This window comes from Carcharodon carcharias, chromosome 9 (assembly GCF_017639515.1).
Source record: "Carcharodon carcharias isolate sCarCar2 chromosome 9, sCarCar2.pri, whole genome shotgun sequence".
NCBI classification, from domain to species: domain Eukaryota; kingdom Metazoa; phylum Chordata; class Chondrichthyes; order Lamniformes; family Lamnidae; genus Carcharodon; species Carcharodon carcharias.
The window spans coordinates 54,611,844-54,891,419 of NC_054475.1; the positions used below are offsets into that span (position 1 = coordinate 54,611,844).

The 279,576-nt window shown below is 54.9% G+C and overlaps 1 protein-coding gene across 1 annotated transcript in view; it reads left to right on the forward strand.

The window, feature by feature from the left end:
- Positions 1-275,429: 275,429 nt before the first annotated feature.
- The window catches only part of LOC121282412 (protein PELPK1-like), a 4,920-nt gene continuing 773 nt past the window's right edge, over positions 275,430-279,576 (forward strand). Inside the window, exon 1 of the mRNA XM_041196129.1 lies at positions 275,430-275,774. Within this exon, the coding sequence (XP_041052063.1) occupies positions 275,430-275,774 (345 nt within the window). The remainder of the gene's footprint in view (positions 275,775-279,576) is intronic.

Consider the following 279,576-nt stretch of genomic DNA (forward strand, 5'->3'; position numbering starts at 1 on the left):
GCAGTGTCGGGGGCATGAGCAGTGTCAGGGGGCATGAGCAATGTCAGGGTATGCGCAGAGTTGGGGGGTTTGAGTAGTATTGGGTTTATGAGCTGTGTCCGATTATGAGCAATATGGGGGGTATGAGCAGTGTCGGGGTTATGAGCAGTGTTAGAGGTTATGAGCAGTGACAGGGGTATGATCAGTGTCAGGGGGGTATGAGCAGTGTCAGGGGTGTGAGCTGTGTCAGGGTTATGAGCAGTGTCGGAGTTATGAACAGTATGGGGGGGGCAGTGTCGGAGTTATGAGCAGCATAGGGTTTATGAGCAGTGTCTGGGTTAACAACTGTATTGGGGTTATGAGCAGTATTGGAGGTACGATCTGTGTTGGAGATATGAGCAGTATGGGTGGTGTAAGCAATGTCGGGGATATGAGCAATTTCAGGGGTATGAGCAGTGTCAGGGGGGTATGTGCAGTATGGGGGCGTATGAGCAGTGTCGGGGTTATGAGCAGTGTCGGGGTTTATGAGTAGTATGGATGGTATGAGCAGTGTTGGGGTTATGAGCAGGATGGGTGGTATGAGCAGTATGGGTGGTATGAGCATTGTCGGGGTTATGGGCAGTGTCGGGGTTATTAGCAGTGTTGGGGTTACGAGCAGTGTCTGGGTTAAGAGCAGTGTCGGGGTTATGAGCAGTGTCGGGGTTATGAGCATTGTCGGGGCTATGAGCAATGTCAGAGGTTATGAGCAGTGTCGGGGTTATGAGCAGTGTCGGGGGTAAGAGCAGTGTCGGGGGTATGAGCAGTGTCGGGGTTATGAGCTATATTGGGGTTATGAACAGTATGGGTGGTATGAGCATTGTCGGAGTTATGAGCAGTGTCAGGGTTATGTGCAGTGTCAGGGTTATGTGCAGTGTCGGGGGTATGAGCAGTGTCGGGGTTATGAGCAGTATGGGGGTTATGGGCAATGCCGGGGCTGTGAGCAGTGTCGGGGTTATGAGCAGAATGGCGAGTATGAGCAAATTTGGGGGTATGAGCTGTGTTGGGGATATGAGCAGTATGGGGGTTATGAGGAGTATGGGGTGTATGAGCAGTGTCGGGGTTATGAACAGTGTCAGGGGTACGAGCAATGAACAGTGTCAGGGGGGCAAGAGAAGTGTCACGGTCTGAGCAGTCTTGGGCGAATGAGTAATGTCGGTGGGTATGAGCAGTGTCGGGGGGTATGAGCAGTGACGGGGGTATGAGCACTATGGGGGGTATGAGGAGAGTCAGGGGCATGAGCAATTTCAGGGGTATGAGCAGTGTCAGGGGGGTATGAGCAGTGTCGGGGGGTATGTACAGTGTTAGGGGCAAGAACAATTTCAGGGGTATGAGCAGTGTCAGGGGGGTATGAACAGTGTCAGGGGGTACGAGCAATGAGCAGTGTCAGGGGGGCAAGAGCAGTGTCAGTGTATGAGCCGTGTCGGGGGTATAAGCAGCGTCAGGGGTATGAGCAGTATTGGTGTTATGAGCAGGTCTGGGGCGCATGAGCAGTTTCGGGGGGCGTGAGCAGTGTGATGGGCATGAGCAGTGTCAGGGGGCATGAGCAATGTCAGGGTATGCGCAGTGTTGGGGGGTTTGAGCATTATTGGGGTTATGAGCTGTGTCCGGATTATGAGCAATATGGGGGGTATGAGCAGTGTCGGGGTTATGAGCAGTGTTAGAGGTTATGAGCAGTGACGGGGGTATGATCAGTGTCAGGGGGGTATGAGCAGTGTCAGGGGTGTGAGCTATGTCGGGGTTATGAGCAGTGTCGGACTTATGAGCAGTATGGGGGGTCAGTGTCGGAGTTATGAGCAGCATAGGGTTTATGAGCAGTGTCTGGGTTAACAACTGTATTGGGGTTATGAGCAGTATTGGAGGTACGATCTGTGTTGGGGATATGAGCAGTATGGGTGGTGTAAGCAATGTCGGGGATATGAGCAATTTCAGGGGTATGAGCAGTGTCGGGGGGTATGTGCAGTATGGGGGCGTATGAGCAGTGTCGGGGTTATGAGCAGTGTCGGGGTTTATGAGTAGTATGGATGGTATGAGCAGTGTTGGGGTTATGAGCAGGATGGGTGGTATGAGCAGTATGGGTGGTATGAGCATTGTCGGGGTTATGGGCAGTGTCGGGGTTATTAGCAGTGTTGGGGTTACGAGCAGTGTCTGGGTTAAGAGCAGTGTCGGGGTTATGAGCAGTGTCGGGGTTATGAGCAGTGTCGGGGCTATGAGCAATGTCAGAGGTTATGAGCAGTGTCGGGGTTATGAGCAGTGTCGGGGGTAAGAGCAGTGTCGGGGGTATGAGCAGTGTCGGGGTTATGAGCTATATTGGGGTTATGAACAGTATGGGTGGTATGAGCATTGTCGGAGTTATGAGCAGTGTCAGGGTTATGTGCAGTGTCAGGGTTATGTGCAGTGTCGGGGGTATGAGCAGTGTCGGGGTTATGAGCAGTATGGGGGTTATGGGCAATGCCGGGGCTGTGAGCAGTGTCGGGGTTATGAGCAGAATGGCGAGTATGAGCAAATTTGGGGGTATGAGCTGTGTTGGGGATATGAGCAGTATGGGGGTTATGAGGAGTATGGGGTGTATGAGCAGTGTCGGGGTTATGAACAGTGTCAGGGGTACGAGCAATGAACAGTGTCAGGGGGGCAAGAGAAGTGTCACGGTCTGAGCAGTCTTGGGCGAATGAGTAGTGTCGGTGGGTATGAGCAGTGTCGGGGGGTATGAGCAGTGACGGGGGTATGAGCACTATGGGGGGTATGAGGAGAGTCAGGGGCATGAGCAATTTCAGGGGTATGAGCAGTGTCAGGGGGTATGTACAGTGTTAGGGGCAAGAGCAATTTCAGGGGTATGAGCAGTGTCAGGGGGGTATGAACAGTGTCAGGGGGTACGAGCAATGAGCAGTGTCAGGGGGGCAAGAGCAGTGTCAGTGTATGAGCCGTGTCGGGGGTATAAGCAGCATCAGGGGTATGAGCAGTATTGGTGTTATGAGCAGGTCTGGGGCGCATGAGCAGTTTCGGGGGGCGTGAGCAGTGTGATGGGCATGAGCAGTGTCAGGGGGCATGAGCAATGTCAGGGTATGCGCAGTGTTGGGGGGTTTGAGCAGTATTGGGGTTATGAGCTGTGTCCGGATTATGAGCAATATGGGGGGTATGAGCAGTGTCGGGGTTATGAGCAGTATTGGGGTTATGAGCAGTGTCTGGGTTATGTGCAGTATGGCGGGTATGAGCAGTGTCGGGGATATGAGCAGTGTCGGGGGGTATGAGCAATGTCAGAGGTTATGAACGGTGTCGGGGTTATGAGCAGTGTCGGGGGTATGAGCAATGTCAGAGGTTATGAACAGTGTCGGCTTATGAGAAGTGTCAGGGTTATGAGCTATATTGGGGTTATGAGCAGTATCAGGGTTATGAGCAGTGTCGGGGTTATGAGCAATTTCAGGGGTATGAGCAGTGTCAGTGGGGTATGAGCAGTAACGGTGGTATGAGCAGTGTCGGGGGTATGAGCAGTGTCGGGGTTATGAACAGTCTGGGTGTTATGAGCCGTGTCGGAGTAATGAGCAGTGTCAGGGTTATGAGCAGCGTCGGGGGTATGAGCAGTGTCGGGGTTAAGAGCAGTGTCGGGGTTATGAGCAGAATGGGGGGGTATGAGCACTATTGGGGGTATGAGCTGTGTCGGGGATATGAGCAGAATGGGGGGTATGGGGAGTATTGGGGGGTATGAGCAGTGTCGGGGTTATGAGCAGTGTCGGAGTGTATGAGCAGTGTCAGGGGTTTATGAGCAGTTTAGTGGGGTATGAGCAGTGACGGGGGTATGAGCAGTATCAGGGGGGTATGAGCAGTGTCAGGTTTATGATCAGTATGTGGGGAATAAGCAGTGTCGGGGGGTATGAGCAGGATCAGGGGTTAATGAGCAGTGACGGGCGTATGAGCTGTATGGGGGCTATGAGGAGTGTCGGGGGCATGAGCAATTTCAGTGGTATGAGTAGTGTCGGGGGTTATGAGCAGGAACGGGGGTATGAGCAGTGTCAGGGGGGTATGAGCAGTAACGGTGGTATGAGAAGTGTCGGGGGTATGAGCAGTGTTGACGTTATGAACAGTATGGGTGGTGTGAGCAGTGTCGGAGTTATGAGCAGTGTCAGGGTTATGAGCAGTATCAGGGGTATGAGCAGTGTCAGGGGTAAGAGCAGTGTCGGGGTTATGAGCAATGTCGGGGTTATGAGCACTGTCGGGGTTATGAGCAGTATGGGGGGGTATGGGCAATGCCGGGGCTGTGAGCAGTGTTGGGGTTATGAGCAGTATAGGTGGTATGAGCAGTGTCGGGGTTATGAGCAGTGTCAGGGTTATGAGCAGTGTCAGGATTAAGCGCTGTATTGGAGTTATGAGCAGTATGGTGGGTATGAGCAGTGTCGGGGTTATGAGCAGTGTTAGGGGTTATGAGCAGTGACGGGGGTATGAGCAGTGTCAGGGGGGTATGAGCAGTGTCAGGGGTATGAGCTGTGTCGGGGTTATGAGCTGTGTCGGGGTTATGAGCAGTATGGTGGTTTATGGGCAGTGTCGGGGTTATGAGCAGCATAGGGGTTATGAGCAGTGTCTGGGTTAACAACTCTATTGGGGTTATGAGCAGTATTGGAGGTACGAGCTGTGTCGGGGATATGAGCAGTATGTGGGGATGGGGCGTATGCGCAGTGTCGGGGTTATGAGCAGTATGGGTGGTGTAAGCAATGTCGGGGATATGATCAATTTTGGGGTATGAGCAGTGTCAGGGAGGTATGTGCAGTATGGGGGCGTATGAGCAGTGTTGGGGTTATGAGCCGTGTCGGGGGTTATGAGCAGTATGGGTGGTATGAGCAGTATGGGTGGTATGAGCAGTGTCGGGGTTATGGGCAGTGTCGGGGTTATTAGCAGTGTTGGGGTTATGAGCAGTGTCTGGGTTAAGAGCAGTGTCGGGGTTATGAGCAGTATGGGGGTTATGAGCAGAGTCCGGGTTATGAGCTGTATTGGTGTTATGAGCAGTATGGGGGTATGAGCAGTGTCCGGGTTATGAGCAGTGTTTGGGTTATGGGCAGTGTCTGGGTTAAGAGCAGTGTCGGGGTTATGAGCTGTATTGGTGTTATGAGCAATATTTGGGGTATGAGCTGTGTCGGGGGTATGAGCTGTATGCGGGGTATGAGCAGTGTTGGAGTTATGAGCAGTAAGGGGGGCATGAGCAGTGTCGGGGTTATGAGCAGTATGGCGGGTATGAGCAGTGTCGGGGGGTATGATCAGTGTCGGGGGGGGGGGGGTATGAGCAGTGTCGGGGGGGGGTGGGGTATGAGCAGTTTCGGTGTTATGAGCAGTCTCGGAGGTATGAGCAGTCTCGGGGGTATGAGCAGTGTCAGAGGGGTATGAGTAGTGTCAGAGGGGTATGAGTAGTGTCGGGGGGGGGGGGGTATGAGCAGTTTCGGTGTTATGAGCAGTCTCGGGGGTATGAGCAGTGTCAGGTGGGCGTGAGCAGTGTCGGGTGTATGAGCACTGTCAGGGGATTATGAGCAGTGTCGGGGGGTTATGAGCAGTGTCGGGGGGTTATGAGCAGTGTCGGAGGGTTATGAGCAGTGTCGGGGGGTATGATCAGTGTCGGGGGGTATAAGAATTTTCGGCGGTATGAGCAGTGTCAGAGGGGTATGAGTAGTGTCGGATGGTATGAACAGTTTCAGGGGGTATGAACAGTGTCAGAGTTATGTGCAGTGTCAGGGTTATGTGCAGTGTCGGGTTATGAGCAGTGTCGGGGTTATGAGCAGTGTCGGGGTTATGAGCAGTATGGGGGGGGTATGGGCAATGCCGGGGCTGTGAGCAGTGTCGGGGTTATGAGCAGAATGGGGAGTATGAGCAATATTGGGGGTATGAGCTGTGTCGGGGATATGAGCAGTATGGGGGTTATGAGGAGTATGGGGGTATGAGCAGTGTCGGGGTTATGAACAGTGTCAGGGGTACGAGCAATGAACAGTGTCGGGGGCAAGAGCAGTGTCAGGGTCTGAGCAGTCTTGGGCGAATGAGTAATGTCGGTGGGTATGAGCAGTGACGGGGCTATGAGCACTATGGGGGGTATGAGGAGAGTCAGGGGCATGAGCAATTTCAGGGGTATGAGCAGTGTCAGGGGGGTATGAACAGTGTCGGGGGTACGAGCAATGAGCAGTGTCAGGGGGGCAAGAGCAGTGTCAGGGTATGAGCCGTGTCGGGGGTATAAGCAGGGTCAGGGGTAAGAGCAGTATTGGGGTTATGAGCAGGTCTGGGGCGCCTGAGCAGTGTCGGGGGGTATGAGCAGTGTCAGAGGGCATGAGCAATGTCAGGGTATGCGCAGTGTTGCGGGGTTTGAGCAGTATTGGGGTTATGAGCTGTGTCCGAGTTATGAGCAATATGGGGGGTATGAGCAGTATTGGGGTTATGAGCAGTATTGGGGTTATGAGCAGTGTCTGGGTTATGTGCAGTATGGCGGGTATGAGCAGTGTCGGGGATATGAGCAGTGTCGGGGTTATGAGCAGTGTCGGGGGTATGAGCAGTGTCGGTGGGGTATGAGCAGTGTCAGAGGGGTATGAGTAGTGTCGGGGGGAGTATGAGCAGTGTCAGAGGGGTATGAGCAGTGTTAGAGTGGTATGAGCAGTGTCGGGGCGTATGAACAGTGTCAGGGGGTACGAGCAATGAGCAGTGTCAGGGGGGCAAGAGCAGTGTCAGGGTATGAGCCGTGTTGTGGTTATGAGCAGCGTCAGCGGTATGAGCAGTATTGGAGTTATGAGCAGGTCTGGGGTGCATGAGCAGTGTCGGGGTCATGAAGAGTGTCTGGGGGCATGAGCAGTGTCAGGGTATGAACACTGTTGGGGGTTTTGAGCAGAATTGGGGTTATGAGCTGTGTCCGGGTTATGAGCAGCGTGGGGGCTATGAGCAGTATCGGTGTTATGAACAGTGTCGGTGTTATGAGCAGTACTGGGGTTATGAGCAGTGTCAGGGATATGAGCAGTGTCGGGGGTATGAGCAATGTCAGAGGTTATGAGCAGTGTCGGGGTTATGAGCAGTGTCGGGATTATGAGCAGTGTCGGGGGTAAGAGCAGTGTCGTGGGTATGAGCAGTGTCGGGGTTATGAGCTATATTGGGGTTATGAACAGTATGGGTGGTATGAGCAGTGTCTGAGTTATGAGCAGTGTCGGGGTTATGAGCACTGTCGGGGTTATGAGCAGTATGGGGGTGTATGGGCAATGCCGGGGCTGTGAGCAGTGTCGGGGTTATGAGCAGTATGGGGGGTATGAGCAGTATTGGGGGTATGAGCTGTGTCGGGGATATGAGCAGTATGGGGGTTATGAGGAGTATGGGGGGTATGAGAAGTGTCAGGGTTGTACGAGCAGTGTCAGGGTTATGAGCAGTATGGGGGGAATAAGCAGTGTCGGGGGGTATGAGCAGTGTCGGGGGGGTATGAGCGGTGTCGGGGGGTATGAGCAGTGTCAGGGGTTTATGAGCAGTGACGGGGGTATGAGCAGTGTATGGGTTATGAGCAGTATGGGGGGTATGAGGAGTGTCGGGGGCATGAGCAATTTCAGGGTTATGAGCAGTGTCAGGGGGTTATGAGAAGGAACGGGGGTAGGAGCAGTGTCAGGGGGGTATGAGCAGTGTCGGGGGTATGAGCAGTGTCGAGGTTATTAGCAGTATTGGGGTTATGAGCTGTATTGGGGTTATGAGCAGTATGGGGGGTACGAGCAGTGTTGGGGGTAAGAGCAGTATGGGAGGTATGAGTAGTGTCGGGATTATGAGCAGTATGGGGGGAATAAGCAGTGTCGGGGGGTATGAGCAGTGACGGGGGTATGAGCAGTGTCTGGGTTATGAGCAGTATGGGGGTATGAGGAGTGTCGGGGGCATGAGTAATTTCCGGGGTATGAGCAGTGTCAGGGGATTATGAGAAGGAACGGGGGTATGAGCATTGTCGTGGGTATGAGCAGTGACGGGCTTATTAGCACTATCGGGGTTATGAGCTGTATTGGGGTTATGAGCAGTATGGGAGGAATAAGCAGTCTCGGGGGGGGTATGAGCAGTGTCGGGGTTATGAGCAGTGTCGGGGTTATGAGCAGAGTCGGGGTGGTATGAGCAGTGTCAGAGGTTTATGAGCAGTGACAGGAGTATGAGCACTATGGGGGGTATGAGGAGTGTCAGGGGCATGAGCAATTTCAGGGGTATGAGCAGTGTCAGGGGGGTACGAGCAGTGTCGGGGGGTATGAACAGTTTCGGGGGTACGAGCAATGAGCAGTGTCAGGAGGGCAAGAACAGTGTCAGGGTATGAGCCGTGTCGGGGTTATGAGCAGCGTCAGGGGTATTGCAGTATTGGCGTTATAAGCGGGTCTGGGGCGGATGAGCAGTGTCAGGGGGCATGAGCAATGTCAGGGTATGCGCAGTGTTGGGGGGTTTGAGCAGTATTGGGGTTATGAGCTGTGTCCGGGTTATGAGCAGTATGGGGGGTATGAGCAGTGTCGGGGTTATGCGCAGTATTGGGGTTATGAGCAGTGTCTGGGTTATGTGCAGTATGGCGGGTATGAGCAGTTTCGGGGATATGAGCAGTGTCGGGGGTATGAGCAATGTCAGAGGTTATGAACAGTGTCGGGGTTATGAGCAGTGTCGGGGGTATAAGCAGTGTCGGGGGTATGAGCAGTGTCGGGTGTATGAGCAGTGTCGGGGCTATGAGCAGTGTCGGGGCTATGAGCAGTGTCAGGGTTATGGGCAGTGTCGGGATTATGAGCAGTGTCGGGGTTATGAGCTATATTGGGGTTATGAGCAGTTTCGGGGCTATGAGCAGTGTCGGTGGTATGAGCAATTTCAGGGATATGAACAGTGTTAGGGGGGTATGAGCAGTAACGGGTGTATGATCAGTGTCGTGGTTATGAGCAGTGTTGGGGTTATGAGCTGTATGGGTGGTATGAGCAGTGTCGGGGTTATGAGCAATTTCAGGGGTATGAGCAGTGTCAGTGGGGTATGAGCAGTAACGGTGGTATGAGCAGTAACGGTGGTATGAGCAGTGTCGGGGGTATGAGCAGTGTCGGGGTTATGAACAGTATGGGTGGTATCAGCCGTGTCGGAGTAATGAGCATTGTCAGGGTTATGAGCAGTGTCGGGGATATGAGCAGTGTCGGCGTTTTGCGCAGTGTCGGGGTTATGAGCAGCATAGGGGTTATGAGCAGTGTCTGGGTTAACAACTCTATTGGGGTTATGAGCAGTATTGGAGGTACGAGCTGTGTCGGGGATATGAGCAGTATGGGGGGATGGGGCGTATGAGCAGTGTCGGGGTTATGAGCAGTATGGGTGGTGTAAGCAATGTCGGGGATATGATCAATTTCAGGTGTATGAGCAGTGTCAGGGAGGTATGAGCAGTATGGGGGCGTATGAGCAGTGTCGGGGTTATGAGCAGTGTCGACGGTTATGAGCAGTGTCGAGGGTTATGAGCAGTATGGATGGTATGAGCAGTGTCGGGGTTATGAGCAGTATGGGTGGTATGAGCAGTATAGGTGGTATGAGCAGTGTCGGGGTTATGGGCAGTGTCGGGGTTATTAGCAGTGTTGGGGTTATGAGCAGTGTCTGGGTTAAGAGCAGTGTTGGGGTTATGAGTATTATGGGGGTTATAAGCAGTCTCCGGGTTATGAGCTGTATTGGTGTTATGAGCAATATTTGGGGTATGAGCTGTGTCGGGGGTATGAGCTGTATGCGGGGTATGAGCAGTGTTGGGATTATGAGCAGTATGGGGGGCATGAGCAGTGTCTAGGTTAAGAGCAGTGTCGGGGTTATGAGCTGTATTGGTGTTATGAGCAATATTTGGGGTATGAGCTGTGTCGGGGGTATGAGCAGTATGCAGGGTATGAGCAGTGTTGGGATTATGAGCAGTATGGGGGGCATGAGCAGTGTCGGGGTTATGAGCAGTATGGCGGGTGTGAGCAGTGTCGGGGGGGTATGATCAGTGTCGGGGGGGGTATGAGTAGTGTCGGGGGGGGTATGAGCAGTTTCGGTGTTATGAGCAGTCTCGGGGGTATGAGCAGTTTTGGGGGTATGAGCAGTGTCAGGTGGGCGTGAGCAGTGTCGGGTGTATGAGCCATGTCAGGGGATTATGAGCAGTGTCGGGGGGTTATGAGCAGTGTCAGAGGGGTATGAGCAGTGTCAGAGGGGTATGAGCAGTGTCAGTGGGTATGAAAAGTGTCGGCAGGTATGAGCAGTGTCAGAGGGGTATGAGTAGTGTCGGGGGGTATGAACAGTGTCAGGGGTACGAGCAATGAACAGTGTCAGGGTGGCAAGAGCAGTGTCAGGGTCTGAGCAGTCTCGGGTGTGTGAGCAATGTCGGGGGGTATGAGCAGTGTCAGGGGGGTATGAGCAGTTTTGGGGGGTATGAACAGTGTCAGGGGCATGAGCAATTTCAGGGTTATGAGCAGTGTCAGGGGGGTATGAACAGTGTCAGTGGGTACGAGCAATGAGCAGTGTCAGGGGGGCAAGAGCAGTGTCAGTGTATAAGCCGTGTCGGGGGTATAAGCAGCGTCAGGGGTATGAGCAGTATTGGTGTTATGAGCAGGTCTGGGGTGCCTGAGCAGTGTCGGGGGGCGTGAGCAGTGTCGGGGGCATGAGCTGTGTCAGGGGGCATGAGCAATGTCAGGGTATGCGCAGTGTTGGGGGGTTTGAGCAGTGTTGGGTGTATGAGCTGTGTCCGAGTTATGAGCAGTATGGGGGGTATGAGCAGTGTCGGGTTTATGAGCAGTATTGGGGTTATGAGCAGTGTCTGGGTTATGTGCAGTATGGCGGGTATGAGCAGAGTCGGGGATATTAGCAGTGTCGGGGGTATGAGCAAAGTCAGAGGTTATGAGCATTGTCGGGGTTATGAGCAGTGTCGGGGGTATGAGCAGTGTCGGGGGTATGAGCAGTGTCGGGGTTATGAGCTATATTGGTGTTATGAGCAGTATGAGGGTTATGAGCAGTGTCGGTGGTATGAGCAATTTCAGGGGTATGAGCAGTGTTGGGGGGTATGAGCAGTAACTGGTGTATGAGCAGTGTCGTGGTTATGAGCAGTGTCGGGGTCATGAGCAATTTCAGGGGTAGGAGCAGTGTCAGTGGGTTATGTGCAGTAACAGTGGTATGAGCAGTGTCAGGGGTACGAACAGTGATGGGATTATGAACTGTATAGGTGGTATGAGCATTGTTGGAGTTATGAGCAGTGTCGGGGTTATATGCAGTGTCGGGGGTATGAGCAGTGTCGGGGGGTTATGAGCAGTAACGGGGGTATGAGCAGTGTCGGGTGGTATGAGTAGTGTCGGATGGTATGAGCAGTGTCGGGGGTATGAGCAGTATCGGGGTAATGAGCAGTGTCGGGGTAATGAGCAGATTGGGGATTATGAGCAGTGTCTGGGTTAAGAGCTGTATTGGGGTTATGAGCAGTATGGGGGTGTTATAAGCAGTATTGGGGGTATGAGCTGAGTCAGCAATATGAGCAGTAGGGGGGAAGGAGCAGTGTCGGGGTTATGAGCAGTGTCGGGGTTATGAGCAGTAACGGGGGTTATGAGCAGTGTCGGGGTTATGAGCAGTGTCGGGGGGTATGAGCAGTGTCAGTGGGGTATGAGCAGTGACGGGTGTATGAGTAGTGTCAGGGGGATATGAGCAGTGTCAGGGTGATATGAGCAGTGTCAGGTGTATGAGCTACGTCGGGATTATGAGCAGGGTAGGGGTTATGAGCAGTATGGGGGGGGGTATGAGCAGTGTCGGGGTTATGGGCAGTGTCGGGGTTATGAGCAGTATGGATGGTATAAGCAGTGTCGGGGTTATGAGCAATTTCAGGGTTATGAGAAGTGTCAGGGGGGTATGAGCAGTATGGGTGGTATGAGCAGTGTCGGTGTTATGGGAAGTGTCAGAGTTATGAGCAGTATGGGTGGTATGAGCAGTGTCGGGGTTATGGGCAGTGTCGGGGTTATGAGCAGTGTCGGGGTTATGAGCAGTATGGGTGGTATAAGCAGCGTCGGGGTTATGAGCAATTTCAGGGGTATGAGAAGTGTCAGGGGGGTCTGAGCAGTATGGGGGCGTATGAGCAGTGTCGGGGTTATGAGCAGTTTTGGGGGTTATGAGCAGTATGGGTGGTATGAGCAGTGTCGGGGTTATGGGAAGTGTCGGGGTTATGAGCAGTATGGGGGGTATGAGCAGTGTCGGGGTTATGGGCAGTGTTGGGGTTATGGGCAGTGTTGGGGTTATTAGCAGTGTTGGGGTTATGAGCAGTATGGGTGGTATGAGCAGTGTCTGGGTTAAGAGCAGTGTCGGGGTTATGAGCAGTATTGGTGGTATGAGCAGTGTCGGGGTTATGGGCAGTGTCGGGGTTATTAGCAGTGTTGCGGTTATGAGCAGTGTCTGGGTTAAGAGCAGTGTCGGGGCTATGAGCAGTGCCGGGGTTATGAGCAGTGTCTGGGTTATGAGCTGTATTGGTGTTATGAGCCGTATTGGGGGTATGAGCTGTGTCAGGGGTATGAGCAGTATGGCGGGTATGAGCAGTGTCGGTGGGGTATGTGCAGTGTCAGAGGGGTATGAGTAATGCCGGGGGGGTGTATGAGCAGTGTCGGGGTTATGAGCACTGTCAGGGGTTTATGAGCAGTGTCGGGGGGTTATGAGCAGTGTCAGGGGTATGATCAGTGTTGGGGTTATGAGCACTGTCGGGGTTATGAGCAGTATGGGGGTGTATGGGCAATGCCGGGGCTGTGTGCAGTGTTGGGGTTATGAGCAGTATGGGGGTGTATGGGCAATGCCGGGGCTGTGAGCAGTGTCGGGGTTATGAGCAGTATGGGGTGTATGAGCAGTATTGGGGGTATGAGCTGTGTCGGGGATATGAGCAGTATGGGGGTTATGAGGAGTATGGGGGGTATGAGCAGTGTCGGGGTTATGAACAGTGTCGGGGGGTTTGAGCAGTGTCAGGGGGGTATGAGCAGTGTCAGGGGGGTATGAGAAGTGTCAGGGTTATGAGCAGTATGGGGGGAATAAGCAGTGTCGGGGGGGTATGAGCATTGTTGGGGTGTATGAGCAGTGTCGGGGTTATGAGCAGTGTCGGTGGGTATGAGCAGTGTCAGGGGTTTATGAGCAGTGACAGGGGTATGAGCAGTGTCTGGGGGGTATGAGCAGTGTCAGGGTTATGAGCAGTATGGGGGGGAATAAGCAGTGTCGGGGGGTATGAACAGTGTCGGGGGGTATGAGCAGTGTCAGGGGGGCATGAGCAGTGTCAGGGGGGCATGAGCAGTGTCAGGGGGGCAAGAGCAGTGTCAGGGTATGAATAGTGTCGGGGGGTATGAACAGTGTCAGCGGTATGAGCAGTATTGGTGTTATGAGCAGTGACTCGGTTATAAGCAGTATGGGGGGTATGATCAGCATCGGGGTTATGAGCAGTGTCGGGTTTATGAGCTGTATTGGGGTTATGAGCAGTATGGGGGGTATGAGCAGTGTCGGGGGTATGAGCAGTATGGGGGGGGGTATGAGCAGTGTTAGTGGTATGGGCAATTTCAGTGGTATGAGCAGAGTCGGGGGGTATGAGCAGTAATGGGGGTATGAGCAGTGTCGGAGTTATGGGCGGTGTCGGGGGTATGAGCAGTGTCGGGGTTATGAGCAGTAACGGGGGTATGAGCAGTGTCGGGGGGTATGTGCAGTGTCGGGGGTATGAGTAGTATCGGGGTTATGAGCAGTGTCGGGGTAATGAGCAGATTGGGGATTATGAGCAGTGTCTGGGTTAAGAGCTGTATTGGGTTTATGAGCAGTATGGGGGGGTATGAGCAGTGTCGGGGTTATGAGCAGATCGGGGATTATGAACAGTGTCTGGGTTAAGAGCTGTATTGGGGTTATGAGCAGTATGGGGGGGTTATGAGCAGTACTGGGGGTATGAGCTGAGTCGGCAATATGAGCAGTAAGGGGGAAAGAGCAGTGTCGGGGTTATGAGCAGATCGGGGATTATGAACAGTGTCTGGGTTAAGAGCTGTATTGGGGTTATGAGCAGTATGGGGGGGTTATGAGCAGTATTGGGGGTATGAGCTGAGTCGGCAATATGAGCAGTAAGGGGGAAAGAGCAGTGTCGGGGTTATGAGCAGCGTCGGGGGGTATGAACAGTGTCGGGGAGTATGAACAGTGTCGGGGCGTATGAGCAGTGTCAGGGGGGCATGAGCAGTGTAAGGGGTATGAGCAGTATGAGGGGTATGAGCAGTGTCGGGGTTATGAGCAGTATGGCGGGTATGAGCAGTGTCGGGGGGTCATGATAGGTGTCGGTGGGGTATGAGCAGTGTCAGAGGGGTATGAGTAGTGTCGAGGGGCGTATGAGTAGTGTCGAGGGGCGTATGAGCAGTCTCGGGGTTATGAGCAGTCTCGGGGGTATGAGCAGTGTCGGGGGTATGAGTAGTATTGTGGGTATGAGAGCAGTGTCAGGGTTATGAGCACTGCCGGGGTTATGAGCAGTGTAGGCGTTATGAGCTGTATTGGGGTTATGAGTAGTATGGGGGAAATGAGCAGTATCGGGGGTATGAGCAGTCTTGGGGGTAGGAGCAGTGTCGGGTGTATGAGCACTGTCAGGGGTTTATGAGCAGTGTCGGGGGGTTATGAGCAGTGTCGGGGGTATGAGCAGTGTCGGGGGGTATGATCAGTGTCGGGGGGTATGATCAGTGTCACAGGGGTATGAGCAGTGTCAGAGTGGTATGAGCAGTGTAGGGGGGTATGAACAGTGTTGGCAGGTATGAGCAGTGTCAGGGGGCTATGAGCAGTGTCGGGGGGTATGAACAGTGTCAGAGGGCTATAAGCAGTGTCGGGGGGTATGAACAGTTTCGGGGGTACGAGCAATGAGCAGTGTCAGGGGGGCAAGAGCAGTGTCAGGGTCTGAGCCGTGTCGGGGTTATGAGCAGCGTCAGGGGTATGAGCAGTATTGGGGTTATGAGCAGGTCTGGGGTGCATGAGCAGTGTCGGGGGGGCATGTGCAGTGTCAGGGTCATGAACAGTGTCAGGGGGCATGAGCAGTGTCAGGGGGCATGAGCAGTGTCAGGGTATGAACAATGTTGGGGGGTTTGAGCAGTATTGGTGTTATGAGCAGTTTCCGGGTTATGACCAGTATGGGGGTTATGAGCAGTGTAGGGGTTATGAGCTGTATTGGGGTTATGAGCAGTATGGGGGAAATGAGCAGTATTGGGGGGGGGTATGAGCAGTGTCGGGGATATGAGCAGTGTCGGGGGTATGAGCAGTGTCGGGGTTGTGAGCTATATTGGGGTTATGAGCAGTATGGGGGGTATGAGCAATGTCGGGGTTATGAGCAATTTCAGGGGTATGAGCAGTGTCAGGGGGTATGAGCAGTAACGGGGGTATGAGCAGTGTCGGGGGTATGAGCAGTTTCAGAGGCGTATGAGCAGTGTCGGGGATATGATCAGTATTGAGGTTATGAGCAGTCTCTGGGTTATGAGCTGTATGGGGGGTATGAGTAGTGTCAGGGTCATAAGCAGTGTCAGGGAAATGAGAAGTGTCGGGGGTATGAGTAGTATTGTGGGTATGAGAGCAGTGTCGGGGTTATGAGCACTGCCGGGGTTATGAGCAGTGTAGGGGTTATGAGCTGTATTGGGGTTATGAGCAGTATGGGGGAAATGAGCAGTATGGGGGGGGTATGAGCAGTATCGGGGGTATGAGCAGTGTCGGGGCTATGAGCAATTTCAGGGGTATGAGCAGTGTCAGGGGTGTATGAGCAGTGTCCAGGTTATGAGCTGTATTGGTGTTATGAGCTGTATTGGGGGTATGAGCTGTGTCGGGGGTATGAGCAGTATGCGGGGTACGAGCAGTGTTACGGTTATGAGCAGTATGGGGGGCATGAGCAGTGTCGGGGGGTATGAACAGTGTCAGGGGGTACGAGCAATGAACAGTGTAAGTGGGGCAAGAGCAGTGTCAGGGTCTGAGCAGTCTTGGAGGTATGAGCAATGTCAGGGGGGTATGAGCAGTGTCAGGGGGTTATGAGCAGTGTTGGGGGGTATGAACAGTGTTGGCGGGTATGAGCAGTGTCAGAGGGGTATGAGCAGTGTCGGGGGGTTTGAACAGTGTTGGCGGGTATGAGCAGTGTCAGGGGGGTATGAGCAGTGTCGGGGGGTATGAACAGTGTTGGGGGGTATGAACAGTGTCGGGGGGTATGAGCAGTGTCAGGGGGGCATGAGCAGTGTCAGGGGTATGAGCAGTATGGGAGGCATGAGCAGTGTTGGGGTTGTGAGCAGTATGGGAGGCATGAGCAGTGTCGGGGTTATGAGCAGTATGGCGGGTATGAGCAGTGTCGGGGGGTTATGGTCAGTGTCGGTGGGGTATGAGCAGTGTCAGAGGGGTATGAGCAGTGTCGGGGGGGGGTATGAGCAGTTTCGGGGTTATGAGCAGTCTCGGGGGTATGAGCAGTGTCGGGTGTATGAGCACTGTCAGGGGGTTATGAGCAGTGTCGGGGGGTTATGTGCAGTGTCGGGGGTATGAGCAGTGTCGGGGGGTATGATCAGTGTCGAGGGGTATGAGCATTTCCGGGGGTATGAGCAGAGTCAGAGGGGTATGAGCAGTGTCAGAGTGGTATGAGCAGTGTCGGGGGGTATGAACAATGTCGCCAGGTATGAGCAGTGTCAGAGGGGTATGAGCAGTGTCGGGGGGTATAAACAGTGTCGGGGGTACGGGCAATGAGCAGTGTCGGGGGGCAAGAGCAGTGTCAGGGTATGAGCCGTGTCGGGGTTATGAGCAGCGTCAGGGGTATGAGCAGAATTGGGTTTATGAGCAGGTCTGGGGCGCATGAGCAGTGTCGGGGGGCATGTGCAGTGTCGAGGGGTATGAGCATTTCCGGGGGTATGAGCAGTGTCAGAGTGGTATGAGCAGTGTCAGAGTGGTATGAGCAGTGTCAGAGTGGTATGAGCAGTGTCGGCAGGTATGAGCAGTGTCAGAGGGGTATGAGCAGTGTCGGGGGGTATGAACAGTGTCAGGGGGTACGAACAATGAGCAGTATCAGGGGGTCAAGAGCAGTGTCAGGGTATGAGCCGTGTCGGGGTTATGAGCAGCGTCAGGGGTATGAGCAGAATTGGGTTTATGAGCAGGTCTGGGGCGCATGAGCAGTGTCAGGGTATGAACAGTGTTGGGGGGTCTGAGCAGTGTCGGGGTTATGAGCAGTATGGGGGGTATGAGCAGTGTCGGGGTTATGAGCAGTATGGGGGGTATGAGCAGTGTCGGGGTTATGAGCAGTATTGGGGTTATGAGCAGTGTCTGGCTTATGTGCAGTATGGCGGTTGTGAGCATTGTCGGGGATATGAGCAGTGTCGGGGGTATGAGCAATGTCAGAGGTTATGAGTAGTGACGGTGTTATGAGCAGTGTCGGGAGTATGAGCGGTGTCGGGGTTATGAGCTATATTGGGGTTATGAGCATTATGGGGGGTGTGAGCAGTGTCGGGGTTATGAGCAATTTCAGGGGTATGAGCAGTGTCAGGGCGGTATGAGCAGTAACGGGGGTATGAGCACTGTCGGGGGTATGAGCACTTTCGGGTGTATGACCATTGTTGGGGGGGTGTGAGCAGTGTCGGGGGGGTTATGCGCAGTGTCGGGAGTATGAGCAGTGTCGGGTGTTATGAGCAGAGTCTAGGGCGCATGAGCAGTGTCGGGGGATATGAGCAGTGTCGGGGGTATGAGTAGTGTCGGGGTTATGAGCTGTATTGGGGTTATGAGCAGTATGGGGGAAATGAGCAGTATTGGGGAGGGTATGAGCAGTGTCAGGGGTATGAGCAGTATCAGGGGTATGAGCAGTGTCGGGGGTATGAGCAATTTCAGGGGTATGAGCAGTGTCAGGGGTGTATGAGCAGTGTCGGGTGTATGAGCAGTGTCTGGGGGGTATGAGCAGTGTCGGGGGGTTTGAGCAGTTTCGGGGGGTATGAGCAGTGTGAGGGGGGCATGAGCAGTGTGAGGGGGGCATGAGCAGTGTCAGGGGGTATGAACAGTGTGAGGGGGGCATGAGCAGTGTGAGGGGGGCATGAGCAGTGTGAGGGGGGCATGAGCAGTGTTGGGGGTTATGAACAGTGTGGACAGGTATGAGCAGTGTCAGGGGGGCATGAGCAGTGTCGGGGGGTATGAGCAGTGTCAGGGGGGCATAAGCAGTGTCAGGGTATGAACAGTATTGGGGTTATGAGCAGAGTCTAGGGCGCATGAGCAGTGTCGGGGGATATGAGCAGTGTCGGGCATATGATCAGTATTGAGGTAATGAGCAGTCTCTGGGTTATGAGCTGTCTGGGGGGTATGAGTAGTGTCAGGGTTATGAGCAGTGTCGGGGATATGAGCAGTGTCGGGGGTATGAGTAGTTTTGTGGGTATGAGAACAGTGTCGGGGTTATGAGCACCGTCGGAGTTATGAGCAGTGTCGGGGTTATGAGCTGTATTGAGATTATGAGCAGTATGGGGGAGATGTGCAGTTTGAGGGGGTATGAGCAGTGTCGGGGGTATGAGCAATTTCAGGGGTATGAGCAGTTTCGGTGTTATGAGCAGTCTCGGAGGTATGAGCAGTGTTGGGGGTATGAGCAGTGTCAGGTGGGCGTGAGCAGTGTCGGGTGTATGAGCACTGTCAGGGGATTATGAGCAGTGTCGGGGGGTTATGAGCAGTGTCGGAGGTATGAGCAGTGTCGGGGAGTATGATCAGTGTCGGGGGGTATGAGCATTTTCGGGGGTATGAGCAGTGTCAGAGGGGTATGAGTAGTGTCAGAGTGGTATGAGCAATGACGGGGGTATGAGCAGTGTCGGCAGGTATGAGCAGTGTCAGAGCGGTATGAGCAGTGTCGGTGGGTATGAACAGTGTCAGGGGTACGAGCAATGAACAGTGTCGGGGGGCAAGAGCAGTGTCAGGGTCTGAGCAGTCTTGGGGATATGAGCAAGGTCGGGGGGTATGAGTAGTGTCAGGGGGTTATGAGCAGTGTCGGGGGGTATGAACAGTGTTGGCGGGTATGAGCAGTGTCAAGGGGGTATGAGCAGTGTTAGGGGGGTATGAGCAGTTACAGGTGTATGAGCAGTGTCGTGGTTATGAGCAGTGTCGGGGTTATGAGCAATTTCAGGGGTATGAGCAGTGTCAGTGGGATATGTGCAGTAACGGTGGTATGAGCATGGTCTGGGTTATGAGCAGTGTCGGGGTTATGAACAGTATGGGTGGTATGAGCATTGTCGGAGTTATGAGCAGTGTCAGGGTTATGAGCAGTGTCGGGGGTATGAGCAGTGTCGTGGTTATGAGCAGTGTCGGGATTATGAGCAGTATCGGGGGTATGAGCAGTGTCAGGGGTATGAGCAGTGTCGGGGTTATGAGCACTGTCGGGGTTATGAGCAGTATCGGGGGTATGAGCAGTGTCGGGGGTATGAGCAGTGTCGGGGTTATGAGCACTGTCGGGGTTATGAGCAGTATCGGGGGTATGAGCAGTGTCGGGGGTATGAGCATTGTCGGAGTTATGAGCAGTGTCGGGGGTATGAGCAGTATCGGGGGTATGAGCAGTGTCGGGGGTATGAGCAGTGTCAGGGTTATGAGCACTGTCGGGGTTATGAGCAGTATGCGGGGGTATGGGCAATGCTGGGGCTGTGAGCAGTGTCGGGGTTATGAGCAGAATGGGGGGCATGAGCCGTATTGGGGGTATGAGCTGTGTCGGGGATATGAGCAGTATTGGGGTTATGAGGAGTATGGTGAGTATGAGCAGTGTCGGGGTTATGAACAGTGTCGGGGGGTATGAGCAGTGTCAGGGGATATGAGCAGTGTCAGGGTTATGAGCAGTATGGGGGGAATGAGCAGTATGGGGGGAATAAGCATTGTCGGGGGGGTATGAGCAGTGTCGGGGTGTATGAGCAGTGTCGGGGGGTATGGGCAGTGTCAGGGGTTTATGAGCAATGACGGGGGTATGAGCATTGTCTGGGTTATGAGCAGTATGGGGGTATGAGGAGTGTTGGGGGCATGAGCAATTTCAGGGGTATGAGCAGTGTCAGGGGGTTATGAGCAGGATCGGGGGTATGAGCAGTGTCAGGGTTATGAGCAGTGTCAGGGTTATGAGCAGTGTCAGGGTTATGAGCAGTGTCGAGGTTATGAGCAGTGTCAGGATTAAGAGCTGTATTGGAGTTATGAGCAGTAGGGTGGGTATGAGCAGTGTCGGGGTTATGAGCAGTGTTAGGGGGGTATGAGCAGTGACGGGGGTATGAGCAGTATCAGGGGGGTATGAGCAGTGTCAGGGTTATGATCAGTATGTGGGGAATAAGCAGTGTCGGGGGGGTATGAGCAGTGTCGGGGGGTATGAGCAGTGTCGGGGTTATGAGCAGTGTCGGGGTTATGAGCAGTATGGGTGGTATGAGCAGTATGGGTGGTATGAGCAGTGTCGGGGTTATGGGCAGTGTCGGGGTTATTAGCAGTGTTGGGGTTATGAGCAGTGTCTGGGTTAAGAGCAGTGTCGGGGTTATGAGCTGTATTGGTGTTATGAGAAGTATGGGGGTTATGAGCAGTGTCCGGGTTATGAGCTGTATTGGTTTTAAGAGCAGTATTGGGGTTATGAGCAGTGTCGGGGTTATGAGCAGTATGGCGGGTATGAGCAGTGTCGGGGGGGGTATGATTAGTGTCGGGGGGGTATGAGCAATGTCAGTGGGGTATGAGTAGTGTCGGGGGGGGTATGAGCAGTTTCGGTGTTATGAGCAGTCTCGGGGGTATGAGCAGTGTCAGGTGGGCGCGAGCAGTGTCGGGTGTATGAGCACTGTCAGGGGATTATGAGCAGTGTCGGGGTGTTATGAGCAGTGTTGGAGGTATGAGCAGTGTCGGGGAGTATGAGCAGTGTTGGGGGGTATGAGCATTTTCAGGGGTATGAGCAGTGTCAGAGGGGTATGAGCAGTGTCAGAGGGGTATGAGCAGTGTCGGGGGGTATGAACAGTGTCGGCAGGCATGAGCAGTGTCAGAGGGGTATGAGTAGTGTTGGGGGGTATGAACAATGTCAGGGGGTACGAGCAATGACCAGTGTCAGGGGGGCAAGAGCAGTGTCAGGATCTGAGCAGTCTCGGGGGTATGAGCAATGTCGGGGGGTATGAGCAGTATCAGGGGGGTATGAGCAGTGTTGGGGGGTATGAACAGTGTTGGCGGGTATGAGCAGTTTCAGGGGAGTATGAGCATTGTCGGGGGGTATGAACAGTGTCGGGGGGTATGAACATTGTCGGGGGGTATGAGCAGTTTCAGGGGGGCATGAGCAGTGTCAGGCGTATAAGCAGTGTCAGGGGGGTATGAGCAGTGTTGGGGTTATGAGCAGTATGGGAGGCATGAGCAGTGTCGGGGTTATGAGCAGTATGGGAGGCATGAGCAGTGTCGGGGTTATGAGCAGTATGGCGGTTATGAGCAGTGTCGGGGGGCTATGATCAGTGTCGGTGGGGTATGAGAAGTGTCAGTGGGGTATGATTAGTGTCGGGAGGGGGTATGAGCAGTGTCGGGGTTATGAGCAGTCTCGGGGGTATGAGCAGTGTCGGGTGTATGAGCTCTGTCAGGGGGTTATGAGCAGTGTCGGTGGGTTATGAGCAGTGTCGGCGTTATGAGCAGTGTTGGGGGGTATGATCAGTGTCGGGGGGTATGATCAGTGTCGAGGGGTATGAGCATTTTCGGGGGTATGAGGAGTGTCAGAGTGGTATGAGCAGTGTCAGAGTGGTATGAGCAGTGTCAGAGTGGTATGAGCAGTGTCAGAGTGGTATGAGCAGTGTCGGGGGGTATGAACAGTGTCGGCAGGTATGAGCAGTGTCAGTGGGGTATGAGCAGTGTCGGGGGGTATGAACAGTGTCAGGGGGTACGAGCAATGAGCAGTGTCAGGGGGGAAAGAGCGGTGTCAGGGTATGAGCCGTGTCAGGGTTATGAGCAGCATCAGGGGTATGAGCAGTATTGGGGTTATGAGCAGGTCTGGGGCGCATGAGCAGTGTCGGGGGGGCATGTGCAGTGTCGGGGTAATGAACAGTGTCAGTGGGCATGAGCAGTGTCAGGGTATGAACAGTGTTGGGGGGTTTGAGCAGTATTGGGGTTATGAGCAGTGTCCGGGTTATGACCAGAAAGGGGGGTATGAGCAGTGTTGGGGTTATGAGCAGTATTGCGGTTATGAGCAGTGTCTGGGTTATGTGCAGTATGGTGGATATGAGCAGTGTCGGGGATATGAGCAGTGTCGCGGGTATGAGCTATGTCAGAGGTTATGAGCAGTGTCGGGGTTATGAGCAGTGTCGGGGGTATGAGCAGTGTCGGAGTTATGAGCAGTGTCGGGGTTATGAGCTATATTGGGGTTATGAGCAGTTTGGGGGGTATGAGCAGTGTCAGGGTTATTAGCAATTTCAGGGGTATGAGCAGTGTCAGGGGGGTATGAGCAGTAACGGGGGTATGAGCAGTGTCGGGGGTATGAGCACTGTCGGGTGTATGACCATTTTTAGGGGGTTGTGAGCAGTGTCGGGGGGGTTATGAGCAGTGTCGGGGGTTATGAGCAGTGTCGGTGAGTATGAGCAGTGTCGGGGGGTATGAGCATTGTCGGGGGTATGAGCAGTGTCAGAGGGCTATGAGCCGAGTCGGGGGGTATGAACAGTGTCGGCGGTTATGAGCAGTGTCTGGGGGGTATGAGCAGTGTCGGGGGTTTTGAGCAGTGTCGGGGCGTATGAGCAGCGTGAGGGGAGCATGAGCAGTGTGAGGGGGGCAGGAGCAGTGTGAGGGTGGCATGAGCTGTTTCGGGGGGTATGAACAGTGTGGACAGGTATGAGCAGTGTCGGGGGGTATGAGCAGTGTCGGGAGGTATGAGCAGTATCAGGGGGTTATGAACAGTGTTGGGGGTATGAGCAGTGTCAGGGGGTTATGAGCAGTGTCTGGGGGTATGAATAGTGTCGGTGGGTATGAGCAACGTCAAGGCGGTATGACCAGTGTCGGGGTCTATGGACAGTCTCGGTGGGATATGAGCAGTGTCGGGGTTATGAGCAGTATGCTGGGAATGAGCAGTGTCGGGGGGGTATGAGCAGTGTCGGGGGGTATGAGCAGTGTCGGGGTTATGAGCAGTGTCGGGGGTTATGAGCAGTGACAGGGGTATGAGCAATGACAGGGGTATGAGTAGTGTCTGGTTTATGAGCAGTATGGGGGGAATGAGCAGTGTCAGAGGGGTATGAGCAGTGTCGGGTTTATGAGCAGTATGGGGGGTATGAGCAGTGTCGGGGAGGTATGAGCAGTGACGGGGGTGTGAGCAGTATCAGGGGGTTATGAGCAGTGTCAGGGTTATGATCAGTATGTGGGGAATAAGCAGTGTCGGGGGGGTATGAGCAGTGTCGGGGGGTATGAGCAGTGTCGGGGTTATGAGCAGTTTCAGTGTTGTATGAGCAGCAACGGGGGTATGAGCAGTGTCAGGGGGGTATGATCAGTGTCAGGTTTAAGAGCTGTATTGTTGTTATGAGCAGTATGGTGGGTATGAGCAGTGTCGGGGTTATGAGCAGTGTTAGTGGGGTATGAGCAGTGACGGGGGGTTATGAGCAGTGTCGGGATTATGAGCAGTATTGGTGTTACGAGAAGTGTCGGGGTTATGAGCAGTGTTGGGGTTATGAGCAGTGTTGGGGTTATGAGCAGTGTCGGGGTTATGAGCAGTGTCGGGGGTATGAGCAGTGACGGGGGGTTATGAGCAGTGTCGGGATTATGAGCAGTATTGGTGTTACGAGAAGTGTCGGGGTTATGAGCAGTGTCGGGGTTATGAGCAGTGTCGGGGGTATGAGCAGTGCCACGGTTAAGAGCTGTATTGGGGTTATGAGCAGTATGGGCGGTATGAGCAATGTCGGGGTTATGAGCATTATGGCGGGTAGGAGCAGTGTCGGGGTTATGAGCAGTGTCGGGGGGTATGAGCAGTGTCAGGGGGTTATGAGCAGTGACGGGGGTATGAGCAGTGTGAGGGGGGCATGAGCAGTGTCAGAGGTATGAGCAGTGTCGGGGTTATGAGCAGTGTCGGGGTTATGAGCAGTGTCGGGGTTATGAGTAGTGTCAGGGTTATGAGCAGAATGGGGGTTATGTGCAGTGTCTTGGTTAAGAGCTGTATTAGGGTTATGAGCAGTATTGGGGGCACGAACTGTGTCTGGGATATGAGCAGTATGGGGGGTATGAGCAGTGTCAGGGTTATGAGCAGTATCGGGGGGTATGGGCAGTGTCGGAGTTATGAGCAGTGTCAGGGTTATTAGAAGAATGGGGGGTATGAGCAGTGTCAGGGTTATGAGCAGTATGGGGGGGTATTGGCTGTATCGGGGTTACGAGTAGTGTCGGTGTTATGTGCAGTATTGGGGGGTATGGACAGTATCGGGGTTATGAGCAGTGTCAGGGTTATGAACAGAATGGGGGTTATGAGCAGTGTCTGGGTTAAGAGCTGCACTGGGGTTATGAGCAGTGTCTAGGTTATTAGCTGTATTGGGGTTATGAGCAGTGTCTGGGTTATGAGCTATAGTGGGGTTATGAGCGGTATGCGGGGTATGGGCAGTGTCGGGCATAGGAGCAGTGTCGGGGTTATGAGCTGTGTCGGCGTTATGAGCAGTATGGCGGTTATGAGCAGTGTCGGGGTTATGAGCAGTGTCGGTGTTATGAGCAGTGTCGGGGTTATGAGCAGTATGGGAGGGTATGAGCAGTGTCATGGTTATGAGCAGTGTCGGTGTTATGAGCAGTGTTGGGGTTATGAGCAGTGTGGTAGGGTATTGGCAGTGTCGGGGTTATGATCACAGTAAGGGTTATGAGCAGTGTCGGGGTTATGAGCTGTATTGGTGTTATGAGCAGTATGGGGGGGTATGAGCAGTATTGGGGATATGAGCTATCTCAGAGGTATGAGGAGCCTGGGTGGTATGAGTAGTGTCGGGGTTATGAGCAGTATCGGGGGGTATGAGCAGTGTCAGGGGGGCTATGAGCAGTGACGGGGATATGAGCAGTGTGAGGGGGGTTTGAGCTGTGTCAGGTGTATGAGCAGTGTCGGAGTTATAAGCAGTGTCAGGGTTATGAGCAGAATGGGGGTTATGAGCAGGGTCGGGGTTATGAGCTGTATTGGAGTTATGAGCAGTATGGGGGGTATGAGCATTATGGGGGGGTTTTGGCAGTATTATGGTTATGAGCAGTGTCGGAGTTATGAGCAGGATGGGGGGTATGGGCAGTATTGGGGTTATGAGCTGTGTTGGGGTTATGAGCAATATGGGGGGGTATGGACAGTATCGGGGTTATGAGCAGAGTCAGGGTTATGAGCAGAATGGGAGTTATGAGCAGTGTCTGGGTTAAGAGTTGCATTGGGGTTATGAACAGTGTCTGGGTTATGAGCTGTATTGGGGTTATGAGCAGTGTCTGAGTTCAGAGCTGTATTGGGGTTATGAGCAGTATGGGGGGTATGGGCAGTGTCGGGCTTATGAGCTGTGTCTGGGTTATGAGCTGTATTGGTGTTATGAGCAGTATGGGGGTTATGAGGAGTATGGGGGGTTATGAGCAGTATTGGGGTATGAGTACTCTCGGGCTTATGAGCAGTATAGGGGGTATGAGAAGTGACGGGGTTATGAGCAGTACGGGGGGTATGAGCAGTGTCGGGCCTATGAGCAGTATGGCGGGTATGAGCAGTGTTGGGGGGAGTATGAGCAGCATCCGTGGTGTGAGCAGTGTCGGGTGTATGAGCAGTGTCGGGGGAGGAATGAGAGGTGTCAGAAGGGTATGAGCAGTGACGGGGGTATGAGCCGTGTCAGGGGGATATAAGCAGTGTCGGGGGTATGAGCAGTGTTGGGTTTACGAGCAGGATAGGAGTTATGAGCAGTGTCGAGGTTATGAGCAGTTTGGAGGGGTATGAGCAGTGTCGGGGTTATGAGCAGTGTCGGGGTTATGAGCAATTTCAGGGGTGTGAGCAGTGTCGGGGTTATGAGCAATGTCAGAGGTATAAGCAGTGTCGGGGTTATGGGCAGTGTCGGGAGTTATGAGCAGTGTCAAGGTTATGAGCAGTATGGGGGTTATGAGCTGTATTGGGGTTATGAGCAGTATGGGGGGTATGAGCAATACTGGGGGCAGGAGATGTGTCGGGGGTATGAGAAGTATGGGAGGTTTGAGCAGTGTTGGGGTTATGAGCAGAATGGGTGGTATGAGCCGTGTCGGGGTTATGAGCAATTTCAGGAGTATGAGCAGTGTCGGGGTTATGAGCAATGTCAGGGGTATGAGCAGTGTCGGGGTTATGGGCAGTGTCGGGAGTTATGAGCAGTATGGGTGGTATGAGCAGTGTCGGGGTTATGAGCAGTGTCAAGGTTATGAGCAGTATAGGGGTTATGAGCTGTATTGGTATTATAAGCAGTATGGGGGGTATGAGCAGTATTGGGAGAATGAGATGTGTCGGGGGTATGAGCAGTATGGGGGGTTTGGGCAGTGTTGGGGTTATGAGCAGTATGGGGGGTATGAGCTGTGTCGGGGTTATGAGCAGAATTGGGGTTATGAGCAGTGTACGCGTTATGTGCAGAATGGCGGGTATGAGCAGTGTCGGGGATATGAGCAGTATGGGGGGGTATGGGTAATGCCGGGGCTGTGAGCAGTGTCGGGGTTATGAGCAGTATGGGGGGTATGAGCAGTATTGGGGGTATGAGCTGTGTCGGGGATATGAGCAGTATGGGGGTTATGAGGAGCATGGGGGGTATGAGCAGTGTCAGGGGGGTATGAGCAGTGTCGGAGGGTATGAGCAGTGTTGGGGTTATGAACAGTGTCGGGGGGTATGAGCAGTGTCAGGGGGGTATGTGCAGTATCAGGGTTATGAGCAGTATGGGGGGGAATAAGCAGTGTCAGGGGTGTATGAGCAGTATCAGGGGGTATGAGCAGTGTCGGGGTTATGAGCAGTGTCGGGAGGTATGAGCAGTGTCAGGGGTTTATGAGCAGTGACGGGGGTATGAGCAGTGTCTGGGTTATGAGCAGTATGGGGAGTATGAGTTTCGGGGGCATGAGCAATTTCAGGGGTATGAGCAGTGTTAGGGGGTTATGAGCAGGATCAGGCGTATGAGCAGTGTCAGGTGGGTATGGGCAGTGTCGGGGGTATGAGCAGTGTCGGGGTTATGAGCAGTATGGGGGTTTATGGGCAGGGTCGGGGTTATGAGTAGCATGGGGGTTAAGAGCAGTGTCTGGGTAAGGAGCTGTATTGGTGTTATGAGCTGTATGGGGGTTATGAGAAGTGACTGGGTTATGAGCTGTATTGGTGTTATGAGCAGTCTCGGGGGTATGAGCAGTGTTGGGGTATGAGCAATGTTGGGGGTATGAGCAGTGTCAGGGGGGCGTGTGCAGTGTCGGGTGTATGAGCACTGTCAGGGGCTTATGAACAGTGTCTGGGGGTTATGAGAAGTGTCGGGGGTATGAGCATTGTCGTGGGGTATGATAAGTGTCGGGGGGTATGAGCATTTTCGGGGGTATGAACAGTGTCAAAGGGGTATGAGCAGTGTCAGAGGGGTATGAGCAGTGTCGGGGTGTATGAACAGTGTCAGGGGGTACAAGCAATGAGCAGTGTCAGGGGGGTATGAGCCGTGTCGGGGGTATGAGCAGTATTGGGGTTATGAGCAGTGTCAGGTTATGAGCAGTATGGGGGGTATGAGCAATGTCGGGCTTATGAGCATCATGGCGGGTAGGAGCAGTGTCGGGGTTATGAGCAGTGCCGGGGGGTATGAGCAGTGTCAGGGGCTTATGAGCAGTGACGGGGGTATGAGCAGTGTGAGGGGGGTATGAGCAGTGTCAGGGGTATGAGCAGTGTCGGGGTTATGAGCAGTGTCTGGGTTATGAGCAGTATGGGGAGTATGAGGAGTGTCGGGGGCATGAGCAATTTCAGGGGTATGAGCAGTGTCAGGGGTTTATGAGCAGGAACGGGGGTATGAGTAGTGTCAGGTGGGTACGAGCTGTGTCGGGGATATGAGCAGTATGGGGGGATGGGGGGTATGAGCAGTGTCTGGGGATTATGAGCAGTGTTGGGGTTATGAGCAGAATGGGGATTATGAGCAGTGTCTGGGTTAAGAGCTGTATTGGTGTTATGAGCTGTATGGGGGTTATGAGAAGTGTCCGGGTTATGAGCTGTATTGGTGTTATGAGCAGTCTCGGGGTTATGAGCAGTGTTGGGGTATGAGCAATGTTGGGGATATGAGCAGTGTCAGGGGGGCGTGTGCAGTGTCGGGTGTATGAGCACTGTCAGGGGCTTATGAACAGTGTCTGGGGGTTATGAGAAGTGTCGGGGGTATGAGCATTGTCGTGGGGTATGATAAGTGTCGGGGGGTATGAGCATTTTCGGGGGTATGAACAGTGTCAAAGGGGTATGAGCAGTGTCAGAGGGGTATGAGCAGTGTCGGGGTGTATGAACAGTGTCAGGGGGTACAAGCAATGAGCAGTGTCAGGGGGGTATGAGCCGTGTCAGGGGTATGAGCAGTGTCAGGGGTATGAGCAGTATTGGGGTTATGAGTAGTGTCAGATTATGAGCAGTGTTGTGGGGTTTGAGCAGTATTGGGGTTATGAGCAGTGTCCGGGTTATGAACAGTATGGGGCGTATGAGCAGTGTCGGGGTTATTAGCAGTGTCGGGGATATGAGCAGTGTCGGGGATATGAGCAATGTCAGAGGTTATGAGCAGATTCGGGGTTATGAGCAGTGTCGGGGTTCTGAGCTGTTTTGGGGTTATGAGCTGTATGGGGGGTATGAGCAGTGTCGGGGTTATGAGCAATTTCAGGGGTATGAGCAGTGTCAGGGGGGTATGAGCAGTAACTGGGGTATGAACAGTGTCGGGGGTATGAGCAGTGTCGGGGTTATGAACAGTATGGGTGGTATGTGGAGTGTCGGAGTTATGAGCAGTGTCGGTGTTATGAGCAGTGTCGCGGGTATGAGCAGTGTCGGGGTTATGAGCACTGTCGGGTTATGAGCAGTGTCGGGGTTATGAGCTCTGTCGGGGTTATGAGCCCTATGGGGGGGTATGGGCAATGCCGGGGCTGTGAGCAGTGTCGGGGTTATGAGCAGTATGTGGGGCATGAGCAGTATTGGGGGTATGAGCTGTGTCGGGGATATGAGCAGTATGGGGGTTATGAGGAGTATGGATGGTAAGAGCAGTGTCGGGATTATGAACAGTGTCGGGGGTTATGAGCAGTGTCAGGGGGGTATGAGCAGTGACGGGGGTATGAGCAGTGTCTGGGTTATGAGCAGTATCAGGGGTACGAGCAGTGTCGGGGTTATGAGCAGTGTCGGGGGGTATGAGCAGTGTCAGGGGTTTATGAGCAGTGACGGGGGTATGAGCAGTGTCGGGGGTATGAGCAGTGTCGCGAGGTATGAGCAGTATGGGGAGTATGAGGAGTGTCGGGGGCATGAGCAATTTCAGGGGTATGAGCAGTGTTGGGGTTATGAGCAGTATGGGGGTTTATGGGCAGGGTCGGGGTTATGAGCAGCATGGGGTTATGAGCAGGGTCTGGGTTAAGAGCTGTATTGGGGTTATGAGCAGTATTTTAGGTACGAGCTGTGTCGGGGATATGAGCAGTATGGGGATATGGGGGGTATGAGCAGTGTCTGGGGGTTATGAGCAGTGTCTGGGGGTTATGAGCAGTGTCGGGGTTATGAGCAGAATGGGGATTATGAGCAGTGTCTGGGTTAAGAGCTGTATTGGTGTTATGAGCAGTATGGGGGTTATGAGAAGTGTCTGGGTTATGAGCTGTATTGGTGTTATGAGCAGTCTCGGGGGTATGAGCAGTGTTGGGGTATGAGCAATGTTGGGGGTATGAGCAGTGTCAGGGGGGCGTGAGCAGTGTCGGGTGTATGAGCACTGTCAGGGGCTTATGAGCAGTGTCTGGGGGTTATGAGAAGTGTCGGGGGTATGAGCAGTGTCGTGGGGTTTGATAAGTGTCGGGGGTATGAGCATTTTCGGGGGTATAAGCAGTGTCAGAGGGGTATGAGCAGTGTCAGAGGGGTATGAGCAGTGTCGGGGTGTATTTACAGTGTCAGGGGGTACAAGCAATGAGCAGTGTCAGGGGGGTATGAGCCGTGTCGGGGGTATGAGCAGTTTCAGGGTTATGAGCAGTATTGGGGTTATGAGTAGTGTCAGGTTATGAGCAGTGTTGGGGGCTTTGAACAGTATTGGGGTTATGAGCAGTGTCCGGGTTATGAGCAGTATGGGGCGTATGAGCAGTGTCGGGGCGTCTGAGCAGTATCAGGGGGTCTATGAGCAGTGTCAGGGGTACGACCAGTGTCAGAGGGGTATGAGCAGTGTCGGGGTGTATGAACAGTGTCGGCGGGTATTAGCAGTGTCAGGGGTGTATGAGCAGGTTCGGGGGGTATGAACAGTGTCACGGGGCTATGAGCAGTGTCAGGGGTATGAGCAGTGTCGGGGGTATGAGCAGTGTCAGTGGTATGAGCAGTGTCGGGGGTATGAGCAGTGTCACGGGGCTATGAGCAGTGTCAGGGGTATGAGCAGTGTCGGGGGTATGAGCAGTGTCGGGGGTATGAGCAGTGTCAGAGGTATGAGCAGTATTGGGGTTATGAGCAGTGTCTGGGTTATGAGCAATTTGGGGGATATGATCAGTGACGAGGTTATGAGCAGTGTCGGGGATATGAGCAGTATTGGGGTTATGACCAGTATGGGGGTATGAGTAGTGTCGGAGGTATGAGCAGTGTCGGGGGTATGAGCAATTTCAGGGGTATGAGCAGTGTCAGGGGTGTATGAGCAGTATTGGGGTTATGACCAGTATGGGGGTATGAGTAGTGTTGGGGGTATGAGCAGTATGGGGGGTATGAGCAGTGTCGGAGGTATGAGCAGTGTCGGGGGTATGAGCAATTTCAGGGGTATGAGCAGTGTCAGGGGTGTATGAACAGTAACAGGGGTATCAGCAGTGTTGGGGGGTATGAGCAGTGTCGGGGTTATGAGCAGTGTCGGGGAGTATGAGCATTGTCGGGGGGTTATGAGCAGTGATGGGGTTATGAGCAGTGACGGGGGTATGAGCAGTGACGGGGATATGAGCAGTGACGGGGTTATGAGCAATATGGGGGGAAGGAGTAGTGTCGGAGGGGTATGAACAGTGTCGGCGGGTATTAGCAGTGTCAGGGGTGTATGAGCAGGTTCAGGGGGTATGAACAGTGTCGGGGGGTATGAGCAGTGTCAGGGGGGCATGAGCAGTGTCGGGGTATGAGAAGTGTCGGGGGTATGAGCAGTGACGGGGGTATGAGTAGTGTCGGGGGGTATGAGCAGTATCAGGGGGGTATGAAAAGTGTCGGGGGTATGAGCAGTGTCAGGTGGGTATGAGCAGTGTTGGGGGTATGAGGAGTGGCGGGGCGTTATGAGCAGTGTCGAGGGGTATGAACAGTGTCGAGGGCTATGAATAGTGTCGGGGGGTATGAGCAGTGTCGGGGTTATGAGCAGTATGGGGGGGATGGGCAGTGTCGATTGGGTATGACCAGTGTCGGGGGGTATGAGCAGTGTCGGGGTTATGAGCAGTGTCAGGGTATGAGCAGTGTCGGAGGTGTATGAGCAGTAACGGGGATATGAGCAGTGTTGGGGGGTATGAGCAGTGTCGGGGTTATGAGCAGTGTCAGGGGGTATGAGCAGTGTCGGCAGGTCTATGAGCAGTTACGGGGTTATGAGCAGTGATGGGGGTATGAGCAGTGACGGGGGGGGTATGAGTAGTTTCGGGGGGTATGAGCAGTATCGAGGGGTATGAACGGTGTCGGGGGTATGAGCAATATCGGGGGGGTATGAACAGTGTCGGGGGTATGAGCAGTGTCGGGGGGTATGAGCAGTATTGGGGGTATGAGGAGTGGCAGGGCGTTATGAGCAGTGTCGAGGGGTATGAACAGTGTCGGGGGTTATGAGCAGTGTCGGGGTTATGAGCAGTATGGGGGGAATGAGCATTGTCGGTTGGGTATGACCGGTGTCGGGGGGTATGAGCAGTGTCGGGGTTATGAGCAGTGCTGGGGGCGGGTATGAGCAGTGCTGGGGGCGGGTATGAGCAGTGAGGGGTGTATGAGCAATGACGGGGGTATGAGCAATGTCGGGGATATGACAGTATGGCGGGTATGAGCAGTATTGGGGGTATGAGCTGTGTCGGGGATATGATCAGTATGGGGGGGTATGAGCAGTGTTGGGGTTATGAGCAATATGGGGGGAATGAGTCGTGTCGGAGAGGTATGAGCAGTGTCGGGGTGTATGAGCAGTGTCGGGGTTATGAGCAGTATGGGGGGAATGAGCATTGTCGGTTGGGTATGACCGGTGTCGGGGGGTATGAGCAGTGTCGGGGGGTATGAGCACTGTCGGGGTTATGAGCAGTGCTGGGGGCGGGTATGAGCAGTGAGGGGTGTATGAGCAATGACGGGGGTATGAGCAATGTCGGGGATATGACAGTATGGCGGGTATGAGCAGTATTGGGGGTATGAGCTGTGTCGGGGATATGATCAGTATGGGGGGGTATGAGCAGTGTTGGGGTTATGAGCAATATGGGGGGAATGAGTTGTGTCGGAGAGGTATGAGCAGTGTCGGGGTGTATGAGCAGTGTTGGGGTTATGAGCAGTGTCGCGGGGTATGAGCAGTGTCAGGGGGGTATGAGCAATGTCGCGGGGTATGAGCAGTGTCAGGGGGGTATGAGCAGTGTCAGGGGGGTATGAGCAATATGGGGGGAATGAACAGTGTCGTGGGGTTATGAGCAGTGTCAGGGGGTATGAGCAGTGTCAGAGGTATGAGTAGTATTGGGGCTTTGAGCAGTGTTAGGGGTATGAGCAGTATTGGGGTCATGAGCAGTGTCTGGGTTATGAACAGTTTGGGAGCTATGAGCTGTGTCGGGGTTATGAGCAGAGTCGGAGCTATGAGCAGAGTGGGAAGGTATGGACAGTATCGGGGATATGAGCAGTGTCAGGGGGGTATGAGCAGTGTCAGGGGGGTATGAGCAATGTCGCGGGGTATGAGCAGTGTCAGGGGGGTATGAGCAGTGTCAGGGGGGTATGAGCAATATGGGGGGAATGAACAGTGTCGTGGGGTTATGAGCAGTGTCAGGGGGTATGAGCAGTGTCAGAGGTATGAGTAGTATTGGGGCTTTGAGCAGTGTTAGGGGTATGAGCAGTATTGGGGTCATGAGCAGTGTCTGGGTTATGAACAGTTTGGGGGCTATGAGCTGTGTCGGGGTTATGAGCAGAGTCGGAGCTATGAGCAGAGTGGGAAGGTATGGACAGTATCGGGGATATGAGCAGTGTCAGGGGGGTATGAGCAGTGTCGGAAGGTATGAGCAGTATCAGGGGGGTATCAACAGTGTCGGGGGTATGAGCAGTGTCGGGGTTATGAGCAGTGTCGGGGGGTATGAGCAGTGTCGGGGTTATGAGCAGTGTCAGGGGGTATGAGCAGTGTCAGGGGGTTATGAGCAGTGTCGCGAGGTATGAGCAGTGTCGCGAGGTATGAGCAGTATCAGGGGGGTATGAACAGTGTCGGGGGTATGAGCAGTGTCGGGGGTATGAGCAGTGTCGGGGTTATGAGCAGTGTCGGGGTTATGAGCAGTGTCGGGGGGTATGAGCAGTGTCAGGGGGTTATGAGCAGTGTCGCGAGGTATGAGCAGTATCAGGGGGATATGAACAGTATCGGGGGTATGAGCAGTGTCGGGGTTATGAGCAGTGTCGCAGGGTAAGAGCATTGTCGGGGTTATGAGCAGTATGGGGGGAATGAGCAGTGTCAGGGGGGTATGAACAGTGATGGGGTTATGAGCAGTGTCGGGGGGGTATGAGCAGTGTCAGGGTTATGAGCAGAAGGGTGTTATGGGCAGTGTCTGAGTAAAGAGCTGCATTGGGGTTATGAGCAGTGTCTAGGTTATGAGCTGTATTGGGGTTATGAGCAGTGTCTGGGTTAAGAGCTGTATTGGGGTTATGAGCAGTGTCTGGGATATGAACTATATTGGGGTTATGAGCGTTATGGGGGGTATGGGCAGTGTCGGGCTTAGGAGCAGTGTCGGGGTTATGACCAGTGTCGGAGTTATGAGCTGTAGAGGTGTTATGAGCAGTATGGGGGGGTATGAGCTCTATGGGGGGTATGAGCAGTATTGGGGGCATGAGCTGTCTCGGAGGTATGAGCAGCATGGGGGGTATGAGCAGTGTCGGGGTTATGAGCAGTATGGCGAGTATGAGCAGTGTCGGGGCGTCTGAGCAGTATCAGGGGGTCTATGAGCAGTGTCAGGGGTATGACCAGTGTCAGAGGGGTATGAGCAGTGTCGGGGTGTATGAACAGTGTCGGCGGGTATTAGCAGTGTCAGGGGTGTATGAGCAGGTTCGGGGGGTATGAACAGTGTCACGGGGCTATGAGCAGTGTCGGGGGGGTATGAGCAGTGTCAGGGTTATGAGCAGAAGGGTGTTATGGGCAGTGTCTGAGTAAAGAGCTGCATTGGGGTTATGAGCAGTGTCTAGGTTATGAGCTGTATTGGGGTTATGAGCAGTGTCTGGGTTAAGAGCTGTATTGGGGTTATGAGCAGTGTCTGGGATATGAACTATATTGGGGTTATGAGCGTTATGGGGGGTATGGGCAGTGTCGGGCTTAGGAGCAGTGTCGGGGTTATGACCAGTGTCGGAGTTATGAGCTGTAGAGGTGTTATGAGCAGTATGGGGGGGTATGAGCTCTATGGGGGGTATGAGCAGTATTGGGGGCATGAGCTGTCTCGGAGGTATGAGCAGCATGGGGGGTATGAGCAGTGTCGGGGTTATGAGCAGTATGGCGAGTATGAGCAGTGTCGGGGCGTCTGAGCAGTATCAGAGGGTCTATGAGCAGTGTCAGGGGTATGACCAGTGTCAGAGGGGTATGAGCAGTGTCGGGGTGTATGAACAGTGTCAGAGGGGTATGAACAGTGTCGGCGGGTATTAGCAGTGTCAGGGGTGTATGAGCAGGTTCGGGGGGTATGAACAGTGTCACGGGGCTATGAGCAGTGTCAGGGGTATGAGCAGTGTCGGGGGTATGAGCAGTGTCACGGGGCTATGAGCAGTGTCAGGGGTATGAGCAGTGTCAGGGGTATGAGCAGTGTCAGGGGTATGAGCAGTTTCGGGGGTTATGAGCTGTATTGAGGTTATGAGCAGTGTCTGAGATATGAACTATGTTGGGGTTATGAGCGGTATGGGGGGTATGGACAGTGTCGGGTTTAGGAGCAGTGTCGGGCTTAGGAGCAGTGTCGGGGTTATGAGCAGTGTCGGAGTTATGAGCAGTATGGGAGGGTATGGGCAGTGTCGAGGTTATGAGCACTGTCAGGGTTATGACCAGTGTCGGGGTTATGAGCTGTAGAGGTGTTATGAGCAGTATGGGGGGGTATGAGCTCTATGGGGGGTATGAGCAGTATTGGGGGCATGAGCTGTCTCGGAGGTATGAGCAGCATGGGGGGTATGAGCAGTGTCGGGGTTATGAGCAGTATGGCGAGTATGAGCAGTGTCGGGGCGTCTGAGCAGTATCAGAGGGTCTATGAGCAGTGTCAGGGGTATGACCAGTGTCAGAGGGTTATGAGCAGTGTCGGGGTGTATGAACAGTGTCGGCGGGTATTAGCAGTGTCGGGTGTATGAGCAGGTTCGGGGGGTATGAACAGTGTCACGGGGCTATGAGCAGTGTCAGGGGTATGAGCAGTGTCGGGGGCATGAGCAGTGTCACGGGGCTATGAGCAGTGTCAGGGGTATGAGCAGTGTCAGGGGTATGAGCAGTGTCGGGGGTATGAGCAGTGTCGGGGGTATGAGCAGTATTGGGGTTATGAGCAGTGTCTGGGTTATGAGCAATTTGGGGGATATGATCAGTGACGAGGTTATGAGCAGTGTCGGGGATATGAGCAGTGTCGGGGTTATGAGCAGTATTGGGGTTATGACCAGTATGGGGGTATGAGTAGTGTCGGGGTATGAGCAGTATGGGGGGTATGAGCAGTGTCGGAGGTATGAGCAATTTCAGGAGTATGAGCAGTGTCAGGGGTGTATGAACAGTAACAGGGGTATCAGCAGTGTTGGGGGGTATGAGCAGTGTCGGGGTTATGAGCAGTGTCGGGGAGTATGAGCATTGTCGGGGGGGTTATGAGCAGTGATGGGGTTATGAGCAGTGACGGGGGTATGAGAAGTGACGGGGGTATGAGCAGTGACGGGGTTATGAGAAATATGGGGGGAAGGAGTAGTGTCGGAGGGGTATGAGCAGTGTCGGGGTGTATGAGCATTGTCGGGGTTATGAGCAGTGTCGCGGGGTATGAGCAGTGTCAGGGGGGTATGAGCAGTGTCGGGGTTATGAGCAGTATGGGGGGAATGAGCAGTGTCGGGGTTACGAGCAGTGTCAGGGGTTATGAGCAGTGTCGGGCGGGTATGAACAGTGACGGGGTATGAGCAATGTCGGGGTTATGAGCTGTATTGGGTTTATGAGCAGTATGGGGCGTATGAGCAGTGTCGGGGGTGTGAGCACTATGGGGGGTATGAGCAGTGTCGGGGGGCATGAGCAATTTCAAGGGTATGAGCAGTTTCAGGGGGCTATGAGCAGCAACGGGGGTATGAGCAGTGTCAGGGGGGTATGAGCAGTGTCAGGTGTATGACCAGTGTTGGGGTTATGAGCAGTGTCGGGGTTATGAGCAGTGTCGGGGGGTATGAGCAGTGTCAGGGGGTTATGAGCAGTGACGGGGGTATGAGCAGTGTGAGGGGGGCATGAGCAGTGTCAGAGGTATGAGCAGTGTCGGGGTTATGAGCAGTGTCGGGGTTATGAGCAGTGTCGGGGTTATGAGTAGTGTCAGGGTTATGAGCAGAATGGGGGTTATGTGCAGTGTCTTGGTTAAGAGCTGTATTAGGGTTATGAGCAGTATTGGGGGCACGAACTGTGTCTGGGATATGAGCAGTATGGGGGGTATGAGCAGTGTCAGGGTTATGAGCAGTATCGGGGGGTATGGGCAGTGTCGGAGTTATGAGCAGTGTCAGGGTTATTAGAAGAATGGGGGGTATGAGCAGTGTCAGGGTTATGAGCAGTATGGGGGGGTATTGGCTGTATCGGGGTTACGAGTAGTGTCGGTGTTATGTGCAGTATTGGGGGGTATGGACAGTATCGGGGTTATGAGCAGTGTCAGGGTTATGAACAGAATGGGGGTTATGAGCAGTGTCTGGGTTAAGAGCTGCACTGGGGTTATGAGCAGTGTCTAGGTTATTAGCTGTATTGGGGTTATGAGCAGTGTCTGGGTTATGAGCTATAGTGGGGTTATGAGCGGTATGCGGGGTATGGGCAGTGTCGGGCATAGGAGCAGTGTCGGGGTTATGAGCTGTGTCGGCGTTATGAGCAGTATGGCGGTTATGAGCAGTGTCGGGGTTATGAGCAGTGTCGGTGTTATGAGCAGTGTCGGGGTTATGAGCAGTATGGGAGGGTATGAGCAGTGTCATGGTTATGAGCAGTGTCGGTGTTATGAGCAGTGTTGGGGTTATGAGCAGTGTGGTAGGGTATTGGCAGTGTCGGGGTTATGATCACAGTAAGGGTTATGAGCAGTGTCGGGGTTATGAGCTGTATTGGTGTTATGAGCAGTATGGGGGGGTATGAGCAGTATTGGGGATATGAGCTATCTCAGAGGTATGAGGAGCCTGGGTGGTATGAGTAGTGTCGGGGTTATGAGCAGTATCGGGGGGTATGAGCAGTGTCAGGGGGGCTATGAGCAGTGACGGGGATATGAGCAGTGTGAGGGGGGTTTGAGCTGTGTCAGGTGTATGAGCAGTGTCGGAGTTATAAGCAGTGTCAGGGTTATGAGCAGAATGGGGGTTATGAGCAGGGTCGGGGTTATGAGCTGTATTGGAGTTATGAGCAGTATGGGGGGTATGAGCATTATGGGGGGGTTTTGGCAGTATTATGGTTATGAGCAGTGTCGGAGTTATGAGCAGGATGGGGGGTATGGGCAGTATTGGGGTTATGAGCTGTGTTGGGGTTATGAGCAATATGGGGGGGTATGGACAGTATCGGGGTTATGAGCAGAGTCAGGGTTATGAGCAGAATGGGAGTTATGAGCAGTGTCTGGGTTAAGAGTTGCATTGGGGTTATGAACAGTGTCTGGGTTATGAGCTGTATTGGGGTTATGAGCAGTGTCTGAGTTCAGAGCTGTATTGGGGTTATGAGCAGTATGGGGGGTATGGGCAGTGTCGGGCTTATGAGCTGTGTCTGGGTTATGAGCTGTATTGGTGTTATGAGCAGTATGGGGGTTATGAGGAGTATGGGGGGTTATGAGCAGTATTGGGGTATGAGTACTCTCGGGCTTATGAGCAGTATAGGGGGTATGAGAAGTGACGGGGTTATGAGCAGTACGGGGGGTATGAGCAGTGTCGGGCCTATGAGCAGTATGGCGGGTATGAGCAGTGTTGGGGGGAGTATGAGCAGCATCCGTGGTGTGAGCAGTGTCGGGTGTATGAGCAGTGTCGGGGGAGGAATGAGAGGTGTCAGAAGGGTATGAGCAGTGACGGGGGTATGAGCCGTGTCAGGGGGATATAAGCAGTGTCGGGGTATGAGCAGTGTTGGGTTTACGAGCAGGATAGGAGTTATGAGCAGTGTCGAGGTTATGAGCAGTTTGGAGGGGTATGAGCAGTGTCGGGGTTATGAGCAGTGTCGGGGTTATGAGCAATTTCAGGGGTGTGAGCAGTGTCGGGGTTATGAGCAATGTCAGAGGTATAAGCAGTGTCGGGGTTATGGGCAGTGTCGGGAGTTATGAGCAGTGTCAAGGTTATGAGCAGTATGGGGGTTATGAGCTGTATTGGGGTTATGAGCAGTATGGGGGGTATGAGCAATACTGGGCAGGAGATGTGTCGGGGGTATGAGAAGTATGGGAGGTTTGAGCAGTGTTGGGGTTATGAGCAGAATGGGTGGTATGAGCCGTGTCGGGGTTATGAGCAATTTCAGGAGTATGAGCAGTGTCGGGGTTATGAGCAATGTCAGGGGTATGAGCAGTGTCGGGGTTATGGGCAGTGTCGGGAGTTATGAGCAGTATGGGTGGTATGAGCAGTGTCGGGGTTATGAGCAGTGTCAAGGTTATGAGCAGTATAGGGGTTATGAGCTGTATTGGTATTATAAGCAGTATGGGGGGTATGAGCAGTATTGGGAGAATGAGATGTGTCGGGGGTATGAGCAGTATGGGGGGTTTGGGCAGTGTTGGGGTTATGAGCAGTATGGGGGGTATGAGCTGTGTCGGGGTTATGAGCAGAATTGGGGTTATGAGCAGTGTACGCGTTATGTGCAGAATGGCGGGTATGAGCAGTGTCGGGGATATGAGCAGTATGGGGGGGTATGGGTAATGCCGGGGCTGTGAGCAGTGTCGGGGTTATGAGCAGTATGGGGGGTATGAGCAGTATTGGGGGTATGAGCTGTGTCGGGGATATGAGCAGTATGGGGGTTATGAGGAGCATGGGGGGTATGAGCAGTGTCAGGGGGGTATGAGCAGTGTCGGAGGGTATGAGCAGTGTTGGGGTTATGAACAGTGTCGGGGGGTATGAGCAGTGTCAGGGGGGTATGTGCAGTATCAGGGTTATGAGCAGTATGGGGGGGAATAAGCAGTGTCAGGGGTGTATGAGCAGTATCAGGGGGTATGAGCAGTGTCGGGGTTATGAGCAGTGTCGGGAGGTATGAGCAGTGTCAGGGGTTTATGAGCAGTGACGGGGGTATGAGCAGTGTCTGGGTTATGAGCAGTATGGGGAGTATGAGTTTCGGGGGCATGAGCAATTTCAGGGGTATGAGCAGTGTTAGGGGGTTATGAGCAGGATCAGGCGTATGAGCAGTGTCAGGTGGGTATGGGCAGTGTCGGGGGTATGAGCAGTGTCGGGGTTATGAGCAGTATGGGGGTTTATGGGCAGGGTCGGGGTTATGAGTAGCATGGGGGTTAAGAGCAGTGTCTGGGTAAGGAGCTGTATTGGTGTTATGAGCTGTATGGGGGTTATGAGAAGTGACTGGGTTATGAGCTGTATTGGTGTTATGAGCAGTCTCGGGGGTATGAGCAGTGTTGGGGTATGAGCAATGTTGGGGGTATGAGCAGTGTCAGGGGGGCGTGTGCAGTGTCGGGTGTATGAGCACTGTCAGGGGCTTATGAACAGTGTCTGGGGGTTATGAGAAGTGTCGGGGGTATGAGCATTGTCGTGGGGTATGATAAGTGTCGGGGGGTATGAGCATTTTCGGGGGTATGAACAGTGTCAAAGGGGTATGAGCAGTGTCAGAGGGGTATGAGCAGTGTCGGGGTGTATGAACAGTGTCAGGGGGTACAAGCAATGAGCAGTGTCAGGGGGGTATGAGCCGTGTCGGGGGTATGAGCAGTATTGGGGTTATGAGCAGTGTCAGGTTATGAGCAGTATGGGGGGTATGAGCAATGTCGGGCTTATGAGCATCATGGCGGGTAGGAGCAGTGTCGGGGTTATGAGCAGTGCCGGGGGGTATGAGCAGTGTCAGGGGCTTATGAGCAGTGACGGGGGTATGAGCAGTGTGAGGGGGGTATGAGCAGTGTCAGGGGTATGAGCAGTGTCGGGGTTATGAGCAGTGTCTGGGTTATGAGCAGTATGGGGAGTATGAGGAGTGTCGGGGGCATGAGCAATTTCAGGGGTATGAGCAGTGTCAGGGGTTTATGAGCAGGAACGGGGGTATGAGTAGTGTCAGGTGGGTACGAGCTGTGTCGGGGATATGAGCAGTATGGGGGGATGGGGGGTATGAGCAGTGTCTGGGGATTATGAGCAGTGTTGGGGTTATGAGCAGAATGGGGATTATGAGCAGTGTCTGGGTTAAGAGCTGTATTGGTGTTATGAGCTGTATGGGGGTTATGAGAAGTGTCCGGGTTATGAGCTGTATTGGTGTTATGAGCAGTCTCGGGGTTATGAGCAGTGTTGGGGTATGAGCAATGTTGGGGATATGAGCAGTGTCAGGGGGGCGTGTGCAGTGTCGGGTGTATGAGCACTGTCAGGGGCTTATGAACAGTGTCTGGGGGTTATGAGAAGTGTCGGGGGTATGAGCATTGTCGTGGGGTATGATAAGTGTCGGGGGGTATGAGCATTTTCGGGGGTATGAACAGTGTCAAAGGGGTATGAGCAGTGTCAGAGGGGTATGAGCAGTGTCGGGGTGTATGAACAGTGTCAGGGGGTACAAGCAATGAGCAGTGTCAGGGGGGTATGAGCCGTGTCAGGGGTATGAGCAGTGTCAGGGGTATGAGCAGTATTGGGGTTATGAGTAGTGTCAGATTATGAGCAGTGTTGTGGGGTTTGAGCAGTATTGGGGTTATGAGCAGTGTCCGGGTTATGAACAGTATGGGGCGTATGAGCAGTGTCGGGGTTATTAGCAGTGTCGGGGATATGAGCAGTGTCGGGGATATGAGCAATGTCAGAGGTTATGAGCAGATTCGGGGTTATGAGCAGTGTCGGGGTTCTGAGCTGTTTTGGGGTTATGAGCTGTATGGGGGGTATGAGCAGTGTCGGGGTTATGAGCAATTTCAGGGGTATGAGCAGTGTCAGGGGGGTATGAGCAGTAACTGGGGTATGAACAGTGTCGGGGGTATGAGCAGTGTCGGGGTTATGAACAGTATGGGTGGTATGTGGAGTGTCGGAGTTATGAGCAGTGTCGGTGTTATGAGCAGTGTCGCGGGTATGAGCAGTGTCGGGGTTATGAGCACTGTCGGGTTATGAGCAGTGTCGGGGTTATGAGCTCTGTCGGGGTTATGAGCCCTATGGGGGGGTATGGGCAATGCCGGGGCTGTGAGCAGTGTCGGGGTTATGAGCAGTATGTGGGGCATGAGCAGTATTGGGGGTATGAGCTGTGTCGGGGATATGAGCAGTATGGGGGTTATGAGGAGTATGGATGGTAAGAGCAGTGTCGGGATTATGAACAGTGTCGGGGGTTATGAGCAGTGTCAGGGGGGTATGAGCAGTGACGGGGGTATGAGCAGTGTCTGGGTTATGAGCAGTATCAGGGGTACGAGCAGTGTCGGGGTTATGAGCAGTGTCGGGGGGTATGAGCAGTGTCAGGGGTTTATGAGCAGTGACGGGGGTATGAGCAGTGTCGGGGGTATGAGCAGTGTCGCGAGGTATGAGCAGTATGGGGAGTATGAGGAGTGTCGGGGGCATGAGCAATTTCAGGGGTATGAGCAGTGTTGGGGTTATGAGCAGTATGGGGGTTTATGGGCAGGGTCGGGGTTATGAGCAGCATGGGGTTATGAGCAGGGTCTGGGTTAAGAGCTGTATTGGGGTTATGAGCAGTATTTTAGGTACGAGCTGTGTCGGGGATATGAGCAGTATGGGGATATGGGGGGTATGAGCAGTGTCTGGGGGTTATGAGCAGTGTCTGGGGGTTATGAGCAGTGTCGGGGTTATGAGCAGAATGGGGATTATGAGCAGTGTCTGGGTTAAGAGCTGTATTGGTGTTATGAGCAGTATGGGGGTTATGAGAAGTGTCTGGGTTATGAGCTGTATTGGTGTTATGAGCAGTCTCGGGGGTATGAGCAGTGTTGGGGTATGAGCAATGTTGGGGGTATGAGCAGTGTCAGGGGGGCGTGAGCAGTGTCGGGTGTATGAGCACTGTCAGGGGCTTATGAGCAGTGTCTGGGGGTTATGAGAAGTGTCGGGGGTATGAGCAGTGTCGTGGGGTTTGATAAGTGTCGGGGGTATGAGCATTTTCGGGGGTATAAGCAGTGTCAGAGGGGTATGAGCAGTGTCAGAGGGGTATGAGCAGTGTCGGGGTGTATTTACAGTGTCAGGGGGTACAAGCAATGAGCAGTGTCAGGGGGGTATGAGCCGTGTCGGGGGTATGAGCAGTTTCAGGGTTATGAGCAGTATTGGGGTTATGAGTAGTGTCAGGTTATGAGCAGTGTTGGGGGCTTTGAACAGTATTGGGGTTATGAGCAGTGTCCGGGTTATGAGCAGTATGGGGCGTATGAGCAGTGTCGGGGCGTCTGAGCAGTATCAGGGGGTCTATGAGCAGTGTCAGGGGTACGACCAGTGTCAGAGGGGTATGAGCAGTGTCGGGGTGTATGAACAGTGTCGGCGGGTATTAGCAGTGTCAGGGGTGTATGAGCAGGTTCGGGGGGTATGAACAGTGTCACGGGGCTATGAGCAGTGTCAGGGGTATGAGCAGTGTCGGGGGTATGAGCAGTGTCAGTGGTATGAGCAGTGTCGGGGGTATGAGCAGTGTCACGGGGCTATGAGCAGTGTCAGGGGTATGAGCAGTGTCGGGGGTATGAGCAGTGTCGGGGGTATGAGCAGTGTCAGAGGTATGAGCAGTATTGGGGTTATGAGCAGTGTCTGGGTTATGAGCAATTTGGGGGATATGATCAGTGACGAGGTTATGAGCAGTGTCGGGGATATGAGCAGTATTGGGGTTATGACCAGTATGGGGGTATGAGTAGTGTCGGAGGTATGAGCAGTGTCGGGGGTATGAGCAATTTCAGGGGTATGAGCAGTGTCAGGGGTGTATGAGCAGTATTGGGGTTATGACCAGTATGGGGGTATGAGTAGTGTTGGGGGTATGAGCAGTATGGGGGGTATGAGCAGTGTCGGAGGTATGAGCAGTGTCGGGGGTATGAGCAATTTCAGGGGTATGAGCAGTGTCAGGGGTGTATGAACAGTAACAGGGGTATCAGCAGTGTTGGGGGGTATGAGCAGTGTCGGGGTTATGAGCAGTGTCGGGGAGTATGAGCATTGTCGGGGGGTTATGAGCAGTGATGGGGTTATGAGCAGTGACGGGGGTATGAGCAGTGACGGGGATATGAGCAGTGACGGGGTTATGAGCAATATGGGGGGAAGGAGTAGTGTCGGAGGGGTATGAACAGTGTCGGCGGGTATTAGCAGTGTCAGGGGTGTATGAGCAGGTTCAGGGGGTATGAACAGTGTCGGGGGGTATGAGCAGTGTCAGGGGGGCATGAGCAGTGTCGGGGTATGAGAAGTGTCGGGGGTATGAGCAGTGACGGGGGTATGAGTAGTGTCGGGGGGTATGAGCAGTATCAGGGGGGTATGAAAAGTGTCGGGGGTATGAGCAGTGTCAGGTGGGTATGAGCAGTGTTGGGGGTATGAGGAGTGGCGGGGCGTTATGAGCAGTGTCGAGGGGTATGAACAGTGTCGAGGGCTATGAATAGTGTCGGGGGGTATGAGCAGTGTCGGGGTTATGAGCAGTATGGGGGGGATGGGCAGTGTCGATTGGGTATGACCAGTGTCGGGGGGTATGAGCAGTGTCGGGGTTATGAGCAGTGTCAGGGTATGAGCAGTGTCGGAGGTGTATGAGCAGTAACGGGGATATGAGCAGTGTTGGGGGGTATGAGCAGTGTCGGGGTTATGAGCAGTGTCAGGGGGTATGAGCAGTGTCGGCAGGTCTATGAGCAGTTACGGGGTTATGAGCAGTGATGGGGGTATGAGCAGTGACGGGGGGGGTATGAGTAGTTTCGGGGGGTATGAGCAGTATCGAGGGGTATGAACGGTGTCGGGGGTATGAGCAATATCGGGGGGGTATGAACAGTGTCGGGGGTATGAGCAGTGTCGGGGGGTATGAGCAGTATTGGGGGTATGAGGAGTGGCAGGGCGTTATGAGCAGTGTCGAGGGGTATGAACAGTGTCGGGGGTTATGAGCAGTGTCGGGGTTATGAGCAGTATGGGGGGAATGAGCATTGTCGGTTGGGTATGACCGGTGTCGGGGGGTATGAGCAGTGTCGGGGTTATGAGCAGTGCTGGGGGCGGGTATGAGCAGTGCTGGGGGCGGGTATGAGCAGTGAGGGGTGTATGAGCAATGACGGGGGTATGAGCAATGTCGGGGATATGACAGTATGGCGGGTATGAGCAGTATTGGGGGTATGAGCTGTGTCGGGGATATGATCAGTATGGGGGGGTATGAGCAGTGTTGGGGTTATGAGCAATATGGGGGGAATGAGTCGTGTCGGAGAGGTATGAGCAGTGTCGGGGTGTATGAGCAGTGTCGGGGTTATGAGCAGTATGGGGGGAATGAGCATTGTCGGTTGGGTATGACCGGTGTCGGGGGGTATGAGCAGTGTCGGGGGGTATGAGCACTGTCGGGGTTATGAGCAGTGCTGGGGGCGGGTATGAGCAGTGAGGGGTGTATGAGCAATGACGGGGGTATGAGCAATGTCGGGGATATGACAGTATGGCGGGTATGAGCAGTATTGGGGGTATGAGCTGTGTCGGGGATATGATCAGTATGGGGGGGTATGAGCAGTGTTGGGGTTATGAGCAATATGGGGGGAATGAGTTGTGTCGGAGAGGTATGAGCAGTGTCGGGGTGTATGAGCAGTGTTGGGGTTATGAGCAGTGTCGCGGGGTATGAGCAGTGTCAGGGGGGTATGAGCAATGTCGCGGGGTATGAGCAGTGTCAGGGGGGGTATGAGCAGTGTCAGGGGGGTATGAGCAATATGGGGGGAATGAACAGTGTCGTGGGGTTATGAGCAGTGTCAGGGGGTATGAGCAGTGTCAGAGGTATGAGTAGTATTGGGGCTTTGAGCAGTGTTAGGGGTATGAGCAGTATTGGGGTCATGAGCAGTGTCTGGGTTATGAACAGTTTGGGAGCTATGAGCTGTGTCGGGGTTATGAGCAGAGTCGGAGCTATGAGCAGAGTGGGAAGGTATGGACAGTATCGGGGATATGAGCAGTGTCAGGGGGGTATGAGCAGTGTCAGGGGGGTATGAGCAATGTCGCGGGGTATGAGCAGTGTCAGGGGGGTATGAGCAGTGTCAGGGGGGTATGAGCAATATGGGGGGAATGAACAGTGTCGTGGGGTTATGAGCAGTGTCAGGGGGTATGAGCAGTGTCAGAGGTATGAGTAGTATTGGGGCTTTGAGCAGTGTTAGGGGTATGAGCAGTATTGGGGTCATGAGCAGTGTCTGGGTTATGAACAGTTTGGGGGCTATGAGCTGTGTCGGGGTTATGAGCAGAGTCGGAGCTATGAGCAGAGTGGGAAGGTATGGACAGTATCGGGGATATGAGCAGTGTCAGGGGGGTATGAGCAGTGTCGGAAGGTATGAGCAGTATCAGGGGGGTATCAACAGTGTCGGGGGTATGAGCAGTGTCGGGGTTATGAGCAGTGTCGGGGGGTATGAGCAGTGTCGGGGTTATGAGCAGTGTCAGGGGGTATGAGCAGTGTCAGGGGGTTATGAGCAGTGTCGCGAGGTATGAGCAGTGTCGCGAGGTATGAGCAGTATCAGGGGGGTATGAACAGTGTCGGGGGTATGAGCAGTGTCGGGGGTATGAGCAGTGTCGGGGTTATGAGCAGTGTCGGGGTTATGAGCAGTGTCGGGGGGTATGAGCAGTGTCAGGGGGTTATGAGCAGTGTCGCGAGGTATGAGCAGTATCAGGGGGATATGAACAGTATCGGGGGTATGAGCAGTGTCGGGGTTATGAGCAGTGTCGCAGGGTAAGAGCATTGTCGGGGTTATGAGCAGTATGGGGGGAATGAGCAGTGTCAGGGGGGTATGAACAGTGATGGGGTTATGAGCAGTGTCGGGGGGGTATGAGCAGTGTCAGGGTTATGAGCAGAAGGGTGTTATGGGCAGTGTCTGAGTAAAGAGCTGCATTGGGGTTATGAGCAGTGTCTAGGTTATGAGCTGTATTGGGGTTATGAGCAGTGTCTGGGTTAAGAGCTGTATTGGGGTTATGAGCAGTGTCTGGGATATGAACTATATTGGGGTTATGAGCGTTATGGGGGGTATGGGCAGTGTCGGGCTTAGGAGCAGTGTCGGGGTTATGACCAGTGTCGGAGTTATGAGCTGTAGAGGTGTTATGAGCAGTATGGGGGGGTATGAGCTCTATGGGGGGTATGAGCAGTATTGGGGGCATGAGCTGTCTCGGAGGTATGAGCAGCATGGGGGGTATGAGCAGTGTCGGGGTTATGAGCAGTATGGCGAGTATGAGCAGTGTCGGGGCGTCTGAGCAGTATCAGGGGGTCTATGAGCAGTGTCAGGGGTATGACCAGTGTCAGAGGGGTATGAGCAGTGTCGGGGTGTATGAACAGTGTCGGCGGGTATTAGCAGTGTCAGGGGTGTATGAGCAGGTTCGGGGGGTATGAACAGTGTCACGGGGCTATGAGCAGTGTCGGGGGGGTATGAGCAGTGTCAGGGTTATGAGCAGAAGGGTGTTATGGGCAGTGTCTGAGTAAAGAGCTGCATTGGGGTTATGAGCAGTGTCTAGGTTATGAGCTGTATTGGGGTTATGAGCAGTGTCTGGGTTAAGAGCTGTATTGGGGTTATGAGCAGTGTCTGGGATATGAACTATATTGGGGTTATGAGCGTTATGGGGGGTATGGGCAGTGTCGGGCTTAGGAGCAGTGTCGGGGTTATGACCAGTGTCGGAGTTATGAGCTGTAGAGGTGTTATGAGCAGTATGGGGGGGTATGAGCTCTATGGGGGGTATGAGCAGTATTGGGGGCATGAGCTGTCTCGGAGGTATGAGCAGCATGGGGGGTATGAGCAGTGTCGGGGTTATGAGCAGTATGGCGAGTATGAGCAGTGTCGGGGCGTCTGAGCAGTATCAGAGGGTCTATGAGCAGTGTCAGGGGTATGACCAGTGTCAGAGGGGTATGAGCAGTGTCGGGGTGTATGAACAGTGTCAGAGGGGTATGAACAGTGTCGGCGGGTATTAGCAGTGTCAGGGGTGTATGAGCAGGTTCGGGGGTATGAACAGTGTCACGGGGCTATGAGCAGTGTCAGGGGTATGAGCAGTGTCGGGGGTATGAGCAGTGTCACGGGGCTATGAGCAGTGTCAGGGGTATGAGCAGTGTCAGGGGTATGAGCAGTGTCAGGGGTATGAGCAGTTTCGGGGGTTATGAGCTGTATTGAGGTTATGAGCAGTGTCTGAGATATGAACTATGTTGGGGTTATGAGCGGTATGGGGGGTATGGACAGTGTCGGGTTTAGGAGCAGTGTCGGGCTTAGGAGCAGTGTCGGGGTTATGAGCAGTGTCGGAGTTATGAGCAGTATGGGAGGGTATGGGCAGTGTCGAGGTTATGAGCACTGTCAGGGTTATGACCAGTGTCGGGGTTATGAGCTGTAGAGGTGTTATGAGCAGTATGGGGGGGTATGAGCTCTATGGGGGGTATGAGCAGTATTGGGGGCATGAGCTGTCTCGGAGGTATGAGCAGCATGGGGGGTATGAGCAGTGTCGGGGTTATGAGCAGTATGGCGAGTATGAGCAGTGTCGGGGCGTCTGAGCAGTATCAGAGGGTCTATGAGCAGTGTCAGGGGTATGACCAGTGTCAGAGGGTTATGAGCAGTGTCGGGGTGTATGAACAGTGTCGGCGGGTATTAGCAGTGTCGGGTGTATGAGCAGGTTCGGGGGGTATGAACAGTGTCACGGGGCTATGAGCAGTGTCAGGGGTATGAGCAGTGTCGGGGGCATGAGCAGTGTCACGGGGCTATGAGCAGTGTCAGGGGTATGAGCAGTGTCAGGGGTATGAGCAGTGTCGGGGGTATGAGCAGTGTCGGGGGTATGAGCAGTATTGGGGTTATGAGCAGTGTCTGGGTTATGAGCAATTTGGGGGATATGATCAGTGACGAGGTTATGAGCAGTGTCGGGGATATGAGCAGTGTCGGGGTTATGAGCAGTATTGGGGTTATGACCAGTATGGGGGTATGAGTAGTGTCGGGGTATGAGCAGTATGGGGGGTATGAGCAGTGTCGGAGGTATGAGCAATTTCAGGAGTATGAGCAGTGTCAGGGGTGTATGAACAGTAACAGGGGTATCAGCAGTGTTGGGGGGTATGAGCAGTGTCGGGGTTATGAGCAGTGTCGGGGAGTATGAGCATTGTCGGGGGGTTATGAGCAGTGATGGGGTTATGAGCAGTGACGGGGGTATGAGAAGTGACGGGGGTATGAGCAGTGACGGGGTTATGAGAAATATGGGGGGAAGGAGTAGTGTCGGAGGGGTATGAGCAGTGTCGGGGTGTATGAGCATTGTCGGGGTTATGAGCAGTGTCGCGGGGTATGAGCAGTGTCAGGGGGGTATGAGCAGTGTCGGGGTTATGAGCAGTATGGGGGGAATGAGCAGTGTCGGGGTTACGAGCAGTGTCAGGGGTTATGAGCAGTGTCGGGCGGGTATGAACAGTGACGGGGTATGAGCAATGTCGGGGTTATGAGCTGTATTGGGTTTATGAGCAGTATGGGGCGTATGAGCAGTGTCGGGGGTGTGAGCACTATGGGGGGTATGAGCAGTGTCGGGGGGCATGAGCAATTTCAAGGGTATGAGCAGTTTCAGGGGGCTATGAGCAGCAACGGGGGTATGAGCAGTGTCAGGGGGGTATGAGCAGTGTCAGGTGTATGACCAGTGTTGGGGTTATGAGCAGTGTCGGGGTTATGAGCAGTGTCGGGGGGTATGAGCAGTGTCAGGGGGTTATGAGCAGTGACGGGGGTATGAGCAGTGTGAGGGGGGCATGAGCAGTGTCAGAGGTATGAGCAGTGTCGGGGTTATGAGCAGTGTCGGGGTTATGAGCAGTGTCGGGGTTATGAGTAGTGTCAGGGTTATGAGCAGAATGGGGGTTATGTGCAGTGTCTTGGTTAAGAGCTGTATTAGGGTTATGAGCAGTATTGGGGGCACGAACTGTGTCTGGGATATGAGCAGTATGGGGGGTATGAGCAGTGTCAGGGTTATGAGCAGTATCGGGGGGTATGGGCAGTGTCGGAGTTATGAGCAGTGTCAGGGTTATTAGAAGAATGGGGGGTATGAGCAGTGTCAGGGTTATGAGCAGTATGGGGGGGTATTGGCTGTATCGGGGTTACGAGTAGTGTCGGTGTTATGTGCAGTATTGGGGGGTATGGACAGTATCGGGGTTATGAGCAGTGTCAGGGTTATGAACAGAATGGGGGTTATGAGCAGTGTCTGGGTTAAGAGCTGCACTGGGGTTATGAGCAGTGTCTAGGTTATTAGCTGTATTGGGGTTATGAGCAGTGTCTGGGTTATGAGCTATAGTGGGGTTATGAGCGGTATGCGGGGTATGGGCAGTGTCGGGCATAGGAGCAGTGTCGGGGTTATGAGCTGTGTCGGCGTTATGAGCAGTATGGCGGTTATGAGCAGTGTCGGGGTTATGAGCAGTGTCGGTGTTATGAGCAGTGTCGGGGTTATGAGCAGTATGGGAGGGTATGAGCAGTGTCATGGTTATGAGCAGTGTCGGTGTTATGAGCAGTGTTGGGGTTATGAGCAGTGTGGTAGGGTATTGGCAGTGTCGGGGTTATGATCACAGTAAGGGTTATGAGCAGTGTCGGGGTTATGAGCTGTATTGGTGTTATGAGCAGTATGGGGGGGTATGAGCAGTATTGGGGATATGAGCTATCTCAGAGGTATGAGGAGCCTGGGTGGTATGAGTAGTGTCGGGGTTATGAGCAGTATCGGGGGGTATGAGCAGTGTCAGGGGGGGCTATGAGCAGTGACGGGGATATGAGCAGTGTGAGGGGGGTTTGAGCTGTGTCAGGTGTATGAGCAGTGTCGGAGTTATAAGCAGTGTCAGGGTTATGAGCAGAATGGGGGTTATGAGCAGGGTCGGGGTTATGAGCTGTATTGGAGTTATGAGCAGTATGGGGGGTATGAGCATTATGGGGGGGTTTTGGCAGTATTATGGTTATGAGCAGTGTCGGAGTTATGAGCAGGATGGGGGGTATGGGCAGTATTGGGGTTATGAGCTGTGTTGGGGTTATGAGCAATATGGGGGGGTATGGACAGTATCGGGGTTATGAGCAGAGTCAGGGTTATGAGCAGAATGGGAGTTATGAGCAGTGTCTGGGTTAAGAGTTGCATTGGGGTTATGAACAGTGTCTGGGTTATGAGCTGTATTGGGGTTATGAGCAGTGTCTGAGTTCAGAGCTGTATTGGGGTTATGAGCAGTATGGGGGGTATGGGCAGTGTCGGGCTTATGAGCTGTGTCTGGGTTATGAGCTGTATTGGTGTTATGAGCAGTATGGGGGTTATGAGGAGTATGGGGGGTTATGAGCAGTATTGGGGTATGAGTACTCTCGGGCTTATGAGCAGTATAGGGGGTATGAGAAGTGACGGGGTTATGAGCAGTACGGGGGGTATGAGCAGTGTCGGGCCTATGAGCAGTATGGCGGGTATGAGCAGTGTTGGGGGGAGTATGAGCAGCATCCGTGGTGTGAGCAGTGTCGGGTGTATGAGCAGTGTCGGGGGAGGAATGAGAGGTGTCAGAAGGGTATGAGCAGTGACGGGGGTATGAGCCGTGTCAGGGGGATATAAGCAGTGTCGGGGGTATGAGCAGTGTTGGGTTTACGAGCAGGATAGGAGTTATGAGCAGTGTCGAGGTTATGAGCAGTTTGGAGGGGTATGAGCAGTGTCGGGGTTATGAGCAGTGTCGGGGTTATGAGCAATTTCAGGGGTGTGAGCAGTGTCGGGGTTATGAGCAATGTCAGAGGTATAAGCAGTGTCGGGGTTATGGGCAGTGTCGGGAGTTATGAGCAGTGTCAAGGTTATGAGCAGTATGGGGGTTATGAGCTGTATTGGGGTTATGAGCAGTATGGGGGGTATGAGCAATACTGGGGGCAGGAGATGTGTCGGGGGTATGAGAAGTATGGGAGGTTTGAGCAGTGTTGGGGTTATGAGCAGAATGGGTGGTATGAGCCGTGTCGGGGTTATGAGCAATTTCAGGAGTATGAGCAGTGTCGGGGTTATGAGCAATGTCAGGGGTATGAGCAGTGTCGGGGTTATGGGCAGTGTCGGGAGTTATGAGCAGTATGGGTGGTATGAGCAGTGTCGGGGTTATGAGCAGTGTCAAGGTTATGAGCAGTATAGGGGTTATGAGCTGTATTGGTATTATAAGCAGTATGGGGGGTATGAGCAGTATTGGGAGAATGAGATGTGTCGGGGGTATGAGCAGTATGGGGGGTTTGGGCAGTGTTGGGGTTATGAGCAGTATGGGGGGTATGAGCTGTGTCGGGGTTATGAGCAGAATTGGGGTTATGAGCAGTGTACGCGTTATGTGCAGAATGGCGGGTATGAGCAGTGTCGGGGATATGAGCAGTATGGGGGGGTATGGGTAATGCCGGGGCTGTGAGCAGTGTCGGGGTTATGAGCAGTATGGGGGGTATGAGCAGTATTGGGGGTATGAGCTGTGTCGGGGATATGAGCAGTATGGGGGTTATGAGGAGCATGGGGGGTATGAGCAGTGTCAGGGGGGTATGAGCAGTGTCGGAGGGTATGAGCAGTGTTGGGGTTATGAACAGTGTCGGGGGGTATGAGCAGTGTCAGGGGGGTATGTGCAGTATCAGGGTTATGAGCAGTATGGGGGGGAATAAGCAGTGTCAGGGGTGTATGAGCAGTATCAGGGGGTATGAGCAGTGTCGGGGTTATGAGCAGTGTCGGGAGGTATGAGCAGTGTCAGGGGTTTATGAGCAGTGACGGGGGTATGAGCAGTGTCTGGGTTATGAGCAGTATGGGGAGTATGAGTTTCGGGGGCATGAGCAATTTCAGGGGTATGAGCAGTGTTAGGGGGTTATGAGCAGGATCAGGCGTATGAGCAGTGTCAGGTGGGTATGGGCAGTGTCGGGGGTATGAGCAGTGTCGGGGTTATGAGCAGTATGGGGGTTTATGGGCAGGGTCGGGGTTATGAGTAGCATGGGGGTTAAGAGCAGTGTCTGGGTAAGGAGCTGTATTGGTGTTATGAGCTGTATGGGGGTTATGAGAAGTGACTGGGTTATGAGCTGTATTGGTGTTATGAGCAGTCTCGGGGGTATGAGCAGTGTTGGGGTATGAGCAATGTTGGGGGTATGAGCAGTGTCAGGGGGGCGTGTGCAGTGTCGGGTGTATGAGCACTGTCAGGGGCTTATGAACAGTGTCTGGGGGTTATGAGAAGTGTCGGGGGTATGAGCATTGTCGTGGGGTATGATAAGTGTCGGGGGGTATGAGCATTTTCGGGGGTATGAACAGTGTCAAAGGGGTATGAGCAGTGTCAGAGGGGTATGAGCAGTGTCGGGGTGTATGAACAGTGTCAGGGGGTACAAGCAATGAGCAGTGTCAGGGGGGTATGAGCCGTGTCGGGGGTATGAGCAGTATTGGGGTTATGAGCAGTGTCAGGTTATGAGCAGTATGGGGGGTATGAGCAATGTCGGGCTTATGAGCATCATGGCGGGTAGGAGCAGTGTCGGGGTTATGAGCAGTGCCGGGGGGTATGAGCAGTGTCAGGGGCTTATGAGCAGTGACGGGGGTATGAGCAGTGTGAGGGGGGTATGAGCAGTGTCAGGGGTATGAGCAGTGTCGGGGTTATGAGCAGTGTCTGGGTTATGAGCAGTATGGGGAGTATGAGGAGTGTCGGGGGCATGAGCAATTTCAGGGGTATGAGCAGTGTCAGGGGTTTATGAGCAGGAACGGGGGTATGAGTAGTGTCAGGTGGGTACGAGCTGTGTCGGGGATATGAGCAGTATGGGGGGATGGGGGGTATGAGCAGTGTCTGGGGATTATGAGCAGTGTTGGGGTTATGAGCAGAATGGGGATTATGAGCAGTGTCTGGGTTAAGAGCTGTATTGGTGTTATGAGCTGTATGGGGGTTATGAGAAGTGTCCGGGTTATGAGCTGTATTGGTGTTATGAGCAGTCTCGGGGTTATGAGCAGTGTTGGGGTATGAGCAATGTTGGGGATATGAGCAGTGTCAGGGGGGCGTGTGCAGTGTCGGGTGTATGAGCACTGTCAGGGGCTTATGAACAGTGTCTGGGGGTTATGAGAAGTGTCGGGGGTATGAGCATTGTCGTGGGGTATGATAAGTGTCGGGGGGTATGAGCATTTTCGGGGGTATGAACAGTGTCAAAGGGGTATGAGCAGTGTCAGAGGGGTATGAGCAGTGTCGGGGTGTATGAACAGTGTCAGGGGGTACAAGCAATGAGCAGTGTCAGGGGGGTATGAGCCGTGTCAGGGGTATGAGCAGTGTCAGGGGTATGAGCAGTATTGGGGTTATGAGTAGTGTCAGATTATGAGCAGTGTTGTGGGGTTTGAGCAGTATTGGGGTTATGAGCAGTGTCCGGGTTATGAACAGTATGGGGCGTATGAGCAGTGTCGGGGTTATTAGCAGTGTCGGGGATATGAGCAGTGTCGGGGATATGAGCAATGTCAGAGGTTATGAGCAGATTCGGGGTTATGAGCAGTGTCGGGGTTCTGAGCTGTTTTGGGGTTATGAGCTGTATGGGGGGTATGAGCAGTGTCGGGGTTATGAGCAATTTCAGGGGTATGAGCAGTGTCAGGGGGGTATGAGCAGTAACTGGGGTATGAACAGTGTCGGGGGTATGAGCAGTGTCGGGGTTATGAACAGTATGGGTGGTATGTGGAGTGTCGGAGTTATGAGCAGTGTCGGTGTTATGAGCAGTGTCGCGGGTATGAGCAGTGTCGGGGTTATGAGCACTGTCGGGTTATGAGCAGTGTCGGGGTTATGAGCTCTGTCGGGGTTATGAGCCCTATGGGGGGGTATGGGCAATGCCGGGGCTGTGAGCAGTGTCGGGGTTATGAGCAGTATGTGGGGCATGAGCAGTATTGGGGGTATGAGCTGTGTCGGGGATATGAGCAGTATGGGGGTTATGAGGAGTATGGATGGTAAGAGCAGTGTCGGGATTATGAACAGTGTCGGGGGTTATGAGCAGTGTCAGGGGGGTATGAGCAGTGACGGGGGTATGAGCAGTGTCTGGGTTATGAGCAGTATCAGGGGTACGAGCAGTGTCGGGGTTATGAGCAGTGTCGGGGGGTATGAGCAGTGTCAGGGGTTTATGAGCAGTGACGGGGGTATGAGCAGTGTCGGGGGTATGAGCAGTGTCGCGAGGTATGAGCAGTATGGGGAGTATGAGGAGTGTCGGGGGCATGAGCAATTTCAGGGGTATGAGCAGTGTTGGGGTTATGAGCAGTATGGGGGTTTATGGGCAGGGTCGGGGTTATGAGCAGCATGGGGTTATGAGCAGGGTCTGGGTTAAGAGCTGTATTGGGGTTATGAGCAGTATTTTAGGTACGAGCTGTGTCGGGGATATGAGCAGTATGGGGATATGGGGGGTATGAGCAGTGTCTGGGGGTTATGAGCAGTGTCTGGGGGTTATGAGCAGTGTCGGGGTTATGAGCAGAATGGGGATTATGAGCAGTGTCTGGGTTAAGAGCTGTATTGGTGTTATGAGCAGTATGGGGGTTATGAGAAGTGTCTGGGTTATGAGCTGTATTGGTGTTATGAGCAGTCTCGGGGGTATGAGCAGTGTTGGGGTATGAGCAATGTTGGGGGTATGAGCAGTGTCAGGGGGGCGTGAGCAGTGTCGGGTGTATGAGCACTGTCAGGGGCTTATGAGCAGTGTCTGGGGGTTATGAGAAGTGTCGGGGGTATGAGCAGTGTCGTGGGGTTTGATAAGTGTCGGGGGTATGAGCATTTTCGGGGGTATAAGCAGTGTCAGAGGGGTATGAGCAGTGTCAGAGGGGTATGAGCAGTGTCGGGGTGTATTTACAGTGTCAGGGGGTACAAGCAATGAGCAGTGTCAGGGGGGTATGAGCCGTGTCGGGGGTATGAGCAGTTTCAGGGTTATGAGCAGTATTGGGGTTATGAGTAGTGTCAGGTTATGAGCAGTGTTGGGGGCTTTGAACAGTATTGGGGTTATGAGCAGTGTCCGGGTTATGAGCAGTATGGGGCGTATGAGCAGTGTCGGGGCGTCTGAGCAGTATCAGGGGGTCTATGAGCAGTGTCAGGGGTACGACCAGTGTCAGAGGGGTATGAGCAGTGTCGGGGTGTATGAACAGTGTCGGCGGGTATTAGCAGTGTCAGGGGTGTATGAGCAGGTTCGGGGGGTATGAACAGTGTCACGGGGCTATGAGCAGTGTCAGGGGTATGAGCAGTGTCGGGGGTATGAGCAGTGTCAGTGGTATGAGCAGTGTCGGGGGTATGAGCAGTGTCACGGGGCTATGAGCAGTGTCAGGGGTATGAGCAGTGTCGGGGGTATGAGCAGTGTCGGGGGTATGAGCAGTGTCAGAGGTATGAGCAGTATTGGGGTTATGAGCAGTGTCTGGGTTATGAGCAATTTGGGGGATATGATCAGTGACGAGGTTATGAGCAGTGTCGGGGATATGAGCAGTATTGGGGTTATGACCAGTATGGGGGTATGAGTAGTGTCGGAGGTATGAGCAGTGTCGGGGGTATGAGCAATTTCAGGGGTATGAGCAGTGTCAGGGGTGTATGAGCAGTATTGGGGTTATGACCAGTATGGGGGTATGAGTAGTGTTGGGGGTATGAGCAGTATGGGGGGTATGAGCAGTGTCGGAGGTATGAGCAGTGTCGGGGGTATGAGCAATTTCAGGGGTATGAGCAGTGTCAGGGGTGTATGAACAGTAACAGGGGTATCAGCAGTGTTGGGGGGTATGAGCAGTGTCGGGGTTATGAGCAGTGTCGGGGAGTATGAGCATTGTCGGGGGGGTTATGAGCAGTGATGGGGTTATGAGCAGTGACGGGGGTATGAGCAGTGACGGGGATATGAGCAGTGACGGGGTTATGAGCAATATGGGGGGAAGGAGTAGTGTCGGAGGGGTATGAACAGTGTCGGCGGGTATTAGCAGTGTCAGGGGTGTATGAGCAGGTTCAGGGGGTATGAACAGTGTCGGGGGGTATGAGCAGTGTCAGGGGGGCATGAGCAGTGTCGGGGTATGAGAAGTGTCGGGGGTATGAGCAGTGACGGGGGTATGAGTAGTGTCGGGGGGTATGAGCAGTATCAGGGGGGTATGAAAAGTGTCGGGGGTATGAGCAGTGTCAGGTGGGTATGAGCAGTGTTGGGGGTATGAGGAGTGGCGGGGCGTTATGAGCAGTGTCGAGGGGTATGAACTGTGTCGAGGGCTATGAATAGTGTCGGGGGGTATGAGCAGTGTCGGGGTTATGAGCAGTATGGGGGGGATGGGCAGTGTCGATTGGGTATGACCAGTGTCGGGGGGTATGAGCAGTGTCGGGGTTATGAGCAGTGTCAGGGTATGAGCAGTGTCGGAGGTGTATGAGCAGTAACGGGGATATGAGCAGTGTTGGGGGGTATGAGCAGTGTCGGGGTTATGAGCAGTGTCAGGGGGTATGAGCAGTGTCGGCAGGTCTATGAGCAGTTACGGGGTTATGAGCAGTGATGGGGTATGAGCAGTGACGGGGGGGGTATGAGTAGTTTCGGGGGGTATGAGCAGTATCGAGGGGTATGAACGGTGTCGGGGGTATGAGCAATATCGGGGGGGTATGAACAGTGTCGGGGGTATGAGCAGTGTCGGGGGGTATGAGCAGTATTGGGGGTATGAGGAGTGGCAGGGCGTTATGAGCAGTGTCGAGGGGTATGAACAGTGTCGGGGGTTATGAGCAGTGTCGGGGTTATGAGCAGTATGGGGGGAATGAGCATTGTCGGTTGGGTATGACCGGTGTCGGGGGGTATGAGCAGTGTCGGGGTTATGAGCAGTGCTGGGGGCGGGTATGAGCAGTGCTGGGGGCGGGTATGAGCAGTGAGGGGTGTATGAGCAATGACGGGGGTATGAGCAATGTCGGGGATATGACAGTATGGCGGGTATGAGCAGTATTGGGGGTATGAGCTGTGTCGGGGATATGATCAGTATGGGGGGGTATGAGCAGTGTTGGGGTTATGAGCAATATGGGGGGAATGAGTCGTGTCGGAGAGGTATGAGCAGTGTCGGGGTGTATGAGCAGTGTCGGGGTTATGAGCAGTATGGGGGGAATGAGCATTGTCGGTTGGGTATGACCGGTGTCGGGGGGTATGAGCAGTGTCGGGGGGTATGAGCACTGTCGGGGTTATGAGCAGTGCTGGGGGCGGGTATGAGCAGTGAGGGGTGTATGAGCAATGACGGGGGTATGAGCAATGTCGGGGATATGACAGTATGGCGGGTATGAGCAGTATTGGGGGTATGAGCTGTGTCGGGGATATGATCAGTATGGGGGGGTATGAGCAGTGTTGGGGTTATGAGCAATATGGGGGGAATGAGTTGTGTCGGAGAGGTATGAGCAGTGTCGGGGTGTATGAGCAGTGTTGGGGTTATGAGCAGTGTCGCGGGGTATGAGCAGTGTCAGGGGGGTATGAGCAATGTCGCGGGGTATGAGCAGTGTCAGGGGGGTATGAGCAGTGTCAGGGGGGTATGAGCAATATGGGGGGAATGAACAGTGTCGTGGGGTTATGAGCAGTGTCAGGGGGTATGAGCAGTGTCAGAGGTATGAGTAGTATTGGGGCTTTGAGCAGTGTTAGGGGTATGAGCAGTATTGGGGTCATGAGCAGTGTCTGGGTTATGAACAGTTTGGGAGCTATGAGCTGTGTCGGGGTTATGAGCAGAGTCGGAGCTATGAGCAGAGTGGGAAGGTATGGACAGTATCGGGGATATGAGCAGTGTCAGGGGGGTATGAGCAGTGTCAGGGGGGTATGAGCAATGTCGCGGGGTATGAGCAGTGTCAGGGGGGTATGAGCAGTGTCAGGGGGGTATGAGCAATATGGGGGGAATGAACAGTGTCGTGGGGTTATGAGCAGTGTCAGGGGGTATGAGCAGTGTCAGAGGTATGAGTAGTATTGGGGCTTTGAGCAGTGTTAGGGGTATGAGCAGTATTGGGGTCATGAGCAGTGTCTGGGTTATGAACAGTTTGGGGGCTATGAGCTGTGTCGGGGTTATGAGCAGAGTCGGAGCTATGAGCAGAGTGGGAAGGTATGGACAGTATCGGGGATATGAGCAGTGTCAGGGGGGTATGAGCAGTGTCGGAAGGTATGAGCAGTATCAGGGGGGTATCAACAGTGTCGGGGGTATGAGCAGTGTCGGGGTTATGAGCAGTGTCGGGGGGTATGAGCAGTGTCGGGGTTATGAGCAGTGTCAGGGGGTATGAGCAGTGTCAGGGGGTTATGAGCAGTGTCGCGAGGTATGAGCAGTGTCGCGAGGTATGAGCAGTATCAGGGGGGTATGAACAGTGTCGGGGGTATGAGCAGTGTCGGGGGTATGAGCAGTGTCGGGGTTATGAGCAGTGTCGGGGTTATGAGCAGTGTCGGGGGGTATGAGCAGTGTCAGGGGGTTATGAGCAGTGTCGCGAGGTATGAGCAGTATCAGGGGGATATGAACAGTATCGGGGGTATGAGCAGTGTCGGGGTTATGAGCAGTGTCGCAGGGTAAGAGCATTGTCGGGGTTATGAGCAGTATGGGGGGAATGAGCAGTGTCAGGGGGGTATGAACAGTGATGGGGTTATGAGCAGTGTCGGGGGGGTATGAGCAGTGTCAGGGTTATGAGCAGAAGGGTGTTATGGGCAGTGTCTGAGTAAAGAGCTGCATTGGGGTTATGAGCAGTGTCTAGGTTATGAGCTGTATTGGGGTTATGAGCAGTGTCTGGGTTAAGAGCTGTATTGGGGTTATGAGCAGTGTCTGGGATATGAACTATATTGGGGTTATGAGCGTTATGGGGGGTATGGGCAGTGTCGGGCTTAGGAGCAGTGTCGGGGTTATGACCAGTGTCGGAGTTATGAGCTGTAGAGGTGTTATGAGCAGTATGGGGGGGTATGAGCTCTATGGGGGGTATGAGCAGTATTGGGGGCATGAGCTGTCTCGGAGGTATGAGCAGCATGGGGGGTATGAGCAGTGTCGGGGTTATGAGCAGTATGGCGAGTATGAGCAGTGTCGGGGCGTCTGAGCAGTATCAGGGGGTCTATGAGCAGTGTCAGGGGTATGACCAGTGTCAGAGGGGTATGAGCAGTGTCGGGGTGTATGAACAGTGTCGGCGGGTATTAGCAGTGTCAGGGGTGTATGAGCAGGTTCGGGGGGTATGAACAGTGTCACGGGGCTATGAGCAGTGTCGGGGGGGTATGAGCAGTGTCAGGGTTATGAGCAGAAGGGTGTTATGGGCAGTGTCTGAGTAAAGAGCTGCATTGGGGTTATGAGCAGTGTCTAGGTTATGAGCTGTATTGGGGTTATGAGCAGTGTCTGGGTTAAGAGCTGTATTGGGGTTATGAGCAGTGTCTGGGATATGAACTATATTGGGGTTATGAGCGTTATGGGGGGTATGGGCAGTGTCGGGCTTAGGAGCAGTGTCGGGGTTATGACCAGTGTCGGAGTTATGAGCTGTAGAGGTGTTATGAGCAGTATGGGGGGGTATGAGCTCTATGGGGGGTATGAGCAGTATTGGGGGCATGAGCTGTCTCGGAGGTATGAGCAGCATGGGGGGTATGAGCAGTGTCGGGGTTATGAGCAGTATGGCGAGTATGAGCAGTGTCGGGGCGTCTGAGCAGTATCAGAGGGTCTATGAGCAGTGTCAGGGGTATGACCAGTGTCAGAGGGGTATGAGCAGTGTCGGGGTGTATGAACAGTGTCAGAGGGGTATGAACAGTGTCGGCGGGTATTAGCAGTGTCAGGGGTGTATGAGCAGGTTCGGGGGGTATGAACAGTGTCACGGGGCTATGAGCAGTGTCAGGGGTATGAGCAGTGTCGGGGGTATGAGCAGTGTCACGGGGCTATGAGCAGTGTCAGGGGTATGAGCAGTGTCAGGGGTATGAGCAGTGTCAGGGGTATGAGCAGTTTCGGGGGTTATGAGCTGTATTGAGGTTATGAGCAGTGTCTGAGATATGAACTATGTTGGGGTTATGAGCGGTATGGGGGGTATGGACAGTGTCGGGTTTAGGAGCAGTGTCGGGCTTAGGAGCAGTGTCGGGGTTATGAGCAGTGTCGGAGTTATGAGCAGTATGGGAGGGTATGGGCAGTGTCGAGGTTATGAGCACTGTCAGGGTTATGACCAGTGTCGGGGTTATGAGCTGTAGAGGTGTTATGAGCAGTATGGGGGGGTATGAGCTCTATGGGGGGTATGAGCAGTATTGGGGGCATGAGCTGTCTCGGAGGTATGAGCAGCATGGGGGGTATGAGCAGTGTCGGGGTTATGAGCAGTATGGCGAGTATGAGCAGTGTCGGGGCGTCTGAGCAGTATCAGAGGGTCTATGAGCAGTGTCAGGGGTATGACCAGTGTCAGAGGGTTATGAGCAGTGTCGGGGTGTATGAACAGTGTCGGCGGGTATTAGCAGTGTCGGGTGTATGAGCAGGTTCGGGGGGTATGAACAGTGTCACGGGGCTATGAGCAGTGTCAGGGGTATGAGCAGTGTCGGGGGCATGAGCAGTGTCACGGGGCTATGAGCAGTGTCAGGGGTATGAGCAGTGTCAGGGGTATGAGCAGTGTCGGGGGTATGAGCAGTGTCGGGGGTATGAGCAGTATTGGGGTTATGAGCAGTGTCTGGGTTATGAGCAATTTGGGGGATATGATCAGTGACGAGGTTATGAGCAGTGTCGGGGATATGAGCAGTGTCGGGGTTATGAGCAGTATTGGGGTTATGACCAGTATGGGGGTATGAGTAGTGTCGGGGTATGAGCAGTATGGGGGGTATGAGCAGTGTCGGAGGTATGAGCAATTTCAGGAGTATGAGCAGTGTCAGGGGTGTATGAACAGTAACAGGGGTATCAGCAGTGTTGGGGGGTATGAGCAGTGTCGGGGTTATGAGCAGTGTCGGGGAGTATGAGCATTGTCGGGGGGGTTATGAGCAGTGATGGGGTTATGAGCAGTGACGGGGGTATGAGAAGTGACGGGGGTATGAGCAGTGACGGGGTTATGAGAAATATGGGGGGAAGGAGTAGTGTCGGAGGGGTATGAGCAGTGTCGGGGTGTATGAGCATTGTCGGGGTTATGAGCAGTGTCGCGGGGTATGAGCAGTGTCAGGGGGGTATGAGCAGTGTCGGGGTTATGAGCAGTATGGGGGGAATGAGCAGTGTCGGGGTTACGAGCAGTGTCAGGGGTTATGAGCAGTGTCGGGCGGGTATGAACAGTGACGGGGTATGAGCAATGTCGGGGTTATGAGCTGTATTGGGGTTATGAGCAGTATGGGGCGTATGAGCAGTGTCGGGGGTGTGAGCACTATGGGGGGTATGAGCAGTGTCGGGGGGCATGAGCAATTTCAAGGGTATGAGCAGTTTCAGGGGGCTATGAGCAGCAACGGGGGTATGAGCAGTGTCAGGGGGGTATGAGCAGTGTCAGGTGTATGACCAGTGTTGGGGTTATGAGCAGTGTCGGTGTTATGAGCAGTATGGCGGGTATGAGCTGTATGGGGTGGTATGAGCAGTGTCGGGGGGCATGAGCAATTTCAAGGGTATGAGCAGTTTCAGGGGGCTATGAGCAGCATGGGGGCTATGCGCAGTGTCGGGGTTATGAGCAGTATGGCGAGTATGAGCAATGTCGGGGCGTCTCAGCAGTATCAGGGGGTCCATGAGCAGTGTCGGGGGTATGACGAGTGTCAGAGGGGTATGAGCAGTGTCGGGGTGTATGAACAGTGTCAGGGGGTATGAGCAGTGTCAGGGGGGCATGAGCAGTGTCGGGGTATGAGAAGTGTCGGGGTATGAGAAGTGTCGGGGGTATGAGCAGTGACGGGGGTATGAGTAGTGTCGGGGGGTATGAGCAATATCGGGGGGTATGAAAAGTGTCGGGGGTATGAGCAGTGTCAGGTGGGTATGAGCAGTGTTGGGGGTATGAGGAGTGGCAGGGCGTTATGAGCAGTGTCGAGGGGTATGAACAGTGTCAGGGGCTATGAATAGTGTCGGGGGGTATGAGCAGTGTCGGGGTTATGAGCAGTATGGGGGGGATGAGCAGTGTCGATTGGGTATGACCAGTGTCGGGGGGTATGAGCAGTACTGGGGGGGGGTATGAGCAGTGACAGGGGTATGAGCAGTGACGGGGGTATGAGCAGTGACGGGCGTATTAGTAGTGTCGGGAGGTATGAGCAGTGCCGGGGTGGGGTATGAGCAGTGCCGGGGGGGTGTATGAGCAGTGACGGGGGCATGAGCAGTATTGGGGGTATGAGCTGTGTCGGGGTTATGAGCAGTATGGCGGGTATGAGCTGTGTCGAGGATATGAGCAGTATGGGGGGTATGAACAGTGTTGGGGTTATGAGCAATATGGGGGGAATGAGTAATGTTGGAGGGGTATGAGCAGTGTCGGGGTGTATGAGCAGTGTCGGGGTTATGAGCAGTGTCGGGGGTTATGAGAAGAGTCGGGCGGGTATGAACAGTAATGGGGTATGAGCAGTGTCGGGGTTATGAGCAGTATGGCGAGTATGAGCAATGTCGGGGCGTCTCAGCAGTATCAGGGGGTCCATGAGCAGTGTCGGGGGTATGACGAGTGTCAGAGGGGTATGAGCAGTGTCGGGGTGTATGAACAGTGTCGGGGGGTATGAGCAGTGTCAGGGGGGCATGAGCAGTGTCGGGGTATGAGAAGTGTCGGGGTATGAGAAGTGTCGGGGGTATGAGCAGTGACGGGGGTATGAGTAGTGTCGGGGGGTATGAGCAATATCAGGGGGGTATGAAAAGTGTCGGGGGTATGAGCAGTGTCAGGTGGGTATGAGCAGTGTTGGGGGTATGAGGAGTGGCAGGGCGTTATGAGCAGTGTCGAGGGGTATGAACAGTGTCAGGGGCTATGAATAGTGTCGGGGGGTATGAGCAGTGTCGGGGTTATGAGCAGTATGGGGGGAATGAGCATTGTCGGTTGGGTATGACCGGTGTCGGGGGGTATGAGCAGTGTCGGGGTTATGAGCAGTGCTGGGGGCGGGTATGAGCAGTGCTGGGGGCGGGTATGAGCAGTGAGGGGTGTATGAGCAATGACGGGGGTATGAGCAATGTCGGGGATATGACAGTATGGCGGGTATGAGCAGTATTGGGGGTATGAGCTGGGTCGGGGATATGATCAGTATGGGGGGGTATGAGCAGTGTTGGGGTTATGAGCAATATGGGGGGAATGAGTCGTGTCGGAGAGGTATGAGCAGTGTCGGGGTGTATGAGCAGTGTCGGGGTTATGAGCAGTATGGGGGGAATGAGCATTGTCGGTTGGGTATGACCGGTGTCGGGGGGTATGAGCAGTGTCGGGGGGTATGAGCACTGTCGGGGTTATGAGCAGTGCTGGGGGCGGGTATGAGCAGTGAGGGGTGTATGAGCAATGACGGGGGTATGAGCAATGTCGGGGATATGACAGTATGGCGGGTATGAGCAGTATTGGGGGTATGAGCTGTGTCGGGGATATGATCAGTATGGGGGGGTATGAGCAGTGTTGGGGTTATGAGCAATATGGGGGGAATGAGTTGTGTCGGAGAGGTATGAGCAGTGTCGGGGTGTATGAGCAGTGTTGGGGTTATGAGCAGTGTCGCGGGGTATGAGCAGTGTCAGGGGGGTATGAGCAATGTCGCGGGTATGAGCAGTGTCAGGGGGGTATGAGCAGTGTCAGGGGGGTATGAGCAATATGGGGGGAATGAACAGTGTCGTGGGGTTATGAGCAGTGTCAGGGGGTATGAGCAGTGTCAGAGGTATGAGTAGTATTGGGGCTTTGAGCAGTGTTAGGGGTATGAGCAGTATTGGGGTCATGAGCAGTGTCTGGGTTATGAACAGTTTGGGAGCTATGAGCTGTGTCGGGGTTATGAGCAGAGTCGGAGCTATGAGCAGAGTGGGAAGGTATGGACAGTATCGGGGATATGAGCAGTGTCAGGGGGGTATGAGCAATGTCGCGGGGTATGAGCAGTGTCAGGGGGGTATGAGCAGTGTCAGGGGGGTATGAGCAGTGTCAGGGGGGTATGAGCAATATGGGGGGAATGAACAGTGTCGTGGGGTTATGAGCAGTGTCAGGGGGTATGAGCAGTGTCAGAGGTATGAGTAGTATTGGGGCTTTGAGCAGTGTTAGGGGTATGAGCAGTATTGGGGTCATGAGCAGTGTCTGGGTTATGAACAGTTTGGGGGCTATGAGCTGTGTCGGGGTTATGAGCAGAGTCGGAGCTATGAGCAGAGTGGGAAGGTATGGACAGTATCGGGGATATGAGCAGTGTCAGGGGGGTATGAGCAGTGTCGGAAGGTATGAGCAGTATCAGGGGGGTATCAACAGTGTCGGGGGTATGAGCAGTGTCGGGGTTATGAGCAGTGTCGGGGGGTATGAGCAGTGTCGGGGTTATGAGCAGTGTCAGGGGGTATGAGCAGTGTCAGGGGGTTATGAGCAGTGTCGCGAGGTATGAGCAGTGTCGCGAGGTATGAGCAGTATCAGGGGGGTATGAACAGTGTCGGGGGTATGAGCAGTGTCGGGGGTATGAGCAGTGTCGGGGTTATGAGCAGTGTCGGGGTTATGAGCAGTGTCGGGGGGTATGAGCAGTGTCAGGGGGTTATGAGCAGTGTCGCGAGGTATGAGCAGTATCAGGGGGATATGAACAGTATCGGGGGTATGAGCAGTGTCGGGGTTATGAGCAGTGTCGCAGGGTAAGAGCATTGTCGGGGTTATGAGCAGTATGGGGGGAATGAGCAGTGTCAGGGGGGTATGAACAGTGATGGGGTTATGAGCAGTGTCGGGGGGGTATGAGCAGTGTCAGGGTTATGAGCAGAAGGGTGTTATGGGCAGTGTCTGAGTAAAGAGCTGCATTGGGGTTATGAGCAGTGTCTAGGTTATGAGCTGTATTGGGGTTATGAGCAGTGTCTGGGTTAAGAGCTGTATTGGGGTTATGAGCAGTGTCTGGGATATGAACTATATTGGGGTTATGAGCGTTATGGGGGGTATGGGCAGTGTCGGGCTTAGGAGCAGTGTCGGGGTTATGACCAGTGTCGGAGTTATGAGCTGTAGAGGTGTTATGAGCAGTATGGGGGGGTATGAGCTCTATGGGGGGTATGAGCAGTATTGGGGGCATGAGCTGTCTCGGAGGTATGAGCAGCATGGGGGGTATGAGCAGTGTCGGGGTTATGAGCAGTATGGCGAGTATGAGCAGTGTCGGGGCGTCTGAGCAGTATCAGGGGGTCTATGAGCAGTGTCAGGGGTATGACCAGTGTCAGAGGGGTATGAGCAGTGTCGGGGTGTATGAACAGTGTCGGCGGGTATTAGCAGTGTCAGGGGTGTATGAGCAGGTTCGGGGGGTATGAACAGTGTCACGGGGCTATGAGCAGTGTCGGGGGGGTATGAGCAGTGTCAGGGTTATGAGCAGAAGGGTGTTATGGGCAGTGTCTGAGTAAAGAGCTGCATTGGGGTTATGAGCAGTGTCTAGGTTATGAGCTGTATTGGGGTTATGAGCAGTGTCTGGGTTAAGAGCTGTATTGGGGTTATGAGCAGTGTCTGGGATATGAACTATATTGGGGTTATGAGCGTTATGGGGGGTATGGGCAGTGTCGGGCTTAGGAGCAGTGTCGGGGTTATGACCAGTGTCGGAGTTATGAGCTGTAGAGGTGTTATGAGCAGTATGGGGGGGTATGAGCTCTATGGGGGGTATGAGCAGTATTGGGGGCATGAGCTGTCTCGGAGGTATGAGCAGCATGGGGGGTATGAGCAGTGTCGGGGTTATGAGCAGTATGGCGAGTATGAGCAGTGTCGGGGCGTCTGAGCAGTATCAGAGGGTCTATGAGCAGTGTCAGGGGTATGACCAGTGTCAGAGGGGTATGAGCAGTGTCGGGGTGTATGAACAGTGTCAGAGGGGTATGAACAGTGTCGGCGGGTATTAGCAGTGTCAGGGGTGTATGAGCAGGTTCGGGGGGTATGAACAGTGTCACGGGGCTATGAGCAGTGTCAGGGGTATGAGCAGTGTCGGGGGTATGAGCAGTGTCACGGGGCTATGAGCAGTGTCAGGGGTATGAGCAGTGTCAGGGGTATGAGCAGTGTCAGGGGTATGAGCAGTTTCGGGGGTTATGAGCTGTATTGAGGTTATGAGCAGTGTCTGAGATATGAACTATGTTGGGGTTATGAGCGGTATGGGGGGTATGGACAGTGTCGGGTTTAGGAGCAGTGTCGGGCTTAGGAGCAGTGTCGGGGTTATGAGCAGTGTCGGAGTTATGAGCAGTATGGGAGGGTATGGGCAGTGTCGAGGTTATGAGCACTGTCAGGGTTATGACCAGTGTCGGGGTTATGAGCTGTAGAGGTGTTATGAGCAGTATGGGGGGGTATGAGCTCTATGGGGGGTATGAGCAGTATTGGGGGCATGAGCTGTCTCGGAGGTATGAGCAGCATGGGGGGTATGAGCAGTGTCGGGGTTATGAGCAGTATGGCGAGTATGAGCAGTGTCGGGGCGTCTGAGCAGTATCAGAGGGTCTATGAGCAGTGTCAGGGGTATGACCAGTGTCAGAGGGTTATGAGCAGTGTCGGGGTGTATGAACAGTGTCGGCGGGTATTAGCAGTGTCGGGTGTATGAGCAGGTTCGGGGGGTATGAACAGTGTCACGGGGCTATGAGCAGTGTCAGGGGTATGAGCAGTGTCGGGGGCATGAGCAGTGTCACGGGGCTATGAGCAGTGTCAGGGGTATGAGCAGTGTCAGGGGTATGAGCAGTGTCGGGGGTATGAGCAGTGTCGGGGGTATGAGCAGTATTGGGGTTATGAGCAGTGTCTGGGTTATGAGCAATTTGGGGATATGATCAGTGACGAGGTTATGAGCAGTGTCGGGGATATGAGCAGTGTCGGGGTTATGAGCAGTATTGGGGTTATGACCAGTATGGGGGTATGAGTAGTGTCGGGGTATGAGCAGTATGGGGGGTATGAGCAGTGTCGGAGGTATGAGCAATTTCAGGAGTATGAGCAGTGTCAGGGGTGTATGAACAGTAACAGGGGTATCAGCAGTGTTGGGGGGTATGAGCAGTGTCGGGGTTATGAGCAGTGTCGGGGAGTATGAGCATTGTCGGGGGGGTTATGAGCAGTGATGGGGTTATGAGCAGTGACGGGGGTATGAGAAGTGACGGGGGTATGAGCAGTGACGGGGTTATGAGAAATATGGGGGGAAGGAGTAGTGTCGGAGGGGTATGAGCAGTGTCGGGGTGTATGAGCATTGTCGGGGTTATGAGCAGTGTCGCGGGGTATGAGCAGTGTCAGGGGGGTATGAGCAGTGTCGGGGTTATGAGCAGTATGGGGGGAATGAGCAGTGTCGGGGTTACGAGCAGTGTCAGGGGTTATGAGCAGTGTCGGGCGGGTATGAACAGTGACGGGGTATGAGCAATGTCGGGGTTATGAGCTGTATTGGGGTTATGAGCAGTATGGGGCGTATGAGCAGTGTCGGGGGTGTGAGCACTATGGGGGGTATGAGCAGTGTCGGGGGGCATGAGCAATTTCAAGGGTATGAGCAGTTTCAGGGGGCTATGAGCAGCAACGGGGGTATGAGCAGTGTCAGGGGGGTATGAGCAGTGTCAGGTGTATGACCAGTGTTGGGGTTATGAGCAGTGTCGGTGTTATGAGCAGTATGGCGGGTATGAGCTGTATGGGGTGGTATGAGCAGTGTCGGGGGGCATGAGCAATTTCAAGGGTATGAGCAGTTTCAGGGGGCTATGAGCAGCATGGGGGCTATGCGCAGTGTCGGGGTTATGAGCAGTATGGCGAGTATGAGCAATGTCGGGGCGTCTCAGCAGTATCAGGGGGTCCATGAGCAGTGTCGGGGGTATGACGAGTGTCAGAGGGGTATGAGCAGTGTCGGGGTGTATGAACAGTGTCAGGGGGTATGAGCAGTGTCAGGGGGGCATGAGCAGTGTCGGGGTATGAGAAGTGTCGGGGTATGAGAAGTGTCGGGGGTATGAGCAGTGACGGGGGTATGAGTAGTGTCGGGGGGTATGAGCAATATCGGGGGGTATGAAAAGTGTCGGGGGTATGAGCAGTGTCAGGTGGGTATGAGCAGTGTTGGGGGTATGAGGAGTGGCAGGGCGTTATGAGCAGTGTCGAGGGGTATGAACAGTGTCAGGGGCTATGAATAGTGTCGGGGGGTATGAGCAGTGTCGGGGTTATGAGCAGTATGGGGGGGATGAGCAGTGTCGATTGGGTATGACCAGTGTCGGGGGGTATGAGCAGTACTGGGGGGGGGTATGAGCAGTGACAGGGGTATGAGCAGTGACGGGGGTATGAGCAGTGACGGGCGTATTAGTAGTGTCGGGAGGTATGAGCAGTGCCGGGGTGGGGTATGAGCAGTGCCGGGGGGGTGTATGAGCAGTGACGGGGGCATGAGCAGTATTGGGGGTATGAGCTGTGTCGGGGTTATGAGCAGTATGGCGGGTATGAGCTGTGTCGAGGATATGAGCAGTATGGGGGGTATGAACAGTGTTGGGGTTATGAGCAATATGGGGGGAATGAGTAATGTTGGAGGGGTATGAGCAGTGTCGGGGTGTATGAGCAGTGTCGGGGTTATGAGCAGTGTCGGGGGTTATGAGAAGAGTCGGGCGGGTATGAACAGTAATGGGGTATGAGCAGTGTCGGGGTTATGAGCAGTATGGCGAGTATGAGCAATGTCGGGGCGTCTCAGCAGTATCAGGGGGTCCATGAGCAGTGTCGGGGGTATGACGAGTGTCAGAGGGGTATGAGCAGTGTCGGGGTGTATGAACAGTGTCGGGGGGTATGAGCAGTGTCAGGGGGGCATGAGCAGTGTCGGGGTATGAGAAGTGTCGGGGTATGAGAAGTGTCGGGGGTATGAGCAGTGACGGGGGTATGAGTAGTGTCGGGGGGTATGAGCAATATCAGGGGGGTATGAAAAGTGTCGGGGGTATGAGCAGTGTCAGGTGGGTATGAGCAGTGTTGGGGGTATGAGGAGTGGCAGGGCGTTATGAGCAGTGTCGAGGGGTATGAACAGTGTCAGGGGCTATGAATAGTGTCGGGGGGTATGAGCAGTGTCGGGGTTATGAGCAGTATGGGGGGGATGAGCAGTGTCGATTGGGTATGACCAGTGTCGTGGGGTATGAGCAGTGCCGGGGGGGGTATGAGCAGTGACAGGGGTATGAGCAGTGACGGGGGTATGAGCAGTGACGGGCGTATTAGTAGTGTCGGGAGGTATGAGCAGTGCCGGGGTGGGGTATGAGCAGTGCCGGGGGGGTGTATGAGCAGTGACGGGGGCATGAGCAGTATTGGGGGTATGAGCTGTGTCGGGGTTATGAGCAGTATGGCGGGTATGAGCTGTGTCGAGGATATGAGCAGTATGGGGGGTATGAGCAGTGTTGGGGTTATGAGCAATATGGGGGGAATGAGTAATGTTGGAGGGGTATGAGCAGTGTCGGGGTGTATGAGCAGTGTCGGGGTTATGAGCAGTGCCGGGGGTTATGAGAAGAGTCGGGCGGGTATGAACAGTAATGGGGTATGAGCAGTGTCGGGGTTATGAGCAGTATGGCGAGTATGAGCAATGTCGGGGCGTCTCAGCAGTATCAGGGGGTCCATGAGCAGTGTCGGGGGTATGACGAGTGTCAGTGGGGTATGAGCAGTGTCGGGGTGTATGAACAGTGTCGGGGGGTATGAGCAGTGTCAGGGGGGCATGAGCAGTGTCGGGGTATGAGAAGTGTCGGGGTATGAGAAGTGTCGGGGGTATGAGCAGTGACGGGGGTATGAGTAGTGTCGGGGGGTATGAGCAATATCAGGGGGGTATGAAAAGTGTCGGGGGTATGAGCAGTGTCAGGTGGGTATGAGCAGTGTTGGGGGTATGAGGAGTGGCAGGGCGTTATGAGCAGTGTCGAGGGGTATGAACAGTGTCAGGGGCTATGAATAGTGTCGGGGGGTATGAGCAGTGTCGGGGTTATGAGCAGTATGGGGGGGATGAGCAGTGTCGATTGGGTATGACCAGTGTCGGGGGGTATGAGCAGTGCCGGGGGGGGTATGAGCAGTGACAGGGGTATGAGCAGTGACGGGGGTATGAGCAGTGACGGGCGTATTAGTAGTGTCGGGAGGTATGAGCAGTGCCGGGGTGGGGTATGAGCAGTGCCGGAGGGGTGTATGAGCAGTGACGGGGGTATGAGCAGTATTGGGGGTATGAGCTGTGTCGGTGTTATGAGCAGTATGGCGGGTATGAGCTGTGTCGAGGATATGAGCAGTATGGGGGGTATGAGCAGTGTTGGGGTTATGAGCAATATGGGGGGAATGAGTAATGTTGGAGGGGTATGAGCAGTGTCGGGGTGTATGAGCAGTGTCGGGGTTATGAGCAGTGTCGGGGGTTATGAGAAGAGTCGGGCGGGTATGAACAGTAATGGGGTATGAGCAGTGTCGGGGTTATGAGCTGTATTGGGGTTATGAGCAGTATGGGGGGTATGAGCAATATGCAGGGAATGAGTAGTGTCAGAGGAGTATGAGCAGTGTCGGGTTGTATGAGCAGTGTCGGGGTTATGAGCAGTGTCAGGGTATGAGCAGTGTCAGGGGTTATCAGCAGTGTCAGGGGGGTATGAGCAGTGTCGGGTTTATGAGCAGTGTCACAGGGTATGAGCAGTGTCAGGGGGGCATGAGCAGTGTCGGGGTTATGAGCCGGCTGAGGGTTATGAGCAGTGTCGGAGTTATGAGCTGTATTGGGGTTATGAGCAGTGTCTGGGATATGAGCTATATTGGGGTTATGAGCGGTATGGGGGGTATGGGCAGTGTCGGGCTTAGGAGCAGTGTCAGGGTTATCAGCAGTGTCGGTGTTATGAGAAGTGTCGGGGTTACGAGCAGTATGGGAGGGTATGGGCAGTGTCGGAGTTATGAGCAGTGTCAGGGTTATGAGCAGTGTCGGGGTTATGAGCTGTATAGCTGTTATGAGCAGTATGGGGTTTATGAGCTGTATGGGGGGCTATGAGCGGTCTTGGGGGCATGAGCTGTCTCGGAGGTATGAGCAGCATGGGGGCTATGAGCAGTGTCGGGGTTATGAGCAGTATGGCGGTTATGAGCAGTGTCGGGGTGTCTGAGCAGTATCAGGGGGTCTATGAGCAGTGTCGGGGGTATGACCAGTGTCAGAGGGGTATGAGCAGTGTCGGGGTGTATGAACAGTGTCGGCGGGTATTAGCAGTGTGAGGGGGGTATGAGCAGGTTCGGGGGGTATGACCAGTGTCGGGGGGTATGAGCAGTGTCAGGGGGGCATAAGCTGTGTCGGGGTATGAGCAGTATTGGAGTTATGACCAGTGTCTGGGTTATGAGCAATTTGGGGGATATGAGCAGTGTTGAGGTTATGAGCAATGTCAGGGATATGAGCAGTGTCGGGGTAATGAGCAGTATTGGGGTTATGATCAGCATGGGGGTATGAGTTGTGTCGGGGGTATGAGCAGTGTCGGGGGTATGGGCAATTTCAGGGGTATGAGCAGTGTCGGGTCTATGAGCAGCATGGCGGGTATGAGCAGTGTCGGGGGGGTATGAGCAGTGTCTGGGGTGTGAGCAGTTTCGGGTATATGAGCAGTGTCGGGGGGTAATGAGCAGTGTCCGGGGAGGGTATGAACGGTGTCAGAGAGGTACTGTCAGTGTCGGGGGGCGTGTATCAGCAGTTTCAGGATTATGACCAGTGTCGGGGGTATGAGCAGTGTCGGGGGTATGAGCAGTTTTGGGGGTATGGGCCGAGTCGGGGGCGTGAGCAGTGTCGGTGGATGTGAGCAGTGTCGGGGACATGAGCACTGTCCTGTGTATGAACACTGTCAGGGGGGTATGGGCAGTGCCAAGTGGGAATGAGCAGTGTTCAGGGATATGAGCAGTGTCAGGGGTATGAGCAGTGTTGGAGTTATGAGCAGTGTCGTGGTTATGAGCAGTATGGGGAGGTATGAGCAGTGTCTGGGTTATGAGCAGTGTCACGGGGGTATGAGCAGTGTCTGGGGTATGAGCAGTGTCAGAGGGGTATCAGCACTGTCGGGGGGTATGAGCAGTGTTGGGGTTATGAGCAGTGTCGGTGTTATGAGCAGTGTCGGAGTTATGAGCAGTATGGGTGGTATGAGCAGTATGGGTGGTATGAGCAGTGTCAGGGTTATGAGCAGTGTCGGGGTTATGAGCAATGTCGGGGTTAAGAGCTGTATTGGGGTTACGAACAGTATGGTGGGTATTAACAGTGTCGGGGTTATAAGCAGTGTCGGGGGTATGAGCAGCATCGGGGGGGTATGAGCAGTGTCGGGGGTATGACCAGTGTCAGAGGGGTATGAGCAGTGTCGGGGGGTATGAACAGTGTCGGCGGGTATTAGCAGTGTCGGGGGGTATGAGCAGTGTCGGGGGTATGAGCAGTGTCGGGGGTATGAGCAGTGTCGGGGGTATGAGCAGTGTTGGGGGTATGAGCAGTGTCAGAGGGGTATCAGCACTGGCGGGGGGTATGAACAGTGTCGGTGGGTATGAGGAGTGTCAGGGGGGCATGAGCAGTGTCAGCGGTATGAGCAGTATTGGGGTTATGAGCAATGTCGGGGTTAAGAGCTGTATTGGGGTTACGAGCAGTATGGTGGGTATTAGCAGTGTCGGGGTTATAAGCAGTGTCGGGGGTATGACCAGTGTCAGAGGGGTATGAGCAGTGTCGGGGTGTGTGAACAGTGTCAGCGGGTATTAGCAGTGTCGGGGGGTATGAGCAGTGTCGGGGGTATGAGCAGTGTCGGGGGTATGAGCAGTATGGGAGGTATGAGCAGTGTCAGGGGGTATGAGCAGTGTCAGGGGTATGAGCAGTGTCAGGGGTATGAGCAGTGTCAGGGGTATGAGCAGTGTCAGGGGTATGAGCAGTGTTGGGGTTATGAGCAGTGTCGAGGTCATTAGCAGTGTCGGGGTTATGAGCAGTATGGGGGGTATGAGCAGTATGGGGGGTATGAGCAGTGTCGGGGGTATGAGCAGTATGGGAGGTATGAGCAGTGTCAGGGGTATGTGCAATTTCAGGTATATGAGCAGCGTCAGAGGGTTATAAGCAGTAACGGGGGTATGAGCAGTGCCAGGGGGCTATGAACAGTGTCGGGGTTATGAGCAGTGTCGGGGGTATGAGCAGTGTCGGGGGTATGAGCAGCAACGCGGGTATGAGCAGTGCCGGGGGCTATGAGCAGTATGGGAGGTATGAGCAGTGTCAGGGGGTATGAGCAGTGTCGGGGATATGAACAGTGTCAGGGGGATGAGCAGTTTAGGGGTACGAGCAGTGTCGTGGGGTATGAGCAGTGTCGGGGGCCATGAGCAGTATCGGGGGGTCTAGGAGCAGTGTCAGACGGGTATGAGCAGTGTCGGGAGGTGTATGAGCAGTGTCGGGGTTATTAGCAGCGTCGGGGTTATGAGCTGTATTGGGGTTATGAGCAGTATGGGAGGTATAAGCAGTGTCAGGGGTATGAGCAATTTCAGGTATATGAGCAGTGTCAGCGGGGTATAAGCAGTAACGGGGGTATGAGCAGTGCCGGGGGCTATGAGCAGTATGGGAGGTATGAGCAGTGTCAGGGGGTATGAGCAGTGTCAGGGGTATGAGCAGTGTCAGGGGTATGAGCAGTGTCAGGGGTATGAGCAGTGTCGGGGTGTATGAGCAGTATGGACGGTATGAGAGCATTGTCGGGGTTATGAGCAGTGTCGGGGTTATTAGCAGTGTCGGGGTTTTGAGCTGTATTGGGGTTATGAGCAGTATGGGAGGTATGAGTAGTGTCAGGGGTATGAGCAATTTCAGGTATATGAGCAGTGTCAGAGGGATATAAGCAGTAACGGGGGTATGCGCAGTGCCAGGGGGCTATGAGCAGTGCCGGGGTTATGAGCAGTGTCGGGGGTATGAGCAGTATGAGGTATATGAGCAGTGTCGAGGTTATGAGCAGTGACGGGGATATGAGCAGTGTTGGGGGTATGAGCTGTATTGGGGTTGTGAGCAGTATGGGGGGTATGAGCAGTGTCGGGGGTATGAGCAGTATGGGAGGTATGAGCAGTGTCAGGGGTATGAGCAGTGTCAGGGGTATGAGCAGTGTCAGGGGTATGAGCAGTGTCGGGGGGTATGAGCATAAAGGGCGGTATGAGAGCAGTATCGGGGTTATGAGCAGTGTCGGGGTTATGAGCTGTATTGGGGGTATGAGCAGTATGGGGGTTATGAGCAGTATCGGGGCTAAGAACAGTGTCGGGGTTATGAGCAGTATCGGGGGGCATGAGCTGTGTCGGGGATATGAGCAGTGTTGGGGAATGAGCAGTATTGGTGCTATGAGCAGTGTCTGGGTTATGAGCAGTATAGGGGGGTATGAGCAGTGTCAGGGGTATGTGCAGTGTCGGGGGGTATGAGCAGTATGGGCGGTATGAGAGCATTGTCAGGGTTTCGGGGTTATGAGCAGTGCCGGGGTTATTAGCAGTGTCGGGGTTATGAGCTGTGTCGGGGTTATGAGCAGTATGGGTGGTATGAGCAGTGTCGGGGTTATGAGCAGTGTCGGGGTCATGAGCAGTATGGGGGTGTATGGGCAGTATCGGGGCTATGAGCAGTGTCGGAGTTATGAGCAGAATGGGGGTTATGAACAGTGTCTTGCTTAAGAGCTGTATTGGGATTATGAGCAGTATGGGGTGTATGAGCAGTATTGGGGGTATGAGCTGTGTCGGGGATATGAGCCGTATGGGAGGTATGAGCAGTGTCGGCGTTATGAGTAGTGTGGGGTTATGAGCAGTATCAGGTATAAGAGCAGTTTCGGGGGGTATGAGCAGTATCAGGGGGGCTGAGAAGTGTCGGGGATATGAGCAGTGTCAGGGGTATGAGCAGTATGGCGGGTATGACCAGTGTCAGGGTTATGAGCAGTATCGGGGGTAAGAGCAGTGTCGGAGGGTATGAGCAGTATCGGGGGGGCATGAGCAGTGTTGGGGGTATGAGCAGTATCAGGGGGGCATGAGCAGTGTCGGGGATATGAGCAGTGTCAGGGGTATGAGCAGTATTGGGGTTATGAGCAGTGTCTGGGTTATGAGCAGTATAGGGGTATGAGCAGTGTCGTGGGGTATGAGCAGTATCAGGGGGGTATGAGCAGTGTCTGGAGTATGAGCAGTTTCAGGGGAGTATGAGCAGTGTCGTGGGGTAGGAACAGTGTCGGGGGGTATGAGCAGTGTCATGGGGAGTATGTGCAGTGTCAGGGTATGAGCAATGTCAGGGGTATGAGCAGTATGGGCGGTATGAGAGCAGTGTCGAGGTTATGAGCAGTATGCCGGGTATGAGCAGTGTCAGGGTTATGAGCTGTGTCGGGGGTATGAGCAGTGTTGGGGGTATGAGCAGTATCGGGGTGGCATGAGCAGTGTCGGGGGCATGAGCAGTGTCAGGTTTATGAGCAGTGTCGGAGGTATGAGCACGTCGGGGGTATGAGCAGTATCGGGGGGGCATGAGCTGTGTTGGGGCTATGAGCCATATGGGAGGTATGAGCAGTGTCGGGGTTATGAGTAGTGTCGGGGTTATGAGCAGTATGGCGGGTATCAACAGTGTCAGGGTTATGAGCAGTATCGGGGGTAAGAGCAGTGTCGAGGGGTATGAGCAGTATCGGGGGGGCATGAGCAGTGTCGGGGGTATGAGCAGTATCAGGGGGGCATGAGCAGTGTCAGGGATATGAGCAGTGTCAGGGGTATGAGCAGTATTGGGGTTATGAGCAGTGTCAGGTTTATGAGCAGTAGCGGGGGTAAGAGCAGTGTCGGGGGTTATGAGCAGTGTCAGGGGAGTATGAGCAGTGTCGTGTGGTAGGAACAGTGTCGGGGGGTATGAGCAGTGTCTTGAGGGGTATGTGCAGTGTCAGGGTATGAGCAGTGTCAGGGTTATGAGCAGTGTCAGGGGTATGAGCAGTGTCAGGGGTATGAGCAGTGTCGGGGGTATGAGCAGTGTCGGGGGTATGAGCAGTGTCGGGGGTATGAGCAGTGTCGGGGGTATGAGCTGTATGGGCAGTATGAGAGCATTGTCGGGGTTATGAGCAGTATAGGGATATGAGCAGTGTCGTGGAGTATGAGCAGTGTCAGGTGGGTATGAGCAGTGTCTGGAGTATGAGCAGTGTCAGGGGAGTATGAGCAGTGTCAGGGGAGTATGAGCAGTGTCAGGGATATGAGCCGTATGGGAGGTATGAGCAGTGTCGGGATTATGAGTAGTGTCGGGGTTATGAGCAGTATGGTGGGTAAGAGCAGTGTCGGGGGTATGAGCAGTATCGGGGGGGCATGAGCAGTGTCGGGGGTATGAGCAGTATCAGGGGGGCATGAGCAGTGTCGGGGGTATGAGCAGTATTGGGGTTATGAGCAGTATTGGGGTTATGAGCAGTGTCAGGGTCATGAGCAGTATCGGGGGTAAGAGCAGTGTCGGGGGTAAGAGCAGTGTCGGGGTTATGAGCAGTATCGGGGGGGCATGAGCAGTGTCTGGAGTATGAGCAGTGTCAGGGGAGTATGAGCAGTGTCAGGGGTATGAGCAGTATTGGGGTTATGAGCAGTGTCAGGGTTATGAGCAGTATCAGGGGTAAGAGCAGTGTCGGGGGGTATGAGCAGTGTCGGGGGGTATGAGCAGTATCGGGGGGCATGAGCAGTATCGGGGGGCATGAGCAGTGTCGGGGATATGAGCAGTGTCAGGGTTATGAGCAGTATTGGGGTTATGAGCAGTGTCTGGGTTATGAGCAGTGTAGGGGTATGAGCAGTGTCGTGGGGTATGAGCTGTACTGGGGTTGTGTGCAGTATGGGGGGTATGAGCAGTGTCGGGGGTATGTGCAGTATGGGAGGTATGAGCAGTGTCAGGGGGTATGAGCAGTGTCAGGGGTATGAGCAGTGTCAGGGGTATGAGCAGTGTCAGGGGTATGAGCAGTGTCAGGGTGTATGAGCAGTGTCAGGGGGTATGAGCAGTATGGGCGGTATGAGAGCACTGTCGGGGTTATGAGCAGTATTGGGGGTATGAGCTGTGTCAGGGATATGAGCCTTATGGGAGATATGAGCATTGTTGGGGTTATGAGTAGTGTCGGGGTTATGAGCAGTGTCGGGGTTATGAGCAGTGTCGGGGTTATGAGCAGTGTCGGGGGGGCATGAGCAGTGTCTGGAGTATGAGCAGTGTCAGGGGAGTATGAGCAGTGTCAGGGGTATGAGCAGTATTGGGGTTATGAGCAGTGTCAGGGTTATGAGCAGTATCGGGGGTAAGAGCAGTGTCTGGGGGTATGAGCAGTGTCGGGGGGTATGAGCAGTATCGGGGGGCATGAGCAGTATCGGGGGGCATGAGCAGTGTCGGGGATATGAGCAGTGTCAGGGTTATGAGCAGTATTGGGGTTATGAGCAGTGTCTGAGTTATGAGCAGTGTAGGGGTATGAGCAGTGTCGTGGGGTATGAGCTGTACTGGGGTTGTGAGCAGTATGGGGGATATGAGCAGTGTCAGGGGGTATGAGCAGTGTCAGGGGTATGAGCAGTGTCAGGGGTATGAGCAGTGTCAGGGGTATGAGCAGTGTCAGGGGGTATGAGCAGTGTCAGGGGGTATGAGCAGTGTCAGGGGGTATGAGCAGTATGGGCGGTATGAGAGCACTGTCGGGGTTATGAGCAGTATCGGGGGTATGAGCTGTGTCGGGGATATGAGCCTTATGGGAGATATGAGCATTGTTGGGGTTATGAGTAGTGTCGGGGTTATGAGCAGTGTCGGGGTTATGAGCAGTGTCGGGGTTATGAGCAGTATCGGGGGTAAGAGCAGTGTCAGGTGGGTATGAGCAGTGTCTGGAGTATGAGCAGTGTCAGGGGAGTATGAGCAGTGTCGTGGGGTAGGAACAGTGTCGGGGGTATGAGCAGTGTCAGGGGTATGAGCAGTGTCAGGGGTATGAGCAGTGTCGGAGGTATGAGCAGTATGGGCGGCATGAGAGCATTGTCGGGGGTATGAGCAGTATAGGGGTATGAGCAGTGTCGTGGGGTATGAGCAGTGTCAGGTGGGTATGAGCAGTGTCTGGAGTATGAGCAGTGTCAGGGGAGTATGAGCAGTGTCAGGGGAGTATGAGCAGTGTCAGGGGAGTATGAGCAGTGTCAGGGGAGTATGAGCAGTGTCGGGGGTATGAGCTGTATTGGGGTTATGAGCAGTATGGGGGAAATGAGCGGTATGGGGGGTATGAGCAGTGTCGGGGGTACGAGCAGTGTCGGGTGTATGAGCAGTGTCAGGGGGGTATGAGCAGTGTCTGGAGTATGAGCAGTTTCAGGGGAGTATGAGCAGTGTCGTGGGGTAGGAACAGTGTCGGGGGGTATGAGCAGTGTCATGGGGAGTATGTGCAGTGTCAGGGTATGAGCAATGTCAGGGGTATGAGCAGTATGGGCGGTATGAGAGCAGTGTCGAGGTTATGAGCAGTATGCCGGGTATGAGCAGTGTCTGGAGTATGAGCAGTGTCAGGGGAGTATGAGCAGTGTCAGGGGAGTATGAGCAGTGTCAGGGGAGTATGAGCAGTGTCGGGGGAGTATGAGCAGTGTCGGGGGTATGAGCTGTATTGGGGTTATGAGCAGTATGGGGGAAATGAGCGGTATGGGGGGTATGAGCAGTGTCGGGGGTACTAGCAGTGTCGGGTGTATGAGCAGTGTCAGGGGGGTATGAGCAGTGTCTGGAGTATGAGCAGTTTCAGGGGAGTATGAGCAGTGTCGTGGGGTAGGAACAGTGTCGGGGGGTATGAGCAGTGTCATGGGGAGTATGTGCAGTGTCAGGGTATGAGCAATGTCAGGGGTATGAGCAGTATGGGCGGTATGAGAGCAGTGTCGAGGTTATGAGCAGTATGCCGGGTATGAGCAGTGTCAGGGGGTATGAGCAGTGTCGGGGGTATGAGCAGTATCGGGGGGGCATGAGCAGTGTCGGGGGCATGAGCAGTGTCGGGGTTATGAGTAGTGTTGGGGTTATGAGCAGTAAGGCGGTTATGAGCAGTGTCAGGGTTATGAGCAGTATCGGGGGTAAGAGCAGTGTCGGGGGGTGTGAGCAGTATCAGGGGGGCATGAGCTGTGTCGGGGATATGAGCAGTGTTGGGGAATGAGCAGTAATGGGACTATGAGCAGTGTCTGGGTTATGAGCAGTATAGGGGGGTATGAGCAGTGTCAGGGGTATGAGCAGTGTCAGGGGTATGAGCAGTGTCGTGGGGTATGAGCAGTGTCAGGGGGGTATGAGCAGTGTCTGGAGTATGAGCAGTGTCAGGGGAGTGTGAGCAATGTCGTGGGGTATGAGCAGTGTCGGGAGGGTATGTGCAGTGTCAGGGTATGAGCAATGTCGGGGGGTATGAGCAGTGTTGGGGATATGAGCAATATGGGAGATATGAGAGCAGTGTCAGGTTATGAGCCGTGTCGGGGTTATGAGCAGTGTTTGAGTTATGAACAACATGGGGGCTATGAGCACTATGGCGTATATGAGCAGTGTCGGGGGTATGAGCAGTTTGGGGGGTATGAGCAGTATGGGGGGTATGAGCAGTGCTGGGGTTATGAGCAATGTCAGAGGTATGAGTAGTGTCGGGGGTTATTAACTGTGTCAGGGGGGTATGATCCGTGTCGTGGGGGGCACATGCAGTGTCGGGGATATGAGCAGTTTGGGGGTTATGAGCAGTATAGGGGGGTATGAGCAGTGTCAGGAGTATGAGCAGTGTCAGGGGTATGAGCAGTATGGGAGGTATGAGCATTGTCAGGGGTATGTGCAATTTCAGGTATATGAGCAGTGTCAGAGAGGTATAAGCAGTAACGGGGGTATGAGCAGTGCCGGGGGCTATGAGCAGTGTCGGGTTTATGAGCAGTATGAGGTATATAAGCAGTGTCGAGGTTACGAGCAGTGACGGGGATATGAGCAGTGTCGGGGGTATGAGCTGTATTGGGGTTGTGAGCAGTATGGGGGGTATGAGCAGTGTCGGGGGTATGTGCAGTATGGGAGGTATGAGCAGTGTCAGGGGGTATGAGCAGTGTCAGGGGTATGAGCAGTGTCAGGGGTATGAGCAGTGTCAGGGGGTATGAGCAGTATGGGCGGTATGAGAGCAGTGTCGGGGTTATGAGCAGTATTGGGTATATGAGCTGTGTCGGGGATATGAGCCGTATGGGAGATATGAGCATTGTCGGGGTTATGAGTAGTGTCGGGGTTATGAGCAGTGTCAGGGTTATGAGCAGTGTCAGGGTTATGAGCAGTGTCAGGGGTATGAGCAGTGTCGTGGGGTATGAGCAGTGTCAGGGCGATATGAGCAGTGTCAGAGGGGTATGAGCAGTGTCTGGAGTATGAGCAGTGTCAGGGGAGTGTGAGCAATGTCGTGGGGTATGAGCAGTGTCGGGAGGGTATGTGCAGTGTCAGGGTATGAGCAATGTCGGGGGGTATGAGCAGTGTTGGGGATATGAGCAATATGGGAGATATGAGAGCAGTGTCAGGTTATGAGCAGTGTCGGGGTTATGAGCAGTGTTTGAGTTATGAACAATATGGGGGCTATGAGCACTATGGCGTATATGAGCAGTGTCGGGGGTATGAGCAGTTTGGGGGGTATGAGCAGTATGGGGGGTATGAGCAGTGCTGGGGTTATGAGCAATGTCAGAGGTATGAGTAGTGTAGGGGGTTATTAACTGTGTCAGGGGGGTATGATCTGTGTCGTGGGGGGCACGTGCATTGTCGGGGATATGAGCAGTGTCAGGGGGTATGAGCAGTGTCAGTGGGTATGAGCAGTGTCAGGGGCATATGAGCAGGGTCAGGGTGTATGAGCTGTGTCAGGGTGTATGAGCTGTCTCAGGTATGAGCTGTGTCAGGGGGGTATGAGCAGTGTCGGGGGACATGAGCTGTTTCGGGTATGAGCTGTGTCAGGGGAGTATGAGCAGTGTCGTGGGGTATGAGCTGTCTCGGGTATGAGAAGTGTCGGGGCTATGAGCAGTGTCTGGGGGAGTATGAGCAGTGTCGGGGGTATGAGCAGTGTCGGGAGGTATGAGGGGTATTGGGGTTATGAGCAGTATTGGAGTTATGAGCAGTTTTAGGGGTATGAGCAGTATTGGGGTCATGAGCAGTGTCTGGGTTATGAACAGTTTGGGGGGTATGAGCTGTGTCGGGGTTATGAGCAGTGTCGGGGTTATGAGCAATATGGGGGTATGAGCAGTATGGGGGTTATGAGCAGTGTCAGTGTTTTGAGCAGTGTCGGTGTTATGAGCAGTGTCTGTGTTATGAGCAGTACTGGGGGGTATGGGCAGTGTTGGGCTTATGAGCTGTATTGGTGTTATGAGCAGTATGGGGGGGTATGAGCAGTATGGGGGGTATGAGCAGTATTGGGGATTTGAGCTGTGTCGGAGGTATGAGCAGCATGGGGGGTATGAGCAGTGTCGGGGGTATGAGCAGTGTCAGGGGGGTATGAGCAGTGTCGGGGGTATGACCAGTGTAAGAGGGGTATGAGCAGTGTCAGGGGGGTATGAGCAGTGTCTGGAGTATGAGCAGTGTCAGGGGAGTGTGAGCAATGTCGTGGGGTATGAGCAGTGTCGGGAGGGTATGTGCAGTGTCAGGGTATGAGCAATGTCGGGGGGTATGAGCAGTGTTGGGGATATGAGCAATATGGGAGATATGAGAGCAGTGTCAGGTTATGAGCCGTGTCGGGGTTATGAGCAGTGTTTGAGTTATGAACAACATGGGGGCTATGAGCACTATGGCGTATATGAGCAGTGTCGGGGGTATGAGCAGTTTGGGGGGTATGAGCAGTATGGGGGGTATGAGCAGTGCTGGGGTTATGAGCAATGTCAGAGGTATGAGTAGTGTCGGGGGTTATTAACTGTGTCAGGGGGGTATGATCCGTGTCGTGGGGGGCACATGCAGTGTCGGGGATATGAGCAGTTTGGGGGTTATGAGCAGTATAGGGGGGTATGAGCAGTGTCAGGGGTATGAGCAGTGTCGGGGGTATGAGCAGTATGGGAGGTATGAGCATTGTCAGGGGTATGTGCAATTTCAGGTATATGAGCAGTGTCAGAGAGGTATAAGCAGTAACGGGGGTATGAGCAGTGCCAGGGGGCTATGAGCAGTGTCGGGTTTATGAGCAGTATGAGGTATATGAGCAGTGTCGAGGTTACGAGCAGTGACGGGGATATGAGCAGTGTCGGGGGTATGAGCTGTATTGGGGTTGTGAGCAGTATGGGGGGTATGAGCAGTGTCGGGGGTATGTGCAGTATGGGAGGTATGAGCAGTGTCAGGGGGTATGAGCAGTGTCAGGGGTATGAGCAGTGTCAGGGGTATGAGCAGTGTCAGGGGGTATGAGCAGTATGGGCGGTATGAGAGCAGTGTCGGGGTTATGAGCAGTATTGGGTGTATGAGCTGTGTCGGGGATATGAGCCGTATGGGAGATATGAGCATTGTCGGGGTTATGAGTAGTGTCGGGGTTATGAGCAGTGTCAGGGTTATGAGCAGTGTCGGGGTTATGAGCTGTATTGGGGGCAAGAGCTGTGTTGGGGATATGAGCCGTATGGGAGGTATGAGCATTGTCGGGGTTATGAGTAGTGTTGGGGTTATGAGCAGTAAGGCGGTTATGAGCAGTGTCAGGGTTATGAGCAGTATCGGGGGTAAGAGCAGTGTCGGGGGGTGTGAGCAGTATCAGGGTGGCATGAGCTGTGTTGGGGATATGAGCAGTGTTGGGGAATGAGCAGCAATGGGGCTATGAGCAGTGTCTGGGTTATGAGCAGAAAAGGGGGGTATGAGCAGTGTCAGGGGTATGAGCAGTGTCGGGGTTATGAGCAGTGTCAGGGGTATGAGCAGTGTCGTGGGGTATGAGCAGTGTCAGGGCGATATGAGCAGTGTCAGAGGGGTATGAGCAGTGTCTGGAGTATGAGCAGTGTCAGGGGAGTGTGAGCAATGTCGTGGGGTATGAGCAGTGTCGGGAGGGTATGTGCAGTGTCAGGGTATGAGCAATGTCGGGGGGTATGAGCAGTGTTGGGGTTATGAGCAATATGGGAGATATGAGAGCAGTGTCAGGTTATGAGCAGTGTCGGGGTTATGAGCAGTGTTTGAGTTATGAACAATATGGAGGCTATGAGCACTATGGCGTATATGAGCAGTGTCGGGGGTATGAGCAGTTTGGGGGGTATGAGCAGTATGGGGGGTATGAGCAGTGCTGGGGTTATGAGCAATGTCAGAGGCATGAGTAGTGTAGGGGGTTATTAACTGTGTCAGGGGGGTATGATCTGTGTCGTGGGGGGCACGTGCATTGTCGGGGATATGAGCAGTGTCAGGGGGTATGAGCAGTGTCAGTGGGTATGAGCAGTGTCAGGGGCATATGAGCAGGGTCAGGGTGTATGAGCTGTGTCAGGGTGTATGAGCTGTCTCAGGTATGAGCTGTGTCAGGGGGGTATGAGCAGTGTCGGGGGACATGAGCTGTTTCGGGTATGAGCTGTGTCAGGGGAGTATGAGCAGTGTCGTGGGGTATGAGCTGTCTCGGGTATGAGAAGTGTCGGGGCTATGAGCAGTGTCTGGGGGAGTATGAGCAGTGTCGGGGGTATGAGCAGTGTCGGGAGGTATGAGTGGTATTGGGGTTATGAGCAGTATTGGAGTTATGAGCAGTTTTAGGGGTATGAGCAGTATTGGGGTCATGAGCAGTGTCTGGGTTATGAACAGTTTGGGGGGTATGAGCTGTGTCGGGGTTATGAGCAGTGTCGGGGTTATGAGCAATATGGGGGTATGAGCAGTATGGGGGTTATGAGCAGTGTCAGTGTTTTGAGCAGTGTCGGTGTTATGAGCAGTGTCTGTGTTATGAGCAGTATTGGGGGGTATGGGCAGTGTTGGGCTTATGAGCTGTATTGGTGTTATGAGCAGTATGGGGGGGTATGAGCAGTATGGGGGGTATGAGCAGTATTGGGGATTTGAGCTGTGTCGGAGGTATGAGCAGCATGGGGGGTATGAGCAGTGTCGGGGGTATGAGCAGTGTCAGGGGGGTATGAGCAGTGTCGGGGGTATGACCAGTGTAAGAGGGGTATGAGCAGTGTTGGGGGGTATGAACAGTGTCGGCGGGTATTAACAGTGTCAGGGGGCTATGAGCAGTGTCGGGGGAATGAACAGTGTCGGGGGGGTATGAGCAGTGTCAGGGGGGCATGAGCAGTATCGGGGGGAATGAACAGTGTCGGGGGAGTATGAGCAGTGTCAGGGGGGCATGAGCAGTGTCGGGGTATGAGCAGTGTCGGGGTTATGAGCTGAATGGGGGTTATGAGCAGTGTCTTTCTTAAGAGCTGTATTGGGATTATGAGCAGTATGGGGGGTATGAGCAGTATTGGGGGTATGAGTTGTGTCGGGTATATGAGCCGTATGGGAGGTATGAGCAGTGTCGGGGTTATGAGTAGTGTCTGGGTTATGAGCAGTATGGCGGGTATGAGCAGTGTCAGGGTTATGAGCAGTATAGGGGTACGAGCAGTGTCGTGGGGTATGAGCAGTGTCGGGGGCTATGAGCAGTATCGGGGAGTCTAGGAGCAGTGTCAGACGGGTATGAGCAGTGTCGGGGGGTATAAGCAGTGTCGGGGTTATGAGCAGTGTCGGGGTTATTAGCAGTGTCGGGGTTATTAGCAGTGTCGGGGTTATGAGCTGTATTGGGGTTATGAGCAGTATGGGAGGTATGAGCAGTGTCGGGCGTATGAGCAGTATGGGAGGTATGAGCAGTGTCAGGGGTATGAGCAATTTCAGGTATATGAGCAGTGTCAGCGGGGTATAATCAGTAACGGGGGTATGAGCAGTGCCAGGGGGCTATGAGCAGTGTCGGGGTTATGAGCAGTGTCGGGGTTATGAGCAGTATGAGGTATATGAGCAGTGTCGAGGTTATGAGCAGTGACGGGGATATGAGCAGTGTCGGGGGTATGAGCTGCATTGGGGTTGTGAGCAGTATGGGGGCTATGAGCAGTGTCGGGGGTATGTGCAGTATGGGAGGTATGAGCAGTGTCAGGGGGTATGAGCAGTGTCAGGGGTATGAGCAGTGTCTGGGGTATGAGCAGTGTCTGGGGTATGAGCAGTGTCAGGGGGTATGAGCAGTATGGGCGGTATGAGAGCAGTGTCGGGGTTATGAGCAGTATTGGGGGTATGAGCTGTGTCGGGGATATGAGCCGTATGGGAGATATGAGCATTGTTGGGGTTATGAGTAGTGTCGGGGTTATGAGCAGTGTCAGGGTTATGAGCAGTGTCGGGGTTATGAGCTGTATTGGGGGTAAGAGCTGTGTCGGGGATATGAGCCGTATGGGAGGTATGAGCAGTGTCGGGGTTATGTGCAGTATGAGGTATATGAGCAGTGTCGAGGTTATGAGCAGGGACGGGGATATGAGCATTGTCGGGGGTATGAGCTGCATTGGGGTTGTGAGCAGTATGGGGGGTATGAGCAGTGTCGGGGGTATGTGCAGTATGGGAGGTATGAGCAGTGTCAGAGGGTATGAGCAGTGTCAGGGGTATGAGCAGTGTCAGGGGTATGAGCAGTGTCAGGGGGTATGAGCATTATGGGCGGTATGAGAGCAGTGTCGGGGTTATGAGCAGTATTGGGGGTATGAGCTGTGTCGGGGATATGAGCCGTATGGGAGATATGAGCATTGTCGGGGTTATGAGTAGTGTCGGGTTTATGAGCAGTGTCAGGGTTATGAGCAGTGTCGGGGTTATGAGCTGTATTGGGGGTAAGAGCTGTGTCGGGGATATGAGCCGTATGGGAGGTATGAGCATTGTCGGGGTTATGAGTAGTGTTGGAGTTATGAGCAGTTAGGCGGTTATGAGCAGTGTCAGGGTTATGAGCGGTATCGGGGTTAAGAGCAGTGTCGGGGGGGCATGAGCAGTATCGGGGGGAATGAACAGTGTGGGGGAGTATGAGCAGTGTCAGGGGGGTATGAGCAGTGTCGGGGTATGAGCAGTATCGGGGTTATGAGCAGAATGGGGGTTATGAGCAGTGTCTTGCTTAAGAGCTGTATTGGGGTTATGAGCAGTATGGGGGGGATGAGCAGTATTGGGGGTATGAGTTGTGTCGGGTATATGAGCCATATGGGAGGTATGAGCAGTGTCGGGGTTATGAGTAGTGTCTGGGTTATGAGCAGTATGGCGGGTATGAGCAGTGTCAGGGTTATGAGCAGTATTGGGGGGTATGGGCAGTGTTGGGCTCATGAGCAGTGTCAGAGTTTTGAGCAGTGTCGGTGTTATGAGCAGTTTCGGGGTTATGAGCAGTATGGGAGGGTATGGGCAGTGTAGGGCTTATGACCAGTGTCGGTGTTATGAGCAGTGTCGGTGATATGAGCAGTATTGGGGGGTATGGGCAGTGTCGGGCTTATGAGCAGTGTCAGGGTTATGAGCAGTGTTGGGCTTATGAGCTGTATTGGTGTTATGAGCAGTGTCGGGGGTATGAGCAATTTCAGGGGTATGAGCAGTGTCAGGGGGGTATGAACAGTAACAGGGGTATGAGCAGTGTCGGGGATATGAGCAGTGTCAGGGGTATGAGCAGTATAGGGGTACGAGCAGTGTCGTGGGGTATGAGCAGTGTCGGGGGTTATGAGCAGTATCGGGGTGTCTTGGAGCAGTGTCAGACGGGTATGAGCAGTGTCGGGGGTATGAGCAGTATGGGAGGTATGAGCAGTGTCAGGGGTATGAGCAATTTCAGGTATATGAGCAGTGTCAGAGGGGTATAAGCAGTAACGGGGGTATGAGCAGTGCCAGGGGGCTATGAGCAGTGTCGGGGTTATGAGCAGTGTCGGGGGTATGAGCAGTATGAGGTATATGAGCAGGGTCGAGGTTATGAGCAGTGACGGGGATATGAGCAGTGTCGGGGATATGAGCAGTATGGGAGGTATGAGCAGTGTCGGGGGTATGAGCAGTGTCGGGGGTATGAGCAGTATGAGGTATATGAGCAGTGTCGACGTTATGAGCAGTGACGGGGATATGAACAGTGTCGGGGGTATGAGCAGTATGGGCGGTATGAGAGCATTGTCGGGGTTATGAGCAGTGTCGGGGTTATTAGCAGTGTCGGGGTTATGAGCTGTATTGGGGTTATGAGCAGTATGGGAGGTATGAGCAGTGTCAGGGGTATGAGCAATTTCAGGTATATGAGCAGTGTCAGAGGGGTATAAGCAGTAACGGGGGTATGAGCAATGCCAGGGGGCTATGAGCAGTGTCGGGGTTATGAGCAGTGTCGGGGGTATGAGCAGTGTCGGGGGTATGAGCAGTGTCGGGGGTATGAGCAGTGTCGGGGGTATGAGCAGTGTCGGGGGTATGAGCAGCAACGCGGGTATGAGCAGTGTCAGGGGTATGAGCAGTATGAGGGGGGCATGAGCAGTGTCGGGGATATGAGCAGTGTCAGGGGTATGAGCAGTATAGGGGTACGAGCAGTGTCGTGGGGTATGAGCAGTGTCGGGGGTTATGAGCTGTATCGGGGGGTCTAGGAGCAGTGTCAGACGGGTATGAGCAGTGTCGGGGGGTGTATGAGCAGTGTCGGGGTTATGAGCGGTGTTGGGGGTATGAGCAATGTCGGGGGGGTTATGAGCAGTGTCGGGGTTATTAGCAGCGTCGGGGTTATGAGCTGTATGGGGTGTATGAGCAGTGTCGGGGGTATGAGCAGTATGGGAGGTATGAGCAGTGTCAGGGGTATGAGCAATTTCAGTTATATGAGCAGTGTCAGAGAGGTATAAGCAGTAACGGGGGTATGAGCAGTGCCGGCGGGTATGAGCAGTATGGGAGGTATGAGCAGTGTCAGGGGGTATGAGCAGTGTCAGGGGTATGCGCAGTGTCGGGGTATGAGCAGTGTCAGGGGTGTATGAGCAGTATGGGAGGTATGAGAGCATTGTCGGGGTTATGAGCAGTGTCGGGGTTATTAGCAGTGTCGGGGTTATGAGCAGTGTCGGGGTTATGAGCAGTATGAGGTATATGAGCAGTGTCGAGGTTATGACCAGTTACGGGGATGTGAGCAGTGTCGGGGGTATGAGCTGTATTGGGGTTGTGAGCAGTATGGGAGGTATGAGCAGTGTCGGGGGTATGAGCAGTGTCAGGGGGGTATGAGCAGTGTTGGGGGGTATGAACAGTGTCGGCGGGTATTAACAGTGTCAGGGGGCTATGAGCAGTGTCGGGGGGAATGAACAGTGTCGGGGGGCTATGAGCAGTGTCAGGGGGGCATGAGCAGTATCGGGGGGAATGAACAGTGTCGGGGGAGTATGAGCACTGTCGGGGGGAATGAGCAGTGTCGGGGTATGAGCAGTGTCGGGGTTATGAGCAGAATGGGGGTTATGAGCAGTGTCTTGCTTAAGAGCTGTATTGGGATTATGAGCAGTATGGGGGTATGAGCAGTATTGGGGGTATGAGTTGTGTCGGGTATATGAGCAGTGTCAGAGTTTTGAGCAATGTCGGTGTTATGAGCAGTTTCTGGGTTATGAGCAGTATGGGAGGGTATGGGCAGTGTAGGGGTTATGACCAGTGTCGGTGTTATGAGCAGTGTCGGGGATATGAGCAGTATTGGGAGGTATGGGCAGTGTCGGGCTTATGAGCAGTGTCAGGGTTATGAGCAGTGTTGGGCTTATGAGCTGTATTGTTGTTATGAGCAGTGTCGGGGGTATGAGCAATTTCAGGGGTATGAGCAGTGTCGGGGGGTATGAACAGTAACAGGGTTATGAGCAGTGTTGGGGGTATGAGCAGCAACGCGGGTATGAGCAGTGTCAGGGGTATGAGCAGTATCAGGGGGGCATGAGCAGTGTCGGGGATATGAGCAGTGTCAGGGGTATGAGCAGTATAGGGGTACGAGCAGTGTCGTGGGGTATGAGCGGTGTCGGGATATGAGCAATGTCGGGGGGTTTATGAGCAGTGTCGGGGTTATAAGCAGCGTCGGGGTTATGAGCTGTATTGGGGTTATGAGCAGTATGGGGGGTATGAATAGTGTCGGGCATATGAGCAGTATGGGAGGTATGAGCAGTGTCAGCGGTATGAGCAATTTCAGGTATATGAGCAGTGTCAGCGGAGTATAAGCAGTAACGGGGGTATGAGCAGTGCCGGGGGCCATGAGCAGTATGGGAGGTATGAGCAGTGTCAGGGGGTATGAGCAGTGTCAGGGGTATGAGCAGTGTCAGGGGTATGAGCAGCGTCGGGGTGTATGAGCAGTATGGGCGGTATGAGAGCATTGTCGGGGTTATGAGCAGTGTCGGGGTTATGAGCAGTGTCGGGGTTATGAGCAGTATGAGGTATATGAGTAGTGTCGAGGTTATGACCAGTTACGGGGATATGAGCAGTGTCGGGGGTATGAGCTGTATTGGGGTTGTGAGCAGTATGGGAGGTATGAGCAGTGTCGGGGGTATGAGCAGTGTCAGGGGGGTATGAGCAGTGTCGGGGGTATGACCAGTGTAAGAGGGGTATGAGCAGTGTTGGAGGGTATGAACAGTGTCGGCGGGTATTAACAGTGTCAGGGGGCTATGAGCAGTGTCGGGGGGAATGAACAGTGTCGGGGGGGTATGAGCAGTGTCAGGGGGGCATGAGCAGTATCGGGGGGAATGAACAGTGTCGGGGGAGTATGAGCAGTGTCGGGGGGCATGAGCAGTGTCGGGGTATGAGCAGTGTCGGGGTTATGAGCAGAATGGGGGTTATGAGCAGTGTCTTGCTTAAGAGCTGTATTGGGATTATGAGCAGTATGGGGGGTATGAGCAGTATTGGGGGTATGAGTTGTGTCGGGTATATGAGCTGTGTCGGGGAGGGGGGTATGAGCATTGTCGGCGGGGTATGAGCAGTGTCGTGAGTATGAGCAGTGTCGGGGGTATGAGCAGTGTCGGGGGTATGAGCAGTGTTGTGGATATGGGAAGAGTCGGGGGGGCATGAACAGTGTTGGGGGTCGTGAGCAGTGTCGGGTACATGAGCACTTTTGGGTGTATCAACACTGTCGGGGGGTATGGGCAGTGTCAGGGGCTATGAGCAGTGTCGGGGGGTATGAGCAGTGTCAGGGGTATGAGCAGTATTGGGGTTATGAGCAGTGTCTGGGTTATCAGCAGTATGGGGGCTATGAGCAGTGTCGTGGGGTATGAGCAATGCCAGGGGTATGAGCAGTGTCGGGGGGTATGAGCAGTGTCAGGGGTATGAGCAATAGTGGTGTTATGAGCAGCGTCTGGGTTATGAGCAGTATGGGCGGTATGAGCAGTGTCAGGGGTATGAGCAGTATGGGCGGTATGAGAGCATTTTCGGGGTTATGAGCAGTGTCGGGGTTATGAGCAGTGTCGGGGTTATGAGCTATATTGGGGTTATGAGCAGTATGGGGGGTATGAGCAGCGTCGGGGGTATGGGCAATGTCAGGGGTATGAGCAGTGTCAGGGGGGTATGAGCAGTGTCAGTGGGGTATGAGCAGTGTCGCGGTTATGAGCAGCGTCGGGGGTATGAGCAGTGTCGGGGGTATGAGCAGTGTTGGGCTTATGAGCAGTGTCGAGGTTATGAGTAATTTCATGGGTATGAGCAGTGTCAGGGGGTTATGAGCAGTGTCGGGGGGTAAGAGCAGTAACGGGGGTATGAGCATTGTCGGGGGCTATGAGCAGGGTCAGGGGTTTGAGCAGTGTTGGGGGTATGAGCAGTGTCAGGGTGATGAGCAGTATGGGGGGCTATGGGCAGTGTCGGGGTTATGAGCAGTGTCGGAGTTATGAGCAGAATGGGGGTTATGAGCAGTGTCTGTGTTAAGAGCTGTATTGTGGTTATGAGCAGTATGGGGGGTATGAGCAGTGTCGCGGCTATGAGCAGTGTCGGGGGGAAATGAGCAGTTTCTGGGATGTGAGCAGTGTCGGGGGTATGAGCAGTGTCGGGGGTATGAGCAGTGTTGGGCTTATGAGCAGTGTCGAGGTTATGAGTAATTTCATGGGTATGAGCAGTGTCAGGGGGGTATGAGCAGTGTCAGGGGGGTATGAGCAGTGTCAGGGGGGTATGAGCAGTAACCGGGGTATGAGCATTGTCAGGGGGCTATGAGCAGGGTCAGGGGTTTGAGCCGTGTTGGGGGTATGAGCAGTGTCGGGGTTATGAGCAGTATGGGGGGCTATGGGCAGTGTCGGGGTTATGAGCAGTGTCGGAGTTATGAGCAGAATGGGGGTTATGAGCAGTGTCTGTGTTAAGAGCTGTATTGTGGTTATGAGCAGTATGGGGGGTATGAGCAGTGTCGCGGCTATGAGCAGTGTCGGGGGGAAATGAGCAGTGTCTGGTATGTGAGCAGTGTCGGGTGTATGAGCAGTGTCAGGGGGTATGAGCAGTGTCAGAGGGGTATGAGCAGTGTCGGGTTGGGATATGAGCAGTGTCGGGGATATGAGCAGTGTTGGGGGTATGGGCAGAGTCGGGGGTATGAGCAGTGTCGGGGGGGGTATGAGCAGTGTCGAGGTTATGAGCAGTGTCGGGGAGGGAGGTATGAGCATTGTCGGGGTGGTATGAGCAGTGTCGGGAGTATGAGCAGTGTCGGGGGTATGAGCTGTGTTGGGGGTATGGGAAGAGTCGGGAGGGCATGAACAGTGTTGGGGGTCGTGAGCAGTGTCGGGTACATGAGCACTTTTGGGTGTATCAACATTGTCAGGGGGGTATGGGCAGTGTCAGGGGTATGAGCAGTATTGGGGTTATGAGCAGTGTCTGGGTTATCAGCAGTATGGGGGCTATGAGCAGTGTCGTGGGGTATGAGCAATGCCAGAGGTATGAGCAGTGTCGGGGGGTATGAGCATTGTCAGGGGTATGAGCAATAGTGGGGTTATGAGCAGCGTCTGGGTTATGAGCAGTATGGGCGGTATGAGCAGTGTCGGGGTTATGAGCAGTGTCGGGGTTATGAGCTATATTGGGGTTATGAGCAGCATGGGAGGTATGAGCAGCGTCGGGTGTATGGGCAATTTCAGGGGTATGAGCAGTATCAGGGGGGTATGAGCAGTAACGGGGGTATGAGCAGTGTCAGTGGGGTATGAGCAGTGTCGGGGTTATGAGCAGTATAGGGGGTACGAGCAGTGTCGGGGGATATGAGCAGTGTCAGAGGGGTATGAGCAGTGTCTGGAGTATGAGCAGTGTCAGAGGGTTATGAGCACTGTCGGGGGGTATGAGCAGTGTCAGAGTGGTATGAGCAGTGTCTGGAGTATGAGCAGTGTCAGAGGGTTATAAGCAGTGTCGGGGGGTATGAGCAGTGTCGGGGGATATGAACAGTGTCGGGGGTCATGAGCAGTGTCAGGGGGGGTATGAGCAGTGTCGGGGGTATGAACAGTGTCGGGGGTGATGAACCGTGTCAGGGTGGAATGAGCAGTGTCGGGGGGTATAAGCAGTGTCTGGGGTAGGAGCAGTGTTGGGGTTATGAGCAGTACGGCGGGTATGAGCAGTGTCGGGGTTATTAGCAGTTCAGGATGTATGAGCAGTGTCGGGGCTATGAGCAGTATGGCGGGTATTAGCAGTGTCGGGGTTATGAGCAGAATGGGGGTTATGAGCAGTGTCTGTGTTAAGAGCTGTATTGTGGTTATGAGCAGTATGGGGGGTATGAGCAGTGTCGCGGCTATGAGCAGTGTCGGGGGGAAATGAGCAGTTTCTGGTATGTGAGCAGTGTCGGGTGTATGAGCAGTGACAGGGGGTATGAGCAGTGTCAGAGGGGTATGAGCAGTGTCGGGTTGGGATATGAGCAGTGTCGGGGATATGAGCAGTGTTGGGGGTATGGGCAGAGTCGGGGGTATGAGCAGTGTCGGGGGGTGTATGAGCAGTGTCGAGGTTATGAGCAGTGTCGGGGAGGGGGGTATGAGCATTGTCGGGGTGGTATGAGCAGTGTCGGGAGTATGAGCAGTGTCGGGGGTATGAGCTGTGTTGGGGGTATGGGAAGAGTCGGGGGGGCATGAACAGTGTTGGGGGTCGTGAGCAGTGTCGGGTACATGAGCACTTTTGGGTGTATCAACACTGTCAGGGGGGTATGGGCAGCGTCAGGGGTATGAGCAGTATTGGGGTTATGAGCAGTGTCTGGGTTATCAGCAGTATGGGGGCTATGAGCAGTGTCGTGGGGTATGAGCAATGCCAGAGGTATGAGCAGTGTCGGGGGGTATGAGCATTGTCAGGGGTATGAGCAATAGTGGGGTTATGAGCAGCGTCTGGGTTATGAGCAGTATGGGCGGTATGAGCAGTGTCGGGGTTATGAGCAGTGTCGGGGTTATGAGCTATATTGGGGTTATGAGCAGCATGGGAGGTATGAGCAGCGTCGGGTGTATGGGCAATTTCAGGGGTATGAGCAGTATCAGGGGGGTATGAGCAGTAACGGGGGTATGAGCAGTGTCAGTGGGGTATGAGCAGTGTCGGGGTTATGAGCAGTATAGGGGGTACGAGCAGTGTCGGGGGATATGAGCAGTGTCAGAGGGGTATGAGCAGTGTCTGGAGTATGAGCAGTGTCAGAGGGTTATGAGCACTGTCGGGGGGTATGAGCAGTGTCAGAGTGGTATGAGCAGTGTCTGGAGTATGAGCAGTGTCAGAGGGTTATAAGCAGTGTCGGGGGGTATGAGCAGTGTCGGGGGATATGAACAGTGTCGGGGGTCATGAGCAGTGTCAGGGGGGGTATGAGCAGTGTCGGGGGTATGAACAGTGTCGGGGGTGATGAACCGTGTCAGGGGGGAATGAGCAGTGTCGGGGGGTATAAGCAGTGTCTGGGGTAGGAGCAGTGTTGGGGTTATGAGCAGTACGGCGGGTATGAGCAGTGTCGGGGTTATTAGCAGTTCAGGATGTATGAGCAGTGTCGGGGCTATGAGCAGTATGGCGGGTATTAGCAGTGTCGGGGTTATGAGCAGAATGGGGGTTATGAGCAGTGTCCGGGGGTATGAGCAGTGTCATAGGGTATGAGCAGTGTCAGGGGGGTATGAGCCATGTCTGAAGTACGAGCAGTGTCAGGGGAGTATGAGCAGTGTCGTGGGGTAGGAACAGTGTCGGGGGGTATGTGCTGTGTCAGGGTATGAGCAATGTCGGGGGGTGTGAGTAGTGTCAGGGGTATGAGCAGTGTCGGGGGGTATTGAGAGAATTGTCAGGGTTATGAGCAGTGTCGGGCTTATTAGCAGAATGGGGGTTATGTGCAGTGTCTGGGTTAAGAGCTGTATTGGGGTTATGAGCAGTATGGGGAGTATGAGCAGTATCTGGGGTATGAGCCGTATTGGGGGTATGAGTTGTGTCGGGGATATGAGACGCATGGGGTGTATTAGTATTGTCGGGGTTATGAGCAGTATAGGATGTATGAGCAGTGTCCGGGGTGTGAGCAATGCCGGGTGTATGAGCAGTGTCGGGGGGTATGAGCAGTGTCGGGGGTGTATGAGCAGTGTAAGAGGGGTATGAGCAGTGTTGGGGTTATGAGCGGTGTCGGGGGTATGAGCAGTGTCGGGGGGTGGTTATGAGCGGTGTCTGGTGGTGTATGAGCAGTGTTGGGGGTATGGGCAGAGTCGGGGGGGGGCATGTACAGTGTCGGGGGTCGTGAGCAGTGTCGGGGACATGAGCACTGTCGGGTGTATGAGCACTGTCAGGGGGGTATGGGCAGTGTCAGGGTGGTATTAGCAGTGTCAGGGGTATGAGCAGTATTGGGGTTATGAGCAGTATGGCGGCTATGAGCAGTGTCGGGGGGAAATGAGCAGTTTCTGGGATGTGAGCAATGTCGGGTGTATGAGCAGTGTCAGGGGGTATGAGCAGTGTCAGAGGGGTATGAGCAGTGTCGGGTTGGGATATGAGCAGTGTCGGGGGTATGAGCAGTGTCGGGGGTATGAGCAGTGTTGGGGGTATGGGCAGAGTCGGGGGTATGAGCAGTGTCGGGGGGGGTACGAGCAGTGTCGGTGGGGGTACGAGCAGTGTCGGCTTTATGAGCAGTGTCGGGGAGGGGGGTATGAGCATTGTCGGCGGGGTATGAGCAGTGTCGGGAGTATGAGCAGTGTCGGGGGTATGAGCTGTGTTGGGGGTATGGGAAGAGTCGGGTGGGCATGAACAGTGTTGGGGGTCGTGAGCAGTGTCGGGTACATGAGCACTTTTGGGTGTATCAACACTGTCGGGGGGTATGGGCAGTGTCAGGGGCTATGAGCAGTATCGGGGGGTATGAGCAGTGTCAGGGGTATGAGCAGTATTGGGGTTATGAGCAGTGTCTGGGTTATCAGCAGTATGGGGGCTATGAGCAGTGTCGTGGGGTATGAGCAATGCCAGGGGTATGAGCAGTGTCAGGGGTATGAGCAATAGTGGTGTTATGAGCAGCGTCTGGGTTATGAGCAGTATGGGCGGTATGAGCAGTGTCAGGGGTATGAGCAGTATGGGCGGTATGAGAGCATTTTCTGGGTTTGAGCAGTGTCGGGGTTATGAGCAGTGTCGGAGTTATGAGCTATATTGGGGTTATGAGCAGTATGGGGGGTATGAGCAGCGTCGGGGGTATGGGCAATGTCAGGGGTATGAGCATCGTCAGGGGGGTATGAGCAGTGTCAGTGGGGTATGAGCAGTGTCGCGGTTATGAGCAGTGTCGGGGGTATGAGCAGTGTCGGGGGTATGAGCAGTGTTGGGCTTATGAGCAGTGTCGAGGTTATGAGTAATTTCATGGGTATGAGCAGTGTTGGGGGGTATGAGCAGTGTCAAGGGGGGTATGAGCAGTAACGGGGGTATGAGCATTGTCGGGGGCTATGAGCAGGTTCAGGGGTTTGAGCAGTGTTGTGGGTATGAGCAGTGTCGGGGTTATGAGCAGTATGGGGGGCTATGGGCAGTGTCGGGGTTATGAGCAGTGTCGGAGTTATGAGCAGAATGGGGGTTAAGAGCAGTGTCTGTGTTAAGAGCTGTATTGTGGTTATGAGCAGTATGGGGGGTATGAGCAGTGTCGCGGCTATGAGCAGTGTCGGGGGGAAATGAGCAGTTTCTGGGATGTGAGCAGTGTCGGGTGTATGAGCAGTGTCAGGGCGTATGAGCAGTGTCGGGGGGGGTATGAGCAGTGTCGAGGTTATGAGCAGTGTCGGGGAGGGGGGTATGAGCATTGTCGGGGTGGTATGAGCAGTGTCGGGAGTATGAGCAGTGTCGGGGGTATGAGCTGTGTTGGGGGTATGGGAAGAGTCGGGGGGGCATGAACAGTGTTGGGGGTCGTGAGCAGTGTCGGGTACATGAGCACTTTTGGGTGTATCAACACTGTCAGGGGGGTATGGGCAGCGTCAGGGGTATGAGCAGTATTGGGGTTATGAGCAGTGTCTGGGTTATCAGCAGTATGGGGGCTATGAGCAGTGTCGTGGGGTATGAGCAATGCCAGAGGTATGAGCAGTGTCGGGGGGTATGAGCATTGTCAGGGGTATGAGCAATAGTGGGGTTATGAGCAGTGTCTGGGTTATGAGCAGTATGGGCGGTATGAGCAGTGTCGGGGTTATGAGCAGTGTCGGGGTTATGAGCTATATTGGGGTTATGAGCAGCATGGGAGGTATGAGCAGCGTCGGGTGTATGGGCAATTTCAGGGGTATGAGCAGTATCAGGGGGGTATGAGCAGTAACGGGGGTATGAGCAGTGTCAGTGGGGTATGAGCAGTGTCGGGGTTATGAGCAGTATAGGGGGTACGAGCAGTGTCGGGGGATATGAGCAGTGTCAGAGGGGTATGAGCAGTGTCTGGAGTATGAGCAGTGTCAGAGGGTTATGAGCACTGTCGGGGGGTATGAGCAGTGTCAGAGTGGTATGAGCAGTGTCTGGAGTATGAGCAGTGTCAGAGGGTTATAAGCAGTGTCGGGGGGTATGAGCAGTGTCGGGGGATATGAACAGTGTCGGGGGTCATGAGCAGTGTCAGGGGGGGTATGAGCAGTGTCGGGGGTATGAACAGTGTCGGGGGTGATGAACCGTGTCAGGGGGGAATGAGCAGTGTCGGGGGGTATAAGCAGTGTCTGGGGTAGGAGCAGTGTTGGGATTATGAGCAGTACGGCGGGTATGAGCAGTGTCGGGGTTATTAGCAGTTCAGGATGTATGAGCAGTGTCGGGGCTATGAGCAGTATGGCGGGTATTAGCAGTGTCGGGGTTATGAGCAGAATGGGGGTTATGAGCAGTGTCTGTGTTAAGAGCTGTATTGTGGTTATGAGCAGTATGGGGGGTATGAGCAGTGTCGCGGCTATGAGCAGTGTCGGGGGGAAATGAGCAGTTTCTGGTATGTGAGCAGTGTCGGGTGTATGAGCAGTGACAGGGGGTATGAGCAGTGTCAGAGGGGTATGAGCAGTGTCGGGTTGGGATATGAGCAGTGTCGGGGATATGAGCAGTGTTGGGGGTATGGGCAGAGTCGGGGGTATGAGCAGTGTCGGGGGGGGTATGAGCAGTGTCGAGGTTATGAGCAGTGTCGGGGAGGGGGGTATGAGCATTGTCGGGGTGGTATGAGCAGTGTCGGGAGTACGAGCAGTGTCGGGGGTATGAGCTGTGTTGGGGGTATGGGAAGAGTCGGGGGGGCATGAACAGTGTTGGGGGTCATGAGCAGTGTCGGGTACATGAGCACTTTTGGGTGTATCAACACTGTCAGGGGGGTATGGGCAGCGTCAGGGGTATGAGCAGTATTGGGGTTATGAGCAGTGTCTGGGTTAACAGCAGTATGGGGGCTATGAGCAGTGTCGTGGGGTATGAGCAATGCCAGAGGTATGAGCAGTGTCGGGGGGTATGAGCATTGTCAGGGGTATGAGCAATAGTGGGGTTATGAGCAGCGTCTGGGTTATGAGCAGTATGGGCGGTATGAGCAGTGTCGGGGTTATGAGCAGTGTCGGGGTTATGAGCTATATTGGGGTTATGAGCAGCATGGGAGGTATGAGCAGCGTCGGGTGTATGGGCAATTTCAGGGGTATGAGCAGTATCAGGGGGGTATGAGCAGTAACGGGGGTATGAGCAGTGTCAGTGGGGTATGAGCAGTGTCGGGGTTATGAGCAGTATAGGGGGTACGAGCAGTGTCGGGGGATATGAGCAGTGTCAGAGGGGTATGAGCAGTGTCTGGAGTATGAGCAGTGTCAGAGGGTTATGAGCACTGTCGGGGGGTATGAGCAGTGTCAGAGTGGTATGAGCAGTGTCTGGAGTATGAGCAGTGTCAGAGGGTTATAAGCAGTGTCGGGTGGTATGAGCAGTGTCGGGGGATATGAACAGTGTCGGGGGTCATGAGCAGTGTCAGGGGGGGTATGAGCAGTGTCGGGGGTATGAACAGTGTCGGGGGTGATGAACCGTGTCAGGGGGGAATGAGCAGTGTCGGGGGGTATAAGCAGTGTCTGGGGTAGGAGCAGTGTTGGGGTTATGAGCAGTACGGCGGGTATGAGCAGTGTCGGGGTTATTAGCAGTTCAGGATGTATGAGCAGTGTCGGGGCTATGAGCAGTATGGCGGGTATTAGCAGTGTCGGGGTTATGAGCAGAATGGGGGTAATGAGCAGTGTCTGTGTTAAGAGCTGTATTGTGGTTATGAGCAGTATGGGGGGTATGAGCAGTGTCGCGGCTATGAGCAGTGTCGGGGGGAAATGAGCAGTTTCTGGTATGTGAGCAGTGTCGGGTGTATGAGCAGTGACAGGGGGTATGAGCAGTGTCAGAGGGGTATGAGCAGTGTCGGGTTGGGATATGAGCAGTGTCGGGTTGGGATATGAGCAGTTTTGGGGGTATGGGCAGAGTCGGGGGTATGAGCAGTGTCGGGGGGGGTATGAGCAGTGTCGAGGTTATGAGCAGTGTCGGGGAGGGGGGTATGAGCATTGTCGGGGTGGTATGAGCAGTGTCGGGAGTATGAGCAGTGTCGGGGGTATGAGCTGTGTTGGGGGTATGGGAAGAGTCGGGGGGGCATGAACAGTGTTGGGGGCCGTGAGCAGTGTCGGGTACATGAGCACTTTTGGGTGTATCAACACTGTCAGGGGGGTATGGGCAGCGTCAGGGGTATGAGCAGTATTGGGGTTATGAGCAGTGTCTGGGTTATCAGCAGTATGGGGGCTATGAGCAGTGTCGTGGGGTATGAGCAATGCCAGAGGTATGAGCAGTGTCGGGGGGTATGAGCATTGTCAGGGGTATGAGCAATAGTGGGGTTATGAGCAGCGTCTGGGTTATGAGCAGTATGGGCGGTATGAGCAGTGTCGGGGTTATGAGCAGTGTCGGGGTTATGAGCTATATTGGGGTTATGAGCAGCATGGGAGGTATGAGCAGCGTCGGGTGTATGGGCAATTTCAGGGGTATGAGCAGTATCAGGGGGGTATGAGCAGTAACGGGGGTATGAGCAGTGTCAGTGGGGTATGAGCAGTGTCAGAGGGGTATGAGCAGTGTCTGGAGTATGAGCAGTGTCAGAGGGTTATGAGCACTGTCGGGGGGTATGAGCAGTGTCAGAGTGGTATGAGCAGTGTCTGGAGTATGAGCAGTGTCAGAGGGTTATAAGCAGTGTCGGGGGGTATGAGCAGTGTCGGGGGATATGAACAGTGTCGGGGGTCATGAGCAGTGTCAGGGGGGGTATGAGCAGTGTCGGGGGTATGAACAGTGTCGGGGGTGATGAATCGTGTCAGGGGGGAATGAGCAGTGTCGGGGGGTATAAGCAGTGTCTGGGGTAGGAGCAGTGTTGGGGTTATGAGCAGTACGGCGGGTATGAGCAGTGTCGGGGTTATTAGCAGTTCAGGATGTATGAGCAGTGTCGGGGCTATGAGCAGTATGGCGGGTATTAGCAGTGTCGGGGTTATGAGCAGAATGGGGGTTATGAGCAGTGTCCGGGGGTATGAGCAGTGTCATAGGGTATGAGCAGTGTCAGGGGGGTATGAGCCATGTCTGAAGTACGAGCAGTGTCAGGGGAGTATGAGCAGTGTCGTGGAGTAGGAACAGTGTCGGGGGGTATGTGCTGTGTCAGGGTATGAGCAATGTCGGGTGTGTGAGTAGTGTCAGGGGTATGAGCAGTGTCGGGGGGTATGAGAGAATTGTCAGGGTTATGATCAGTGTCGGGCTTATTAGCAGAATGGGGGTTATGTGCAGTGTCTGGGTTAAGAGCTGTATTGGGGTTATGAGCAGTATGGGGGGTATGAGCAGTATCTGGGGTATGAGCCGTATTGGGGGTATGAGTTGTGTCGGGGATATGAGACGCATGGGGTGTATTAGTATTGTCGGGGTTATGAGCAGTATAGGATGTATGAGCAGTGTCCGGGGTGTGAGCAATGCCGGGTGTATGAGCAGTGTCGGGGGGTATGAGCAGTGTCGGGGGTGTATGAGCAGTGTAAGAGGGGTATGAGCAGTGTTGGGGTTATGAGCGGTGTCGGGGGTATGAGCAGTGTCGGGGGGTGGTTATGAGCGGTGTCTGGTGGTGTATGAGCAGTGTTGGGGGTATGGGCAGAGTCGGGGGGGGGCATGTACAGTGTCGGGGGTCGTGAGCAGTGTCGGGGACATGAGCACTGTCGGGTGTATGAGCACTGTCAGGGGGGTATGGGCAGTGTCAGGGTGGTATTAGCAGTGTCAGGGGTATGAGCAGTATTGGGGTTATGAGCAGTATGGCGGCTATGAGCAGTGTCGGGGGGAAATGAGCAGTTTCTGGGATGTGAGCAATGTCGGGTGTATGAGCAGTGTCAGGGGGTATGAGCAGTGTCAGAGGTGTATGAGCAGTGTCGGGTTGGGATATGAGCAGTGTCGGGGGTATGAGCAGTGTCGGGGGTATGAGCAGTGTTGGGGGTATGGGCAGAGTCGGGGGTATGAGCAGTGTCGGGGGGGGTACGAGCAGTGTCGGTGGGGGTACGAGCAGTGTCGGCTTTATGAGCAGTGTCGGGGAGGGGGGTATGAGCATTGTCGGCGGGGTATGAGCAGTGTCGGGAGTATGAGCAGTGTCGGGGGTATGAGCTGTGTTGGGGGTATGGGAAGAGTCGGGTGGGCATGAACAGTGTTGGGGGTCGTGAGCAGTGTCGGGTACATGAGCACTTTTGGGTGTATCAACACTGTCGGGGGGTATGGGCATTGTCAGGGGCTATGAGCGGTATCGGGGGGTATGAGCAGTGTCAGGGGTATGAGCAGTATTGGGGTTATGAGCAGTGTCTGGGTTATCAGCAGTATGGGGGCTATGAGCAGTGTCGTGGGGTATGAGCAATGCCAGGGGTATGAGCAGTGTCAGGGGTATGAGCAATAATGGTGTTATGAGCAGCGTCTGGGTTATGAGCAGTATGGGCGGTATGAGCAGTGTCAGGGGTATGAGCAGTATGGGCGGTATGAGAGCATTTTCGGGGTTTGAGCAGTGTCGGGGTTATGAGCAGTGTCGGAGTTATGAGCTATATTGGGGTTATGAGCAGTATGGGGGGTATGAGCAGCGTCGGGGGTATGGGCAATGTCAGGGGTATGAGCATCGTCAGGGGGGTATGAGCAGTGTCAGTGGGGTATGAGCAGTGTCGCGGTTATGAGCAGTGTCGGGGGTATGAGCAGTGTCGGGGGTATGAGCAGTGTCGGGGGTATGAGCAGTGTTGGGCTTATGAGCAGTGTCGAGGTTATGAGTAATTTCATGGGTATGAGCAGTGTTGGGGGGTATGAGCAGTGTCAAGGGGGGTATGAGCAGTAACGGGGGTATCAGCATTGTCGGGGGCTATGAGCAGGTTCAGGGGTTTGAGCAGTGTTGTGGGTATGAGCAGTGTCGGGGTTATGAGCAGTATGGGGGGCTATGGGCAGTGTCGGGGTTATGAGCAGTGTCGGAGTTATGAGCAGAATGGGGGTTATGAGCAGTGTCTGCGTTAAGAGCTGTATTGTGGTTATGAGCAGTATGGGGGGTATGAGCAGTGTCGCGGCTACGAGCAGTGTCGGGGGGAAATGAGCAGTTTCTGGGATGTGAGCAGTGTCGGGTGTATGAGCAGTGTCAGGGGGTATGAGCAGTGTCAGAGGGGTATGAGCAGTGTCGGGTTGGGATATGAGCAGTGTCGGGGGTATGAGCAGTGTTGGGGGTATGGGCAGAGTCGGGGGTATGAGCAGTGTCGGGGGGTTTTGAGCAGTGTTGGGGTTATGAGCAGTGTCGGGGAGGGGGGTATGAGCATTGTCAAGGGGGTATGAGCAGTGTCGGTAGTATGAGCAGTGTCGGGGGTATGAGCTGTGTTGGGGGTATGGGAAGAGTCGGGGGGGCATGAACAGTGTTGGGGGTTGTGAGCAGTGTCGGGTACATGAGCACTTTTGGGTGTATGAACACTGTCAGTGGGGTATGGGCAGCGTCAGGTGTATGAGCAGTATTGGGGTTATGAGCAGTGTCTGGGTTATCAGCAGTATGGGGGCTATGAGCAGTGTCGTGGGGTATGAGCAATGCCAGAGGTATGAGCAGTGTCGGGGGGTATGAGCATTGTCAGGGGTATGAGCAATAGTGGGGTTATGAGCAGCTTCTGGGTTATGAGCAGTATGGGCGGTATGAGCAGTGTCGGGGTTATGAGCAGTGTCGGGGTTATGAGCTATATTGGGGTTATGAGCAGCATGGGAGGTATGAGCAGCGTCGTGTGTATGGGCAATTTCAGGGGTATGAGCAGTGTCAGTGGGGTATGAGCAGTGTCGGTGTTATGAGCAGTATAGGGGGTACAAGCAGTTTCGGGGGATTTGAGCAGTGTCAGAGGGGTACGAGCAGTGTCTGGAGTATGAGCAGTGTCAGAGGGTTATGAGCACTGTCGGGGGGTATGAGCAGTGTCAGAGTGGTATGAGCAGTGTCTGGAGTATGAGCAGTGTCAGAGGGTTAAAAGCAGTGTCGGGGGGTATGAGCAGTGTCGGGGGATATGAACAGTGTCGGGGGTCATGAGCAGTGTCAGGGGGGTATGAGCAGTGTCGGGGGGTATGAGCAGTGTCTGGGGTAGGAGCAGTGTTGGGGTTATGAGCAGTACGGCGGGTATGAGCAGTGTCGGGGTTATTAGCAGTACAGGATGTATGAGCATTGTCGGGGCTATGAGCAGTATGGCGGGTATTAGCAGTGTCGGGGTTATGAGCAGAATGGGGGTTATGAGCAGTGTCCGGGGGTATGAGCAGTGTCGTAGGGTATGAGCAGTGTCAGGGGGGCATGAGCCATGTCTGGAGTATGAGCAGTGTCAGGGGAGTATGAGCAGTGTCGTGGGGTAGGAACAGTGTCGGGGGGTATGAGCAGTGTCGGGGGGGTATATGCTGTGTCAGGGTATGAGCAATGTCGGGGGGTGTGAGCAGTGTCAGGGGTATGAGCAGTGTCGGGGGGTATGAGCAGTATGGGCGGTATGAGAGCATTGTCAGGGTTATGAGCAGTGTCGGGCTTATTAGCAGAATGGGGGTTATGTGCAGTGTCTGGGTTAAGAGCTGTATTGGGGTTATGAGCAGTATGGGGGGTATGAGCAGTATGTGGGGTATGAGCCGTATTGGGGGCATGAGCTGTGTCGGGGATATGAGCCGCATGGGGTGTATTAGTATTGTCGGGGTTATGAGCAGTATAGGATGTATGAGCAGTGTCCGGGGTGTGAGCAATGCCGGGTGTATGAGCAGTGTCGGGGGGTATGAGCAGTGTCGGGGGCGTATGAGCGGTGTAAGAGGGGTATGAGCAGTGTCGGGGTTATGAGCGGTGTCGGGGCTATGAGCAGTGTCGGGGGGTGGTTATGAGCGGTGTCTGGTGGTGTATGAGCAGTGTCGGGGGTATGAGCAGTGTCGGGGGTATGAGCAGTGTTGGGGGTATGGGCAGAGTCGGGGGGGGGCATGTACAGTGTCGGGGGTCGTGTGCAGTGTCGGGGACATGAGCACTGTCGGGTGTATGAGCACTGTCAGGGGGGTATGGGTAGTGTCAGGGTGGTATTAGCAGTGGCAGGGGTATGAGCAGTATTGGGGTTATGAGCAGAATGGCGGCTATGAGCAGTGTCGGGGGGAAATGAGCAGTTTCTGGGATGTGAGCAATGTCGGGTGTATGAGCAGTGTCAGGGGGTATGAGCAGTGTCAGAGGGGTATGAGCAGTGTCGGGTTGGGATATGAGCAGTGTCGGGGGTATGAGCAGTGTCGGGGGTATGAGCAGTGTTGGGGGTATGGGCAGAGTCGGGGGTATGAGCAGTGTCGGGGGGGGTACGAGCAGTGTCGGCTTTATGAGCAGTGTCGGGGAGGGGGGTATGAGCATTGTCGGGGGGTATGAGCAGTGTCGGGAGTATGAGCAGTGTCGGGGGTATGAGCAGTGTAGGGGGTATGGGAAGAGTCGGGGGGGCATGAACAGTGTTGGGGGTCGTGAGCAGTGTCGGGTACATGAGCACTTTTGGGTGTATCAACACTGTCGGGGGGTATGGGCAGTGTCAGGGGCTATGAGCAGTGTCGGGGGGTATGAGCAGTGTCAGGGGTATGAGCAGTATTGGGGTTATGAGCAGTGTCTGGGTTATCAGCAGTATGGGGGCTATGAGCAGTGTCGTGGGGTATGAGCAATGCCAGGGGTATGAGCAGTGTCGGGGGGTATGAGCAGTGTCAGGGGTATGAGCAATAGTGGTGTTATGAGCAGCGTCTGGGTTATGAGCAGTATGGGCGGTATGAGCTGTGTCAGGGGTATGAGCAGTATGGGCGGTATGAGAGCATTTTTGGGGTTATGAGTAGTGTCGGGGTTATGAGCAGTGTCGGGGTTATGAGCTATATTGGGGTTATGAGCAGTATGGGGGGTATGAGCAGCGTCGGGGATATGGGCAATATCAGGGGTATGAGCAGCATCAGGGTGGTATGAGCAGTGTCAGTGGGGCATGAGCAGTGTCGCGGTTATGAGCAGTGTCGGGGGTATGAGCAGTGTCGCGGTTATGAGCAGTGTCGGGGGTATGAGCAGTGTCGGGGGTATGAGCAGTGTTGGGCTTATGAGCAGTGTCGAGGTTGAGTAATTTCATGGGTATGAGCAGTGTCAGGGGGGTATGAGCAGTGTCAGGGGGATAAGAGCAGTAACGGGGGTATGAGCATTGTCAGGGGGCTATGAGCAGGGTCAGGGGTTTGAGCAGTGTTGGGGGTATGAGCAGTGTCGGGATGATGAGCAGTATGGGGGGCTATGGGCAGTGTCGGGGTTATGAGCAGTGTCGGAGTTATGAGCAGAATGGGGGTTATGAGCAGTGTCTGTGTTAAGAGCTGTATTGTGGTTATGAGCAGTATGGGGGTGTATGAGCAGTGTCAGGGGGTATGAGCAGTGTCAGAGGGGTATGAGCAGTGTCGGGTTGGGATATGAGCAGTGTCGGGGGTATGAGCAGTGTTGGGGGTATGGGCAGAGTCGGGGGTATGAGCAGTGTCGGGGGGGGTATGAGCAGTGTCGGGGAGGGGGGTATGAGCATTGTCGGGGGGGTATGAGCAGTGTCGGGAGTATGAGCAGTGTCGGGGGTATGAGCTGTGTTGGGGGTATGGGAAGAGTCGGGGGGGCATGAATAGTGTTGGGGGTCGTGAGAAGTGTCAGGTACATGAGCACTTTTGGGTGTATGAACACTGTCAGGGGGGTATGGGCAGCGTCAGGGGTATGAGCAGTATTGGGGTTATGAGCAGTGTCTGGGTTATCAGCAGTATGGGGGCTATGAGCAGTGTCGTGGGGTATGAGCAATGCCAGAGGTATGAGCAGTGTTGGGGGGTAAGAGCATTGTCAGGGGTATGAGCAATAGTGGGGTTATGAGCAGCGTCTGGGTTATGAGCAGTATGGGCGGTATGAGCAGTGTCGGGGTTATGAGCAGTATAGGGGGTACGAGCAGTGTCGGGTGATATGAGCAGTGTCAGAGGGGTATGAGCAGTGTCTGGAGTATGAGCAGTGTCAGAGGGTTATGATCACTGTCGGGGGGTATGAGCAGTGTCAGAGTGGTATGAGCAGTGTCTGGAGTATGAGCAGTGTCAGAGGGTTATAAGCAGTGTCGGGGGGTATGAGCAGTGTCAGGGGATATGAGCAGTGTCGGGGGTCATGAGCAGTGTCGGGGGGTATGAGCAGTGTCTGGGGTAGGAGCAGTGTTGGGGTTATGAGCAGTACGGCGGGTATGAGCAGTGTCGGGGTTATTAGCAGTACAGGATGTATGAGCAGTTTCGGGGCTATGAGCAGTATGTCGGGTATTAGCAGTGTCGGGGTTATGAGCAGAATGGGAGTTATGTGCAGTGTCTGGGTTAAGAGCTGTATTGGGGTTATGAGCAGTATGGGGGGTATGAGCAGTATGTGGGGTATGAGCCGTATTGGGGGTATGAGCTGTGTCGGGGATATGAGCCGCATGGGGTGTATTAGTATTGTCGGGGTTATGAGCAGTATAGGATGTATGAGCAGTGTCCGGGGTGTGAGCAATGCCGGGTGTATGAGCAGTGTCGGGGGGTATGAGCAGTGTCGGGGGTGTATGAGCAGTGTAAGAGGGGTATGAGCACTCTCGGGGTTATGAGCAGTGTCGGGGGTATGAGCAGTGTCGGGGGGTGGTTATGAGCAGTGTCTGGTGGTGTATGAGCAGTGTTGGGGGTATGAGCAGTGTCGGGGGTATGAGCAGTGTTGGGGGTATGGGCAGAGTCGGGGGGGGGCATGTACAGTGTCGGGGGTCGTGAGCAGTGTCGGGGACATGAGCACTGTCGGGTGTATGAGCACTGTCAGGGGGATATGGGCAGTGTCAGGGTGGTATTAGCAGTGTCAGGGGAGTATGAGCAGCGTCGGGGTTATGAGCAGTATGGCGGCTATGAGCAGTGTCGGGGGGGAAATGAGCAGTTTCTGGGATGTGAGCAATGTCGGGTGTATGAGCAGTGTCAGGGGGTATGAGCAGTGTTGGGGGTATGGGAAGAGGCGGGGGGGCATGAACAGTGTTGGGGGTCGTGAGCAGTGTCGGGTACATGAGCACTTTTGGGTGTATCAACACTGTCGGGGGGTATGGGCAGTGTCAGGGGCTATGAGCAGTGTCGGGGGGTATGAGCAGTGTCAGGGGTATGAGCAGTATTGGGGTTATGAGCAGTGTCTGGGTTATCAGCAGTATGGGGGCTATGAGCAGTGTCGTGGGGTATGAGCAATGCCAGGGGTATGAGCAGTGTCGGGGGGTATGAGCAGTGTCAGGGGTATGAGCAATAGTGGTGTTATGAGCAGCGTCTGGGTTATGAGCAGTATGGGCGGTATGAGCAGTGTCAGGGGTATGAGCAGTATGGGCGGTATGAGAGCATTTTCGGGGTTATGAGCAGTGTCGGGGTTATGAGCAGTGTCGGGGTTATGAGCTATATTGTGGTTATGAGCAGTATGGGGGGTATGAGCAGCGTCGGGGGTATGGGCAATGTCAGGGGTATGAGCAGCGTCAGGGGGGTATGAGCAGTGTCAGTGGGGCATGAGCAGTGTCGCGGTTATGAGCAGTGTCGGGGGTATGAGCAGTGTCGCGGTTATGAGCAGTGTCGGGGGTATGAGCAGTGTCGGGGGTATGAGCAGTGTCGGGGGTATGAGCAGTGTTGGGCTTATGAGCAGTGTCGAGGTTATGAGTAATTTCATGGGTATGAGCAGTGTCAGGGGGGTATGAGCAGTGTCAGGGGGGTAAGAGCAGTAACGGGGGTATGAGCATTGTCAGGGGGCTATGAGCAGTGTCAGGGGGTATGAGCAGTGTCAGAGGGGTATGAGCAGTGTCGGGTTGGGATATGAGCAGTGTCGGGGGTATGAGCAGTGTTGGGGGTATGGGCAGAGTCGGGGGTATGAGCAGTGTCGGGGGGGGTATGAGCAGTGTCGGGGTTACGAGCAGTGTCGGGGAGGGGGGTATGAGCATTGTCGGGGGGGTATGAGCAGTGTCGGGAGTATGAGCAGTGTCGGGGGTATGAGCTGTGTTGGGGGTATGGGAAGAGTCGGGGGGGCATGAATAGTGTTGGGGGTCGTGAGCAGTGTCAGGTACATGAGCACTTTTGGGTGTATGAACACTGTCAGGGGGGTATGGGCAGCGTCAGGGGTATGAGCAGTATTGGGGTTATGAGCAGTGTCTGGGTTATCAGCAGTATGGGGGCTATGAGCAGTGTCGTGGGGTATGAGCAATGCCAGAGGTATGAGCAGTGTTGGGGGGTAAGAGCATTGTCAGGGGTATGAGCAATAGTGGGGTTATGAGCAGCGTCTGGGTTATGAGCAGTATGGGCGGTATGAGCAGTGTCGGGGTTATGAGCAGTATAGGGGGTACGAGCAGTGTCGGGTGATATGAGCAGTGTCAGAGGGGTATGAGCAGTGTCTGGAGTATGAGCAGTGTCAGAGGGTTATGATCACTGTCGGGGGGTATGAGCAGTGTCAGAGTGGTATGAGCAGTGTCTGGAGTATGAGCAGTGTCAGAGGGTTATAAGCAGTGTCGGGGGGTATGAGCAGCGTCAGGGGATATGAGCAGTGTCGGGGGTCATGAGCAGTGTCAGGGGGGTATGAGCACTGTCGGGGGTATGAACAGTGTCGGGGGTGATGAACAGTGTCAGGGGGGAATGAGCAGTGTCGGGGGGTATGAGCAGTGTCTGGGGTAGGAGCAGTGTTGGGGTTATGAGCAGTACGGCGGGTATGAGCAGTGTCGGGGTTATTAGCAGTACAGGATGTATGAGCATTTTCGGGGCTATGAGCAGTATGTCGGGTATTAGCAGTGTCGGGGTTATGAGCAGAATGGGAGTTATGTGCAGTGTCTGGGTTAAGAGCTGTATTGGGGTCATGAGCAGTATGGGGGGTATGAGCAGTATGTGGGGTATGAGCCGTATTGGGGGTATGAGCTGTGTCGGGGATATGAGCCGCATGGGGTGTATTAGTATTGTCGGGGTTATGAGCAGTATAGGATGTATGAGCAGTGTCCGGGGTGTGAGCAATGCCGGGTGTATGAGCAGTGTCGGGGGTGTATGAGCAGTGTAAGAGGGGTATGAGCACTCTCGGGGTTATTAGCAGTGTCGGGGGTATGAGCAGTGTCGTGTGTGGTTATGAGCGGTGTCTGGTGGTGTATGAGCAGTGTTGGGGGTATGAGCAGTGTCGGGGGTATGAGCAGTGTTGGGGGTATGGGCAGAGTCGGGGGGGGGCATGTACAGTGTCGGGGGTCGTGAGCAGTGTCGGGGACATGAGCACTGTCGGGTGTATGAGCACTGTCAGGGGGATATGGGCAGTGTCAGGGTGGTATTAGCAGTGTCAGGGGAGTATGAGCAGCGTCGGGGTTATGAGCAGTATGGCGGCTATGAGCAGTGTCGGGGGGGAAATGAGCAGTTTCTGGGATGTGAGCAATGTCGGGTGTATGAGCAGTGTCAGGGGGTATGAGAAGTGTCAGAGGGGTATGAGCAGTGTCGGGTTGGGATATGAGCAGTGTTGGGGGTATGAGCAGTGTCGGGGGTATGAGCAGTGTTGGGGGTATGGGCAGAGTCCGGGGTATGAGCAGTGTCGGGGGGGGTACGAGCAGTGTCGGCTTTATGAGCAGTGTCGGGGAGGGGGGTATGAGCATTGTCGGGGGGCTATGAGCAGTGTCGGGAGTATGAGCAGTGTCGGGGGTATGAGCAGTGTTGGGGGTATGGGAAGAGTCGGGGGGGCATGAACAGTGTTGGGGGTCGTGAGCAGTGTCGGGTACATGAGCACTTTTGGGTGTATCACCACTGTCGGGGGGTATGAGCAGTGTCTGGGTTATCAGCAGTATGGGGGCTATGAGCAGTGTCGTGGGGTATGAGCAATGCCAGGGGTATGAGCAGTGTCAGGGGTATGAGCAGTATGGGCGGTATGAGAGCATTTTCGGGGTTATGAGCAGTGTCGGGGTTATGAGCAGTGTCGGGGTTATGAGCTATATTGGGGTTATGAGCAGTATGGGGGGTATGAGCAGCGTCGGGGGTATGGGCAATGTCAGGGGTATGAGCAGCGTCAGGGGGGTATGAGCAGTGTCAGTGGGGCATGAGCAGTGTCGCGGTTATGAGCAGTGTCGGGGGTATGAGCAGTGTCGCGGTTATGAGCAGTGTCGGGCGTATGAGCAGTGTCGGGGGTATGAGCAGTGTTGGGCTTATGAGCAGTGTCGAGGTTATGAGTAATTTCATGGGTATGAGCAGTGTCAGGGGGGTATGAGCAGTGTCAGGGGGGTAAGAGCAGTAACGGGGGTATGAGCATTGTCAGGGGGCTATGAGCAGGGTCAGGGGTTTGAGCAGTGTTGGGGGTATGAGCAGTGTCGGCGTGATGAGAAGTATGGGGGGCTATGGGCAGTGTCGGGGTTATGAGCAGTGTCGGAGTTATGAGCAGAATGGGGTTATGAGCAGTGTCTGTGTTAAGAGCTGTATTGTGGTTATGAGCAGTATGGGTGGTATGAGCAGTGTCGCGGCTATGAGCAGTGTCGGGGGGAAATGAGCAGTTTCTGGGAGGTGAGCAGTGTCGGGTGTATGAGCAGTGTCAGGGGGTATGAGCAGTGTCAGAGGGGTATGAGCAGTGTCAGGTTGGGATATGAGCAGTGTCGGGTGTATGAGCAGTGTTGGGGGTATGGGCAGAGTCGGGGGTATGAGCAGTGTCGGGGGGGGTATGAGCAGTGTCGGGGTTACGAGCAGTGTCGGGGAGGGGGGTATGAGCGTTGTCGGGGAGGGGGGTATGAGCGTTGTCGGGGGGGTATGAGCAGTGTCGGGAGTATGAGCAGTGTCGGGGGTATGAGCTGTGTTGGGGGTATGGGAAGAGTCGGGGGGGCATGAACAGTGTTGGGGATCGTGAGCAGTTTCGGGTACATGAGCACTTTTGGGTGTATCAACACTGTCAGGGGCGTATGGGCAGCGTCAGGGGTATGAGCAGTATTGGGGTTATGAGCAGTGTCTGGGTTATCAGCAGTATGGGGGCTATGAGCAGTGTCGTGGGGTATGAGCAATGCCAGATGTATGAGCAGTGTTGGGGGGTAAGAGCATTGTCAGGGGTATGAGCAATAGTGGGGTTATGAGCAGCGTCTGGGTTATGAGCAGTATGTGCGGTATGAGCAGTGTCGGGGTTATGAGCAGTATAGTGGGTACGAGCAGTGTCGGGGGATATGAGCAGTGTCAGAGGGGTATGAGCAGTGTCTGGAGTATGAGCAGTGTCAGAGGGTTATGAGCACTGTCGGGGGATATGAGCAGTGTCAGAGTGGTATGAGCAGTGTCTGGAGTATGAGCAGTGTCAGAGGGTTATAAGCAGTGTCGGGGGGTATGAGCAGTGTCGGGGGATATGAACAGTGTCGGGGGTCATGAGCAGTGTCAGGGGGGTATGAGCAGTGTCGGGGGTATGAACAGTGTCGGGGGTGATGAACAGTGTCAGGGGGGAATGAGCAGTGTCGGGGGGTATGAGCAGTGTCTGGGGTAGGAGCAGTGTTGGGGTTATGAGCAGTACGGCGGGTATGAGCAGTGTCGGGGTTATTAGCAGTACAGGATGTATGAGCAGTGTCGGGGCTATGAGCAGTATGGCGGGTATTAGCAGTGTCGGGGTTATGAGCAGAATGGGGGTTATGAGCAGTGTCCGGGAGTATGAGCAGTGTCGTAGGGTATGAGCAGTGTCAGGGGGGTATGAGCCATGTCTGGAGTATGAGCAGTGTCAGGGGAGTATGAGCAGTGTCGTGGGGTAGGAACAGTGTCGGAGGGTATGAGCAGTGTCGGGGCTTATGAGCAGTGTCGGGGGGGTATGTGCTGTGTCAGGGTATGAGCAATGTCGGGGGGTGTGAGCAGTGTCAGGGGTATGAGCAGTGTCGGGGGGTATGAGAGCATTGTCAGGGTTATGAGCAGTGTCGGGCTTATTAGCAGAATGGGAGTTTTGTGCAGTGTCTGGGTTAAGAGCTGTATTGGGGTTATGAGCAGTATGGGGGGTATGAGCAGTATGTGGGGTATGAGCCGTATTGGGGTTATGAGCAGTATGGGGGGTATGAGCAGCGTCGGGGGTATGGGCAATGTCAGGGGTATGAGCAGCGTCAGGGGGGTATGAGCAGTGTCAGTGGGGCATGAGCAGTGTCGCGGTTATGAGCAGTGTCGGGGGTATGAGCAGTGTCGCGGTTATGAGCAGTGTCGGGCGTATGAGCAGTGTCGGGGGTATGAGCAGTGTTGGGCTTATGAGCAGTGTCGAGGTTATGAGTAATTTCATGGGTATGAGCAGTGTCAGGGGGGTATGAGCAGTGTCAGGGGGGTAAGAGCAGTAACGGGGGTATGAGCATTGTCAGGGGGCTATGAGCAGGGTCAGGGGTTTGAGCAGTGTTGGGGGTATGAGCAGTGTCGGCGTGATGAGCAGTATGGGGGGCTATGGGCAGTGTCGGGGTTATGAGCAGTGTCGGAGTTATGAGCAGAATGGGGGTTATGAGCAGTGTCTGTGTTAAGAGCTGTATTGTGGTTATGAGCAGTATGGGTGGTATGAGCAGTGTCGCGGCTATGAGCAGTGTCGGGGGGAAATGAGCAGTTTCTGGGAGGTGAGCAGTGTCGGGTGTATGAGCAGTGTCAGGGGGTATGAGCAGTGTCAGAGGGGTATGAGCAGTGTCAGGTTGGGATATGAGCAGTGTCGGGGGTATGAGCAGTGTTGGGGGTATGGGCAGAGTCGGGGGTATGAGCAGTGTCGGGGGGGGTATGAGCAGTGTCGGGGTTACGAGCAGTGTCGGGGAGGGGGGTATGAGCATTGTCGGGGGGGTATGAGCAGTGTCGGGAGTATGAGAAGTGTCGGGGGTATGAGCTGTGTTGGGGGTATGGGAAGAGTCGGGGGGGCATGAACAGTGTTGCGGGTCGTGAGCAGTGTCGGGTACATGAGCACTTTTTGGTGTATCAACACTGTCAGGGGCGTATGGGCAGCGTCAGGGGTATGAGCAGTATTGGGGTTATGAGCAGTGTCTGGGTTATCAGCAGTATGCGGGCTATGAGCAGTGTCGTGGGGTATGAGCAATGCCAGAGGTATGAGCAGTGTTGGGGGGTAAGAGCATTGTCAGGGGTATGAGCAATAGTGGGGTTATGAGCAGCGTCTGGGTTATGAGCAGTATGGGCGGTATGAGCAGTGTCGGGGTTATGAGCAGTATAGGGGGTACGAGCAGTGTCGGGGGATATGAGCAGTGTCAGAGGGGTATGAGCAGTGTCTGGAGTATGAGCAGTGTCAGAGGGTTATGAGCACTGTCGGGGGATATGAGCAGTGTCAGAGTGGTATGAGCAGTGTCTGGAGTATGAGCAGTGTCAGAGGGTTATAAGCAGTGTCGGGGGGTATGAGCAGTGTCGGGGGATATGAACAGTGTCGGGGGTCATGAGCAGTGTCAGGGGGGTATGAGCAGTGTCGGGGGTATGAACAGTGTCGGCGGTGATGAACAGTGTCAGGGGGGAATGAGCAGTGTCGGGGGGTATGAGCAGTGTCTGGGGTAGGAGCAGTGTTGGGGTTATGAGCAGTACGGCGGGTATGAGCAGTGTCGGGGGTATGAGCAGTATTGGGTTTATGAGCAGTGTCTGGGTTATCAGCAGTATGGGGGCTATGAGCAGTGTCGTGGGGTATGAGCAATGCCAGAGGTATGAGCAGTGTCGGGGGGGTATGTGCTGTGTCAGGGTATGAGCAATGTCGGGGGGTGTGAGCAGTGTCAGGGGTATGAGCAGTGTCGGGGGGTATGAGCAGTATGGGCGGTAAGAGAGCATTGTCAGTGTTATGAGCAGTGTCGGGGTTATGAGCAGATTGGGGGTTATGTGCAGTGTCTGGGTTAAGAGCTGTATTGAGGTTATGAGCAGTATGGGGGGTATGAGCAGTATGTGGGGTATGAGCCGTATTGGGGGTATGAGCTGTGTCGGGGATATGAGCCGCATGGGGTGTATTAGTATTGTCGGGGTTATGAGCAGTATAGGATGTATGAGCAGTGTCCGGGGTGTGAGCAATGCCGGGTGTATGAGCAGTGTCGGGGGTATGAGCAGTGTTGGGGGTATGGGCAGAGTCGGGGGGGGGCATGTACAGTGTCGGGGGTCGTGAGCAGTGTCGGGGACATGAGCACTGTCGGGTGTATGAGCACTGTCAGGGGGGTATGGGCAGTGTCAGGGTGGTATTAGCAGTGTCAGGGGTATGAGCAGTATTGGGGTTATGAGCAGTGTCTGGGTTATGACCAGTATGGGGGGTATGAGCAGTATTGGAGAATGAGCCGTATGGGGGTTATTAGCAGTGTCGGGGTTATGAGCAGTATGGCGTGTATGAGCAGTGTCGGGGTTATGAGTCGTGTCGGGTGTATGAGCAGTGTCGGGGGTATGACTGTGTCAGGGGGTTATGAGCAGTGTCAAGGTTATGAGCAATTTCATGGGTATGAGCAGTGTCAGGGGGGTATGAGCAGTAACGGGGGTATGAGCATTGTCAGGGGGCTATGAGCAGGGTCGGGGGCATGATCAGTGTCGGGGGTCGTGAGCAGTGTCGGGGACATGAGCACTGTTGGGCGTATGAACACTGTCGGGGGGTATGGGCAGTGTCAGGGGGCTATGAGCAGTGTCAGGGGGTATGAGCAGTGTCGGGGGTGGGGTGTGAGCAGTGTCGGGGGTATGAGCAGCGTCGGGGGTATGAGCAGTGTTGGGGATATGGGCAGAGTCGGGTGTATGGGCAGTGTCAGTGGGGGGGGTATGAGCAGTGTCAGGGTTATGAGCAGTATTGGGGGGTATGGGCAGTGTTGGGCTCATGAGCAGTGTCAGAGTTTTGAGCAGTGTCGGTGTTATGAGCAGTTTCGGGGTTATGAGCAGTATGGGAGGGTATGGGCAGTGTAGGGGTTATGACCAGTGTCGGTGTTATGACCAGTGTCGGTGTTATGACCAGTGTCGGTGTTATGAGCAGTGTCGGTGATATGAGCAGTATTGGGGTGTATGGGCAGTGTCGGGCTTATGAGCAGTGTCAGGGTTATGAGCAGTGTTGGGCTTATGAGCTGTATTGGTGTTATAAGCAGTGTCGGGGGTATGAGCAATTTCAGGGGTATGAGCAGTGTCAGGGGGGTATGAACAGTAACAGGGGTATGAGCAGTGTCGGGGGTATGAGCAGCAACGCGGGTATGAGCAGTGTCAGGGGTACGAGCAGTATCAGGGGGGCATGAGCAGTGTCGGGGATATGAGCAGTGATAGGGTTATGAGCAGTATAGGGGTACGAGCAGTGTCGTGGGGTATGAGCAGTGTCGGGGGTTATGAGCAGTATGGGGGGTATGAGCAGTGTCGGGGGTATGAGCAGAATGGGAGGTATGAGCAGTGTCAGGGATATGAGCAATTTCAGGGGTATGAGCAGTGTCAGGGGGGTATGCGCATTGTCGGGGGTATGAGCAGTGTCGGGGTTATGAGCAGTGTTGGGGTTATGAGCAGAATGGGGGTTATGTGCAGTGTCTTGGTTAAGAGCTGTACTGGGGTTTGAGCAGTATGGGGGGTATGAGCAGTATTGGGGGTATGAGCTGTGTCGGGGATATGAGCCGCATGGAGTGTATTAGCATTGTCGGGGTTATGAGCAGTAGAGGGGTATGAGCAGTGTCTGGAGTATGAGCAGTGTCTGGAGTATGAGCAGCGTCGGGGTTATGAGCAGTGTCGGGGTTATGAGCAGAACGGGGGTTATGAGCAGTGTCTGTGTTAAGAGCTGTATTGAGTTTATGAGCAGTATGGGGGGTACGAGCAGTATTGGAGTATGAGCCATTTCGGGGAGATGAGCTGTATGGGGGGTATTAGCAGTGTCGGGGTTATGAGCAGTATGGCGGGTATGAGCAGTGTCGGGGTTATGAGTCGTGTCGGGGGTATGAGCAGTGTCGAGGTTATGAGCAATTTCATGGGTATGAGCAGTGTCAGGGGGCTATGTGCAGGGTCGGGGGTATGAGCAGTGTTGGGGGTATGAGCAGTGTCGGGGTTATGAGCAGTATTGGGGGTTATGAGCAGTGTGTGTGTTAAGAGCTGTATTGTGGTTATGAGCAGTGTCGGGTGTATGAGCAGTGTTGGGGGTATGGGCAGAGTCGGGGGTATGGGCAGTGTCGGCGGGGTATGAGCAGTGTCAGGGGGGTATTAGCAGTGTCGGGGGGTATGAGCAGTATGGCGGGTATGAGCAGTGTCGGGGTTATGAGTCGTGTCGGGGGTATGAGCAGTGTCGAGGTTATGAGCAATTTCATGGGTATGAGCAGTGTCAGGGGGCTATGTGCAGGGTCGGGGGTATGAGCAGTGTTGGGGGTATGAGCAGTGTCGGGGTTATGAGCAGTATTGGGGGCCATTGGCAGTGTCGGGGTTATGAGCAGAATGGGGGTTATGAGCAGTGTGTGTGTTAAGAGCTGTATTGTGGTTATGAGCAGTGTCGGGTGTATGAGCAGTGTTGGGGGTATGGGCAGAGTCGGGGGTATGGGCAGAGTCGGGGGTATGGGCAGTGTCGGCGGGGTATGAGCAGTGTCGGGGGTATGACTGTGTCAGGGGGTATGAGCAGTGTCGGGGGTATGAGCAGTGTTGGGCTTATGAGCAGTGTCGAGGTTATGAGCAATTTCATGGGTATGAGCAGTGTCAGGGGGGTATGAGCAGTGTCAGGGGGGTATGAGCTGTAACGGGGGTATGAGCAGTGTCGGGGTTATGAGCAGTATGGGGGCTATGGGCAGTGTCAGGGTTATGAGCAGTGTCGGAATTATGAGCAGAATGGGGGTTATGAGCAGTGTCTGTGTTAAGAGCTGTATTGTGGTTATGAGCAGTATGGCGGCTATGAGCAGTGTCGGGGGGAAATGAGCAGTTTCTGGTATGTGAGCAGTGTCGGGTGTATGAGCAGTGTCAGGGGGTATAAGCAGTGTCAGAGGGGTATGAGCAGTGTCGGGTTGGGATATGAGCAGTGTCGGGGGTATGAGCAGTGTCGGGGGTATGAGCAGTGTTGGGGGTATGGGCAGTGTCGGCTTTATGAGCAGTGTCAGGGAGGGGGGTATGAGCATTGTCGGGGGGGTATGAGCAGTGTCGGGAGTATGAGCAGTGTCGGGGATATGAGCAGTGTTGGGAGTATGAGCGGTGTCGGGGGCATGAACAGTATTGGGGGTCGTGAGCAGTGTCGGGTACATGAGCACTTTTGGGTGTATCAACACTGTCGGGGGGTATGGGCAGTGTCAGGGGCTATGAGCAGTGTCGGGGGGTATGAGCAGTGTCAGGGGTATGAGCAGTATTGGGGTTATGAGCAGTGTCTGGGTTATCAGCAGTATGGGGGCTATGAGCAGTGTCGTGGGGTATGAGCAATGCCAGGGGTATGAGCAGTGTCGGGGGGTATGAGCAGTGTCAGGGGTATGAGCAATAGTGGTGTTATGAGCAGCGTCTGGGTTATGAGCAGTATGGGCGGTATGAGCAGTGTCAGGGGTATGAGCAGTATGGGCGGTATGAGAGCATTTTCGGGGTTATGAGCAGTGTCGGGGTTATGAGCAGTGTCGGGGTTATGAGCTATATTGTGGTTATGAGCAGTATGGGGGGTATGAGCAGCGTCGGGGGTATGGGCAATGTCAGGGGTATGAGCACGTCAGGGGGGTATGAGCAGTGTCAGTGGGGTATGAGCAGTGTCGCGGTTATGAGCAGTGTCGGGGGTATGAGCAGTGTTGGGGGTATGGGCAGAGTCGGGGGGGCATGAACAGTGTCGGTGTTATGAGCAGTGTCGGGGTTATGAGCAGAATGGGGGTTATGAGCAGTGTCTGGGGTATGAGCAGTGTCAGGGGAGTATGAGCAGTGTCGTGGGGTAGGAACAGTGTCGGGGAGTATGAGCAGTGTCGGGGGGTATGTGCTGTGTCAGGGTATGAGCAATGTCGGGGGGTGTGAGCAGTGTCCGGGGTATGAGCAGTGTCGGGGTGTATGAGCAGTATGGGCGGTATGAGACCATTGTCGGGGGTTATGAGCAGTGTCGGGCTTATTAGCAGTGTCGGGGTTATGAGCAGAATGGGGATTGTGAGCAGTGTCCGGGGGTATGAGCAGTGTCGTGGGGTATGAGCAGTGTCAGGGGGGTATGAGCAGTGTCTGGAGTATGAGCAGTAACGGGGGTATGAGCATTGTCAGGGCGCTATGAGCAGGGTCGGGGGTATGAGCAGTGTCGGGGTTATGAGCAGTATGGGGGGCTATGGGCAGTGTCGGGGTTATGAGCAGTGTCGGAGTTATGAGCAGAATGGGGGTTATAAGCAGTGTCTGTGTTAAGAGCTGTATTGTGGTTATGAGCAGTATGGCGGGTATGACCAGTGTCGGGGGGAAATGAGCAGTTTCCGGGATGTGAGCAGTGTCGGGTGTATGAGCAGTGTCAGAGGGGTATGAGCAGTGTCAGTGGTGGGGTATGAGTAGTGTCGGGGGTATGAGCAGTGTCGGGTGTATGAGCAGAGTTGGGGGTATGGACAGAGTTGGGGCTATGGGCAGTGTTGGGGGTGGGGTAGGAACAGTGTCAGGGTTATGAGCAGTGTCGGTGTTATGAGCAGAATGGGGGTTATGAGCAGTGTCCGGGGTTATGAGCAGTGTCGTGGGGTATGAGCAGTGTTGTGGGGGTATGAGCAGTGTCTGGAGTATGAGCAGTGTTAGGGGAGTATGAGCAGTGTCGTGGGGTAGGAACAGTGTCGGGGGGTATGAGCAGTGTCGGGGGGGTATGTGCTGTGTCAGGGTATGAGCAATGTCGGGGGGTGTGAGCAGTGTCAGGGGTATGAGCAGTGTCGGGGGGTATGAGCAGTATGGGCGGTATGAGACCATTGTCAGGGTTATGAGCAGTGTCGGGCTTATTAGCAGTGTCGGGGTTATGAGCAGTGTCAGGGTTATGAGCAGAATGGGGGTTATGAGCAGTGTCCGGGGGTATGAGCAGTGTCGTGGGGTATGAGCAGTGTCAGGGGTGTATGAGCAGTGTCTGGAGTATGAGCAGTGTCAGGGGAGTATGAGCAGTGTCGTGGGGTAGGAACAGTGTCGGGGGGTATGAGCAGTGTCGGGGGGGTATGTGCTTTGTCAGGGTATCAGCAATGTCGGGGGGTGTGAGCAGTGTCCGGGCTATGAGCAGTGTCGGGGGGTATGAGCAGTATGGGCGGTATGAGAGCATTGTCGGGGTTATGAGCAGTGTCGGGCTTGTTAGCAGTTTCGGGGTTATGAGCTGTATTGGGGTTATGAGCAGTATGGGGGGTATGAGCAGTGTCGGGGGTATGAGCGGTGTCGGGGGTATGAGCAGTGTCGGGGGTATGAGCAGTGTCGGGGGTATGAGCAGTGTCGGGGGTATGAGCAGTGTCGGGGGGTGGTTATGAGTGGTGTCTGGGGGTGTATGAGCAGTGTTGGGGGTATGAGCAGTGTCGGGGGTATGAGCAGTGTTGGGGGTATGGGCAGAGTCGGGGGCGGCATGAACAGTGTCGGGGGTCGTGAGCAGTGTCAGGGACATGAGCACTGTCGGGTGTATGAACACGGTCAGGGGGGTATGGGCAGTGTCAGTGGGGTATTAGCAGTGTCAGGGGTATGAGCAGTATTGGGGTTATGAGCAGTGTCTGGGTTATGAGCAGTAGAGGGGTATGAGCAGTGTCTGGAGTATGAGCAGTGTCAGGGGAGTATGAGCAGCGTCGGGGTTATGAGCAGTGTCGGGGTTATGAGCAGAATGGGGGTTATGAGCAGAATGGGGGTTATGAGCAGTGTCTGTGTTAAGAGCTGTATTGAGGTTATGAGCAGTATGGGGGTTATGAGCAGTGTCAGGGATATGAGCAGTATGGGAGGTATGAGTAGTGTCGGGGGTATGAGCAATTTCAGGGGTATGAGCAGTGTCAGGGGGGTATGAGCATTGTCGGGGTTATGAGCAGTGTCGGGGTTATGAGCAGAATGGGGGTTATGTTCAGTGTCTGGGTTAAGAGCTGTATTGGGGTTATGAGCAGTATGGGGGGTATGAGCAGTATGTGAGGTATGAGCAGTATGTGGGGTATGAGATGTGTCGGGGATATGAGCCTTATGGAGGGTATTAGCAGTGTCGGGGTTATGAGCAGTAGGGCGGGTATGAGCAGTGTCCGGGTTATGAGCATTATAGCATGTATGAGCAGTGTCGGGGCTATGAGCAGTATGGCGGGTATGAGCAGTGTCGGGGGGGTATGAGCAGTGTCCGGGGTGTGAGCAGTGTCGGGTGTATGAGCAGTGCCGGGGGGTATGAGCAGTGTCGGGGGGGTATGAGCAGTGTAAGAGGGGTATGAGCAGTGTCGGGGGGGGTATGAGCAGTGTCGGGGGTATGAGCAGTGTTGGGGGAATGGGCAGAGTCGGGGGGGCATGAACAGTGTGAGGCGTCGTGAGCAGTGTCAGGGACATGAGCACTGTCGGGTGTATGAACACTGTCAGGGGGGTATGGGCAATGTCAGCGGGGTATTAGCAGTGTCGGGGGGTATGAGCAGTATGGCGGGTATGAGCAGTGTCGGTGGGTATGAGCAGTGTCGGGAGGTATGAACAGTGTCGGTGGGTATGAGCAGCTTCAGGGGGGTATGAGCAGTGTCAGGGGGGTATGAGCAGTGTCGGGAGTATGAGCAGTGTTGGGCTTATGAGCAGTGTCGAGGTTATGAGCAATTTCATGGGTATGCGCAGTGTCAGGGGGGTATGAGCAGTGTCAGGGTGTATGAGCAGTAATGGGGGTATGAGCATTGTCAGGGTGTATGAGCAGTAATGGGGGTATGAGCATTGTCAGGGGGCTATGAGCAGGGTCAGGGGTATGAGCAGTGTCGGGGTATGAGCAGTGTCGGGGTTATGAGCAGTATGGGGGGCTACGGGCAGTGTCGGGGTTATGAGCAGTGTCGGAGTTATGAGCAGAATGGGGGTTATGAGCAGTGTCTGTGTTAAGAGCTGTATTGTGGTTATGAGCAGTATGGGGGGTATGAGCAGTGTCGCGGCGAGGAGCAGTGTCGGGGGGAAATGAGCAGTTTCTGGGATGTGAGCAATGTCGGGTGTATGAGCAGTGTCAGGGGGTATGAGCAGTGTCAGAGGGGTATGAGCAGTGTCGGGTTGGGATATGAGCAGTGTCGGGGGTATGAGCAGTGTCGGGGGTATGAGCAGTGTCGGGGGTATGGGCAGAGTTGGGGGTATGAGCAGTGTTGGGGGTATGGGCAGAGTCCGGGGTATGAGCAGTGTCGGGGGGGGTACGAGCAGTGTCGGCTTTATGAGCAGTGTCAGGGAGGGGGGTATGAGCATTGTCGGGGAGGTATGAGCAGTGTCGGGAGTATGAGCAGTGTCGGGGGTATGAGCAGTGTTGGGGGTATGGGAAGCGTTGGGGGGGCATGAACAGTGTTGGGGGTCGTGAGCAGTGTCGGGTACATGAGCACTTTTGGGTGTATCAACACTGTCGGGGGGTATGGGCAGTGTCAGGGGCTATGAGCAGTGTCGGGGGGTATGTGCAGTGTCAGGGGTATGAGCAGTATTGGGTTTATGAGCAGTGTCTGGGTTATCAGCAGTATGGGGGCTATGAGCAGTGTCGTGGGGTATGAGCAATGCCAGAGGTATGAGCAGTGTCGGGGGGGTATGTGCTGTGTCAGGGTATGAGCAATGTCGGGGGGTGTGAGCAGTGTCAGGGGTATGAGCAGTGTCGGGGGGTATGAGCAGTGTCAGGGGTATGAGCAATAGTGGGGTTATGAGCAGCGTCTGGGTTATGAGCAGTATGGGCGGTATGAGCAGTGTCAGGGGTATGAGCAGTATGGGCGGTATGAGAGCATTTTCGGGGTTATGAGCAGTGTCGGGGTTATGAGCAGTGTCGGGGTTATGAGCTATATTGGGGTTATGAGCAGTATGGGGGGTATGAGCAGCGTCGGGGGTATGGGCAATGTCAGGGGTATGAGCAGCGTCAGGGGGGTATGAGCAGTGTCAGTGGGGTATGAGCAGTGTCGCGGTTATGAGCAGTGTCGGGGGTATGAGCAGTGTCGGGGGTATGAGCAGTGTTGGGCTTATGAGCAGTAATGGGGGTATGAGCATTGTCAGGGGGCTATGAGCAGGGTCAGGGTTATGAGCAGTGTCGGGGTATGAGCAGTGTCGGGGTTATGAGCAGTATGGGGGGCTACGGGCAGTGTCGGGGTTATGAGCAGTGTCGGAGTTATGAGCAGAATGGGGGTTATGAGCAGTGTCTGTGTTAAGAGCTGTATTGTGGTTATGAGCAGTATGGGGGGTATGAGCAGTGTCGCGGCGAGGAGCAGTGTCGGGGGAAATGAGCAGTTTCTGGGATGTGAGCAATGTCGGGTGTATGAGCAGTGTCCGGGGGTATGAGCAGTGTCAGAGGGGTATGAGCAGTGTCGGGTTGGGATATGAGCAGTGTCAGGGGCTATGAGCAGTGTCGGGGGGTATGAGCAGTGTCAGGGGTATGAGCAGTATTGGGGTTATGAGCAGTGTTGGGTGTATGGGCAGAGTCCGGGGTATGAGCAGTGTCGGGGGGGGTACGAGCAGTGTCGGCTTATGAGCAGTGTCAGGGAGGGGGGTATGAGCATTGTCGGGGAGGTATGAGCAGTGTCGGGAGTATGAGCAGTGTCGGGGGTATGAGCAGTGTTGGGGGTATGGGAAGCGTTGGGGGGGCATGAACAGTGTTGGGGGTCGTGAGCAGTGTCGGGTACATGAGCACTTTTGGGTGTATCAACACTGTCGGGGGGTATGGGCAGTGTCAGGGGCTATGAGCAGTGTCGGGGGGTATGTGCAGTGTCAGGGGTATGAGCAGTATTGGGTTTATGAGCAGTGTCTGGGTTATCAGCAGTATGGGGGCTATGAGCAGTGTCGTGGGGTATGAGCAATGCCAGAGGTATGAGCAGTGTCGGGGGGGGTATGTGCTGTGTCAGGGTATGAGCAATGTCGGGGGGTGTGAGCAGTGTCAGGGGTATGAGCAGTGTCGGGGGGTATGAGCAGTGTCAGGGGTATGAGCAATAGTGGGGTTATGAGCAGCGTCTGGGTTATGAGCAGTATGGGCGGTATGAGCAGTGTCAGGGGTATGAGCAGTATGGGCGGTATGAGAGCATTTTCGGGGTTATGAGCAGTGTCGGGGTTATGAGCAGTGTCGGGGTTATGAGCTATATTGGGGTTATGAGCAGTATGGGGGGTATGAGCAGCGTCGGGGGTATGGGCAATGTCAGGGGTATGAGCAGCGTCAGGGGGGTATGAGCAGTGTCAGTGGGGTATGAGCAGTGTCGCGGTTATGAGCAGTGTCGGGGGTATGAGCAGTGTCGGGGGTATGAGCAGTGTTGGGCTTATGAGCAGTGTCGAGGTTATGAGTAATTTCATGGGTATGAGCAGTGTCAGGGAGGTATGAGCAGTGTCAGGGGGGTAAGAGCAGTAACGGGGGTATGAGCATTGTCAGGGGGCTATGAGCAGGGTCAGGGGTTTGAGCAGTGTTGGGGGTATGAGCAGTGTCGGGGTTATGAGCAGTATGGGGGGCTATGGGCAGTGTCGGGGTTATGAGCAGTGTCGGAGTTATGAGAAGAATGGGGGTTATGAGCAGTGTCTGTGTTAAGAGCTGTATTGTGGTTATGAGCAGTATGGGGGGTATGAGCAGTGTCGCGGCTATGAGCAGTGTCGGGGGGATTTGAGCACTTTCTGGGATGTGAGCAGTGTCGGGTGTATGAGCAGTGTCAGGGGGTATGAGCAGTGTCAGAGGGGTATGAGCAGTGTCGGGTTGGGATATGAGCAGTGTCGGGGGTATGAGCAGTGTTGGGGGTATGGGCAGAGTCGGGGGTATGAGCAGTGTCGGGGGGGGTATGAGCAGTGTTGGGGTTATGAGCAGTGTCGGGGAGGGGGGTATGAGCATTGTCGGGGGGGTATGAGCAGTGTCGGGAGTATGAGCAGTGTCGGGGGTATGAGCTGTGTTGGGGTATGGGAAGAGTCGGGGGGGGCATGAACAGTGTTGGGGGTCGTGAGCAGTGTCGGGTACATGAGCACTTTTGGGTGTATGAACACTGTCAGGGGGGTATGGGCAGCGTCAGGGGTATGAGCAGTATTGGGGTTATGAGCAGTGTCTGGGTTATCAGCAGTATGGGGGCTATGAGCAGTGTCGTGGGGTATGAGCAATGCCAGAGGTATGAGCAGTGTCGGGGGGGTATGTGCTGTGTCAGGGTATGAGCAATGTCGGGGGGTGTGAGCAGTGTCAGGGGTATGAGCAGTGTCGGGGGGTATGAGCAGTATGGGCGGTATGAGAGCATTGTCAGTGTTATGAGCAGTGTCGGGGTTATGAGCAGATTGGGGGTTATGTGCAGTGTCTGGGTTAAGAGCTGTATTGAGGTTATGAGCAGTATGGGGGGTATGAGCAGTATGTGGGGTATGAGCCGTATTGGGGGTATGAGCTGTGTCGGGGATATGAGCCGCATGGGGTGTATTAGTATTGTCGGGGTTATGAGCAGTATAGGATGTATGAGCAGTGTCCGGGGTGTGAGCAATGCCGGGTGTATGAGCAGTGTCGGGGGTATGAGCAGTGTTGGGGGTATGGGCAGAGTCGGGGGGGGGGCATGTACAGTGTCGGGGGTCGTGAGCAGTGTCGGGGACATGAGCACTGTCGGGTGTATGAGCACTGTCAGGGGGGTATGGGCAGTGTCAGGGTGGTATTAGCAGTGTCAGGGGTATGAGCAGTATTGGGGTTATGAGCAGTGTCTGGGTTATGACCAGTATGGGGGGTATGAGCAGTATTGGAGAATGAGCCGTATGGGGGTTATTAGCAGTGTCGGGGTTATGAGCAGTATGGCGTGTATGAGCAGTGTCGGGGTTATGAGTCGTGTCGGGTGTATGAGCAGTGTCGGGGGTATGACTGTGTCAGGGGGTTATGAGCAGTGTCAAGGTTATGAGCAATTTCATGGGTATGAGCAGTGTCAGGGGGGTATGAGCAGTAACGGGGGTATGAGCATTGTCAGGGGGCTATGAGCAGGGTCGGGGGCATGATCAGTGTCGGGGGTCGTGAGCAGTGTCGGGGACATGAGCACTGTTGGGCGTATGAACACTGTCGGGGGGTATGGGCAGTGTCAGGAGGCTATGAGCAGTGTCAGGGGGTATGAGCAGTGTCGGGGGTGGGGTGTGAGCAGTGTCGGGGGTATGAGCAGCGTCGGGGGTATGAGCAGTGTCAGTGGGGGGGGTATGAGCAGTGTCAGGGTTATGAGCAGTATTGGGGGGTATGGGCAGTGTTGGGCTCATGAGCAGTGTCAGAGTTTTGAGCTGTGTCGGTGTTATGAGCAGTTCGGGGTTATGAGCAGTATGGGAGGGTATGGGCAGTGTAGGGGTTATGACCAGTGTCGGTGTTATGACCAGTGTCGGTGTTATGACCAGTGTCGGTGTTATGAGCAGTGTCGGTGATATGAGCAGTATTGGGGTGTATGGGCAGTGTCGGGCTTATGAGCAGTGTCAGGGTTATGAGCAGTGTTGGGCTTATGAGCTGTATTGGTGTTATGAGCAGTGTCGGGGGTATGAGCAATTTCAGGGGTATGAGCAGTGTCAGGGGGGTATGAACAGTAACAGGGGTATGAGCAGTGTCGGGGGTATGAGCAGCAACGCGGGTATGAGCAGTGTCAGGGGTACGAGCAGTATCAGGGGGGCATGAGCAGTGTCGGGGATATGAGCAGTGATAGGGTTATGAGCAGTATAGGGGTACGAGCAGTGTCGTGGGGTATGAGCAGTGTCGGGGGTTATGAGCAGTATGGGGGGTATGAGCAGTGTCGGGGGTATGAGCAGAATGGGAGGTATGAGCAGTGTCAGGAATATGAGCAATTTCAGGGGTATGAGCAGTGTCAGGGGGGTATGCGCATTGTCGGGGGTATGAGCAGTGTCGGGGTTATGAGCAGTGTTGGGGTTATGAGCAGAATGGGGGTTATGTGCAGTGTCTTGGTTAAGAGCTGTACTGGGGTTTTGAGCAGTATGGGGGGTATGAGCAGTATTGGGGGTATGAGCTGTGTCGGGGATATGAGCCGCATGGAGTGTATTAGCATTGTCGGGGTTATGAGCAGTAGAGGGGTATGAGCAGTGTCTGGAGTATGAGCAGTGTCTGGAGTATGAGCAGCGTCGGGGTTATGAGCAGTGTCGGGGTTATGAGCAGAACGGGGGTTATGAGCAGTGTCTGTGTTAAGAGCTGTATTGAGTTTATGAGCAGTATGGGGGGTACGAGCAGTATTGGAGTATGAGCCATTTCGGGGAGATGAGCTGTATGGGGGGTATTAGCAGTGTCGGGGTTATGAGCAGTATGGCGGGTATGAGCAGTGTCGGGGTTATGAGTCGTGTCGGGGGTATGAGCAGTGTCGAGGTTATGAGCAATTTCATGGGTATGAGCAGTGTCAGGGGGCTATGTGCAGGGTCGGGGGTATGAGCAGTGTTGGGGGTATGAGCAGTGTCGGGGTTATGAGCAGTATTGGGGGCCATTGGCAGTGTCGGGGTTATGAGCAGAATGGGGGTTATGAGCAGTGTGTGTGTTAAGAGCTGTATTGTGGTTATGAGCAGTGTCGGGTGTATGAGCAGTGTTGGGGGTATGGGCAGAGTCGGGGGTATGGGCAGTGTCGGCGGGGTATGAGCAGTGTCAGGGGGGTATTAGCAGTGTCGGGGGGTATGAGCAGTATGGCGGGTATGAGCAGTGTCGGGGTTATGAGTCGTGTCGGGGGTATGAGCAGTGTCGGGGGTATGAGCAGTGTTGGGCTTATGAGCAGTGTCGAGGTTATGAGCAATTTCATGGGTATGAGCAGTGTCAGGGGGGTATGAGCAGTGTCAGGGGGGTATGAGCAGTAACGGGGGTATGAGCAGTGTCGGGGTTATGAGCAGTATGGGGGCTATGGGCAGTGTCGGGGTTATGAGCAGTGTCGGAATTATGAGCAGAATGGGGGTTATGAGCAGTGTCTGTGTTAAGAGCTGTATTGTGGTTATGAGCAGTATGGCGGCTAGGAGCAGTGTCGGGGGGAAATGAGCAGTTTCTGGTATGTGAGCAGTGTCGGGTGTATGAGCAGTGTCAGGGGGTATGAGCAGTGTCAGAGGGGTATGAGCAGTGTCGGGTTGGGATATGAGCAGTGTCGGGGGTATGAGCAGTGTCGGGGGTATGAGCAGTGTCGGGGGTATGGGCAGTGTCGGAGGTATGAGCAGTGTCGGGGGGGTATGAGCAGTGTCGGGAGTATGAGCAGTGTCGGGGGTATGAGCGGTGTCGGGAGTATGAGCGGTGTCGGGGGCATGAACAGTGTTGGGGGTCGTGAGCAGTGTCGGGTACATGAGCACTTTTGGGTGTATGAACACTGTCAGGGGGGTATGGGCAGTGTCAGGGGCTATGAGCAGTGTCGGGGGGTATGAGCAATGTCAGGGGTATGAGCAGTGTCAGGGGTATGAGCAGTATTGGGGTTATGAGCAGTGTCTGGGTTATCAGCAGTATGGGGGCTATGAGCAGTGTCGTGGGGTATGAGCAATGCCAGGGTTATGAGCAGTGTCAGGGGGTATGAGCAGTGTCAGGGGTATGAGCAATAGTGGGGTTATGAGCAGCGTCTGGGTTATGAGCAGTATGGGCGGTATGAGCAGTGTCAGGGGTATGAGCAGTATGGGCGGTATGAGAGCATTTTCGGGGTTATGAGCAGTGTCGGGGTTATGAGCAGTGTCGGGGTTATGAGCTATATTGTGGTTATGAGCAGTATGGGGGGTATGAGCAGCGTCGGGGGTATGGGCAATGTCAGGGGTATGAGCACGTCAGGGGGGTATGAGCAGTGTCAGTGGGGTATGAGCAGTGTCGCGGTTATGAGCAGTGTCGGGGGTATGAGCAGTGTTGGGGGTATGGGCAGAGTCGGGGGGGCATGAACAGTGTCGGTGTTATGAGCAGTGTCGGGGTTATGAGCAGAATGGGGGTTATGAGCAGTGTCCGGGGGTATGAGCAGTGTCGTGGGGTATGAGCAGTGTCAGGGGGGTATGAGCAGTGTCTGGAGTATGAGCAGTGTCTGGAGTATGAGCAGTGTCTGGAGTATGAGCAGTGTCAGGGGAGTATGAGCAGTGTCGTGGGGTAGGAACAGTGTCGGGGGGTATGAGCAGTGTCGTGGGGTAGGAACAGTGTCGGGGTTATGAGCAGTGTCCGGGGTTATGAGCAATGTCGTGGGGTATGAGCAGTGTCAGGGGGGTATGAGCAGTGTCTGGGGTATGAGCAGTGTCAGGGGAGTATGAGCAGTGTCGTGGGGTAGGAACAGTGTCGGGGAGTATGAGCAGTGTCGGGGGGTATGTGCTGTGTCAGGGTATGAGCAATGTCGGGGGGTGTGAGCAGTGTCAGGGGTATGAGCAGTGTCGGGGTGTATGAGCAGTATGGGCGGTATGAGACCATTGTCGGGGGTTATGAGCAGTGTCGGGCTTATTAGCAGTGTCGGGGTTATGAGCAGAATGGGGATTGTGAGCAGTGTCCGGGGGTATGAGCAGTGTCGTGGGGTATGAGCAGTGTCAGGGGGGTATGAGCAGTGTCTGGAGTATGAGCAGTAACGGGGGTATGAGCATTGTCAGGGCGCTATGAGCAGGGTCGGGGGTATGAGCAGTGTCGGGGTTATGAGCAGTATGGGGGGCTATGGGCAGTGTCGGGGTTATGAGCAGTGTCGGAGTTATGAGCAGAATGGGGGTTATAAGCAGTGTCTGTGTTAAGAGCTGTATTGTGGTTATGAGCAGTATGGCGGGTATGACCAGTGTCGGGGGGAAATGAGCAGTTTCCGGGATGTGAGCAGTGTCGGGTGTATGAGCAGTGTCAGAGGGGTATGAGCAGTGTCAGTGGTGGGGTATGAGTAGTGTCGGGGGTATGAGCAGTGTCGGGTGTATGAGCAGAGTTGGGGGTATGGACAGAGTTGGGGCTATGGGCAGTGTTGGGGGTGGGGTAGGAACAGTGTCAGGGTTATGAGCAGTGTCGGTGTTATGAGCAGAATGGGGGTTATGAGCAGTGTCCGGGGTTATGAGCAGTGTCGTGGGGTATGAGCAGTGTTGTGGGGGTATGAGCAGTGTCTGGAGTATGAGCAGTGTTAGGGGAGTATGAGCAGTGTCGTGGGGTAGGAACAGTGTCGGGGGGTATGAGCAGTGTCGGGGGGGTATGTGCTGTGTCAGGGTATGAGCAATGTCGGGGGGTGTGAGCAGTGTCAGGGGTATGAGCAGTGTCGGGGGGTATGAGCAGTATGGGCGGTATGAGACCATTGTCAGGGTTATGAGCAGTGTCGGGCTTATTAGCAGTGTCGGGGTTATGAGCAGTGTCAGGGTTATGAGCAGAATGGGGGTTATGAGCAGTGTCCGGGGGTATGAGCAGTGTCGTGGGGTATGAGCAGTGTCAGGGGTGTATGAGCAGTGTCTGGAGTATGAGCAGTGTCAGGGGAGTATGAGCAGTGTCGTGGGGTAGGAACAGTGTCGGGGGGTATGAGCAGTGTCGGGGGGGTATGTGCTTTGTCAGGGTATCAGCAATGTCGGGGGGTGTGAGCAGTGTCCGGGCTATGAGCAGTGTCGGGGGGTATGAGCAGTATGGGCGGTATGAGAGCATTGTCGGGGTTATGAGCAGTGTCGGGCTTGTTAGCAGTTTCGGGGTTATGAGCTGTATTGGGGTTATGAGCAGTATGGGGGGTATGAGCAGTGTCGGGGGTATGAGCGGTGTCGGGGGTATGAGCAGTGTCGGGGGTATGAGCAGTGTCGGGGGTATGAGCAGTGTCGGGGGTATGAGCAGTGTCGGGGGTATGAGCAGTGTCGGGGTATGAGCAGTGTCGGGGGTGGTTATGAGTGGTGTCTGGGGGTGTATGAGCAGTGTTGGGGGTATGAGCAGTGTCGGGGGTATGAGCAGTGTTGGGGGTATGGGCAGAGTCGGGGGCGGCATGAACAGTGTCGGGGGTCGTGAGCAGTGTCAGGGACATGAGCACTGTCGGGTGTATGAACACGGTCAGGGGGGTATGGGCAGTGTCAGTGGGGTATTAGCAGTGTCAGGGGTATGAGCAGTATTGGGGTTATGAGCAGTGTCTGGGTTATGAGCAGTAGAGGGGTATGAGCAGTGTCTGGAGTATGAGCAGTGTCAGGGGAGTATGAGCAGCGTCGGGGTTATGAGCAGCGTCGGGGTTATGAGCAGTGTCGGGGTTATGAGCAGAATGGGGGTTATGAGCAGAATGGGGGTTATGAGCAGTGTCTGTGTTAAGAGCTGTATTGAGGTTATGAGCAGTATGGGGGTTATGAGCAGTGTCAGGGATATGAGCAGTATGGGAGGTATGAGTAGTGTCGGGGGTATGAGCAATTTCAGGGGTATGAGCAGTGTCAGGGGGGTATGAGCAGTGTCGGGGTTATGAGCAGAATGGGGGTTATGTTCAGTGTCTGGGTTAAGAGCTGTATTGGGGTTATGAGCAGTATGGGGGGTATGAGCAGTATGTGAGGTATGAGCAGTATGTGGGGTATGAGCAGTATGTGGGGTATGAGATGTGTCGGGGATATGAGCCTTATGGAGGGTATTAGCAGTGTCGGGGTTATGAGCAGTAGGGCGGGTATGAGCAGTGTCCGGGTTATGAGCATTATAGCATGTATGAGCAGTGTCGGGGCTATGAGCAGTATGGCGGGTATGAGCAGTGTCCGGGGTGTGAGCAGTGTCGGGTGTATGAGCAGTGCCGGGGGGTATGAGCAGTGTCGGGGGGGTATGAGCAGTGTAAGAGGGGTATGAGCAGTGTCGGGGGGGGTATGAGCAGTGTCGGGGGTATGAGCAGTGTTGGGGGAATGGGCAGAGTCGGGGGGGCATGAACAGTGTGAGGCGTCGTGAGCAGTGTCAGGGACATGAGCACTGTCGGGTGTATGAACACTGTCAGGGGGGTATGGGCAATGTCAGCGGGGTATTAGCAGTGTCGGGGGGTATGAGCAGTATGGCGGGTATGAGCAGTGTCGGTGGGTATGAGCAGTGTCGGGAGGTATGAACAGTGTCGGTGGGTATGAGCAGCTTCAGGGGGGTATGAGCAGTGTCAGGGGGGTATGAGCAGTGTCGGGAGTATGAGCAGTGTTGGGCTTATGAGCAGTGTCGAGGTTATGAGCAATTTCATGGGTATGCGCAGTGTCAGGGGGGTATGAGCAGTGTCAGGGTGTATGAGCAGTAATGGGGGTATGAGCATTGTCAGGGTGTATGAGCAGTAATGGGGGTATGAGCATTGTCAGGGGGCTATGAGCAGGGTCAGGGGTATGAGCAGTGTCGGGGTATGAGCAGTGTCGGGGTTATGAGCGATATGGGGGGCTACGGGCAGTGTCGGGGTTATGAGCAGTGTCGGAGTTATGAGCAGAATGGGGGTTATGAGCAGTGTCTGTGTTAAGAGCTGTATTGTGGTTATGAGCAGTATGGGGGGTATGAGCAGTGTCGCGGCGAGGAGCAGTGTCGGGGGGAAATGAGCAGTTTCTGGGATGTGAGCAATGTCGGGTGTATGAGCAGTGTCAGGGGGTATGAGCAGTGTCAGAGGGGTATGAGCAGTGTCGGGTTGGGATATGAGCAGTGTCGGGGGTATGAGCAGTGTCGGGGGTATGAGCAGTGTCGGGGGTATGGGCAGAGTCGGGGGTATGAGCAGTGTTGGGGGTATGGGCAGAGTCCGGGGTATGAGCAGTGTCGGGGGGGGTACGAGCAGTGTCGGCTTTATGAGCAGTGTCGGGGAGGGGGGTATGAGCATTGTCGGGGAGGTATGAGCAGTGTCGGGAGTATGAGCAGTGTCGGGGGTATGAGCAGTGTTGGGGGTATGGGAAGCGTTGGGGGGGCATGAACAGTGTTGGGGGTCGTGAGCAGTGTCGGGTACATGAGCACTTTTGGGTGTATCAACACTGTCGGGGGGTATGGGCAGTGTCAGGGGCTATGAGCAGTGTCGGGGGGTATGTGCAGTGTCAGGGGTATGAGCAGTATTGGGTTTATGAGCAGTGTCTGGGTTATCAGCAGTATGGGGGCTATGAGCAGTGTCGTGGGGTATGAGCAATGCCAGAGGTATGAGCAGTGTCAGGGGGGTATGTGCTGTGTCAGGGTATGAGCAATGTCGGGGGGTGTGAGCAGTGTCAGGGGTATGAGCAGTGTCGGGGGGTATGAGCAGTGTCAGGGGTATGAGCAATAGTGGGGTTATGAGCAGCGTCTGGGTTATGAGCAGTATGGGCGGTATGAGCAGTGTCAGGGGTATGAGCAGTATGGGCGGTATGAGAGCATTTTCGGGGTTATGAGCAGTGTCGGGGTTATGAGCAGTGTCGGGGTTATGAGCTATATTGGGGTTATGAGCAGTATGGGGGGTATGAGCAGCGTCGGGGGTATGGGCAATGTCAGGGGTATGAGCAGCGTCAGGGGGGTATGAGCAGTGTCAGTGGGGTGTGAGCAGTGTCGCGGTTATGAGCAGTGTCGGGGGTATGAGCAGTGTCGGGGGTATGAGCAGTGTTGGGCTTATGAGCAGTGTCGAGGTTATGAGTAATTTCATGGGTATGAGCAGTGTCAGGGAGGTATGAGCAGTGTCAGGGGGGTAAGAGCAGTAACGGGGGTATGAGCATTGTCAGGGGGCTATGAGCAGGGTCAGGGGTTTGAGCAGTGTTGGGGGTATGAGCAGTGTCGGGGTTATGAGCAGTATGGGGGGCTATGGGCAGTGTCGGGGTTATGAGCAGTGTCGGAGTTATGAGAAGAATGGGGGTTATGAGCAGTGTCTGTGTTAAGAGCTGTATTGTGGTTATGAGCAGTATGGGGGGTATGAGCAGTGTCGCGGCTATGAGCAGTGTCGGGGGGATTTGAGCACTTTCTGGGATGTGAGCAGTGTCGGGTGTATGAGCAGTGTCAGGGGGTATGAGCAGTGTCAGAGGGGTATGAGCAGTGTCGGGTTGGGATATGAGCAGTGTCGGGGGTATGAGCAGTGTTGGGGGTATGGGCAGAGTCGGGGGTATGAGCAGTGTCGGGGGGGGTATGAGCAGTGTTGGGGTTATGAGCAGTGTCGGGGAGGGGGGTATGAGCATTGTCGGGGGGGTATGAGCAGTGTCGGGAGTATGAGCAGTGTCGGGGGTATGAGCTGTGTTGGGGTATGGGAAGAGTCGGGGGGGCATGAACAGTGTTGGGGGTCGTGAGCAGTGTCGGGTACATGAGCACTTTTGGGTGTATGAACACTGTCAGGGGGGTATGGGCAGCGTCAGGGGTATGAGCAGTATTGGGGTTATGAGCAGTGTCTGGGTTATCAGCAGTATGGGGGCTATGAGCAGTGTCGTGGGGTATGAGCAATGCCAGAGGTATGAGCAGTGTCGGGGGGGTATGTGCTGTGTCAGGGTATGAGCAATGTCGGGGGGTGTGAGCAGTGTCAGGGGTATGAGCAGTGTCGGGGGGTATGAGCAGTATGGGCGGTATGAGAGCATTGTCAGTGTTATGAGCAGTGTCGGGGTTATGAGCAGATTGGGGGTTATGTGCAGTGTCTGGGTTAAGAGCTGTATTGAGGTTATGAGCAGTATGGGGGGTATGAGCAGTATGTGGGGTATGAGCCGTATTGGGGGTATGAGCTGTGTCGGGGATATGAGCCGCATGGGGTGTATTAGTATTGTCGGGGTTATGAGCAGTATAGGATGTATGAGCAGTGTCCGGGGTGTGAGCAATGCCGGGTGTATGAGCAGTGTCGGGGGTATGAGCAGTGTTGGGGGTATGGGCAGAGTCGGGGGGGGGGCATGTACAGTGTCGGGGGTCGTGAGCAGTGTCGGGGACATGAGCACTGTCGGGTGTATGAGCACTGTCAGGGGGGTATGGGCAGTGTCAGGGTGGTATTAGCAGTGTCAGGGGTATGAGCAGTATTGGGGTTATGAGCAGTGTCTGGGTTATGACCAGTATGGGGGGTATGAGCAGTATTGGAGAATGAGCCGTATGGGGGTTATTAGCAGTGTCGGGGTTATGAGCAGTATGGCGTGTATGAGCAGTGTCGGGGTTATGAGTCGTGTCGGGGGTATGAGCAGTGTCGGGGGTATGACTGTGTCAGGGGGTTATGAGCAGTGTCAAGGTTATGAGCAATTTCATGGGTATGAGCAGTGTCAGGGGGGTATGAGCAGTAACGGGGGTATGAGCATTGTCAGGGGGCTATGAGCAGGGTCGGGGGCATGATCAGTGTCGGGGGTCGTGAGCAGTGTCGGGGACATGAGCACTGTTGGGCGTATGAACACTGTCGGGGGGTATGGGCAGTGTCAGGAGGCTATGAGCAGTGTCAGGGGGTATGAGCAGTGTCGGGGGTGGGGTGTGAGCAGTGTCGGGGGTATGAGCAGCGTCGGGGGTATGAGCAGTGTTGGGGATATGGGCAGAGTCGGGGGTATGGGCAGTGTCAGTGGGGGGGGTATGAGCAGTGTCAGGGTTATGAGCAGTATTGGGGGGTATGGGCAGTGTTGGGCTCATGAGCAGTGTCAGAGTTTTGAGCAGTGTCGGTGTTATGAGCAGTTCGGGGTTATGAGCAGTATGGGAGGGTATGGGCAGTGTAGGGGTTATGACCAGTGTCGGTGTTATGACCAGTGTCGGTGTTATGACCAGTGTCGGTGTTATGAGCAGTGTCGGTGATATGAGCAGTATTGGGGTGTATGGGCAGTGTCGGGCTTATGAGCAGTGTCAGGGTTATGAGCAGTGTTGGGCTTATGAGCTGTATTGGTGTTATGAGCAGTGTCGGGGGTATGAGCAATTTCAGGGGTATGAGCAGTGTCAGGGGGGTATGAACAGTAACAGGGGTATGAGCAGTGTCGGGGGTATGAGCAGCAACGCGGGTATGAGCAGTGTCAGGGGTACGAGCAGTATCAGGGGGGCATGAGCAGTGTCGGGGATATGAGCAGTGATAGGGTTATGAGCAGTATAGGGGTACGAGCAGTGTCGTGGGGTATGAGCAGTGTCGGGGGTTATGAGCAGTATGGGGGGTATGAGCAGTGTCGGGGGTATGAGCAGAATGGGAGGTATGAGCAGTGTCAGGGATATGAGCAATTTCAGGGGTATGAGCAGTGTCAGGGGGGTATGCGCATTGTCGGGGGTATGAGCAGTGTCGGGGTTATGAGCAGTGTTGGGGTTATGAGCAGAATGGGGGTTATGTGCAGTGTCTTGGTTAAGAGCTGTACTGGGGTTTTGAGCAGTATGGGGGGTATGAGCAGTATTGGGGGTATGAGCTGTGTCGGGGATATGAGCCGCATGGAGTGTATTAGCATTGTCGGGGTTATGAGCAGTAGAGGGGTATGAGCAGTGTCTGGAGTATGAGCAGTGTCTGGAGTATGAGCAGCGTCGGGGTTATGAGCAGTGTCGGGGTTATGAGCAGAACGGGGGTTATGAGCAGTGTCTGTGTTAAGAGCTGTATTGAGTTTATGAGCAGTATGGGGGGTACGAGCAGTATTGGAGTATGAGCCATTTCGGGGAGATGAGCTGTATGGGGGGTATTAGCAGTGTCGGGGTTATGAGCAGTATGGCGGGTATGAGCAGTGTCGGGGTTATGAGTCGTGTCGGGGGTATGAGCAGTGTCGAGGTTATGAGCAATTTCATGGGTATGAGCAGTGTCAGGGGGCTATGTGCAGGGTCGGGGGTATGAGCAGTGTTGGGGGTATGAGCAGTGTCGGGGTTATGAGCAGTATTGGGGGCCATTGGCAGTGTCGGGGTTATGAGCAGAATGGGGGTTATGAGCAGTGTGTGTGTTAAGAGCTGTATTGTGGTTATGAGCAGTGTCGGGTGTATGAGCAGTGTTGGGGGTATGGGCAGAGTCGGGGGTATGGGCAGTGTCGGCGGGGTATGAGCAGTGTCAGGGGGGTATTAGCAGTGTCGGGGGGTATGAGCAGTATGGCGGGTATGAGCAGTGTCGGGGTTATGAGTCGTGTCGGGGGTATGAGCAGTGTCGGGGGTATGAGCAGTGTTGGGCTTATGAGCAGTGTCGAGGTTATGAGCAATTTCATGGGTATGAGCAGTGTCAGGGGGGTATGAGCAGTGTCAGGGGGGTATGAGCAGTAACGGGGGTATGAGCAGTGTCGGGGTTATGAGCAGTATGGGGGCTATGGGCAGTGTCGGGGTTATGAGCAGTGTCGGAATTATGAGCAGAATGGGGGTTATGAGCAGTGTCTGTGTTAAGAGCTGTATTGTGGTTATGAGCAGTATGGCGGCTAGGAGCAGTGTCGGGGGGAAATGAGCAGTTTCTGGTATGTGAGCAGTGTCGGGTGTATGAGCAGTGTCAGGGGGTATGAGCAGTGTCAGAGGGGTATGAGCAGTGTCGGGTTGGGATATGAGCAGTGTCGGGGGTATGAGCAGTGTCGGGGGTATGAGCAGTGTCGGGGGTATGGGCAGTGTCGGAGGTATGAGCAGTGTCGGGGGGGTATGAGCAGTGTCGGGAGTATGAGCAGTGTCGGGGGTATGAGCGGTGTCGGGAGTATGAGCGGTGTCGGGGGCATGAACAGTGTTGGGGGTCGTGAGCAGTGTCGGGTACATGAGCACTTTTGGGTGTATGAACACTGTCAGGGGGGTATGGGCAGTGTCAGGGGCTATGAGCAGTGTCGGGGGGTATGAGCAATGTCAGGGGTATGAGCAGTGTCAGGGGTATGAGCAGTATTGGGGTTATGAGCAGTGTCTGGGTTATCAGCAGTATGGGGGCTATGAGCAGTGTCGTGGGGTATGAGCAATGCCAGGGTTATGAGCAGTGTCAGGGGGTATGAGCAGTGTCAGGGGTATGAGCAATAGTGGGGTTATGAGCAGCGTCTGGGTTATGAGCAGTATGGGCGGTATGAGCAGTGTCAGGGGTATGAGCAGTATGGGCGGTATGAGAGCATTTTCGGGGTTATGAGCAGTGTCGGGGTTATGAGCAGTGTCGGGGTTATGAGCTATATTGGGGTTATGAGCAGTATGGGGGTTATGAGCAGCGTCGGGGGTATGGGCAATGTCAGGGGTATGAGCAGCATCAGGGGGGTATGAGCAGTGTCAGTGGGGTATGAGCAGTGTCGCGGTTATGAGCAGTGTCGGGGGTATGAGCAGTGTTGGGGGTATGGGCAGAGTCAGGGGGGGCATGAACAGTGTAGGTGTTATGAGCAGTGTCGGGGTTATGAGCAGAATGGGGGTTATGAGCAGTGTCCGGGGGTATGAGCAGTGTCGTGGGGTATGAGCAGTGTCAGGGGGGTATGAGCAGTGTCTGGAGTATGAGCAGTGTCTGGAGTATGAGCAGTGTCTGGAGTATGAGCAGTGTCAGGGGAGTATGAGCAGTGTCGTGGGGTAGGAACAGTGTCGGGGGGTATGAGCAGTGTCGTGGGGTAGGAACAGTGTCGGGGTTATGAGCAGTGTCCGGGGTTATGAGCAATGTCGTGGGGTATGAGCAGTGTCAGGGGGGTATGAGCAGTGTCTGGAGTATGAGCAGTGTCAGGGGAGTATGAGCAGTGTCGTGGGGTAGGAACAGTGTCGGGGGGTATGAGCAGTGTCGGGGGTGTATGTGCTGTGTCAGGGTATGAGCAATAGTGGGGTTATGAGCAGCGTCTGGGTTATGAGCAGAATGGGGGTTATGAGCAGTGTCCGGGGTTATGAGCAGTGTCGTGGGGTATGAGCAGTGTCAGGGGGGTATGAGCAGTGTCTGGAGTATGAGCAGTGTCAGGGGAGTATGAGCAGTGTCATGGGGTAGGAACAGTGTCGGGGGGTATGAGCAGTGTCGGGGGGGTATGTGCTGTGTCAGGGTATGAGCAATGTCGGGGGGTGTGAGCAGTGTCAGGGGTATGAGCAGTGTCGGGGGGTATGAGCAGTATGGGCGGTATGAGAGCATTGTCGGGGTTATGAGCAGTGTCGGGCTTATTAGCAGTGTCGGGGTTATGAGCTGTATTGGGGTTATGAGCAGTATGGGGGGTATGAGCAGTGTCGGGGGTATGAGCAGTATGGGAGGTATGAGCAGTGTCAGGGATATGAGCAATTTCAGGGGTATGAGCAGTGTCAGGGGGGTATGAGCATTATCGGGGGTATGAGCAGTGTCGGGGTTATGAGCAGTGTCGGGGTTATGAGCAGTGTTGGGGTTATGAGCAGAATGGGGGTTATGTGCAGTGTCTGGGTTAAGAGCTGTACTGGGGTTTTGAGCAGTATTGGGGGTATGAGCAGTATGGGGGGTATGAGCAGTATTGGGGGTATGAGTTGTGTCGGGGATATGAGCCGCATGGAGTGTATTAGCATTGTCGGGGTTATGAGCAGTAGGGCGGGTATGAGCAGTGTCCGGGTTATGAGCAGTATAGGATGTATGAGCAGTGTCGGGGCTATGAGCAGTATGGCGGGTATGAGCAGTGTCGGGGGGGTATGAGCAGTGTCCGGGGTGTGAGCAATGTCGGGAGTATGAGCAGTGTCGGGGGGGTATGAGCAGTGTAAGAGGGGCATGAGCAGTGTCGGGGTTATGAGCAGTGTCGGGGGTATGAGCAGTGTCGGAGGTATGAGCAGTGTCGGGGGGTGGTTAAGAGCGGTGTCTGGGGGTGTATGAGCAGTGTTGGGGTTATGAGCAGTGTCAGGGGTGGGGTATGAGCAGTGTCGGGGGTATGAGCAGTGTCGGGGGTGGGGTATGAGCAGTGTCGGGGGTATGAGCAGTGTTAGGGGTATGGGAAGAGTCGGGGGGGGGCATGAACAGTGTCAGGGGTCGTGAGCAATGTCGTGGACATGAGCACTGTCGGGTGTATGTACACTGTCAGGGGGGTATGGGCAGTGTCAGGGGGGTATTAGCAGTGTCGGGGGTATGAGCAGTATTGCGGTTATGAGCAGTGTCTGGGTTATGAGCAGTAGAGGGGTATGAGCAGTGTCTGGAGTATGAGCAGTGTCAGGGGAGTATGAGCAGCGTCGGGGCTATGGGCAGTGTCGGGGTTATGAGCAGTGTCGGAGTTATGAGCAGAATGGCGGTTATGAGCAGTGTCTGTGTTAAGAGCTGTATTGAGGTTATGAGCAGTATGGGGGGTATGAGCAGTATGTGGGGTATGAGCAGTATTGGAGTATGAGCCGTTTCGGGGAGATGAGCTGTATGGGGGGTATTAGCAGTGTCGGGGTTATGAGCAGTATGGCGGGTATGAGCAGTGTCGGGGTTATGAGTCATGTCGGGGATATGAGCAGTGTCGGTGGTATGACTGTGTCAGGGGGTTCTGAGCATTGTCGGGAGGTATGAACAGTGTCGGTGGGTATGAGCAGCTTCAGGAGGGTATGAGCAGTGTCAGGGGGGTATGAGCAGTGTCAGGGGGGTATGAGCAGTGTCGGGGGTATGAGCAGTGTTGGGCTTATGAGCAGTGTTGGGCTTATGAGCAGTGTCGAGGTTATGAGCAATTTCATGGGTATGAGCAGTGTCAGGGGGGTATGAGCAGTGTCAGGGGGGTATGAGCAGTAACGGGGGTATGAGCAGACTCGGGGTTATGAGCAGTATGGGGGCTATGGGCAGTGTCGGGGTTATGAGCAGTGTCGGAATTATGAGCAGAATGGGGGTTATGAGCAGTGTCTGTGTTAAGAGCTGTATTGTGGTTATGAGCAGTATGGCGGCTAGGAGCAGTGTCGGGGGGAAATGAGCAGTTTCTGGTATGTGAGCAGTGTCGGGTGTATGAGCAGTGTCAGGGGGTATGAGCAGTGTCAGAGGGGTATGAGCAGTGTCGGGTTGGGATATGAGCAGTGTCGGGGGTATGAGCAGTGTCGGGGGTATGAGCAGTGTCGGGGGTATGGGCAGTGTCGGAGGTATGAGCAGTGTCGGGGGGGTATGAGCAGTGTCGGGAGTATGAGCAGTGTCGGGGGTATGAGCGGTGTCGGGAGTATGAGCGGTGTCGGGGGCATGAACAGTGTTGGGGGTCGTGAGCAGTGTCGGGTACATGAGCACTTTTGGGTGTATGAACACTGTCAGGGGGGTATGGGCAGTGTCAGGGGCTATGAGCAGTGTCGGGGGGTATGAGCAATGTCAGGGGTATGAGCAGTGTCAGGGGTATGAGCAGTATTGGGGTTATGAGCAGTGTCTGGGTTATCAGCAGTATGGGGGCTATGAGCAGTGTCGTGGGGTATGAGCAATGCCAGGGTTATGAGCAGTGTCAGGGGGTATGAGCAGTGTCAGGGGTATGAGCAATAGTGGGGTTATGAGCAGCGTCTGGGTTATGAGCAGTATGGGCGGTATGAGCAGTGTCAGGGGTATGAGCAGTATGGGCGGTATGAGAGCATTTTCGGGTTATGAGCAGTGTCGGGGTTATGAGCAGTGTCGGGGTTATGAGCTATATTGGGGTTATGAGCAGTATGGGGGTTATGAGCAGCGTCGGGGGTATGGGCAATGTCAGGGGTATGAGCAGCATCAGGGGGGTATGAGCAGTGTCAGTGGGGTATGAGCAGTGTCGCGGTTATGAGCAGTGTCGGGGGTATGAGCAGTGTTGGGGGTATGGGCAGAGTCAGGGGGGGCATGAACAGTGTAGGTGTTATGAGCAGTGTCGGGGTTATGAGCAGAATGGGGGTTATGAGCAGTGTCCGGGGGTATGAGCAGTGTCGTGGGGTATGAGCAGTGTCAGGGGGGTATGAGCAGTGTCTGGAGTATGAGCAGTGTCTGGAGTATGAGCAGTGTCTGGAGTATGAGCAGTGTCAGGGGAGTATGAGCAGTGTCGTGGGGTAGGAACAGTGTCGGGGGGTATGAGCAGTGTCGTGGGGTAGGAACAGTGTCGGGGTTATGAGCAGTGTCCGGGGTTATGAGCAATGTCGTGGGGTATGAGCAGTGTCAGGGGGGTATGAGCAGTGTCTGGAGTATGAGCAGTGTCAGGGGAGTATGAGCAGTGTCGTGGGGTAGGAACAGTGTCGGGGGGTATGAGCAGTGTCGGGGGGGTATGTGCTGTGTCAGGGTATGAGCAATGTCGGGGGGTGTGAGCAGTGTCAGGGGTATGAGCAGTGTCAGGGGTATGAGCAGTATGGGCCGTATGAGACCATTGTCGGGGGTTATGAGCAGTGTCGGGCTTATTAGCAGTGTCGGGGTTATGAGCAGAATGGGGATTGTGAGCAGTGTCCGGGGGTATGAGCAGTGTCGTGGGGTATGAGCAGTGTCAGGGGGGTATGAGCAGTGTCTGGAGTATGAGCAGTGTCAGGGGGGTATGAGCAGTAACGGGGGTATGAGCATTGTCAGGGCGCTAAGAGCAGGGTCGGGGGTATGAGCAGTGTCGGGGTTATGAGCAGTATGGGGGGCTATGGGCAGTGTGGGGGTTATGAGCAGTGTCGGAGTTATGAGCAGAATGGGCGGTATGAGAGCATTGTCTGTGTTAAGAGCTGTATTGTGGTTATGAGCAGTATGGCGGGTATGAGCAGTGTCGGGGGTAAATGAGCAGTTTCCGGGATGTGAGCAGTGTCGGGTGTATGAGCAGTGTCAGAGGGGTATGAGCAGTGTCAGTGGTGGGGTATGAGTAGTGTCGGGGGTATGAGCAGTGTCGGGTGTATGAGCAGTGTCGGGTGTAAGAGCAGAGTTGGGGGCATGGACAGAGTCGGGGCTATGGGCAGTGTTGGGGGTGGGGTAGGAACAGTGTCAGGGTTATGAGCAGTGTCGGGGTTATGAGCAGTATGGGGGTTATGAGCAGTGTCCGGGGTTATGAGCAGTGTCGTGGGGGTATGAGCAGTGTCTGGAGTATGAGCAGTGTTAGGGGAGCATGAGCAGTGTCGTGGGGTAGGAACAGTGTCGGGGGGTATGAGCAGTGTCGGGGGGGTATGTGCTGTGTCAGGGTATGAGCAATGTCAGGGTTATGAGCAGTGTCGGGCTTATTAGCAGTGTCGGGGTTATGAGCAGTGTCAGGGTTATGAGCAGAATGGGGGTTATGAGCAGTGTCCGGGGGTATGAGCAGTGTTGTGGGGTATGAGCAGTGTCGGGGGGTATGAGCAGTGTCTGGAGTATGAGCAGTGTCAGGGGAGTATGAGCAGTGTCGTGGGGTAGGAACAGTGTCGGGGGGTATGAGCAGTGTCGGGGGGTATGAGCAGTGTCGGGGGGCTATGTGCTGTGTCAGGGTATGAGCAATGTCGGGGGGTGTGAGCAGTGTCAGGGGTATGAGCAGTGTCAGGGGGTATGAGCAGTATGGGCGGTATGAGAGCATTGTCGGGGTTATGAGCAGTGTCGGGCTTATTAGCAGTGTCGGGGTTATGAGCAGTGTCAGGGTTATGAGCAGAATGGGGGTTATGAGCAGTGTCCGGGGGTATGAGCAGTGTCGTGGGGTATGAGCAGTGTCAGGGGGGTATGAGCAGTGTCTGGAGTATGAGCAGTGTCAGGGGAGTATGAGCAGTGTCGTGGGGTAGGAACAGTGTCGGGGGGTATGAGCAGTGTCGGGGGGGTATGTGCTGTGTCAGGGTATGAGCAATGTCGGGGGGTGTGAGCAGTGTCAGGGGTATGAGCAGTGTCGGGGGGTATGAGCAGTGTTGTGGGGGTATGAGCAGTGTCTGGAGTATGAGCAGTGTTAGGGGAGCATGAGCAGTGTCGTGGGGTAGGAACAGTGTCGGGGGGTATGAGCAGTGTCGGGGGGGTATGTGCTGTGTCAGGGTATGAGCAATGTCAGGGTTATGAGCAGTGTCGGGCTTATTAGCAGTGTCGGGGTTATGAGCAGTGTCAGGGTTATGAGCAGAATGGGGGTTATGAGCAGTGTCCGGGGGTATGAGCAGTGTTGTGGGGTATGAGCAGTGTCGGGGGGTATGAGCAGTGTCTGGAGTATGAGCAGTGTCAGGGGAGTATGAGCAGTGTCGTGGGGTAGGAACAGTGTCGGGGGGTATGAGCAGTGTCGGGGGGTATGAGCAGTGTCGGGGGGCTATGTGCTGTGTCAGGGTATGAGCAATGTCGGGGGGTGTGAGCAGTGTCAGGGGTATGAGCAGTGTCGGGGTGTATGAGCAGTATGGGCAGTATGAGAGCATTGTCGGGGTTATGAGCAGTGTCGGGCTTATTAGCAGTGTCGGGGTTATGAGCAGTGTCAGGGTTATGAGCAGAAGGGGGTTATGAGCAGTGTCCGGGGGTATGAGCAGTGTCGTGGGGTATGAGCAGTGTCAGGGGGGTATGAGCAGTGTCTGGAGTATGAGCAGTGTCAGGGGAGTATGAGCAGTGTCGTGGGGTAGGAACAGTGTCGGGGGGTATGAGCAGTGTCGGGGGGGTATGTGCTGTGTCAGGGTATGAGCAATGTCGGGGGGTGTGAGCAGTGTCAGGGGTATGAGCAGTGTCGGGGGGTATGAGCAGTATGGGTGGTATGAGAGCATTGTCGGGGTTATGAGCAGTGTCGGGCTTATTAGCAGTGTCGGGGTTATGAGCTGTATTGGGGTTATGAGCAGTATGTGGGGTATGAGCAGTGTCGGGGGTATGAGCAGTATGGGAGGTATGAGCAGTGTCAGGGATATGAGCAATTTCAGGGGTATGAGCAGTGTCAGGGGGGTATGAGCATTATCGGGGGTATGAGCAGTGTCGGGGTTATGAGCAGTGTCGGGGTTATGAGCAGTGTTGGGGTTATGAGCAGAATGGGGGTTATGTGCAGTGTCTGGGTTAAGAGCTGTACTGGGGTTTTGAGCAGTATTGGGGGTATGAGCAGTATGGGGGGTATGAGCAGTATTGGGGGTATGAGTTGTGTCGGGGATATGAGCCGCATGGAGTGTATTAGCATTGTCGGGGTTATGAGCAGTAGGGCGGGTATGAGCAGTGTCCGGGTTATGAGCAGTATAGGATGTATGAGCAGTGTCGGGGCTATGAGCAGTATGGCGGGTATGAGCAGTGTCGGGGGGGTATGAGCAGTGTCCGGGGTGTGAGCAATGTCGGGAGTATGAGCAGTGTCGGGGGGGTATGAGCAGTGTAAGAGGGGCATGAGCAGTGTCGGGGTTATGAGCAGTGTCGGGGGTATGAGCATTGTCGGAGGTATGAGCAGTGTCGGGGGGTGGTTAAGAGCGGTGTCTGGGGGTGTATGAGCAGTGTTGGGGTTATGAGCAGTGTCAGGGGTGGGGTATGAGCAGTGTCGGGGGTATGAGCAGTGTCGGGGGTGGGGTATGAGCAGTGTCGGGGGTATGAGCAGTGTTAGGGGTATGGGAAGAGTCGGGGGGGGCATGAACAGTGTCAGGGGTCGTGAGCAATGTCGGGGACATGAGCACTGTCGGGTGTATGTACACTGTCAGGGGGGTATGGGCAGTGTCAGGGGGGTATTAGCAGTGTCGGGGGTATGAGCAGTATTGCGGTTATGAGCAGTGTCTGGGTTATGAGCAGTAGAGGGGTATGAGCAGTGTCTGGAGTATGAGCAGTGTCAGGGGAGTATGAGCAGCGTCGGGGTTATGAGCAGTGTCGGGGTTATGAGCAGAACGGGGGTTATGAGCAGTGTCTGTGTAAAGAGCTGTATTGAGTTTATGAGCAGTATGGGGGGTATGAGCACTATGTGGGGTATGAGCAGTATTGGAGTATGAGCCGTTTCGGGGAGATGAGCTGTATGGGGGGTATTAGCAGTGTCGGGGTTATGAGCAGTATGGCGGGTATGAGCAGTGTCGGGGTTATGAGTCATGTCGGGGATATGAGCAGTGTCGGTGGTATGACTGTGTCAGGGGGTTCTGAGCATTGTCGGGAGGTATGAACAGTGTCGGTGGGTATGAGCAGCTTCAGGGGGGTATGAGCAGTGTCAGGGGGGCATGAGCAGTAACGGGGGTATGAGAATTGTCAGGGGGCTATGAGCAGGGTCGGGGTATGAGCAGTGTTGGGGGTATGAGCAGTGTCGGGGTTATGAGCAGTATGGGGGGCTATGGGCAGTGTCGGGGTTATGAGCAGTGTCGGAGTTATGAGCAGAATGGGGGTTATGAGCAGAATGGGGGTTATGAGCAGTGTCAGTGTTAAGAGCTGTATTGTGGTTATGAGCAGTATGGGGTGTATGAGCAGTGTCGCGGCTATGAGCAGTGTCGGGGGGAAATGAGCTGTTTCTGGGATGTAAGCAGTGTCGGGTGTATGAGCAGTGTCAGAGGGGTATGAGCAGTGTCAGAGGGGTATGAGCAGTGTCAGAGGGGTATGAGCAGTGTCAGAGGGGTATGAGCAGTGTCGGGTTGGGATATGAGCAGTGTCGGGGGTATGAGCAGTGTTGGGGGTATGGGCAGAGTCAGGGGTATGAGAAGTGTCGGGGGGGTATGAGCAGTGTCGGGGTTATGAGCAGTGTCGGGGTTATGAGCAGTGTCGGGGAGGGGGGTATGAGCATTGTCGGGGGGTATGAGCAGTGTCGGGAGTATGAGCAGTGTCGGGGGTATGAGCAGTGTTGGGGGTATGGGAAGAGTCGGGCGGGCATGAACAGTGTTGGGGGTCGTGAGCATTGTTGGGTACATGAGCACTTTTGGGTGTATGAACACTGAAGGGGGGTATGGGCAGTGTCAGGGGCATGAGCAGTATTGGGGTTATGAGCAGTGTCTGGGTTATCAGCAGTATGGGGGCTATGAGCAGTGTCGTGGGGTATGAGCAATGCCAGGGGTATGAGCAGTGTCAGGGGTATGAGCAGTATGGGCGGTATGAGAGCATTTTCGGGGTTATGAGCAGTGTCGGGGTTATGATCAGTGTCGGGGTTATGAGCTATATTGGGGTTATGAGCAGAATGGGGGCTATGAGCAGTGTCGGGGGGTATGAGCAGTGTCGGGGGTGGGGTATGAGCAGTGTCGGGGGTGGGGTATGAGCAGTGTCGGGTGTATGAGCAGTGTTGGGGATATGGGCAGAGTCGGGGGTATGGGCAGTGTCGGGGGGGGTATGAGCAGTGTCGGCGTTATGAGCAGTGTCGGGGGGGGTTATTTGCAGTGTCGGGTGGTTATGAGCAATGTCGGGGGTATGAGCAGTGTCGGGGGTATGAGCAGTGTCGGGGGTATGGGCAGAGTCGGGGGTATGAGCAGTGTCGGGTTTATGAGCAGTGTCGGGGGAGGGGGTATGAGCAGTGTCGGGGGTGTATGAGCAGTGTCGGGGGTATGAGCAGTGTTGGGGGTATGGGAAGAGTCGGGGACATGAGTACTTTTGGGTGTATGAACACTGTCAGAGGGGTACGGGCAGTGTCAGGGGGCTATGAGCAGTGTCGGGGGGTATGAGCAATGTCAGGGGTATGAGCAGTATTGGAGTTATGAGCGGTGTCTGGGTTATCAGTAGTATGGGGGCTATGAGCAGTGTCGTGGGGTGTGAGCAGTGTCGGGGGTATGAGCAATTTCAGGGGTATGAGCAGTGTCAGGCGGGTATGAGCAGTAACGGGGGTATGAGCAGTGCCAGGGGGGTATGAGCAGTGTCGGGGGTGGGGTATGAGCAGTGTCGGGGGTATGACCAGTGTCGGGTGTATGAGCAGTGTTGGGGATATGGGCAGAGTCGGGGGTATGGGCAGTGTCGGGGGGGGTATGTGCAGTGTCGGCGTTATGAGCAGTGTCGGGGGGGGGGGTTATTTGCAGTGTCGGGGGGGTATGAGCAATGTCGGGGGTATGAGCAGTGTCGGGGGTATGAGCAGTGTTGGGGGTATGGGCAGAGTCGGGGGTATGAGCAGTGTCGGGTTTATGAGCAGTGTCGGGGGAGGGGGTATGAGCAGTGTCGGGGGTGTATGAGCAGTGTCGGGGGTATGAGCAGTGTTGGGGGTATGGGAAGAGTCGGGGACATGAGCACTTTTGAGTGTATGAACACTGTCAGAGGGGTACGGACAGTGTCAGGGGGCTATGAGCAGTGTCGGGGGGTATGAGCAATGTCAGGGGTATGAGCAGTATTGGAGTTATGAGCGGTGTCTGGGTTATCAGTAGTATGGGGGCTATGAGCAGTGTCGTGGTGTGTGAGCAGTGTCGGGGGTATGAGCAATTTCAGGGGTATGAGCAGTGTCAGGCGGGTATGAGCAGTAACGGGGGTATGAGCAGTGCCAGGGGGGTATGAGCAGTGTCGGGGTTATGAGCCGTTTCGGGGTTATGAGCAGTGTTGGGGTTATGAGCAGTATGGAGGGGTATGAGCAGTGTCGGGGGGTGGTTAAGAGCGGTGTCTGGGGGTGTATGAGCAGTGTTGGGGTTATGAGCAGTGTCGGGGTGGGGTATGAGCAGTGTCGGGGGTATGAGCAGTGTCGGGGGTGGGGTATGAGCAGTGTCGGGGGTATGAGCAGTGTTAGGGGTATGGGAAGAGTCGGGGGGGGCATGAACAGTGTCAGGGGTCGTGAGCAATGTCGGGGACATGAGCACTGTCGGGTGTATGTACACTGTCAGGGGGGTATGGGCAGTGTCAGGGGGGTATTAGCAGTGTCGGGGGTATGAGCAGTATTGCGGTTATGAGCAGTGTCTGGGTTATGAGCAGTAGAGGGGTATGAGCAGTGTCTGGAGTATGAGCAGTGTCAGGGGAGTATGAGCAGCGTCGGGGTTATGAGCAGTGTCGGGGTTATGAGCAGAACGGGGGTTATGAGCAGTGTCTGTGTAAAGAGCTGTATTGAGTTTATGAGCAGTATGGGGGGTATGAGCACTATGTGGGGTATGAGCAGTATTGGAGTATGAGCCGTTTCGGGGAGATGAGCTGTATGGGGGGTATTAGCAGTGTCGGGGTTATGAGCAGTATGGCGGGTATGAGCAGTGTCGGGGTTATGAGTCATGTCGGGGATATGAGCAGTGTCGGTGGTATGACTGTGTCAGGGGGTTCTGAGCATTGTCGGGAGGTATGAACAGTGTCGGTGGGTATGAGCAGCTTCAGGGAGTATGAGCAGTGTCAGGGGGGCATGAGCAGTAACGGGGGTATGAGCATTGTCAGGGGGCTATGAGCAGGGTCGGGGTATGAGCAGTGTTGGGGGTATGAGCAGTGTCGGGGTTATGAGCAGTATGGGGGGCTATGGGCAGTGTCGGGGTTATGAGCAGTGTCGGAGTTATGAGCAGAATGGGGGTTATGAGCAGTGTCTGTGTTAAGAGCTGTATTGAGGTTATGAGCAGTATGGGGGGTATGAGCAGTATGTGGGGTATGAGCAGTATTGGAGTATGAGCCGTTTCGGGGAGATGAGCTGTATGGGGGGTATTAGCAGTGTCGGGGTTATGAGCAGTATGGCGGGTATGAGCAGTGTCGGGGTTATGAGTCATGTCGGGGATATGAGCAGTGTCGGTGGTATGACTGTGTCAGGGGGTTCTGAGCATTGTCGGGAGGTATGAACAGTGTCGGTGGGTATGAGCAGCTTCAGGGGGGTATGAGCAGTGTCAGGGGGGCATGAGCAGTAACGGGGGTATGAGCATTGTCAGGGGGCTATGAGCAGGGTCGGGGTATGAGCAGTGTTGGGGGTATGAGCAGTGTCGGGGTTATGAGCAGTATGGGGGGCTATGGGCAGTGTCGGGGTTATGAGCAGTGTCGGAGTTATGAGCAGAATGGGGGTTATGAGCAGAATGGGGGTTATGAGCAGTGTCAGTGTTAAGAGCTGTATTGTGGTTATGAGCAGTATGGGGTGTATGAGCAGTGTCGCGGCTATGAGCAGTGTCGGGGGGGAATGAGCAGTTTCTGGGATGTAAGCAGTGTCGGGTGTATGAGCAGTGTCAGAGGGGTATGAGCAGTGTCAGAGGGGTATGAGCAGTGTCAGAGGGGTATGAGCAGTGTCAGAGGGGTATGAGCAGTGTCGGGTTGGGATATGAGCAGTGTCGGGGGTATGAGCAGTGTTGGGGGTATGGGCAGAGTCAGGGGTATGAGCAGTGTCGGGGGGGTATGAGCAGTGTCGGGGTTATGAGCAGTGTCGGGGAGGGGGGTATGAGCATTGTCGGGGGGTATGAGCAGTGTCGGGAGTATGAGCAGTGTCGGGGGTATGAGCAGTGTTGGGGGTATGGGAAGAGTCGGGCGGGCATGAACAGTGTTGGGGGTCGTGAGCATTGTTGGGTACATGAGCACTTTTGGGTGTATGAACACTCTCGGGGGGTATGGGCAGTGTCAGGGGTATGAGCAGTATTGGGGTTATGAGCAGTGTCTGGGTTATCAGCAGTATGGGGGCTATGAGCAGTGTCGTGGGGTATGAGCAATGCCAGGGGTATGAGCAGTGTCAGGGGTATGAGCAGTATGGGCGGTATGAGAGCATTTTCGGGGTTATGAGCAGTGTCGGGGTTATGATCAGTGTCGGGGTTATGAGCTATATTGGGGTTATGAGCAGAATGGGGGGTATGAGCAGCGTCAGGGGTATGGGCAATTTCAGGGGTATGAGCAGTGTCGGGGGGTATCAGCAGTAATGGGGGTATGAGCTGTGTCAGTGGGGTATGAGCAGTGTCGGGGTTATGAGTAGCGTTGGGGGTATGAGCAGTGTCGGGGGTATGGGCAGTGTTGGGGGTATGGGCAGAGTCGGGGGAGGCATGAACAGTGTCGGGGGTCGTGAGGAGTGTCGGGGACATGAGCACTGTCGGGTGTATGAACACTGTCAGGAGGGTATTAGCAGTGTCGGGGTAATGAGCAGTGTCGGGGTTATGAGCAGAATGGGGGTTATGAGCAGCGTCCGGGGGTATGAGCAGTGTCGTGGGTTATGAGCTGTGTGAGGGGGGTATGAGCAGTGTCTGGAGTATGAGCAGTGTCAGGGGAGTATGAGCAGTGTCGTGGGGTAGGAACAGTGTCGGGGGGTATGAGCAGTGTCGGGGGGGTATGTGCTGTGTAAGGGTATGAGCAATGTCGGGGGGTGTGAGCAGTGTCAGGGGTATGAGCAGTGTCGGGGGTATGAGCAGTATGGGCGGTATGAGACCTTTGTCGGGGTTATGAGCAGTGTCGGGGTTATGAGCAGTGTCGGGGTTATGAGCAGTGTCGGGGTTATGAGCAGAATGGGGGTTATGAGCAGTGTCCGGGGGTATGAGCAGTGTCGTAGGGTATGAGCAGTGTCAGGGGGGTATGAGCAGTGTCTGGAGTATGAGCAGTGTCAGGGGAGTATGAGCAGTGTTGTGGGGTAGGAACAGTGTCGGGGGGTATGAGCAGTGTCGGGGGGGTATGTGCTTTGTCAGGGTATCAGCAATGTCGGGGGGTGTGAGCAGTGTCCGGGCTATGAGCAGTGTCGGGGGGTATGAGCAGTATGGGCGGTATGAGAGCATTGTCGGGGTTATGAGCAGTGTCGGGCTTGTTAGCAGTTTCGGGGTTATGAGCTGTATTGGGGTTATGAGCAGTATGGGGGGTATGAGCAGTGTCGGGGGTATGAGCGGTGTCGGGGGTATGAGCAGTGTCGGGGGTATGAGCAGTGTCGGGGGTATGAGCAGTGTCGGGGGGTGGTTATGAGCGGTGTCTGGGGGTGTATGAGCAGTGTTGGGGGTATGAGCAGTGTCGGGGGCATGAGCAGTGTTGGGGGTATGGGCAGAGTCGGGGGGGGCATGAACAGTGTCGGGGGTCGTGAGCAGTGTCGGGGACATGAGCACTGTCGGGTGTATGAACACTGTCAGGGGGGTATGGGCAGTGTCAGGGGGGTATTAGCAGTGTCAGGGGTATGAGCAGTATTGGGGTTATGAGCAGTGTCTGGGTTATGAGCAGTAGAGGGGTATGAGCAGTGTCTGGAGTATGAGCAGTGTCAGGGGAGTATGAGCAGCGTCGGGGTTATGAGCAGTGTCGGGGTTATGAGCAGAATGGGGGTTATGAGCAGTGTCTGTGTTAAGAGCTGTATTGAGTTTATGAGCAGTATGGGGGGTATGAGCAGTATGTGGGGTATGAGCAGTATTGGAGTATGAGCCGTTTCGGGGAGATGAGCTGTATGGGGGGTATTAGCAGTGTCGGGGTTATGAGCAGTATGGCGGGTATGAGCAGTGTCGGTGGTATGACTGTGTCAGGGGGTTCTGAGCATTGTCGGGAGGTATGAACAGTGTCGGTGGGTATGAGCAGCTTCAGGGGGGTATGAGCAGTGTCAGGGGGGCATGAGCAGTAATGGGGGTATGAGCATTGTCAGGGGGCTATGAGCAGGGTCAGGGGTATGAGCAGTGTTGGGGGTATGAGCAGTGTCGGGGTTATGAGCAGTATGGGGGGCTATGGGCAGTGTCGGGGTTATGAGCAGTGTCGGAGTTATGAGCAGAATGGGGGTTATGAGCAGAATGGGGGTTATGAGCAGTGTCAGTGTTAAGAGCTGTATTGTGGTTATGAGCAGTATGGGGTGTATGAGCAGTGTCGCGGCTATGAGCAGTGTCGGGGGGGAATGAGCAGTTTCTGGGATGTAAGCAGTGTCGGGTGTATGAGCAGTGTCAGAGGGGTATGAGCAGTGTCAGAGGGGTATGAGCAGTGTCAGAGGGGTATGAGCAGTGTCGGGTTGGGATATGAGCAGTGTCGGGGGTATGAGCAGTGTTGGGGGTATGGGCAGAGTCAGGGGTATGAGCAGTGTTGGGGGGGTATGAGCAGTGTCGGGGTTATGAGCAGTGTCGGGGAGGGGGGTATGAGCAGTGTCGGGTTTATGAGCAGTGTCGGGGGAGGGGGTATGAGCAGTGTCGGGGGTGTATGAGCAGTGTCGGGGGTATGAGCAGTGTTGGGGGTATGGGAAGAGTCGGGGACATGAGCACTTTTGAGTGTATGAACACTGTCAGAGGGGTACGGACAGTGTCAGGGGGCTATGAGCAGTGTCGGGGGGTATGAGCAATGTCAGGGGTATGAGCAGTATTGGAGTTATGAGCGGTGTCTGGGTTATCAGTAGTATGGGGGCTATGAGCAGTGTCGTGGTGTGTGAGCAGTGTCGGGGGTATGAGCAATTTCAGGGGTATGAGCAGTGTCAGGCGGGTATGAGCAGTAACGGGGGTATGAGCAGTGCCAGGGGGGTATGAGCAGTGTCGGGGTTATGAGCCGTTTCGGGGTTATGAGCAGTGTTGGGGTTATGAGCAGTATGGAGGGGTATGAGCCGGTGTCGGGGGGTGGTTAAGAGCGGTGTCTGGGGGTGTATGAGCAGTGTTGGGGTTATGAGCAGTGTCGGGGTGGGGTATGAGCAGTGTCGGGGGTATGAGCAGTGTCGGGGGTGGGGTATGAGCAGTGTCGGGGGTATGAGCAGTGTTAGGGGTATGGGAAGAGTCGGGGGGGGCATGAACAGTGTCAGGGGTCGTGAGCAATGTCGGGGACATGAGCACTGTCGGGTGTATGTACACTGTCAGGGGGGTATGGGCAGTGTCAGGGGGGTATTAGCAGTGTCGGGGGTATGAGCAGTATTGCGGTTATGAGCAGTGTCTGGGTTATGAGCAGTAGAGGGGTATGAGCAGTGTCTGGAGTATGAGCAGTGTCAGGGGAGTATGAGCAGCGTCGGGGTTATGAGCAGTGTCGGGGTTATGAGCAGAACGGGGGTTATGAGCAGTGTCTGTGTAAAGAGCTGTATTGAGTTTATGAGCAGTATGGGGGGTATGAGCACTATGTGGGGTATGAGCAGTATTGGAGTATGAGCCGTTTCGGGGAGATGAGCTGTATGGGGGGTATTAGCAGTGTCGGGGTTATGAGCAGTATGGCGGGTATGAGCAGTGTCGGGGTTATGAGTCATGTCGGGGATATGAGCAGTGTCGGTGGTATGACTGTGTCAGGGGGTTCTGAGCATTGTCGGGAGGTATGAACAGTGTCGGTGGGTATGAGCAGCTTCAGGGAGTATGAGCAGTGTCAGGGGGGCATGAGCAGTAACGGGGGTATGAGCATTGTCAGGGGGCTATGAGCAGGGTCGGGGTATGAGCAGTGTTGGGGGTATGAGCAGTGTCGGGGTTATGAGCAGTATGGGGGGCTATGGGCAGTGTCGGGGTTATGAGCAGTGTCGGAGTTATGAGCAGAATGGGGGTTATGAGCAGTGTCTGTGTTAAGAGCTGTATTGAGGTTATGAGCAGTATGGGGGGTATGAGCAGTATGTGGGGTATGAGCAGTATTGGAGTATGAGCCGTTTCGGGGAGATGAGCTGTATGGGGGGTATTAGCAGTGTCGGGGTTATGAGCAGTATGGCGGGTATGAGCAGTGTCGGGGTTATGAGTCATGTCGGGGATATGAGCAGTGTCGGTGGTATGACTGTGTCAGGGGGTTCTGAGCATTGTCGGGAGGTATGAACAGTGTCGGTGGGTATGAGCAGCTTCAGGGGGGTATGAGCAGTGTCAGGGGGGCATGAGCAGTAACGGGGGTATGAGCATTGTCAGGGGGCTATGAGCAGGGTCGGGGTATGAGCAGTGTTGGGGGTATGAGCAGTGTCGGGGTTATGAGCAGTATGGGGGGCTATGGGCAGTGTCGGGGTTATGAGCAGTGTCGGAGTTATGAGCAGAATGGGGGTTATGAGCAGAATGGGGGTTATGAGCAGTGTCAGTGTTAAGAGCTGTATTGTGGTTATGAGCAGTATGGGGTGTATGAGCAGTGTCGCGGCTATGAGCAGTGTCGGGGGGGAATGAGCAGTTTCTGGGATGTAAGCAGTGTCGGGTGTATGAGCAGTGTCAGAGGGGTATGAGCAGTGTCAGAGGGGTATGAGCAGTGTCAGAGGGGTATGAGCAGTGTCAGAGGGGTATGAGCAGTGTCGGGTTGGGATATGAGCAGTGTCGGGGGTATGAGCAGTGTTGGGGGTATGGGCAGAGTCAGGGGTATGAGCAGTGTCGGGGGGGTATGAGCAGTGTCGGGGTTATGAGCAGTGTCGGGGAGGGGGGTATGAGCATTGTCGGGGGGTATGAGCAGTGTCGGGAGTATGAGCAGTGTCGGGGGTATGAGCAGTGTTGGGGGTATGGGAAGAGTCGGGCGGGCATGAACAGTGTTGGGGGTCGTGAGCATTGTTGGGTACATGAGCACTTTTGGGTGTATGAACACTCTCGGGGGGTATGGGCAGTGTCAGGGGTATGAGCAGTATTGGGGTTATGAGCAGTGTCTGGGTTATCAGCAGTATGGGGGCTATGAGCAGTGTCGTGGGGTATGAGCAATGCCAGGGGTATGAGCAGTGTCAGGGGTATGAGCAGTATGGGCGGTATGAGAGCATTTTCGGGGTTATGAGCAGTGTCGGGGTTATGATCAGTGTCGGGGTTATGAGCTATATTGGGGTTATGAGCAGAATGGGGGGTATGAGCAGCGTCAGGGGTATGGGCAATTTCAGGGGTATGAGCAGTGTCGGGGGGTATCAGCAGTAATGGGGGTATGAGCTGTGTCAGTGGGGTATGAGCAGTGTCGGGGTTATGAGTAGCGTTGGGGGTATGAGCAGTGTCGGGGGTATGGGCAGTGTTGGGGGTATGGGCAGAGTCGGGGGAGGCATGAACAGTGTCGGGGGTCGTGAGGAGTGTCGGGGACATGAGCACTGTCGGGTGTATGAACACTGTCAGGAGGGTATTAGCAGTGTCGGGGTAATGAGCAGTGTCGGGGTTATGAGCAGAATGGGGGTTATGAGCAGCGTCCGGGGGTATGAGCAGTGTCGTGGGTTATGAGCTGTGTGAGGGGGGTATGAGCAGTGTCTGGAGTATGAGCAGTGTCAGGGGAGTATGAGCAGTGTCGTGGGGTAGGAACAGTGTCGGGGGGTATGAGCAGTGTCGGGGGGGTATGTGCTGTGTAAGGGTATGAGCAATGTCGGGGGGTGTGAGCAGTGTCAGGGGTATGAGCAGTGTCGGGGGTATGAGCAGTATGGGCGGTATGAGACCTTTGTCGGGGTTATGAGCAGTGTCGGGGTTATGAGCAGTGTCGGGGTTATGAGCAGTGTCGGGGTTATGAGCAGAATGGGGGTTATGAGCAGTGTCCGGGGGTATGAGCAGTGTCGTAGGGTATGAGCAGTGTCAGGGGGGTATGAGCAGTGTCTGGAGTATGAGCAGTGTCAGGGGAGTATGAGCAGTGTTGTGGGGTAGGAACAGTGTCGGGGGGTATGAGCAGTGTCGGGGGGGCATGTGCTTTGTCAGGGTATCAGCAATGTCGGGGGGTGTGAGCAGTGTCCGGGCTATGAGCAGTGTCGGGGGGTATGAGCAGTATGGGCGGTATGAGAGCATTGTCGGGGTTATGAGCAGTGTCGGGCTTGTTAGCAGTTTCGGGGTTATGAGCTGTATTGGGGTTATGAGCAGTATGGGGGGTATGAGCAGTGTCGGGGGTATGAGCGGTGTCGGGGGTATGAGCAGTGTCGGGGGTATGAGCAGTGTCGGGGGTATGAGCAGTGTCGGGGGGTGGTTATGAGCGGTGTCTGGGGGTGTATGAGCAGTGTTGGGGGTATGAGCAGTGTCGGGGGCATGAGCAGTGTTGGGGGTATGGGCAGAGTCGGGGGGGGCATGAACAGTGTCGGGGGTCGTGAGCAGTGTCGGGGACATGAGCACTGTCGGGTGTATGAACACTGTCAGGGGGGTATGGGCAGTGTCAGGGGGGTATTAGCAGTGTCAGGGGTATGAGCAGTATTGGGGTTATGAGCAGTGTCTGGGTTATGAGCAGTAGAGGGGTATGAGCAGTGTCTGGAGTATGAGCAGTGTCAGGGGAGTATGAGCAGCGTCGGGGTTATGAGCAGTGTCGGGGTTATGAGCAGAATGGGGGTTATGAGCAGTGTCTGTGTTAAGAGCTGTATTGAGTTTATGAGCAGTATGGGGGGTATGAGCAGTATGTGGGGTATGAGCAGTATTGGAGTATGAGCCGTTTCGGGGAGATGAGCTGTATGGGGGGTATTAGCAGTGTCGGGGTTATGAGCAGTATGGCGGGTATGAGCAGTGTCGGTGGTATGACTGTGTCAGGGGGTTCTGAGCATTGTCGGGAGGTATGAACAGTGTCGGTGGGTATGAGCAGCTTCAGGGGGGTATGAGCAGTGTCAGGGGGGCATGAGCAGTAATGGGGGTATGAGCATTGTCAGGGGGCTATGAGCAGGGTCAGGGGTATGAGCAGTGTTGGGGGTATGAGCAGTGTCGGGGTTATGAGCAGTATGGGGGGCTATGGGCAGTGTCGGGGTTATGAGCAGTGTCGGAGTTATGAGCAGAATGGGGGTTATGAGCAGAATGGGGGTTATGAGCAGTGTCAGTGTTAAGAGCTGTATTGTGGTTATGAGCAGTATGGGGTGTATGAGCAGTGTCGCGGCTATGAGCAGTGTCGGGGGGGAATGAGCAGTTTCTGGGATGTAAGCAGTGTCGGGTGTATGAGCAGTGTCAGAGGGGTATGAGCAGTGTCAGAGGGGTATGAGCAGTGTCAGAGGGGTATGAGCAGTGTCGGGTTGGGATATGAGCAGTGTCGGGGGTATGAGCAGTGTTGGGGGTATGGGCAGAGTCAGGGGTATGAGCAGTGTCGGGGGGGTATGAGCAGTGTCGGGGTTATGAGCAGTGTCGGGGAGGGGGGTATGAGCATTGTCGGGGGGTATGAGCAGTGTCGGGAGTATGAGCAGTGTCGGGGGTATGAGCAGTGTTGGGGGTATGGGAAGAGTCGGGCGGGCATGAACAGTGTTGGGGGTCGTGAGCATTGTTGGGTACATGAGCACTTTTGGGTGTATGAACACTCTCAGGGGGGTATGGGCAGTGTCAGGGGTATGAGCAGTATTGGGGTTATGAGCAGTGTCTGGGTTATCAGCAGTATGGGGGCTATGAGCAGTGTCGTGGGGTATGAGCAATGCCAGGGGTATGAGCAGTGTCAGGGGTATGAGCAGTATGGGCGGTATGAGAGCATTTTCGGGGTTATGAGCAGTGTCGGGGTTATGATCAGTGTCGGGGTTATGAGCTATATTGGGGTTATGAGCAGAATGGGGGGTATGAGCAGCGTCAGGGGTATGGGCAATTTCAGGGGTATGAGCAGTGTCGGGGGGTATCAGCAGTAATGGGGGTATGAGCTGTGTCAGTGGGGTATGAGCAGTGTCGGGGTTATGAGTAGCGTTGGGGGTATGAGCAGTGTCGGGGGTATGGGCAGTGTTGGGGGTATGGGCAGAGTCGGGGGAGGCATGAACAGTGTCGGGGGTCGTGAGGAGTGTCGGGGACATGAGCACTGTCGGGTGTATGAACACTGTCAGGAGGGTATTAGCAGTGTCGGGGTAATGAGCAGTGTCGGGGTTATGAGCAGAATGGGGGTTATGAGCAGTGTCCGGGGGTATGAGCAGTGTCGTGGGTTATGAGCTGTGTGAGGGGGGTATGAGCAGTGTCTGGAGTATGAGCAGTGTCAGGGGAGTATGAGCAGTGTCGTGGGGTAGGAACAGTGTCGGGGGGTATGAGCAGTGTCGGGGGGGTATGTGCTGTGTAAGGGTATGAGCAATGTCGGGGGGTGTGAGCAGTGTCAGGGGTATGAGCAGTGTCGGGGGTATGAGCAGTATGGGCGGTATGAGACCTTTGTCGGGGTTATGAGCAGTGTCGGGCTTATTAGCAGTGTCGGGGTTATGAGCAGTGTCGGGGTTATGAGCAGAATGGGGGTTATGAGCAGTGTCCGGGGGTATGAGCAGTGTCGTAGGGTATGAGCAGTGTCAGGGGGGTATGAGCAGTGTCTGGAGTATGAGCAGTGTCAGGGGAGTATGAGCAGTGTTGTGGGGTAGGAACAGTGTCGGGGGGTATGAGCAGTGTCGGGGGGGTATGTGCTTTGTCAGGGTATCAGCAATGTCGGGGGGTGTGAGCAGTGTCCGGGCTATGAGCAGTGTCGGGGGGTATGAGCAGTATGGGCGGTATGAGAGCATTGTCGGGGTTATGAGCAGTGTCGGGCTTGTTAGCAGTTTCGGGGTTATGAGCTGTATTGGGGTTATGAGCAGTATGGGGGGTATGAGCAGTGTCGGGGGTATGAGCGGTGTCGGGGGTATGAGCAGTGTCGGGGGTATGAGCAGTGTCGGGGGTATGAGCAGTGTCGGGGGGTGGTTATGAGCGGTGTCTGGGGGTGTATGAGCAGTGTTGGGGGTATGAGCAGTGTCGGGGGTATGAGCAGTGTTGGGGGTATGGGCAGAGTCGGGGGGGGCATGAACAGTGTCGGGGGTCGTGAGCAGTGTCGGGGACATGAGCACTGTCGGGTGTATGAACACTGTCAGGGGGGTATGGGCAGTGTCAGGGGGGTATTAGCAGTGTCAGGGGTATGAGCAGTATTGGGGTTATGAGCAGTGTCTGGGTTATGAGCAGTAGAGGGGTATGAGCAGTGTCTGGAGTATGAGCAGTGTCGGGGGAGTATGAGCAGCGTCATGGTTATGAGCAGTGTCGGGGTTATGAGCAGAATGGGGGTTATGAGCAGTGTCTGTGTTAAGAGCTGTATTGAGGTTATGAGCAGTATGGGGGGTATGAGCAGTATTGGAGTATGAGCCGTTTCGGGGAGATGAGCTGTATGGGGGGTATTAGCAGTGTCGGGGTTATGAGCAGTATGGCGGGTATGAGCAGTGTCGGGGTTATGAGTCGTGTCGGGGGTATGACTGTGTCAGGGGGTTATGAGCAGTGTCGTGGTTATGAGCAATTTCATGGGTATGAGCAGTGTCAGGGGGGTATGAGCAGTAACGGGGGTATGAGCATTGTCAGGGGTCTATGAGCAGGGTCGGGGGCATGATCAGTGTTGGGGGTCGTGAGCAGTGTCGGGGACATGAGCACTGTTGGGTGTATGAACACTGTCAGTGGGGTATGGGCAGTGTCAGGGGGCTATAAGCAGTGTCGGGGGGTATGAGCTGTGTCAGGGATATGAGCAGTATTGGGGTTATGAGCAGTGTCTGGGTTATCAGCAGTATGGGGGCTATGAGCAGTGTCGTGGGCTATGAGCAGTGTCGGGGATATGAGCAGTATGGGAGGTATGAGTAGTGTCGGGGGTATGAGCAATTTCAGGGGTATGAGCAGTGTCAGGGGGGTATGAGCATTGTCGGGGTTTTGAGCAGTATTGGGGGTATGAGCAGTATGGGGGGTATGAGCAGTATTGGGGGTATGAGTTGTGTCGGGGATATGAGCCGCATGGAGTGTATTAGCATTGTCGGGGTTATGAGCAGTAGGGCGGGTATGATCAGTGTCCGGGTTATGAGCAGTATAGGATGTATGAGCAGTGTCGGGGCTATGAGCAGTATGGCGGGTATGAGCAGTGTCAGGGGGGTATGAGCAGTGTCCGGGGTGTGAGCAGTGTCGGGTGTATGAGCAGTGTCGGGGGGTATGAGCAGTGTCGGGGGTGTATGAGCAGTGTAAGAGGGGTATGAGCAGTGTCGGGGGGGTATGAGCAGTGTCGGGGGGGGGTATGAGCAGTGTCGGGGGTCGTGAGCAGTGTCAGGGACATGAGCACTGTCGGGTGTATGAACAGTGTCAGGGGGGTATGGGCAGTGTCGGGGGGTATGAGCAGTATGGCGGGTATGAGCAGTGTCGGGGTTATGAGCAGTGTGGGGGTATGACTGTGTCAGGGGGTAGGAGCAGTGTCGGGAGGTATGAACAGTGTCGGTGGGTATGAGCAGCTTCAGCGGGGTATGAGCAGTGTCGGGGGGTATGAGCTGTGTCGGGGGGTATGAGCTGTGTCGGGGGTATGAGCAGTGTTGGGCTTATGAGCAGTGTCGAGGTTATGAGCAATTTCATGGGTATGAGCAGTGTCAGGGGGGTATGAGCAGTGTCAGGGGGGTATGAGCAGTAACGGGTGTATGAGCATTGTCAGGGGGTTATGAGCAGGGTCAGGGGTATGAGCAGTGTTGGGGGTATGAGCAGTATGGCGGGTATGAGCAGTGTCGGGGTTATGAGACGTGTCAGGGGTATGAGCAGTGTCGGGGGTATGACTGTGTCAGGGGTTTATGAGCAGTCGAGGTTATGAGCAATTTCAGGGGTATGAGCAGTGTCAGGGGGGGTATGAGCAGTAACGGGGGTATGAGCAGTGCTAGGGGGGTATGAGCATTGTCAGGGGTATGAGCAGTGTCGGGGTTATGAGCAGTATTGAGGGGTATGGGCAGTGACGTGGTTATGAGCAGTGTCGGGGTTATGAGTAGAATGGGGGTTATGTGTAGTGTCTGGGTTAAGAGCTGTATTGGGGTTATAAGCAGTATGGGGGGTATGAGCAGTATGTGGAGTATGAGCAGTATGTGGTGTGTGAGCAGTATTGGGGGTATGAGCTGTGTCGGGGATATGAGCCGCATGGGGTGTATTAGCATTGTCGGGGTTATGAGCAGTAGGGCGGGTATGAGCAGTGTCGGGGGTGTATGAGCAGTGTCGGGGGCGTGAGCAGTTTCGGGGATCGTGAGCAGTGTCGGGGACATGAGCACTGTCGGGTGTATGAACACTGTCAGGGGGGTATGGGCAGTGTCAGGTGGGTATTAGCAGTGTCGGTGGTAAAAGCATTATTGGGGTTATGAGCAGTGTCTGGGTTATGAGCAGTAGAGGGGTATGAGCAGTGTCTGGAGTATGAGCAGTGTCTGGAGTATGAGCAGTGTCAGGGGAGTATGAGCAGCGTCGGGGTTATGAGCAGTGTCGGGGTTATGAGCAGTATGGCGGGTATGAGCAGTGTCGGGGTTATGAGTCGTGTCGGGGGTATGAGCAGTGTCAGGGGTATGACTGTGTCAGGGGGTTATGAGCAGTGTCGAGGTTATGAGCAATTTCATGGGTATGAGCAATAACGGGGGTATGAGCATTGTCAGGGGGCTATGAGCAGGGTCGGGGGTATGAGCAGTGTTGGGGGTATGAGCAGTGTTGGGGTTATGAGCAGTGTCGGGGTTATGAGCAGTGTCGGGGTTATGAGCAGTGTCTGGGTTAAGAGCTGTATTGGGGTTTTGAGCAGTATGGGGGGTATGAGCAGTATGGCGGGTATGAGCAGTGTCAGGGGGGTATGAGCAGTGTCCGGGGTGTGAGCAATGTCGGGAGTATGAGCAGTGTCGGGGGGTATGAGCAGTGTCGGGGGTTTTGAGCAGTGTCGGGGGTTTTGAGCAGTGTCGGGGGTTTTGAGCAGTGTCGGGGGGGTATGAGCAGTGTAAGAGGGGTATGAGCAGTGTCGGGGTTATGAGAAGTGTCGGGGGTATGAGCAGTGTCGGGGGTATGAGCAGTGGCGGGGGTATGAGCAGTGTCGGGGGGTGGTTATGAGAGGTGTCTGGGGGTGTATGAATGTGTTGGGGGTATGAGCAGTGTCGGGGGTATGAGCAGTGTTGGGGGTATGGGAAGAGTCAGGGGAGGGCATGAACAGCGTCGGGGGTCGTGAGCAGTGTCGGGGACATGAGCACTGTCGGGTGTATGAACACTGTCAGGGGGGTATGGGCAGTGTCAGGGGGGTATTAGCAGTGTCAGGGGTATGAGCAGTATTGCGGTTATGAGCAGTGTCTGGGTTATGAGCAGTAGAGGGGTATGAGCAGTGTCTGGAGTATGAGCAGTGTCTGGAGTATGAGCAGTGTCAGGGGAGTATGAGCAGCATCGGTGTTATGAGCAGTGTCGGGGTTATGAGCAGAATGGGGGTTATGAGCAGTGTCTGTGTTAAGAGCTGTATTGAGTTTATGAGCAGTATGGGGGGTATGAGCACTATGTGGGGTATGAGCTGTATTGGAGTATGAGCCGTTTCGGGGAGATGAGCTGTATGGGGGGTATTAGCAGTGTCGGGGTTATGAGCAGTATGGGGGGCTATGGGCAGTGTCGGGGTTATGAGCAGTGTCGGAATTATGTGCAGAATGGGGGTTATGAGCAGTGTCTGTGTTAAGAGCTGTATTGTGGTTATGAGCAGTACGGCGGCTATGAGCAGTGTCGGGGGAAAATGAGCAGTTTCCGGGATGTGAGCAGTGTCGGGTGTATGTGCAGAATTGGGGGTATGAGCAGTGTCGGGGGGGTATGAGCAGTGTCGGGACTATGAGTAGTGTCGGGGGTATGAGCAGTGTCGGGGGGGTATGAGCAGTGTCGGGTGGGTATGAGCAGTGTCGGGGGGGTATGAGCAGTGTCGGGGGTATGAGCAGTGTTGGGGGTATGGGAAGAGTCGGGCGGGCATGAACAGTGTTGGGGGTCGTGAGCAGTGTCGGGGACATGAGCACTGTTGGGTGTATGAACACTGTCAGGGGGGGCATGGGCAGTGTCAGGGGGCTATGAGCAGTGTCGGGGGGTATGAGCAGTGTCGGGGGTGGGGTATGAGCAGTGTCGGGGGTGGGGTATGAGCAGTGTCGGGGGTATGACCAGTGTCGGGTGTATGAGCAGTGTTGGGGATATGGGCAGAGTCGGGGGTATGGGCAGTGTCGGGAGGGGGTATGAGCAGTGTCGGCGTTATGAGCAGTGTCGGGGGGTGGTTATTTGCAGTGTCGGGGGGTTATGAGCAATGTCGGGGGTATGAGCAGTGTCGGGGGTATGAGCAGTGTCGGGGGTATGGGCAGAGTCGGGGGTATGAGCAGTGTCGGGTTTATGAGCAGTGTCGGGGGAGGGGGTATGAGCAGTGTCGGGGGTGTATGAGCAGTGTCGGGGGTATGAGCAGTGTTGGGGGTATGGGAAGAGTCGGGGACATGAGCACTTTTGGGTGTATGAACACTGTCAGAGGGGTACGGGCAGTATCAGGGGGCTATGAGCAGTGTCGGGGGGTATGAGCAATGTCAGGGGTATGAGCAGTATTGGAGTTATGAGCGGTGTCTGGGTTATCAGTAGTATGGGGGCTATGAACAGTGTCGTGGGGTGTGAGCAGTGTCGGGGGTATGAGCAATTTCAGGGGTATGAGCAGTGTCAGGCGGGTATGAGCAGTAACGGGGGTATGAGCAGTGCCAGGGGGGTATGAGCAGTGTCGGGGTTATGAGCCGTTTCGGGGTTATGAGCAGTGTTGGGGTTATGAGCAGTATGGAGGGGTATGAGCAGTGTCGGGGTTATGAGCAGAATGGGGGTTATGTTCAGTGTCTGGGTTAAGAGCTGTATTGGGGGTATGAGCTCTGTCGGGGATATGAGACTTATGGGGGGTATTAGCAGTGTCGGGGTTATGAGCAGTAGGGCGGGTATGAGCAGTGACCGGGTTATGAGCATTATAGCATGTATGAGCAGTGTCGGGGCTATGAGCAGTATGGCGGGTATGAGCAGTGTCAGGGGGGTATGAGCAGTGTCCGGGGTGTGAGCAGTATCGGGTGTATGAGCACTGTCGGGGGGTATGAGCAGTGTCGGGGGGGTATGAGCAGTGTAAGAGGGGTATAAGCAGTGTCTGGGGGGGTATGAGCAGTGTCAGGGGTATGAGCAGTGTCGGGGGTATGAGCAGTGTTGGGGGAATGGGCAGAGTCGGGGGGGCATGAACAGTGTCGGGGGTCGTGAGCAGTGTCAGGGACATGAGCACTGTCGGGTGTATGAACACTGCCAGGGGTGTATGGGCAGTGTCAGGGGGCTATTAGCAGTGTCGGGGGGTATGAGCAGTGTCGGTGTTATGACCAGTGTCGGGGTTATGAGCAGAATAGGGGTTATGAGCAGTGTCTGTGTTAAGAGCTGTATTGGGGATTTGAGCAGTATGGGGGGTATGAGCACTATGTGGGGTATGAGCAGTATTGGAGTATGAGCCGTTTCGGGGAGATGAGCTGTATGGGGGGTATTAGCATTGTCGGGGTTATGAGTCGTGTCGGGGGTATGAGCAGTGTCGGTGGTATGACTGTGTCAGGGGGTTATGAGCAGTGTCGGGAGGTATGAGCAGTGTCGGTGGGTATGAGCAGCTTCAGGGGGGTATGAGCAGTGTCAGGGGGGTATGAGCAGTGTCAGGGGTATGAGCAGTGTTGGGCTTATGAGCAGTGTCGAGGTTATGAGCAATTTCATGGGTATGAGCAGTGTCAGGGGGGTATGAGCAGTTTCAGGGGGGTATGAGCAGTAACGGGGGTATGAGCATTGTCAAGGGGCTATGAGCAGGGTCAGGGATATGAGCAGTGTTGGGGGTATGAGCAGTGTCGGGGTTCTGAGCAGTATGGGGGGCTATGGGCAGTGTCGGGGTTATGAGCAGTGTCGGAGTTATGAGCAGAATGGGGGTTATGAGCAGTGTCTGTGTTAGGAGCTGTATTGTGGTTATGAGCAGTGTTGCGGTTATGAGCAGTACGGCGGCTATGAGCAGTGTCGGGGGGAAATGAGCAGTTTCTGGGATGTGAGCAATGTCGGGTGTATGAGCAGTGTCAGGGGGTATGAGCAGTGTCAGAGGGGTATGAGCAGTGTCAGAGGGGTATGAGCAGTGTCAGAGGGGTATGAGCAGTGTCAGAGGGGTATGAGCAGTGTCGGGTTGGGATATGAGCAGTGTCGGGTTGGGATATGAGCAGTGTCGGGGGTATGAGCAGTGTTGGGGGTATGGGCAGAGTCGGGGGTATGAGCAGTGTCGGAGGGGTATGAGCAGTGTCGGGGTTATGAGCAGTGTCGGGGAGGGGGGTATGAGCATTGTCGGGGGGCTATGAGCAGTGTCGGGAGTATGAGCAGTGTCGGGGGTATGAGCAGTGTTGGGGGTATGGGAAGAGTCGGGGGGGCATGAACAGTGTTGGGGGTCGTGAGTAGTGTTGGGTACATGAGCACTTTTGGGTGTATGAACACTGTCAGGGGGATATGGGCAGTGTCAGGGGTATGAGCAGTATTGGGGTTATGAGCAATGTCTGGGTTATCAGCAGTATGGGGGCTATGAGCAGTGTCGTGGTGTATGAGCAATGCCAGGGGTACGAGCAGTGTCGGGGGTATGAGCAGTGTCGGGGGTATGGGAAGAGTCGGGGGGCATGATCAGTGTTGGGGGTCGTGAGCAGTGTCGGGGACATGAGCACTGTTGGGTGTATGAACACTGTCAGGGGGATATGGGCAGTGTCAGGGGGCTATGAGCAGTGTCGGGGGGTATGTGCAGTGTCAGGGGTGGGGTATGAGCAGTGTCGGGGGTATGACCAGTGTCGGGTGTATGAGCAGTGTTGGGGATATGGGCAGAGTCGGGGGTATGGGCAGTGTCGGGGGGGGGGGTATGAGCAGTGTCGGCGTTATGAGCAGTGTCGGCGTTATGAGCAGTGTCGGGGGGGTATGAGCAATGTCGGCGGTATGAGCAGTGTCGGGGGTATGAGCAGTGTTGGGGGTATGGGCAGAGTCGAGGGTATGAGCAGTGTCGGGTTTATGAGCAGTGTCGGGGGAGGGGGTTTGAGCAGTGTCGGGGGGGTATGAGCAGTGTTGGGGGTATGGGAAGAGTCGGGGGGGATGAACAGTGTTGGGGATCGTGAGCAGTGTCGGGGATATTAGCACTGTTGGGTGTATGAACACTGTCAGAGGGGTACGGGCAGTGTCAGGGGGCTATGAGCAGTGTCGGGGGGTATGAGCAGTGTCAGGGGTATGAGCAGTATTGGGGTTATGAGCGGTGTCTGGGTTATCAGCAGTATGGGGGCTATGAGCAGTGTCGTGGGGTATGAGCAGTGTCGGGGGTATGAGCAATTTCAGGGGTATGAGCAGTGTCAGGCGGGTATGAGCAGTAACGGGTGGATGAGCAGTGCCAGGGGGGTATGAGCAGTGTCGGGGTTATGAGCCGTTTCGGGGTTATGAGCAGTGTTGGGGTTATGAGCAGTATGGAGGGGTATGAGCAGTGTCGGGGTTATGAGCAGAATGGGGGTTATGTGCAGTGTCTGGGTTAAGAGCTGTATTGGGGTTATGAGCAGTATGGGGGTTATGAGCAGTATGTGGGGTAAGAGCAGTATTGGGGGTATGAGCTGTGTCGGGGATATGAGACTTATGGGGGGTATTAGCAGTGTCGGGGTTACGAGCAGTAAGGCGGGTATGAGCAGTGTCGGGGCTATGAGCAGTATGGCGGGTATGAGCAGTGTCGGGGGGGTATGAGCAGTGTCCGGGGTGTGAGCAGTTTCGGGTGTATGAGCACTGTCGGGGGGGTATGAGCAGTGTCGGGGGGGTATGAGCAGTGTAAGAGGGGTATGAGCAGTGTCTGGGGGGGGTATGAGCAGTGTCGGGGGTATGAGCAGTGTCAGGGGTATGAGCAGTGTTGGGGGAATGGGCAGAGTCGGGGGGGCATGAACAGTGTCGGGGGTCGTGAGCAGTGTCAGGGACATGAGCACTGTCGGGTGTATGAACACTGTCAGGGGGGTATGGGCAGTGTCAGGGGGCTATTAGCAGTGTCGGGGGGTATGAGCACTGTCAGGGGTATGAGCAGTATAGGGGTATGAGCAGTGTCTGGATTATGAGCAGTGTCGGGGTTATGAGCAGTGTCGGGGTTATGAGCAGTGTCGGGGTTATGAGCAGAATGGGGGTTATGAGCAGTGTCTGTGTTAAGAGCTGTATTGGGGATTTGAGCAGTATGGGGGGTATGAGCAGTATGTGGGGTATGAGCGGTATTGGAGTATGAGCCGTTTCGGGGTTATGAGCAGTATGGCGGGTATGAGCAGTGTCGGGGTTATGAGCAGTGTCGGGAGGTATGAACAGTGTCGGTGGGTATGAGCAGCTTCAGGGGGGTATGAGCAGTGTCAGGGGGGTATGAGCAGTGTCGGGGGTATGAGCAGTGTCGAGGTTATGAGCAATTTCATGGGTATGAGCAGTGTCGGGGGGTATGAGCAGTGTCGGGGGGTATGAGCATTGTCAGGGGGCTATGAGCAGGGTCAGGGTAATGAGCAGTGTTGGGGGTATGAGCAGTGTCGGGGTTATGAGCAGTATGGGGGGCTATGGGCAGTGTCGGGGTTATGAGCAGTGCCGGAGTTATGAGCAGAATGGGGGTTATGAGCAGTGTCTGTGTTAAGAGCTGTATTGTGGTTATGAGCAGTATGGGGGGTATGAGCAGTGTTGCGGTTATGAGCAGTACGGCGGCTATGAGCAGTGTCGGGGGGTAATGAGCATTTTCTGGGATGTGAGCAATGTCGGGTGTATGAGCAGTGTCAGGGGGTATGAGCAGTGTCAGAGGGGTATGAGCAGTGTCAGAGGGGTATGAGCAGTGTTGGGTTGGAATATGAGCAGTGTCGGGGGTATGAGCAGTGTTGGGGGTATGGGCAGAATCGGGGGTATGAGCAGTGTCGGGGAGGGGGGTATGAGCATTGTCGGGGGGGTATGAGCAGTGTCGGGAGTATGAGCAGTGTCGAGGATATGAGCAGTGTTGGGGGTATGGGAAGAGTCGGGCGGGCATGAACAGTGTTGGGGGTCGTGAGCAGTGTTGGGTACATGAGCACTTTTGGGTATATGAACACTGTCAGGGGGGTATGGGCAGTGTCAGGGGTATGAGCAGTATTGGGGTTATGAGCAGTGTCTGGGTTATCAGCAGTATGGGGGCTATGAGCAGTGTCGTGGTGTATGAGCAATGCCAGGGGTACGAGCAGTGTCGGGGGTATGAGCAGTGTCGGGGGTATGGGAAGAGTCGGCGGGGCATGATCAGTGTTGGGGGTCGTGAGCAGTGTCGGGGACATGAGCACTGTTGGGTGTATGAACACTGTCAGGGGGGTATGGGCAGTGTCAGGGGGCTATGAGCAGTGTCGGGGGGTATGAGCAGTGTCGGGGGCGGGGTATGAGCAGTGTCGGGGGTATAACCAGTGTCGGGTGTATGAGCAGTGTTGGGGATATGGGCAGTGTCGGCGTTATGAGCAGTGTCGGGGGGGGTTATTTGCAGTGTCGGGGGGGTATGAGCAATGTCGGGGGTATGAGCAGTGTCGGGGGTATGAGCAGTGTTGGGGGTATGGGCAGAGCCAGGGGTATGAGCAGTGTCGGGGTTATGAGCCGTTTCGGGGTTATGAGCAGTGTTGGGGTTATGAGCAGTATGGAGGGGTATGAGCAGTGTCGGGGTTATGAGCAGAATGGGGGTTATGTGCAGTGTCTGGGTTAAGAGCTGTATTGGGGTTATGAGCAGTATGGGGGTTATGAGCAGTATGTGGGGTAAGAGCAGTATTGGGGGTATGAGCTGTGTCGGCGATATGAGACTTATGGGGGGTATTAGCAGTGTCAGGGTTATGAGCAGTAGGGCGGGTATGAGCAGTGTCGGGGCTATGAGCAGTATGGCGGGTATGAGCAGTGTCGGGGGGGTATGAGCAGTGTCCGGGGTGTGAGCAGTATCGGGTGTATGAGCACTGTCGGGGGGGTATGAGCAGTGTCGGGGGGGTATGAGCAGTGTAAGAGGGGTATGAGCAGTGTCTGGGGGGGTATGAGCAGTGTCGGGGGTATGAGCAGTGTCAGGGGTATGAGCAGTGTTGGGGGAATGGGCAGAGTCGGGGGGGCATGAACAGTGTCGGGGTTCGTGAGCAGTGTCAGGGACATGAGCACTGTCGGGTGTATGAACACTGTCAGGGGGGTATGGGCAGTGTCAGGGGGCTATTAGCAGTGTCGGGGGGTATGAGCACTGTCAGGGGTATGAGCAGTATAGGGGTATGAGCAGTGTCTGGATTATGAGCAGTGTCGGGGTTATGAGCAGTGTCGGGGTTATGAGCAGTGTCGGGGTTATGAGCAGTGTCGGGGTTATGAGCAGAATGGGGATTATGAGCAGTGTCTGTGTTAAGAGCTGTATTGGGGATTTGAGCACTATGGGGGGTATGAGCAGTATGTGGGGTATGAGCAGTATTGGAGTATGAGCTGTTTCGGGGAGATGAGCTGTATGGGGGGTATTAGCAGTGTCGGGGTTATGAGCAGTATGGAGGGTATGAGCAGTGTCGGGGTTATGAGTCGTGTCGGGGGTATGAGCAGTGTCGGTGGTATGACTGTGTCAGGGGGTTATGAGCAGTGTCGGGAGGTATGAACAGTGTCGGTGGGTATGAGCAGCTTCAGGGGGGTATGAGCAGTGTCAGGGGGGTATGAGCAGTGTCGGGGGTATGAGCAGTGTCGAGGTTATGAGCAATTTCATGGGTATGAGCAGTGTCGGGGGGTATGAGCAGTGTCAGGGGGGTATGAGCAGTAACGGGGGTATGAGCATTGTCAGGGGGCTATGAGCAGGGTCAGGGTTATGAGCAGTATGGGGGGCTATGGGCAGTGTCGGGGTTATGAGCAGTGTCGGAGTTATGAGCAGAATGGGGGTTATAAGCAGTGTCTGTGTTAAGAGCTGTATTGTGGTTATGAGCAGTATGGGGGGTATGAGCAGTGTTGCGGTTATGAGCAGTACGGCGGCTATGAGCAGTGTCGGGGGGAAATGAGCAGTTTCTGGGATGTGAGCAATGTCGGGTGTATGAGCAGTGTCAGGGGGTATGAGCAGTGTCAGAGGGGTATGAGCAGTGTCAGAGGGGTATGAGCAGTGTCAGAGGGGTATGAGCAGTGTCGGGTTGGGATATGAGCAGTGTCGGGGGTATGAGCAGTGTTGGGGGTATGGGCAGAGTCGGGGGTATGAGCAGTGTCGGAGGGGCATGAGCAGTGTCGGGGTTATGAGCAGTGTCGGGGAGGGGGGTATGAGCATTGTCGGGGGGGTATGAGCAGTGTCGGGAGTATGAGCAGTGTCGGGGGTATGAGCAGTGTTGGGGGTATGGGAAGAGTCGGGGGGGCATGAACAGTGTTGGGGGTCGTGAGAAGTGTTGGGTACATGAGCACTTTTGGGTATATGAACACTGTCAGGGGGGTATGGGCAGTGTCAGGGGTATGAGCAGTATTGGGGTTATGAGCAGTGTCTGGGTTATCAGCAGTATGGGGGCTATGAGCAGTGTCGTGGTGTATGAGCAATGCCAGGGGTACTAGCAGTGTCTGGGGTATGAGCAGTGTCGGGGGTATGGGAAGAGTCGGGGGGGCATGATCAGTGTTGGGGGTCGTGAGCAGTGTCGGGGACATGAGCACTGTTGGGTGTATGAACACTGTCAGTGGGGTATGGGCAGTGTCAGGGGGCTATGAGCAGTGTCGGGGGGTATGAGCAGTGTCGGGGGCGGGGTATGAGCAGTGTCGGGCGTATGACCAGTGTCGGGTGTATGAGCAGTGTTGGGGATATGGGCAGAGTCGGGGGTATGGGCAGTGTCGCGGGAGGGGTATGAGCAGTGTCGGCGTTATGAGCAGTGTCGGGGGGGGGTTATTTGCAGTGTCGGGGGGGGTATGAGCAATGTCGGGGTTATGAGCAGTGTCGGGGGTATGAGCAGTGTTGGGGAAATGGGCAGAGTCGGGGGTATGAGCAGTGTCGGGGTTATGAGCCGTTTCGGGGTTATGAGCAGTGTTGAGGTTATGAGCAGTGTTGGGGTTATGAGCAGTATGGAGGAGTATGAGCAGTGTCGGGGTTATGAGCAGAATGGGGGTTATGTGCAGTGTCTGGGTTAAGAGCTGTATTGGGGTTATGAGCAGTATGGGGGTTATGAGCAGTATGTGGGGTAAGAGCAGTATTGGGGGTATGAGCTGTGTCGGGGATATGAGACTTATGGGGGGTATTAGCAGTGTCAGGGTTATGAGCAGTAGGGCGGGTATGAGCAGTGTCGGGGCTATGAGCAGTATGGCGGGTATGAGCAGTGTCGGGGGGGTATGAGCAGTGTCCGGGGTGTGAGCAGTATCGGGTGTATGTGCACTGTCGGGGGGGTATGAGCAGTGTCGGGGGGGTATGAGCAGTGTAAGAAGGGTATGAGCAGTGTCTGGGGGGGTATGAGCAGTGTCGGGGGTATGAGCAGTGTCAGGGGTATGAGCAGTGTTGGGGGAATGGGCAGAGTCGGGGGGGCATGAACAGTGTCGGGGGTCGTGAGCAGTGTCAGGGACATGAGCAGTGTCGGGTGTATGAACACTGTCAGGGGGGTATGGGCAGTGTCAGGGGGCTATTAGCAGTATAGGGGTATGAGCAGTGTCTGGATTATGAGCAGTGTCGGGGTTATGAGCAGTGTCGGGGTTATGAGCAGAATGGGGGTTATGAGCAGTGTCTGTGTTAAGAGCTGTATTGGGGATTTGAGCACTATGGGGGGTATGAGCAGTATGTGGGGTATGAGCAGTATTGGAGTATGAGCCGTTTCGGGGAGATGAGTTGTATGGGGGGTATTAGCAGTGTCGGGGTTATGAGCAGTATGGCGGGTATGAGCAGTGTCGGGGTTATGAGTCGTGTCGGGGGTATGAGCAGTGTCGGTGGTATGACTGTGTCAGGGGGTTATGAGCAGTGTCGGGAGGTATGAACAGTGTCGGTGGGTATGAGCAGCTTCAGGGGGGTATGAGCAGTGTCAGGGGGGTATGAGCACTGTCAGGGGGTATGAGCAGTGTCGAGGTTATGAGCAATTTCATGGGTATGAGGAGTGTCAGGGGGGTATGAGCAGTGTCAGGGGTATGAGCAGCGTCTGGGTTATGAGCAGTATGGGGGGTATGAGCAGTATGGGGGGTATGAGCAGTATCAGGGGTATGAGCAGTGTCGTGGGGTATGAGCTGTGTGAGGGGGGTATGAGCAGTGTCTGGAGTAGGAGCAGTGTCAGGGGAGTATGAGCAGTGTCGTGGGGTAGGAACAGTGTCGGGGGGTATGAGCAGTGTCGGGGGGGTATGTGCTGTGTAAGGGTATGAGCAATGTCGGGGGGTGTGAGCAGTGTCAGGGGTATGAGCAGTGTCGGGGGGTATGAGCAGTATGGGCAGTATGAGACCATTGTCGGGGTTATGAGCAGTGTCGGGCTTATTAGCAGTGTCGGGGTTATGAGCAGTGTCAGTGTTATGAGCAGAATGGTGGTTATGAGCAGTGTCCGGGGGAATGAGCAGTGTCGTGGGGTATGAGCAGTGTCAGTGGGGTATGAGCAGTGTCTGGAGTATGAGCAGTGTCAGGGGAGTATGAGCAGTGTCGTGGGGTAGGAAAAGTGTCGGGGGCTATGAGCAGTGTCGGGGGGGTATGTGCTGTGTCAGGGTATCAGCAATGTTGGGGGGTGTGAGCAGTGTCAGGGCTATGAGCAGTGTCGGGGGGTATGAGCAGTATGGGCGGTATGAGAGCATTGTCGGGGTTATGAGCAGTGTCGGGCTTGTTAGCAGTTTCGGGGTTATGAGCTGTATTGGGGTTATGAGCAGTATGGGGATATGAGCAGTGTCGGGGGTATGAGCAGTATGGGAGGTATGAGCAGTGTCAGGGATATGAGCCGCATGGGGTGTATTAGTATTGTCGGGGTTATGAGCAGTATAGGATGTATGAGCAGTGTCGGTTCTATGAGCAGTATGGGAGGTATGAGTAGTGTCAGGGATATGAGCAATTTCAGGGGTATGAGCAGTGTCGGGGGGGTATGAGCAGTAACGGGGGTATGAGCAGTGCCAGGGGGGTATGAGCATTGTTGGGGGTATGAGCAGTGTCGGGGTTATGAGCAGTGTCGGGGTTATGAGCAGTGTCGGGGTTATGAGCAGTGTTGGGGTTATGAGCAGTATGGAGGGGTATGGGCAGTGACGTGGTTATGAGCAGTGTCGGGGATATGAGCAGAATGGAAGTTATGTGCAGTGTCTGGGTTAAGAGCTGTACTGGGGTTATGAGCAGTATGAGGGGTATGAACAGTGTCGGGGTTATGAGCAGAATGGGGGTTATGTGCAGTGTCTGGGTTAAGAGCTGTATTGAGGTTATGAGCAGTATGTGGGGTATGAGCAGTATTGGGGGTATGAGCTGTGTCGGGGATATGAGCCGCATGGTGTGTATTAGCATTGTCGGGGTCATGAGCAGTAGGGCTGGTATGAGCAGTGTTCGGGTTATGAGCAGTATAGGATGTATGAGCAGTGTCGGGGTTATGAGCAGTACGGCGGGTATGAGCAGTGTCGGGGGGGTATGAGCAGTGTCCGGGGTTTTTGCAGTGTCGGGTGTATGAGCAGTGTTGGAGGGTATGAGCAGTGTCGGGGACATGAGCACTGTTGGGTGTATGAACACTGTCAGGGGGGTATGGGCAGTGTCAGGAGGCTATGAGCAGTGTTGGGGTGTATGAGCAGTGTCGGGGGTGGGGTATGAGCAGTGTCGGGGGTATGAGCAGTGTCGGGGGTATGAGGAGTGTTGGGGGTATGGGCAGAGTCGGGGGTATGGGCAGTGTCAAGGGGGTAGGAGCAGTGTCGGCGTTATGAGCGGTGTCGTGGGGGGGTATTTGCAGTGTCGGGGGGGTATGAGCAATATCGGGGGTATGAGCAGTGTCGGGGGTATGAGCAGTGTCGGGGGTATGAGCGGTGTTGGGTTTATGAGCAGTGTCGGGGGTTGGTATGGGCAGTGACAGGGCGGTATTAGCAGTGTCAGGGGTATGAGCAGTATTGGGGTTATGAGCAGTATCTGGTTTATGAGCAGGAGAGGGGTATGAGCAGTGTCTGGATTATGAGCACTGTCTGGAGTATGAGCAGTGTCAGGGGAGTATGAGCAGTGTCAGGGTTATGAGCAGTGTCGGGGTTATGAGCATAATGGGGGTAATGAGCAGTGTCTGTGTTAAGAACTGTACTGAGGTTATGAGCAATATGGGGGGTATGAGCAATATGTGGGGTATGAGCAGTATTGGAGTATGAGCCGTTTCGGGGAGATGAGCTGTATGGGGGGTATTAGCAGTGTCGGAGTTATGAGCAGTATGGCGGGCATGAGCAGTGTCGGGGTTATGAGTCGTATCGGGGGTATGAGCAGTGTCGGGGGTATGAGCAGTGTCGGGGGGTTATGAGCAGTGTCGGGAGGTATGAACAGTGTCGGTGGGTATGAGCAGCCTCAGGAGGGTATGAGCAGTGTCGGTGGGTATGATCAGTGTCGGGGGTATGAGCAGTGTTGGGCTTATGAGCAGTGTCGAAGTTATGAGCAATTTCATGGGTATGAGCAGTGTCGGAGAGTATGAGCAGTGTCAGGGGGGTATGAGCAGTAACGGGTATATGAGCATTGTCAGGGGGCTATGAGCAGGGTCAGGGGTATGAGCAGTGTTGGGGGTATGAGCAGTGTCGTGGTTATGAGCAGTGTCGGAGTTATGAGCAGAATGGGGGTTATGAGCAGTGTCTGTGTTAAGAGCTGTATTGTGGTTATGAGCAGTATGGGGGGTATGAGCAGTGTCGCGGCTATGAGCAGTGTCGGGGGGAAATGAGCAGTTTCTGGTATGTGAGCAGTGTCGGGTGTATGAGCAGTGTCAGGGGGTATGAGCAGTGTCAGAGGGGTATGAGCAGTGTCGGGTTGGGATATGAGCAGTGTTGGGGGGTATGAGCAGTGTCGGGGGTATGAGCAGTGTCGGGGGTATGAGCAGTGTTGCGGGTATGGGAAGAGTCGAGGGGGCATGATCAGTGTTGGGGGTCATGAGCAGTGTCGGTGACATGAGCACTGTTGGGTGTATGAACACTGTCAGGGGGGTATGGGCAGTGTCAGGAGGCTATGAGCAGTGTCGGGGTGTATGAGCAGTGTCGGGGGTGGGGTATGAGCAGTGTCGGGGGTATGAGCAGTGTCGGGGGTATGAGGAGTGTTGGGGGTATGGGCAGAGTCGGGGGTATGGGCAGTGTCAAGGGGGTAGGAGCAGTGTCGGCGTTATGAGCAGTGTCGTGGGGGGGTATTTGCAGTGTCGGGGGGGTATGAGCAATGTCGGGGGTATGAGCAGTGTTGGGGGTATGAGCAGTGTTGGGTTTATGAGCAGTGTCGGGGGTTGGTATGGGCAGTGACAGGGCGGTATTAGCAGTGTCAGGGGTATGAGCAGTATTGGGGTTATGAGCAGTATCTGGTTTATGAGCAGGAGAGGGGTATAAGCAGTGTCTGGATTATGAGCAGTGTCTGGAGTATGAGCAGTGTCAGGGGAGTATGAGCAGTGTCAGGGGAGTATGAGCAGTGTCAGGGGAGTATGAGCAGTGTCAGGGGAGTATGAGCAGTGTCAGGGTTATGAGCAGTGTCAGGGTTATGAGCAGTGTCAGGGTTATGAGCAGAATGGGGGTTATGAGCAGTGTCTGTGTTAAGAACTGTACTGAGGTTATGAGCAATATGGGGGGTATGAGCAATATGTGGGGTATGAGCAGTATTGGAGTATGAGCCGTTTCGGGGAGATGAGCTGTATGGGGGGTATTAGCAGTGTCGGAGTTATGAGCAGTATGGCGGGCATGAGCAGTGTCGGGGTTATGAGTCGTATCGGGGGTATGAGCAGTGTCGGGGGTATGACTGTGTCAGGGGGTTATGAGCAGTGACGGGAGGTATGAACAGTGTCGGTGGGTATGAGCAGCCTCAGGAGGGTATGAGCAGTGCCGGGGGGTATGATCAGTGTCGGGGGTATGAGCAGTGTTGGGCTTATGAGCAGTGTCGAAGTTATGAGCAATTTCATGGGTATGAGCAGTGTCGGGGAGTATGAGCAGTGTCAGGGGGGTATGAGCAGTAACGGGGGTATGAGCATTGTCAGGGGGCTATGAGCAGGGTCAGGGGTATGAGCAGTGTTGGGGGTATGAGCAGTGTCGTGGTTATGAGCAGTGTCGGAGTTATGAGCAGAATGGGGGTTATGAGCAGTGTCTGTGTTAAGAGCTGTATTGTGGTTATGAGCAGTATGGGGGGTATGAGCAGTGTCGCGGCTATGAGCAGTGTCGGGGGGAAATGAGCAGTTTCTGGTCTGTGAGCAGTGTCGGGTGTATGAGCAGTGTCAGGGGGTATGAGCAGTGTCAGAGGGGTATGAGCAGTGTCGGGGCTGGGATATGAGCAGTGTCGGGGGTATGAGCAGCGTCAGGGGGTATGAGCAGTGTTGGGCGGATGGGCAGAGTCGGGGGTATGAGCAGTGTCGGGGGGGGTATGAGCAGTGTCGGTGTTATGAGCAGTGTCGGTGTTATGAGCAGTGTCGGGGAGGGGGGCATGAGCATTATCGAGGGAGTATGAGCAATATCGGGAGTATGAGCAGTGTCGGGGGTATGAGCAGTGTTGGGGGTATGGGAAGAGTCGGAGGGGCATGAACAGTGTTGGGGGTCGTGAGCAGTGTCGGGTACATGAGCACTTTTGGGTGTATGAACACTGTCAGGGGTGTATGGGCAGTGTCAGGGGGCTATGAGCAGTGTCGGGGGGTATGAGCAGTGTCAGGGGTATGAGCAGTATTGGGGGGTATGAGCAGTGTCAGGGGTATGAGCAATAGTGGGGTTATGAGCAGCTCCTGGGTTATGAGCAGTATGGGAGGTATGAGCAGTGTCGTGGGGTATGAGCAAAGCCAGGGGTATGAGCCGTGTCAGGGGGTATGAGCCGTGTCAGGGGTATGAGCAATAGTGGGGTTATGAGCAAAGTCTGGGTTATGAGCAGTATGGGGGGTATGAGCAATGTCAGGGGTATGTGCAGTATGGGCGGTATGAGAGCATTGTCGGGGTTATGAGCAGTGTCGGGGTTATGAGCAGTGTCGGGGTTATGAGCAGTGTCGGGGTTATGAGCAGTGTCGGGGTTATGAGCAGTGTCAGGGTTATGAGCTATATTGGGGTTATGAGCAGTATGGGGGGTATGAGCAATGTCGGGGGTATGAGCAATTTCAGGGGTATGAGCAGTGTTAGGGGGGTATGAGCAGTAACGGGGGTATGAGCAGTGTCAGTGGGGTATGAGCAGTGTCGGGGTTATGAGCAGTGTTGGGGGTATGAGCAGTGTCGGGGTTATGAGCAGTGTTGGGGGTATGGGCAGAGTCGGGGGGGGCATGAACAGTGTCGGGGGTCGTGAGCAGTGTCGGGGACATGAGCACTGTCAGGTCTATGAACACTGTCAGGGGGGTATTAGCAGTGTCGGGGTTATGAGCAGTGTCGGGGTTATGAGCAGAATGGGGGTTATGAGCAGTGTCCGGGGGTATGAGCAGTGTCGTGGGTTATGAGCAGTGTCAGGGGGGTATGAGCAGTGTCTGGAGTATGAGCAGTGTCGTGGGGTAGGAACAGTGTCGGGGGGTATGAACAGTGCCGGGGGGGTATGTGCTGTGTCAGGGTATGAGCAATGTCGGGGGGTGTGAGCAGTGTCAGGGGTATGAACAGTGTTGGGGGGTATGAGCAGTATGGGCGGTATGAGAGCATTGTCGGGGTTATGAGCAGTGTCGGGCTTATTAGCAGTGTCGGGGTTATGAGCTGTATTGGGGTTATGAGCAATATGGGGGCTATGAGCAGTGTCGGGGGTATGAGCAGTATGGGAGGTATGAGCAGTGTCAGGGATATGAGCAATTTCAGGGGTATGAGCAGTGTCAGGGGGGGTATGAGCAGTGTCGGGGGTATGAGCAGTGTCGGGGTTATGAGCAGTATGGAGGGGTATGGACAGTGATGTGGTTATAAGCAGTGTCGGGGTTATGAGCAGAATGGGGGTTCTGTGCAGTGTCTGGATTAAGAGCTGTATTGGGGTTATGAGCAGTATGGGGGGTATGAGCAGTATGTTGGGTATGAGCAGTATTGGGGGTATGAGCTGTGTCGGGGATATAAGCCGGATGGGGTGTATTAGCATTGTCGGGGTTATGAGCAGGAGGGCGGGTATGAGCAGTGTCAGGGGTATGAGCAGTGTCAGGGGCATGAGCAGTGTCAGGGGTATGAGCAGTATTGGGGTTATGAGCAGTATCTGGTTTATGAGCAGGAGAGGGGCATGAGCAGTGTCTGGATTATGAGCAGTGTCAGGGGTATGAGCATTGTCAGGGGAGTATGAGCAGTGTCAGGGGAGTATGAGCAGTGTCAGGGGAGTATGAGCAGTGTCAGGGTTATGAGCAGTGTCAGGGTTATGAGCAGAATGGGGGTTATGAGCAGTGTCTGTGTTAAGAACTGTACTGAGGTTATGAGCAATATGGGGGGTATGAGCAATATGTGGGGTATGAGCAGTATTGGAGTATGAGCCGTTTCGGGGAGATGAGCTGTATGGGGGGTATTAGCAGTGTCGGAGTTATGAGCAGTATGGCGGGCATGAGCAGTGTCGGGGTTATGAGTCGTATCGGGGGTATGAGCAGTGTCGGGGGTATGAGCAGTGTCGGGGGGTTATGAGCAGGGTCGGGAGGTATGAACAGTGTCGGTGGGTATGAGCAGCCTCAGGAGGGTATGAGCAGTGTCGGGGGGTATGAGCAGCCTCAGGAGGGTATGAGCAGTGTCGGGGGGTATGAGCAGTGTCGGGGGGTATGAGCAGTGTCAGGGGGGTATGAGCAGTAACGGGGGTATGAGCATTGTCAGGGGGCTATGAGCAGGGTCAGGGGTATGAGCAGTGTTGGGGGTATGAGCAGTGTCGTGGTTATGAGCAGTGTCGGAGTTATGAGCAGAATGGGGGTTATGAGCAGTGTCTGTGTTAAGAGCTGTATTGTGGTTATGAGCAGTATGGGGGGTATGAGCAGTGTCGCGGCTATGAGCAGTGTCGGGGGGAAATGAGCAGTTTCTGGTATGTGAGCAGTGTCGGGTGTATGAGCAGTGTCAGGGGGTATGAGCAGTGTCAGAGGGGTATGAGCAGTGTCGGGGCTGGGATATGAGCAGTGTCGGGGGTATGAGCAGCGTCAGGGGGTATGAGCAGTGTTGGGGGGATGGGCAGAGTCGGGGGTATGAGCAGTGTCGGGGGGGGTATGAGCAGTGTCGGTGTTAAGAGCAGTGTCGGGGAGGGGGGCAAGAGCATTATCGAGGTGGTATGAGCAATATCGGGAGTATGAGCAGTGTCGGGGGTATGAGCAGTGTTGGGGGTATGGGAAGAGTCGGGGGGGCATGAACAGTGTTGGCGGTCGTGAGCAGTGTCGGGTACATGAGCACTTTTGGGTGTATGAACACTGTCAGGGTTGTATGGGCAGTGTCAGGGGGCTATGAGCAGTGTCGGGGGGTATGAGCAGTGTCAGGGGTATGAGCAGTATTGGGGGGTATGAGCAGGGTCAGGGGTATGAGCAATAGTGGGGTTATGAGCAGCTCCTGGGTTATGAGCAGTATGGGAGGTATGAGCAGTGTCGTGGGGTATGAGCAAAGCCAGGGGTATGAGCAGTGTCGGGGGGTATGAGCCGTGTCAGGGGTATGAGCAATAGTGGGGTTATGAGCAGTATGGGGTGTATGAGCAGCGTCAGGGGTATGAGCAGTATGGGAGGTATGAGAGCATTGTCGGGGTTATGAGCAGTGTCGGGGTTATGAGCAGTGTCGGGGTTATGAGCAGTGTCGGGGTTATGAGCTATATTGGGGTTATGAGCAGTATGGGGGGTATGAGCAATGTCGGGGGTATGAGCAATTTCAGGGGTATGAGCAGTGTCAGGGGGGTATGAGCAGTAACGGGGGTATGAGCAGTGTCAGTGGGGTATGAGCAGTGTCGGGGTTATGAGCAGTGTTGGGGGTATGAGCAGTGTCGGGGTTATGAGCAGTGTCGGGGTTATGAGCAGTGTTGGGGGTATGGGCAGAGTCAGGGGGGGCATGAACAGTGTCGGGGGTCGTGAGCAGTGTCGGGGACATGAGCACTGTCAGGTGTATGAACACTGTCAGGGGGGTATTAGCAGTGTCGGGGTTATGAGCAGTGTCGGGGTTATGAGCAGCATGGGGGTTATGAGCAGTGTCCGGGGGTATGAGCAGTGTCGTGGCTTATGAGCAGTGTCAGGCGGGTATGAGCAGTGTCTGGAGTATGAGCAGTGTCGTGGTGTAGGAACAGTGTCGGGGGGTATGAACAGTGTCGGGGGGCTATGTGCTGTGTCAGGGTATGAGCAATGTCGGGGGGTGTGAGCAGTGTCAGGGGTATGAACAGTGTCGGGGGGTATGAGCAGTATGGGCGGTATGAGAGCATTGTCGGGGTTATGAGCAGTGTCGGGCTTATTAGCAGTGTCGGGGTTATGAGCTGTATTGGGGTTATGAGCAGTATGGGGGGTATGAGCAGTGTCGGGGGTATGAGCAGTGTCGGGGGTATGAGCAGTGTCAGGGATATGAGCAATTTCAGGGGTATGAGCAGTGTCAGGGGGGTATGAGCAGTGCCGGGGGGTACGAGCAGTGTCGGGGGTATGAGCAGTGTCGGGGTTATGAGCAGTATGGAGGGGTATGGACAGTGATGTGGTTATAAGCAGTGTCGGGGTTATGAGCAGAATGGGGGTTCTGTGCAGTGTCTGGATTAAGAGCTGTATTGGGGTTATGAGCAGTATGGGGGGTATGAGCAGCGTCGGGGGTATGAGCAGTATTGGGGGTATGAGCTGTGTCGGGGATATGAGCCGGATGGGGTGTATTAGCATTGTCGGGGTTATGAGCAGGAGGGCGGGTATGAGCAGTGTCCGGGTTATGAGCAGTATAGGATGTATGAGCAGTGTCAGGGCTATGAGCAGTATGGTGGGTATGAGCAGTGTCGGGGGGGTATGAGCAGTGTCCGGGTTGTGAGCAGTGTCGGGTGTATGAGCAGTGTTGGGGGGTATGAGCAGTGTAAGAGGGGTATGAGCAGTGTCGGTGTTATGAGCAGTGTCGGGGGTATGAGCAGTGTCGGGGGTTTATGAGCAGTGTCAGGGGGTGGTTATGAGCGGTGTCGGGGGGTGTATGAGCAACGTTGGGGGTATGAGCAGTGTTGGGGGTATGGGCAGAGTCGGGGGGGGCATGAACAGTATCGGGGGTCGTGAGCAGTGTCGGGGACATGAGCACTGTCGCGTGTATGAACACTGTCAGCGGGGTATGGGCAGTGTCAGGGGGGTAATAGCAGTGTCGTGGGGTATGAGCAGTGTCTGGGTTATGAGCAGTAGACGGGTATGAGCAGGGTCTGGAGTATGAGCAGTGTCTGGAGTATGAGCAGTGTCGGGGTTATGAGCAGTGTCGGGGTTATGAGCAGAATGGGGGTTATGAGCAGAATGGGGGTTATGAGCAGAATGGGGGTTATGAGCAGAATGGGGGTTATGAGCAGTGTCTGTGTTAAGAGCTGTATTGAGGTTATGAGCAGTATGTGGGGTATGAACAGTATTGGAGTATGAGCCGTTTCGGGGAGATGAGCTGTATGGGGGGTATTAGCAGTGTCGGGGTTATGAGCAGTATGGCGGGGATGAGCAGTGTCGGGGTTATGAGTCGTGTCGGGGGCATGAGCAGTGTCGGGGGTATGACTGTGTCAGGGGCTTATGAGCAGTGTCGGGAGGTATGAACAGTGTCGGTGGGTATGAGCAGCCTCAGGTGGGTATGAGCAGTGCCGGAGGGTATGAGCAGTGTTGGGCTTATGAGCCGTGTCGAGGTTATGAGCAATTTCATGGGTATGAGCAGTGTCAGGCGGCTATGAGCAGTAACGGGGGTATGAGCATTGTCAGGGGGCTATGAGCAGGGTCGGGGTTATGAGCAGTGTCGGGGGTATGAGCAGTGTCGGGGGTATGAGCAGTATTGGGGGCTATGGGCAGTGTCGGGGTCATGAGCAGTGTCGGAGTTATGAGCAGAATGGGGGTTATGAGCAGTGTCTGTGTTAAGAGCTGTATTGTGGTTATGAGCAGTATGGGGGGTATGAGCAGTGTCGCGGCTATGAGCAGTACGGCGGCTATGAGCAGTGTCGGGTGTATGAGCAGTGTCGGGGGGGTATGAGCAGTGTCGGGTGTGTGAGCAGTGTCGGGGTTATGAGCAGTGTCAGAGGGGTATGAGTAGTGTCGGGTGTGGGGTATGAACAGTGTCAGGGGTATGAGCAGTGTCGGGGGTATGAGCGTTGTTGGGGGTATGGACAGAGTCAGGGGTATGGGCAGTGTCGGGGGGGGGTATGAGCAGTGTCGGCGTTATGAGCAGTGTTGGGGAGGGTATTTGAAGTGTCGGGGGGGTATGAGCAATGTCGGGGGTATGAGCAGTGTTGGGGGTATGGGCAGAGTCGGGGGTATGAGCAGTGTCGGGTTTATGAGCAGTGTCGGGGGGGTGGTATGGGCAGTGTCGGGGGGGTATTAGCAGTGTCAGGGGTATGAGCAGTATTGGGGTTATGAGCAGTGTCTGGGTTATGAGCAGTAGAGGGTTATGTGCAGTGTCTGGAGTGTAAGCAGTGTCGGGGTTATGAGCAGTGTCGGGGTTATGAGCAGTGTCTGTGTTAAGAGCTGTATTGAGGATATGAGCAGTATTGGAGTATGAGCCGTTTCGGGGAGATGAGCCGTATGGGGGGTATTAGCAGTGTCGGGGGGTATAAGCAGTATGGCGGTTATGAGCAGTGTCGGGGTTATGAGTCGTGTCGGGGGCATGAGCAGTGTCGGGGGTATGACTGTGTCAGGGGGTTAGGAGCAGTGTCGGGAGGTATGAACAGTGTCGGTGGGTATGAGCAGCCTCAAGTGAGTATGAGCAGTGTCGGGGGGTATGAGCAGTGTTGGGCTTATGAGCAGTGTCGAGGTTATGAGCAATTTCATGGGTATGAGCAGTGTCGGGGGGTATGAGCAGTAACGGGGGTATGAGCATTGTCAGGGGGCTATGAGCAGGGTCGGGGTTATGAGCAGTATGGGGGGTATGAGCAGTGTCGCGGCTATGAGCAGTATGGCGGGTATGGGCAGTGTCAGGGGGCTATGAGCAGTGTCGGGGGGTATGAGCAGTGTCGGGGGTGGGGTATGAGCAGTATCATGGGTATGAGCAGTGCCGGGTGTATGAGCAGAGTTGGGGGTATGGGCAGAGTCGGGGGTATGGGCAGAGTCGGGGGGGTATGAGCAGTGTCGGGGTTATGAGCAGTGTCGGGGAGGGGGGTATGAGCATTGTCGGGGGGGTATGAGCAGTGTCAGCAGTGTGAGCAGTGTCGGGTACAAGAGCACTTTTGGGTGTATGAACACTGTCAGGGGGGGTATGGGCAGTGTCAGGGGGCTATGAGCAGTATTGGGGTTATGTGTCAGTGTCTGGGTTATCAGCAGCATGGGGGCTATGAGCAGTGTCGTTGGGTGTGAGCAGTGTCAGTGGTATGAGCAATAGTGGGGTTATGAGCAGCGTGTGGGTTATGAGCAGTATGTGGGGTAGGAGCAGTATGTGGGGTAGGAGCAGTATGGGCGGTATGAGAGCATTGTCGGGGTTATGAGCAGTGTCGGGGTTATGAGCAGTGTCGGGGTTATGAGCAGTGTCGGGGTTATGAGCAGTATGGGGGGTATGAGCAGCGTCGGGAGTATGGGCAATTTCAGCGGTATGAGCAGTGTCAGGGGTGTATGAGCAGTAACGGGGGTATGAGCAGTGTCAGTGGGGTATGAGCAGTGTCGGGGTTATGAGCAGTTTTGGGGGTATGAGCAGTGTCGGGTGTATGAGCAGTGTTGGGGGTATGGGCAGAGTCGGGGGGGGCATGAACAGTGTCAGGGGTCGTGAGCAGTGTCGGGGACATGAGCACTGTCGGGTGTATGAACACTGTCAGGGGGGTATTAGCAGTGTTGGGGTTATGAGCAGAATGGGGGTTATGAGCAGTGTCTGGGTTAAGAGCTGTATTGGGGTTATGAGCAGTATGTGGGGTATGAGCAGTATTGGGGTCGTGAGCAGTGTCTGGGTTATGAGCTATATTGGGTTTATGAGCAGTATGGGGGGTATGAGCAGCGTCGGGGATATGAGCAGTGTCGGGGGTGTGAGCAGTATGGGCGGTATGAGAGCATTGTCGGGGTTATGAGCAGTGTCGGAGTTATGAGCAGTGTCGGGGTTATGAGCTATATTGGGCTTATGAGCAGTATGGGGGGTATGAGCAGTGTCGGGGGTATGAGCAATTTCACGGGTATGAGCAGTGTCAGGGGGGTATGAGCAGCGTTGGGGGTATGAGCAGTGTCAGGGGGGTATGAGCAGTGTCGGGGTTATGAGCAGTGTCGGGGTTATGAGCAGTGTCGGGGGTATGAGCAGTGTCGGGGGTATGAGCAGTGTCTGGAGTATGAGCAGTGTCAGAGGGGCATGAACAGTGTCAGGTGGTATGAACAGTGTCGTGGTGTAAGAGCAGTGTCACGGGGGTATGAGCAGTGTTGTGGTGTATGAGCAGTGTCAGGGGGTTATGAGCAGTGTCAGGGGGGTATGAGCAGTGTAAGTGGGGCATGAGCAGTATCAGGGCATGAGCAGTGTCATGGGGTATGAGCAGTGTCAGGGGGGTATGAGCAGTGTAAGTGGGGCATGAGCAGTATCAGGGCATGAGCAATGTCGGGGGGTATGAGCAGTGTCGGGGGTGTGAGCAGTATGGGCGGTATGAGAGCATTGTCGGTGTTATGAGCAGTGTCGGGGTTATGAGCTATATTGGGGTTATGAGCAGTGTCGGGGGTATGAGCAGTATGAGGGGTATGAGCAGCGTCGGGGGTATGAGCAATTTCAGGGGTATGAGCAGTGTCAGGGGGGTATGAACAGTAACAGGGGTATGAGCACTGTCAGGGGGTATGAGCAGTGTCGGTGTATGAGCAGAATGGGGTTAATGAGCAGTGTCGGGTTAAGAGCTGTGTTGGGGTTATGAGCAGTATGGGACGTATGAGCAGGATGTGGGGTATGAGCTGTATTGGGGTATGAGCAGTGTCGAAAATATGAGCCGAATGGGGGGTATTAGCAGGGTCGAGGTTATGAGCAGTATGGCGGGTATGAGCACTGTCGGGGTTATGAGCAGGGACGGGGGGTATGAGCAGTGACGGGGTATGAGCAATGTTGGGGGTATGAGCAGAATGGGGGTTATGAGCAATGTCTGGGTTAAGAGCTGCATTGGGGTTATGAGCAGTATGGGGGGTATGAGCAGTATATGGGGTATGAGCAGTATTGGGGTCGTGAGCAGTGTCTGGGTTATGAGCTATGTTGGGTTTATGAGCAGTATGGGGGGTATGAGCAGTGTCGGGGGTATGAGCAGTATGGGGGGTATGAGCAGCGTCGGGGGTATGAGCAGTGTCAGGGGTGTATGAGCAGTGACGGGGTTATGAGCAGTGTCAGGGTTATGAGCACTGTCGGGGTTATGAGCAGGGACGGGGGTATGAGCAGTGACGGGGTGTGAGCAATGTCGGGGGTATGAGCAGAATGGGGGTTATGAGCATTGTCTGGGTTAAGAGCTGTATTGGGGTTATGAGCAGTATGGGGGTTATGAGCAGTATTGGAGTCATGAGCAGTGTCTGGGTTATGAGCAGTATGGGCGGTATGAGAGCATTGTCGGGGTTATGAGCTGTGTCGGGGTTAGGATCTATATTGGGGTTATAATCAGTATGGGGGGTATGAGCAGCGTCGGGGGTATGAGCAATTTCACGGGTATGACTGTGTCAGGAGGTTATGAGCAATGTCGGGAGGTATGAACAGAGTCGGTGGGTATGAGCAGCCTCAGGTGGGTATGAGCCGTGTCGGGGGGTATGAGCAGTGTCGGGGGGTATGAGCAGTGTCAGAGGGGTATGAGCAGTGTCGGGGGTATGAGCAGTGTCGTGTGTATGAGCAGTGTTGGGGGCATGGGAAGAGTCGGGGGTATGGGCAGTGTTGGGGGGGTGTATGAGAAGTGTCGGGGGTATGAGCAGTGTCGGGGGGGTATGAGCAGTGTCGGGGGTATGAGCAGTGTCGGGGGGGTATGAGCAGTGTCGGGGGTATGAGCAGTGTCGGAGGTATAAGCAGTGTCGGGAGGTATGAACAGTGTCGGTGGGTATGAGCAGCCTCAGGAGGGTATGAGCAGTGTCGGGGGTATGAGCAGTGTCGGGGGTATGGGAAGAGTCGGGGGGGGGCATGATCAGTGTTGGGGGTCGTGAGCAGTGTCGGGGACATGAGCACTGTTGGGTGTATGAACACTGTCAAGGGGGTATGGGCAGTGTCAGGGGGCTATGAGCAGTGTCGGGGGGTGTGAGCAGTGTCAGGGTTGGGGTAGGAGCAGTGTCGGGGGTATGAGCAGTGTCGGGGGTATGAGCAGTGTTGGGGTTATGGACAGAGTCGGGGGTATGGGCAGTGTCGGGGGTGGGGTATGAGCAGTGTCGGGTGTATGAGCAGTGTTGGGGGTATGGACAGAGTCGGGGGTATGAGCAGTGTCTGGGGGGGGGTATTTGCAGTGTCGGGGGGGTATGAGCAATGTCGGGGGTATGAGCAGTGTCAGGGGTGTATGAGCAGTGACGGGGTTATGAGCAGTGTCAGGGTTATGAGCAGTGTCAGGGTTATGAGCAGTGACGGGGTATGAGCAATGTCGGGGTTATGAGCAGAATGGGGGTTATGAGCATTGTCTGGGTTAAGAGCTGTATTGGGGTTATGAGCAGTATGGGGGTTATGAGCAGTATGTGGGGTATGAGCAATATTGGAGTCATGACCAGTGTCTGGGTTATGAGCTATATTGGGGTTATGAGCAGTATGGGGGGTCTGAGCAGCGTCGGGGGTATGAGCAGCATGGGCGGTATGAGAGCATTGTCGGGGTTATGAGCAGTGTTGGGGTTATGAGCTATATTGGGCTTATGAGCAGTATGGGGGGTATGAGCAGCATCGGGGGTATGAGCAATTTCACGGGTATGACTGTGTCAGGAGGTTATGAGCAATGTCGGGAGGTATGAACAGTGTCGGTGGGTATAAGCAGCCTCAGGTGGGTATGAGCAGTGTCAGGGGGGTATGAGCAGTGTCGGGGGGTATGAGCATTGTTGGGCTTATGAGCAGTGTCGAGGTTATGACCAATTTCATGGGTATGAGCAGTGTCGGTGGGGTATGAGCAGTAACGGGGGTATGAGCATTGTCAGGGGGCTATGAGCAGGGTCGGGGGTATGAGCAGTGTCAGGGGTATGAGCAGTGTTGGGGGTATGGGCAGAGTCGGGGGGGGCATGAACAGTATCGGGGGTCGTGAGCAGTGTCGGGGACATGAGCACTGTCGCGTGTATGAACACTGTCAGGGGGGTATGGGCAGTGTCAGGGGGGTATTAGCAGTGTCGTGGGGTATGAGCAGTGTCTGGGTTATGAGCAGTAGACGGGTATGAGCAGGGTCTGGAGTATGAGCAGTGTCTGGAGTATGAGCAGTGTCGGGGTTATGAGCAGTGTCGGGGTTATGAGCAGAATGGGGGTTATGAGCAGAATGGGGGTTATGAGCAGAATGGGGGTTATGAGCAGTGTCTGTGTTAAGAGCTGTATTGAGGTTATGAGCAGTATGTGGGGTATGAACAGTATTGGAGTATGAGCCGTTTCGGGGAGATGAGCTGTATGGGGGGTATTAGCAGTGTCGGGGTTATGAGCAGTATGGCGGGGATGAGCAGTGTCGGGGTTGTGAGTCGTGTCGGGGGCATGAGCAGTGTCGGGGGTATGACTGTGTCAGGGGCTTATGAGCAGTGTCGGGAGGTATGAACAGTGTCGGTGGGTATGAGCAGCCTCAGGTGGGTATGAGCAGTGCCGGGGGGTATGAGCAGTGTTGGGCTTATGAGCCGTGTCGAGGTTATGAGCAATTTCATGGGTATGAGCAGTGTCAGGCGGCTATGAGCAGTAACGGGGGTATGAGCATTGTCAGGGGGCTATGAGCAGGGTCGGGGTTATGAGCAGTGTCGGGGGTATGAGCAGTGTCGGGGGTATGAGCAGTGTCGGGGGTATGAGCAGTGTCGGGGTTATGAGCAGTGTTGGGGGTATGAGCAGTGTCAGGGGTATGAGCAGTGTTGGGGGTATGGGCAGAGTCGGGGGGGGCATGAACAGTATCGGGGGTCGTGAGCAGTGTCGGGGACATGAGCACTGTCACGTGTATGAACACTGTCAGGGGGGTATGGGCAGTGTCAGGGGGGTATTAGCAGTGTCGTGGGGTATGAGCAGTGTCTGGGTTATGAGCAGTAGACGGGTATGAGCAGGGTCTGGAGTATGAGCAGTGTCTGGAGTATGAGCAGTGTCGGGGTTATGAGCAGTGTCGGGGTTATGAGCAGAATGGGGGTTATGAGCAGAATGGGGGTTATGAGCAGAATGGGGGTTATGAGCAGTGTCTGTGTTAAGAGCTGTATTGAGGTTATGAGCAGTATGTGGGGTATGAACAGTATTGGAGTATGAGCCGTTTCGGGGAGATGAGCTGTATGGGGGGTATTAGCAGTGTCGGGGTTATGAGCAGTATGGCGGGGATGAGCAGTGTCGGGGTTATGAGTCGTGTCGGGGGCATGAGCAGTGTCGGGGGTATGACTGTGTCAGGGGCTTATGAGCAGTGTCGGGAGGTATGAACAGTGTCGGTGGGTATGAGCAGCCTCAGGTGGGTATGAGCAGTGCCGGGGGGTATGAGCAGTGTTGGGCTTATGAGCCGTGTCGAGGTTATGAGCAATTTCATGGGTATGAGCAGTGTCAGGCGGCTATGAGCAGTAACGGGGGTATGAGCATTGTCAGGGGGCTATGAGCAGGGTCGGGGTTATGAGCAGTGTCGGGGGTATGAGCAGTGTCGGGGGTATGAGCAGTATTGGGGGCTATGGGCAGTGTCGGGGTCATGAGCAGTGTCGGAGTTATGAGCAGAATGGGGGTTATGAGCAGTGTCTGTGTTAAGAGCTGTATTGTGGTTATGAGCAGTATGGGGGGTATGAGCAGTGTCGCGGCTATGAGCAGTACGGCGGCTATGAGCAGTGTCGGGTGTATGAGCAGTGTCGGGGGGGTATGAGCAGTGTCGGGTGTGTGAGCAGTGTCGGGGTTATGAGCAGTGTCAGAGGGGTATGAGTAGTGTCGGGTGTGGGGTATGAACAGTGTCAGGGGTATGAGCAGTGTCGGGGGTATGAGCGTTGTTGGGGGTATGGACAGAGTCAGGGGTATGGGCAGTGTCGGGGGGGGGTATGAGCAGTGTCGGCGTTATGAGCAGTTTTGGGGGTATGAGCAGTGTCGGGTGTATGAGCAGTGTTGGGGGTATGGGCAGAGTCGGGGGGGGCATGAACAGTGTCAGGGGTCGTGAGCAGTGTCGGGGACATGAGCACTGTCGGGTGTATGAACACTGTCAGGGGGGTATTAGCAGTGTTGGGGTTATGAGCAGAATGGGGGTTATGAGCAGTGTCTGGGTTAAGAGCTGTATTGGGGTTATGAGCAGTATGTGGGGTATGAGCAGTATTGGGGTCGTGAGCAGTGTCTGGGTTATGAGCTATATTGGGTTTATGAGCAGTATGGGGGGTATGAGCAGCGTCGGGGATATGAGCAGTGTCGGGGGTGTGAGCAGTATGGGCGGTATGAGAGCATTGTCGGGGTTATGAGCAGTGTCGGGGTTATGAGCAGTGTCGGGGTTATGAGCTATATTGGGCTTATGAGCAGTATGGGGGGTATGAGCAGTGTCGGGGGTATGAGCAATTTCACGGGTATGAGCAGTGTCAGGGGGGTATGAGCAGCGTTGGGGGTATGAGCAGTGTCAGGGGGGTATGAGCAGTGTCGGGGTTATGAGCAGTGTCGGGGTTATGAGCAGTGTCGGGGGTATGAGCAGTGTCGGGGGTATGAGCAGTGTCTGGAGTATGAGCAGTGTCAGAGGGGCATGAACAGTGTCAGGTGGTATGAACAGTGTCGTGGTGTAAGAGCAGTGTCACGGGGGTATGAGCAGTGTTGTGGTGTATGAGCAGTGTCAGGGGGTTATGAGCAGTGTCAGGGGGGTATGAGCAGTGTAAGTGGGGCATGAGCAGTATCAGGGCATGAGCAGTGTCATGGGGTATGAGCAGTGTCAGGGGGGTATGAGCAGTGTAAGTGGGGCATGAGCAGTATCAGGGCATGAGCAATGTCGGGGGGTATGAGCAGTGTCGGGGGTGTGAGCAGTATGGGCGGTATGAGAGCATTGTCGGTGTTATGAGCAGTGTCGGGGTTATGAGCTATATTGGGGTTATGAGCAGTGTCGGGGGTATGAGCAGTATGAGGGGTATGAGCAGCGTCGGGGGTATGAGCAATTTCAGGGGTATGAGCAGTGTCAGGGGGGTATGAACAGTAACAGGGGTATGAGCACTGTCAGGGGGTATGAGCAGTGTCGGTGTATGAGCAGAATGGGGTTAATGAGCAGTGTCGGGTTAAGAGCTGTGTTGGGGTTATGAGCAGTATGGGACGTATGAGCAGGATGTGGGGTATGAGCTGTATTGGGGTATGAGCAGTGTCGAAAATATGAGCCGAATGGGGGGTATTAGCAGGGTCGAGGTTATGAGCAGTATGGCGGGTATGAGCACTGTCGGGGTTATGAGCAGGGACGGGGGGTATGAGCAGTGACGGGGTATGAGCAATGTCGGGGGTATGAGCAGAATGGGGGTTATGAGCAATGTCTGGGTTAAGAGCTGCATTGGGGTTATGAGCAGTATGGGGGGTATGAGCAGTATTGGGGTCGTGAGCAGTGTCTGGGTTATGAGCTATGTTGGGTTTATGAGCAGTATGGGGGGTATGAGCAGTGTCGGGGGTATGAGCAGTATGGGGGGTATGAGCAGCGTCGGGGGTATGAGCAGTGTCAGGGGTGTATGAGCAGTGACGGGGTTATGAGCAGTGTCAGGGTTATGAGCACTGTCGGGGTTATGAGCAGGGACGGGGGTATGAGCAGTGACGGGGTATGAACAATGTCGGGGGTATGAGCAGAATGGGGGTTATGAGCATTGTCTGGGTTAAGAGCTGTATTGGGGTTATGAGCAGTATGGGGGTTATGAGCAGTATTGGAGTCATGAGCAGTGTCTGGGTTATGAGCAGTATGGGCGGTATGAGAGCATTGTCGGGGTTATGAGCTGTGTCGGGGTTAGGATCTATATTGGGGTTATGATCAGTATGGGGGGTATGAGCAGCGTCGGGGGTATGAGCAATTTCACGGGTATGACTGTGTCAGGAGGTTATGAGCAATGTCGGGAGGTATGAACAGTGTCGGTGGGTATGAGCAGCCTCAGGTGGGTATGAGCCGTGTCGGGGGGTATGAGCAGTGTCGGGGGGTATGAGCAGTGTCAGAGGGGTATGAGCAGTGTCGGGTGTGGGGTATGAGCAGTGTCGGGGGTATGAGCAGTGTCGTGTGTATGAGCAGTGTTGGGGGCATGGGAAGAGTCGGGGGTATGGGCAGTGTTGGGGGGGTGTATGAGAAGTGTCGGGGGTATGAGCAGTGTCGGGGGGGTATGAGCAGTGTCGGGGGTATGAGCAGTGTCGGGGGGGTATGAGCAGTGTCGGGGGTATGAGCAGTGTCGGGAGTATGGGAAGAGTCGGGGGTGCATGATCAGTGTTGGGGGTCGTGAGCAGTGTCGGGGACATGAGCACTGTTGGGTGTATGAACACTGTCAAGGGGGTATGGGCAGTGTCAGGGGGCTATGAGCAGTGTCGGGGGGTGTGAGCAGTGTCAGGGTTGGGGTAGGAGCAGTGTCGGGGGTATGAGCAGTGTCGGGGGTATGAGCAGTGTTGGGGTTATGGACAGAGTCGGGGGTATGGGCAGTGTCGGGGGTATGACTGTGTCAGGGGCTTATGAGCAGTGTCGGGAGGTATGAACAGTGTCGGTGGGTATGAGCAGCCTCAGGTGGGTATGAGCAGTGCCGGGGGTTATGAGCAGTGTTGGGCTTATGAGCCGTGTCGAGGTTATGAGCAATTTCATGGGTATGAGCAGTGTCAGGCGGCTATGAGCAGTAACGGGGGTATGAGCATTGTCAGGGGGCTATGAGCAGGGTCGGGGTTATGAGCAGTGTCGGGGGTATGAGCAGTGTCGGGGGTATGAGCAGTGTCGGGGGTATGAGCAGTGTCGGGGTTATGAGCAGTGTTGGGGGTATGAGCAGTGTCAGGGGTATGAGCAGTGTTGGGGGTATGGGCAGAGTCGGGGGGGGCATGAACAGTATCGGGGGTCGTGAGCAGTGTCGGGGACATGAGCACTGTCACGTGTATGAACACTGTCAGGGGGGTATGGGCAGTGTCAGGGGGGTATTAGCAGTGTCGTGGGGTATGAGCAGTGTCTGGGTTATGAGCAGTAGACGGGTATGAGCAGGGTCTGGAGTATGAGCAGTGTCTGGAGTATGAGCAGTGTCGGGGTTATGAGCAGTGTCGGGGTTATGAGCAGAATGGGGGTTATGAGCAGAATGGGGGTTATGAGCAGAATGGGGGTTATGAGCAGTGTCTGTGTTAAGAGCTGTATTGAGGTTATGAGCAGTATGTGGGGTATGAACAGTATTGGAGTATGAGCCGTTTCGGGGAGATGAGCTGTATGGGGGGTATTAGCAGTGTCGGGGTTATGAGCAGTATGGCGGGGATGAGCAGTGTCGGGGTTATGAGTCGTGTCGGGGGCATGAGCAGTGTCGGGGGTATGACTGTGTCAGGGGCTTATGAGCAGTGTCGGGAGGTATGAACAGTGTCGGTGGGTATGAGCAGCCTCAGGTGGGTATGAGCAGTGCCGGGGGGTATGAGCAGTGTTGGGCTTATGAGCCGTGTCGAGGTTATGAGCAATTTCATGGGTATGAGCAGTGTCAGGCGGCTATGAGCAGTAACGGGGGTATGAGCATTGTCAGGGGGCTATGAGCAGGGTCGGGGTTATGAGCAGTGTCGGGGGTATGAGCAGTGTCGGGGGTATGAGCAGTATTGGGGGCTATGGGCAGTGTCGGGGTCATGAGCAGTGTCGGAGTTATGAGCAGAATGGGGGTTATGAGCAGTGTCTGTGTTAAGAGCTGTATTGTGGTTATGAGCAGTATGGGGGGTATGAGCAGTGTCGCGGCTATGAGCAGTACGGCGGCTATGAGCAGTGTCGGGTGTATGAGCAGTGTCGGGGGGGTATGAGCAGTGTCGGGTGTGTGAGCAGTGTCGGGGTTATGAGCAGTGTCAGAGGGGTATGAGTAGTGTCGGGTGTGGGGTATGAACAGTGTCAGGGGTATGAGCAGTGTCGGGGGTATGAGCGTTGTTGGGGGTATGGACAGAGTCAGGGGTATGGGCAGTGTCGGGGGGGGGTATGAGCAGTGTCGGCGTTATGAGCAGTTTTGGGGGTATGAGCAGTGTCGGGTGTATGAGCAGTGTTGGGGGTATGGGCAGAGTCGGGGGGGGGCATGAACAGTGTCAGGGGTCGTGAGCAGTGTCGGGGACATGAGCACTGTCGGGTGTATGAACACTGTCAGGGGGGTATTAGCAGTGTTGGGGTTATGAGCAGAATGGGGGTTATGAGCAGTGTCTGGGTTAAGAGCTGTATTGGGGTTATGAGCAGTATGTGGGGTATGAGCAGTATTGGGGTCGTGAGCAGTGTCTGGGTTATGAGCTATATTGGGTTTATGAGCAGTATGGGGGGTATGAGCAGCGTCGGGGATATGAGCAGTGTCGGGGGTGTGAGCAGTATGGGCGGTATGAGAGCATTGTCGGGGTTATGAGCAGTGTCGGGGTTATGAGCAGTGTCGGGGTTATGAGCTATATTGGGCTTATGAGCAGTATGGGGGGTATGAGCAGTGTCGGGGGTATGAGCAATTTCACGGGTATGAGCAGTGTCAGGGGGGTATGAGCAGCGTTGGGGGTATGAGCAGTGTCAGGGGGGTATGAGCAGTGTCGGGGTTATGAGCAGTGTCGGGGTTATGAGCAGTGTCGGGGGTATGAGCAGTGTCGGGGGTATGAGCAGTGTCTGGAGTATGAGCAGTGTCAGAGGGGCATGAACAGTGTCAGGTGGTATGAACAGTGTCGTGGTGTAAGAGCAGTGTCACGGGGTATGAGCAGTGTTGTGGTGTATGAGCAGTGTCAGGGGGTTATGAGCAGTGTCAGGGGGGTATGAGCAGTGTAAGTGGGGCATGAGCAGTATCAGGGCATGAGCAGTGTCATGGGGTATGAGCAGTGTCAGGGGGGTATGAGCAGTGTAAGTGGGGCATGAGCAGTATCAGGGCATGAGCAATGTCGGGGGGTATGAGCAGTGTCGGGGGTGTGAGCAGTATGGGCGGTATGAGAGCATTGTCGGTGTTATGAGCAGTGTCGGGGTTATGAGCTATATTGGGGTTATGAGCAGTGTCGGGGGTATGAGCAGTATGAGGGGTATGAGCAGCGTCGGGGGTATGAGCAATTTCAGGGGTATGAGCAGTGTCAGGGGGGTATGAACAGTAACAGGGGTATGAGCACTGTCAGGGGGTATGAGCAGTGTCGGTGTATGAGCAGAATGGGGTTAATGAGCAGTGTCGGGTTAAGAGCTGTGTTGGGGTTATGAGCAGTATGGGACGTATGAGCAGGATGTGGGGTATGAGCTGTATTGGGGTATGAGCAGTGTCGAAAATATGAGCCGAATGGGGGGTATTAGCAGGGTCGAGGTTATGAGCAGTATGGCGGGTATGAGCACTGTCGGGGTTATGAGCAGGGACGGGGGGTATGAGCAGTGACGGGGTATGAGCAATGTCGGGGGTATGAGCAGAATGGGGGTTATGAGCAATGTCTGGGTTAAGAGCTGCATTGGGGTTATGAGCAGTATGGGGGGTATGAGCAGTATTGGGGTCGTGAGCAGTGTCTGGGTTATGAGCTATGTTGGGTTTATGAGCAGTATGGGGGGTATGAGCAGTGTCGGGGGTATGAGCAGTATGGGGGGTATGAGCAGCGTCGGGGGTATGAGCAGTGTCAGGGGTGTATGAGCAGTGACGGGGTTATGAGCAGTGTCAGGGTTATGAGCACTGTCGGGGTTATGAGCAGGGACGGGGGTATGAGCAGTGACGGGGTATGAACAATGTCGGGGGTATGAGCAGAATGGGGGTTATGAGCATTGTCTGGGTTAAGAGCTGTATTGGGGTTATGAGCAGTATGGGGGTTATGAGCAGTATTGGAGTCATGAGCAGTGTCTGGGTTATGAGCAGTATGGGCGGTATGAGAGCATTGTCGGGGTTATGAGCTGTGTCGGGGTTAGGATCTATATTGGGGTTATGATCAGTATGGGGGGTATGAGCAGCGTCGGGGGTATGAGCAATTTCACGGGTATGACTGTGTCAGGAGGTTATGAGCAATGTCGGGAGGTATGAACAGTGTCGGTGGGTATGAGCAGCCTCAGGTGGGTATGAGCCGTGTCGGGGGGTATGAGCAGTGTCGGGGGGTATGAGCAGTGTCAGAGGGGTATGAGCAGTGTCGGGTGTGGGGTATGAGCAGTGTCGGGGGTATGAGCAGTGTCGTGTGTATGAGCAGTGTTGGGGGCATGGGAAGAGTCGGGGGTATGGGCAGTGTTGGGGGGGTGTATGAGAAGTGTCGGGGGTATGAGCAGTGTCGGGGGGGTATGAGCAGTGTCGGGGGTATGAGCAGTGTCGGGGGGGTATGAGCAGTGTCGGGGGTATGAGCAGTGTCGGGAGTATGGGAAGAGTCGGGGGTGCATGATCAGTGTTGGGGGTCGTGAGCAGTGTCGGGGACATGAGCACTGTTGGGTGTATGAACACTGTCAAGGGGGTATGGGCAGTGTCAGGGGGCTATGAGCAGTGTCGGGGGGTGTGAGCAGTGTCAGGGTTGGGGTAGGAGCAGTGTCGGGGGTATGAGCAGTGTCGGGGGTATGAGCAGTGTTGGGGTTATGGACAGAGTCGGGGGTATGGGCAGTGTCGGGGGTGGGGTATGAGCAGTGTCGGGTGTATGAGCAGTGTTGGGGGTATGGACAGAGTCGGGGGTATGAGCAGTGTCTGGGGGGGGGTATTTGCAGTGTCGGGGGGGTATGAGCAATGTCGGGGGTATGAGCAGTGTCAGGGGTGTATGAGCAGTGACGGGGTTATGAGCAGTGTCAGGGTTATGAGCAGTGTCAGGGTTATGAGCAGGGACGGGGGTATGAGCAGTGACGGGGTTAAGAGCTGTATTGGGGTTATGAGCAGTATGGGGGTTATGAGCAGTATGTGGGGTATGAGCAATATTGGAGTCATGACCAGTGTCTGGGTTATGAGCTATATTGGGGTTATGAGCAGTATGGGGGGTCTGAGCAGCGTCGGGGGTATGAGCAGCATGGGCGGTATGAGAGCATTGTCGGGGTTATGAGCAGTGTTGGGGTTATGAGCTATATTGGGCTTATGAGCAGTATGGGGGGTATGAGCAGCATCGGGGGTATGAGCAATTTCACGGGTATGACTGTGTCAGGAGGTTATGAGCAATGTCGGGAGGTATGAACAGTGTCGGTGGGTATAAGCAGCCTCAGGTGGGTATGAGCAGTGTCAGGGGGGTATGAGCAGTGTCGGGGGGTATGAGCATTGTTGGGCTTATGAGCAGTGTCGAGGTTATGACCAATTTCATGGGTATGAGCAGTGTCGGGGGGGGTATGAGCAGTAACGGGGGTATGAGCATTGTCAGGGGGCTATGAGCAGGGTCGGGGGTATGAGCAGTGTCAGGGGTATGAGCAGTGTTGGGGGTATGGGCAGAGTCGGGGGGGGCATGAACAGTATCGGGGGTCGTGAGCAGTGTCGGGGACATGAGCACTGTCGCGTGTATGAACACTGTCAGGGGGGTATGGGCAGTGTCAGGGGGGTATTAGCAGTGTCGTGGGGTATGAGCAGTGTCTGGGTTATGAGCAGTAGACGGGTATGAGCAGGGTCTGGAGTATGAGCAGTGTCTGGAGTATGAGCAGTGTCGGGGTTATGAGCAGTGTCGGGGTTATGAGCAGAATGGGGGTTATGAGCAGAATGGGGGTTATGAGCAGAATGGGGGTTATGAGCAGGGTCTGTGTTAAGAGCTGTATTGAGGTTATGAGCAGTATGTGGGGTATGAACAGTATTGGAGTATGAGCCGTTTCGGGGAGATGAGCTGTATGGGGGGTATTAGCAGTGTCGGGGTTATGAGCAGTATGGCGGGGATGAGCAGTGTCGGGGTTATGAGTCGTGTCGGGGGCATGAGCAGTGTCGGGGATATGACTGTGTCAGGGGCTTATGAGCAGTGTCGGGAGGTATGAACAGTGTCGGTGGGTATGAGCAGCCTCAGGTGGGTATGAGCAGTGCCGGGGGGTATGAGCAGTGTTGGGCTTATGAGCCGTGTCGAGGTTATGAGCAATTTCATGGGTATGAGCAGTGTCAGGCGGCTATGAGCAGTAACGGGGGTATGAGCATTGTCAGGGGGCTATGAGCAGGGTCGGGGTTATGAGCAGTGTCGGGGGTATGAGCAGTGTCGGGGGTATGAGCAGTGTCGGGGGTATGAGCAGTGTCGGGGGTATGAGCAGTGTCGGGGTTATGAGCAGTGTTGGGGGTATGAGCAGTGTCAGGGGTATGAGCAGTGTTGGGGGTATGGGCAGAGTCGGGGGGGGCATGAACAGTATCGGGGGTCGTGAGCAGTGTCGGGGACATGAGCACTGTCACGTGTATGAACACTGTCAGGGGGGTATGGGCAGTGTCAGGGGGGTATTAGCAGTGTCGTGGGGTATGAGCAGTGTCTGGGTTATGAGCAGTAGACGGGTATGAGCAGGGTCTGGAGTATGAGCAGTGTCTGGAGTATGAGCAGTGTCGGGGTTATGAGCAGTGTCGGGGTTATGAGCAGAATGGGGGTTATGAGCAGAATGGGGGTTATGAGCAGAATGGGGGTTATGAGCAGTGTCTGTGTTAAGAGCTGTATTGAGGTTATGAGCAGTATGTGGGGTATGAACAGTATTGGAGTATGAGCCGTTTCGGGGAGATGAGCTGTATGGGGGGTATTAGCAGTGTCGGGGTTATGAGCAGTATGGCGGGGATGAGCAGTGTCGGGGTTATGAGTCGTGTCGGGGGCATGAGCAGTGTCGGGGGTATGACTGTGTCAGGGGCTTATGAGCAGTGTCGGGAGGTATGAACAGTGTCGGTGGGTATGAGCAGCCTCAGGTGGGTATGAGCAGTGCCGGGGGGTATGAGCAGTGTTGGGCTTATGAGCCGTGTCGAGGTTATGAGCAATTTCATGGGTATGAGCAGTGTCAGGCGGCTATGAGCAGTAACGGGGGTATGAGCATTGTCAGGGGGCTATGAGCAGGGTCGGGGTTATGAGCAGTGTCGGGGGTATGAGCAGTGTCGGGGGTATGAGCAGTATTGGGGGCTATGGGCAGTGTCGGGGTCATGAGCAGTGTCGGAGTTATGAGCAGAATGGGGGTTATGAGCAGTGTCTGTGTTAAGAGCTGTATTGTGGTTATGAGCAGTATGGGGGGTATGAGCAGTGTCGCGGCTATGAGCAGTACGGCGGCTATGAGCAGTGTCGGGTGTATGAGCAGTGTCGGGGGGGTATGAGCAGTGTCGGGTGTGTGAGCAGTGTCGGGGTTATGAGCAGTGTCAGAGGGGTATGAGTAGTGTCGGGTGTGGGGTATGAACAGTGTCAGGGGTATGAGCAGTGTCGGGGGTATGAGCGTTGTTGGGGGTATGGACAGAGTCAGGGGTATGGGCAGTGTCGGGGGGGGGTATGAGCAGTGTCGGCGTTATGAGCAGTTTTGGGGGTATGAGCAGTGTCGGGTGTATGAGCAGTGTTGGGGGTATGGGCAGAGTCGGGGGGGGCATGAACAGTGTCAGGGGTCGTGAGCAGTGTCGGGGACATGAGCACTGTCGGGTGTATGAACACTGTCAGGGGGGTATTAGCAGTGTTGGGGTTATGAGCAGAATGGGGGTTATGAGCAGTGTCTGGGTTAAGAGCTGTATTGGGGTTATGAGCAGTATGTGGGGTATGAGCAGTATTGGGGTCGTGAGCAGTGTCTGGGTTATGAGCTATATTGGGTTTATGAGCAGTATGGGGGGTATGAGCAGCGTCGGGGATATGAGCAGTGTCGGGGGTGTGAGCAGTATGGGCGGTATGAGAGCATTGTCGGGGTTATGAGCAGTGTCGGGGTTATGAGCAGTGTCGGGGTTATGAGCTATATTGGGCTTATGAGCAGTATGGGGGGTATGAGCAGTGTCGGGGGTATGAGCAATTTCACGGGTATGAGCAGTGTCAGGGGGGTATGAGCAGCGTTGGGGGTATGAGCAGTGTCAGGGGGGTATGAGCAGTGTCGGGGTTATGAGCAGTGTCGGGGTTATGAGCAGTGTCGGGGGTATGAGCAGTGTCGGGGGTATGAGCAGTGTCTGGAGTATGAGCAGTGTCAGAGGGGCATGAACAGTGTCAGGTGGTATGAACAGTGTCGTGGTGTAAGAGCAGTGTCACGGGGGTATGAGCAGTGTTGTGGTGTATGAGCAGTGTCAGGGGGTTATGAGCAGTGTCAGGGGGGTATGAGCAGTGTAAGTGGGGCATGAGCAGTATCAGGGCATGAGCAGTGTCATGGGGTATGAGCAGTGTCAGGGGGGTATGAGCAGTGTAAGTGGGGCATGAGCAGTATCAGGGCATGAGCAATGTCGGGGGGTATGAGCAGTGTCGGGGGTGTGAGCAGTATGGGCGGTATGAGAGCATTGTCGGTGTTATGAGCAGTGTCGGGGTTATGAGCTATATTGGGGTTATGAGCAGTGTCGGGGGTATGAGCAGTATGAGGGGTATGAGCAGCGTCGGGGGTATGAGCAATTTCAGGGGTATGAGCAGTGTCAGGGGGGTATGAACAGTAACAGGGGTATGAGCACTGTCAGGGGGTATGAGCAGTGTCGGTGTATGAGCAGAATGGGGTTAATGAGCAGTGTCGGGTTAAGAGCTGTGTTGGGGTTATGAGCAGTATGGGACGTATGAGCAGGATGTGGGGTATGAGCTGTATTGGGGTATGAGCAGTGTCGAAAATATGAGCCGAATGGGGGGTATTAGCAGGGTCGAGGTTATGAGCAGTATGGCGGGTATGAGCACTGTCGGGGTTATGAGCAGGGACGGGGGGTATGAGCAGTGACGGGGTATGAGCAATGTCGGGGGTATGAGCAGAATGGGGGTTATGAGCAATGTCTGGGTTAAGAGCTGCATTGGGGTTATGAGCAGTATGGGGGGTATGAGCAGTATTGGGGTCGTGAGCAGTGTCTGGGTTATGAGCTATGTTGGGTTTATGAGCAGTATGGGGGGTATGAGCAGTGTCGGGGGTATGAGCAGTATGGGGGGTATGAGCAGCGTCGGGGGTATGAGCAGTGTCAGGGGTGTATGAGCAGTGACGGGGTTATGAGCAGTGTCAGGGTTATGAGCACTGTCGGGGTTATGAGCAGGGACGGGGGTATGAGCAGTGACGGGGTATGAACAATGTCGGGGGTATGAGCAGAATGGGGGTTATGAGCATTGTCTGGGTTAAGAGCTGTATTGGGGTTATGAGCAGTATGGGGGTTATGAGCAGTATTGGAGTCATGAGCAGTGTCTGGGTTATGAGCAGTATGGGCGGTATGAGAGCATTGTCGGGGTTATGAGCTGTGTCGGGGTTAGGATCTATATTGGGGTTATGATCAGTATGGGGGGTATGAGCAGCGTCGGGGGTATGAGCAATTTCACGGGTATGACTGTGTCAGGAGGTTATGAGCAATGTCGGGAGGTATGAACAGTGTCGGTGGGTATGAGCAGCCTCAGGTGGGTATGAGCCGTGTCGGGGGGTATGAGCAGTGTCGGGGGGTATGAGCAGTGTCAGAGGGGTATGAGCAGTGTCGGGTGTGGGGTATGAGCAGTGTCGGGGGTATGAGCAGTGTCGTGTGTATGAGCAGTGTTGGGGGCATGGGAAGAGTCGGGGGTATGGGCAGTGTTGGGGGGGTGTATGAGAAGTGTCGGGGGTATGAGCAGTGTCGGGGGGGTATGAGCAGTGTCGGGGGTATGAGCAGTGTCGGGGGGGTATGAGCAGTGTCGGGGGTATGAGCAGTGTCGGGAGTATGGGAAGAGTCGGGGGTGCATGATCAGTGTTGGGGGTCGTGAGCAGTGTCGGGGACATGAGCACTGTTGGGTGTATGAACACTGTCAAGGGGGTATGGGCAGTGTCAGGGGGCTATGAGCAGTGTCGGGGGGTGTGAGCAGTGTCAGGGTTGGGGTAGGAGCAGTGTCGGGGGTATGAGCAGTGTCGGGGGTATGAGCAGTGTTGGGGTTATGGACAGAGTCGGGGGTATGGGCAGTGTCGGGGGTGGGGTATGAGCAGTGTCGGGTGTATGAGCAGTGTTGGGGGTATGGACAGAGTCGGGGGTATGAGCAGTGTCTGGGGGGGGGTATTTGCAGTGTCGGGGGGGTATGAGCAATGTCGGGGGTATGAGCAGTGTCAGGGGTGTATGAGCAGTGACGGGGTTATGAGCAGTGTCAGGGTTATGAGCAGTGTCAGGGTTATGAGCAGGGACGGGGGTATGAGCAGTGACGGGGTTAAGAGCTGTATTGGGGTTATGAGCAGTATGGGGGTTATGAGCAGTATGTGGGGTATGAGCAATATTGGAGTCATGACCAGTGTCTGGGTTATGAGCTATATTGGGGTTATGAGCAGTATGGGGGGTCTGAGCAGCGTCGGGGGGTATGAGCAGCATGGGCGGTATGAGAGCATTGTCGGGGTTATGAGCAGTGTTGGGGTTATGAGCTATATTGGGCTTATGAGCAGTATGGGGGGTATGAGCAGCATCGGGGGTATGAGCAATTTCACGGGTATGACTGTGTCAGGAGGTTATGAGCAATGTCGGGAGGTATGAACAGTGTCGGTGGGTATAAGCAGCCTCAGGTGGGTATGAGCAGTGTCAGGGGGGTATGAGCAGTGTCGGGGGGTATGAGCATTGTTGGGCTTATGAGCAGTGTCGAGGTTATGACCAATTTCATGGGTATGAGCAGTGTCGGGGGGGGTATGAGCAGTAACGGGGGTATGAGCATTGTCAGGGGGCTATGAGCAGGGTCGGGGGTATGAGCAGTGTCAGGGGTATGAGCAGTGTTGGGGGTATGGGCAGAGTCGGGGGGGGCATGAACAGTATCGGGGGTCGTGAGCAGTGTCGGGGACATGAGCACTGTCGCGTGTATGAACACTGTCAGGGGGGTATGGGCAGTGTCAGGGGGGTATTAGCAGTGTCGTGGGGTATGAGCAGTGTCTGGGTTATGAGCAGTAGACGGGTATGAGCAGGGTCTGGAGTATGAGCAGTGTCTGGAGTATGAGCAGTGTCGGGGTTATGAGCAGTGTCGGGGTTATGAGCAGAATGGGGGTTATGAGCAGAATGGGGGTTATGAGCAGAATGGGGGTTATGAGCAGGGTCTGTGTTAAGAGCTGTATTGAGGTTATGAGCAGTATGTGGGGTATGAACAGTATTGGAGTATGAGCCGTTTCGGGGAGATGAGCTGTATGGGGGGTATTAGCAGTGTCGGGGTTATGAGCAGTATGGCGGGGATGAGCAGTGTCGGGGTTATGAGTCGTGTCGGGGGCATGAGCAGTGTCGGGGATATGACTGTGTCAGGGGCTTATGAGCAGTGTCGGGAGGTATGAACAGTGTCGGTGGGTATGAGCAGCCTCAGGTGGGTATGAGCAGTGCCGGGGGGTATGAGCAGTGTTGGGCTTATGAGCCGTGTCGAGGTTATGAGCAATTTCATGGGTATGAGCAGTGTCAGGCGGCTATGAGCAGTAACGGGGGTATGAGCATTGTCAGGGGGCTATGAGCAGGGTCGGGGTTATGAGCAGTGTCGGGGGTATGAGCAGTGTCGGGGGTATGAGCAGTGTCGGGGGTATGAGCAGTGTCGGGGGTATGAGCAGTGTCGGGGTTATGAGCAGTGTTGGGGGTATGAGCAGTGTCAGGGGTATGAGCAGTGTTGGGGGTATGGGCAGAGTCGGGGGGGGCATGAACAGTATCGGGGGTCGTGAGCAGTGTCGGGGACATGAGCACTGTCGCGTGTATGAACACTGTCAGGGGGGTATGGGCAGTGTCAGGGGGGTATTAGCAGTGTCGTGGGGTATGAGCAGTGTCTGGGTTATGAGCAGTAGACGGGTATGAGCAGGGTCTGGAGTATGAGCAGTGTCTGGAGTATGAGCAGTGTCGGGGTTATGAGCAGTGTCGGGGTTATGAGCAGAATGGGGGTTATGAGCAGAATGGGGGTTATGAGCAGAATGGGGGTTATGAGCAGTGTCTGTGTTAAGAGCTGTATTGAGGTTATGAGCAGTATGTGGGGTATGAACAGTACTGGAGTATGAGCCGTTTCGGGGAGATGAGCTGTATGGGGGGTATTAGCAGTGTCGGGGTTATGAGCAGTATGGCGGGGATGAGCAGTGTCGGGGTTATGAGTCGTGTCGGGGGCATGAGCAGTGTCGGGGGTATGACTGTGTCAGGGGCTTATGAGCAGTGTCGGGAGGTATGAACAGTGTCGGTGGGTATGAGCAGCCTCAGGTGGGTATGAGCAGTGCCGGGGGTTATGAGCAGTGTTGGGCTTATGAGCCGTGTCGAGGTTATGAGCAATTTCATGGGTATGAGCAGTGTCAGGCGGCTATGAGCAGTAACGGGGGTATGAGCATTGTCAGGGGGCTATGAGCAGGGTCGGGGTTATGAGCAGTGTCGGGGGTATGAGCAGTGTCGGGGGTATGAGCAGTATTGGGGGCTATGGGCAGTGTCGGGGTCATGAGAAGTGTCGGAGTTATGAGCAGAATGGGGGTTATGAGCAGTGTCTGTGTTAAGAGCTGTATTGTGGTTATGAGCAGTATGGGGGGTATGAGCAGTGTCGCGGCTATGAGCAGTACGGCGGCTATGAGCAGTGTCGGGTGTATGAGCAGTGTCGGGGGGGTATGAGCAGTGTCGGGTGTGTGAGCAGTGTCGGGGTTATGAAAACTGTCAGGGGGGTATTAGCAGTGTCGGGGTTACGAGCAGTGTTGGGGCTATGGGCAGAGTCGGGGGTATGGGCAGAGTTGGGGGGGTGTATGAGAAGTGTTGGGGGTATGAGCAGTGTCGGGGATATGAGCAGTGTAGGGGGTATGGGAAGAGTCGGGGGGGCATGATCAGTGTTGGGGGTCGTGAGCAGTGTCGGGGACATGAGCACTGTTGGGTGTATGAACACTGTCAAGGGGGTATGGGCAGTGTCAGGGGGCTATGAGCAGTGTCGGGGGGTGTGAGCAGTGTCGGGGGTGGGGTAGGAGCAGTGTCAGAGGGGTATGAGCAGTGTCGGGGGTGGGGTATGAGCAGTGTCGGGGGTAGAGCAGTGTTGGGGTTATGGGCAGAGTCGGGTGTATGGGCAGTGTCGGGGATGGGGTATGAGCAGTGTCGGGTGTATGAGCAGTGTTGGGGGTACGGACAGAGTTGGGGGTATGGGCAGTGGCTGGGGGGGGTATTTGCAGTGTCAGGGGGGTATGAGCAATGTCGGGGGTATGAGCAGTGTCGGGGTTATGAGCAGTGTTGGGGGTATGGGCAGAGTCGGGGGGGGTTATGGGCAGTGTCAGGGGGGTATTAGCAGTGTCAGGGGTATGAGCAGTATTGTGGTTATGAGCAGTGTCTGGGTTATGAGCAGTAGAGGGGTATGAGCAGTGTCTGGAGTATGAAAAGTGTCAGGGGAGTATGAGCAGTGTCGGGGTTATGAGCAGTGTCGGGGTTATGAGCAGAATGGGGTTTATGAGCAGTGTTTGTCTTAAGAGCTGTATTGAGGGTATGAGCAGTATGGGGGGTATGAGCATTATGGGGGGTATGAGCAGTATGTGGGGTATGAGCAGTATTGGAGTATGAGCCGTTTCGGGGAGATGAGCCGTATGGGGGGTATGAGCAGTGTCGGCGTTATGTGCAGTGTCCGGGGGGGTATTTGCAATTTGCAGTGTCGGGGGTATGAGCAGTGTTGGGGGTATGGGCAGAGTCGGGGGTATGAGCAGTGTCGGGTTTATGAGCAGTGTCGGGGGGGGGGGGCGGTATGGGCAGTGTCAGGGGGGTATTAGCAGTGTCAGGGATATGAGCCGTATTGTGGTTATGAGCAGTGTCTGGGTTATGAGCAGTGTCTGGAGTATGAAAAGTGTCAGGGCAGTATGAGCAGTGTCGGGGTTATGAGCAGTGTCGGGGTAATGAGCAGAATGGGGGTTATGAGCAGTGTCTGTGTTAAGAGCTGTATTGAGGTTATGAGCAGTATTGGAGTATGAGCCATTTCGGGGAGATGAGCCATATGGGGGGTATTAGCAGTGTCGGGGTTATGAGCAATATGGCGGGTATGAGCAGTGTCGGGGTTATGAGTCGTGTCGGAGGTATAAGCAGTGTCGGGAGGTATGAACAGTGTCGGTGGGTATGAGCAGCCTCAGGTGGGTATGAGCAGTGTCGGGGGTATGAGCAGTGTCGGGGGTATGGGAAGAGTCGGGGGGGCATGATCAGTGTTGGGGGTCGTGAGCAGTGTCGGGGACATGAGCACTGTTGGGTGTATGAACACTGTCAAGGGGGTATGGGCAGTGTCAGGGGGCTATGAGCAGTGTCGGGGGGCTATGAGCAGTGTCGGGGGTGGGGTATGAGCAGTGTCGGGGGTATGCGCAGTGTCGGGGGTATGAGCAGTGTCGGGTGTATGAGCAGTGTTGGGGGTATGGGCAGAGTCGGGGGTATGGGCAGTGTCGGGGGGGTGTATGAGCAGTGTCGGCATTATGAGCAGTGTCTGGGGGGGTATTTGCAGTGTCGGGGGGGTATGAGCAATGTCGGGGGTACGAGCAGTGTCAGGGGGTATGAGCAGTGTCGCGGGTATGAGCATTGTTGGGGGTATGGGCAGAGTTGGGGGTATGAGCAGTGCCGGGTTTATGAGCAGTGTCGGGGGGGGGGGTATGGGCAGTGTCAGGGGGGTATGAGCATTGTCAGGGGTATGAGCAGTATTGGGGTTATGAGCAGTGTCTGGGTTATGAGCAGTAGAGGGGTATGAGCAGTGTCTGGAGTATGAAAAGTGTCAGGGTAGTATGAGCAGTGTCGGGGTTATGAGCAGTGTCGGGGTTATGAGCAGAATGGGGGTTATGAGCAGTGTCTGTGTTAAGAGCTGTATTGAGGTTATGAGCAGTATTGGAGTATGAGCCGTTTCGGGGAGATGAGCCGTATGGGGGGTATTAGCAGTGTCGGGGTTATGAGCAGTATGGCGGGTATGAGCAGTGTCGGGGTTATGAGTCGTGTCGGGGGTATAAGCAGTGTCGGGAGGTATGAACAGTGTCGGTGGGTATGAGCAGCCTCAGGTGGGTATGAGCAGTGTCGGGGGGTATGAGCAGTGTTGGGCTTATGAGCAGTGTCGAGGTTATGAGCAATTTCATGGGTATGAGCAGTGTCAGGGGGGTATGAGCAGTAACGGGGGTATGAGCATTGTCAGGGGGCTATGAGCAGGGTCGGGCGTATGAGCAGTGTTGGGGGTATGAGCAGTGTCGGGGTTATGAGCAGGGTCGGGTGTATGAGCAGTGTTGGGGGTATGAGCAGTGTCAGGGTTACGAGCAGTGTCGGGGTTATGAGCAGTGTCAGAGTTATGAGCAGTGTCGGGGTTATGAGCAGTGTCGGAGTTATGAGCAGAATGGGGGTTATGAGCAGTGTCTGTGTTAAGAGCTGTATTGTGGTTATGAGCAGTGTCGGGGGGAAATGAACAGTTTCCGGGATGTGAGCAGTGTCGGGTGTATGACCAGTGTCAGGGGGTATGAGCAGTGTCAGAGGGGTATGAGCAGTGTCGGGGGTGGGATATGAGCAGTGTCAGGGGTATGAGCAGTGTCGGGTGTATGAGCAGAGTTGGGGGTATGGGCAGAGTCGGGGGTATGGGCAGTGTCGGGGCGGGTATGAGCAGTGTTGGGGTTATGAGCAGTGTCAGGGAGGGGGGTATGAGCATTGTCGGGGGGGTATGAGCAGTGTCGGGAGTATGAGCAGTGTCGGGGGTATGAGCAGTGTTGGGGGTATGAGCAGTGTTGGGGGTATGGAAAGAATCGTGGGGGCATGAACAGTGTTGGGGGTCATGAGCAATGTCGGGTACATGAGCACTTTTGGGTGTATGAACACTGTCAGGGGGGTATGGGCAGCGTCAGGGGGCTATGAGTAGTATTGGGGTTATGAGCAGTGTCTGGGTTATCAGCAGTATGGGGGCTATGAGCAATGTCGTGGGGTATGAGCAATGCCAGGGGTATGAGCAGTGTCGGGGGGTATGAGCAGTGTCAGGGGTATGAGCAATAGTGGGGTTATGAGCAGCGTCTGGGTTATGAGCAGTATGGGGGGTATGAGCAGTGTCAGGAGTATGAGCAGTATGGGCGGTATGAGAGCATTGTCGGGGTTATGAGCAGTGTCGGGGTTATGAGTTATATTGGGGTTATGAGCAGTATGGGGGGTATGAGCAGCATTGGGTGTATGGGTAATTTCAGGGGTATGAGCAGTATCAGGGGTGTATGAGCAGTAACGGGGGTATGAGCAGAGTCAGTGGGGTATGAGCAGTGTCGGGGTTATGAGCAGTGTTGGGGGTATGAGCAGTGTCGGGGGTATGAGCAGTGTTGGGGGTATGGGCAGAGTCGGGGGGGGGGCATGAACAGTGTCGGGTATCGTGAGCAGTGTCGGGGACATGAGCACTGTCGGGTGTATGAAAACTGTCAGGGGGGTATTAGCAGTGTCGGGGTTACGAGCAGTGTCGGGGTTATGAGCAGAATGGGGGTTATGAGCAGTGTCTGTGTTAAGAGCTGTATTGAGGTTATGAGCAGTATTGGAGAATGAGCCGTTTCGGGGAGATGAGCCGTATGGGGGGTATTAGCAGTGTCGGGGTTATGAGCAGCATGGCAGGTATGAGCAGTGTCGGGGTTATGAGTCGTGTCGGGTGTATAAGCAGTGTCGGGGGTATGAGCAGTGTCGGGGGGGTATGAGCAGTGTCGGGGGTATGAGCAGTGTCGGGGGTATGAGCAGTGTCGCGGGTATGAGCATTGTTGGGGGTATGGGCAGAGTTGGGGGTATGAGCAGTGCCGGGTTTATGAGCAGTTTCGGGGGGGGGGGGTATGGGCAGTGTCAGGGGGGTATTAGCAGTGTCAGGGGTATGAGCAGTATTGGGGTTATGAGCAGTGTCGGGGGTATGAGCAGTGTCGGGGGTATGGGAAGAGTCGGTGGGGGCATGATCAGTGTTGGGGGTCGTGAGCAGTGTCGGGGACATGAGCACTGTTGGGTGTATGAGCACTGTCAAGGGGGTATGGGCAGTGTCAGGGGGCTATGAGCAGTGTCGGGAGGTATGAGCAGTGTCGGGGGTGGGGTATGAGCAGTGTTGGGGGTATGAGCAGTGTCGGGGGGGGGTGGGGGGTATGAGCAGTGTCGACGTTATGAGCAGTGTCCGGGGGGAGTATTTGCAATTTGCAGTGTCGGGGGTATGAGCAGTGTTGGGGGTATGGGCAGAGTCGGGGGTATGAGCAGTGTTGGGTTTATGAGCAGTGTCGGGGGGGGTATGGGCAGTGTCAGGGGGGTATTAGCAGTATCAGGAGTATGAGCCGTATTGTGGTTATGAGCAGTGTCTGGAGTATGAAAAGTGTCAGGGGAGTATGAGCAGTGTCGGGGTTATGAGCAGTGTCGGGGTTATGAGCAGAATGGGGGTTATGAGCAGTGTCTGTGTTAAGAGCTGTATTGAGGTTATGAGCAGTATGTGGGGTATGAACAGTATTGGAGTATGAGCAGTGTCGGGGTTATGAGTCGTGTCGGAGGTATAAGCAGTGTCGGGAGGTATGAACAGTGTCGGTGGGTATGAGCAGTGTCGGGGGTATGAGCAGTGTCGGGGGTATGGGAAGAGTCGGGGGGGGGCATGATCAGTGTTGGGGGTCGTGAGCAGTGTCGGGGACATGAGCACTGTTGGGTGTATGAACACTGTCAAGGGGGTATGGGCAGTGTCAGAGGGGGCTATGAGTAGTATTGGGGTTATGAGCCGTGTCTGGGTTATGAGCAGTAGAGGGGTATGAGCAGTGTCTGGAGTATGAAAAGTGTCAGGGGAGTATGAGCAGTGTCGGGGTTATGAGCAGTGTCGGGGTTATGAGCAGAATGGGGGTTATGAGCAGTGTCTGTGTTAAGAGCTGTATTGAGGTTATGAGCAGTATTGGAGTATGAGCCGTTTCGGGGAGATGAGCCGTATGGGGGGTATTAGCAGTGTCGGGGTTATGAGCAGTGTCGGGGTTATGAGTCGTGTCGGGTGTATGAGCAGTGTCGGGGTTATGAGTCGTGTCGGGGGTATAAGCAGTGTCGGGAGGTATGAACAGTGTCAGTGGGTATGAGCAGCCTCAGGTGGGTATGAGCAGTGTCGGGGGGTATGAGCAGTGTTGGGCTTATGAGCAGTGTCGAGGTTATGAGCAATTTCATGGGTATGAGCAGTGTCAGGGGGGTATGAGCAGTAACGGGGGTATGAGCATTGTCAGGGGGCTATGAGCAGGGTCGGGCGTATGAGCAGTGTTGGGGGTATGAACAGTGTCGGGGGCGGGTATGGGCAATGTCAGGGGGGTATTAGCAGTATCAGGGGTATGAGCCGTATTGTGGTTATGAGCAGTGTCTGGAGTATGAAAAGTGTCAGGGGAGTATGAGCAGTGTCGGGGTTATGAGCAGTGTCGGGGTTATGAGCAGAATGGGGGTTATGAGCAGTGTCTGTGTTAAGAGCTGTATTGAGGTTATGAGCAGTATGTGGGGTATGAACAGTATTGGAGTATGAGCAGTGTCGGGGTTATGAGTGGTGTCGGGGGTATAAGCAGTGTCGGGAGGTATGAACAGTGTCGGTGGGTATGAGCAGCCTCAGGAGGGTATGAGCAGTGTCGGGGGTATGAGCAGTGTCGGGGGTATGGGAAGAGTCGGGGGGGGCATGATCAGTGTTGGGGGTCGTGAGCAGTGTCGGGGACATGAGCACTGTTGGGTGTATGAACACTGTCAAGGGGGTATGGGCAGTGTCAGGGGGCTATGAGCAGTGTCGGGGGTGGGGTATGAGCAGTGTCGGGGGTATGAGCAGTGTCGGGGGTATGAGCAGTGTCGGGGGTATGAGCAGTGTTGGGGGTATGGGCAGAGTCGGGGGTATGGGCAGTGTTGGGGGGGGGGTATGAGCAGTGTCGGCATTATGAGCAGTGTCTGGGGGGGGTATCTGCAGTGTCGGGGGGCTATGAGCAATGTCGGGGGTATGAGCAGTGTCAGGGGGTATGAGCAGTGTCGCGGGTATGAGCATTGTTGGGGGTATGGGCAGAGTTGGGGGTATGAGCAGTGCCGGGTTTATGAGCAGTGTCGGTGGGGGGGGGGTATGGGCAGTGTCAGGGGGGTATTAGCAGTGTCAGGGGTATGAGCAGTATTGGGGTTATGAGCAGTGTCTGGGTTATGAGCAGTAGAGGGGTATGAGCAGTGTCTGGAGTATGAAAAGTGTCAGGGGAGTATGAGCAGTGTCGGGGTTATGAGCAGTGTCGGGGTTATGAGCAGAATGGGGGTTATGAGCAGTGTCTGTGTTAAGAGCTGTATTGAGGTTATGAGCATTATTGGAGTATGAGCCGTTTCGGGGAGATGAGCCGTATGGGGGGTATTAGCAGTGTCGGGGTTATGAGCAGTGTCGGGGTTATGAGTCGTGTCGGGTGTATGAGCAGTGTCGGGGTTATGAGTCGTGTCGGGGGTATAAGCAGTGTCGGGAGGTATGAACAGTGTCGGTGGGTATGAGCAGCCTCAGGTGGGTATGAGCAGTGTCGGGGGGTATGAGCAGTGTTGGGCTTATGAGCAGTGTCGAGGTTATGAGCAATTTCATGGGTATGAGCAGTGTCAGGGGGGTATGAGCAGTAACGGGGGTATGAGCATTGTCAGGGGGCTATGAGCAGGGTCGGGCGTATGAGCAGTGTTGGGGGTATGAGTAGTGTCGGGGTTATGAGCAGGGTCGGGTGTATGAGCAGTGTTGGGCGTATGAGCAGTGTCAGGGTTACGAGCAGTGTCGGGGTTATGAGCAGTGTCAGAGTTATGAGCAGTGTCGGGGTTATGAGCAGTGTCGGAGTTATGAGCAGAATGGGGGTTATGAGCAGTGTCAGAGTTATGAGCAGTATGGGGGGTATGAGCAGTGTCGGAGTTATGAGCAGTAAGGGGGGTATGAGCAGTGTCGCGGCTATGAGCAGTGTCGGGGGGAAATGAGCAGTTTCCGGGATGTGAGCAGTGTCGGGTGTATGACCAGTGTCAGGGGGTATGAGCAGTGTCAGGGGGGTATGAGCAGTGTCGGGGGTGGGGTATGAGCAGTGTCGGGGGTATGAGCAGTGTCGGGTGTATGAGCAGAGTTGGGGGTATGCGCAGAGTCGGGGGTATGGGCAGTGTCGGGGCGGGTATGAGCAGTGTTGGGGTTATGAGCAGTGTCAGGGAGGGGGGTATGAGCATTGTCGGGGGGGTATGAGCAGTGTCGGGAGTATGAGCAGTGTCGGGGGTATGAGCAGTGTTGGGGGTATGGAAAGAATCGTGGGGGCATGAACAGTGTTGGGGGTCATGAGCAATGTCGGGTACATGAGCACTTTTGGGTGTATGAACACTGTCAGGGGGGTATGGGCAGCGTCAGGGGGCTATGAGTAGTATTGGGGTTATGAGCAGTGTCTGGGTTATCAGCACTATGGGGGCTATGAGCAATGTCGTGGGGTATGAGCAATGCCAGGGGTATGAGCAGTGTCGGGGGGTATGAGCAGTGTCAGGGGTATGAGCAATAGTGGGGTTATGAGCAGCGTCTGGGTTATGAGCAGTATGGGCGGTATGAGAGCATTGTCGGGGTTATGAGCAGTGTCGGGGTTATGAGTTATATTGGGGTTATGAGCAGTATGGGGGGTATGAGCAGCGTCGGGGTTATGAGCAGTGTCGGGGTTATGAGTCGTGTCGGGTGTATGAGCAGTGTCGGGGTTATGAGTCGTGTCGGGGGTATAAGCAGTGTCGGGAGGTATGAACAGTGTCGGTGGGTATGAGCAGCCTCAGGTGGGTATGAGCAGTGTCGGGGGTATGAGCATTGTCAGGGGGCTATGAGCAGGGTCGGGCGTATGAGCAGTGTTGGGGGTATGAACGGTGTCGGGGTTATGAGCAGGGTCGGGTGTATGAGCAGTGTTGGGGGTATGAGCAGTGTCGGGGTTATGAGCAGTGTCGGGGTTATGAGCAGTGTCAGAGTTATGAGCAGTGTCAGTGGGGTATGAGCAGTGTCGGGGTTATGAGCAGTGTTGGGGGTATGAGCAGTGTCAGGGGTATGAGCAGTGTTGGGGGTATGGGCAGAGTCGGGGGGGGCATGTACAGTGTCGGGGGTCGTGAGCAGTGTCGGGAACATGAGCACTGTCGGGTGTATGAACACTGTCAGGGGGGTATTAGCAGTGTCGGGGTTACGAGCAGTGTCGGGGTTATGAGCAGGATGGGGGTTATGAGCAGTGTCTGTGTTAAGAGCTGTATTGAGGTTATGAGCAGTATGTGGGGTATGAACAGTATTGGAGTATGAGCAGTGTCGGGGTTATGAGTCGTGTCGGAGGTATAAGCAGTGTCGGGAGGTATGAACAGTGTCGGTGGGTATGAGCAGCCTCAGGTGGGTATGAGCAGTGTCGGGGGTATGAGCAGTGTCGGGGATATGGGAAGAGTCGGGGGGGGCATGATCAGTGTTGGGGGTCGTGAGCAGTGTCGGGGACATGAGCACTGTTGGGTGTATGAACACTGTCAAGGGGGTATGGGCAGTGTCAGGGGGCTATGAGCAGTGTCGGGGGTTATGAGCAGTGTCGGGGGTGGGGTATGAGCAGTGTCGGGGGTATGAGCAGTGTCGGGGGTATGAGCAGTGTTGGGGGTATGGGCAGAGTCGGGGGTATGGGCAGAGTCAGGGGTATGGGCAGTGTCGGGGGGGGTATGAGCAGTGTCGGCATTATGAGCAGTGTCTGGGGGGCTATCTGCAGTGTCGGGGGGCTATGAGCAATGTCGGGGGTATGAGCAGTGTCAGGGGGTATGAGCAGTGTCAGGGGGGTATTAGCAGTGTCAGGGGTATGAGCAGTATTGGGGTTATGAGCAGTGTCTGGGTTATGAGCAGTAGAGGGGTATGAGCAGTGTCTGGAGTATGAAAAGTGTCAGGGGAGTATGAGCAGTGTCGGGGTTATGAGCAGTGTCGGGGTTATGAGCAGAATGGGGGTTATGAGCAGTGTCTGTGTTAAGAGCTGTATTGAGGTTATGAGCAGTATTGGAGTATGAGCCGTTTCGGGGAGATGAGCCGTATGGGGGGTATTAGCAGTGTCGGGGGTATGAGCAGTGTCGGGGGTATGAGCAGTGTCGGGGGTATGAGCAGTGTCGGGGGTATGAGCAGTGTCGGGGGTATGAGCAGAATGCAGGGTATGAGCAGTGTCTGGAGTATGAGCAGTGTCAGAGGGGTACGAGCAGTGTCGGGGAGTATGAGCAGTATTGGGGTTATGAGCAGTGTCGGGGGGGTATGAGCAGTATTGGGGGTATGAGCAGTGTTGGGGCTATCGGCAGTGTCGGGGGGGGCATGAACAGTGTCGGGGGTCGTGAGCAGTGTCGGGGACATGAGCACTGTCGGGTGTATGAACACTGTCAGGGGGGGTATGAGCAGTGTCGGGGGTATGAGCAGTGTCGGGGGTATGAGCAGTGTCGGGGGTATGAGCAGAATGCAGGGTATGAGCAGTGTCTGGAGTATGAGCAGTGTCAGAGGGGTACGAGCAGTGTCGGGCAGTATGAGCAGTATTGGGGTTATGAGCAGTGTCGGGGGGGTATGAGCAGTATTGGGGGTATGAGCAGTGTTGGGGCTATCGGCAGTGTCGGGGGGGGCATGAACAGTGTCGGGGGTCGTGAGCAGTGTCGGGGACATGAGCACTGTCGGGTGTATGAACACTGTCAGGGGGGGTATGAGCAGTGTCAGGGGGGTATAAGCAGTGTCGGGGTGTATGAGCAGTGTCAGGTGTATGAGCAGAATTGGTGTTATGAGCAGTGTCTGGGTTATGAGCCGTGTCAGAGGGGTATGAGCAGTGTCAGAGGGGTATGAGCAGTGTCGCGGGGTATGAACAGTGTCCGGGGGGTATGAGCAGTATTGGGGTTATGAGCAGTGTCGGGGTTATGAGCAGTTTGGGGGGTATGAGCAGTGTCGTGAGCTATGAGCAGTGTCAGGTGGGGTATGAGCAGTGTCTGGAGTATGAGCAGTGTCAGAGGCACATGAGCAGTGTCGGAGGGTATGATTAGTATCGGCGGGTATGAGCAATGTCAGGGGTATGAGCAGTGTCAGGGGGTATGAGCAGTGTCAGGGGTTTGAGCAGTAGTGGGGTTATGAGCAGTAAGGGGGGTATGAGCAGTGTCGGGGTTATGAGCAGTGTCGGGGTTATGAGCAGAATGGGAGTTATGAGCAGTGTCTGGTTTAAGAACTATATTGGGGTTATGAGCAGTACGGGGGGTATGAGCAGTATGTGGGGTATTAGCAGTGTTGGGGTTATGAGCAGTATGGCGGGTATGAGCAGTGTCGGGGTTATGAACAGTGTCGGGGATTTGAGCAGTGTCGGGGGTATGAGCAGTGTCGGGGGTATGAGCAGTAGTGGGGTTATGAGCAACATCGGGCTTACGAACAGTATGGGGGTTAGGAGCAGTGTCGGGGTTATGAGCAGTGTCGGGGTTATGAGCTAAATTGGGGTTATGAGCAGTATGGGGGCTATGAGCAGTGTCGGGAGTATGAGCAGTGTCGTGGGGTATGAGCAGTGTCGGGGGTATGAGCAATTTCATGGGTATGAGCAGTGTTGGGGGTATGAGCAGTAAAGGGGTTATGAGCAGTTTCAGGGGGTTACGAGCAGTGTTGGGGTTATGAGCAGTGTCGAAGTTAAGAGCAGTATGGGTGGTATGAGCAGTGTCGGTTGTTTGAGCATTGCTGGGGGGGGTATGAGCAGTGTCGGAGGCGGTATGAGCACCGTCAGAGGGGTATGAGCAGTGCCGAGGGGGTATGAGCAGTGTCGGAGGCGGTATGAGCACCGTCAGAGGGGTATGAGCAGTGTCGGGGGGTATGAGCAGTGTCGGGGGGTTATGAGCAGTGTCGGACGTATGAGAAGTGTCGGGCGTATGAGCAGTGTCGGGCGTATGACCAGTGTCGGGCATATGAGCAGTGTCGGGCGTATGAGCAGTGTCGGGGGTATGAGCAGTGTCGGGGGTATGAGCAGTGTCTGGCGTATGAGCAGTGTCGGGGGTATGAGCAGTGTCGGGCGTATGAGCAGTGTCGGGGGTATGAGCAGTGTCGGGGGTCTGGGCAGTGTCGGGGGTCTGAGCAGTGTCGGGGGTCTGAGCAGTGTCGGGGTTATGAGCAGTGTCGGGCGTATGAGCAGTGTCGGGGGTATGAGCAGTGTCGGGGGTCTGAGCAGTGTCGGGGGTCTGAGCAGTGTCGGGGGTCTGAGCAGTGTCGGGGGTCTGAGCAGTGTCGGGGGTCTGAGCAGTGTCGGGCGTATGAGCAGTGTCGGGGGTATGAGCAGTGTCGGGGGTATGAGCAGTGTCGGGGTTATGAGCAGTGTCGGGGTTATGAGCAGTGTCAGAGTTATGAGCAGTGTCAGTGGGGTATGAGCAGTGTCGGGGTTATGAGCAGTGTTGGGGGTATGAGCAGTGTCAGGGGTATGAGCAGTGTTGGGGGTATGGGCAGAGTCGGGGGGGGGCATGTACAGTGTCGGGGGTCGTGAGCAGTGTCGGGGACATGAGCACTGTCGGGTGTATGAACACTGTCAGGGGGGTATTAGCAGTGTCGGGGTTACGAGCAGTGTCGGGGTTATGAGCAGGATGGGGGTTATGAGCAGTGTCTGTGTTAAGAGCTGTATTGAGGTTATGAGCAGTATGTGGGGTATGAACAGTATTGGAGTATGAGCAGTGTCGGGGTTATGAGTCGTGTCGGAGGTATAAGCAGTGTCGGGAGGTATGAACAGTGTCGGTGGGTATGAGCAGCCTCAGGTGGGTATGAGCAGTGTCGGGGGTATGAGCAGTGTCGGGGATATGGGAAGAGTCGGGGGGGGCATGATCAGTGTTGGGGGTCGTGAGCAGTGTCGGGGACATGAGCACTGTTGGGTGTATGAACACTGTCAAGGGGGTATGGGCAGTGTCAGGGGGCTATGAGCAGTGTCGGGTGTTATGAGCAGTGTCGGGGGTGGGGTATGAGCAGTGTCGGGGGTATGAGCAGTGTCGGGGGTATGAGCAGTGTCGGGGGTATGAGCAGTGTTGGGGGTATGGGCAGAGTCGGGGGTATGGGCAGTGTCGGGGGGGGGTATGAGCAGTGTCGGCATTATGAGCAGTGTCTGGGGGGGGTATCTGCAGTGTCGGGGGGCTATGAGCAATGTCGGGGGTATGAGCAGTGTCAGGGGGTATGAGCAGTGTCAGGGGGGTATTAGCAGTGTCAGGGGTATGAGCAGTATTGGGGTTATGAGCAGTGTCTGGGTTATGAGCAGTAGAGGGGTATGAGCAGTGTCTGGAGTATGAAAAGTGTCAGGGGAGTATGAGCAGTGTCGGGGTTATGAGCAGTGTCGGGGTTATGAGCAGAATGGGGGTTATGAGCAGTGTCTGTGTTAAGAGCTGTATTGAGGTTATGAGCAGTATTGGAGTATGAGCCGTTTCGGGGAGATGAGCCGTATGGGGGGTATTAGCAGTGTCGGGGGTATGAGCAGTGTCGGGGGTATGAGCAGTGTCGGGGGTATGAGCAGAATGCAGGGTATGAGCAGTGTCTGGAGTATGAGCAGTGTCAGAGGGGTACGAGCAGTGTCGGGGAGTATGAGCAGTATAGGGGTTATGAGCAGTGTCGGGGGGGTATGAGCAGTATTGGGGGTATGAGCAGTGTTGGGGCTATCGGCAGTGTCGGGGGGGGGGCATGAACAGTGTCGGGGGTCGTGAGCAGTGTCGGGGACATGAGCACTGTCGGGTGTATGAACACTGTCAGGGGGGGTATGAGCAGTGTCGGGGGTATGAGCAGTGTCGGGGGTATGAGCAGTGTCGGGGGTATGAGCAGAATGCAGGGTATGAGCTGTGTCTGGAGTATGAGCAGTGTCAGAGGGGTACGAGCAGTGTCGGGCAGTATGAGCAGTATTGGGGTTATGAGCAGTGTCGGGGGGGTATGAGCAGTATTGGGGGTATGAGCAGTGTTGGGGCTATCGGCAGTGTCGGGGGGGGGCATGAACAGTGTCGGGGGTCGTGAGCAGTGTCGGGGACATGAGCACTGTCGGGTGTATGAACACTGTCAGGGGGGGTATGAGCAGTGTCGGGGGTATGAGCAGTGTCGGGGGTATGAGCAGTGTCGGGGGTATGAGCAGAATGCAGGGTATGAGCTGTGTCTGGAGTATGAGCAGTGTCAGAGGGGTACGAGCAGTGTCGGGCAGTATGAGCAGTATTGGGGTTATGAGCAGTGTCGGGGGGGTATGAGCAGTATTGGGGGTATGAGCAGTGTTGGGGCTATCGGCAGTGTCGGGCGGGGCATGAACAGTGTCGGGGGTCGTGAGCAGTGTCGGGGACATGAGCACTGTCGGGTGTATGAACACTGTCAGGGGGGGTATGAGCAGTGTCAGGGGGGTATAAGCAGTGTCGGGGTGTATGAGCAGTGTCAGGTGTATGAGCAGAATTGGTGTTATGAGCAGTGTCTGGGTTATGAGCCGTGTCAGAGGGGTATGAGCAGTGTCAGAGGGGTATGAGCAGTGTCGCGGGGTATGAACAGTGTCCGGGGGGTATGAGCAGTATTGGGGTTATGAGCAGTGTCGGGGTTATGAGCAGTTTGGGGGGTATGAGCAGTGTCGTGGGCTATGAGCAGTGTCAGGGGGGGTATGAGCAGTGTCTGGAGTATGAGCAGTGTCAGAGGCACATGAGCAGTGTCGGAGGGTATGATTAGTATCGGCGGGTATGAGCAATGTCAGGGGTATGAGCAGTGTCAGGGGGTATGAGCAGTGTCAGGGGTTTGAGCAGTAGTGGGGTTATGAGCAGTAAGGGGGGTATGAGCAGTGTCGGGGTTATGAGCAGTGTCGGGGTTATGAGCAGAATGGGAGTTATGAGCAGTGCCTGGTTTAAGAACTATATTGGGGTTATGAGCAGTACGGGGGGTATGAGCAGTATGTGGGGTATTAGCAGTGTTGGGGTTATGAGCAGTATGGCGGGTATGAGCAGTATGGCGGGTATGAGCAGTGTCGGGGTTATGAACAGTGTCGGGGATTTGAGCAGTGTCGGGGGTATGAGCAGTGTCGGGGGTATGAGCAGTAGTGGGGTTACGAGCAACATCGGGCTTACGAACAGTATGGGGGTTAGGAGCAGTGTCGGGGTTATGAGCAGTGTCGGGGTTATGAGCTAAATTGGGGTTATGAGCAGTATGGGGGCTATGAGCAGTGTCGGGAGTATGAGCAGTGTCGTGGGGTATGAGCAGTGTCGGGGGTATGAGCAATTTCATGGGTATGAGCAGTGTTGGGGGTATGAGCAGTAAAGGGGTTATGAGCAGTTTCAGGGGGTTACGAGCAGTGTTGGGGTTATGAGCAGTGTCGAAGTTAAGTGCAGTATGGGTGGTATGAGCAGTGTCGGTTGTTTGAGCATTGCTGGGGGGGGTATGAGCAGTGTCGGAGGCGGTATGAGCACAGTCAGAGGGGTATGAGCAGTGCCGGGGGGGGTATGAGCAGTGTCGGAGGCGGTATGAGCACCGTCAGAGGGGTATGAGCAGTGTCGGGCGTATGAGCAGTGTCGGGCGTATGAGCAGTGTCGGGCGTATGAGCAGTGTCGGGCGTATGAGCAGTGTCGGGGGTATGAGCAGTGTCGGGGGTATGAGCAGTGTCGGGCGTATGAGCAGTGTCGGGGGTATGAGCAGTGTTGGGCGTATGAGCAGTGTCGGGGGTCTGAGCAGTGTCGGGGGTCTGAGCAGTGTCGGGGGTCTGAGCAGTGTCGGGGGTCTGAGCAGTGTCGGGCGTATGAGCAGTGTCGGGCGTATGAGCAGTGTCGGGGGTATGAGCAGTGTCGGAGGTCTGAGCAGTGTCGGGGGTCTGAGCAGTGTCGGGGGTCTGAGCAGTGTCGGGGGTCTGAGCAGTGTCGGGGGTATGAGCAGTGTCGGGGGTATGAGTAGTATCGGCGGGTATGAGCAATGTCAGGGGTATGAGCAGTGTCAGGGGTATGAGCAGTAGTGGGGTTATGAGCAACGTCGGGGTTATGAGCAGTATGGGGGTTATGCGCAGTATGGGGGGGTACGAGCAGTTTGTGGGGTATGAGCAGTATTGGGGTATGAGCTGTGTCAGGGATATGAGCCATATGGGGGGTATTAGCGGTGTCGGGGTTATGAGCAGTATGGCGGGTATGAGCACTGTCGGGGTTATGAGTAGTGTCGGGGATATGTGCAGTGTCGGGGTTATGAGATTTACTGGGGTTACGAGCATTATGGCGGATATGAGCAGTATGGGGGTATGAGCAGCGTCGGGCTTATGAGCAGTATGGGGTGGATGAGCAGTGTCGGGGGGTATGTGCAGTGTCCTGGGGTATGAACAGTGTTGGGGGTATGAGTAGTGTCAGAGGGGTATGAGCACTGTCGGGGGGTATGAACTGTCTCCGCGTGTATTAGCAGTGTCAGGGGGGAAAGAGCAGTGTCGGAGGGTATGAACAGTTTCGGGGGGGTATGAGCAGTGTCAGGGGGGCATGAGCAGTGTCAGGGTATGAGCAGTGTCGGGGGGTATGAGCAGTGTCGGGGTTATGAGCAGTATGGGGTGTATGAGCAGTGTCGGGAATATGAGCAGTGTCGGCGTTATGAGCTTTACTGCGATTTTGAGCATTATGGCGGAAATGAGCAGTATGGGGGGGTATGAGCAGTGTCGGGGTTATGAGCAGTATGGGGGGTATGAGCAGTGTCGGGGAGATGAGCCGTATGGGGGGTATTAGCAGTGTCGGGGTTATGAGCAGTGTCGGGGTTATGAGCAGAATGGGGGTTATGAGCAGTGTCTGTGTTAAGAGCTGTATTGAGGTTATGAGCAGTATTGGAGTATGAGCCGTTTCGGAAAGATGAGCCGTATGGGGGGTATTAGCAGTGTCGGGGTTATGAGCAGTGTCGGGGTTATGAGTCGTGTCGGGTGTATGAGCAGTGTCGGGGTTATGAGTCGTGTCGGGGGTATAAGCAGTGTCGGGAGGTATGAACAGTGTCGGTGGGTATGAGCAGCCTCAGGTGGGTATGAGCAGTGTCGGGGGGTATGAGCAGTGTTGGGCTTATGAGCAGTGTCGAGGTTATGAGCAATTTCATGGGTATGAGCAGTGTCAGGGGGGTATGAGCAGTAACGGGGGTATGAGCATTGTCAGGGGGCTATGAGCAGGGTCGGGCGTATGAGCAGTGTTGGGGGTATGAACAGTGTCGGGGTTATGAGCAGGGTCGGGTGTATGAGCAGTGTTGGGGGTATGAGCAGTGTCGGGGTTATGAGCAGTGTCGGGGTTATGAGCAGTGTCAGAGTTATGAGCAGTATGGGGGGTATGAGCAGTGTCGGAGTTATGAGCAGTATGGGGGGTATGAGCAGTGTCGCGGCTATGAGCAGTGTCGGGGGGAAATGAGCAGTTTCCGGGATGTGAGCAGTGTCGGGTGTATGAGCAGTGTCAGGGGGTATGAGCAGTGTCAGGGGGGTATGAGCAGTGTCAGGGGGGTATGAGCAGTGTCGGGGGTGGGGTATGAGCAGTGTCGGGGGTATGAGCAGTGTCGGGTGTATGAGCAGAGTTGGGGGTATGCGCAGAGTCGGGGGTATGGGCAGTGTCGGGGCAGGTATGAGCAGTGTTGGGGTTATGAGCAGTGTCAGGGAGGGGGGTATGAGCATTGTCGGGGGGGGTATGAGCAGTGTCGGGAGTATGAGCAGTGTCGGGGGTATGAGCAGTGTCGGGGGTATGAGCAGTGTCGGGGGTATGGAAAGAATCGTGGGGGCATGAACAGTGTTGGGGGTCATGAGCAATGTCGGGTACATGAGCACTTTTGGGTGTATGAACACTGTCAGAGGGGTATGGGCAGCGTCAGGGGCTATGAGTAGTATTGGGGTTATGAGCAGTGTCTGGGTTATCAGCAGTATGGGGGCTATGAGCAGTGTCGGGGGGTATGAGCAGTGTCAGGGGTATGAGCAATAGTGGGGTTATGAGCAGCGTCTGGGTTATGAGCAGTATGGGCGGTATGAGAGCATTGTCGGGGTTATGAGCAGTGTCGGGGTTATGAGTTATATTGGGGTTATGAGCAGTATGGGGGGTATGAGCAGCGTCGGGTGTATGGGCAATTTCAGGGGTATGAGCAGTATCAGGGGTGTATGAGCAGTAACGGGGGTATGAGCAGTAACGGGGGTATGAGCAGTGTCAGTGGGGTATGAGCAGTGTCGGGGTTATGAGCAGTGTTGGGGGTATGAGCAGTGTCAGGGGTATGAGCAGTGTTGGGGGTATGGGCAGAGTCGGGGGGGGCATGTACAGTGTCGGGGGTCGTGAGCAGTGTCGGGGACATGAGCACTGTCGGGTGTATGAACACTGTCAGGGGGGTATTAGCAGTGTCGGGGTTACGAGCAGTGTCGGGGTTATGAGCAGGATGGGGGTTATGAGCAGTGTCTGGGTTAAGAGCTGTATTGGGGTTATGAGCAGTGTTGGGGGTATGAGCAGTGTCGGGGTTATGAGCAGTGTCGGGGTTATGAGCAGTATGGGGGGTATGAGCACCGTCGGGGTTATGAGCAGTGTCGGGGTTATGAGCAGTGTCGGGAATATGAGCAGTGTCGGCGTTATGAGCTTTACTGCGATTTTGAGCATTATGGCGGAAATGAGCAGTATGGGGGGGTATGAGCAGTGTCGGGGTTATGAGCAGTATGGGGGTTATGAGCAGTGTCGGGGGGTATAAGCAGTGTCAGAGGGGTATGAGCCGTGTCAGGGGGTATGAACAGTGTCGGCGGGTATTAGCAGTGACAGGGGGAATGAGCAGTGTCGGAGGATATGAACAGTGTCGGGGGGTATGAGCAGTGTCAGGGGGGCATGAGCAGTGTCAGGGTATGAGCAGTGTCGGGGGCTATGAGCTGCGTCGGGTGGTATGAGCAGTGTCGGGGATTTGAGCAGTGTCTTGGTTATGAGCTGTATTGGGGTTATGAGCAGTATGGGAGGTATGAGGAGTGTCGGGGGTTTGAGCACTATGGGCGGTATCAGAGCATTGTCGGGGTTATGAGCAGTGTCTGGGTTATGAGCTGTATTGGGGTTATGAGCAGTATGGGGGGTACGAGCAGTGTCGGGGGTTTGGGCACTATGGGGGGTATGAGCAGTGTCGGGGGTACGAGCAGTATGGGGGTTATGAGCAGTGTCATGGGTTTGAGCACTATGGGGGGTATGAGAAGTGTCGGGGGTATGAGCAATTTCAGGGTTATGAGCAGTGTCAGGGGGGTATGAGCGGTAACGGGGGTATGAGCCGTGTCAGGGGGGTAAGAGCAGTGTCGGGGGTATGAGCAGTATGGGGGGTATGAGCAGTGTCAGGGCTATGAGCAATATGGCGGGTATGAGCAGTGTCGGGGCACTATGAGCAATGTCTGGATTGTGAGCAGTGTCGGGTGTATGAGCAGTGTTGTGGGTTTGAGCACTATGGGGGGTATGAGAAGTGTCGGGGGTATGAGCAATATCAGGGCTATGAGCAGTGTCAGGGGGGCATGAGCAGTGTTGGGGTATGAGCAGTGTTGGGGTATGAGCAGTGTCAGGGGGGTATGAGCAGTGTCGAGGGGTATGAACAGTGTCGGGGGCTATGAGCAGTGTCGGGTTTATGAGCAGTGTCGGGAGTATGAGCAGTTTCAGTGGGGGGGTATGAACAGTGTCAGGGGGATATGAGCTGTGTCGGGTGTATGAGCAGTGTCAGGGGTATGAGCAATATTGGGGTTAGGAGCAGTATGGGCGGTATGAGCAGCGTCAGTGGGGTATGAGCAGTGTCTGGAGTATGAGCAGTGTCAGAAGTGGTATGAGCAGTGTCGGGGGGCATGAACAGTGTCGGCGGGTATGAGCAGTGTTGGGGTGTGAGCAGTGTCGGGGGTATGAGCAGTGTCGGGGGTATGAGCAGTGTCGGGGGTATGAGCAGTGTCGGGGGTATGAGCAGTGTCGGGGGTATGAGCAGAATGCAGGGTATGAGCAGTGTCTGGAGTATGAGCAGTGTCAGAGGGGTACGAGCAGTGTCGGGGAGTATGAGCAGTATTGGGGTTATGTGCAGTGTCGGGGGGGGTATGAGCAGTATTGGGGGTATGAGCAGTGTTGGGGCTATCGGCAGTGTCGGGGGGGGCATGAACAGTGTCGGGGGTCGTGAGCAGTGTCGGGGACATGAGCACTGTCGGGTGTATGAACACTGTCAGGGGGGGTATGAGCAGTGTCGGGGGTATGAGCAGTGTCGGGGGTATGAGCAGAATGCAGGTGATGAGCAGTGTCTGGAGTATGAGCAGTGTCAGAGGGGTACGAGCAGTGTCGGGGAGTATGAGCAGTATTGGGGTTATGAGCAGTGTCGGCGGGGTATGAGCAGTATTGGGGGTATGAGCAGTGTTGGGGCTATCGGCAGTGTCGGGGGGGGCATGAACAGTGTCGGGGGTCGTGAGCAGTGTCGGGGACATGAGCACTGTCGGGTGTATGAACACTGTCAGGGGGGGTATGAGCAGTGTCAGGGGGGTATAAGCAGTGTCGGGGTGTATGAGCAGTGTCAGGGGTATGAGCAGAATTGGGGTTATGAGCAGTGTCTGGGTTATGAGCCGTGTCAGAGGGGTATGAGCAGTGTCAGAGGGGTAAGAGCAGTGTCGTGGGGTATGAACAGTGTCCGGGGGGTATGAGCAGTATTGGGGTTATGAGCAGTGTCGGGGTTATGAGCAGTTTGGGGGGTATGAGCAGTGTCGTGGGCTATGAGCAGTGTCAGGGGGGGTATGAGCAGTGTCTGGAGTATGAGCAGTGTCAGAGGCACATGAGCAGTGTCGGAGGGTATGATTAGTATCGGCGGGTATGAGCAATGTCAGGGGTATGAGCAGTGTCAGGGGGTATGAGCAGTGTCAGGGGTTTGAGCAGTAGTGGGGTTATGAGCAGTAAGGGGGGTATGAGCAGTGTCGGGGTTATGAGCAGTGTCGGGGTTATGAGCAGAATGGGGGTTATGAGCAGTGTCTGGTTTAAGAACTATATTGGGGTTATGAGCAGTACGGGGGGTATGAGCAGTATGTGGGGTATTAGCAGTGTTGGGGTTATGAGCCGTATGGCGGGTATGAGCAGTGTCGGGGTTATGAGCAGTAGTGGGGTTATGAGCAACATCGGGCTTACGAGCAGTATGGGGGTTAGGAGCAGTGTCGGGGTTATGAGCAGTGTCGGGGTTATGAGCTAAATTGGGGTTATGAGCAGTATGGGGGCTATGAGCAGTGTCGGGAGTATGAGCAGTGTCGTGGGGTATGAGCAGTGTCGGGGGTATGAGCAATTTCATGGGTATGAGCAATGTTGGGGGTATGAGCAGTAAAGGGGTTATGAGCAGTTTCAGGGGGTTACGAGCAGTGTTGGGGTTATGAGCAGTGTCGAAGTTAAGAGCAGTATGGGTGGTATGAGCAGTGTCGGTTGTTTGAGCATTGCTGGGGGGGGTATGAGCAGTGTCGGAGGCGGTATGAGCACCGTCAGAGGGGTATGAGCAGTGCCGGGGGGGTATGAGCAGTGTCGGAGGCGGTATGAGCACCGTCAGAGGGGTATGAGCAGTGTCGGGGGGTATCAGCAGTGTCGGGGGGTATGAGCAGTGTCGGGGGGTTATGAGAAGTGTCGGGCGTATGAGCAGTGTCGGGCGTATGAGAAGTGTCGGGCGTATGAGCAGTGTCGGGCGTATGAGCAGTGTCGGGGGTATGAGCAGTGTCGGGGGTATGAGCAGTGTCGGGCGTATGAGCAGTGTCGGGGGTATGAGCAGTGTCGGGGGTATGAGCAGTGTCGGGCGTATGAGCAGTGTCGGGGGTATGAGCAGTGTCGGGCGTATGAGCAGTGTCGGGCGTATGAGCAGTGTCGGGCGTATGAGCAGTGTCGGGGGTCTGAGCAGTGTCGGGGGTCTGAGCAGTGTCGGGAGTCTGAGCAGTGTCGGGGGTCTGAGCAGTGTCGGGCGTATGAACAGTGTCGGGCGTATGAGCAGTGTCGGGGGTATGAGCAGTGTCGGGGGTCTGAGCAGTGTCAGGGGTCTGAGCAGTGTCGGGCGTATGAGCAGTGTCGGGGGTATGAGTAGTGTCGGGGGTATGAGTAGTGTCGGGGGTATGAGCAGTGTTGGGGGTATGGGCAGAGTCGGGGGGGCATGAACAGTGTCGGGGGTCGTGAGCAGTGTCGGGGACATGAGCACTGTCGGGTGTATGAACACTGTCAGGGGGGTATTAGCAGTGTCGGGGTTACGAGCAGTGTCGGGGTTATGAGCAGGATGGGGGTTATGAGCAGTGTCTGGGTTAAGAGCTGTATTGGGGTTATGAGCAGTATGGGGGGTATGAGCAGTGTCGGGGTTATGAGCAGTGTCGGGGATATGAGCAGTATGGGGGGTATGAGCACCGTCGGGGTTATGAGCAGTGTCGGGGTTATGAGCAGTGTCGGGAATATGAGCAGTGTCGCCGTTATGAGCTTTACTGCGATTTTGAGCATTATGGCGGAAATGAGCAGTATGGGGGGGTATGAGCAGTGTCGGGGTTATGAGCAGTATGGGGGGTATGAGCAGTGTCGGGGGGTATAAGCAGTGTCAGAGGGGTATGAGCCGTGTCAGGGGGTATGAACAGTGTCGGCGGGTATTAGCAGTGACAGGGGGAATGAGCAGTGTTGGAGGATATGAACAGTGTCGGGGGGTATGAGCAGTGTCAGGGGGGCATGAGCAGTGTCAGGGTATGAGCAGTGTCGGGGGCTATGAGCTGCGTCGGGTGGTATGAGCAGTGTCGGGGATTTGAGCAGTGTCTTGGTTATGAGCTGTATTGGGGTTATGAGCAGTATGGGAGGTATGAGGAGTGTCGGGGGTTTGAGCACTATGGGCGGTATCAGAGCATTGTCGGGGTTATGAGCAGTGTCGGGGTTATGAGCTGTATTGGGGTTATGAGCAGTATGGGGGGTACGAGCAGTGTCGGGGGTTTGGGCACTATGGGGGGTATGAGCAGTGTCGGGGGTACGAGCAGTATGGGGGTTATGAGCAGTGTCATGGGTTTGAGCACTATGGGGGGTATGAGAAGTGTCGGGGGTATGAGCAATTTCAGGGTTATGAGCAGTGTCAGGGGGGTATGAGCGGTAACGGGGGTATGAGCCGTGTCAGGGGGGTAAGAGCAGTGTCGGGGGTATGAGCAGTATGGGGGGTATGAGCAGTGTCAGGGCTATGAGCAATATGGCGGGTATGAGCAGTGTCGGGGCACTATGAGCAATGTCTGGATTGTGAGCAGTGTCGGGTGTATGAGCAGTGTTGTGGGTTTGAGCACTATGGGGGGTATGAGAAGTGTCGGGGGTATGAGCAATATCAGGGCTATGAGCAGTGTCAGGGGGGCATGAGCAGTGTTGGGGTATGAGCAGTGTTGGGGTATGAGCAGTGTCAGGGGGGTATGAGCAGTGTCGAGGGGTATGAACAGTGTCGGGGGCTATGAGCAGTGTCGGGTTTATGAGCAGTGTCGGGAGTATGAGCAGTTTCAGTGGGGGGGTATGAACAGTGTCAGGGGGATATGAGCTGTGTCGGGTGTATGAGCAGTGTCAGGGGTATGAGCAATATTGGGGTTAGGAGCAGTATGGGCGGTATGAGCAGCGTCAGTGGGGTATGAGCAGTGTCAGAAGTGGTATGAGCAGTGTCGGGGGGCATGAACAGTGTCGGCGGGTATGAGCAGTGTTGGGGTGTGAGCAGTGTCGGGGGTATGAGCAGTGTCGGGGGTATGAGCAGTGTCGGGGGTATGAGCAGTGTCGGGGGTATGAGCAGTGTCGGGGGTATGAGCAGTGTCGGGGGTATGAGCAGTGTCGGGGGTATGAGCAGAATGCAGGGTATGAGCAGTGTCTGGAGTATGAGCAGTGTCAGAGGGGTACGAGCAGTGTCGGGGAGTATGAGCAGTATTGGGGTTATGTGCAGTGTCGGGGGGGGTATGAGCAGTATTGGGGGTATGAGCAGTGTTGGGGCTATCGGCAGTGTCGGGGGGGGGGCATGAACAGTGTCGGGGGTCGTGAGCAGTGTCGGGGACATGAGCACTGTCGGGTGTATGAACACTGTCAGGGGGGGTATGAGCAGTGTCGGGGGTATGAGCAGTGTCGGGGGTATGAGCAGAATGCAGGGGATGAGCAGTGTCTGGAGTATGAGCAGTGTCAGAGGGGTACGAGCAGTGTCGGGGAGTATGAGCAGTATTGGGGTTATGAGCAGTGTCGGCGGGGTATGAGCAGTATTGGGGGTATGAGCAGTGTTGGGGCTATCGGCAGTGTCGGGGGGGGCATGAACAGTATCGGGGGTCGTGAGCAGTGTCGGGGACATGAGCACTGTCGGGTGTATGAACACTGTCAGGGGGGGTATGAGCAGTGTCAGGGGGGTATAAGCAGTGTCGGGGTGTATGAGCAGTGTCAGGGGTATGAGCAGAATTGGGGTTATGAGCAGTGTCTGGGTTATGAGCCGTGTCAGAGGGGTATGAGCAGTGTCAGAGGGGTAAGAGCAGTGTCAGAGGGGTAAGAGCAGTGTCAGAGGGGTAAGAGCAGTGTCGCGGGGTATGAACAGTGTCCGGGGGGTATGAGCAGTATTGGGGTTATGAGCAGTGTCGGGGTTATGAGCAGTTTGGGGGGTATGAGCAGTGTCGTGGGCTATGAGCAGTGTCAGGGGGGGTATGAGCAGTGTCTGGAGTATGAGCAGTGTCAGAGGCACATGAGCAGTGTCGGAGGGTATGATTAGTATCGGCGGGTATGAGCAATGTCAGGGGTATGAGCAGTGTCAGGGGGTATGAGCAGTGTCAGGGGTTTGAGCAGTAGTGGGGTTATGAGCAGTAAGGGGGGTATGAGCAGTGTCGGGGTTATGAGCAGTGTCGGGGTTATGAGCAGAATGGGGGTTATGAGCAGTGTCTGGTTTAAGAACTATATTGGGGTTATGAGCAGTACGGGGGGTATGAGCAGTATGTGGGGTATTAGCAGTGTTGGGGTTATGAGCAGTATTGCGGGTATGAGCAGTGTCGGGGTTATGAGCAGTAGTGGGGTTATGAACAACATCGGGCTTACGAGCAGTATGGGGGTTAGGAGCAGTGTCGGGGTTATGAGCTAAATTGGGGTTATGAGCAGTATGGGGGCTATGAGCAGTGTCGGGAGTATGAGCAGTGTCGTGGGGTATGAGCAGTGTCGGGGGTATGAGCAATTTCATGGGTATGAGCAATGTTGGGGGTATGAGCAGTAAAGGGGTTATGAGCAGTTTCAGGGGGTTACGAGCAGTGTTGGGGTTATGAGCAGTGTCGAAGTTAAGAGCAGTATGGGTGGTATGAGCAGTGTCGGTTGTTTGAGCATTGCTGGGGGGGGTATGAGCAGTGTCGGAGGCGGTATGAGCACCGTCAGTGGGGTATGAGCAGTGCCGGGGGGGTATGAGCAGTGTCGGAGGCGGTATGAGCACCGTCAGAGGGGTATGAGCAGTGTCGGGGGGTATGAGCAGTGTCGGGGGGTATGAGCAGTGTCGGGGGGTATGAGCAGTGTCGGGGGGTTATGAGCAGTGTCGGGCGTATGAGAAGTGTCGGGCGTATGAGCAGTGTCGGGCGTATGAGAAGTGTCGGGCGTATGAGCAGTGTCGGGCGTATGAGCAGTGTCGGGGGTATGAGCAGTGTCGGGGGTATGAGCAGTGTCGGGCGTATGAGCAGTGTCGGGGGTATGAGCAGTGTCGGGGGTATGAGCAGTGTCGGGCGTATGAGCAGTGTCGGGCGTATGAGCAGTGTCGGGGGTATGAGCAGTGTCGGGGGTCTGAGCAGTGTCGGGGGTCTGAGCAGTGTCGGGGGTCTGAGCAGTGTCGGGCGTATGAACAGTGTCGGGCGTATGAGCAGTGTCGGGGGTATGAGCAGTGTCGGGGGTATGAGCAGTGTCGGGGGTCTGAGCAGTGTCGGGGGTCTGAGCAGTGTCGGGGGTCTGAGCAGTGTCGGGCGTATGAGCAGTGTCGGGGGTATTAGCAGTGTCGGGGGTATGAGTAGTGTCGGGGGTATGAGTAGTGTCGGGGGTATGAGCAGTGTTGGGGGTATGAGCAGTGTCGGGGGTATGAGCAATAGTGGGGTTATGAGCAGCGCCTGGGCGGTATGAGAGCATTGTCGGGGTTATGAGCAGTGTCGGGGTTATGAGTTATATTGGGGTTATGAGCAGTATGGGGGGTATGAGCAGCGTCGGGTGTATGGGCAATTTCAGGGGTATGAGCAGTATCAGGGGTGTATGAGCAGTAACGGGGGTATGAGCAGTGTCAGTGGGGTATGAGCAGTGTCGGGGGTATGAGCAGTGTCGGGCGTATGAGCAGTGTCGGGGGTATGAGCAGTGTCGGGGGTATGAGCAGTGTCGGGCGTATGAGCAGTGTCGGGGGTCTGAGCAGTGTCGGGGGTCTGAGCAGTGTCGGGGGTCGGAGCAGTGTCGGGGGTCGGAGCAGTGTCGGGCGTATGAACAGTGTCGGGGGTATGAGCAGTGTCGGGGGTATGAGCAGTGTCGGGGGTATGAGCAGTGTCGGGGGTATGAGCAATGTCGGGCGTATGAGCAGTGTCGGGGGTATGAGCAGTGTCGGGGGTATGAGCAGTGTCGGGCGTATGAGCAGTGTCGGGGGTATGAGCAGTGTCGGGCGTATGAGCAGTGTCGGGGGTATGAGCAGTGTCGGGGGTCTGAGCAGTGTCGGGGGTCTGAGCAGTGTCGGGGGTCTGAGCAGTGTCGGGCGTATGAACAGTGTCGGGCGTATGAGCAGTGTCGGGGGTATGAGCAGTGTCGGGGGTCTGAGCAGTGTCAGGGGTCTGAGCAGTGTCGGGCGTATGAGCAGTGTCGGGGGTATGAGTAGTGTCGGGGGTATGAGTAGTGTCGGGGGTATGAGCAGTGTTGGGGGTATGGGCAGAGTCGGGGGGGCATGAACAGTGTCGGGGGTCGTGAGCAGTGTCGGGGACATGAGCACTGTCGGGTGTATGAACACTGTCAGGGGGGTATTAAGCAGTGTCGGGGTTACGAGCAGTGTCGGGGTTATGAGCAGGATGGGGGTTATGAGCAGTGTCTGGGTTAAGAGCTGTATTGGGGTTATGAGCAGTATGGGGGGTATGAGCAGTGTCGGGGTTATGAGCAGTGTCGGGGATATGAGCAGTATGGGGGGTATGAGCACCGTCGGGGTTATGAGCAGTGTCGGGGTTATGAGCAGTGTCGGGAATATGAGCAGTGTCGGCGTTATGAGCTTTACTGCGATTTTGAGCATTATGGCGGAAATGAGCAGTATGGGGGGGTATGAGCAGTGTCGGGGTTATGAGCAGTATGGGGGGTATGAGCAGTGTCGGGGGGTATAAGCAGTGTCAGAGGGGTATGAGCCGTGTCAGGGGGTATGAACAGTGTCGGCGGGTATTAGCAGTGACAGGGGGAATGAGCAGTGTTGGAGGATATGAACAGTGTCGGGGGGTATGAGCAGTGTCAGGGGGGCATGAGCAGTGTCAGGGTATGAGCAGTGTCGGGGGCTATGAGCTGCGTCGGGTGGTATGAGCAGTGTCGGGGATTTGAGCAGTGTCTTGGTTATGAGCTGTATTGGGGTTATGAGCAGTATGGGAGGTATGAGGAGTGTCGGGGGTTTGAGCACTATGGGCGGTATCAGAGCATTGTCGGGGTTATGAGCAGTGTCGGGGTTATGAGCTGTATTGGGGTTATGAGCAGTATGGGGGGTACGAGCAGTGTCGGGGGTTTGGGCACTATGGGGGGTATGAGCAGTGTCGGGGGTACGAGCAGTATGGGGGTTATGAGCAGTGTCATGGGTTTGAGCACTATGGGGGGTATGAGAAGTGTCGGGGGTATGAGCAATTTCAGGGTTATGAGCAGTGTCAGGAGGGTATGAGCGGTAACGGGGGTATGAGCCGTGTCAGGGGGGTAAGAGCAGTGTCGGGGGTATGAGCAGTATGGGGGGTATGAGCAGTGTCAGGGCTATGAGCAATATGGCGGGTATGAGCAGTGTCGGGGCACTATGAGCAATGTCTGGATTGTGAGCAGTGTCGGGTGTATGAGCAGTGTTGTGGGTTTGTGCACTATGGGGGGTATGAGAAGTGTCGGGGGTATGAGCAATATCAGGGCTATGAGCAGTGTCAGGGGGGCATGAGCAGTGTTGGGGTATGAGCAGTGTTGGGGTATGAGCAGTGTCAGGGGGGTATGAGCAGTGTCGAGGGGCATGAACAGTGTCGGGGGCTATGAGCAGTGTCGGGTTTATGAGCAGTGTCGGGAGTATGAGCAGTTTCAGTGGGGGGGTATGAACAGTGTCAGGGGGATATGAGCTGTGTCGGGTGTATGAGCAGTGTCAGGGGTATGAGCAATATTGGGGTTAGGAGCAGTATGGGCGGTATGAGCAGCGTCAGTGGGGTATGAGCAGTGTCAGAAGTGGTATGAGCAGTGTCGGGGGGCATGAACAGTGTCGGCGGGTATGAGCAGTGTTGGGGTGTGAGCAGTGTCGGGGGTATGAGCAGTGCCGGGGGTATGAGCAGTGTCGGGGGTATGAGTAGTGTCGGGGGTATGAGCAGTGTCGGGGGTATGAGCAGTGTCGGGGGTATGAGCAGAATGCAGGGTATGAGCAGTGTCTGGAGTATGAGCAGTGTCAGAGGGGTACGAGCAGTGTCGGGGAGTATGAGCAGTATTGGGGTTATGTGCAGTGTCGGGGGGGGTATGAGCAGTATTGGGGGTATGAGCAGTGTTGGGGCTATCGGCAGTGTCGGGGGGGGGGCATGAACAGTGTCGGGGGTCGTGAGCAGTGTCGGGGACATGAGCACTGTCGGGTGTATGAACACTGTCAGGGGGGGTATGAGCAGTGTCGGGGGTATGAGCAGTGTCGGGGGTATGAGCAGAATGCAGGGGATGAGCAGTGTCTGGAGTATGAGCAGTGTCAGAGGGGTACGAGCAGTGTCGGGGAGTATGAGCAGTATTGGGGTTATGAGCAGTGTCGGCGGGGTATGAGCAGTATTGGGGGTATGAGCAGTGTTGGGGCTATCGGCAGTGTCGGGGGGGGCATGAACAGTATCGGGGGTCGTGAGCAGTGTCGGGGACATGAGCACTGTCGGGTGTATGAACACTGTCAGGGGGGGTATGAGCAGTGTCAGGGGGGTATAAGCAGTGTCGGGGTGTATGAGCAGTGTCAGGGGTATGAGCAGAATTGGGGTTATGAGCAGTGTCTGGGTTATGAGCCGTGTCAGAGGGGTATGAGCAGTGTCAGAGGGGTAAGAGCAGTGTCGCGGGGTATGAACAGTGTCCAGGGGGTATGAGCAGTATTGGTGTTATGAGCAGTGTCGGGGTTATGAGCAGTTTGGGGGGTATGAGCAGTGTCGTGGGCTATGAGCAGTGTCAGGGGGGGTATGAGCAGTGTCTGGAGTATGAGCAGTGTCAGAGGCACATGAGCAGTGTCGGAGGGTATGATTAGTATCGGCGGGTATGAGCAATGTCAGGGGTATGAGCAGTGTCAGGGGGTATGAGCAGTGTCAGGGGTTTGAGCAGTAGTGGGGTTATGAGCAGTAAGGGGGGTATGAGCAGTGTCGGGGTTATGAGCAGTGTCGGGGTTATGAGCAGAATGGGGGTTATGAGCAGTGTCTGGTTTAAGAACTATATTGGGGTTATGAGCAGTACGGGGGGTATGAGCAGTATGTGGGGTATTAGCAGTGTTGGGGTTATGAGCAGTATGGCGGGTATGAGCAGTGTCGGGGTTATGAGCAGTAGTGGGGTTATGAGCAACATCGGGCTTACGAGCAGTATGGGGGTTAGGAGCAGTGTCGGGGTTATGAGCTAAATTGGGGTTATGAGCAGTATGGGGGCTATGAGCAGTGTCGGGAGTATGAGCAGTGTCGTGGGGTATGAGCAGTGTCGGGGGTATGAGCAATTTCATGGGTATGAGCAATTTCATGGGTATGAGCAATTTCATGGGTATGAGCAATGTTGGGGGTATGAGCAGTAAAGGGGTTATGAGCAGTTTCAGGGGGTTACGAGCAGTGTTGGGGTTATGAGCAGTGTCGAAGTTAAGAGCAGTATGGGTGGTATGAGCAGTGTCGGTTGTTTGAGCATTGCTGGGGGGGGTATGAGCAGTGTCGGAGGCGGTATGAGCACCGTCAGAGGGGTATGAGCAGTGCCGGGGGGGTATGAGCAGTGTCGGAGGCGGTATGAGCACCGTCAGAGGGGTATGAGCAGTGTCGGGGGGTATGAGCAGTGTCGGGGGGTATGAGCAGTGTCGGGGGGTTATGAGCAGTGTCGGGCGTATGAGAAGTGTCGGGCGTATGAGCAGTGTCGGGCGTATGAGAAGTGTCGGGCGTATGAGCAGTGTCGGGCGTATGAGCAGTGTCGGGGGTATGAGCAGTGTCGGGGGTATGAGCAGTGTCGGGCGTATGAGCAGTGTCGGGGGTATGAGCAGTGTCGGGGGTATGAGCAGTGTCGGGCGTATGAGCAGTGTCGGGCGTATGAGCAGTGTCGGGGGTATGAGCAGTGTCGGGCGTATGAGCAGTGTCGGGGGTATGAGCAGTGTCGGGGGTCTGAGCAGTGTCGGGGGTCTGAGCAGTGTCGGGGGTCTGAGCAGTGTCGGGCGTATGAACAGTGTCGGGCGTATGAGCAGTGTCGGGGGTATGAGCAGTGTCGGGGGTATGAGCAGTGTCGGGGGTCTGAGCAGTGTCGGGGGTCTGAGCAGTGTCGGGCGTATGAGCAGTGTCGGGGGTATTAGCAGTGTCGGGGGTATGAGTAGTGTCGGGGGTATGAGTAGTGTCGGGGGTATGAGCAGTGTTGGGGGTATGAGCAGTGTCGGGGGTATGAGCAATAGTGGGGTTATGAGCAGCGCCTGGGCGGTATGAGAGCATTGTCGGGGTTATGAGCAGTGTCGGGGTTATGAGTTATATTGGGGTTATGAGCAGTATGGGGGGTATGAGCAGCGTCGGGTGTATGGGCAATTTCAGGGGTATGAGCAGTATCAGGGGTGTATGAGCAGTAACGGGGGTATGAGCAGTGTCAGTGGGGTATGAGCAGTGTCGGGGGTATGAGCAGTGTCGGGCGTATGAGCAGTGTCGGGGGTATGAGCAGTGTCGGGGGTATGAGCAGTGTCGGGCGTATGAGCAGTGTCGGGCGTATGAGCAGTGTCGGGGGTCTGAGCAGTGTCGGGGGTCTGAGCAGTGTCGGGGGTCTGAGCAGTGTCGGGGGTCGGAGCAGTGTCGGGCGTATGAACAGTGTCGGGGGTATGAGCAGTGTCGGGGGTATGAGCAGTGTCGGGGGTATGAGCAGTGTCGGGGGTATGAGCAGTGTCGGGCGTATGAGCAGTGTCGGGCGTATGAGCAGTGTCGGGGGTATGAGCAGTGTCGGGGGTATGAGCAGTGTCGGGCGTATGAGCAGTGTCGGGGGTATGAGCAGTGTCGGGCGTATGAGCAGTGTCGGGCGTATGAGCAGTGTCGGGGGTATGAGCAGTGTCGGGGGTATGAGCAGTGTCGGGGGTCTGAGCAGTGTCGGGGGTCTGAGCAGTGTCGGGGGTCTGAGCAGTGTCGGGCGTATGAACAGTGTCGGGGGTATGAGCAGTGTCGGGGGTATGAGCAGTGTCGGGGGTATGAGCAGTGTCGGGCGTATGAGCAGTGTCGGGGGTCTGAGCAGTGTCGGGGGTCTGAGCAGTGTCGGGCGTATGAACAGTGTCGGGGGTATGAGCAGTGTCGGGGGTATGAGCAGTGTCGGGGGTATGAGCAGTGTCGGGGGTATGAGCAGTGTCGGGCGTATGAGCAGTGTCGGGCGTATGAACAGTGTCGGGGGTCTGAGCAGTGTCAGGGGTCTGAGCAGTGTCGGGCGTATGAGCAGTGTCGGGGCTATGAGCAGTGTCGGGGGTATGAGTAGTGTCGGGGGTATGAGCAGTGTCGGGGGTATGAGTAGTGTCGGGGGTATGAGCAGTGTCGGGGGTATGAGCAGTGTCGGGGGTATGAGCAGTGTCGGGGGTATGAGCAGTGTCGGGGGTATGAGCAGTGTCGGGGGTATGAGCAGTGTCGGGGGTATGAGCGGTGTTGGGGCTCTGAGCAGTGTTGGGGGTATGAGTAGTGTCGGGGGTATAAGCAGTGTCGGGGGTGGTATGAGCAGTGTCAGCGGGGTATGAGCAGTGTTGGGGGTATGAGCAGTGTCGGGGGGGGCATGAACAGTGTTGGGGGTCGTGAGCAGTGTCGGCGACATGAGCACTGTTGGGTGTATGAACACTTTCAGGGGGGTATGAGCAGTGTCAGGGGTATGAGCAGTATTGGGGTTATGAGCAGTGTCTGGGTTATGAGCAGTATATGCGGTATGAGCAGTGTCGTGGGGTATGAGCAGTGTCAGAGGGGCATGAGCAGTGTCGGAGGGTATGATTAGTATCGGCGGGTATGAGCAATGTCAGGGGTATGAGCAGTGTCAGGGGTATGAGCAGTAGTGGGGTTATGAGCAACGTCGGGGTTATGAGCAGTATGGGGGTTATGAGCAGTATGGGGGGGTACGAGCAGTTTGTGGGGTATGAGCAGTATTGGGGTATGAGCTGTGTCAGGGATATGAGCCGTATGGGGGGGTATTAGCGGTGTCGGGGTTATGAGCAGTATGGCGGGTATGAGCACTGTCGGGGTTATGAGTAGTGTCGGGGATATGTGCAGTGTCGGGGTTATGAGATTTACTGGGGTTACGAGCATTATGGCGGATATGAGCAGTATGGGGGTATGAGCAGTGTCGGGCTTATGAGCAGTATGGGGTGGATGAGCAGTGTCGGGGGGTATGTGCAGTGTCCTGGGGTATGAGCAGTGTTGGGGGTATGAGCCGTGTCAGGGGGTATGAACAGTGTCGGCGGGTATTAGCAGTGACAGGGGGAATGAGCAGTGTCGGAGGATATGAACAGTGTCGGGGGGTATGAGCAGTGTCAGGGGGGCATGAGCAGTGTCAGGGTATGAGCAGTGTCGGGGGCTATGAGCTGCGTCGGGTGGTATGAGCAGTGTCGGGGATTTGAGCAGTGTCTTGGTTATGAGCTGTATTGGGGTTATGAGCAGTATGGGAGGTATGAGGAGTGTCGGGGGTTTGAGCACTATGGGCGGTATCAGAGCATTGTCGGGGTTATGAGCAGTGTCGGGGTTATGAGCTGTATTGGGGTTATGAGCAGTATGGGGGGTATGAGCAGTGTCGGGGGTTTGGGCACTATGGGGGGTATGAGCAGTGTCGGGGGTACGAGCAGTATGGGGGTTATGAGCAGTGTCATGGGTTTGAGCACTATGGGGGGTATGAGAAGTGTCGGGGGTATGAGCAATTTCAGGGTTATGAGCAGTGTCGGGGGGTATGAGCGGTAACGGGGGTATGAGCCGTGTCAGGGGGGTAAGAGCAGTGTCGGGGGTATGAGCAGTATGGGGGGTATGAGCAGTGTCGGGAGTATGAGCAGTGTCGGGGGTATGAGCAGTGTCGGGGGTATGGAAAGAATCGTGGGGGCATGAACAGTGTTGGGGGTCATGAGCAATGTCGGGTACATGAGCACTTTTGGGTGTATGAACACTGTCAGGGGGGTATGGGCAGCGTCAGGGGGCTATGAGTAGTATTGGGGTTATGAGCCGTGTCTGGGTTATCAGCAGTATGGGGGCTATGAGCAATGTCGTGGGGTATGAGCAATGCCAGGGGTATGAGCAGTGTCGGGGGGTATGAGCAGTGTCAGGGGTATGAGCAATAGTGGGGTTATGAGCAGCGTCTGGGCGGTATGAGAGCATTGTCGGGGTTATGAGCAGTGTCGGGGTTATGAGTTATATTGGGGTTATGAGCAGTATGGGGGGTATGAGCAGCGTCGGGTGTATGGGCAATTTCAGGGGTATGAGCAGTATCAGGGGTGTATGAGCAGTAACGGGGGTATGAGCAGTGTCAGTGGGGTATGAGCAGTGTCGGGGTTATGAGCAGTGTTGGGGGTATGAGCAGTGTCAGGGGTATGAGCAGTGTTGGGGGTATGGGCAGAGTCGGGGGGGGGCATGTACAGTGTTGGGGGTCGTGAGCAGTGTCGGGGACATGAGCACTGTCGGGTGTATGAACACTGTCAGGGGGGTATTAGCAGTGTCGGGGTTACGAGCAGTGTCGGGGGTATGAGCAGTGTCGGGGGTATGGAAAGAATCGTGGGGGCATGAACAGTGTTGGGGGTCATGAGCAATGTCGGGTACATGAGCACTTTTGGGTGTATGAACACTGTCAGGGGGGTATGGGCAGCGTCAGGGGGCTATGAGTAGTATTGGGGTTATGAGCCGTGTCTGGGTTATCAGCAGTATGGGGGCTATGAGCAATGTCGTGGGGTATGAGCAATGCCAGGGGTATGAGCAGTGTCGGGGGGTATGAGCAGTGTCAGGGGTATGAGCAATAGTGGGGTTATGAGCAGCGTCTGGGCGGTATGAGAGCATTGTCGGGGTTATGAGCAGTGTCGGGGTTATGAGTTATATTGGGGTTATGAGCAGTATGGGGGGTATGAGCAGCGTCGGGTGTATGGGCAATTTCAGGGGTATGAGCAGTATCAGGGGTGTATGAGCAGTAACGGGGGTATGAGCAGTGTCAGTGGGGTATGAGCAGTGTCGGGGTTATGAGCAGTGTTGGGGGTATGAGCAGTGTCAGGGGTATGAGCAGTGTTGGGGGTATGGGCAGAGTCGGGGGGGGGCATGTACAGTGTTGGGGGTCGTGAGCAGTGTCGGGGACATGAGCACTGTCGGGTGTATGAACACTGTCAGGGGGGTATTAGCAGTGTCGGGGTTACGAGCAGTGTCGGGGTTATGAGCAGGATGGGGTTTATGAGCAGTGTCTGGGTTAAGAGCTGTATTGGGGTTATGAGCAGTATGGGGGGTATGAGCAGTGTCGGGGTTATGAGCAGTGTCGGGGTTATGAGCAGTATGGGGGGTATGAGCACCGTCGGGGTTATGAGCACCGTCGGGAATATGAGCAGTGTCGGGAATATGAGCAGTGTCGGCGTTATGAGCTTTACTGCGATTTTGAGCATTATGGCGGAAATGAGCAGTATGGGGGTGTATGAGCAGTGTCGGGGTTATGAGCAGTATGGGGGGTATGAGCAGTGTCGGGGGGTATAAGCAGTGTCAAAGGGGTATGAGCCGTTTCAGGGGGTATGAACAGTGTCGGCGGGTATTAGCAGTGACAGGGGGAATGAGCAGTGTCGGAGGATATGAACAGTGTCGGGGGGTATGAGCAGTGTCAGGGGGGCATGAGCAGTGTCAGGGTATGAGCAGTGTCGGGGGCTATGAGCTGCGTCGGGTGGTATGAGCAGTGTCGGGGATTTGAGCAGTGTCTTGGTTATGAGCTGTATTGGGGTTATGAGCAGTATGGGAGGTATGAGGAGTGTCGGGGGTTTGAGCACTATGGGCGGTATCAGAGCATTGTCGGGGTTATGAGCAGTGTCGGGGTTATGAGCTGTATTGGGGTTATGAGCAGTATGGGGGGTATGAGCAGTGTCGGGGGTTTGGGCACTATGGGGGGTATGAGCAGTGTCGGGGGTACGAGCAGTATGGGGGTTATGAGCAGTGTCATGGGTTTGAGCACTATGGGGGGTATGAGAAGTGTCGGGGGTATGAGCAATTTCAGGGTTATGACCAGTGTCAGGGGGGTATGAGCGGTAACGGGGGTATGAGCCGTGTCAGGGGGGTAAGAGCAGTGTCGGGGGTATGAGCAGTATGGGGGGTATGAGCAGTGTCGGGAGTATGAGCAGTGTCGGGGGTATGAGCAGTGTCGGGGGTATGGAAAGAATCGTGGGGGCATGAACAGTTTTGGGGGTCATGAGCAATGTCGGGTACATGAGCACTTTTGGGTGTATGAACACTGTCAGGGGGGTATGGGCAGCGTCAGGGGGCTATGAGTAGTATTGGGGTTATGAGCCGTGTCTGGGTTATCAGCAGTATGGGGGCTATGAGCAATGTCGTGGGGTATGAGCAATGCCAGGGGTATGAGCAGTGTCGGGGGGTATGAGCAGTGTCAGGGGTATGAGCAATAGTGGGGTTATGAGCAGCGCCTGGGCGGTATGAGAGCATTGTCGGGGTTATGAGCAGTGTCGGGGTTATGAGTTATATTGGGGTTATGAGCAGTATGGGGGGTATGAGCAGCGTCGGGTGTATGGGCAATTTCAGGGGTATGAGCAGTATCAGGGGTGTATGAGCAGTAACGGGCGTATGAGCAGTGTTAGTGGGGTATGAGCAGTGTCGGGGGTATGAGCAGTGTCGGGCGTATGAGCAGTGTCGGGGGTATGAGCAGTGTTGGGGGTATGAGCAGTGTCGGGCGTATGAGCAGTGTCGGGGGTCTGAGCAGTGTCGGGGGTCTGAGCAGTGTCGGGGGTCTGAGCAGTGTCGGGGGTCTGAGCAGTGTCGGGGGTCGGAGCAGTGTCGGGCGTATGAACAGTGTCGGGGGTATGAGCAGTGTCGGGGGTATGAGCAGTGTCGGGGGTATGAGCAGTGTCGGGGGTATGAGCAGTGTCGGGCGTATGAGCAGTGTCGGGGGTATGAGCAGTGTCGGGGGTATGAGCAGTGTCGGGCGTATGAGCAGTGTCGGGGGTATGAGCAGTGTCGGGCGTATGAGCAGTGTCGGGGGTATGAGCAGTGTCGGGGGTATGAGCAGTGTTGGGGGTCTGAGCAGTGTCGGGGGTCTGAGCAGTGTCGGGGGTCTGAGCAGTGTCGGGCGTATGAGCAGTGTCAGGGGTCTGAGCAGTGTCGGGGGTCTGAGCAGTGTCGGGCGTATGAGCAGTGTCGGGGGTATGAGCAGTGTCGGGGGTATGAGTAGTGTCGGGGGTATGAGCAGTGTCGGGGGTATGAGTAGTGTCGGGGGTATGAGCAGTGTCGGGGGTATGAGCAGTGTTGGGGGTATGAGCAGTGTCGGGGGTATGAGCAGTGTCGGGGGTATGAGCAGTGTTGGGGCTCTGAGCAGTGTTGGGGGTATGAGTAGTGTCGGGGGTATAAGCAGTGTCGGGGGTGGTATGAGCAGTGTCAGCGGGGTATGAGCAGTGTCGGGGGTATGAGCAGTGTCGGGGGGGGCATGAACAGTGTTGGGGGTCGTGAGCAGTGTCGGCGACATGAGCACTGTTGGGTGTATGAACACTTTCAGGGGGGTATGAGCAGTGTCAGGGGTATGAGCAGTATTGGGGTTATGAGCAGTGTCTGGGTTATGAGCAGTATATGCGGTATGAGCAGTGTCGTGGGGTATGAGCAGTGTCAGAGGGGCATGAGCAGTGTCGGAGGGTATGATTAGTATCGGCGGGTATGAGCAATGTCAGGGGTATGAGCAGTGTCAGGGGTATGAGCAGTAGTGGGGTTATGAGCAACGTCGGGGTTATGAGCAGTATGGGGGTTATGAGCAGTATGGGGGGGTACGAGCAGTTTGTGGGGTATGAGCAGTATTGGGGTATGAGCTGTGTCAGGGATATGAGCCGTATGGGGGGTATTAGCGGTGTCGGGGTTATGAGCAGTATGGCGGGTATGAGCACTGTCGGGGTTATGAGTAGTGTCGGGGATATGTGCAGTGTCGGGGTTATGAGATTTACTGGGGTTACGAGCATTATGGCGGATATGAGCAGTATGGGGGTATGAGCAGTGTCGGGCTTATGAGCAGTATGGGGTGGATGAGCAGTGTCGGGGGGTATGTGCAGTGTCCTGGGGTATGAGCAGTGTTGGGGGTATGAGCCGTGTCAGGGGGTATGAACAGTGTCGGCGGGTATTAGCAGTGACAGGGGGAATGAGCAGTGTCGGAGGATATGAACAGTGTCGGGGGGTATGAGCAGTGTCAGGGGGGCATGAGCAGTGTCAGGGTATGAGCAGTGTCGGGGGCTATGAGCTGCGTCGGGTGGTATGAGCAGTGTCGGGGATTTGAGCAGTGTCTTGGTTATGAGCTGTATTGGGGTTATGAGCAGTATGGGAGGTATGAGGAGTGTCGGGGGTTTGAGCACTATGGGCGGTATCAGAGCATTGTCGGGGTTATGAGCAGTGTCGGGGTTATGAGCTGTATTGGGGTTATGAGCAGTATGGGGGGTATGAGCAGTGTCGGGGGTTTGGGCACTATGGGGGGTATGAGCAGTGTCGGGGGTACGAGCAGTATGGGGGTTATGAGCAGTGTCATGGGTTTGAGCACTATGGGGGGTATGAGAAGTGTCGGGGGTATGAGCAATTTCAGGGTTATGAGCAGTGTCAGGGGGGTATGAGCGGTAACGGGGGTATGAGCCGTGTCAGGGAGGTAAGAGCAGTGTCGGGGGTATGAGCAGTGTCGGGAGTATGAGCAGTGTCGGGGGTATGAGCAGTGTCGGGGGTATGGAAAGAATCGTGGGGGCATGAACAGTTTTGGGGGTCATGAGCAATGTCGGGTACATGAGCACTTTTGGGTGTATGAACACTGTCAGGGGGGTATGGGCAGCGTCAGGGGGCTATGAGTAGTATTGGGGTTATGAGCCGTGTCTGGGTTATCAGCAGTATGGGGGCTATGAGCAATGTCGTGGGGTATGAGCAATGCCAGGGGTATGAGCAGTGTCGGGGGTATGAGCAGTGTCAGGGGTATGAGCAATAGTGGGGTTATGAGCAGCGTCTGGGCGGTATGAGAGCATTGTCGGGGTTATGAGCAGTGTCGGGGTTATGAGTTATATTGGGGTTATGAGCAGTATGGGGGGTATGAGCAGCGTCGGGTGTATGGGCAATTTCAGGGGTATGAGCAGTATCAGGGGTGTATGAGCAGTAACGGGGGTATGAGCAGTGTCAGTGGGGTATGAGCAGTGTCAGGGTTATGAGCAGTGTTGGGGGTATGAGCAGTGTCAGGGGTATGAGCAGTGTTGGGGGTATGGGCAGAGTCGGGGGGGGGCATGTACAGTGTCGGGGGTCGTGAGCAGTGTCGGGGACATGAGCACTGTCGGGTGTATGAACACTGTCAGGGGGGTATTAGCAGTGTCGGGGTTACGAGCAGTGTCGGGGTTATGAGCAGGATGGGGTTTATGAGCAGTGTCTGGGTTAAGAGCTGTATTGGGGTTATGAGCAGTATGGGGGGTATGAGCAGTGTCGGGGTTATGAGCAGTGTCGGGGTTATGAGCAGTATGGGGGGTATGAGCACCGTCGGGGTTATGAGCAGTGTCGGGAATATGAGCAGTGTCGGCGTTATGAGCTTTACTGCGATTTTGAGCATTATGGCGGAAATGAGCAGTATGGGGGGGTATGAGCAGTGTCGGGGTTATGAGCAGTATGGGGGGTATGAGCAGTGTCGGGGGGTATAAGCAGTGTCAAAGGGGTATGAGCCGTTTCAGGGGGTATGAACAGTGTCGGCGGGTATTAGCAGTGACAGGGGGAATGAGCAGTGTCGGAGGATATGAACAGTGTCGGGGGCTATGAGCAGTGTCAGGGGGGCATGAGCAGTGTCAGGGTATGAGCAGTGTCGGGGGCTATGAGCTGCGTCGGGTGGTATGAGCAGTGTCGGGGATTTGAGCAGTGTCTTGGTTATGAGCTGTATTGGGGTTATGAGCAGTATGGGAGGTATGAGGAGTGTCGGGGGTTTGAGCACTATGGGCGGTATCAGAGCATTGTCGGGGTTATGAGCAGTGTCGGGGTTATGAGCTGTATTGGGGTTATGAGCAGTATGGGGGGTATGAGCAGTGTCGGGGGTTTGGGCACTATGGGGGGTATGAGCAGTGTCGGGGGTACGAACAGTATGGGGGTTATGAGCAGTGTCATGGGTTTGAGCACTATGGGGGGTATGAGAAGTGTCGGGGGTATGAGCAATTTCAGGGTTATGAGCAGTGTCAGGGGGGTATGAGCGGTAACGGGGGTATGAGCCGTGTCAGGGGGGTAAGAGCAGTGTCGGGGGTATGAGCAGTATGGGGGGTATGAGCAGTGTCAGGGCTATGAGCAATATGGCGGGTATGAGCAGTGTCGGGGCACTATGAGCAATGTCTGGGTTGTGAGCAGTGTCGGGTGTATGAGCAGTGTTGTGGGTTTGAGCACTATGGGGGGTATGAGAAGTGTCGGGGGTATGAGCAATATCAGGGCTATGAGCAGTGTCAGGGGGGCATGAGCAGTGTTGGGGTATGAGCAGTGTTGGGGTATGAGCAGTGTCAGGGGGGTATGAGCAGTGTCGGGGGTATGAGCAGATTGCAGGGTATGAGCAGTGTCTGGAGTATGAGCAGTGTCAGAGGGGTACGAGCAGTGTCGGGGAGTATGAGCAGTATTGGGGTTATGAGCAGTGTCGGGGGGGGTATGAGCAGTATTGGGGGTATGAGCAGTGTTGGGGCTATCGGCAGTGTCGGGGGGGGGGGCATGAACAGTGTCGGGGGTCGTGAGCAGTGTCGGGGACATGAGCACTGTCGGGTGTATGAACACTGTCAGGGGGGGTATGAGCAGTGTCGGGGGTATGAGCAGTGTCGGGGGTATGAGCAGAATGCAGGGGATGAGCAGTGTCTGGAGTATGAGCAGTGTCAGAGGGGTACGAGCAGTGTCGGGGAGTATGAGCAGTATTGTGGTTATGAGCAGTGTCGGCGGGGTATGAGCAGTATTGGGCGTATGAGCAGTGTTGGGGCTATCGGCAGTGTCGGGGGGGGCATGAACAGTGTCGGGGGTCGTGAGCAGTGTCGGGGACATGAGCACTGTCGGGTGTATGAACACTGTCAGGGGGGGTATGAGCAGTGTCAGGGGTGTATGAGCAGTGTCAGGGGTGTATGAGCAGTGTCAGGGGTATGAGCAGTGTCAGGGGTATGAGCAGAATTGGGGTTATGAGCAGTGTCTGGGTTATGAGCCGTGTCAGAGGGGTATGAGCAGTGTCAGAGGGGTAAGAGCAGTGTCAGAGGGGTATGAACAGTGTCCGGGGGGTATGAGCAGTATTGGGGTTATGAGCAGTGTCGGGGTTATGAGCAGTTTGGGGGGTATGAGCAGTGTCGTGGGCTATGAGCAGTGTCAGGGGGGGTATGAGCAGTGTCTGGAGTATGAGCAGTGTCAGAGGCACATGAGCAGTGTCGGAGGGTATGATTAGTATCGGCGGGTATGAGCAATGTCAGGGGTATGAGCAGTGTCAGGGGGTATGAGCAGTGTCAGGGGTTTGAGCAGTAGTGGGGTTATGAGCAGTAAGGGGGGTATGAGCAGTGTCGGGGTTATGAGCAGTGTCGGGGTTATGAGCAGAATGGGGGTTATGAGCAGTGTCTGGTTTAAGAACTATATTGGGGTTATGAGCAGTACGGGGGGTATGAGCAGTATGTGGTGTATTAGCAGTGTTGGGGTTATGAGCAGTATGGCGGGTATGAGCAGCGTCGGGGTTATGAACAGTGTCGGGGATTTGAGCAGTGTCGGGGGTATGAGCAGTAGTGGGGTTATGAGCAACATCGGGCTTACGAGCAGTATGGGGGTTAGGAGCAGTGTCGGGGTTATGAGCAGTGTCGGGGTTATGAGCTAAATTGGGGTTATGAGCAGTATGGGGGCTATGAGCAGTGTCGGGAGTATGAGCAGTGTCGTGGGGTATGAGCAGTGTCGGGGGTATGAGCAATTTCATGGGTATGAGCAGTGTTGGGGGTATGAGCAGTAAAGGGGTTATGAGCAGTTTCAGGGGGTTACGAGCAGTGTTGGGGTTATGAGCAGTGTCGAAGTTAAGAGCAGTATGGGTGGTATGAGCAGTGTCGGTTGTTTGAGCATTGCTGGGGGGGGTATGAGCAGTGTCGGAGGTGGTATGAGCACCGTCAGAGGGGTATGAGCAGTGCCGGGGGGGTATGAGCAGTGTCGGAGGCGGTATGAGCACCGTCAGAGGGGTATGAGCAGTGTCGGGGGTTATGAGCAGTGTCGGGGGGTTATGAGCAGTGTCGGGGGGTTATGAGCAGTGTCGGGGGGTTATGAGCAGTGTCGGGCGTATGAGCAGTGTCGGGCGTATGAGCAGTGTCGGGCGTATGAGCAGTGTCGGGCGTATGAGCAGTGTCGGGCGTATGAGCAGTGTCGGGGGTATGAGCAGTGTCGGGCGTATGAGCAGTGTCGGGGGTATGAGCAGTGTCGGGCGTATGAGCAGTGTCGGGGGTCTGAGCAGTGTCGGGGGTCTGAGCAGTGTCGGGGGTCTGAGCAGTGTCGGGGGTCTGAGCAGTGTCGGGCGTATGAACAGTGTCGGGCGTATGAGCAGTGTCGGGCGTATGAGCAGTGTCGGGGGTATGAGCAGTGTCGGGGGTATGAGCAGTGTCGGGGGTCTGAGCAGTGTCAGGGGTCTTAGCAGTGTCGGGGGTATGAGCAGTGTCAGGCGTCTTAGCAGTGTCGGGGGTATGAGCAGTGTCGGGGGTATGAGTAGTGTCGGGGGTATGAGTAGTGTCGGGGGTATGAGCAGTGTTGGGGGTATGAGTAGTGTCGGGGGTATGAGCAGTGTCGGGGGTATGAGCAGTGTTGGGGGTATGAGCAGTGTCGGGGGTATGAGCAGTGTTGGGGGTATGAGCAGTGTTGGGGCTCTGAGCAGTGTTGGGGGTATGAGTAGTGTCGGGGGTATAAGCAGTGTCGGGGGTGGTATGAGCAGTGTCAGCGGGGTATGAGCAGTGTTGGGGGTATGAGCAGTGTCGGGGGGGGCATGAACAGTGTTGGGGGTCGTGAGCAGTGTCGGCGACATGAGCACTGTTGGGTGTATGAACACTTTCAGGGGGGTATGAGCAGTGTCAGGGGTATGAGCAGTATTGGGGTTATGAGCAGTGTCTGGGTTATGAGCAGTATATGCGGTATGAGCAGTGTCGTGGGGTATGAGCAGTGTCAGAGGTGCATGAGCAGTGTCGGAGGGTATGATTAGTATCGGCGGGTATGAGCAATGTCAGGGGTATGAGCAGTGTCAGGGGTATGAGCAGTAGTGGGGTTATGAGCAACGTCGGGGTTATGAGCAGTATGGGGGTTATGAGCAGTATGGGGGGGTACGAGCAGTTTGTGGGGTATGAGCAGTATTGGGGTATGAGCTGTGTCAGGGATATGAGCCGTATGGGGGGTATTAGCGGTGTCGGGGTTATGAGCAGTATGGCGGGTATGAGCACTGTCGGGGTTACGAGTAGTGTCGGGGATATGTGCAGTGTCGGGGTTATGAGATTTACTGGGGTTACGAGCATTATGGCGGATATGAGCAGTATGGGGGTATGAGCAGTGTCGGGCTTATGAGCAGTATGGGGTGGATGAGCAGTGTCGGGGGTTATGTGCAGTGTCCTGGGGTATGAGCAGTGTTGGGGGTATGAGTAGTGTCAGAGGGGTATGAGCACTGTCGGGGGGTATGAACTGTTTCCGCGTGTATTAGCAGTGTCAGGGGGGAAAGAGCAGTGTCGGAGGGTATGAACAGTTTCGGGGGGGGTATGAGCAGTGTCAGGGGGGCATGAGCAGTGTCGGGGTGTATGAGCAGTGTCGGGGGGTATGAGCAGAGTCGGGGGGTATGAGCAGTGTCGGGGGTATGAGCAGTAGTGGGGTTATGAGCAACATCGGGCTTACGAGCAGTATGGGGGTTAGGAGCAGTGTCGGGGTTATGAGCTAAATTGGGGTTATGAGCAGTATGGGGGCTATGAGCAGTGTCGGGAGTATGAGCAGTGTCGTGGGGTATGAGCAGTGTCGGGGGTATGAGCAATTTCATGGGTATGAGCAGTGTTGGGGCTATGAGCAGTAAAGGGGTTATGAGCAGTTTCAGGGGGTTACGAGCAGTGTTGGGGTTATGAGCAGTGTCGAAGTTAAGAGCAGTATGGGTGGTATGAGCAGTGTCGGTTGTTTGAGCATTGCTGGGGGGGGTATGAGCAGTGTCGGAGGCGGTATGAGCACCGTCAGAGGGGTATGAGCAGTGCCGGGGGGGTATGAGCAGTGTCGGAGGCGGTATGAGCACCGTCAGAGGGGTATGAGCAGTGTCGGGGGGTATGAGCAGTGTCGGGGGGTTATGAGCAGTGTCGGGCGTATGAGAAGTGTCGGGCGTATGAGCAGTGTCGGGCATATGAGCAGTGTCGGGCGTATGAGCAGTGTCGGGGGTATGAGCAGTGTCGGGGGTATGAGCAGAGTCGGGGTTATGAGCAGTGTTGGGGGTATGAGCAGTGTCAGGGGTATGAGCAGTGTTGGGGGTATGGGCAGAGTCGGGGGGGGCATGTACAGTGTCGGGGGTCGTGAGCAGTGTCGGGGACATGAGCACTGTCGGGTGTATGAACACTGTCAGGGGGGTATTAGCAGTGTCGGGGTTACGAGCAGTGTCGGGGTTATGAGCAGGATGGGGTTTATGAGCAGTGTCTGGGTTAAGAGCTGTATTGGGGTTATGAGCAGTATGGGGGGTATGAGCAGTGTCGGGGTTATGAGCAGTGTCGGGGTTATGAGCAGTATGGGGGGTATGAGCACCGTCGGGGTTATGAGCAGTGTCGGGAATATGAGCAGTGTCGGCGTTATGAGCTTTACTGCGATTTTGAGCATTATGGCGGAAATGAGCAGTATAGGGGGGTATGAGCAGTGTCGGGGTTATGAGCAGTATGGGGGGTATGAGCAGTGTCGGGGGGTATAAGCAGTGTCAAAGGGGTATGAGCCGTTTCAGGGGGTATGAACAGTGTCGGCGGGTATTAGCAGTGACAGGGGGAATGAGCAGTGTCGGAGGATATGAACAGTGTCGGGGGCTATGAGCAGTGTCAGGGGGGCATGAGCAGTGTCAGGGTATGAGCAGTGTCGGGGGCTATGAGCTGCGTCGGGTGGTATGAGCAGTGTCGGGGATTTGAGCAGTGTCTTGGTTATGAGCTGTATTGGGGTTATGAGCAGTATGGGAGGTATGAGGAGTGTCGGGGGTTTGAGCACTATGGGCGGTATCAGAGCATTGTCGGGGTTATGAGCAGTGTCGGGGTTATGAGCTGTATTGGGGTTATGAGCAGTATGGGGGGTATGAGCAGTGTCGGGGGTTTGGGCACTATGGGGGGTATGAGCAGTGTCGGGGGTACGAGCAGTATGGGGGTTATGAGCAGTGTCATGGGTTTGAGCACTATGGGGGGTATGAGAAGTGTCGGGGGTATGAGCAATTTCAGGGTTATGAGCAGTGTCAGGGGGGTATGAGCGGTAACGGGGGTATGAGCCGTGTCAGGGGGGTAAGAGCAGTGTCGGGGGTATGAGCAGTATGGGGGGTATGAGCAGTGTCAGGGCTATGAGCAATATGGCGGGTATGAGCAGTGTCGGGGCACTATGAGCAATGTCTGGGTTGTGAGCAGTGTCGGGTGTATGAGCAGTGTTGTGGGTTTGAGCACTATGGGGGGTATGAGAAGTGTCGGGGGTATGAGCAATATCAGGGCTATGAGCAGTGTCAGGGGGGCATGAGCAGTGTTGGGGTATGAGCAGTGTTGGGGTATGAGCAGTGTCAGGGGGGTATGAGCAGTGTCGGGGGTATGAGCAGAATGCAGGGTATGAGCAGTGTCTGGAGTATGAGCAGTGTCAGAGGGGTACGAGCAGTGTCGGGGAGTATGAGCAGTATTGGGGTTATGTGCAGTGTCGGGGGGGGTATGAGCAGTATTGGGGGTATGAGCAGTGTTGGGGCTATCGGCAGTGTCGGGGGGGGGGCATGAAGAGTGTCTGGGGTTGTGAGCAGTGTCGGGGACATGAGCACTGTCGGGTGTATGAACACTGTCAGGGGGGGTATGAGCAGTGTCGGGGGTATGAGCAGTGTCGGGGGTATGAGCAGAATGCAGGGGATGAGCAGTGTCTGGAGTATGAGCAGTGTCAGAGGGGTACGAGCAGTGTCGGGGAGTATGAGCAGTATTGGGGTTATGAGCAGTGTCGGCGGGGTATGAGCAGTATTGGGGGTATGAGCAGTGTTGGGGCTATCGGCAGTGTCGGGGGGGGCATGAACAGTGTCGGGGGTCGTGAGCAGTGTCGGGGACATGAGCACTGTCGGGTGTATGAACACTGTCAGGGGGGGTATGAGCAGTGTCAGGGGGGTATAAGCAGTGTCGGGGTGTATGAGCAGTGTCAGGGGTATGAGCAGAATTGGGGTTATGAGCAGTGTCTGGGTTATGAGCCGTGTCAGAGGGGTATGAGCAGTGTCAGAGGGGTAAGAGCAGTGTCGTGGGGTATGAACAGTGTCCGGGGGGTATGAGCAGTATTGGGGTTATGAGCAGTGTCGGGGTTATGAGCAGTGTCGGGGTTATGAGCAGAATGGGGGTTATGAGCAGTGTCTGGTTTAAGAACTATATTGGGGTTATGAGCAGTACGGGGGTTATGAGCAGTATGTGGTGTATTAGCAGTGTTGGGGTTATGAGCAGTGTGGCGGGTATGAGCAGCGTCGGGGTTATGAACAGTGTCGGGGATTTGAGCAGTGTCGGGGGTATGAGCAGTAGTGGGGTCATGAGCAACATCGGGCTTACGAGCAGTATGGGGGTTAGGAGCAGTGTCGGGGTTATGAGCAGTGTCGGGGTTATGAGCTAAATTGGGGTTATGAGCAGTATGGGGGCTATGAGCAGTGTCGGGAGTATGAGCAGTGTCGTGGGGTATGAGCAGTGTCGGGGGTATGAGCAATTTCATGGGTATGAGCAGTGTTGGGGGTATGAGCAGTAAAGGGGTTATGAGCAGTTTCAGGGGGTTACGAGCAGTGTTGGGGTTATGAGCAGTGTCGAAGTTAAGAGCAGTATGGGTGGTATGAGCAGTGTCGGTTGTTTGAGCATTGCTGGGGGGGGTATGAGCAGTGTCGGAGGCGGTATGAGCACCGTCAGAGGGGTATGAGCAGTGCCGGGGGGGTATGAGCAGTGTCGGAGGCGGTATGAGCACCGTCAGAGGGGTATGAGCAGTGTCGAGGGTTATGAGCAGTGTCGGGGGGTTATGAGCAGTGTCGGGGGGTTATGAGCAGTGTCGGGCGTATGAGCAGTGTCGGGCGTATGAGCAGTGTCGGGCGTATGAGCAGTGTCGGGCGTATGAGCAGTGTCGGGCGTATGAGCAGTGTCGGGGGTATGAGCAGTGTCGGGCGTATGAGCAGTGTCGGGGGTATGAGCAGTGTCGGGCGTATGAGCAGTGTCGGGGGTCTGAGCAGTGTCGGGGGTCTGAGCAGTGTCGGGGGTCTGAGCAGTGTCGGGGGTCTGAGCAGTGTCGGGCGTATGAACAGTGTCGGGCGTATGAGCAGTGTCGGGGGTATGAGCAGTGTCGGGGGTATGAGCAGTGTCGGGGGTCTGAGCAGTGTCAGGGGTCTGAGCAGTGTCGGGGGTATGAGCAGTGTCGGGGGTATGAGCAGTGTCGGGGGTATGAGTAGTGTCGGGGGTATGAGTAGTGTCGGGGGTATGAGTAGTGTCGGGGGTATGAGTAGTGTCGGGGGTATGAGCAGTGTCAGGGGTATGAGCAGTGTCGGGGGTATGAGCAGTGTCGGGGGTATGAGCAGTGTTGGGGGTATGAGCAGTGTTGGGGCTCTGAGCAGTGTTGGGGGTATGAGTAGTGTCGGGGGTATAAGCAGTGTCGGGGGTGGTATGAGCAGTGTCAGCGGGGTATGAGCAGTGTTGGGGGTATGAGCAGTGTCGGGGGGGGCATGAACAGTGTTGGGGGTCGTGAGCAGTGTCGGCGACATGAGCACTGTTGGGTGTATGAACACTTTCAGGGGGGTATGAGCAGTGTCAGGGGTATGAGCAGTATTGAGGTTATGAGCAGTGTCTGGGTTATGAGCAGTATATGCGGTATGAGCAGTGTCGTGGGGTATGAGCAGTGTCAGAGGGGCATGAGCAGTGTCGGAGGGTATGATTAGTATCGGCGGGTATGAGCAATGTCAGGGGTATGAGCAGTGTCAGGGGTATGAGCAGTAGTGGGGTTATGAGCAACGTCGGGGTTATGAGCAGTATGGGGGTTATGAGCAGTATGGGGGGGTACGAGCAGTTTGTGGGGTATGAGCAGTATTGGGGTATGAGCTGTGTCAGGGATATGAGCCGTATGGGGGGGTATTAGCGGTGTCGGGGTTATGAGCAGTATGGCGGGTATGAGCACTGTCGGGGTTATGAGTAGTGTCGGGGATATGTGCAGTGTCGGGGTTATGAGATTTACTGGGGTTACGAGCATTATGGCGGATATGAGCAGTATGGGGGTATGAGCAGTGTCGGGCTTATGAGCAGTATGGGGTGGATGAGCAATGTCGGGGGTTATGTGCAGTGTCCTGGGGTATGAGCAGTGTTGGGGGTATGAGTAGTGTCAGAGGGGTATGAGCACTGTCGGGGGGTATGAACTGTTTCCGCGTGTATTAGCGTGTCAGGGGGGAAAGAGCAGTGTCGGAGGGTATGAACAGTTTCGGGAGGGTATGAGCAGTGTCAGGGGGGCATGAGCAGTGTCAGGGTATGAGCAGTGTCGGGGGGTATGAGCAGTGTCGGGGTTATGAGCAGTATGGGGTGTATGAGCAGTGTCGGGGGGTATGAGCAGAGTCGGGGGGTATGAGCAGTGTCGGGGGTATGAGCAGTGTCAGAGGTGTATGAGCAGTGTCGGGGGGTATGAACTGTGTCGGCAGGTATTAGCAGTGTCAGGGGGGAAAGAGCAGTGTCGGAGGGTATGTACAGTGTCGGGGGGTATGAGCAGTGTCAGGGGGGCATGAGCAGTGTCAGGGTATGAGCAGTGTCAGGGGTGTGAGCAGTGACAGGTGGTATGAGCAGTGTCGGGGGGTATGAGCAGTGTCGGGGACTATGAGCAGTGTCGGGGTTATGAGCAGTGTCGGGGTTATGAGCAGTGTCGGGGTTATGAGCAGTGTCGGGGTTATGAGCAGTGTCGGGGTTATGAGCAGTGTCGGGGTTATGAGCAGTGTCGGGGTTATGAGCTGTGTCTGGGTTATAAGCAGTGTGGGGCGTATGAGCAGTCTCGAGGTTACGAGCAGTGTCGGGGATTTGAGCAGTGTCGGGATTATGAGCAGTATGGGGAGTATGAGCAATGTCAGGGGTATGAGCAGTATTGGGGTTATGAGCACTGTCGGGGATTTGAGCAGTGTCGGGGGCATGAGCAGTATGGGGGGTATGAGAGCATTGTCGGGGTTATGAGCATTGTGGGGGACATGAGCAGTGTCGGGGTTATGAGCTATATTGGGGTTATGAGCAGTATGGGGGGTATGAGCAGTGTCGGGGGGTATGAGCAGTGTTGGGCTTATGAGCAGTGTCGAGGTTATGAGCAATTTCATGGGTATGAGCAGTGTCAGGGGGGTATGAGCAGTAACGGGGGTATGAGCATTGTCAGGGGGCTATGAGCAGGGTCGGGCGTATGAGCAGTGTTGGGGGTATGAACAGTGTCGGGGTTATGAGCAGGGTCGGGTGTATGAGCAGTGTTGGGGGTATGAGCAGTGTCGGGGTTATGAGCAGTGTCGGGGTTATGAGCAGTGTCAGAGTTATGAGCAGTATGGGGGGTATGAGCAGTGTCGGAGTTATGAGCAGTATGGGGGGTATGAGCAGTGTCGCGGCTATGAGCAGCGTCGGGGGGAAATGAGCAGTTTCCGGGATGTGAGCAGTGTCGGGTGTATGAGCAGTGTCAGGGGGTATGAGCAGTGTCAGGGGGGTATGAGCAGTGTCGGGAGTGGGGTATGAGCAGTGTCGGGGGTATGAGCAGTGTCGGGTATATGAGCAGAGTTGGGGGTATGCGCAGAGTCGGGGGTATGGGCAGTGTCGGGGCGGGTATGAGCAGTGTCGGGGTTATGAGCAGTGTCAGGGAGGGGGGTATGAGCATTGTCGGGGGGGTATGAGCAGTGTCGGGAGTATGAGCAGTGTCGGGGGTATGAGCAGTGTCGGGGGTATGAGCAGTGTCGGGGGTATGAGCAGTGTCGGGGGTATGAGCAGTGTCGGGGGTATGGAAAGAATCGTGGGGGCATGAACAGTGTTGGGGGTCATGAGCAATGTCGGGTACATGAGCACTTTTGGGTGTATGAACACTGTCAGGGGGGTATGGGCAGCGTCAGGGGGCTATGAGTAGTATTGGGGTTATGAGCCGTGTCTGGGTTATCAGCAGTATGGGGGCTATGAGCAATGTCGTGGGGTATGAGCAATGCCAGGGGTATGAGCAGTGTCGGGGGGTATGAGCAGTGTCAGGGGTATGAGCAATAGTGGGGTTATGAGCAGCGTCTGGGTTATGAGCAGTATGGGCGGTATGAGAGCATTGTCGGGGTTATGAGCAGTGTCGGGGTTATGAGTTATATTGGGGTTATGAGCAGTATGGGGGGTATGAGCAGCGTCGGGTGTATGGGCAATTTCAGGGGTATGAGCAGTATCAGGGGTGTATGAGCAGTAACGGGGGTATGAGCAGTGTCGGGGTTATGAGCAGTGTTGGGGGTATGAGCAGTGTCAGGGGTATGAGCAGTGTTGGGGGTATGGGCAGAGTCGGGGGGGGCATGAACAGTGTCGGGGGTCGTGAGCAGTGTCGGGGACATGAGCACTGTCGGGTGTATGAACACTGTCAGGGGGGTATTAGCAGTGTCGGGGTTACGAGCAGTGTCGGGGTTATGAGCAGGATGGGGGTTATGAGCAGTGTCTGTGTTAAGAGCTGTATTGGGGTTATGAGCAGTATGGGGGGTATGAGCAGTGTCGGGGTTATGAGCAGTGTCGGGGTTATGAGCAGTATGGGGGGTATGAGCACCGTCGGGGTTATGAGCAGTGTCGGGAATATGAGCAGTGTCGGCGTTATGAGCTTTACTGCGATTTTGAGCATTATGGCGGAAATGAGCAGTATGGGGGGGTATGAGCAGTGTCGGGGTTATGAGCAGTATGGGGGGTATGAGCAGTGTCGGGGGGTATAAGCAGTGTCAGAGGGGTATGAGCCGTGTCAGGGGGTATGAACAGTGTCGGCGGGTATTAGCAGTGACAGGGGGAATGAGCAGTGTCGGAGGATATGAACAGTGTCGGGGGGTATGAGCAGTGTCAGGGGGGCATGAGCAGTGTCAGGGTATGAGCAGTGTCGGGGGCTATGAGCTGCGTCGGGTGGTATGAGCAGTGTCGGGGATTTGAGCAGTGTCTTGGTTATGAGCTGTATTGGGGTTATGAGCAGTATGGGAGGTATGAGGAGTGTCGGGGGTTTGAGCACTATGGGCGGTATCAGAGCATTGTCGGGGTTATGAGCAGTGTCGGGGTTATGAGCTGTATTGGGGTTATGAGCAGTATGGGGGGTATGAGCAGTGTCGGGGGTTTGGGCACTATGGGGGGTATGAGCAGTGTCGGGGGTACGAGCAGTATGGGGGTTATGAGCAGTGTCATGGGTTTGAGCACTATGGGGGGTATGAGAAGTGTCGGGGGTATGAGCAATTTCAGGGTTATGAGCAGTGTCAGGGGGGTATGAGCGGTAACGGGGGTATGAGCCGTGTCAGGGGGGTAAGAGCAGTGTCGGGGGTATGAGCAGTATGGGGGGTATGAGCAGTGTCAGGGCTATGAGCAATATGGCAGGTATGAGCAGTGTCGGGGCACTATGAGCAATGTCTGGGTTGTGAGCAGTGTCGGGTGTATGAGCAGTGTTGTGGGTTTGAGCACTATGGGGGGTATGAGAAGTGTCGGGGGTATGAGCAATATCAGGGCTATGAGCAGTGTCAGGGGGGCATGAGCAGTGTTGGGGTATGAGCAGTGTTGGGGGTATGGGCAGAGTCGGGGGGGGGCATGAACAGTGTCGGGGGTCGTGAGCAGTGTCGGGGACATGAGCACTGTCGGGTGTATGAACACTGTCAGGGGGGTATTAGCAGTGTCGGGGTTACGAGCAGTGTCGGGGTTATGAGCAGTTTTGGGGTTATGAGCTGTGTCTGGGTTATAAGCAGTGTGGGGCGTATGAGCAGTGTCGATGTTACGAGCAGTGTCGGGGATTTGAGCAGTGTCGGGATTATGAGCAGTATGGGGAGTATGAGCAATGTCAGGGGTATGAGCAGTATTGGGGTTATGAGCACTGTCGGGGATTTGAGCAGTGTCGGGGGCATGAGCAGTATGGGGGGTATGAGAGCATTGTCGGGGTTATGAGCATTGTGGGGGACATGAGCAGTGTCGGGGTTATGAGCTATATTGGGGTTATGAGCAGTATGGGGTGTATGAGCAGTGTCGGGTGTATGAGCAATTTCAGGGGTATGAGCAGTGTCAGGGGGCTATAAGCAGTAACGGGGGTATGAGCAGTGTTAGGGGGCATGAGCAGTGTCGGAGGAATGAGCAGTGTCGGGTTTAAGAGCTGTATTGGGGTTATGAGCAGTATGGGAGGTATGAGCTGTGAGAGGGATATGAGCCGTACGGGGTTATTAGCAGGGTCTGGGTTATGTGTAGTGTCGGGGGTAAGAGCAGTGTCGGGGGTTATGAGCAGTATCGGGGGGTATGAACGGTGTCAGGAGGTTATGAGCAGTGTCGGGGGGTATGAACAGTGTCAGGAGGTTATGAGCAGTGTCGGGGGGTATGAACAGTGTTGGTGGGTATGAGTAGCGTCAGGGCGGCATGAGCAGTCTCGGGGTATGAGCAGTGTCGGGGGGTATGAACAGTGTCGGGGGGTATGAACAGTGCCGAGGTTAAGAGCTGTATTGGGGTTATGAGCAGTATGGGGGGTATGAGCTGTGTCGGGGATATGAGCAGTATGGCGGGTATGATCAGTGTCGGGGTTATGAGTAGTGTAGGGGGCATGAGAAGTGTCGGGGGTATGAGAAGTGTCGGGGGGTATGAGCAGTATCAGGGGGGTATGAGCAGCGTCAGGGGGGCATGAGCAGTGTCAGGGGGGTATGAGCAACGTCAGGGGGGCATGAGCAGTGTCAGGTTATGAGCAGTGTCGGGGTTAAGAGCTGTATTGGGGTTATGAGCAGTATGGGAGGTATGAGCTGTGTCAGGGATTTGAGCCGTATGGAGGTTATTAGCAGGGCCTGGGTTATGTGTAGTGTCGGGGGTATGAGAAGTGTCGGGGGTTATGAGCAGTATCAGGGGGGTATGAGCAGTGTCGGGGGTATGAACAGTGTCAGGAGGTTATGAGCAGTGTCGGGGGGTATGAACAGTGTCGGTGGGTATGAGTAGCGTCAGGGGGGCATGAGCAGTCTCGTGGTATGAGCATTGTCAGGGGGCTATGAGCAGTGTCAGGGGGTATGAACAGTGTCTGGGGGGTATGAACAGTATCGGGTGGTATGAACAGTGTCGAGGTTAAGAGCTGTATTGGGGTTATGAGCAGTATGGGGGGTATGAGCTGTGTCGGGGATATGAGCAGTATGGCGGGTATGATCAGTGTCGGGGTTATGAGTAGTGTAGGGGGTATGAGAAGTGTCGGGGGTATGAGAAGTGTCGGGGGTATGAGAAGTGTCGGGGGGTATGAGCAGTATCAGGGGGTATGAACAGTGTCAGGAGGTTATGAGCAGTGTCGGGGGGTATGAACAGTGTCGGTGGGTATGAGTAGCGTCAGGGGGGCATGAGCAGTCTCGGGGTATGAGCAGTGTCAGGGGGCTATGAGCAGTGTCGGGGGGTATGAACAGTGTCGAGGTTAAGAGCTGTATTGGGGTTATGAGCAGTATGGGGGGTATGAGCAATGTCGGGGATATGAGCAGTATGGCGGGTATGATCAGTGTCGGGGTTATGAGCAGTGTCGGGGGTATGAGCAGTGTCAGGGGGTTATGAGCAGTGTCGGGGGGTATGAACAGTGTCGGTGGGTATGAGCAGCGTCAGGGGGGCATGAGCAGTGTCAGGTTATGAGCAGTGTCAGGGGTATGAGCCATATGGGGGGTACGAGCAGTGTCGGGGTTATGAGCAGTGTCGGGGGTATGAGCAGTGTCAGAGGGGTATGAGCACTGTCGGTGGGTATGAACTGTGTCCGCGTGTATTAGCAGTGTCAGGGGGGAAAGAGCAGTGTCGGAGGGTATGAACAGTTTCGGGGGGTATGAGCAGTGTCAGGGGGGCATGAGCAGTGTCAGGGTATGAGCGGTGTCAGGGGGTATGAGCAGTGTCGGGTGGTATGAGCAGTGTCAGGGGTATGAACAGTGTCGGGGACTATGAGCAGTGTTGGGGTTATGAGCAGTGTCGGGGTTATGAGCAGTTTTGGGATTATGAGCTGTGTCTGGTTTATGAGCAGTATGGGGGGTATGAGCAGTGTCGGGGATATGAGCAGTGTCGGTGTTATGAGATTTACTGGGGTTACGAGCATTATGGAGGATATGAGCAGTATGGGGGTATGAGCAGTGTCGGGGTTATGAGCAGTATGGGGTGGATGAGCAGTGTCGGAGGGTATGAACAGTTTCGGGGGGTATGAGCAGTGTCAGGGGGGCATGAGCAGTGTCAGGGTATGAGCAGTGTCAGGGGATATGAGCAGTGTCAGGGGATATGAGCAGTGTCAGGGGATATGAGCAGTGTCAGGGGATATGAGCAGTGTCAGGGGTATGAACAGTGTCGGTGAGTATGAGCAGTGTCGGGGACTATGAGCAGTGTCGGGGTTATGAGCAGTGTCGGGGTTATGAGCAGTTTTGGGATTATGAGCTGTGTCTGGTTTATGAGCAGTATGGGGGGTATGAGCAATGTCGGGGTTATGAGCACTGTCGGGGTTTTGAGCAGTGTCGGGTGTATGAACACTGTCAGGGGGGTATGGGCAGTGTCAGGGTAGTATGAGCAGTGTCGGAGGGTATGAGCAGTGTCAGGGGTATGAGCATTATTGGGGTTATGAGCAGTGTCTGGGTTATGAGCAGTATGGGGGGTATGAGCAGTGTCGTGGGGTATGAGCAGTGTCAGGGGGGTATGAGCAGTGTCAGGGGGGTATGAGCAGTGTCGGGGAGTATGAGCAGTGTCGGGGGGTATGAGCAGTGTCAGGGGAGCATGAGCAATGTCAGGGTATAAGCAGTGTCGGAGGGTATGAACAGTGTCGGGGGGTATGAGCAGTGTCGGGGGGTATGAGCAGTGTCAGGGGTATGAGCAGCATTGGGGTTATGAGCAGTGTCAGGGGTATGAGCAGTATGGGGGGCATGAGCTGTGTCAGAGATATGAGCCGTATGGGGGATATTAGCAGTGTCTGGGTTATGAGTGGTGTCGGGGGTATGAGAAGTGTCGGGGGTATGAGAAGTGTCGGGGATTATGAGCAGTATCAGGTGGGCTATGAGCCGTGTCGGGGGTATGGACAGTGTCAGGAGGTTATGAGCAGTGTCGGGGGGTATGAACAGTGTCGGTGGGTATGAGTAGCGTCAGGGGGGCATGAGCAGTGTCGGCGTATGAGCATTGTCAGGGGGTATGAGCAGTGTCAGGGGGTATGAGCAGTGTCGGGGGGTATGAGCAGTGTCGAGGTTAAGAGCTGTATTGGGGTTATGAGCAGTATGGGGGGTATGATCAGTGTCGGGGTTATGAGTAGTGTCGGGGGTATGAGAAGTGTCGGGGGTATGAGAAGTGTCAGGGGTATGAGAAGTGTCAGGGGGTATGACCAGTATCGGGGGTTACGGGCAGTGTCGGGGGTATGAGCAGTGTCAGGGGAGCATGAGCAATGTCAGGGTATGAGCAGTGTCGGAGGGTATGAACAGTGTCGGGGGGTAGGAGCAGTGTCGGGGGTTAGGAGCAGTGTCAGGGGTATGAGCAGTATTGGGGTTATGAGCAGTGTCAGGGTATGAGCAGTATGGGGGACATAAGCAATGTCGGGGTTATGAGCTATATTGGGGTTATGAGCAGTATGGGGTGTATGAGCAGTGTCGGGGGTATGAGCAATTTCAGGGGTATGAGCAGTGTCAGGGGGCTATAAGCAGTAACGGGGGTATGAGCAGTGTTAGGGGGCATGAGTAGCGTCGGAGGTATGAGCAGTGTCGGGGTTATGAGCAGTGTCGGGGTTAAGAGCTGTATTGGGGTTATGAGCAGTATGGGAGGTATGAGCTGTGTCAGGGATATGAGCCGTATGGGGGTTATTAGCAGGGTCTGGGTTATGTGTAGTGTCGGGGGTATGAGAAGTGGAGAAGTGTCGGGGGTTATGAGCAGTATCAGGGGGGTATGAGCAGTGTCGGTGGGTATGAGTAGCGTCAGGGGGGCATGAGCAGTCTCGTGGTATGAGCAGTGTCGGGGGCTATGAGCAGTGTCAGGAGGTTATGAACAGTGTCGGGGGTTATGAACAGTGTCGAGGTTAAGAGCTGTATTGGGGTTATGAGCAGTATGGGGGGTATGAGCTGTGTCGGGGATATGAGCAGTATGGCGGGTATGATCAGTGTCGGGGTTATGAGTAGTGTAGGGGGTATGAGAAGTGTCGGGGGTAAGAGAAGTGTCGGGGGTATGAGAAGTGTCGGGGGTATGAGCTGCGTCAGGGGGGCATGAGCAGTGTCGGGTTATGAGCAGTGTCAGGGGTATGAGCCGTATGGGGGGTACGAGCAGTGTCGGGGTTATGAGCAGTGTCAGGTGTATGAGCAGTATTGAGGTTATGAGCAGTCTCTGGGCTATGAGCATTATGGTGGGTACGAGCAGTGTCGGGGTTATGAGCACTGTCAGGGATTTGAGCAGTGTCGGGGGCATGAGCAGTATGGGGGTTATGAGCAGTATGGGGGGTATGAGAGCATTGTTGGGGTTATGAACAGTGTCGGGGTTATGAGCAGTGTCGGGGTTATGAGATGTACTGGGGTTATGAGCTGTATGGGGAGTATGAGCAGTGTCGGGGGTATGAGCAGCGTCGGGGTTTTGAGCAGTGTCGGGGTTATGAGCTGTTTTGGGGTTATGAGCTGGAAGGGGAGTATGAGCAGTATGGCGGGTATGAGCAGTGTCGGTGTTATGAGTAGTGTCAGGGGTATGAGCAGTGTCGGGGGGTTAGGAGCAGTGTCTTGGGGTATGAACAGTGTCGGTGGGTATGAGTAGTGTCAGGGGGGCATGAGCAGTGTCGGGGTATGAGCAGTGTCGGGGGTTCTGAACAATGTCGGGGGGTATGAGCAGTGTCAGGGCATATGAGCAGTGTCAGGAGTATGAGCAGTATTGGAGTTATGAGCAGTCTCTGGGCTATGAGCAGTATGGGGGGTATGAGCAATGTTGGGGGTATGGGCAGAGTCGGGGGGGCATGAACAGTGTCGGGGGTCGTGAGCACTGTCGGGGACATGAGCACTGTCAGGTGTATGAACACTGTCAGGGGGGTATGGGCAGTGTCAGGGGGCTATGAGCAGTGTCGGAGGGTATGAGCAGTGTCAGGGGTATGAGCATTATTGGGGTTATGAGCAGTGTCTGGGTTATGAGCGGTATGGGGGGTATGAGCAGTGTCGTGGGGTATGAGCAGTGTCGGGGGTATGAGCAGTGTCAGGGGGTATGAGCAGTGTCGGAGGGTATGAGCAGTGTCGGGGAGCATGAGCAGTGTCGGGGAGTATGAGCAGTGTCGGGGAGTATGAGCAGTGTCGGGGAGCATGAGCAGTGTCGGGGAGTATGAGCAGTGTCGGGGGGTATGAGCAGTGTCAGGGGAGCATGAGCAATGTCAGGGTATGAGCAGTGTCGGAGGGTATGAACAGTGTCGGGGGGTATGAGCAGTGTCGGGGGTTAGGAGCAGTGTCAGGGGCATGATCAGCATTGGGGTTATGAGCAGTGTCAGGGTATGAGCAGTATGGGGGGTATGAGCAGTGTCGTGGGGTATGAGCAGTATTGGGGTTATGAGCAGTGTCAGGGTATGAGCAGTATGGGAGGTATGAGCAGTGTCGGGGGGTATGAACAGTGTCGTGGGGTATGAGCAGTATTGGGGTTATGAGCAGTGTCAGGGTATGAGCAGTATGGGGGACATGAGCAGTGTCGGGGTTATGAGCTATATTGGGGTTATGAGCAGTATGGGGTGTATAAGCAGTGTCGGGGGTATGAGCAATTTCAGGGGTATGAGCAGTGTCAGGGGGCTATAAGCAGTAACGGGTGTATGAGCAGTGTTAGGAGGCATGAGCAGTGTCGGAGGTATGAGCAGTGTCGGGGTTACGAGCAGTGTCGGGGTTAAGAGCTGTATTGGGGTTATGAGCCGTATGGGAGGTATGAGCTGTGTCAGGGGTATGAGCTGTATGGGGGGTATTAGCAGTGTCTGGGTTATGAGTAGTGTCGGGGGTATGAGAAGTGTCGGGGGTATGAGAAGTGTCGGGAGTATGAGAAGTGTCGGGGATTATGAGCAGTATCAGGTGGGGTATGAGCCGTGTCGGGGGTATGAACAGTGTCAGGAGGTTATGAGCAGTGTCGGGGGGTATGAACAGTGTCGGTGGGTATGAGTAGCGTCAGGGGGGCATGAGCAGTGTCGGTGTATGAGCATTGTCAGGGGTATGAGCAGTGTCAGGGGGTATGAAAAGTGTCAGGGGGTATGAGCAGTGTCGAGGTTAAGAGCTGTACTGGGGTTATGAGCAGTATGGGGGGTATGAGTTGTGTCGGGGATATATGCAGTATGGCGGGTATGATCAGTGTCGGGGTTATGAGTAGTGTAGGGGGTATGAGAAGTGTCGGCGGCTATGAGCAGTATCAGGGGGTTACGAGCAGTGTCAGGGGTATGAGCAGTGTCAGGGGGTTATGAGCAGTGTCAGGGGAGCATGAGCAATGTCAGGGTATGAGCAGTGTCGGGGGTTATGAACAGTGTCGAGGTTAAGAGCTGTATTGGGGTTATGAGCAGTATGGGGGGTATGAGCAATGTCGGGGATATGAGCAGTATGGCGGGTATGATCAGTGTCGGGGTTATGAGCAGTGTCGGGGGTATGAGCAGTGTCAGGGGGTTATGAGCAGTGTCGGGGAGTATGAACAGTGTCGGTGGGTATGAGCAGCGTCAGGGGGGCATGAGCAGTGTCAGGTTATGAGCAGTGTCAGGGGTATGAGCCGTATGGGGGGTACGAGCAGTGTCGGGGTTATGAGCAGTGTCGGGGGTATGAGCAGTGTCAGAGGGGTATGAGCACTGTCGGTGGGTATGAACTGTGTCCGCGTGTATTAGCAGTGTCAGGGGGGAAAGAGCAGTGTCGGAGGGTATGAACAGTTTCGGGGGGTATGAGCAGTGTCAGGGGGGCATGAGCAGTGTCAGGGTATGAGCAGTGTCGGGGGGTATGAGCAGTGTCGGGTGGTATGAGCAGTGTCAGGGGTATGAGCAGTGTCGGGGACTATGAGCAGTGTTGGGGTTATGAGCAGTGTCGGGGTTATGAGCAGTTTTGGGATTATGAGCTGTGTCTGGTTTATGAGCAGTATGGGGGGTATGAGCAGCGTCGGGGATATGAGCAGTGTCGGTGTTATGAGATTTACTGGGGTTACGAGCATTATGGCGGATATGAGCAGTATGGGCGTATGAGCAGTGTCGGGCGTATGAGCAGTGTCGGGGGTATGAGCAGTGTCGGGGGTATGAGCAGTGTCGGGGGTATGAGTAGTGTCGGGGGTATGAGTAGTGTCGGGGGTATGAGCAGTGTCGGGGGTATGAGCAGTGTTGGGGGTATGAGTAGTGTCGGAGGTATAAGCAGTGTCGGGGGTGGTATGAGCAGTGTCAGCGGGGTATGAGCAGTGTTGGGGGTATGAGCAGTGTCGGGGGGGGCATGAACAGTGTTGGGGGTCGTGAGCAGTGTCGGCGACATGAGCACTGTTGGGTGTATGAACACTTTCAGGGGGGTATGAGCAGTGTCAGGGGTATGAGCAGTATTGGGGTTATGAGCAGTGTCTGGGTTATGAGCGGTATATGCGGTATGAGCAGTGTCGTGGGGTATGAGCAGTGTCAGAGGGGCATGAGCAGTGTCGGAGGGTATGATTAGTATCGGCGGGTATGAGCAATGTCAGGGGTATGAGCAGTGTCAGGGGTATGAGCAGTAGTGGGGTTATGAGCAACGTCGGGGTTATGAGCAGTATGGGGGTTATGAGCAGTATGGGGGGGTACGAGCAGTTTGTGGGGTATGAGCAGTATTGGGGTATGAGCTGTGTCAGGGATATGAGCCGTATGGGGGGTATTAGCGGTGTCGGGGTTATGAGCAGTATGGCGGGTATGAGCACTGTCGGGGTTATGAGTAGTGTCGGGGATATGTGCAGTGTCGGGGTTATGAGATTTACTGGGGTTACGAGCATTATGGCGGATATGAGCAGTATGGGGGTATGAGCAGTGTCGGGGTTATGAGCAGTATGGGGTGGATGAGCAGTGTCGGGGGGTATGTGCAGTGTCCTGGGGTATAAGCAGTGTTGGGGGTATGAGTAGTGTCAGAGGGGTATGAGCACTGTCGGGGGGTATGAACTGTCTCCGCGTGTATTAGCAGTGTCAGGGGGGAAAGAGCAGTGTCGGAGGGTATGAACAGTTTCGGGGGGGTATGAGCAGTGTCGGGGGGCATGAGCAGTGTCAGGGTATGAGCAGTGTCGGGGGGTATGAGCAGAGTCGGGGGGTATGAGCAGTGTCGGGGGTATGAGCAGTGTCAGAGGTGTATGAGCACTGTCGGGGGGTATGAACTGTGTCGGCAGGTATTAGCAGTGTCAGGGGGGAAAGAGCAGTGTCGGAGGGTATGTACAGTGTCGGGGGGTATGAGCAGTGTCAGGGGGGCATGAGCAGTGTCAGGGTATGAGCAGTGTCGGGGGGTATGAGCAGTGTCGGGTGGTATGAGCAGTTTCAGGGGTATAAGCAGTGTCGGGGGGTATGAGCACTGTCGGGTGGTATGAGCAGTGTCAGGGGTATGAGCAGTGACGGGTGGTATGAGCAGCGTCAGAGGTATGAGCAGTGTCAGGGGGTATGAGCAGTGTCGGGGACTATGAGCAGTGTCGGGGTTATGAGCAGTGTCGGGGTTATGAGCAGTGTCGGGGTTATGAGCAGTGTCGGGGTTATGAGCTGTGTCTGGGTTATAAGCAGTGTGGGGCGTATGAGCAGTGTCGAGGTTACGAGCAGTGTCGGGATTATGAGCAGTATGGGAAGTATGAGCAATGTCAGGGGTATGAGCAGTATTGGGGTTATGAGCACTGTCGGGGGCATGAGCAGTATGGGGGGTATGAGAGCATTGTCGGGGTTATGAGCATTGTGGGGGACATGAGCAGTGTCGGGGTTATGAGCTATATTGGGGTTATGAGCAGTATGGGGGGTATGAGCAGTGTCGGGTGTATGAGCAATTTCAGGGGTATGAGCAGTGTCAGGGGGCTATAAGCAGTAACGGGGGTTTAAGCAGTGTTAGGGGGCATGAGCAGTGTCGGAGGAATGAGCAGTGTCGGGTTTAAGAGCTGTATTGGGGTTATGAGCAGTATGGGAGGTATGAGCTGTGAGAGGTATATGAGCCGTACGGGGTTATTAGCAGGGTCTGGGTTATGTGTAGTGTCGGGGGTAAGAGCAGTGTCGGGGGTTATGAGCAGTATCGGGGGGTATGAGCAGTGTCGGGGGTATGAACGGTGTCAGGAGGTTATGAGCAGTGTCGGGGGGTATGAACAGTGTCAGGAGGTTATGAGCAGTGTCGGGGGGTATGAACAGTGTTGGTGGGTATGAGTAGCGTCAGGGCGGCATGAGCAGTCTCGGGGTATGAGCAGTGTCGGGGGGTATGAACAGTGTCGGGGGGTATGAACAGTGCCGAGGTTAAGAGCTGTATTGAGGTTATGAGCAGTATGGCGGGTATGATCAGTGTCGGGGTTATGAGTAGTGTAGGGGGCATGAGAAGTGTCGGGGGTATGAGAAGTGTCGGGGGTATGAGAAGTGTCGGGGGGTATGAGCAGTATCAGGGGGGTATGAGCAGTGTCGGGGGTATGAGCAGTGTCAGGGGGGTATGAGCAGCTTCAGGGGGGCATGAGCAGTGTCAGGTTATGAGCAGTGTCGGGGTTAAGAGCTGTATTGGGGTTATGAGCAGTATGGGAGGTATGAGCTGTGTCAGGGATTTGAGCCGTATGGAGGTTATTAGCAGGGCCTGGGTTATGTGTAGTGTCGGGGGTATGAGAAGTGTCGGGGGTTATGAGCAGTATCAGGGGGGTATGAGCAGTGTCGGGGGTATGAACAGTGTCAGGAGGTTATGAGCAGTGTCGGGGGGTATGAACAGTGTCGGTGGGTATGAGTAGCGTCAGGGGGGCATGAGCAGTCTCGTGGTATGAGCATTGTCAGGGGGCTATGAGCAGTGTCAGGGGGTATGAACAGTGTCGGGGGGTATGAACAGTATCGGGTGGTATGAACAGTGTCGAGGTTAAGAGCTGTATTGGGGTTATGAGCAGTATGGGGGGTATGAGCTGTGTCGGGGATATGAGCAGTATGGCGGGTATGATCAGTGTCGGGGTTATGAGTAGTGTAGGGGGTATGAGAAGTGTCGGGGGTATGAGAAGTGTCGGGGGGTATGAGCAGTATCAGGGGGTATGAACAGTGTCAGGAGGTTATGAGCAGTGTCGGGGGGTATGAACAGTGTCGGTGGGTATGAGTAGCGTCAGGGGTGCATGAGCAGTCTCGGGGTATGAGCAGTGTCAGGGGGCTATGAGCAGTGTCGGGGGGTATGAACAGTGTCGGGGGGTATGAACAGTGTCGAGGTTAAGAGCTGTATTGGGGTTATGAGCAGTATGGGGGGTATGAGCAATGTCGGGGATATGAGCAGTATGGCGGTTATGATCAGTGTCGGGGTTATGAGCAGTGTCGGGGGTATGAGCAGCGTCAGGGGGGCATGAGCAGTGTCAGGTTATGAGCAGTGTCAGGGGTATGAGCCGTATGGGGGGTACGAGCAGTGTCGGGGTTATGAGCAGTGTCGGGGGTATGAGCAGTGTCAGAGGGGTATGAGCACTGTCGGTGGGTATGAACTGTGTCCGCGTGTATTAGCAGTGTCAGGGGGGAAAGAGCAGTGTCGGAGGGTATGAACAGTTTCGGGGGGTATGAGCAGTGTCAGGGGGGCATGAGCAGTGTCAGGGTATGAGCAGTGTCAGGGGATATGAGCAGTGTCGGGTGGTATGAACAGTGTCAGGGGTATGAACAGTGTCGGTGAGTATGAGCAGTGTCGGGGACTATGAGCAGTGTCGGGGTTATGAGCAGTGTCGGGGTTATGAGCAGTTTTGGGATTATGAGCTGTGTCTGGTTTATGAGCAGTATGGGGGGTATGAGCAATGTCGGGGTTATGAGCACTGTCGGGGATTTGAGCAGTGTCGGGTGTATGAACACTGTCAGGGGGGTATGGGCAGTGTCAGGGTGGTATGAGCAGTGTCGGAGGGTATGAGCAGTGTCAGGGGTATGAGCATTATTGGGGTTATGAGCAGTGTCTGGGTTATGAGCAGTGTCTGGGTTATGAGCAGTATGGGGGGTATGAGCAGTGTCGTGGGGTATGAGCAGTGTCGGGGGGTATGAGCAGTGTCGGGGAGTATGAGCAGTGTCGGGGAGTATGAGCAGTGTCGGGGGGTATGAGCAGTGTCAGGGGTATGAGCAGTGTCGGGGACTATGAGCAGTGTTGTGGTTATGAGCAGTGTCGGGGTTATGAGCAGTTTTGGGATTATGAGCTGTGTCTGGTTTATGAGCAGTATGGGGGGTATGAGCAATGTCGGGGTTATGAGCACTGTCGGGGATTTGAGCAGTGTCGGGTGTATGAACACTGTCAGGGGGGTATGGGCAGTGTCAGGGTGGTATGAGCAGTGTCGGAGGGTATGAGCAGTGTCAGGGGTATGAGCATTATTGGAGTTATGAGCAGTGTCTGGGTTATGAGCAGTATGGGGGGTATGAGCAGTGTCGTGGGGTATGAGCAGTGTCAGGGGGGTATGAGCAGTGTCGGGGAGTATGAGCAGTGTCGGGGAGTATGAGCAGTGTCGGGGAGTATGAGCAGTGTCAGGGGAGCATGAGCAATGTCAGGGTATGAGCAGTGTCGGAGGGTATGAACAGTGTCGGGGGGTATGAGCAGTGTCGGGGGTTAGAAGCAGTGTCAGGGGTATGAGCAGCATTGGGGTTATGAGCAGTGTCAGGGTATGAGCAGTATGGGGGGCATGAGCTGTGTCAGAGATATGAGCCGTATGGGGGATATTAGCAGTGTCTGGGTTATGAGTGGTGTCGGGGGTATGAGAAGTGTCGGGGGTATGAGAAGTGTCGGGGATTATGAGCAGTATCAGGTGGGGTATGAGCCGTGTCGGGGGTATGGACAGTGTCAGGAGGTTATGAGCAGTGTCGGGGGGTATGAGCAGTGTCGGTGGGTATGAGTAGCGTCGGGGGGCATGAGCAGTGTCGGTGTATGAGCATTGTCAGGGGGTATGAGCAGTGTCAGGGGGCATGAACAGTGTCGGGGGGTATGAGCAGTGTCGAGGTTAAGAGCTGTATTGGGGTTATGAGCCAAATGGGGGGTATTAGCATTGTCGGGGTTATGAGCAGTATGGCGGGTATGAGCAGCGTCGTGGTTATGAGTAGTGTCGGGGCTTTGAGCAGGGTCGGCGGGTACGAGCAGTATCAGGGGGTTATGAGCAGTGTCAGGGATTTGAACAGTATCGGTGGGTATGAGCAGTGTCAGGGGGGCATGAGCAGTGTCGGGGTATGAGCAGTGTCAGGGGGGTATGAGCAGTGTCAGGGGGGTATGAGCAGTGTCAGGGCATATAAGCAGTGTCAGGGGTATGAGCAGTATTGGGGTTATGAGCAGTCTCTGGGCTATGAGCAGTATGGGGGGTATGAGCAGTGTCGGGGGTATGAGCAGTGTCAGGGGGGTATGAGCAGTGTCAGGGGGGTATGAGCAGTATGGGGGGTATGAGCAGTGTCAGGGGGTTTTGAGCAGTGTCGGGGGGGGTGTATGAGCAGTGTCAGACGAATATGAGTAGTGTCGGGGGTTTGAACAGTGTCGCTGGGTATGAGCAGCGTCAGGGGGGTATGAGCAGTGTCGGGGGTATGAGCAGTTTCAGAGGGGTATGAGCACTGTTGGGGGGTATGAATAGTGTCGGGGGGTATGAGCAGTGTCAGGGGGGCATGAGCAGTGTCAGGGTATGAGCAGTGTCGGGTGGTATGAGCAGTGTCAGGGGTATGAGCAGTGTCAGGGGGTATGAGCAGTGTCGGGGGCTATGAGCAGTGTCGGGGGCTATGAGCAGTGTCGGGGTTATGAGCATTGTCGGGGTTATGGGCTGTGCCTGGGTTATGAGCAGTATGGGGGTTATGGGCTGTGTCTGGGTTATGAGCAGTATGGGGGTATGAGCAGTGTCGGGGTTATGAGCACTGTGGGGGATTTGAGCAGTGTCGGGGGTATGAGCAGTATGGGGGGTATGAGAGCATTGTCGGGGTTATGAGCATTGTCTAGGTTATGAGCAGTGTCGGGGTTATGAGCTGTATTGGGGTTATGAGCAGTATGGGGGTATGAGCAGTGTCGGGGTTATGAGCACTGTGGGGGATTTGAGCAGTGTCGGGGGGTATGAGCAGTGTCGGGGGGTTATGAGCAGTGTCGGGGGGTATGAACTGTGTCGGTGGGTATGAGTAGCGTCAGGGGGGCATGAGCAGTGTCGGGTTATGAGCAATGTCAGGGTATGAGCAGTGTCGGGGGGTATGAACAGTGTCGTGGGGTATGAGCAGTGTCAGGAGTATGATCAGTATTGGGGTAATGAGCAGTCTCTGGGCTATGAGCGGTATGGGGGGTATGAGCAGTGTCAGGTTTATGAGCAGTATGGAGGGTATGAGAGCAGTGTCGGGGTTATGAGCAGTGTCGGGGTTATGAGCAGTTTCGGGGTTATGGGCTGTGTCGGGGTTATGAGCAGAATGTGGGTTATGAGCAGTGTCTGGGTTAAGAGCTGTATTGGGGTTATGAGCAGTATGGAGGGTATGAGCAGTATTGGGGGTGTGAGCTGTGTCAGTGATATGAGTCCTATGGTGGGTATGTGCAGTGTCGGGGGGGGCATGAGCAGTGTCAGAGGGGTATGAGCAGTGTCGGGGGTGGGTATGAGCAGTGTCAGGGTTCTGTGCAGTGTCGGGGGTATGAGCAGTGTCGGGAGTATGAGCAGTGTCGGGAGGGGGTGGGTATGAGCAGTGTCAGGGGGGTATGAGCAGTGTCGGGGGTATGAGCAGTGTCATGGGCATTATCAGTGTTGGGGGTATGAGCAGTGTTGGGGGTATGAGCAGTGTCAGAGGGGTACGAGCAGTGTCAGAGGGGTATGAACAGTGTCGGTGGGTATGAGCACTGTCAGAGGGGTATGAGCAGTGTCGGAGGGGTATGAACAATATCGGGGGCATGAGCATTGTCAGGGGGGCATGAGTAGTGTCAGGGTATGATCAGTATCGGGGGGTACGAGCAGTGTCAGGTGTATGAGCAGTATTGCGTTTATGAGCAGTATGAGGGTATGAGCAGTGTCGGGGGTATGAGCAGTGTCAGGGTTATGAGCAGAACGGGGGATATGTGCAGTGTCGGGGCTATGAGCAATTTCAGGGGTATGAGCAGTGTCGGGGGGTATGTCAGTAACGGGGGTATGAGCAGTGTCGGGGGGTATGAGCAGTGTCGGGGTTATGAGCAGTGTCGGGGTTATGAGCAGTGTCGGGGTTATGAGCAGTGTCGGGGTTATGAGCAGTGTCGGGGTTATGAGCAGTGTCTGGGTTAAGAGCTGTATTGGGGTTATGAGCAGTATGGGGGGTACGAGCAGTATGTGGGGTATGAGCAGTATTGGGGTATGAGCTGTGTCGGGGATATGAGCCGCATGGGGGGTATTAGCGGTGTCGGGGTTATGAGCAGTATGGCAGGTATGAGCAGCGTCGTGGTTATGAGTAGTGTCGGGGGTATGAGCAGTGTCGGGGGTACGAGCAGTATCAGGGGGGTATGAGCAGTATCGGGGGTATGAGCAGTGTCAGGGGGTTATGAGCAGTGTCGGGGATTTGAACAGTGTCGGTGGGTATGAGCAGCGCCAGGGGGGCATGAGCAGTGTCGGGGTATGAGCAGTGTCAGGGGGGTATGAGCAGTGTCAGGGGGGTATGAGCAGTGTCAGGGCATATGAGCAGTGTCAGGGGTATGAGCAGTAATGGGGTTATGAGCAGTCTCTGGGCTATGAGCAGTATGGGGGGTATGAGCAGTGTCGGGGTTATGAGCAGTGTCGGGTGGGGTATGAGCAGTGTCGGCGGTATGAGCAGTGTCTGGTGGCGGTGTATGAGCAGTGTTGGGGATATGAGCAATGTTGGGGGTATGAGCAGTGTTTGGGGTATGAACTGTGTCGGCGGGTATGAACAGTGTCGGCGGGTATGAGCAGTGTCAGGGGAGTATGAGCAATGTCGGGGGGTATGAGCAGTGTCAGGGGGTCATGAGCAGTGGCAGGGTTATGAGCTATATTGGTTTTATGAGCTGTATGGGGGTATGAGCAATATGGGGGGTATGGGAGCATGTTTGAGGTTATGAGCAGTGTCGGTGTTATGAGCTATATTGGGGTTATGAGCTGTATGGGGGGCTATGAGCAATTTCACGGGTATGAGCAGTGTCTGGGTTATGAGCAGTATGGGGGGTATGAGCAGTGTCGGGGGTATGAGCTATGTTGGAGTTAAGGCAGTATGGGGGCTAATGGCAATGCCGGGGATATGAGCAATTTCACGGGTATGAGCAGTGTCGGGGGGCATGAGCAGTGTCGGGGTATGATCAATGTCGGGGTTATGTGCAGAATGGGGGTTATGAGCAGTGTCTGGGTTAAGAGCGGTATTGGGGTTATGAGCAGTATGTGGGGTATGAGCAGTATTGGGGTATGAGCTGTGTCGGGGATATGAGCCGTATGGGGGGTATTAGCAGTGTCGGGCTTATGAGCAGTATGGCGGGTACGAGCACTGTCGGGGTTATGAGTAGTGTCAGGGGTATGAGCAGTGTCAGGGGGGTAGGAGCAGTATCGGGGGTATGAGCAGTGTCAGGGGGTTATGAGCAGTGTCGGGGGGTATGAACAGTGTCGGGGGGGTATGAGCAGCGTCGTCGGGGTATGAGCAGTGTCGGGGTACGAGCTGTGTCAGGGGGGTATGAGCAGTGTCAGGGGGTATGAACACTGTCGGGGGGTATGAACAGTGTCGAGGGGTATGAACAGTGTCAAGGGGTATGAACAGTGTCAAGGAGTATGAACAGTGTCAGGGCATATGAGCAGTGTCAGGGGTATGAGCAGTGTCAGGGGTATGAGCAGTGTCAGGGGTATGAGCAGCGTCGTCGGGGTATGAGCAGTGTCGGGGTATGAGCTGTGTCAGGGGGGTATGAGCAGTATTGGGGTTATGAGCAGTCTCTGGGCTATGAGCAGTATGGGGGGTATGAGCAGCGTCGGGGTTATGAGCAGTGTCGGGGATACGAGCAGTGTCGGAGCTATGAGTAGTATGGAGGGTATGAGAGCAGTGTCGGGGTTATGAGCATAGTCTAGGTTATGAGCAGTGTCGGGGTTATGAGCATTATGGCGGAAATGAGCAGTATGGGGAAGTATGAGCAGTGTTGGGGTTATGAGCAGTATGGGGGTATGAGCAGTGTCGGGGGGTATGAGCAGCGTCAGCGGGGTATGAGCAGTGTCGGGGGTATGAGCAGTGTCAGAGGGGTATGAGCACAGTCGGGGGTATGAACAGTGTCGGGGGTATTAGCAATTTCAGGGGGGAATGAGCAGTGTCGGAGGGTATGAACAGTGTCGGTGGGTATGAGCAGTGTCAGGGGGGCATGAGCAGTGTCAGGGGGGCATGAGCAGTGTTAAGGTATGAGCAGTGTCGGGGGGTATGAGCAGTGTCGGGGGGGATATGAGCAGTGTTGGGGGGATATGAGCAGTGTCGGGGGGATATGAGCAGTGTCGGGGGGATATGAGCAGTGTCGGGGGGATATGAGCAGTGTCGGGGGGATATGAGCAGTGTCGGGGGGTATGAGCATTGTCGGGGTTATGAGCAGTATTGGGGTTATGAGCAGTGTCTGGGTTATGAGCAGTGTCGGGGTTATGAGCATTGTCGGGGTTATGAGCAGTGTCGGGGTTATGATCTGTATTGGGGTTTTGAGCAGTATGGGGGGTATGAGCAGTGTCGGGGGTTTGAGCAATTTCAGGGGTATGAGCAGTGTCAGGGGGGTATGAGCAGTGTTGGGGTTATGAGCAATATGGGTGGTATGAGCAGTGTCGGGGTTATCAGCAGTATCGGGGGGTATGGGCAGTGTCGGGGTTATGAGCAATATGGGTGGTATGAGCAGTGTCGGGGTTATCAGCAGTATCGGGGGGTATGGGCAGTGTCGGGGTTATGAGCAGTGTTGGAGTTATGACCAGAATGGCAGTTATGAGCAGTGATAAAAACAAAAAAACTGCGGATGCTGGAAATCCAAAACAAAAACAGAATTACTTGGAAAAACTCAGCAGGGATGGCAGCATCGGCGGAGAAGAAAAGAGTTGACGTTTCGAGTCCTCATGACTCAACGGTCACGAGGACTCGAAACGTCAACTCTTTTCTTCTCCGCCGATGCTGCCAGACCTGCTGAGTTTTTCCAGGTAATTCTGTTTTCGTTATGAGCAGTGTCTGGGTTAAGAGCTGTATTGGGGTTATGAGCAGTATGGGGGGTATGAGCAGTATTGGGGGTGTGATCTGTGTCGGGGATATGAGCCGTATGGGGGGTATGAGCAGTGTCGGGGATATGAGCCGTATGGGGGGTATGAGCAGTGTCGGGGTTATGAGCAGTATGGGGGGCATGAGCAGCGTCAGAGGGGCATGAGCAGTGTCGGGGGGTATGAGCAGTGTCGGGGGGTATGAGCAGTGTCGGGGGGTATGAGCAGTGTCAAGGGTATGAGTAGTATGGGGGGTTTGAGAGCAGTGTCGGTATTATGAGCACCGTCGGGATTATGAGCAGTGTCAGGGTTATGAGCAGTGTCGGGGTTATGAGCAGTGTCGGGGTTATGAGCAGTGTCGGGGTTATGAGCAGTGTCGGGGTTATGAGCAGTGTCGGGGTTATGAGCAGTGTCGGGGTTATGAGCAGTGTCGGGGTTATGAGCAGTGTCGGGGGTATGAGCAGTGTCGGGGGTATGAGCAGTGTCGGGGGTATGAGCAGTGTTGGGGGTATGAGCAGTGATAGTGGGTGTATGAGTAGTGTCAGAGCTATGAGCAGGGACATTTAAAAACTTTGGACGTCAATATGCTGCAGACAGATCTTAACCGGGGCGGGCTGCGTGAGAATGGGGCTTTGTCTTCACTGCGACACTCGCTCTCCCCAGACTTCTCATCACTGCTTCCAGCTGGAGCCAGCACTGGAATGTCCAAAGCCTGTGCAGAAATTTGCTGCTGACTGGAAGAACTGAGCCAAAAAAAATCTGCAAAATAATGTTCATCTCATGAAGAATGATCTTGAAACTACTGAACTGTCATGAAAACCTAACTTATTAATGTCCTTTAAGGAAGGAAGTCCGCCATCCTGCCCTGTCTGGCCTACATGAGACTTCACACCCACTCTCAACTGCTTCAGTTTTAAGCAGCTCACCACCATCTGTTCAAAAACAATGAGGGATGGGCAATAAATGCTGGCCTTTCCAGCAATGCCCACAGCACTTGAACAGGTAAGAAATTTACAATATAAACACATAGGAAGAAGTGGACAAAATGGGCTGTTTCTGTGCTGCAAATTCTATGTAGTTTTATGTTATTCTAAGCAGCCATGCAGAAAGATAGTGGGGTCAATGATACAAAACAATAGGCAACTGTTCCTTGGCATTTAGGGAGCTCAGACCTGAGGCCTCTAATGTACCAAAGAATCCAGAGGTACACCCTGCCCCACCCAAGAGTCCAGAGCTCCCTGGTGTATCCAGGAGTCCAGACATCCCCAGTGTGCCCGAGAACCCATTGCTCCCTAGTGTAGCTGAGAGTCCAGATCTCCCCAGTGAACGCGAGAGTCCACAGCTCCGCACTGTGCCAGAGAGTCCAGAGGTCTCCCCTAGAATCAAGAAATCAAGTCCCCTGGGAGAGTAGAGATCCCCTCCCACCCCAGGAATCCAGAGCTCCCCAGTGTACCTGAGAGTCCAAAGCACCCCAGTATACACAAGAGTCCGGAGATCAGCAGTGTGGCTGAGAGACAAGAGTTCCCCCCCAAGAACCTAGAGATCAACAACCTGAGGGTCCAGAGATCACCCCTTCCCTGAGAGACCAGAGCTCACCAGTGTGCCCCAGAGTCCAGAGCTCCTCAGCGCAATCGACAGTGCAGAGCTCTCCAGTGTGCCCAAGAATCCAGTATACCCGATAATCCAGTGTTCACCAGTGTGCTTGAGAGCCCAGAGCTCCCCAGTGTACCCAAGGGTCCAGAGCTCCCCATTGTACTTGAGGGTCCAGAACTTGCCAGTGTGTCCCAATGTCCAGATCGCCCCAGTTACCCATGTTCACAGGTATCCCAGTGTGCCTGGGTGTCCAGAGCTCCCCAATGTATTTGAAGGCTCAGAACTCGCCAATGTGCTCCAGAGTCCAGAGCCCCCTTGTGTATGTGACAGTCCACAGCTACCTAGGGTCCGTAGCTCCCCAACATTCCCAAGAGTCCACAGCTAACCAGGTGCCCAAAAGTCCAGAGGTCCCCAGCTGCTCATGTCCAGAGCTCCCCAGTACACTCGTGAGCCCAGAACTCTCCAGTGCGCCCAATAGTCCAGAGCTCCCTGCAAGAGTTAAGAGAACCACACATCGGCCCACGGTCCAGATATCACCTCCTCCCCAAAGGTCCAGAGCTCCCCAGTGCACCTGAAGGTCAAGAGGTCCCAGTTGCATCCGGGAGTCCAGAGCTCCCCAGTGTGCGTGAGAGTCCAGGGCTTCCCAGTGTACCCAAGAGTCCAGAGCTCCTCAGTGTGCCCAAGGGCCCAGAGCTTCCCAGTGTACTTGAGGGTCCAGATCTCACCAGTGTACCCCAGAGTCCAGAGCTCCCTCATGTGCGTGAAAGAGCTAGCTGGGGTATCCGAGAGTCCACAGCACCCCAGTGTACCCAAGAGTCCAGAGCTCCCCACTATGCCCAAAAATACAGAGCTCCCCAGTTGCCCATGTCCAGAGCTCACCAGTATACCCAAGAGTCCAGAGTTCCCAAGTTACCCAAGAGTTCATCACTCCCCAGTGAATAGGAGAGTCCACAGCTCCCCACTGTGCCCGAGAGTCTGGAGCACCCCACAAGAATCTAGAGACCAACTCACCCGGGAGACCGGAGATCCCCCCCTACAGGTGTCCAGAGCTCCCCAGTGTGCCCAAGAAACCAGAGCTCCCCTGAAGAATCTAGAGATCAACCTGCCCAGGAGACGAGAGATCCCCTCCCACCCCAGGAATCCAGAGCTCCCCAGTGTACCTGAGAGTCCAAAGCTCCCCAGTGTACCTGAGAGTCCAGAGCTCCCCAATGTACCCAAAAGTCCAAAGCTCCCCAGTGTGGCTGAGAGACCAGGGCTCCCCCGAAGAATCTAGAGTTCAATCCTCCCGAGGGTTCAGAGATCACCCCTTCCCCAAGAGTCCACAGCTCCCCAGTGTACAAGTGTCCATAGCTACCTAATGGGCCCAAGATTCCAGTGCTACCCAGTGCACCCAACTGTGCAGAGCTCCCCAGTATGTCCCAGAGCTCCCCAGGTGTGCCCCAGAATTAACTCCCCAGTGAACCTAAGAGTCCTGAGCTCCCCAGTGTGCCCAAGAGTCCAGAGCTCCCCAGTGCAACCAACAGTGCAGAACGCCCCAGTGTGCCCGAGAATCCAGTACTCCCCAGTATACCTGAGAATCCAGTGCTCCCCAGTTTACCCGAGCTCCCCAGTGTGTCCAGAGCTCCCCAGTATGCCTGAGAGTCCGGAGGTTCACAGCTTGCCTGGGGGTCCAGAGGTCCCCAGTATACTCAAGGGTCCAGAGCTCCCAAGTGTACTTGAGGGTGCAGAACTCACCAATGTGCCCCAGAGTCCAGAGCTCCCTTGTGTCCATGACAGTCCAGAGCTACCTAGAATACCCAAGGGTCCACAGCTCTCCAACATACCCGAGAGTCCAGAGCTCGTCACAGTGCCCGAGATTCCAGAGCTCCCCAGTTGTCCATGTTCAAAGCTCCCCAGTGAACTTGAGAGCCCACAGCTCCCCACTGTGCCTGAGAGTCCAGACTCCCCCCAAGAATCTGGAGATCAACCTGCCTGGTAGACAATAGGTCCCCCCCACCCCATGAATCCAGAGCTCTTCAGTGTACCTGAGGGTCCAGAGATCCGGAGTGTGGCCAAGAGACCAGAGCCGCTAACAAGAATCTAGAGATCAACCCCTGAGGGTCCAGAGGTCTCCCCTTCCCCAAGAGTCAAGAGCTCCCCAGTGAGCCTAAAACCTGAGATTACCCCCAAGAGTCCTGAGATTACTCTGTGAGTCTAGAGATCCCCAATACACCAGAGAGTCCAGTGCTCCCCCCAAGAGTCCAGTGCCTCCCAGTGTACTTGAGAGTACAGAGGTCCACAATGTACACGAGAGTCCACAGGTCCACCCCAGAGTCCAGAGCTCTCCAGTATACCTGAGAATCCAGAGCAATGCCACCTGAGAGTACAAATCTCTGCTGGAGATCGCCCCTGGGAGTCTGGAAGTCCTCGAGTGTCCAGAAAGCACCTCCGAAAGTCCAGAGCTTCCCAATGTGCCCGAGAGTTTAGAGCTCCCCAATGTACCCAAGAGTCTAGAGCTTCCCGATGTGCCTGAGAATCCAAGATCCCCAGTGTGCCCGAGAATCCAGAACTCCCCAGTGTGCCCAGAGTCCAGAGATCCACGGTGTGCCCAGAGTCCAGAGATCCACTGTGTGCCCAAGAGTCCAGTGCACCCTAGTGTGTCCAGAGTCCAGAGCTCCCCAGTGTGCCCGAGAGACCAGAGCTTCCCAGTGTGCCCAAAAGTCCAGTGCTCCCCTGTATACCCAAGAGTCTAGAGCTTCCTGATGTGCTTGAGAATCTAGAGATCCCCCGTGTGTCCGAGAGTCCAGAGCTCCCCAGTGTGCTCAGAGTCCAGAGATCCACTGTGTGCCTGAGAATCCTGTGCTCCCTAGTGTGCCCAAAAGTCCAGTGCTCCCCAGTGTGCCCAAGAGTCCAGAGCTCCCCAGTGTGTCAAGAATCCAGAACTCTCCAGTGAACCCAAGTGTCCAGTGCTCCCCAGTGTACTTGAAGATCCAGAGCTCACCAGTGTGCCCCAGAGTCCAGAGCTCTCTCGTGTACATGGCAGAGCTACCTAGGGTACCTGAGGGTCCATAGCTCGCCAATGTACCCGAGAGTCCAGAGCTCCCCCATGTGCAAAGAATCCCGAGATCCCCAGTGTCCAGAGCTCTCCAGTGTGCCCAAGATTCCAGAGCTGCCCAGTGCACCCGAGGGTCCAGGGATCCCAAGTGCACATGAGGGTCCAGAGATCACCAGTATGCCCCAGTGGCCAGAGACCCCTCGTGTACGAGACAGTCCAGAGCTCTCTAGGGTGCTTGAGAGTCCACAGATCCCCAATGTACCCGAGAGTCCAGAGCTCCCCACTGTGCCCAAAAGTCCAGAGCTCCCAAGTTGCCCATGTCCAGAGCTCGCCAGTATCCCCGAGAGTCCAGAGCTCCCAAGTGAACACGTGAGTCCAGCACTCTCCAGTGAATGTGAGAGTCCACAGCTCCCCACTGTGCCCGAGAGTCCAGAGCTCCCCCAAGAACCTGGAGATCAACCCGCCTGGGAGACCAGAGATCCCATCGCTCCCCCACAGCCCACCTCCGTCCCGGGCGTCCAGAGCTCCCCATTGTGCCCGAGAGACCAACCAGAGCTCCTCACAAAAATCTAATATCAACCCCCCGAGGGTGCAGAGATCACCTCTTCCACAAGAGTCCAGAGCTTCCCAGTGTACCCGACAGTGCAGAGCTCCCCAGTGTGCCCCAGAGCTAACCCACCAGTGAACCTGAGTGTCCTGAGCTCCCCAGTGTGCCCCAGAGTCCAGAGCTCCCCAGTGTGCCTGAGAGTCCAGTGCTTCCTACAAGAATCTTGAGATCAACTCACCCGAGGAACCAGAGACGCTATCATCACCACCAACCCCCCTCCTCCAGGTGTCCAAAGCTCCATAGTGTGCCCGAGAGACTAGAGCTCCCCCAAGAACCTAGAGACCAAACCGCCTGGGAGATCAGAGATACCCGCCACCCCATGAATCCAGAGCTCCCCAGTGTACCCGAGAGTCCAGAGCACTGTAGTGTGGCTGAGAGACCGGAGTCCCTGCCAAGATTCTAGAGACCAACCCCCCGAAGGTCCAGAGATCTCCCCTTCCCCTTGAATCCAGAGCTCCCAGGTGTACCCGAGTCCTGAGATTACACCACGATTCTAGAGATCCCAAAGTACCAGAGAGTCCAGTGCCCTCCCTGAGAGTCCAGAGCTCCCCCATGTAGAGTCCGGAGCTCCCAAGTGCACTCAAGAGTACAGAGATCCACAACGTACATGAGAGTTCACAGCTCCGCCCCAGAGCTTCCCAGTGCACCAGAGAATCCAGAGCTCCCCAGTGTTCCAGAGAGTCCAGAGCTCTCTAGTTCACTTGAGAGTCCATAAATCAGCCACTTGAGAGTCCTGAGATTCCCCCCACCCCCATCCCCTGGAGACTGGAGGCTCTCCCTCCCCCCAAAAGAGTCCATAGCTCCCCAGTGTACCCAGGAATACAGAGCTCAGAGGCCAGAGAATCCTGAGATCCAGCCCCCGCCTGGCTCCCAGCAGTCTGGAGATCACCCCTGAGAGTCCAAAACTCCTCAGTGTGCCCAAGAGTCCAGCACCCCCCGAGAATCCAGAGCTTCCTGGTTTTCCTGAGAGTCTATAGCTCCCGAGTGTACCTGAGCATCCAGAGCCAGCCCGAGAGTCCAGGTGCCCTGGGAAGAGTGTCTTGCAGTCAGCATCATGATGAAGAAGCCTGGGAAGAGTGTCCTGCGGTCAGCATCGCGGTGAAGCAGTCTGGGAAGAGCATCTTGCAGTCAGCATTATGGTGAAGCAGCCTGGGAAGAGTGTCCTGCAGTCAGCATCACGGTGAAGCAGCCTGGGAAGAGTGTCCTGCAGTCAGCAATGCGGTGAAGCAGTCTGGGAAGAGTGTTCTGATGTCAGTTCTTATTGAAAATAATAAGAGTGACATCACAAGACAGCGCAAGAGAGCGGTGGAGAGATCAGAGCCAGCGCGAGTACGGGGAAGCTTCAAAAAGTGACATCAGCACAAAGGTGAGAGCTGATTGGTGAGTAATGGGTAAGTGTTTTTCTCCAATTCTTTTTTCCAGTTTAAAATAGGTTAAGCTAAGGAAAGATAAGAGTTCTAGTTTTTATTTAAAGTACATAAATAATTTAACTTTTTAAAATTGTATTTAACTTAAAGTAAGGTTTTTTTTATTCAACTAGAGGCATGTTTAGGGCAGCCCAGTGCTGTGTTATGTACTGCCTGCAACATGTGGGAAGTCCTAGACATTCCTTGCGCTTTGACTGGCCACTTGTGCAGGAAGTGCCACTAGCTGCAGTTACTTGAGCTCCGCGTTTTGGAGCTTGAGTGGCAGCTGGAGGCACTGAGGCGCATCTGCGAGGCTGAGAGTTTCGTGGACAGCACGTTTTTAGACGTGGTCAACAAAAACAAAAATATCTGGAAAAACTCAGCAGGTCTGACAGCTTACGGCAGGTACTAAGGGCTCAAAACAGCAGAAACCCTAGAGGAGTATAGAATGTGTAGGGGGGAACTTAAAAGGAAATTAGGAGAGCATAAAGGAGACATGAAAAAACATTGGCAGGTAAAATAAAGGGAAATCCAAAGTTATTTTACAAGTACATTAAGAGTAAGAGGATAACTAGGGAAAAAGTAGGGCCTATTAAAGACAATAGTGATAATTTGTGGAGCCAGAAGACGTAGGTAGGATTCTAAATGAATACTTTGTGTCGGTGTTCACAAGTGAGAGGGACGATGTGGGTATGGAAATCAGGCAGAAGGACTGTGATATAATTAAAGAAATTAGCATAGACAGGGAGGAGGTTCTTAGTGGCCTGGCAGGCTTAAAAGTAGATAAATCTCCAGGCCCGGATTAAATGTTGAGTGAGGCAAGGAAGGAGACAGCAGGGGTGCTGGCAATAATTTTCAATACCTCTCTGGCCACAGGAGAGATGCCAGAGGATTCGAGGACAGCCAATGTGGTACCGTTATTCAAGAAGGGAGGAAGGAATAAACCAGAGAACTACAGGCCAGTCAGTCTAGCCTCAGTGGTGGGGAAACTATTGGAAGCAATTCTGATGGACAGAATAATTCTACACTTGGAGAGGCAGGGATTAATTAAGGACAGTCAGCATGGCTTTGTTAAGGGGAGGTCATGTCTGACCAATTTGATTGAATTTTTCGAAGAGGTGACCAGGTATGTAGATGAGGACAATGCATTTGATGTAGTCTATTTGGACTTTAGTAAGGCTTTTGATAAGGTCCCGCATGGGAGACTGATAACGAAGGTAAGAGCCCATGGGATCCAAGGCAATTTGGCAAATTGTATCCAGAGTTGGCTGAGTGGCAGGAAGCAGAGGGTGATGGTCCAGGGGGGTTTTTGTGACTGGATGCCAGGGATTGGCATGGGTCCTTTGCTGTTTGTGGTAATATAAACGATTTAGACTTGAATGTAGGAGGGTTTATCAGTAAGTTTGCGGATGACACAAAAATTGGTGGCGTTGTAAATAGTGAGGATGGCCTTAGATTACAGGAGGATATAGATGGGCTGGTCAGATTGTCTGCTCAGTGGCAAATGGAATTTAATCCGGATAAATGTGAGGTGCACTTGGGCAGGACAAACAAGGCACGGGAATACATGATGAATGGTAGGACCCTGGGAAGGACTGAGGATCAGACGGACCTTGGTGTGCATGTCCACCGGTCCCTTAAGGTAGCGGGACAGGTAGATAAGGTTGTTAAGAAGGCAAATGGGATACTTGCAGAGGCATAGAATATAAGAGCAGGGAGGTTATGCTGGAACTGTATAAAACGCTGGTTATGCCACAGCTAGAGTATTGCATGCAATTCTGGAATCCGCATTATAGGAAGGATGTGATTGCACTAGAGAGAGTGCAGAGGAGATTTACCAGGACAGTGCCTGGGCTGGAGAGTTTTAGTTATGAGAAGAGATTGGATAGAGTTATTTCCCTGGAGCAGAGGAGATTGAGGGGGGACATGATTGAGGTGTAAAAGATTATGAGGGGCATAAATAGGGTAGACAGGAAGGAACTTTTTCCCTTGGTGGAGGGATCAATAACCAGGGGGCATAGATTTAAGGTAAGGGACAGGAGGTTTAGAGGGGATGCGAAGAAGAATTTTTTCACCCAGAGGGTGGTGGGAATCTGGAACTCACTGCCTGAAAGGGTGATAGAGGCAGAAACCCTCATAACATTTAAGGAGCATTTGC